At 44.6% G+C, this 288,358-nt stretch overlaps 4 protein-coding genes and 1 long non-coding RNA gene across 13 annotated transcripts; 2 read left to right on the top strand and 3 right to left on the bottom strand.

Moving 5' to 3' along the window:
- Nucleotides 1–18,801: 18,801 nt before the first annotated feature.
- Nucleotides 18,802–97,819, bottom strand: B4GALT5 (beta-1,4-galactosyltransferase 5). Of its 5 annotated transcripts, XM_059705339.1 has the most exons (11): nucleotides 97,490–97,819; nucleotides 70,759–70,950; nucleotides 46,241–46,271; nucleotides 41,751–41,885; nucleotides 30,703–30,816; nucleotides 28,849–28,973; nucleotides 27,859–27,975; nucleotides 27,096–27,283; nucleotides 26,286–26,408; nucleotides 22,815–22,916; nucleotides 18,802–21,931 (listed from the first exon to the last, which is right to left on the bottom strand). In XM_059705339.1, exons 2-11 carry the CDS (start codon nucleotides 70,924–70,926, stop codon nucleotides 21,784–21,786), a joined length of 1,251 nt encoding a protein of 416 aa, XP_059561322.1. In that variant the 5' UTR covers nucleotides 70,927–70,950; nucleotides 97,490–97,819; the 3' UTR covers nucleotides 18,802–21,783. The 5 variants fall into 5 exon arrangements, with proteins under 5 accessions (XP_059561322.1, XP_059561324.1, XP_059561323.1 ...); XM_059705341.1 differs by lacking the exon at nucleotides 46,241–46,271 and having other exon boundaries at nucleotides 97,490–97,817; XM_059705340.1 differs by lacking the exons at nucleotides 46,241–46,271; nucleotides 70,759–70,950 and having other exon boundaries at nucleotides 97,490–97,817.
- A 55,930-nt stretch (nucleotides 97,820–153,749) lies between these two features.
- Nucleotides 153,750–156,741, bottom strand: LOC132239258 (uncharacterized). The gene is made up of 2 exons (XR_009454009.1): nucleotides 156,633–156,741; nucleotides 153,750–154,073 (listed from the first exon to the last, which is right to left on the bottom strand). It is a non-coding gene; the product is annotated as an uncharacterized LOC132239258 (long non-coding RNA).
- An 85-nt stretch (nucleotides 156,742–156,826) lies between these two features.
- SLC9A8 (solute carrier family 9 member A8) lies at nucleotides 156,827–225,669 on the top strand. 4 transcript variants are annotated; one of them, XM_059705334.1, is made up of 16 exons: nucleotides 156,827–156,948; nucleotides 158,791–158,969; nucleotides 167,962–168,042; nucleotides 179,740–179,798; nucleotides 185,343–185,426; nucleotides 189,953–190,054; nucleotides 191,168–191,202; nucleotides 195,974–196,117; nucleotides 202,077–202,207; nucleotides 203,834–203,947; nucleotides 210,602–210,718; nucleotides 213,166–213,248; nucleotides 216,266–216,377; nucleotides 217,093–217,313; nucleotides 219,550–219,696; nucleotides 220,682–225,669. In XM_059705334.1, exons 1-16 carry the CDS (start codon nucleotides 156,923–156,925, stop codon nucleotides 220,787–220,789), a joined length of 1,743 nt encoding a protein of 580 aa, XP_059561317.1. In that variant the 5' UTR covers nucleotides 156,827–156,922; the 3' UTR covers nucleotides 220,790–225,669. The 4 variants fall into 4 exon arrangements, with proteins under 4 accessions (XP_059561317.1, XP_059561318.1, XP_059561319.1 ...); XM_059705335.1 differs by lacking the exon at nucleotides 167,962–168,042; XM_059705336.1 differs by lacking the exon at nucleotides 195,974–196,117.
- A 7,528-nt stretch (nucleotides 225,670–233,197) lies between these two features.
- On the bottom strand, nucleotides 233,198–243,884 carry SPATA2 (spermatogenesis associated 2). The gene is made up of 3 exons (XM_059705333.1): nucleotides 243,593–243,884; nucleotides 237,523–237,966; nucleotides 233,198–236,471 (listed from the first exon to the last, which is right to left on the bottom strand). The coding sequence occupies exons 2-3, from the start codon at nucleotides 237,856–237,858 to the stop codon at nucleotides 235,251–235,253; spliced, it is 1,557 nt and encodes a 518-aa protein (XP_059561316.1). The 5' UTR covers nucleotides 237,859–237,966; nucleotides 243,593–243,884; the 3' UTR covers nucleotides 233,198–235,250.
- Nucleotides 243,885–258,756: 14,872 nt separating this feature from the next.
- On the top strand, nucleotides 258,757–275,071 carry RNF114 (ring finger protein 114). 2 transcript variants are annotated; one of them, XM_059705331.1, is made up of 6 exons: nucleotides 258,757–258,935; nucleotides 262,515–262,665; nucleotides 265,758–265,864; nucleotides 266,239–266,353; nucleotides 270,568–270,675; nucleotides 273,284–275,071. In XM_059705331.1, exons 1-6 carry the CDS (start codon nucleotides 258,796–258,798, stop codon nucleotides 273,347–273,349), a joined length of 687 nt encoding a protein of 228 aa, XP_059561314.1. In that variant the 5' UTR covers nucleotides 258,757–258,795; the 3' UTR covers nucleotides 273,350–275,071. The 2 variants fall into 2 exon arrangements, with proteins under 2 accessions (XP_059561314.1, XP_059561315.1); XM_059705332.1 differs by lacking the exon at nucleotides 258,757–258,935 and adding an exon at nucleotides 259,525–259,698.
- The last annotated feature ends 13,287 nt before the right edge of the window (nucleotides 275,072–288,358 follow it).

Raw genomic sequence — 288,358 nt, 5'->3', positions numbered from 1 at the left:
GCAGCTGGATGCAAAGCCTCGATCGGGGATCGTGATGAGGAATGGGGGTGTGAGAGGAGAGCCTGGCACGGGAGGGCAGCCCCCAAATAGTAGCCCGCACCGTTGGCAGGTGCCCACATGGCCTGGCCACGGCTCAGCCAGGCGAGACATCCAGTCTCAACAGCCCATCCTGGCTTCTCTCCCGGACGCAGGCCGGCCCGCCCCACCTCGGGGCAGTTCCAGGGCTGCGGCCTGGGAGCTGGCGGCAGAATGGGCCATAATTTTAGCTGTTCCTCTCCCCTAAAATTATTTCCCATCTGGAAATGGTTTCCAAACCCTGCCCAGGAAAGAGTTGGTGGTGCAGGGAACATTTTTCTATTAAAAACAAACGAAATAAAAAATAAGACTGAACACTGAGTCTCTGCAGCCCAGGGTCTGGAGGCCAGGCTGAGCGCCAGCTGTATACCCTGCCTTGAGGGCCCTGCCAGGGGGGAGCAGAGGGCGAGAAGGGAGTCGGGCTCTGCTCCCAGCACTGCCGGTCCCACCTGGGCAAGGATGGGGTCTGGATGCAGGGCCAGGGAGGGTCTGGATGAGCCCGGGAGGATTTGGCCTGGGGTCGAGGGGCTTGCCCGGCCACGGAGGGCTGTTCTAAGTCACATAGGACATCGGGTCGCAGAGGCATTTTCCCTACAGGGATTTTCTTGTAGGGGCTCTGAGCAGCTCAAGGAAACAAGCGCCCTGCTGCCAGCATCCCCCTCATCACCTGGCTAACTCGCTCTCATGCTCCTTTTAACAAGGTTCCAACAGCCTCCGTTTCCACTGGGCGAGCAACCGCATCCGGCAAAAATGCAGTGATGTTGCTCAGCTCTTACTGTATTTCTTTTCATCCTGTTCTTCTATTCATGATAAATGATAGAGGTTTTCCATTCCTGCTAATGATGCAGGATAGTTGCCTTTGTACAGAACAGGTTTAGTTAAAATAAAAAGGTGGGTGCGAGTCCATTTAAAATATAGACCAAGGAAGGCAGAACACGGGTAGCACGGGACTCAGAGCCGACTGCGGTTTGGGAGACGCGGGTGCCACAGGTAAGAGGGCAGACACCAGAGCCCGAGGGCCTGGGCTTGAATCCTGGTTTTGATCTTGGGCAAGTCAGTTGTCCTCTCTGAGTGTTGGTTCTTTATCTGTAAAAGAAAGGCAACTAGTAGCACTTCCCTCATCATACAGATACTACTGAGGATTTGGTAAGACACACAGTGCCCAGCACATGAAGACTCGGGAAACTCATTCATTCAGCCAGAACGCCTGGAGCATATCTCCTGAGTTCATGGCGTTGCCTCAAAAAGCAGCAAAGCATGGAGGTTCCAGGTTCAAATCCCAGCCTGCCACTTGCTGGCTGTCTGGGCAAGTTGTCCCACCTCCAAGGAGGACACTGACCGCGTGGAGCTTCCCCTGGAAGGTGGAGGGCCATCTTCGGGGACCCCATGCACCCTGTGTGTCCTGTTGTCTGACCCCAGAAGTCAGCCCCTGCCTCTAAGTCTCAAATTGAGCCCACATCTCTCTGCCTCTCCTGCTTTCCCCCCCTTATTGACGCCATTTCAGCCAGCTCAGCCTTGGGCCACCCCAGGGCCTTTGCACACACTGTCCCTTCAGTCTGAAACGCCTCCCTGCTTCCACCAGGGTAACTGTTGTTCCTCCCTGAGGAAGCAGGTGGGCTTCCTCACATCCCCCTGAGGCTGGGTCTAGCTTCACCTCTCGGGGCTCCCCCAGCCTCCCAGTTCTCGGCTCTTGTCTGGTTCTCTGATATGAAACATCCGTGAATATTTTAAACAGACTATTATGCTCTACTGCAGTCCACCCTCCTGGGCACAAATGTTTGCCTCCCTTTCTTTGGACTCCCCCCACCCCACTCCCTAAGGAGACCATGCAAATGTGTAATACAGTCATGGCAGAGAATCCAAAGGCATGAGGTCTGCCTCCATACACCCGACATGCAATGTACACTCAGTTACCATCTCTGACTAATGAGGCAATAGCAGCACCTGCCTTGTTCTGGTTGTGAAGGTTAAATGAGCTAACACGTGGCAAGTCCTTAGCACAGAGCCCAGGACAGCATCGTGTTTGAGGCGGGGCGGGAGAAAGGCATCTCCTGGTAGGGTGGGACCTCCCAGACCAGGGTCTGGACTAGGGTGAAGCATGTGAGGTGCCCAGCCTGCAAAATTTAAGGTGGTGGTCACCCTCAGGACTGTGCAGACCCAGGTTTCCTGAGACAGAGTCGTCCTAGTTCTCTGCTGCCGCCTGCTGGTCATTCTGCAGAATGACAGCCCACCCCTCCTCTCTCACCTGCTCCTGACCCTCTGCCGCCAGAGCTGGCTGGAAGGAAGTCACCTGACCAGCTTGGAGGGGCAGGTCCTGCCTCTGACAGTGGAAACCTGGGTTTCATCACCAGTAAACTGGGGTAGGAGAGCCTGACTCACAACATGTAGAGAACAGGAAGCACTCCTCAACCATCAATGTCCTTCCTGCAATGCCAGCATTTAATAAGCACCTACTAAGTGCAAAAGACTAAAGGAGATGACTGAGACACGAGCCCCCCCTTCCAGCGGCTTAAGAAGTGGAGGAGGGTGGGTAGGAGGAAAAAGGCTGAGAAAGATGACTGAAGTGAGGCACGGACCCTATTGAGCCCCTATTAGGCATGACATACTATTCTAAACACGTGTATTAACACATTTAATGCTCTCAGAGCACAAGGAGGCGGTACTATTTTAATTCCTGTTAGGAAGCTGAGGCCAAGAGAGGTTAACTAACGAGTCCAATCTTGGTGGTGGAGGTGAGACTAGAATCCACAAAATTCTAGTGGGAGCCGGGGGTGTTGTATGGATCATCTATTCAACAAATTGAACACCTACTGTGTGCCAGGCACAGTGTTGGATGCTGGGAAGAGAGCAGTGACCAAACAGACATAGCCCCTGCCCTCAGGGAGCTGTTCACATGGAGGAGATGGAAAATAAGCAAGATAAATGAGTAAAGTATGTCACGTGGTGTCTTGCTGGATATAAAAAATAGAGTGCAGAGAGAGGAGAAGGAGGGCCGGAGTGTGTTTCAATCCTTGCGGGCCATTTAGGTACTTTTGCTTTCGCTGAGCCATGGGGTGGGGTGGGGGGAGGAGTGCTGAGCAGGGGGTGAACATTGGGCATCTGGGAGGGTGGAACAGGCTGGGAGTTGCGGGTGCGAGAGCATCAGTTCAATTTCAGGTGCGTCCGTTCTGAGTTGCCTGTTAGTATGGATGTGGCATTTGGATTTATCCCAAGTAAGACAGCTCGCTTTGACCTGGCACACAGTGAGCCCTGCGCCAGGCGGCGGGCGATCGCTGTGGTTGTTATTATTGCGAGAATACTGGAGGGATCATTTCTGAAGTCGTGGCTCCTTCGAGGGCTGCTGCAGTGTCTCGTGCAGCCACCAGGTGGCGCCAGCGCACAGCGGGAGGACCCGAGGCGATTCGCAGGGGACGTGGGCCTCCAGGCCAGGATCTCAGCCAGCAGTTGGACAGGACCCTTCTCCGCGGTCCCGGCTGCCCTGGGCATTGCAGGTCGTTTGGCAGCATCTCCGGCCTCCCTTCACTCCGTGCCAGCATCACCCCCCATCCCTCTGCATGACAACAAAACTGTCTTCAGACATCACCAAGTAACCCACTGCAGAGAAAAATCTCCCAGGAGCAGTCACAGCCCCTGCCCTGGTGCCTGCTTAACCGCGGTCATTTACTGAGCACCCACTGTGCGCCCCAGTTTGCTCCCCTCCAGGCTCACAGCCCAGAGGACCGAGTACCAGCAGGGATCACACCCAGGCAGAGCAGGCCCCCAGAGAGCCCTTCAAGACAGTTCAATGTCAAAAGTCAAGTTCATCCACTGCACCGGGGAGAGAAGCCCTAGGTGCAATCCAGGTTTCCCCACTTATTAGCTGTGTGACCTTGGGCAAGTCTCCATGGCTCTCTTGAGCCTCCATGTCCCCATATGTAGAATGAGATGAGTCTGTTTTGGTGCCAAACCCTAGTGGGGCCTGGGATCCAGCTATGGCAAGGCCGCTGTCCCCTCCAGGAGCTCCCAGGCCTGGACAAAGGACACCCACAATGTGAATGATGCACACACGGGTGCATACTCGAACCCTGACACCTACCCCCAAGCTAGAAAGCAGGAGGTCCGAGTCAAACACAGGCTGTCTGAACCAGCTTCCCTGCCTGTATTGTCTCCATGCTGTCACCATCTTCCGGCTCCCAACTCAAGCTCCCTGTGAGCAGAGATTCTTGTCGAGGTTGCTCACTGCTCTATTCCCAGCACCAGGATCATGCCTGGGACTCAGGAGGGACTCCGTTTCGTTGGGTGAATAAATTCCCTTCTTCCATTTTTGCCCCCATATAGACTACAGTCCATTCTCCACCAAGGCAGCCTGAAGGATCCCGTGGAAACCTACCTCAGATCATGTCCCTGGGAACCCTCGTCATTCAGAGAAGCCAAAGGTTTCCCCATGCCCTAGAAAGCCCTTCCTGAGCTACCCCTCCACTCCACCCACCCTCCAACCCTGCCAATCTCACCTCCTTGACCTCATCGGCCCCAATCTTCACTCCCTTACTCTGTGCCGGACACACTGGTCTCCTCGCATATTCCTGCCTCGGGACCTTTGCACTTGCTCTTCCCTCTGCCTAGAACTCTCTTCCCCATAGATACTGGCATAGCTCCTCTGTTCATCCAAGTCTCTGCTCAAATACCACAGCCTCACAGAGGCCTCCGTCCCAAACACCCTCTACCCCATTATTTTCACAGCGCATGCCACTGGCACAGCGGTTCTCAACCTGTGGGTCGCGAGCCCTTTGGGGGGTTGAACGACCCTTTCACAGGGGTCGCCTAAGACCATCGGAAAACACATATATAATTACATATTGTTTTTGTGATTAATCACTATGCTTTCATTATGTTCCGTTTGTAACAATGAAATTGGGGGCCACCACCACATGAGGAACTGTATTTAAGGGTGGCGGCATTGGGAAGGCTGAGACCCACTGGTCTAGCAGAAAGGATCTTGTTGAAATGTTAGCCTCTTTACTGTTGGTCGCCCACACACAACAGAAAAGCTCTGCCCTCCTGGAGCTCACGTTCCAGTGAGCCAGACCAGGAAGGGCCTCTTTGAAGTGGGGACATGGAGTGGGGACTGGAAGGATGAGAAGGGACTGGTTGTGGGAGAAACTGAGGCAAGGTGTCTCCTGGCCGAGGGAGTAGCAAGTGCCAAGGCCCGGGGGCTGCTCCCCTCCAGAGCCCGCCTTAGAGCAGACCTGTCGGGCAGGCCCTGTTCACTGGGGTGGCGGGTTCCCAGGCCACGCACAGCGGCTGGCTGAGAGCCCACGCGTCACCGCGAGCCCACAGAGGTGGACAGGGGCTGGGCTAGGCCCGGCCCATAAAGGCCCATTGACAGCCGGATGGGAAGGGCGGCTCCCTCTTGTCAGCCCCCGGGAAGCGCTGGCTGGGAGTGACTGGCCACCTGGAGCTTCCCAGGAGAGGCGTTTCCCCGGGTGCGGGAGAGAAACGCAGGCAGCCTGGCCGCTTGGATGCGCAGAGCAGCTGGGCCGGGGCTTTGAGGTCCCACGGCCCCGTTTTAAACCCTCCCCACTCCTCCACAGCTGGGTGGCCTTGGCCACGTCATCCCACTCTTCGAGCTTCAGTTCTCTCATCTCCGAAGTGCAACGGAAAACAGGACTGAGCTGACAGGCTAGCATGAGGCCACGTGGGAGAGCAGTGGGAACCAGGGGCCATCCAGCAGGTGCTTGGCAACCGGTGCTCAGCTGTGGTGGTCGGCCATGGAGCCGGCTGTGGTCGGCTGCGGTGACCCCCCTATGGGGCGGGGGGCTGCGGTCGGCTGCGGCGGCCCCCCTATGGGGCGGGGGCTGCGGCCGGCTGCGGCGGCACTAAGCATGAAGGCCAGCAGGGGAGATGGCGTGGGCTTCTGGTTCAGACAGCCTGTGTTTGACTCAGAGCCCCTGCTTTCCAGCTTGGGGGCAGGTCTGCTCTCCCTGCTCTGTGCCTCAGTTTCCCCCTCAGGGATCATGAGGGGCCTTCCACAGGGAGGAGAGTAAAGCACCCAGCATGGGGCTCGGGCCTATGGCTATAGAGCGGGCAGGCTTTGGGGGGCAGCCGCAGGAGGGCAGGCAGGAAGTGTGAGGGCGTGCTCCCCACAGGCTGATAACACGAGGGTTGGTGGGAAGGCCCAGCTAACAGCTAAGACGCAGGTCAGGGACATGAAGGCTGCACCTGGGCTCAGTCTGCTGGGTTTGAGTCCCCTGTGCCAGCTGTGTATCCTTGGGCAAGTTACTAACCCTCTCTGTGCCTTGGTGCCTTTTGGTGAAACAGGGATAAGATCATCCCGACTAGCCATGGGGTAGGTGTATGGTCCTGACAGAGAAAATTCACACGAAGATTGGTTGACAGGCTTAGGGCCCATCTGACGACACAACTGGGAAAGCTCTCGGGAGCTGGGAGGACAATTGGAATATGAAAGGGCCTGGAAGGGCCAGGAGGCAGGTGGGCGACCTTGTGTGTTCCTGCAAACACGTGTACATGCTCGGTCACAGGTTAGGGTGGGAAAGAGCAGGCCCCTGGAGTAGAAAACAGTACAGAGGTGGCAGCAGGGGCCATCGGTGCCCTGAGAGGTCCTTCTAGAAAGGCCGGCTGGACCCAGATTAGAGTGAGCGGGCATGCTTAGATAAGGAGTGTGGAGTTTGGCTGGGGCGAGAGGGAGCCATGGAAGGTTTAGGGTTGAGGGCCAACTCGTCCTTTCCATGAGAGCTGGCACAGCTCAAACATTCCACCTCACAGCTTCATTCCCAGCACCCAGCCCAGAGCCTGCCACATAGTAGGTACTCAGGGAAATGTTTCTGAGTGAATAAATGAAATAATGGATGGTTGAGAAACGAGCCACTGAAAGGTGGCCCCTCTCTCACCATTCACCCACAGAGCTCTAAGTACCTTGAGAGTCCCAGAAATCATTGTAGAAAAACTTACTAGTACAGTAGCTAATATTTGTAGTGCACCTACTATGTGCTAGGTACTGGGAAGAGCCAAGAACTAAAAGATCTAGCCCGTGTTTGTGGAGCTCGAATTTCAGGGGCAGATGAGGGACAGGTAAACGAATAGTATGGTTCTTTCAGAGAGTGTTCAGTGCTATGGAGTAAACAGAGCAGGAGTGTGAGACGGTGAGGAGGGGAGCTGAGGGAACAGTGGTGGGAATGTCAGCCAGGGGGCCCAGTATGGGCACACGTCCTGAGCTCAGTGAGATGGAGGAGCAGGGGGACCCCCGAGTGGCCAGAGAAGAGAAAATCAGGAGAGAGAGAGAGAGAGAGCCCTGTGGGCTTTGTGGGTACGAAGAGAGGACTTTCTTACAAGTGCAGAAGGCACCTCTACAGGGCTCTGAGCAGGGGAGTGACTTGATGTTGTTTGCATTTTAAGTCTTCATCAAAGGGCTTAACCATTACTATCATCCCCATTTCACAGCTGGGGAAACTGAGGCTCCAGAGTGCTAATGACTTACCTTAGTTCACACAGCTACTAAGAAACACAGCCAGGATTCAACCCCAGTCTGTGTGCCTCTGGGAAGCGAATTGGAAGATGCCTGCGGGACCCACGCAGGTCCCCTGAGTCACAGACTGGGCCCAGCGCTAACCTCGGGCACCCAGGAGCCGCCCTGGGCGGTGTCCTTGCATCCTCGCCTTTCTACTCCCCAGGCAGCTCTGGCCACTGCCACGCGGGCTGAAGGCCCCACAGGGGACTCATGACAAGCTGTCTCCAATCTGCCCTCGTGCTGCTGGCAGGCTCGGACAAGCCCCCAGCCATCTCTGGACCCACAATGCACCTGTTATCTGGCCCAGCCCCCCAAGTCTTCAGTGCCCCCCTCCTTTGTACTGTGTGGAGTCCCAGGCTAATGCTGATACTGGGCCCAGGCGGGAGGGCAGAAGGCGAGAAAGATAAGCAGGCAGTGGGGGTCCTGCGGCCCCACAAGCCCCGCCTCCGGTGGGTGGGGCCCAGGCTGTGGCTGCCTCATCAGAACCCCGGGGGCCCAGGCCCCACCCAGATAATGTGACCCAGGAAGAGGGAGACTCCAGCAGCAGAACGGGCTTCTGCAAGAGGAAGAAAGCAAAGGGGGAAGAGGGAGGGAGGGGAGGAGGGAGGAGGAAGGATTCCTTAGCTAGCACCTCGTTTAACCCTCATAGCAACCAACGGTGACGATTTTGCAGATGAGAAAACTAAGGCCTAGAAAGGAAACGCAGTGCTTGCTCACAGTCCCCACGCCAGGACGCGGCAGAGGCAGGATCAAATCCAGGCCCATCTCATTCCAAGAGCCCCTTTGACCCCGCCTGGCAGCCCCTCAGATTCTAAACTTTGGTTTTCCCCTCAAAACAGTCCAGCCCAGCGATCTGGACGGAGCGTCCAGGGCCCAGCCAGCCTGGTTGTGAACCCTGGAGCAAGGCGGGCGGGGGAGCCTGGTGGCCTTCCTGGGGACAGCCCAGAGCCATCACAAGCAGGTGTCGGACATGAAAACTGCCTCCCCCTGCTGGAGCCTGCTCAGCCCAGGGACCTACCCAGCCCAGGAGGAACCCTGCAACACACATGTCACCTGGGGCCTGGGGACCCGTCTGGAGATGTAAGAACGGAGCCCAGAACTTGCCCAGCATCCCACAGGGAGAGCAGACACAGTTGGTGATGTCCAGGGACAGGGCGCCTGGCTCATTTCCTCCTTCCCGCCGTCTCAGGGATGTTTTTCCAGCAATCGCCTCTTTGTACAGCCTCAGTTTCTCCTCTCAGGCCCTCCTGTGTTAAAAAACATAAACTGTCCTCCCTTGACCCCATCATCGGCCTGCAGGCGCCCCATCCCTGCATTCTGTCCCCCATCGAGCTTCTGATGGGCATGCCCACCCTCCCTGACTCGCTCACTTCTCCCCCCACCCCCGCGGCCGTGTCCTCCAACCAGGTTTCCACCCTGTGTGCTGCCTCGGGGCTCTGATGTCACCATCCCTGTTGCCAAGTCCATCACGTGGTGTCCCATGCGCAGGGTCACCTCTTAGCAACGTTCCCGCTGAGCTGGTCTTTGGACCCTCCCAGCCACGCCCTTGGCAACCACTCCTTCTGCAGCTGTAAATAAATGCGATGAACCTCACATTCCCATCAGCATCCCCACCTCTCTCCCGGGCTCTGGGCCGAGTATCTAATTGCCTACTTGAAACATCCTAAAGAGACATCTTGACTTCCCCCAATTCCCCCCCAATCCTCACCCCAACCTCCAGTCTTTGCTCTTCCTAACACTACCCAGTAGCTCAAGCTCCAAAATGAAGCATTACTCTCGAAGCATCTGGTTACATATTCATGCATACAGGCGTGCATTCACCCACCAACAAATACTGAACACCTACTATGCGCCAGGCACTGTTCTGCACACCTGGCTTCCGTCTACAGCAGTGAACAAGGCAGCCATAGGTCTCTACCTTCAGGAGATAAACAAATCGTTCATACTGGAACATTAGGAATGTTGGCTGTCTGCCTCCCCCACCAGCCATTTGAGAGCAGGGTCTCGGGCCTCTTCATCTCAGTATCTCGGCGTTTAGCTCCTGGCCAGCAACATCAGAGAGCTCTGGTGAGCAAGAGTGAGTGGGGGAGTGAAAGTGGCCAGCAAGTGAGAAGACTCAGGAGCATGAAGCTTCTGAGACCTAGAGAGCCGCACTGTGCACATTCAGCGCATGCACAGGAGTAGTAGCTGCACAGTCTCGGGTTGCTTCTGGTTTCAAAAGGGTGAAAGGCGGGACTTTGCGGTGCCTGGAAACTGATAGGGACCAGAAGTGGGGCTGGCAGTGTCTCTCCAGAGGGGGTCTGACTACTGACCTGATTCTCCAGTTAGCAGAGCTGTGGGAGTCGCATTAGTAAAAAGACACTCTGACGCCATTTCGACCACAGCCACAAAGCCCCCGGGCGCTGAGAGTGGAGGTTCTGGGGACTTTCGGTCTCGCCGATGTGCACACGCCTCCAGGCCCGTCCAGACGCCAGTCTGGGTTTGCCAGTGGGATGTAAACAGAACAGTCATGCAGAAGGGGCTGCGTGACCTGGGCGGGGGGCCCCCTGAGTCATCACCTCTCAAGAATGGACTTGTCACCGCAGAGTGGCAGGTGCTATTTTTATGGCTCTAATTGGTCAACATCTTTGCGGGGTTCACTGGAAACAGACTCAGAGACAGGGCCCCACCCACAGGTGGCTCCCGGAGACCCGAGAGGGGCCGAGGGCCGCGAGGGGCACAGGGGGCTATTTTTGAACGGATTCATAAACATTTCCTGATTCTGTGGTTATGTCTCCTCACTTATTCCCAATCGTGCTCTTTTTACTCTTTTCCTGAGTGAGACTTGCCAGGATTTATCTACTTTATGCTGCTTCCCTCTGAAAGAATCCTTTAAAATTTTTTATCATTTCTACTAAGTTGTTTTTTTTACTTCATTAGTTGCAGAATTAACCTTTAATTTCTTACTCTTACTTTAATATATATATATATATATATATATATATATATATATTCTATTTTTTAAATTAAATACTTAATTCATTTGTTTTTCTTTTTTTTTAAATATTAGAAGTTTGTAGGCTCTGGATTTCCCCTGTGGGCATATTTGCTGCATCTGCTATGCTTTGGATGAACAGTGTCTACTTTTTAGTCTAGGTAATTCGCCATCTCAGTGTTGATTTTTTCCTCTGATACTAGGGTTATTTAGAAGAGTGGCTCTGATTTTTTAAAAAGTTAAGGATTTGGTGGGGCTCAGGGTTGAGCATCAACCTATAAACCAAAAGGTCACAGTTCAATTCCTGGTCAGGGCACATGCCCAGGTTGTAGGCTCGCTCTCCAATGTGGGGTGTGCAGGAGGCAGCCAATCAATGATTTTCTCTCATTATTGATGTTTCTCTCTCTCTCTCTCTCTCTCTGAAATCAATAAAAATATTTTTTAAAACTTAAGAATTTGAGCTCTTCTGAGAATTTATTCTATATTGGATTATGAAATGAGAGCGGGGCTTGGAAAAATCTCCACTGTGAATCTTGATCTTGTCACTTAGCCACTCTGACTAGACTGGGTGACTCTCCTCTCTGAGCCTGTTCCCTCATCTGGAAAGTGGGCACCACAGCCAGTGTCTATGTAAGAGGGACCGGTGGCCATCGGGTCAAAAGTGAGGCCAGGCACTTGTCCTGAAGCCACCACTGCTTAGCACCTCGCCGTCTTTACTTCACTGTATGTTTATCAGGGTAATTTCGGGGGCATTGAAACTCTGGGGCAGGGATCAAAGGCACCTTCTACAGCCCCGCAGCCACCCTTGATGCTGCCACTGACCATCATGGGAACACCCAGGCCCGACATGCAATCCCTGGTGTGTGACAGACACGAATGCTCCACAGCAGATGTGAGTAAGCTGCTCCCTTGCGGTCATGATCACTGAGTAATGTTCACATTTATCATCACATGGGAATTAGCAGCGAGGACAAACTGTTAAGAGTAACTCATGCCACTTGTGAAATGAATGCTGCTTGTGGCTGGCAGACAGCTTCCCTGGGAGGAAGCACAGCCCTGCCTCCTCGCACCACCTGCCAACCTCTCCTCACTGCCCCCCCTCACCCCCGCCTGTGCCTCTCAGCCCCCACCACTGCTGGACCTGCCACCCACAGGCCCTGCTCGATTCATGCCCAGGACAGCGGTGGGCAGCTTGGCAAAGCAGCCAAACAGGAACGAGGTCCCCGCGGTGTGGGGAGGCTGGGGTGAGGAATAGGGGAAGTGGGGAGTAAGTCCGCTCTTAGTTCTAGAAAGAATAGGGACCAGAAAGAACAGTTCTGACCGCAGCCTGGGGAGCAGTCGGACAGGGAATGAGAATAAGCCAGGGTGGTCCATGTTTCTGTAAGGACAAACGGAGAAGCAAAGAAGCCTGAAAAAGCTTCTCTCTCTCTCTCTCTCTCTCTCTCTCTCTCTCTCTCTCTCTCTCTCTCTCTCTCTCCCTCCCTCCCTCCCTCCCTCCCTCCCTCCTTCCCTCCTTCCCTCCTTCCCTCCCTTGTCTTCTTTCCTTCATTCAGCTAATATTTTAATCCCGCCTGTTGCCGGCCACTGCTCGGGGAGTTGAGGCAAACTGAGCTTCTTGCCTCCAAGTTTACAATGCAGAGGGGGAAATGTAGATCATAAACCAGCGCACAAATAAATTAACAAGTGGAAGGATCTGATGATGTGATGTGGAGAACAATTACACAGGACTGGGTGCTGAGGGCTCCCAGCAGAGGGAGGAGCCAGGGAAAGTCCCCCAAAGTCCATGTGCCCAGGTCAGCTTTAACCGCACTCGAATTATTGACTAGTACTTACAGCCTTACCTGAAAAGGGCCAGGTTCAAACACAAAATTTCACCTTTTGTACTTTAACCTGGATTAGTTAGGCAACAGGCTGGAAACTTTTTTTCTGTAAAGGTAGTAAATATTTTAGAGTTTGGGGCCACACATCCCTGTCACAACTACTCCGTTCTGCCACTGTAACTCGAAGCAGCCGTAGACCCTATGTAAGCGGAAGGGCATGGCCGTGTTCCAGTAACATTTTATTTACAAATCCAGGCAGCTGACTGGCCAAAGTTTGCCAACCCCTGTACTCCCCCCGAGTTAGGCTAAAAATTAATAGAAATATGAATGGGGAAGCAGGATCACAGAACAAGGAAGGAGTCCAAGGAACATAAAACCAACAATATGTACTGGCCAGGTGATCACCAGGTAGCAATAGCAATAGCAATAGCAATAGCAATAGCAATAGCAATAGCAATAGCAATAGCAATAGCAATAGCATGGGAGGAAGCAAACCACCCAACAAGAATGGACAAACCAGCCGGGCTCTGTCAACACAGAGGAGAAGGCAGTGGCAGTGACGAGATTATACAGAAACACGGAAAACAAGTCTGCTGAGCAGAGAGAGGACACGCCACAGGAAGGACGCGCTGGTTACAATATTAAACTGATGCTCCTTGATCCTGGGACACAGTGCAAGAGAGAGCTGGCTGGAGATTTAGGGTGATGGGGCGGGGACACAATGTTTCTGTGTTTGTCATTCTGCCTGAGCAGATGACCAAAAACACAATAGAGGTTTTGGTTATTTATTTATTTACTTACTTATTTTTCAAGACTTTTAATCAATTTTTAGAGAGAGAGGAAGGGAGAGAAATATCAATGTGAGAGCAAAACATCAATTGACTGGCTGCCTCCTGCACGGCTCCCACCAGGGATCAAGCTCGAAACCCAGGTATGTTTCCTGACCCAGAATCGAACTGGCAATCTTCTGGTGCACTGGACGATGCCCAACCAACTAAGCCACGCAGGCCAGGGCTGGGTGTTTTGTTGTTGTTTTTCATAATTTACAAATTAAGTCAACAAATATTTAATCAGGGCCCATTACATTAGGGGCTACCAAGATTAAAAGTGGTAACAATGGCAGTTCCTATTAGGAGATGTTGAGAAATAGCATTTCATTATATTACTTTTAAAATTTTTAATAACAGTAAAATACACATAACATAAAATTTACCATCTTAACCATTTTTATGTGTACAGTTCAGTATTAAGGATATTCATATTATTGTGCAACCAACCTCCAGAACGTTCTTACCTTGCAAAAATGAAACTGTACATGCATTAATCAGCTCTCCACTTCCCCCTCCTCTCAGCCTCTGGCACCCACCAGTCTACTTTAGGTTTCTATGTTTGACTTCTCTAAAAACCTCACATTAATAAAATCATATGGTATTGGTCCTTTTGTGACTGGCTTATTTCACTTAGCACAATATCCTTAAGGTTCATCCGTATGTCAGAATGTCCTTCCTTTTTAAAGCTAAATCGTGTCCCACTTTTTTTGTCCACTAATCCATCAGTGGAGACTGGGACTGCTTCCACTTTTCGGCTGCTGTGAATAATGCAGGTGTACAAATATCTTTTTGAGACTCTGCCTCCAATTCTTTTAGATATATATTCAGAAGTGAATCGATGGATCACGTGGTATTTCTATTTTTACTTTTTTAAAGATGTACTGTTCTCCATAGCATTTACACCATTGGACATTCCCTCCACCAGCACACAAGGGTCCCCATTTCTCCACATCCTCATCAACAATTCTGGAGGCAGAACTGTTTAGAACTGAAATCTTGACTGTACCTTGTCGCTCCCCAAAATCGTCAAGACCATGAAGTGGGTTTTGGCTGGTTGTTGGTCTTTCTTCCCCACTAGAATGGCGCACACAGGCCCTGTTTTGCTGTTCAATCCCCAGCACCTAGTCCAGGACGAGTGTTCGGTATGACCTGAAGTACAGTGTCGGTGCTCAAATATTTGCTGAATGAATGAATGAACCCCTCTGTTTGGCAGGTAAAGAACCAAATGAGATAAGATAATGGATGTAGAAAGAGCCAAACACACCCAACCCTCAATCCTGCCGCGGGTGCCGCGGTGAGGTCACCGCTCTCAGGTCCTGTCTGCTCCTTTGGGAAAGGGAGGTGACAATGCTTTCCACACGGAGAGGAAGAGGTGCCTCAGCACACAGGAGCCCCCTAGCACCGTGCTGGACATACCATAGGCGGTCAGTCCATGCAGGCTTCCCTATAAAGCACCACATATAAATACAAAGTATTCTCACTATTAAAGTCTAATGCGTCAGACCAACCCACCCACAGGAGAAGTAAATGGAGCCAAGATTTGTAGTCAGCGCAAGAGCACTGACATTTTTGTTAAAAGAACTATCTTAATGGAAGTAAATACAAAGTAAGATCACAATACAGAAAGAGGCCATAAGGTTGTAGCTGCCTATTATATAGGGATTCTTCTTTTTCACACCATTTTTTAAATTGGAAACCCATTGAATAATAACAATGTAGTTGTGGGGACATGAGTTGGTCATGGCTGGAGTAGATGGCCCAAGGTTTCTTTCAGCAAAAAATAAAAAAATTAATAGTTCTAGATATGACTTAATATTGTAAAGATACTGAGCCTTCCCAAGTTAACAATTCAATGTCATGCCAATCTTCACCCTAGATTTTTTTTTACTAGAAATCGACAAAATGAATCTAAATTTCATTGGATTAATACATAAAAATAGCCAAGAAAATTTTGATAATAAATGATGTTAGATGGGTATGTTCAATCTGACAATTCAAAAAGCTGGCTATTCACGTATGATGTATGGACTCTTCTGTATGCACACTCCACTTCTAGAAAAACTTGTTTAAACATTGGAGGAGAGACACTTGTCTTATAAAAACATACTATGGAAATATAGTAATGTAAATATAAACCATGTAAGGCAGAATGAGACAAAGAGCTCAGCAGAGTGGAAGAATCTTGTTATAAAATTTAATATATGAGATAGTGTTTCATATAAGTGAGGCAATTATAATAATAAAAACTGTTGGGACAATTAGCAATTGATTCAGTAAAAAATACATTTGGACCCTCGCCTACCTCACATAAATCAATTCCAAGGGATTAATGATATAAAGGGCATGGTCAATCATAGGTGGGACAAGGGTTAATTCATACTGCCTATCTACAAAACTTCCCAGGGCTGAGAGACCAAAGAGGCTGACAATTCCATCACTACATCAAGAGCTTATTAAGGGAACTTATGTTTATTATTTTAAAAAGTGTATATTACCTGTCTTTGTTTTCCTATACATACATGTAGGTATTTGTGTATAGGTGCAGACACTAGCCAGATTGCTGGCATTAAAGGGAATGAGATTTAGAACTTTTCCCAGTAAACAGGTACTCATGGCCCTAGCCAGTTTGGCTCGGTGGATAGAGTGTCGGCCTGCGGACTGAAGGGTCCCAGGTTCGATTCCGGTCAAGGGCATGTACCTTGGTTGGGGGCACATCCCCAGTGGGGGGTGTGCAGGAGGTGGCTGATCGATGTTTCTAATTCTCTATCTCTCTCCCTTCCTCCCTGTAAGAAGTCAATAAAATATATTTTAAAAAAAACAACAAAAAACCAGGTACTCATGTATTACATCTATCTATATATATAAAAGCCTAAGCCGCCGGTCGCTATGACGTGCACTGACCACCAGGGGGCGGACGCTCAACACAGGAGCTGCCCCCTGGTGGTCAGTGTGCTCCCACAGCCAACCTCCCGCGGTCCTTCCCCCCGGCTGGCCAACCTACCACGGTCCCTCCCCACCGCTGGCCGGCCCCGATTGGCCCCAACTGGGACTGGGCGAGATGGCCCCGATCAGCCCCAATCACTGGCCAGGCCGAGGGACCCCACCCGTGCACAAATTCATGCACCAGGCCTCTAGTTTATAATAAATGTACTTGTGAACTGTGTCTGAACAAAAGCTCTTAAGGGAACATATGCAAAGAAGAAGTTGGGTCAGAGGCAGCTTGGGGGTTCAGAGCATTAACCTTGGGGTAAAAAGACTTGGTGTCCACATGCCAGGTGGCTCCATGGGTGTTTTGTGACCTCAGGCAAGCAGTGGCTTTGGTGGAACCAGGGGATTTTGCTCTCCCGGGGTCGTCTGGCAATGTCTGGTGGCATTATTGGTTGTCACACCTGGGGGGGAGGGGTGCTACTGAACATGCGCCAGTGCAGAGGACAACAGCCTTCCCCTCCGGAAAGAGAATCCACCCGCCCCAGGTATCCAGAGTTGAGGTTGAGAAACGGGGTTCTAGAAAAAGGGGCAAGTCTACCTTGCAGGGTTGAGGCCTAGTTGTGTACAAGGTGCTTAATTAGCACAGAACAAGCCCACAATAAATGGGAGCTACTATTTTTATGACTGGACTTCCACAAAATTAAGAAAAACAATATAGTGGGAGGAAGTGGCAGTGCCTGGAGCCCACTCAGCTGCACTCTACCTTGGGAGATAAGAGGTCCGTGCCCTTTCTCACGGCAACCCTGGTCTCTGGCGTGTCTGTGTCGCCAGCTGGAAGTGGTGCGCGAAGGGCTCCTCGCTCCTCGCTCCTCCGGGGTTTCGTTTCCAGCCTCCTGCCCTGTCCCAGCTCAGGAGCATGCTGCTGGAGGTCTCTGGGCTCTGGTATATTCACTGTCTTCCTCTGGTGGGCATATCCCTCTGCTTCAAGAACACACTCAGGTTCTCTTGTTGGAAAATTAAAACCACCCGCCTTCTCTTTTTCTCTCTTCTCGTGAAATTCAAGAGGTGCCAACACAGAGGACTGATGCTTCATTTCCTGCTATCTCCGCCAAACTCCAGCGTGCCCCTCCCCCGTGCCCGAGTTCAGCCAAACCACTGTGCCACATGACCAACCATTAGCTTTCACTCAACTTACTTCACTGCTTTGCTGCATCCTTGCTGTGGGCCACGCCCTTGAACATTTCTTCCCACGACTCTCCTGTCCTAGCCACTCGTTTTCCTCCTGCCTCTCTTCCTGTCTATTTCGTTCACTCGCCTCTTCTCAAATGTTATTACACGGAGATGTTAGAGATTGGGCCATGGCCATCTTCTCTTCGCCCTACAACGCTTCCAGCTCTACTCAGTTCCTCCTCTACTCCTACCTCCCAAATCCATCCCTGGTCCCGACCACTCCTTTGAGTTCCCAAACCAGAACATGTATGACTGCCTATTCGTCAGTTCTGTTTGCTTGTCTCAAAACCCCCTGAACTCAATACACTCGCAATTGATCGAAGGACCCTCCCTGGGAACCTGGTCCGATTCCAGTGCCCCCGTCTCAGGGAATGGCCTTGCCATCCACCAAGTGGGGAAGCCAGCAGCTCAAGGGAGTCCTCCATCCCAACAGCAACCTGTGCCCAGGTTGTCTGACCCCAGCACCCCTCCTCTCCACGGCTGTCTTACCCCAGCACCCCTCCTCTCCACAGCTGTTCTACTCCAGCACCCCTCCTCTCCTTCGTATGGGCCCATGGACTGGACTCACCTGATTGGCCCCCCTGCTTCCCCTTTGCTTCTCTACAATCCCCCACTCTCCCTGCAGCCAGCGATCTATTAAAAATTACTGTCTAATCACATGACACTGAGCCCTACCTGCTGGAAACTCTTGCACCCACTGATCTAAGGTTAAAATCTAAACTCCTCACCTTGGCCCACAAGGCCCTGCAGTACAGTCTGGCCCAACCCAACCCCTCAGCCTAACAGTGCCGTGTGGTCCTTTGATCTCTCCAACCTTCCTGGCTTCCTGTTCCTGCAGCTCACCCACTGTATCTCGGGGACAGCTGCCCCACCGTGCACCCGGGGCCCACAGTATCTCCTTCATAGCACTCATCAAGGTTGGAACTTTAACCTCGGTGGGTGGGCGGGGGGAACAGTAAGCAATGACACTGACCCTGTCTTGTTGCTCGTCATTATGTCCCCAACTCCTGGGCACAGAACTTCACACTCATAAATATTAGTGCGTGGTCAGCATTCATATGATTAGCATCTCTGAGCAGAATCAGGCAGACGGCAAACTCTGGAGTGACTCCAGCGGACCTTCTGGATCTAAACTGTCAACCCTCACCCTCCCCTTGCTCAGGGGTCTTAATCGACTTGGGCGTCACCTGGGCCAATTCTTCAAAGAAAACCCTGGTGTGGCAGGAGGCCTGGATAGGACAGTGGGGTTCGGTGCTTCTGCTACACTGGCTGCGTTTTTCACTCACTGGTCTGCTTGCGAGGGTCGGGTGGGCAGTGCTTCTCTTAGGAACCCCCAGTGCTGAGCTGAGCAAAGGAGAGCCCAGTGCTTGAAGGAACACATAAGAAAGGAAAGGCCCAAGAAGCCACGGGGTCCTAGGCAAAGAGAGACGACCACCAAGGTTTGGTTCTTGAATACGTATTTTTTACTGAAAAAATCATTCATAAATTAACATACAAAAATGTACAAACACATGAGTAAATAATGTAATGACAAAGGACTATCTTTGTGAAAAGTGTTTTTTAAAACATCTTTAGATTTCAGTGCAAAAATGTACCCCTGGCACCTCTTAAAACATAAGAGCAAGCTCAAAAAAACGTAGTGATGGAAATCAGCTAGCTACGTTCAATGTCATCGTCAATGGTGAGTGGATACAATCGATACATGTGGCTGTTGCTCAGCTATTAATGTCTGAGATAGAGGAGCTCTTACTAGAGTCCCCGTAATGTCAAAAAGAATATTTTTGCAAGTAACACCGCCCCCCCGCCCCCCAAAAAAACCAGAGTGTGAAAGGGAAACCTTTCCCTGTACTCAGTAATCAAAGACAAGAATGATGTAAGGGGTCACCCATCAGTAGCCTTAACTAATTCAGCTGCCAAAATATGCACAAGGTCACATTTGGTTCTTATTGTTCCTTTTCTTTTTTGACATGAGAATTTCACACCATTAACAGCACTCAGGCCCAGCTGTGTGTTTTTAACATTTTAGTTTCCCACACAAGACTCAACGCGGTGGATAAATGACTAACAGCACACAGTAAGAGTTCACACTAATAATACAAACTTACACGTGATTGCAAGATAATTTAAGCGACCCCACTTCATGAGACCTTTCCTTTTTGTCCTCAATCCAGCCTTTTCTTTTTTAAGTCAGGTGTCAGCCCTTTACCAACATTTGGTTCCTGGCTGTACCGACATTAATAAAAAAAGCTTCAAAGAAGATCACTTTAGAACACCGCCAGCGACCCGGCAGTCCGTCCTGGCCAGTTCTGCCAAACGGCATCCTAGTTTTGTCACACTGAGAGCAGCTCGGCCTTCAGTGACGGATGAGGGAAGGGGAATGGGAAGGGTGAGAAGCCAAGGCCGGCACAGAGGTCTCGGGGTGGGGGTGGGGGTGGGTGAGGGGTGAGAGGGAAAGTAGTCTTTATTGCTATATGCACCATACATCAAAGGAAAACCAAATGAACTATGTGTAATGTTCCCTCGTGAAGGTCTTTTAAAGCATGAAATTCTCAAATTCTTTTAAAACATATGATACAGCTTACCAGCATTTTCAAGGGCAGCAGCCTGCTCTCTCATACGAGCCGGTAAGAGCAACTGATTTTCTAAATACCACTCTATTCTTCAAAAGAACAAAAACATTAACAAAAACAAGGCCTGGCCAATCACTCCCACAGCTTGTGGGGATCATACGTCCATGGAACCAACACATGCAATGGAGAAAACCCCAACCCACACGTGTATACAAATATACCCCTACACGCACATCCATGTAAACCATGAAATTAAGGAAGTTGAAGGCAAACAAGGCAATTAAAAAAAATATGAAGTACTCTCTTCAGAAAGTACTCCCAATCACGATTTATAAATATGTTTTATGGAAAGGGAGGGGGGGAAACTGGCATTTTTCAAAATTCTGCAGAAGTCAACGGGGACTGTGAATTGAGGGATTTGGCTCAGGGCAAAAACAGGGAGGCACAAATTCAAATGCAATTTAGAATCTGACTTCCAAGAGCACATGGGGTGTGAACAGCCCACGTGGCTCCTGAACCCTGGCTTTGCTAGTCCAATTTAAAGCTCTGATTTGGTCTAACCTGGATCCCAGCTGACCCACGACACATAAGTGTCACTTGCTCCCAGATGAGTTCTTCATCATTCGATTGCTCGCTAGCTTTATGTACTAGTTAATAGTGTTGACAAAGAATCTTTCCAGAAATCAGTAAAGGAAATATTCAGAGGGATCACTAGTTGGTCGCTAGTTGGTAATTTAGGCACAGATTTTAGAAATTGTGGTCGTGTTCCTCAAGAGGGGAAAAAAAATTTAAGGGCGGGGGGGGGGGAGTGGAGACACCACTCATCCTCTCTCTTGATGATGATGAAAGAATGAAACAAAGTGCAGGGACCCGTGGGTGGCCGTGTGCCTGGTGAGCGCCCCCCCCCCCCCCAAGGGCTTGCTTTGAGCAGAGGGAGCGCCTGCTGTAAAACAGCAACCTCCTGTTCAGCAAAAGATTGGGAAGAGCATGTCCGTGCCCAACAGGGGAGGGAATCAAGAGCAAGACCTTGGGAGAAGGGGCTGGGCGGGGGCAGAAGTAGGTGCCAGTGACAAAGACTGGACTGTTTTGTTCTTTTGTGACGCGCCCTAAATCCACTCCCTTCCAAAGTGACAGCAATTTGGGAGATATATTCTTCCACAGCATTTTAACGGAGTTCCTGCAGTTGCCAACCAAATAATGATCTAATAAGATAAATCCTCAGTTTGAATTGAAGCCAGCTATAAAATTAAATTTAAAAAAGGCATTTTACATGGCTTATTTACAATTATACTTCTTCAAGAAGTGATTGTTACATGTCTATTTATCTTCCCCAATCCCTCCCCTCTACCCTCGATCCCCACCCAAAGCAGGTAATTTAAAAAAAATGAAACCAAAGAGGACACCAGAGATGGTGTGTGGAGTCTCATTTGCTCTTCCTAAGACACAGCTGCCCTGCGGTGCGTCTGTCCGCCTCTTTGCTCCGAAGGCCATTCGTAGGACAGGCTCTGGGGCAGGTCCACGGCGGATCACAGTTCCGGTTCTGGAGATTGTGGCTAAGATGGGACGTCGGGGAGGAGACGGGGAGAAGAGCAGCAGGGCAGACGTCTGTCTTGTGAAAATAGAAAGCAGTCCTGATGAAAGGAGTTCCCGAGCGGACTCCCTCGATCCCAGCGGGTCCAAACAGCGAAGGTTTTGTGCGTGTACTCTGTTCACAGTTTTCCTTGAACCCTGTGATCCTTCATTAGACACCGTTCTTCTAATTCCCGTCCCGTGTGGAGCCCCAAGACATCTCCACACATCAGGCTGCTTTCTTGGTGGTGGTGGGTAAAGCAACACACACTCCCTCCTCATCTTAGTACTCGGACACCTGAGCCAGCTCAGGTGTCAAGTTGACAGTAATGTTTTTATACAAGGCGTCATATGTGATGTTTGCAAAGTAGTTCAAGTTGTTGAGGCCGTCCAGCCCTTGCCGCTCTTTGGACCTCCTCAGCAGAGCGTACCTGTTGGTGCAGAGAAGAGAGGTGGCTCTGAGAGGGGCCCGACCCCCGCAGGACAGACGATGGGGCAGGCAGCCCACAGGGGAGGACACATGGCAGTGACCGGCCTTTCGGCTGCTCCCTGCCCGGTGCTGTTATTAGAAACACCTCCTGTTTCATGCCAGCTGCTTTATTACAGATTTCAGTTAAGGCACCCACCTCTCAAACAAATGAGGAAACCAAGGCTCATGATGTTAAAGGACTTGCCCAAGGTCACAGAATGGGGAAGCGGGAGGTAAGATACGAACACATCAGATGGGAAAGTTCAGAGTCTGTACTCAGTGCCCTGTAATTCCCGTGAAGAGAGTTCATGCAATCAGAACTGGCTCTCCAGAGACCATCCTCCCCCATTAACAGAAGACAGGGAGTGGCCCTTGAAAATGCAGAGGTGCAACTCCGTCCACGCGCCCCAAGAGTCCAACCTAGGATTTACGTATTGAAAGCAGAGAGGTGTTAAAGCAACTGCAACCACACAAACAGAGGCTCAGGGCCACCCCTCAGAACCGGAGTTTGCAGGCAGGTGCCAACTCTGCTCTGTCACGCCAGTGCCAGTCCAAGACCTTTGCCCGCGTGGACTTTCCCCCAGCTCTCGGCAGCTACAGAGGAGACTACAAAGCGTAAGATGAAGAGTGAGTGATTCCCTTAAAGGATCTTACAATCAACAGTCTGATTTCACCCTCAAACGCTGGCCTCACAGTTCAAGTCTATTTGGGACCTAGAAACAGCTGTGAGAACAGGACCTGGGAGAGAGGCTGGGGAGTCAGACGAGGGGCTGCAATGTGCCCCGGCACACCTGGAAATGCAAAGCCGAGGACAGTCCTCAGAGGGATAAGGAAAAGGCACCAACCTTCCCAGAAACTGGACTTCTCCTCGATGGTGATGAGGAATGGACTTGTACTTCCCTGTGTCACCTTCCGGCCGGCTCACAGAATAGCCTGCATTCTGTACTCTGCCCAAGACAAAGAGAATGGGCACTTAGACAAAGTGATCAAGTCCTAGACGTGACCTAGTCCTAGACGTGACCTAGTCCTGGACGTGACCTGAGAAACCCAAGTTGAACAACAGAACTTTCTCTGCATCTAAATATTCAAATTACCTATACTCTCTGGGTAAGTTCATGGTTTTATAAAAGAAATCTACAAAAAAGTTTTGAAAAAAGAAAATAAATTTGAAATGAAGTTCAAAATTCTTGAGGTAAGGTTGACGCGGGTCCTCGGTGGCAGGCCCAACAGCGGTGCCCCTGGCCGGCGAGTGCACACCCTCTCCCTCTTGCCGGCTCGCTGGGGTCCTATCAGACACACCTTTCTCACGGGTGGAAAGAACCTTCCCTTCCACAAGCTCCCACAAAGCAAGTCAGAAAAGTCAGAGTTGCTATGGGTTTTCTCTGCTTAGGTCTAAATTATGTCTCTGCTCACCTCCCCCATCACTACAGAAATGAACGAATTTACATGACAATCTCTCAATGTAAAACTTTACAATTTATGAAAAGTCACTACAAGGGAGGCAGAATTTAGAGAAGGTGTTCAGGATATCATCCTGCCACGATAAAGGTAAGATTTCCCAAGCTGGGTTTACTGGAAACTTAACAGGGCTCTAAGAAATCATTAATAGACTTTGTCTTCTATGGAAAATTTACAGTCATTTTCATATTATTTCAATATCCTCCTTACTCCAAATTATACTCTCATTTGATAAGTATACATGGAATGCCTACTGTGTGCCTGGAATTGTGCAGGGTGCTGGGGAACAAACCAACCACAGTTCCTGCACAGAAATGCCCCCCTCCCTGAGCTGGGGAAGGGAAAGGGGGAGAGAGAGAGAGAGGACAATTGTGACAGATGTTCTGGGAGAGATCAACTGGATTCAAGGACCAGCCAAACCAGTTAAGTGTATGGAAAAGCTCTTCATCCTCTCTAGGTTCCTAAGAAACTCAAATTAAAAGGATGAGATGCCATTTTTACCTAGTAGATTGAGCAAGAATTGTCCGGAGCTGCTTTGTCCAGTGTCGTAGCCATGAGCCACTTGTGGCTACTTAAAGGCTAAAATGTGGCCAAAATTTAAAAGGTCGTTTATCTCCATTGTTGGCAGTGGTGTAAGAAAATGGGCACCACTGACTAGAATCTTTTTGAAAGAAAATCGGCAATAATTATCAAAATTTAAAGTGCACTTACTTCTTAACTCTATAATTCTGCAGCTAAGAATTTAATGGAAAGAAACAGTTGCACATGTGAACAAAGGATGCTCAAAATCGTAAACAACAACAGGAAACATTAAAATAAATTACTGTGGCCCGACCAGTGTGGCTCAGTGATTAAGCATTGACCTATGAACCAGGAGGTCCTGGTTCCATTCCGTGTCAGGGCACATGCCTAGGCTGCAGGTTCAATCCCCAGTGTGGGGTGTGCAGGAGGCAGCGGATCAATGATTTTCTCTCATCAGTGATGTTTCTATCTCTCCCCGCCTTTCTGAAATCAATAAAAATATCTTAAAAAAATAAATTAATGTGTATGTGCATAAAGGAATACTACGCAATTATTAAAATAACTAGGGGCCCGGTGCACGAAATTCGTGCACTGGGTGTGTGTGTGGGGGCGGGGAGTGTCCCTCAGCCCAGCCTGCCCCCTCTCACATACTGGGAGCCCTCAGGCGTAGACCCCCATCACCCTCCGATCGCCTGATCGGCCCCTTGCCCAGGCCTGACGCCTCCGCCAGAGGTGTCAGGCTTGGACAGGGGGCCCCCATCTCCCCCTGATCACTGGCTCTGGCCCCTGCCCAGGCCTGAGGCCTCTGGCCCAGGAATCATGCCTGGGCAGGGGACCCCCATCTCCCTCTGATTGCTTGCTCCACCCCCCGCCCAAGCCTGACGCCTCTGACCCAGGCTTCAGGCCTGGGCAAGGGAACCATCATATCCCCCCAATCCCCGGCTCAGCCCCCCGCCCAGGCCTGATGCCTCGGCCAGAGGAGTTGACCCTCATCACCCTCCAATCACCAATCACCGGATCGGCCCCTTGAACAGGCCTGAGGCCTCCGGCAGAGGTGTCAGGCCTGGGCAGGGGACCCCCAGCTCCCCGCGGTTGCAGGCTCCGCCCCTGCCCAGGCCTAACACCTCTGGCCTAGGCGTCCGGCCCGGGCAGTGGGGACCCGCAGCTGCAGCGGCCCCGCGATCGTGGGCTTCGCTTTAGGCCCAGGCAAGGGACCCCTAGCTCCCGGGACTGCCAGCTTCGACCGTGCCCAGCTCCCATCGCTGGCTCCACCCCTACTTCCTGCTATCACTGGCCAGGGCGGCAAAGGCACCTGATTCTCCGATCATGGCTGGGGGGCAGGGCAAAGGCGGCCCCAGGGCCGCCTTTGCCCTGCCCCCCAGCTCTTAGCTCCCCCCTGGGTTTCCGATCACTGTCAGTGGCAGGGGCCTTCTTCCTGCTTTCCCTTTCGCCTCCCTGCATTGTGCCTACATATGCAAATTAACCGCCATCTTGTTGGCAGTTAACTGCCAATCTTAGTTGGCAGTTAATCTGCATATAGCCCTGATTAGCCAATGAAAAGGGTATCGCCGTACGCCAATTACCATTTTTCTCTTTTATTAGATAGGATGGAGTGGTCCTCACTATATGATCATGGTGGGAGGGGAGAAGGATGTGTCAGAGTTGCTTATACATGAATAGAAAGAAGCAGAAAGAAACAAGTGTTAAAATGGCTACTTCCTGGGAATGAAATAGGATGGCAAAGGGAAGTAAGACTTACACTCTTTGGTGTATGTACTTTTGTATCACATGAATTCTTACCAACAAATATTACTTTGTAATTAACAGCCAACACATACTTTGTTTTTTCAAACCAACCTAAAAGTAAACAGAGGTGGCAATGCTTTTGCTTATTCATGCCTTATGGAATTACTACACCAGTCACAGAACTGTTCACACAAACTTGTATAATACAAGCCTTGACTGATAGCATGGATAAATCTGTGCACATCACTAATATTCAACCTCTGGCTTGGGGAGGTCTCAGTGAAATGTGCTATGAGTAGAAAACACACACCAGATTTTGAAGATTTAGTAAGAAACAAGGAATGTAAAGTATTTCATTAACATGTTATATTGATTACATGTTGAAATATTATTTGGATACATTGTGATAAATACATTGCTAGCAAATGTTATTACCACGTTAAAATTAATGTGACCCCTTTTCCTTTCTTAACGGTTTGAAATGTGGCTACTAGAACATGTTTCAATTATGCATTCTATTCATATTGGACAGTACTGGCCTGGAGAGTCTGAAGGAGCTTTTCTAGAAGACACGGGAAGAAGGGCAGTACCTGTTCCACAGGTCGTCGTCCTCTCCGCCCCAACCCCAGAAAGCATTAGGAAAGCCATTGATTTTCCGAAATTGTTCCACTGTTAAGCCACTCACTCCGCCGAAGAACTCAGTATAAGGAAGCCTGAAAGGAGATGCAGAGCATCAATCATCTGTGCACAAAAGGGTGATTTTTCCCCCTAGAACAGGCCATCTCGCTGGAAAACTACGTCTACAGTAAAACAAGGCTCTCTGTGCTACTGCCCCGAACCATCTGAAATTGTTTCCTCTCACTGAGATGCATCAACCTGAGTAGCTCATTGAACATTTTTTATACCAGCTTTTCTGAGACATACTTGCCAAGCCATATAACTCACCCGTTTCAAGAACATAATTCAAAAATTTTTAGTATATTCACAGAGTTGTGCAACCATGTCCACAATCAATTTTAATACATTTCATTACCCACAAAAGAAGCCTTGTAGCCATTAGCAGATACTCTTCATTTCCCCCATTCCCTCATGAAACCACTATTCTCCTTTCTGTTTCTATAGATTTGCCCATTCTGGAAATTTCATATAAGTGAAATCATGTAATATGTTGTCTTCTGTAACTGGTTTCTTTCACTTAGCATGTTTTCATCCATGTTGTTGCATCTATCAGTAATTCATTCCTTTATACTGACAAACAGTATTCCACTGTGTGGATCTACTACATTTCGTTTATCCATTCATCAGTTGATGGGCATTTGAGTTGGAGCTAATTGGATCTGCCATCTTTGCATCTCATCATCCTTTTAGATTTAACTTCTTTAAGAGGAAATGATACTCACAGATACATATATTTATCCAATTTAGTTGCAAAATGCCTTGGCATCTGTCCACATCCATAGTAGTTACGATCACTTTCAGGTATGTGATCCACATCATGAAAAATAAGACAGTCCCAGTCCAAGTCCTTCATTGCTTCTTGAAAACCGACATTGAAAAGCATGGCTCGATTAAAGGGTTGGGTGCCAACCTAAAAGGAGAACTTTATTTTTAAAAGGATTCTTGAAGCAAAGTCGCTGCTGCCTCCACCCTGCCTAGAGGAACGCTTACTGAAACCCATTGGGAAAGATGGCTGGGCCGGAAGTGAGACAAGACCAGCACCGGCACCACTGACTCACAAGCCACCTCATCTCCAGCCTCGGTTCCCTTAGAAATAAAGGGGGTGGGGATGATAAACCCGAGCTGCTCTCTCCCAGGCTGTGGGGGACAGCACTTGGACTGCCCTTTCTACTCACAGCGCCTTATCATAAGGGGAACTTCCTGGAGCCCGAAGACATCACCCAAAGCAACTCCAGCAACGGCCACACAAGAGGCCTTTGTGCACGGGTAAACAAAGCTCCACCCTGGACTCAAATCTGTGGTACTGACTGGGCAACATTTCAAAGAGGAGCAAAGAATTGCTCTCTGTTCCCCTGCCCAGCTCAGGGTGACTCAGTCACGAGACTTCCGTTTTACCAGCTCTTCACAGCGAAGATGGATTAGCTTGAAGCACTCTAACTGCTGCCTCAGAAGAGAAAGGAGAGGAGAGAAAGGACGACCACTCACTTGCTCAATGACATAAAATGCAAACCGCAGGCGCTGGCGCTGCAGCATGGGAACCAGGTGTCTGAGCAGGACGGGGAGGTGCTCGTGGCGGTTCCGGAAGGGGATGAGGATTGCCACCTGGAGTGGGTCACAGCGAGAGAAAGAGGCCGCCCTGTTAGTCCCCTCAACTTCTGCAGAATCAGCGGCCAGCCCTTGGGGAGTCAGGCTGGAGGCTGCCTTGACCTCAACTTCCTTTAAAGGAAGAACTACTTTGGCAAGTCACACCTTTGGAGTAAGTGGAGCTTGTTCTTACTTATATGTGCCCTACTGTACACATAGTGGGCCTGCTGGATGGAGTCATTCTCGACCACAGCCCAGAGGAAGACACACATTCTACATGGTGACCCAGTACACGGATATATCCATAGATATATACACGTTACAACTAAAATACAGCGCTTCCCCTTACAATGTGCAAGGTGCTTTAACACAGATAGATTTATTTAATGATGATCATTACACTGATTTTACATTCTAGCAACAGGCTGGAAACAGTGATCTGTTCCAGACCCTCCTGGGTCACTGCTGCACCCAGCCATCTCCCAGGGCTGGCACAGAACAAGTACTTCAAAATGCTCAATGTCAGGTGAGCTACCTCCAGTTTTTACTCCACTAAACTTATAGTAACAATGGCTAATAGGGCATGAAGCACTGAATTTGTGAAGATGGCTCTGTAAATGTGTCCTAAGAGACCTACCAACCCTCCCCACTGCTTAACCAATAGTCCTTTAAGGAGACAAAAGAGTCCTGCTCAGGCACCAGGACAATGTAAATTTCTGGCTACACAAGAGTCCTTAGGGGAAACCCATTCCTCCAGAGTATTTCCATCAGATGCAAATACTTTTCATTGGGTAGCAGGAAGCAAATTATAGAATGTCCTAGTCAGTGAATCCCATGCTGATCTGAAACAATGGCAAGTCTGAGCACTTCAGGTCTGACTCCACACCCTACCTTCCATCGGGGCACACAATCGGAAGGTGCCCAGTGACCTCCGAGCTTGATGGCTGGGTCTTTGGAGAAGAGTTCATGAATGATATCCATTCCAATTTCACTCATGTTTATGTCTATTGGGCCCTCTGAACAGAGAGAGAGAGAAAAAAAAATTAAGGCCAGAAAATGGTAGATTCTTTCCCCTATGTCCAGGGTTTTACTCTCTGGAGCAGGTCGATGATTTTTCAGCTTATTGTGTTCCTAATAGGAGTGGGAGTCCCTTCCTCTGCCTTCCAACTCATTGCATTTCAGGTTGTCACTATCACTGCAGCCAAACCAAGACGCAGAGTTCTGCCTCTGTCCAGGGATAGAGAGAAGTTAGAACCAAGTAAGAAAGACAGCAATTGAAATCAAAACAGCAATGAGGTACCATCTCACACCGGTCAGACTGGCTATCATCAACAAATCCACAAATGACAAGTGCTGGAGAGGATGTGGAGAAAAAGGAACACTTGTGCACTGCTGGTGGGAATGCAGACTGGTGCAGCCACTATGGAAGACAGTATGGAGTTTCCTTAAAAAACTGAAAATGGAACTCCCATTTGACCCTGTGATCCCACTTCTAGGAATATATCCCAAGAAACCAGAAACACCAATCAGAAAGGATATATGCACCCCTATGTTCATAGCAGCACAATTCACCATAGCTAAGATCTGGAAACAGCCTAAGTGCCCATCAGTAGATGAATGGATTAGAAAACTGTGGTACATCTACACGATGGAATACTATGCTGCTGTAAAAAGGAAGGAACTCTTACCATTTGCAACGGCATGGATGGAACTGGAGAGCATTATGCTAAGTGAAATAAGCCAGTCAATGAAGGAAAAATACCACATGATCTCACTCATTCATGGACAATAGAGACCATTATAAACTTTTGAACAATAATAGATACAGAGGCAGAGCTGCCTCAAACAGATTGTCAAACTGCAGCGGGAAGGCCAGGGAGGGTTGGGGGGCAGGAGGTAGGGGGGTAAGAGATCAACTAAAGGACTTGTATGCATGCATATAAGCATAACCAATGGACATAAGACACTGGGGGATAGGGGAGGCTAGGGGACTGTCTAGGGCGGGGGGATAAAATGGATACATATGTAATACCCTTTGTAATACTTTAAGCAATAAAAAAAAAAAAAAAAAAAAAGAAAGACAGCAATTGAACTTCTCAAAGAGGAAGGGGAAAAAAGCCGAGCTTAGAGCCGTCCCTGCGTGCTCCTGAGGCAAGTGCAGATGCACTGTCCCAGCTCATTTACCGGTGACCCTGACTGGCCATGCCCAAACTCAGAACACACATCTCTAACTTCAGTTAAGAAGTGGAAATGTCTAAGATACAGAAAAGGTGTAATGCTTTGTTGTCATTGCTTTAGAGTAAACATGGGATTTCAAGAAAATAGGAAAGAAAAAAGAGCCAATAATTTCTTAAACTAGCACTTTGTGAAGGAAGTAACTTCTCTCATATCAAACAAGCTACAATCAGTGTAAGATTCATAATAAAAGATGAAGTTGGTTACCTATACTTTCTCTAGGACGTCCTAACAGGCCCCAAGTTACAAACGAGGGTGCATGTGCAAAGGGCAGAGGGAACAATGTAGAAAATGGCACTCAGAATATGGGTGCCTTTGCAGGGGGGGGGGGCTGAGGAAGAGTCAGGGCACAAGTAAGTTTCACAGCCCGTTTCCAATGCCAGGGAGATGTTTATGTCTTCTATGCAGGTAGACGCATACAGAGAACAAGAGCAGCCTCCCTCTTATTTTGATCAAATAAAAAGACAGCAGTTTCAAAAGCGGAGGAAGATAAGGGAGAGCTCTACTCACTCATGGAAGGGAGCCTTTCGGGACAGGTATGGTTTGCAAAGTAGGTGAAGTCTTCAGGAAGAAAAGTGGTGGTTTGTAGGAAGGTCTCACTGTGGTTCAAGTCAAGAGGATAATCTAGAAAAGTAAGAAAAAAAGGCAACTCAGACTGGTACGTACATGTGATCAGATCTGCAATTCTCAGATGTCTACCAAAGAAGTTTTTTTTCTTAGACATCATTTTTTGTGAAGCAGGATTCTGGACTAGCTCTTCACCGCAGCTATAAATTTGATCCCATCAATAAAAATGTTAACCAGATGACACTATTTTAACCAGTGTTTCTATTGTGATTGATATTACAGCTTTATATGCACTCAGGTTACTGTCAAATTACTCCACAATGTAATTATAAAAACAGTACACACACCCTGTACCCTATTCTCTAAAGCAGGAGTGAGGAACCTTTCTTCTGCCAAAGGCCATTTGGGTATTTATAACATCAACCACGGGCCAGACAAAATTATCAACTTAAAAATTAGCCTGTTATATTTGGTTAAACATTTAATAAGCTCACCCCTAATGCCTTGGCAGGGCCAGACCATATGATTTGGGCCGGACATACCCCACCCTGCTCTAAAGGAACTGCTCTCACCTCTGCTAGCCAACCACTTTACTATTTACTTCCTTCGCTTACACAGTTCGTTGTGATGCTTCTGCTTTAGGTCTGACGTGCTGACTTCCCACTATGGGGACAGGATTTCCCTCCCTTTCTTCCCCTGCCTCACCACACACATGCCATTTCCATCCTCCAGTCTCCTAATAATCATATATGATCATTGTGATTATGGATACTATTCATAGCTGAGAAATGTGGAGAGTTATGACTACTTTTCTTTCCTTTCCTGAATATTGTTTTTTTCCGAGTGACTGTCTTGTTTTTGTGCTTGCCAAGATTTTCTGTTTGTTTGTTTTTGTGAGGGCTTTTTGTTAAGGATATTTTTTCCTTTGATTTTTAGACAGAGTAAAAGGGAGAGGGAAAGAGCAAGAAACATTGATGTGAGAGAGACACTTCGATTGGTTGCTGACCACACGGCCTGACCAGGACCAGGGATTGAGCCTGCAACCATGTGTGTGACCATGACTGGAATCAAACCCGGGACTCTTCAGTCTGAGGGGCGATGTTCTAACCACTGAGCCAAATCAGCCAGGGCTGTTTGCCAAGTTTTAACACCATGCCCTTTATCACTGCATTCACAGGTATCGGGTATTCCCTCCATTTCATGGCCCCAAGAATGTCCAGTGCCTCTGACCCACTCCAATTTGGACTGGCTTTCCTCTGTGCCTGACGTGCAGATGCTATCCTGGGATCTCCCTCCCTCAGTGTCCTGGAGAATCCTTTCATCTCTTTACAGAATTGCTCCTCATTTTCTCCAAGTTCAGTTTCTCCCTTTTTCTTGCCTAATGGAGCACATCCTCAAAGCAGCTCTTACGAAGGGGAAATGGGAAGTGATTTTGAAACCTGTACATCTGATTGTTTTTATTCTTCCTCCCTTGACTCATCAGTTGGTTGGGCTTATAGAATTCTGGGCTGGAAATAATTTTCCTTTAGAATTGTGAAGGTGCTGTCCAACTGCCTTCTAGATTCCACTGTGTCTGCTAAGTCCAAAGCCATTCCAATTCTAGATCTCTGTCAAGGTGCCCAGTAGTGTCTTTCTGGAAGGGTAAAGAACTTGCTCGTTGTTCAGGAAATGTCACAGTGGTGTGCCTTGCTAGGGGGCCTATTCTTAGCAACTGTGTTGACCATACCTAGCCATTTTGCTACTCTACCAATTTTCTCAACTTTACCCAGCCCTACTTTTAATGATCATTTCTGCTATTACATTTTTTATTTCAAAGAGTCCTTTTTATTTTCTGAATGTTCATTTCACATAATATATTCTTGTTTCATGTTTGGTATCCTTTTTTCTCTTACCCTTGAGAATATTATTGTTGTTTTAATATTCTTCTCCCAGCATAGTTTGTTTCTCCTAATTTGCTGCTGCTTGTCTGTTTCAATCCCTAGCACAACAATCCTTGGTCATCTGCTGATATTTGAGTGGGACACTAATCAGCTAACTGAAAGGGTGTGAACTGAGGTTCTTCATGATAGGGTATTCTAGTCAGAAGTTTGGTTTAGAAACTTCCAGCACCAATATCGTTGGGTCTTTCCTCTTGGTCCCGTCACATTCCCCATAGAAGTCTATTCTAATCTCCTGCCAGAATTGCAGTTTTGGCTATAAGCATCCTGGAACTGAGGACACCGAGATGAGATGACCCAAGTTGGGAGACCCTCTGTTTTACCATCTTTGAATGCTATTAAGTCTCCAATTCTTTGCCAAGATGGGGAAAGAGTTCTGGGCATCTGATTGCTTTTCAAACAGCTTTCAACCAACCTTTATCTAAGTTGCCACCTTTATTTTTTTTTTAATATATTTTTGTTGATTTCATAGAGGAAGGGAGAGGGAGAGATAGAAACATCAATGATAAGAGAGAATCATTGATTAGCTGCCTCACGCACACCCCCACTGGGGGGCTTGAGCCCACAACCTGGGCAGATGCCCTGACCAGGAATCAAACCATGACCTTCTGGTTCACAGGTCGACACTCAACCACTGAGCCACACTGGCCAGGTGCCACCTTTATTTTTATCTCCAAAAGTACTTGATATTGCTCATTCCTGAGCTTCTAGAAGATTCTGGGGTATAAACTGGAGTGCTTGATGGCTTTCCTTGCTGCCACATTAGCAGTCAGTTTTTGGGGGGTCTATTATATCCTTTTATCTGTTTTCCAACTTCCAAAAATTTTTGCTGTGGTCTGCTTTCTTGTTCTCTTAATTCTTAAGGTCTTACAACATTATGTATGCATACACACATGCAGCATGCACACACACACTTTTTTTTTTACTGTCATTCAGTGGGGTTTTAAGTGTTTGAAGCAGACGCCTTTTCCCTAGGGGATTCTAAGAAGGAAGCCCCTCCAACCTCTTATTTTTTTACAAATAAGGAAACTGAGGCCCCATATAGACAACTTGTACAAGGAGACTTGGCTAGTACATGACAAAAGTCTGACTAAACTCTGGGTCAGAGATCTTTCCATTGGACTGTACTATTTTTTCAGAGTACTAAAGTCTCTCTTCCCAATCTTTTTGGATTCATACTGATTCTGTGAACATTAAAACTTCCTATTCAAATTCACTTTGCAACCTGAAATTCCAGAATCTTCAACTCAAATATTTTTTAAAATATATTTTATTGATTTCAGAGAGAAAGAGAGAGGGAGAGATAGAAACATCAATGATGAGAGAGAATCATCGATTGGCTGCCTCCTGCACATTCCCTACCGGGGATTGAGCCCACAACCCAGGCATATGCCCTGACAAGGAATCGAACTATGACCTCCTGGTTCATAGGTTGATGCTCAACTACTGAGCCACACCAGTTGGGCTCAGATATTTTTTAAAAAGCACTATGAGATAGTTTCCAAGAATTAAATTTCTAATATAGTGAATCCTTTAATACCAGTATAGGCACATGACTGCCTACTCTACAAGTACTCAAAGGACAAAACTCAATGAGAGGCAACTGGGAGAGAATTTTAACAGTCACTTAACAGGGGAAGAAAGAAACAGACACTTTCTGTCCTTTTAAGTTGTAGCTTTCCTGAAAAACACTAAGCCTGGCCCTAGCCGGTTTGGCTCAGTGGATAGATAGTGCGTTGGCCCACGGGTTCGATTCTGGTCAAGGGCATGTACTTTGGTTGCAGGCTCGATCCCCAGTGGGGGTTGTGCAGGAGGCAGCTGATCAATGTTTCTCTCTCATCGATGTTTCTAACTCTTTATCCTTCTCCCTTCCTCTCTGTAAAAATCAATAAAATATATTAAAACAAAAAACACTAAGCTTGCATTTATATAAAGACGTAAACCAAGCCAGCATTAACCCCAAAGGTAAAATTACATTTACACAGAAATTAGCCCAAAGTCCTTAGTTTACACATGCAAACCTGTCCTAAGTTGTTGAGCCTTTTCTGAAGGTATTAACATTTCAAAAGCTTTGTCAAGAACCTCCTAGTATACTAATCATTACTCAGGATGGTTCAGATTTTGCTTAATTACACACACACTTCTCTTTAAAACAGCATCACAGTAATTATATTTTCCTAGAAGGCAAAGAAATTCTCAGAGGTATTATAATAAGCATTTTCATAAGCAAATCAACAAAAAACAGAAGTGAATAATAATTCTGGGCAATGATAGAACTAAACCTTGGAGCTACAACCTAAACAAGAATTAAGTAAAAACAACAAAAAAACATGTAGGAGAGGAGACAAGACACTTTCTAACCTTGATCCTACTTTTGGGGGTTTAAAGACACAGATCAGTTCCTTTCTACTACCTTCAAACACTGATATAATAAGCCTGCTAGCAATTAGCATGGAACAAAACACCACATATTGTTTTTTCTGGTTACTAAATTAATAGTGTCATTAAAAAAAAACCACAACAAACCCTCAAATACACAACTCCTACATGGAACTCCTCCATAACTTGGCCCTACATCTTGGGGGAATCCCACCCCAAACCCCTAATTTCCTCTTTTCTAATTTTAAGTTCTATAGATAAAAATCTTAGCGAAGTGGAAGAGGAAGAGGACATGAATTGCTCCTGGCCTGGTAAAGCCGCATGGTTATTGCGGGGCCCTGGTTCTCCTGACGGCCTGGAAATGGGTGGGTTATACTGCAGGTGCTTCTCGGGGGAACCAAGCATCAATGGCTACTCTTCTAAAGCAGGTATTTACTGAATGAGGGAGCTACTGAAAGAAAAAAAACAAGCTTGCCGAATGTCCATGCCACGGTTTTACCTTTTTATTTAAATCTATTTCATTTCATTCTTCCAGCAAGGGAGGTGGAAGGACAAAGAAGGCAGCTGTTTTTACATTTATAAAATGGGAAAACAACACACATCCTTCCTACCTACAGATCCAAATGGCCTGCTTTTTCAACTTTATTCTATACCAATGGTTCGGCAGCTTTGGTTGCACATTAGAATCATATAGAAGCTTTAAAAACCCTAATGCCCAGGCTATGCCCAAGCTAATTAAATAAGAACCTCTGGGGGCATGGTGCAGGCATCAGTATTTTTTAAAGCCCCCACCCCACCCCGGGGGATTCCAAAGTACAGTCATAACTGACATGGCTACCCTACTATGAGGTGTGGCAAAAACCTGCTTTCTTGCCCTGACCGGTTTGGCTCAGTGGATAGAGCGTCAGCCTGCGGACTCAAGGGTCCCAGGTTCGATTCCGGTCAAGGGCATGTACCTTGGTTGCAGGCACATACCCAGTGGGGGGTGTGCAGGAGGCAGCTGATCAATGTTTCTCTCTCATCGATGTTTCTAACTCTCTATCCCTCTCCCTTCCTCTCTGTAAAAAATCAATAAAATATATATTTAAAAAACAAAACAAAAAAACCCCTGCTTTCTTCCTTATATTACCAAATTTAGTTGAGCAGGGTCTGGAAAGTGCTCACCAAAAGATTCCAGAAAGAACCACCACTTTCCCCTCCCTTTGAGAAAAAAACAAACACTTGCCTCTCTGCTTAAAAAATGTAGACATGTATATATGCTAGAAAGATGTCATGGGGACAATACCTGTGGAACATAAAGAATTAGCACTCTTCAAGGGTTAGCATGCTTAAGGCTGACTACGTGTAGAGAACAGACATAAATAAGACTATGGACTGAGCATCTAAAAACCAGAGAGAAAGAGGTATGAATATCTACCTCACTGAATATATCAGAGTACATGGCGATGACTTCACTCATTTTATTTGCCTATGGTAACAGATCTGGTTTTTTTGTTGGTGTTTTTGTTTTTAATATATTTTTTTATTGATTTCAGAGAAGAAGGGAGAGGGAGAGAGAGATATAAACATCAATGATGAGAGAGAATCATTGATCGGCTGCCTCCTGCACGCCCCCTACTGGGGATTGAGTCCACAACCTGGGCATGTGCCCTTGACTGGGAATCAAACCCGGGACCCTTCAGTCCACAGGCTGATGCTCTATCCACTGAGCCAAACAAGCCTCTCTGAAATCAATAAAAATATATATTTTTTAAAAAATGTTACTAGATAGGATAGTTACTGGAAATTCATACTTAAGTCAGTATGAGAAATGCCAGGCCATCCAACTCCCCACCTTATCTATAAAACTAAATAGCTAGACTGGATGAACCCAGAGAATTCTCTTCTGATGTCGATATTATCTTGCTTGTCTCTCCTACTACTCCTAGTAAGTTCTACAGGATCCACAGTCTCCCCTACCTATGGCTTTCAGTGATAACAAGAAGCTTCTTCAGGTCACTAAGTCAGGCTCATTCCAGGCTCATAGTCCTACCCCGCAAAGAACATTCCTATTAGACAACCACCACGTTAGCTTTGAAGGGTGCAGAAAGCTAGCACTACTTAAATGTCACATGATGCTTTTTAGCTACACTTGGCCAATGAAGGCCTTTTAATGTGCATGTGTGCCACGGCACTACTTACAGGGTAGGGCAGGAGTTGGCAGATGACCATAGTCCAGGCTACTGTCCTCAAGCCCATAGCACTCCTAGTGGGAGTGGCTGGGTCAGAGGTGACAGTCATCTGACTATCTCAGCAGCTTTAGATCCAGAATGCCCTCTCTGACTGTGCTAGGCAGAGAACTGCTTAGGAATGAATAAAATTGATAGGTTTTTTACTGGGTGCACATTAAATGAAATTATATTTTTTCTTTAATACTTACTCACTAAGGATGTGCCAATAACATAGAAGCCAATCAATATGGTAATCTCAGAATTAGGCGACAACACTTACCTGTGTTTTCTTATTAAATCTATTCCCTTGCACATTCAAAAAAAATCATTTACTGAGAGTCTCTTATGGTCTAGGCCAGTGGTTGGCAAACTGCGGCTCAGCAAACCGCAGCTTGCGAGCCACATGCGGCTCTTTGGCCCCTTGAGTGTGGCTCTTCCACAAAACACCGGCTCTTCCACAAAATACCAACTTCTGCGCATGGGCCACGAAGTTTCAATCGCACTGTAGGTGCGCGCCCGCACGTGGTATTTTGTGGAAGAGCCACACTGAAGGGGCCAAAGAGCCGCATGTGGCTCGTGAGCCACGGTTTGCTGACCACGGGTCTAGGCCAGTGGTTCTCAACCTTCCTAACGCTATGACTCTTTAATACAGTTCCTCATGTTGTGGTGACCTCCAACCATAAAATTATTTTCATTGCTACTTCATAACTGTAATTTTGCTACTGTTATAAATCATAATGTAAATATCTAATATGCAGGATGTATTTTCATTGTTACAAATTGAGCATAATTAAAGCATAGTGATTAATCACAAAAACAATATGTAATTATATATGTGTTTTCTGATGGTCTTAGGCGACACCTGTGAAAGGGTCGTTCGACCCCCAAAGGGGTCGCGACCCACAGGTTGAGAACCGCTGGTCTAGGCAGTGTACAAGGAACTGGGGATACAAAGATGACAAAGGCTGTGAGGGCATTGCTGGGACTCAGAGACCAGCAAATCTCAATTCCACTGCTGCCTCGAGGCTTCTCACTCCTGTATGCTTTGACCCCTTCAACCCTAAATGGGGATAGGTAGTTACCTTACTGAGTTCTTGTGAGGATTCCATGGGGGTAATGAAAGTAAAGTGCATAGCGTAATAACATAGCCCCCAACAGCAAAGACTTCCAATTTATAAGGGAAATAGCACAAATTAAACACAAAATGGATGGTTAACTATTTCAACCATAAGGATGATGGAAAGAATTACTTTGGTGTATGATAATTTGAGAAATACATGCAAAACCAAATGAGTTCCTGCATATGCCTTCCAAGGACGCAGGTCACTCCTGCACTCAGTTTTGAAGGACAATAACCCCCGGGGAATGAGTGAGAGCCTGTGTTCGAGACCAGCAGCAGTGCAGGGAGAGTCCTGCTTGCGCCCCTGTAACTTCTCAAAGAGAACAGACCACCCCACTAAATGCCCAGAAAGCTAGCATCAAGGGCGGGGGGGAAAAAAGGACACATATGTAATACCCTTTGTAATACTTTAAGCAATAATAAAAAAAAAAAAGAATGAATGACCAAACAAAAAAAACAAACAAAAAAATTTCACATTAATAATATACAGCATGTATCATCCTGAAATCTACTTTTCCCCCCCATATATTATGGTTGAGATCCATGCTGTTGATACAGATCCAGTTCATTAATTTTAGTGTTGGATGGTATTCTATTATATGATTAAACCACAATTTTGTGTACTCAAAAAAAAAAAACAAAAAAAAACCCCCGAAAGCTAGCATCACCTAACCGTGGAGTGGCATGATCACTTGGACTGGAAAAATGTCACAACGGCACAAATGTTCCTTTATCCAGAGTGAAACAGGGCAAAGAACTCCCTAATTTTACCACACAACCTAAAGCAGGTTTGGGGCAGGGTTCAGGGAATGTCACATGACCAAGGCACTCCAACTCCCCCAAGATGATTTGTATTACCTGTGAAAAATGGCAGTAACATAAAATCCTGTCCATCTGACTGAGCCTTATGTTCTAATCAAATCACACAAAGTGTATGGCATCATTAGCAAAACCTAATGCCACACAGGATGAATTAGGGCACAAAAATGTGCTCTTTCTTCCGTGACTTTGGGAACTGCAGGGATTCCTCTCCCAGGTATGGTTCAGAGCTCAGGCAATTTGTCCTGAGACCACAGTTTGGCTAAAAAAACTCTGAAAAGTCATCACTTGCTCTCTGTAAACAAAAAGGAACTACCAACGCTTATCTGGTTTGCAAACTCTAGTCCTTTGTTGCTGCCAAGTTGGCCAGCAGGACAGACTGATAAATTAGAATGTGGTCAATTTTAAAGATTTAACTTCCCTTCGAGAGGCAACGTTTTCTCTTGAGATCCCAAGCACACAGAATAATTCTCATTAGCAATGTCTGCAAAGACAATTTCATTTCTACATTGAGCTGCCGAAGAAGGGAGGACTGATTTGAAGGAAAGAAAAAAAACGTAAATGTACATATTTTATAATACTAGGCTTGAGTGAAATCAGTAAGAAGCCATAGGAGAGCACATTAGTCCTTAGTTAGAGAAATAAGAGGCAAATCATGAATGCTTAGCAGAATAAAATCTCAGAATCTATTTTTAAAATGAAAATCATTCCTGGCTCAACTGGACAAGCTTCACAACAGTCCCATTTAACCATCTGGAAATACTTCCTTTGTTCAATTTTTGGAAGCATTAAAAAAGAGAGACATAAAAAAGACAGCTTTCTCTCAAAGGTAAAGAACCGCCTATGTATACTGTCTTACAAAAATAGTCAGGAACAGGTTCTTACAATATTATTTTAGGCAAGCCATTTAACCTGTGTTCTTTTCTCCTCTTTATATAATTAGTGCTTATCTATACTAGTATATATATAAAAGCCCAGCAACCTAATGGCGGAACGACCAGAACGGCTGGTTGACCAGTCGCTATGATGTGCACTGACCACCAGGGGGCAGATGCTCAACGCAGGAGCTGTCCCCTGGTGGTCAATACTCTCCCACAGTGGGAGCGCCGCTCGGCGCCAGGATGAGGCCAAGTCTTTGCACCTATCATAGACCTGAGACAATCCAGACTCTGGTCTGGCCCCACCAGCTGATGCAGGCCCTCTAAGGTGTGATCTAGAAAGAGTGCGGGGAGCTGGCATAGGCAGATTGCAAGAGGGGACATGACTGTGGACCCCTCAGGGAGGCTCTCCTGATGGCTGAGGATCCTGGAGCACGGCTGCCCTGAACATCCCCAATGGTGTCACTGACCTGTCATCACACATCAAGGACATTCACCGAGTGGCTTTGGGGTGCAAAGCTCTCCACCAGGTTCCTCCAGGACACAGAACACACTTTTACCCAAGACATTAGCCCGAAATATCAGCTCAGACTAATTTCCTCATTCAGCAGTCACTCAGAGGGCAGGTCCACAGCTGCTCGGCTGACCGGGATAAGCAGAGCTCCCACAGTGGGCCGATCCCCGCAGGCCACACCCCACCCCACCAGTGCACGAATTCATGCACTGGGCCTCTAATAAGGTAACAAAAGCCACAGGTATAAGTTCCAAAGACTGGTGCAGAAATGTTCACTCTTGTGTTCACCATAGCAATGTTTAAGTGAATAGTATGAAAAGCTGAATGAATTCTTTAAGGCTGAATGAATCTGACCATCAGGCTAAGCCACGGAGTTGGAATTAAACCACAGGATGAAAACCACACCTGACTGGGAAAGGTAAACCAGGTGACCTAGTAAACTTCTTTCAGAAGCTGCTTTTTTAATTTGTGGAAACTGTCCCGGATGACATGATTATTATGAAGTGAAGTTATTAATAAGTATTCATGGACAATGCGTTTTCTGGGTGGAACAAATTCCAGTACAGTCCAATAGGAAGAACAGAGCTGGAGTGACTCTTCCTGTGTGGGAACCAGGCTAGATTAGCTTTGAAAACAATATGGAACGTTGTCATCACCCTGTGTAACTCAAAAAACAAAACTAACAAATCCCACATGTGAAGCCATAAAGTAAGTATCAGGAAGTCCAACCCAGTTCTGTTTTTGCTCATTGCCAGTACAGATACATTTTTTGAAATTACTTCCAGAAACAGTTTTTGGTGCTCCTGTTTTGCTGGTGTCCTAATCTATGCTTCATCTGCCCACTTGGGGCAACTACACTGAAAAAAGGTGTCTTGAAAGATACTCTTTACCTCCCTGTCCCTGGTAGGTATTAGGAACAGAAAATGGAGTCATTTAGTTGAGCTTAACATACTATTAGCAAAAGAAACAAGGATTCATTTTGTAAGAGCTTCTTTTTAGTAATAAGGTAAGACTCAGCCAAACCTTCCCTCTTTTACAATGTACTTTGTCTCATCAAAGACAATTATTCCCACCAATGTTCCCTCTCCTGGGAGGGGACATTCTAAGCAGACCACGTCTTTACTAAAAATATACCTGAGTCATTTACGCTGCTATTCCTCTTGGCATAAGCGCTCCGAACCACCTGCTCATAAACCTGAGCACCTATTGTCCTCATGTTGTCCCGGATCAGAATGCCTTGAGCTTGCATCATGAAGAGGTAGGTGTTCACTGCAGGAAAGAGAAAGGCGATGAAAAAAGGGGTGAATTCAAAATCAACCATTAAAACAAAAAAACATATAACTTTGGTTTCTTTACTTTTTTAAAAACTCTTTCAGCTCTAAAACCCTACAAATGCCATAACTCTGTTTTCCACACTGGGTTCAATGTTTTCAGGACACTAACATTCCTTGGGTAGCTAGTAGGACGTAGGGGTAATTTCTGTCAATATTCAGCAGTTGCAGAAAAACCATACATTTAAAAAATTATACTCCACCAGGTCTTCAAATATTCAATCTGTATTCTAGTAAGGGGACGATCAGAAAGACCTTTATGAATCATTAAAACCTTTAAAAAAGATCTCTGATCTCACATATATGCATAACCACAGAAACAGACAACAGTGCGGTGATGGCCAGAGGGACAGTACAATGTTTCTCAACCTTGTGTAAAGTGTAAATAAAAGCATCTTTAAAAAAACAAGTCCTCTGATCTCTTTAATTCACCTTCTCAATACTTGATGGAAACCACTGACTGCTGTGCTTAGTGAAACACACAGATCTAGGTCTGGTCTTGGCAACCTTATGAAAATGGTGAACTAAGACTCCAGCTACTTTTCTTTGGGGTTTGGAGAGAAAAAGAAAATAATGGAAGAAGGTAAGCAGTATTCACTCCCCACCCACCTCAGCCCTGGAGTCCTAAGTAATGGGGAAAAAGAAGGAGCTAAGTACAAGTGTCAATTGAAACGTATTTGCTTTGCAATATGTACAAATACAAAATCATGATACTGTACAACCAATGCTAATATAATGTTATATAGCAATTACATATTAATAAAAATCAGAACAGAACAAAAATATATTAACAAATGATTATTCTGATTAACTTCCCAATCACTGTCATTTTGCAAAAGTGAGTTCCACTGCGTTTTCTTTAAGTCTCTCTATGATATGAAACTCAGGGATCACAAATACAAGTGAATGTAATTCTGGTGTTCCACTTGCCATCTCAAATACCATGCCATCTGTTTTCAAGAATCGAGAGGTCTAAAGACATAGCTTCTTAACTAGTCAATCTAATTTACTCACTTTGCCTGCACCACTGTGAAGGGGGGTGTCTCACAGGGTAGCACATTTACAAACCTAAACTCTGGTGTATTAGGATCCTCTGAACCCTTGGTCGAACTCCAACCAAGCCCCAGGCAGGTACTCAGTGGAGAGCTAGAGCCACTCCTCCAGACTCAATATACATGGCCTGTGGCTGCCCTGGCTCTTCAACTAGACATCATTATCATCACAGTGTCCTGTACCTAATGGGCAGTAAATAACTACATGGATGAAGTTTAGAGGTCGATTTACTTTATTCCAAGCTATTGTGTTTGGTGCCTGTGCTGGCGATGGGGGTGGACATGGGGACCCGCCAACTGCCTAACTCTCAATATTGAAACCTCAGGTGGCCCACATTAAATAGGATCATAAAATATTTCAAAAGATTTCAAATCATCTCTGAGGTATATGTTGAGCCATAAAATAATAAACAAAAGAAGTCAATGTTCCGAATGCTTTCAGAAATGAGGTAGCACCTTCAAAGTAGGCCTTGCATTGACTGCAAGGCAAGCACCTGCTTAATGTCTGGCGTTGGCCAAGAATAGATCAGAGAGTGTTTATTCTCTATAGCTGGAAAGTTACAAAAAAAAAAGATAGCTTCAAATCCTTTAAAAAATGTAATTCTGTGAAACCTCTGAAAACAAAGAGTTACATTTCATTTCGTATTTACAGCAGATAGCACGGTGCCTGGTCACAGTGGTGGGCAGTCCATAACTATACGTTAAACATAAGATTTAAACTTCAATATCAAATTTCTAAACTGGTTCTGTGGTATTTTTTATCCTTTGTGCTACAGAATATGAACATCGCATGTATTATATATAACTGCCCTGAAATCCTCCTTCCATTCCCAACCTACTATGAAACCAGTTGTTTTCAATAGCATAAAAACATGTATTCGTTGAACATTACGTGTAAAACTGTGAGGCACTGCCAAAAATACACTACCTCCTTCCCCACAAATTTCACTCTCTTCTCTGCAAAGGACACTTCAGTCAAGACCCTCTTAAATCCTCTCCCTTTCTTAGTTCTAGGACGCCAAAAGCTAAGGCACTTTTCAAACTTTGCCCTGCCCCTCTCCTGAGCAGCTTTTTAAAGCCTGCTTCCTAGGCCCCACCCCCAGAGACTCTGATTCAGTGTGTCAGAGAGGGGTGGCGAAGACTTGCAATCATAACAAGTTTACAAGTGATAGATGTGGTTGATCAGAGAACCCTATTTCTGGAACCACAGTTCTAGGGAACTTCAACTGCATGATAAATAATAGCAAGTAACATTTATTGAGCAATTAGTTACATAATTATCTCATTTAATCCACATAATTATCTTAATAGGAAAGTAAACAATCCAATTTACAGTCAACTTCTAGGCTTTAGTTTCTCCACGTAGGTCAACGGCGAAATGGACTTGAACCAGGACTAGAACTTATGCTCTAACCACTAAGTTTTAAGACCTTGCTCATCCATGTTCTAGCCACAATCTCCTCAAAGATTTCAAGAACCCTGAAGCTTTAAATAATTACTCTTAAGGAGATAGCTCTCAAATCTTTATCTCTTACACAAAGCTGCCAGATGGATCTTTCTTAATCACAGATTTAGCCACACTGCTACAGCTCAAAGCCTTCTATGTCTCTTGCCTTCATCCCTGGGCTTCTGCTGACCTGCAGTGCTTCTGTTCTTCCTGCCATGCAAACCTTATTAATCCTTCAAACCCGTTTACATACTTCTCCTGTCTCCCCCTTCGAAGATCTCTATGGTTCTGTTACAGATTATCAAAACGAGCCTTTTGTTTATATTTTCTTAGTTTGCTAACAACCGTCTCATGTGTCAGTATTGTCATCCAACCAATAAACTTAAACCACATCTTATTAATGCTTTTCCTAAGTATCCACGGGAATGAGCACAATGCTGAAAAAATAAAAGGCTGAGGAAATAAATTTACAAAACAAACAAAAATATCACAAATTTATAGATTTGAGACTGGATGGGATTTTAAAGAGCACTTTTCAAAAACACCTAATGCTTCCACACCACCCCAAAACTATGCCTTCCAAGAACAGAGTCAGGATGTAAAATACAGCCATCTTCAAGGAAAATTTTACTTTGGGGTGGGTCCAAAATATCTCCCAGTCACTTTTACCTAATGGTTCTCATTCTGCCCCTTGACAAAACAGTCAAATCCCTTTCCTGCATTTCAGGTATTTTCAATCTCCCTCACACCCAACCAATCACCCTTACCTCTACCCTAACTGTCCCATCTCCCCTCCCCCGCCCCCGCCATGTGCCCCTCCCATGGTATCATCACACTTCCCTCCCCATCCTGGCTGCTCTCCTATGGATTCTGGCCCTGTAGTCTACACTTGACAAAGGGCAGTGCCCACGCAGGCAGAGTGGTCCAGGTGCAGTCTGACGGGTCCAGAAACAAGCAAAATTACCAGCAGCCCTGTTCCATCTGTTACCAAAGCTCTGTCAACTCGAGCCCCCTCATGGAGATCCACATTCACAATAACTCAAGACCAAAGAAATTCTCCAAAATAGATGTTCAATGATCTAACCAACCCACCATTTCCCAAACCAGAGCCACCCCCCACCCCCATGTAATAATTAGTAACATCAAGTGATTCTCTACAGAATTCACAATGGGAAATTCTGTTTTGGATATTTCTGTTCATAGCATTTAAAACTTCCATTACATGGCAGTTAATCAGGTAACTAATACTGTTGTTGGAAAATAGTCACACCATATTATTGATTCATATTAAGCTTGCTGGAAGCAAATCCTCAATCTTATTAGATATGTTGCTGCTAAGTTACTTTTCCTGTCTGTGCCCATGCAGTTGGTTATATAGAGCTTACAAGTGTCCCTATTAAAAGTCTTATTGCTAAATTTAGCCCATGGCTCTGGCCTAAGCTAGGAAACGTATATGTACACACACTGCTTTCAATCTAAATTATCTCATTTAAAATTCACATATTTGTGAAGCAGATAGCATCTTGATTTTTTAGTTTAGATAAGAAAGTCAAGTCCTCCAGAAGTCATTTACCCAAGGTCACAGGGTTAGTGAAGTCACAAGGTTAGTGAAGTCAAAAACTGAGAGAAGTGAGGTTGACACATTTTGATGAGCTTTACTCTGAAAAAACAGTACTTTACAATAATATGGTCCTGATCAACAGTGGCTGAATCACAGCTTAAACATATTTCTCTGAATTGACACACAGCTGTTAAATCCCTCACTGTTTCCGTATCTACTGAGTAGCTACTTGCCTGAGAGCTTTCCACACACAGTCCTAGGCCACTGGGGGACAAGGATGAGTAAGGCAGCACAGGATAAGGTAGACACAATTAAATAATTATAATACAGTATGACACGTGCTAAAATAACATTTACTACAAATTCAGGTGTGCTAATAACTTTTATACACTTGCATGAGAAATTGTAATAATTATCCAGCCCCATATCTAGATGGAGGGAGCTCTGATAACCACAATTTGGTTGAGAAAACTAAGCCCCATTCAGGTTTACATAATGGGAAATGCCAGCCAGATGCCAATGTAAGAGCCTTGGGCCATGGCTTTAACTGAAGTTTCAGGGAGCAAAGCACGGCTCTCCTAGCAGCAAGACAAACCCTTCCCCTCTCCATTCGAATTCCAGTCAACTTCCATAGCCTATGAATCAGGTAACATGACTGTCACTTGAACACACACATTAATAAATGCCACTGACTCATAAAAATTCCTCACAAGATAATGAAATCTGTCATTCCAGATTAGAAGCAAAATGAACCCAAGAGGAAAAGAAAGAATTACAAGACTTTATGTACTTAAGAGTTTATAATTTTTTATCCTAAACGCGTGTATCCTTAATGTTTGTTACATCTGGCTTGGTAAGCTGAAAGAGAAGTAGAAAAAGAAGGCATTTCCTGATCACTCTTTAAAATCGGTTTTACTCTCAGTGCTCAAACACTCCAACACTCTCTGACTCACTCTCTCTCTCTCTCTCTCGCTCTCTCTCTCTCTCTCTCCTTTCCCTGTTCTATGTTTCTATTTAACATATTACATATTTTTTCATTTGTCTTGTCTATTGTTATCTCCCTCAATAGATTGTGAGATCCATGAGAGCAAGATGCTATGCCCTCCCTGGTGGCTAGAACAGTGTGTCTGGAACACAGAAGATGCATAATAAACATTTAAATAAATGAGGATCTAAGTTGGGACAATAAACAAATGAATCTTCTGAACTCAGCTGTGCCTAAGGAGGCCTGGATAATGGTATTTAAGCCTTTCTATTATATTAGCTCCCTACTCCTTTATAAGAGGAACCCAAAATGTTGTGAGTTAACCAGCTTCACTGCACTAACCAGTTCATAAGAAAAGTTCAGCAATTCCTTTTTACCAATTGAGCAGAGCTCATCACCCCCTCTCCCCACCCCTCCCCCAAAAAAGTTCTCTGGTACTCTCACTCCTCACAAAATTGTTTGGTTTTATAATGTTCCTTAATATAAGGCACACATTTATTCAAAATCTTGTGCAACATTATTTGTAATATGAGGAACCATTCAAAATAGCCCAATCTGAAAAGAGCCCAGAAGTCCATCAATAGAACAGATTAAAATTTTGTAGCCTATTTGAATTGCAACAGTGATTAGAATAAGCAAACTTCGACTATATGCAACCTCACAGATGAATCTCTCATACATTATGTAAAATGACACCAAACAGGTAGAATTCCATGTACAGAAAGTCCAAACACAAGCACAACAAATCTACAGTGTTAGAAGTCAGGAGTATAGGTATGGGGGTAGGGGGGCTGAAGGGGGGTCCTGGTAATCTTTTATTTCTTGACCTGGGTACTGGTACATAGGTATACTCATTCTGTAAAAATTCATCAAGGTATTCACTTATTTGAGCACATCTTAATACATGTCATACATTAATAAGGGAGCACAGGAGAAGTGCTATTAAGTCATAACGTGAGGGCAGGGTCAGGAAAATATTCAAGAGGTGATTTTAGGATAAGGTCTTGAAAGAAAAGCTCTGAAACAGGAAAGTGAAGGGCACAAATGAAGACAAAGGGGCATAAAGGGAGAAAACACATTTGAACTAAAAGCAGTTCGGTGTGGCTGGATGAAGGATATGTACGGCAAAAGCTTGAGAGGAGGCTAGAGAAACAGAGGGGAGCAAGATTACAAAAGGCTTTATGTGCTACACTTAGGGGCTTGACATCGAAGAAATGGTCCCGGATCAGATTTCAGGTGTGCCAATGAGGCGGTATCCATCAAAACGAGTAAATTCACCCCAACTCAAACTCATGGCTCCAGATAAAAGACTGAGCTTTAGTATCCATACAAATTGCTTAAAGGGAGGGACTCTGGATGAATTGAATGGGTTCTGAAAGTAGAATCCCATTTGGTCACTGAAAGTTGGGTGTCCAAATCTTATCAAGGTTGTATTTTTATTCTGTATATGAATCAGCAGGAGGAATACAGTATCTGCCAAATCGTGGAGCAAGAAGATGGAGTGATGATGTCAAGATATAAAGCCGGTGCCACTAATAATAACCAAGGACAGGGGCAGCTGGGGCAGCAAGCAGGCATTTGGCAGTCAGCAAAGGTGCCGCTTAGTGTTAGGGTGGGCCTGTCAGACTCGGTGTTCTTTCCCTGGATTTACTCACATCATGCATCTTTGTTCTGCAAACCCTTACAGATCACACGGTGTGTGATTTATAACAGAGTCAAGTACATTCCATGAAAACACTAGGACAAATCTATAGATCAGGGGTTATACCCCAATTCGTAGGTCTCTGCTTTCAAAATAAAGGACAGGGGAAAGAGAGAGAAGGGAACAGAAGCAGAAAAGCAATAAATAGAAAAGAAAAGAAAAACCAGGAAGGTTCTCACTGTTTCCCTCCTCCCATATATGATATACATTAAAGATACAATAAAAATTAATAGGAAACAACAGAAATGTGTCCGAGGGCTGTTGAAGCTTGATTTTGCCACGCTGAAAAATCTGCAAAACCTGCACTACCTTTTTTGATCAATATTTTCTGAGAAAAAACAGAACCTGAAAAATAATTGATCTCTAGCCCCCAAATCAAAGATTATCAGTGTTCATTGCTCTGCACAACAGATGTTGTGTAAATAAATCCACTTATTCTACTTACAGAGAGATGGATTCCTGTAAAAAGTATACACTTTCGGAGTCCCCATGAACCAGTGCTTCTCTAAATACTGTAAGCATTATCTCATTTCATCCTCACACGAAACTGAGAGGTAGGTTATTACCCTCATTTTGTAAACGAGGGGACTGAGGTTGAAATAAGTAAGGACTATGTGGAGCTAAGATTTCACAAGAAGCCTTTGTCTTCAGAGTCAAGTGTTGAACAATCATGTTCTATCGTCTCTCAGTTTCCTAATGCCCAGAAAGCCCTCGAATCCACAGCTATCACTCCCACACTCTGCTTACTGGTTCCTTTCACCTGGCCCTTTACCTTTGATATCTTATATATATATGATTGGCCCATTATTTCACTTCAGTAGTGGATTCCAATGCTCACAATAAAATAGGCAGCATCCTTAAAATTTTTAATAAGTTCCATAAGAATTTTTTGTAAGTTTGAAGCTCTAATGTGAACCCTAGAATGTTTACATTTGAGATTTACTTAAAATAATACCGAACGATACTCATACTATACACTGAGATATAATAAGGTCCAAATTGTGGGTGATACATTTGAGAAAGAAAAACACTTTTTTTTTTAAAGATGCAAGACATTTTTTAACAATAAAATTTCACCCTTTGACACATCTATTTTAATGTTCTGGAGCAATTGTGTGACAATTTTCACACAAAAATTATTTAAAGAAAACTGTGTTGGGGTAAGAGGAGGAATTAAGAGTAAGGAATGCCAACAATTACTTTTTGGGGAAAATTTCATTTGATGAATCTTTTGCTTTCCTCCTCCTTCCCATCTGAGGCAGAAAAACCACCAAGTCGGTCATAGGTTATGTTTTCCACCCTCTCTCTAGATTTTATCCCCAGCTATTAAAAAACAAACAAACCCAAGTGGTAAAATTTAACAGCTATGAAATACCCTGTAAACATTTCCGCTGACCTGTGAGTCTATGTTCTGTTAAATTATTAAACTGTACATGAGATTAGAAATGAAAACGCTGCCTAAACAGATACTAACTAGCTGTGTAGTTTATAGCAGTGATTTTCAGCAGGTGGCCCACAATAATTCTTAAAGCATGCAACACCTGACCATTTAGTCAGGGGCACTGACCTCTTTCCCCTTAGATTGTCAAATAAAAAAATAACAAGAACCAACACAACAATAGCCGTCTAGTGTGAATGAATAAAAATTATACCTATATTTAGGTCAGCAAAATATATAACATAGTTTTTGGTGTGCTGCAGAATTTTAGTAATTAGTCTATGTGTGCCATAAGATAAAAAAGGTTGAAAATCGCTGGTCTATGGTAATCACTTAACTGATTCAGCTTTGTTTCTCCCCAAATTCTTAATAGCATGATCAATTACCAACATCCAGACGTAGAGAGGGGCTCAGCAAACAAGGATGCCCAAGTCTTGCACTGCATAACCTAAATGTAACCCTGGGTCAGAGGAAACTATAAATTACCTTTGGGGTGCTGTCTGCATTGAATGCCTGTATCTACTTTGGCCTGGGGGTAAAGATTCAGAGTGAGTACAGATGTCCCCGATGGGAATGTGCTAGAAGAGACACAGACCAGCAGAGCAACACTGCTCTCTGGAACTGACTCTGAACAAAGGCTCTGCCCACCTCTTGGGCCTAACCCCTCCCCCTTTCTATCCCACTGACCAGGCAGAACCATGCCTGCTGCCCCTGCTGACACCTCGCCTCTGCGTGACTGTGCTCTGGTGACGGTTGCTCATACTGAGCTTTAATGGCTCTTTTCATAGCTTTTCCTGACAGCATTCCACCTCCACGATTAGAAGTGTCTTGGCTCCTTCCCAACTGACTCATAAACTTCCATCCATAACTCCTAGAAATCTGAGCATGTCCCTTCCAGCAGCCTCTAACTCCTTAAGAGTACCGATGGCCCTAACTGGTTTGGCTCAGTGGATAGAGCATTGGCCTGCAGACTCAAGGGTCCCAGGTTCGATTCCGGTCAAGGGCATGTACCTTGGTTGTGGGCACATCCCCAGTAGAGGGTGTGCAGGAGGCAGCTGATCGATGTTTCTCTCTCATCGATGTTTCTAACTCTCTATACCTCTACCTTCCTCTCTAAAAAATCAATAAAATGTATTAACAACAACAACAAAAAAGAGTACCGATGGTCTTATCCTTTTCTTCGTCTACAATGTCTGATAAATAGTAGACACTCAGCTAATTGATTAAATTAACAAATTACTGCTTAGTGCGCAGCATGCTGTGGCCACTCGGTGAAGGCACCGTGTTTTCTCAAGTTAGAAGTACAATGATTTTTCTGCAACCACAGAAGAAAGATTCTATAAGCCAGAAAATGGCAGAGTGAAACTGATACTCAACTAGTTTTGCTGGTATAAGTGTAAATCAGTATAACTCTTTGAGAAAACTATTTGCACATTCGACAAAGAGACATACCCTCTAATCTAACAATTTCACATAAATTAGCCCAAATATGAGGACATTCTGTGCACAGCTTATTATGAAATTATTTCTAAAAGAGCTTGGAAAACAACTCAAAAGCAACAACAAAATAACAGGTAAGTTAACTGATACATACACTTGACAGAATCTTATATAGCATTATTTTTATTTTTTTTAAATATATTTTTATTGATTTCAGAGAGGGAGGAGAGATAGAAACATCAAAGATGAGAATCACTGATTGGCTGCCTCCTGCACGCCCCCCCTACTGGGGATAGAGCCTGCAACCCGGGCAAGTGCCCTTGACTGGAATTGAACCCGGGACCCTTCAGTCCACCAGCCAACACTCTACCCACTGAGCCAAACCAGCTAGGGCAGAATCTTATATAGCTTTAAAAGGAAAAGCTATGAAACCTTATAAATAGAACAAATGTAGAACACCTAGCATAGACTATCACACTCTTACTCTCTTATAAAAATCTTCCTTCTAAGAAAGAAAGGTGGAGGGGAAACTCCTGGACTAAGGAGGCCAATAACATTGGTGTGAGTTGTCTGGCTCGGCCACCACATCTAGAAGATGGTTTTGTTGAACTAGATATGGCTTTCTCAGTCTTTTCAACCAAGCCCCGACCCCCATCACTGATACACTGAAAAGCTATGAAAAGAACCACTAAAGATTAGTTAGAGCTTTAATGTCACCAGAGCACATTCATACAGAGGCCCTTTGCAAATAAAAACCTTAGTTTGTATTTACACTGAATGTTTTCAAAATATAAATTATATAATATTGACTATGCTTTTACAAATTACACAAACCCCTGTAAATTCTGACTCTTCTCCCTTCCCTTTGGACCTTGAGAATCACTAGACTGCAAAGTCTCTCTCAACTGAAAATCCCACAATTCGAAAGTACAGCACAGGGAACAGAGTCAATAATATAGTGTAATTATGTACAGTGACAGATATTACTAAACTTATTGTGGTCAACCATTTTGTAAGTTTTATTAAGTGTGGAATCACTATGTTGTACATCTGAAACTAATATAATATTGTATGTCAACTATAATTAAAAAATAAAATACTAAAATAAAACCCCACAATTATAATTTCATTTTTTCCCCTCCTCCCTTCATTTTGGAAAATCTGGTTGACATACACCTCAGGTTTACATCCGTCTGTCTTCCCTCTTCTTCCTTTCCATAGGGGATCAGAGTGTGACTGTCCTACACAGCTGGCTTTCCTCTCCAGAACAATAATGCGCTAGCCCTCGCTGTGATAAAGCGGGGGAATAGTGCCTGAATTAGATGGAAACGCACATTTCCGTAGCCACCTCCTCCTTCATACATACTGGTCAGGAGATTGTACTGGAGTTACCTAGAGTGGACACGGGTCTAATTCTTTATATTTCCTTTCTTCCTCTCTTAACATGCTGATAAATTGCATTTTAGCGATGATTTAAAAGAATACAATTCTACAGCAAAGAACTGAATTCTGAAATGCTCTCCACCTGCAACTTAGTTTCTTCTACCCCTTTGCAAATACATAACGCAAGATTTTAAGATGAAGCTAGAAATTACTTATCTAAATGATTCAAAAGAATGGTCATAATGAATGCTGGTGAGAATTGGGGAAATAGGTACCTTGTACCTTGCAGGAAGGAACATAAATTGGCATATCCCATAGAGAGCAACCTGGCAATAGATATAAAAGTGAAACGCTCATACTCTAACCCAATAGTCCCCCCTTTCAGGTATTCACTCTAAAGAAACAACTGGACAAACAAGATGTTCAGGATGTCTATCTCAGTATTAATAAAAAGCTGTGGGGGTTCAGAGGGACCCACCTCAAGATGTGCCTCAGTGGTATGCAGATTACTTTGAGCTAAAGGCAATTTTAGCTTCAGGCCCAAGAGAAACTTCTGCCCCTCCCTTTAACTACCTAGAAGAACTTGAATTAGGGGTTTTGCCCCTAAGAAGAGACTATCAGACATAACTTCTTTGACCTATCTATAGGGCAGAGCGAGCGTCGGTTTACTAAACGTCCTAAACGTCCGTTCTTTATGCAAAGACCCTTTGAAGCCCCCAATTACCACATCCCCACCTCAGGATGTCAAATACCTCAACCTCCCTTTCTGTCTCTGAACCTCTCCTGAATGTGGGCTCTCTGACTCTCTCAGGGATGCAGGGTTCCCTTACATATGTATATAGTAAATTTGGTTATTTTCTCTTGCTAATCTGCCTCATGTCTATTTGATTATTAGATCAGCCAGAAGAGCCTTGAAGGTAGAGGAAAGTTTGGTTCCTTCCCCAACGAAGCAAAACCCCAAACCTACCTAAATGTGCAACAAAAGGGACTCGGGGGAAAATTATGTCGAAGTCATACTATAGAAAACTAAGCTATCATTATTTTCATTTTTTAAAAAATCATATTGTATGCCCTGGCCAGTGTGGCTCCCTGGTGAAGAAGTTAGCCGGCACACTGAAGAGTCTCGGGTTCAATTCCCTGTCAAGGGCATGTACCTAGGTTGCAGGTTCAATCCCCAGCCGGGTTGGAGTGAGTATAGGAGGCAATCAATCAATGTCTCTCTCTCTCTCCTTCTCCCTCTCTTTCACTCTCTGAAAATCAATGGAATCAATGGAGAAAATCACCTCAGTGGGTTTAGCAACAACAAAATCATATGTATCAGGCAGCCCTGGCTGGTGTTGGCTCAGTTGGTTGGGCATCGTCCTGGGCACCAAAGGGTTGCCAGTTCCATTCCAGGTCAGGGCACCTACCCAGGTGTTGGCCTTAATCCCCAGTAGGGGGCGTTACAGAGGCAACCAATCAATGTTTCTCTAAGGTGTTTCTCCCTTCTACTCTCTCTAAAAATCAATTAAAATATTTTTTAAAAATCATATTATATAACAATGTATATAGTATATCATATTTGTGTTAAAGAAAAAGACACAAGAAAACATATGCACAAAACAATTTTAGAAATTGTACATTTAAATGTTCAGTGTCGTTGCTGCTTAGAATTATGGGTCATCTGCACTTTCTTTTCTTTGTTACTACGTAGCATTTCCATGACTGTCAGAAAAAAACTCTTGTATGATAAAGAGATTCTCTGTTCCAACACTGAACATTCTTGCAGTAACCAAATCTGTTTGAAATGACATCAAATTTCAAGTTTCCAGAGTTACTGGGAATGCCTTTTTACACAACCCATGTTTAATTTCTATGAATGCTGCCTTAGGACATAATCTTTTTCTTTCTTTTCAGTTTTTAAAACAATAATCATACATTTTTTAATTGGAGGGGACAAAAACAAAAAACAAAACACACCCACAACCAGACTTTTGTCGTATGAGAGCGCCCCTTTTTACTGCTCTGGACTGTTAAAGAGAAAACCACAGGTGGCACCAGTGCTAAAAGCCCATGACACCAAACCTAGACTTAATGGCTGATCTAACTGCAGTTTCAACCTCTCCCAGAAATATCATCTTAATCAAGCAGTCTGAATTTTCTGATCAACACCAATGAGGAACCTGTCCACCCCCATAGAAAGAGGCACTCTGCATGACAAAAACCCTTCCGGTTCTCCACGACCGCCCCCCCCCCCCAAAGGTGTCTTTTATTTTCTTCGGTTTATAGCTCCCTTGTCCCACCCTTCTTCCCATAGAAACCTTCCACTTTGTACAACCCCACAGAGCAGCCTTTTAGTTGCTGGATGAAATGCTGCCTGGTTCATGAATTGCTTAATAAAGCTAATTAGATCAAGTTTACTCCACCGAGTTTTGCTTTTTAACAACACACAAATGATTTCCCCAATCCCAAACTATTATTCCACCTTCACCTACCCCCAATGATTTATAATTATCCTAAAACCTCTGGTGCTTCTCGTTATAACTTCACCAAGCTAGTTTCCTCTGTCTAGCTGACAATCCTAAAGTATTCTCCTATTGGCAGTTCTTTGGTCTCCCTCCTGATCCTCTTCTGGAAAGGAGATTATTCTCCGTGTCATGGGGATAATATATTATAATCATATTACTGTTAGCCTGAAAGATCATAACAGACTAACAGGGTTATCTACTCTTTGGGAATTTAAGTGTTTCCAGAAGGCATCATTCTAGCCAATATTAACACCCAAATTGTCAAACACATGAAATCAGAGCCATGATTTCCATAGAAAGGCAAAAATTATCAGAGAAAGCACGAGAAAATGTCTTGACTCTAAGGCAAAAACACGTAGGAAAACATACCTTGCAGGTATGAAATCCTCCTCCAGACCAGAGGGCTTGCCTTTTTCAAACATAAAATGATAGTCCTAGAAAGGAGTCCTCTGAGCCATGCAGCACGCTCATTTTCTGTCACCTATTATATCGCTTTGTCTTTCACTGGATCCAGAATGATCAGACATTAACTTTCTTTCTTTAGTTCACCTGATAAAGCAATGCAAGACCCACCAAGTCCACAGAAACAGAAGGCCCAACCTACTCTACAAGGGAATGTTGAAAAGCACAATGTGCCGGGAGCCGGTCCATCCTTGCTGTTTCAAGGGACCTGGCATATATGGCATACTGTTCTTAATATGTTTGCTCACCTTCTTGGCACTATGTGTTTTAACCAAGGTCACCTCTCTGAGAAAGGTTATTTCCCCAGGTAGGGATTTTCCCCTGAAGTTAGGGAGGGAATAAAACCCCTTAACTAAGTGCCAGGCGGGTAATTAATCACTTTACAAACAATCATGCTTAAGCTACATAATCTTTACTCCCTGGAATGGAGATAAGAAACACCCTAACCTTTGGAATAGAGATTGATAGGATTGGAATCAACTGGTATAAATACAGATGTAACAAGACAACAGGACACAGAACCTAGACACAGAACCTACAGACAGAACCTAGACACAGAACCTAAACAGAACCTAGAGACAGAAGAACTTCGCTGGAGAGAACATGGCAAAAGATCCTGGACAGAAACTGGCCACAGAACCTAGAGACAGAACCTAGCGAGAGAACCTGGCTGAAGAGCCTAGAGACAGAACCTGGCTACAGAACCTGGATAGAACCTGGCAAGAGAACCTGACTAGAACCTGGTGACTGAACCTGGCAAAAGATCCTGGACTGAACCTGACTACAGAAATTGGCAAGAGAACCTGACTAGAACCTGGTGACCGAACCTGGCTGGAGAACCTGGACAGAACCTAGCGAGGGAACATGGCTACAGAACCTGGCTGGAGAACCTAGCAAGAGAACATGGACACAGAACCTGGCTGGAGATCCTAACCAGAACTTCGCTGGAGATCCTGAACAGAACTTGGCTGGAGACCCTAGCAAGAGAACCCGGCTATGATGATCACCTGAACGCTGCCTCTGTGTCATTCCTTCTTCGCGGACTCCGTCCACACCTTTGGGGACCCCTGGACCTGCTGGGGTTGGACCCCAACAACAATGCATGGTCAAAACTTGTAAGATGACTCTAGAACATTAAAAACGAATTCTTCTCAAAGATGACTTGATTGCAAAGGGGAAAATGCACATTTACTATGGAGAGATCAGACAAGCACCTTTTGCCCAAGGGATCAAACTGGGCCTCACTAACATTGGAACAAGCCAAAGTATTCTCGCCAAAAACTTTTAACCTAAATCTAACCAAGATTGTAAGCTATCTTCCTGTTTACAAAAATACAGGGGATTAAGGAACACATCAGAGTGACATCTGGTAATTATAGAATGTAAACAGTCTATAAAACACTGGCCTAGACTCAAAAAAAGTTACTATAATGGGGCAATGGGGCTGAGGAGGTGGCTAAGACCGAGACCAAAGAGATATAATCAAATATGTGATTTGGGGGAGGGCAGCTATAAATAACATTTTGAACACCACTGGGGAAATTTGGATATGGACTGGATATTAGAAGATATTAGGAAAGTACACTTAATTTTCTTAGTGGTTATAATAATATTGTGATTATATAAGAGAATACTATCATTTTAAAAAAAGATGCACGCTGATGTATTCAGAGGTTAAGTATATTGATATCATTTTACAATTTAATTTCACATGGTTTAGGGGGGTAAAAAGAAAGCCAGAGTTAAAATAAATAAAGCAAAATGGAAATAATTGACTCTAGGTGGAGGATTATGTATTCGCTGTGTTCTTTTAACTGCTCTGTATGTTTAACTTTTTTTTGATGTATGTAAATTGCCAACTAAAATAAAGTACACTAATACCATAATCATACTAAGAATCCTGTAAATGTGTCCAAAATTATAATACAGGGAGAAAATACCTTAATAATGTTCACATCAGAAGTTAACACTGCAGCAGCTATTCTATGCCCCTCCCCCTTCTTTAATTTGCTATTGGAACCAAGAATTGCATTTACTCTATAGCTATAATTTCATAGGAGAGCTGAAGAGAAATGATAAATCTTTCTGTTACTCTCTCACTTAGTCTTTGAATGGCTTTCCAATGCCTTCACAGTCGAGCTCAAATTCCTCATGGTTAGCATGTCTTAAAAGATTCCATAAAACCTTGGGCCCCTCTCTCAGATCTTGCCACTCCTCAATTCCAACCACAATGGGCATCAGCAATTCCCTGAAACCAGCCAAGATATCAGACAATGTGCTCATATTGTCCAACAATTAAAGACACAAAACTCAAGATGAAGATAAGAAAAAAATCTCAGGAAAAATCAACTATCATAACAAAAGCATGAGCTCAGGATGAAAAGGGAGAGGAGGGGGGAAATTCTAGTGAAGTCCAAACCCATCTTTGCATCCCTTGCCTTTACCATGTAGAATTCCTAAAGTTGGCTTGTTCGTGGACCTGTTCAATTACATTCCTAGAGTGCATTAAAAAGGGACCACAAACTCAGGGGAGGGCAAGCTCAGGGAAGGCCTGCATGGCGGGCTTTAGCAACTCAGAGACCTAAAGTAACCACATACATAGGATGGGCTGAACTTAACACCTTAACTAAAAGTGAGTCACTGAGGTAGTCATATCCTAGGTCTATAGCTTCCTTGACAAAGGTCAGTCTTTACCTTACCTGAGCCTGTCTATTGCATCTATAACATACCTTTGGAATGTTATCAGGGCACAATCTCCCACCAGGAGGCCACAGAACCACTCATTGTTATCTGTTCTCCCACTTACAGCTCTATGTGCTGTAAATATTATTAACTAACCTATACCTCTACCGATGTAAAAGTATGTTTCTGTTTTACTTTTTATCCAATCTCAGATCTCCCCACTTTGTTTTCTTATTTCCCTAATCTATCACCAATGGATTTCATGTAACCCCCTTACGTCTCCTCCTTTGATTCTGATGTGTAAAATAAGTGGTAAAACCACCATTTTCTGGGGGCATTTTCTCAATCCGTTGAGATTTTGCTTTCAGGCAATTGTCATCAGTTTGATTGAAATAAACTCATAAAAATTCTCTACAGGCTTGGGCATCTCATGTTGACGGTAGGTTTACCAAAAGAAAAATGATTAATTCCTGACATTGGCCTTACTCTCAGACTAAAATCAATTCCTAGGCTTGTACACCCCACAATAAAAAAAACTGCAAAGGTTAAGTGCTGAATACAACTCAGTGCACCCAACGACCTTAAGATACTGACCCTCTGCAGGCAACCATGTAGCACTGAAATGCTGCAAAAATTAAATTATGTTGCTTTGTAATAGATTTAGCACTTTGTTTTTAAATATTAACAAGACTGCCAGAGGGAGTAAGTTTATCAAGGGATAAGAATGCTTGCAGTACTCACTCAGAGGCCAATTAACATTTCCCACCACACCTAACAACTAGTCTCTAGGGTTCAAGGTTAAGACCCTGTGGGTTTGTCAGCAGAGGCCTCAGCCCAATAACCTATTACAATCAATGCATTAGGGGTTCAGTGTATAAGCACCTGAGCAAATTTAGTATGCCTGTATTTTGTTTTGCTTCTTCTGCAGTATGAATCCCAAACCTAATGTGGCTATTTGCTTTTTAGTCTGTCTTCTCACCTTGGTTTTCCCTTCTCACAGTTATTTTTAAAATCAGCAAATGCCTACCATTTGTAAACTGTCGGTGGCCATCTGTGCTTTTCACAATTAGAACACTGTTAAAAAGGAGCAAAATTTTCAGCTCTAGACTTTACTTCAACAATCTTGCAAATCTTTAAAGAGGTGAGAGTATGACTTCATCTATCAAGCAGGATCACTGTACTATGAGACCACCCTAAACCAAACCTAATTCTTTTTGTCTTTTTTTAAAAATATATTTTATTGATTTTTTACAGAGAGAAAGGGAGAGAGATAGAGAGTCAGAAACATCGATGAGAGAGAAACATCGATCAGCTGCCTCCTGCACATCTCCCACTGGGGATGTGCCCGCAACCCAGATACATGCCCTGACCGGAATCCAACCCGGGACCTTTCAGTCTGCAGGCCGACCCTCCATCCACTGAGCCAAACCGGTTTCGGCCCAAACCTAATTCTTTTTTTTTTTTTTTTAAGATATTTTATTTATTTTTTACAGAGAGGAAGGGAGAGGGATAGAGAGTTAGAAACATCTATGAGAGAGAAACATCGATCAGCTGCCTCCTGCACACCCCCTACTGGGGATGTGCCCGCAACCAAGGTACATGCCCTTGACTGGAATCGAACCAGGGACCCTTCAGTCCAAAGGCCAACGCTCTATCCCCTGAGCCAAGCAGGTTAGGGCCCAAACCTAATTCTTTTTTTTTTTTAATTAAATCTTTATTGTTCAGATTATTACATTTGTTCCTCTTTTTTTTTCCCCCCATATCTCCCCTCCTCCCAGTTCCCGCCCCACCCTCCGCCCTCACTCCCCACCCACTGTCCTCATCCATAGGTGCACGATTTTTGTCCAGTCTCTTCCCACATCTCCCACACCCCTTTCCCCCCCAAGAATAGTCAGTCCATTCCCTTTCTATGTCCCTGATTCTATTATAATCAACAGTTCATTCTGTTCATCAGATTATTTATTCACTTGATTCTTAGATTCACTTGTTGATAGATGCATATTTGTTGTTCATAATGTGTATCTTTACCTTTTTCTTCCTCTTCCTCTTCTTAAAGGATACCTTTCAGCATTTCATATAATCCTGGTTTGGTGGTGATGAACTCCTTTAGCTTTTCCTTATCTGTGAAGCTCTTTATCTGACCTTCAATTCTGAATGATAGCTTTGCTGGATAAAGTAATCTTGGTTGTAGGTTCTTGGTATTCATCACTTTGAATATTTCTTGCCACTCCCTTCTGGCCTGCAAAGTTTCTGTTGAGAAATCAGCTGACAGTCGTATGGGTATTCCCTTGTAGGTAACTGAGTTTCTTTCTCTTGCTGTTTTTAAGATTCTCTCTTTATCTTTTGCTCTTGGCATTTTAATTATGATGTGTCTTGGTGTGGTCCTCTTTGGATTCCTTTTGTTTGGGGTTCTCCGCGCTTCTTGGACCTGTAAGTCCATTTCTTTCACCAGGTGGGGGAAGTTTTCTGTCATTATTTCTTCAAATAGGTTTTCAATATCTTGCTCTCTCTCATCTTCTGGCACCCCTATAATTCTGATGTTGGTACGCTTGAAGCTGTCCCAGAGGCTCCTTACACTGTCCTCGCATTTTTGGATTCTTTTTTCATTTTGCTTTTCCGGTTGGATGTTTTTTGCTTCCTCGCAGTTCAAATCATTGACTTGATTCTTGCGCTCCTCTGGTCTGCTGTCGGGCGTCTGTATAATATTCGTTATTTCAGTCCGTGTATGCTTAATTTCTCGTTGGTTCCCCAATATAAGATCGAGGGTCTTATTAGTTTTCGTGTAGATCTCATTAAGTTTATCGACAGCTTCTAAACAGTTCTTGAGAGACCTTAAAAGTGTGGTTCTGAACTCTATATCTTCCATTGACAATTTTGTCCTGTTTCTTTGTCTCCGCATTTTGTTATGCTTCCTTGGTGTACCCCCTAGTGGTCTTTGTTCGAAGTCTTATAGTTAAATCTTGATTGTTGTAGCTAATTCCAGGGAGGGTTTGACCTCCAGGCCAAGTGGCTATGAGAATCAGCTGTGTCAGCAGTGAGAGAACTTCTGTCCTCTAGGGAGGTGCTAATCTAGCCTTTGCCTGAGGCTATCCGGCAAATGCCTCTGTGCAGGGCTTGGGCGGGGCGGGTCGCACAGGATCAACAGGGTGGGCCGGAGAGAGCAGTTATGGCGGCTCTCAGTCCTGTCCCCAGGGGCTCTGCCTCTCTGAGTCCCAGTACCCGCTGCAAAGCTCGGAGAGAAAGCTGCACTCGCTCTGACCGAAGCCAGACAGTCCCGCTTCTCCCGTTTGAGTCTGGGTCCCTAAAGACTCGCCCGGATCTGGTGCTCAGAGTCTGCGACTCCCTCCCGATTGAAAACAACAACCGCGCCCTCCGCCGCCAGCCTGCTCCGCGCACTCCACACCTCAGAATTTGACTTCAGCACTGCGCCTCCTCTGAGTGTCCGTGTGCGTTTCTCTTTCCTCCTAGTTGTAGGACTTCTACTCAGCCAGCGTTCCTGTGGTTCTGGGTGATGTCCGTTCCGTGTTTTAGTTTCACTTTTGAAGTAGTTGTTCAAAGCAGCAAACTCCGGCGTTAACCTATGCCGCCATCTTGGTTCTCTCCCCAAACCTAATTCTTAAACTCACACAACTATAGGCCCTGAGTCTTCAGGTTAGAGTTTCATTACTGCCTCTTCCCCAACTCCCCCAACATAGCTTGGCAGTTTCTGAGTCTTTGCTCACAAAATGACTCAGCCCACTAATAAGTAAACTGACAATTTTTTAAGGAATTAAAATATCATCAGGTAAAAAGTGAATTAAAAAAAAATATTGTTCTAGCTCTGGCCGGTGTGGTTCAGTTGGTTGCGCATCGTCCCGTGTACCAAAAGGTTGCCAGTTTGCTTCCCAGTCAGGGCACAAGCCCAGGTTGCCGGTTTGGGTTTGGTCCCGGGGCGGGGGGGGGGGGGGTTGGGGGTGCATTTGGGAGGCAACCTAACAATGTTTCTCACATTGATGTTTCTCTCTCTCTCCCTCTCTCTAAAATCAATAAAAACATTTTTTAAAAATATTGTTCTAAAAAAGCTGTGAACTATATAATAGAAAGAAAAGTCACCTAAAGAAAAATAAAGATCAGGTAGCAACAATTATAACTTTTCACCTAAACAACTCTTCTAAATGAAGCTACAGAAAGATTTTTCTTGAAGTGTCTTTGCTAACTTGTGGTTATAGCACAACATACTCAAGAAAATGTTCGCAGCAGGACAATAATATTAAGTAATTTTATGAGATTATATCTGCATTTGCGCTAAGTAATTTATGCTGGGAATATTAACCAAAGCCTAAATGAAACTAAGCTACTGACTGAAGACTGTACTAACCTTGTCCCCAAAAAGTGAGGATGAATGAGTAAGTACCTTATAGGCCCAGCACAAAAGTTGACCTCTTCCTTCTAAAAAGTTCATTGTTACTATGAACTTTTCTGCACTTGGTAGTTGTGCGGTGTCTGTGAAATCAATGAAGGCTTCTTGGTCGCAGGGCTAGTGCAAGCACACACAAAACTGAATGGAGGAGAGGCACAACCAGATAGAAAACAGTGACATGGCCTGTCCTGGCCCATGATGGTAAAAGGAGAGGGAAGAGCTACACAGCAGTCGTTTTCACTCTTGAAAAGAACAGGTGAGACAGCATCTATACACTATGTCTGACTAGTGCCTGCTGCTTTCTCCCGAGTAATGAAGAGGAGTCATTCTGAGAAGCAGAGAATTACTTCTACCTACGACGTACAATCTTTCAAAAATTACGGGTTTGGGGCATTCCAATACCACCCTATGAGGTATGCGTGCCTATCTTTTAAAAGGTATTATAGTTTTGCTGACTTCTTTGTTCCCTGCAGTATTTTTACAGCCTTTTCAGAAAAAAACTTAAGAGTATTAGAGAGCACTGCAACTTTCTGATGTCATCTGGAGAGCAAGGACTAGAAAGAGAACCACAAGGTTTCAAAGATAGGACAGCCACAACTATACTACCTACTGCGAAAAACTGAGCCCCATGCAACTATAGTACAAGTTCATCTTGAGTATGCGATATCTTCAAGTAATCTCCCTCCCAAAAGTCTGGCCCTAAGAACACACTCCAGATATTAAGTCTGGTAAAATGTTCCTAAATCATTTTCCACCCCTTGATCCCTCTCAGCACCATACCCTTACTCCAGTTTCTCCAAAACAGTATCTCCAGAACAGCACTATCTTGAATCCACTGACAACTTCAACATTGGCTAAAGTGTACTATTATTTCCATTTTTTAATCTCCTTTCATACCATTTGGGCTAAACACACTGATCTCTGCTCCCAAATGCTGAGTGCAAATACTGATGGTAATCTTGTTAAAGTAAGGCTTCTTTGATTCTGTAGAATCTATTTCTGATTTCTGAAGTCGAACTGTCTACATGGAGAAAGAGTAGAAATTGCTTTTTATTATGTATCTGAATGGGTGAAACAAAAATTAAATATAACCAGAATGTAATGCAAAATAAGTCACACCCTCCAAAATTACGTATGAATTTGTGTAATATGATAGGTAAAATATCTTTTAAGTCGTATGTCGGCATGTGCTCTAAAAGACATTTTCTACCTTAGGACACAGAGTAAACAAATTTTATTTCTTCAGAGCACAAGAGAATGGCAAGGTAGAGAATAAGATGACATTGGAAGTGAGCCTATATCTCAGCCCTCCTGATATGCCAATCAGATACAGCCTAGGGCATCTGGGCTAAATTAAAAGTTGAAGGTCAGCTCGGTTATTAATTTCCCAGAGACAGCACAAGGGAATCAAGACAGAAAAGCAGAACCAATCCTAGAAATCAAACAGGACTGAATGCATGTCATAGCGTTATTTATAGTCCAGGACAGGTGGATAATAATTTGGCTAGACAAGAGTTTAGGCCCTTTCCCAAGTTTATTCACCTGCTGCTCAAAGAATGCAGATGCCTTCCTATCGCAACCACAAGCTAAGCACCAGCCTTGAGTCCCTAGGTCAGTGATGGAGAACCTATGACACGCGAACTCATTCTTTGGTTGATTTTTCTTTGTTAAGTGGCATTTAAATATATAAAATAAATATCAAAAATATAAATCTTTGTTTTACTATGGTTGCAAATATCAAAAAACTTCTATATGTGATACGGCACCAGAGTTAAGTTAGGGTTTTTCAAAATGCTGACATGCCGAGTTCAAAAGGTTCGCCATCACTGCCTTAGGTGGATACACCACTGGTTGGGGGTGCATTTGGGAGGTGTGGGCACTGCCTCTGAAGGGCAAGACTTATAATCAGCTGGCCATGAGGTCTTGAAAAGAAGACCAAGGCATGCTTGATAAGATACACTATCACTGAGCCCTGGAAGCCATCCAGTTACTCAGTCTTTGTGAGGATGAAGTGAGATAGGATATGTAACAAGGACACACTCTTCTGAAACCTCCTCCTTGCTCAAGCCTTATTAAAAATAAAAAAATTTAGATGAAATAAGTATTATTTCAATTATATAGCAAACAAGCCTAGAGTCAATCACTGCCTTGATCTGGCTTAAAAGCTCCCACTAAGTTTGCTCCCAAGACCTTGGAGTTGCTTGGCCTCCATATGTACTTCAATGCAGACACTGTTGTTGCTGTTACTGTTAACGAGCAAAGTGAAAAGTTCTCAGGTTCCTAGAGCCCAAAGCAAAGTCCACTCCAACTTCTTTGATATATTAATTTAATTCTTTGCCCACTAGATAATTACATAAAAAAAGAAAATCTAGGGCCAAGACCCAAAGCTAACCACAATTCAAAAGGAGAGAACAATGGATACTTTGATCTTCTTTTCAACTTTCATTACAGCTGATGGTTTCTGCACTGATTGGATGACTCAATGAATTATGGGAAATGACCTGAAAGGTCTACTGGGAAGGACTAAACTGGGGCCATCTTAGAAATAACCCCTTGCCTCTAATTTTCTCCTCAAAAATTTTTTTAACAAGGATTTTTTTTGCAATTGCCAGTCTTGAAGTTAAGCTAAAATTTAATTTTCATTCCAGCCTTCATCTTCTCTGCCACCACTGTCAAGAGCATTACTGAGACTTGACTATGAGACCAAATGTTGGTTAAACAAACGACGCCTTGTTCACATGTCAGCGGAGATTTCAGTGGCCTTAATTTCTGAACTCCACAGAAGAGCCAGGTTCTCCCTCAATGCATTCACTGCCATAAATACTGCTGTTATCAAGCAAAGAGTGAAGAGATTATTTAGGAGATGTTGCAAATAACTCGACAACTGCCTAAAGCAAGAGGCAAACATTATAGGATTTAACCCCAAGCTCAGCAGTTTGTCAAATGAGCAAGCTAAAAATTATGGCCTCCAAAATATCTCTCAGCCCATTTCCAGAAGGAATGTATTCTGATTTGATTGCTACTTGTAAGCTGTCACTTTTTCAGTTTTTCTATTTCAAATGAGACAAGCTTATCTTTAATTAAAAATGCCACATAATATCAGAAAATCCATCATATCACGTTAGCCAGAGAGTAAATCATCTAGTTACATAACATCATTGTCATTATTTTACCAGAGCACGAATAAGAAAGAGAGCTTCATAGGCTAGAGCAGCCGTGGGCAAACTACGGCCTGCAGGCCGGATCCGGCCCGCTTGAAGTGAATAAAACTATTGAAATAAAAGACCGTACCCTTTTATGTAATGATGTTGCCTTTGAATTTATATTAGTTCACACAAACACTCCATCCATGCTTTTGTTCCGGCCCTCCAGTCCAGTTTAAGAACCCATTGTGGCCCTCGAGTCAAAAAGTTTGCCCACCCCTGGGCTAGAGACACTTCTTTGGAACACGGAACACGAAGCTACAGTTATAGAGACCTCTCTGTAGCAAAGAATTCCTCTTACAAGTAAGACTCAATACAAGAGGCTCATATTAATCATTCAAAGAAGTTTTAAAAGAAAATAAAAGCACTGACACATGCTACAACATGAACACTGAAAACATTGTACTAAGTGAAATAAGGCAAACACAAAAGCACAAATATTGCACGATTCCAGGTACATGAGGTACCTAGAAGAGTCAAATTCATAGAGACAGAAAGTAGAAATGTGATTACCCAGGGGAAGGGGAACTGAGAAATTGTTTAATGGGTGTGAAGTTTCCATCTGGGATGACAAGTTAGGGACATGGACAGTGGTAATGGTTGCACAATATTGTGAATGTACTTAATGCCACTAGATTGGACACTTAAAATGGTTCCAATGATACATTTTACATGCATTTTACCACAATAAAAAAGCTGTATATAAAAACCAGAGTTGTAACTTAATAAGATTAAAGGTGGTAAATAATAAACCTAACCCAAGGGGTATGAAGGTTCTGAACTTAAAATACATTTAAGAGTCAAAAGAATCAACACTCCCAAAGTGCCAAAACAGTCCAGACAAAGCTAGTGATTCTCATTCTTCTCTTATCCAGTCTCGTGACTTTAAATGCCATGTGTATGCTGAAGACTCCCAGATTTATAAGTCCAGCCTTAATTTCTACCCTGAACACCTGGTCTGTATACCAACTGCATCCTCAACATCCAACAGACCTCCCTCACTTAACTTGTCCAAACACTGTCCTTCCAGCCCACAAACCTGCTCCACCTGTTGTTGCCTTTCTGTCCTGGTTAATGGTAACTCTACCCTTTCACCCTCAGCCCTTGACAGTCTTCTCAACCAGGCAGCCAGGGCATCTTTTTAAAATAGAAATCAAAGATCTCACTCCTCTCTATTCAAAAACCTCATCTCACTCAGAGTAAAAGTCAAACTCTGGAAAATGGCCTACAAGTCTCTGAATCAGGAGTCAGCAAACTTTAGAGGCCAAATCCTGCCTACTACCTATTTTTATAAACGAAGTATTACTGGAACACTGCCACACCTATTCATTTATGTACAGTATTGTCTATGACTGCTTCAGCGCTACAAGCTACAAGGCGGAGTTGAGTACTGCAAAGCCAAAAACATTTACTCCTGGCCATTTAAGCCTACCCACCTCTGCTCTAAATGACTTGTACCTCATCCTCACCTCTCTGTTTACTCTGCCTCACTGGCTCTGCTCCAGCACAAGAGCCTCCTGGCAGTTCCAAGATACCCTAGGCAAGCTCCCACTCAAGGTCACTGCCCATGCTCAGGCAAGCTCCCACTCAAGGTCACTGCCAATGCTTTCTCTGCTGGGCTGCAACCTCCACCCCCAACACCAACTGCAAGGCTTGCTTGTGCAACTACTGAAAGTCTTTATTTAGCTGTCACTTCAGGGAGACCTTCCCCAACCACACTCTAGTTAAAACTGCAACCCCTGCACACCAAAAATCCACTTATCCACACTTTTCCCCTTCTCTGCTTATCTTTCTCTATAGCACTACCTGTCAAATATGATACATAATTTTCTTTGTCTGATTTGACCTCTACACACTAGAATAATTATTAGTTCCATGAAGGCAGATCTTTTTGCGTTTTAGTTGTGTATCCAGAACCTAGAACAGTGCCTAGAATATAGTTCCAACCCAATAAATATTTGTTAAATATAGTTGAAAGAGTATGCATGGCATAGTTAGTGAGCCTAAGGCAAAATTTCAATATTTCTATTCTAATTGTAGGAGGTTAAAAAAAAGTCAAATGATTAACAAAAAAGATTGGGGAAATTAGGATCTGTACCTTAAAAGAATCTGAAAACACAATCTTGGCTTACAACACATTCCAAATACAAAGTTAAAGATAAATTTCTCGATTTAAAAAATCGAACACCACTTTAGAATTTCAATTAAGTAATAAATGCCACATGTGTTCACAATTTGAAACCTATTTCAAGCTATAGCTCTCCAATTTATATCCTACTGAACTTTATTTTTAATCTTCAGAAGTCTATATCTTAATTTATACATATTCTATTATTCTATTCCAATATTTACCTTCTTAGCTGAAATGACCAACACTAGAAAAAAACCTCCTGTTCAATAAAGTAGTTTAAATAAAAGGTATGGCCCTGGACAGTGTTTCTCAGTTGTTAGAGCACCACCCTGCACACGGACGGGTTGCAGGTTCGATTCCCAGTCAAGGGCATGTACCTGGGTTGCAGGTTCGATCCCCGGGTCAGGGCTGTGCTGGAGGCAACCAATCTCTCTCTCTTTCTCTCCCCCAACCCCTCTCACCTCCCCTCTCTCCCTCCCTTCCACCTTCTACTTTCTCTAAATAACAAAACAAAACAAAAAATCAATGGAAAAAAATTCTTGGATGATTAACAACAAATAAAATAAAATAAAGAAATAAAGCCCCCCCCCCTCCCCGCGCCCCCCAAAAAGAGAAAGAAAGCAAGAAAGCAGGCCTAGCCAGTTTGGCTCAGTGGATAGAGAGTCAGTCCGAAGGCTGAAGGGTCCTGGATTTGATTCCTGTCAAAGGCAGGCTCAATCCCAGCCCTGGTCAGGGCACGTGCAGGAGGCAACCAATTGATGTGTCTCTCTCACATCGATGTTTCTCTCTCTCTCTGTCTCTCCCTCTCCCTTCTACTCTATCCAAAAATCAATGGGAAAGTATCCTCAAGTGAGGATTAACAACAAAACAAAAAAATTTAAAGAATAAAAATAGAGAATACGCAAAAACTAAACCAACCCTGTGCTAACAAAATTGGCAACTCGAATTTTTATAAACAATATTTAAAAGAAAAAATAATGTATCATGCAAATAAAGTCAAAGATGGAAGGATAGTAAATTCTTTGCTCCACAATCAAGAACATTAAGGAAATTTGAAAGGCCAATGTGTAAAAACTCCAGATTTTGAATTTACCAAATAAAGTAATAAGCCAGCCTTCTGATATTTAACAACACTAATATACCTGAAATGAACTCAGAAACTAAAAACAGTTTTAGAAAAAAACCTAGGCTGCTTCATTTGGAGGAACAGGTAAGATTATTCAGGACTTCTGACTTTTTAAGATTACACCTATAACAGTAAAAGCGTAATATGCCAATTAGATCATACAGCCGAATGACCTTCCGGAGGAAGTCGCGGCTGCAGGGGCCAAGGCAAGCCACCACGGCTGTGAGGACCGAGTCCCTTGCACAAATTTTGTGCATTGGGCCTCTAGTATTACTATAATGTTTGAATTTCATAATTTCATATTCCTTTGTAAGAGAAAAATAAAGATAAATTATATACTAGAAATAAGCTGTATACCACAAATAAAAGTTCTCAACTGAAAATCATTAATGAAGCACTTAGGTTAGAAATAAATTGTTTCAACCTAACAGTTAATGATCAGATGAGAAGTTAACAAACTATCTGCAAACAAATGTGTTTTATTTGACCAATCAGGTGTCTTCTAGTTTTCCTTTCATCTTTAAACCGTGAATTGCCAGATAAATAGCTTGGTAATTGTAAGTATCAACTTTGGAGAACCACCTAGTAATAAATCCTAGAGGCTGAATAACCTTGGGCAAATTACCTAACTATTCTGTGCCTCAGTTTCTTCATCCATAAAATGGGGATAACAATATCCCTACCTCGTTTAGAAATAAATGAGTTAATATTTGTAAACACTAAGAAGAAAGCCTGGAACATAATATGCACTACATTTACTTAAATGTTTGCTATTATTATTCACATAAAAATCCAAATTTCTAGATTCTTTTGAAATATTGAAAGATCTGGTAAAAACGGGCATACAAGTCCCACCTTGATGCAATGAGGAGGTGCTGAGTAGCCTGGTGGTTGTCTCCTTTTAACAGAATACCATTTTTTTTTTGTAATATATTTTTATTGATTTCAAAGAGGAAGGGAAAGAGTGATAGAAACATCAATGATGAGAGAGAATCACTGATTGGCTGCCTCCTGCACGCCCCCCACTGGGATTGAGCCGGAAACTTGGGCATGTGCCCTTGACCAGAATCGAACCTGGGACCCTTCAGCCTGGAGGCTGACACACTATCCACTGAGCCAAACCAGCAACACCTTCTCCATGTTACCATCTCCAACAGAAGCTTCAGCAGGTGCAGTGGGTATCCACCCAACTCATCCTCAATAGCTTCAAATTTTTCTTTTCTGCCCCAGGACCTATCACAACACAACATGCCCTAATCAACCAGGAAATGAAAAACTGTGGCTCAGACAGACCTGCATTTGAAAGCTGCATGGATAGCAGCTGCTGCACTTGAAGGTCAGACTCTGAGTGGCCATCCAGAATGCTGTGGGCTGGCAAAGGAAGGAAGGAAAATGCTGGCTCCAAGCCTGGATCCCAGTGCTCACCCAACAATCAATCAATCTCTTGTTCCACTCCTTCATATCTGTCTGACTCCTAGCAGCTGCCTATCATAAAGGTTATGTGAAAATATCAGTTTAAATTGTACAAAATAGAAAAGCAGGGACTCACGACAGACAACAGCTAGAATGGGGGGGAGAGGAGGGACAGCTACTATCCCAGAGATGGAATGCAATTCACACTAACATTCAGAACTTTTTTCTTTTTTCAGACCCCACCTTTAAGAGCTCTCAAACAACTCATGTCATAGACATATCTGGATAGTTTTTAAAGCTTTATTCCTCAGAAGTAAGAAAAAAGCATCCTCTGAATTGAAGCTTTACAGTAATCAAGGTGAAATGTTTGCTACGAGATATATATGCAAGAAAAATGGCAGCATGAGCATTGCAGAGGGATCTCTCCTCTTAGTGCTGAGCTGCTGCTATAACAATATTCTCTGACTCAGCACCCAAAAGGCATGATGGGAAGTGAGTACCATAAAAAGGCCGTGCATTATTAATAAAAGACTTGGCATCAAAGCAGAATGATTTGGAAAACAGGAAAATGTCCACAGAATAAAATAAAGAGTAGCAAACAGCTTAAATGATTTTTGACAGTGTCATGCCATTCAGAAATGTCCCTTCTGAGTCACTGTTATCCTAAGTGGTATTTTTCTCTTTTAACCCTTAGTTTTAGGCCTAATTCTGACCTCTTTCTGTCCTTTCTACCTTAAATTTCAAATGGTTATTTACATTCTGAGTAGACTTCTCTTGTGTTAATTTGCTCCTGTCAGCTTAAAGACTGTACATGTGTTAGATCACAATGAATACAGACTGCAACAACACTGCTCTGCAGAAGCCCAAGGAGATACCGCACATGACCTGGAACAGTTCATATCACCTAGAATTAAGAGTCCGTTTTCTCAATCCTAGAACATGTAAACATGTGGCACAAGCTCCCAAATCACTGCAGGCAAGCTAATGGTGCAACACTCCATTTATTCTTAGAACCATTTTAGGACCCCCAAATCTGGCATCAAGTGATCAATCAGGAAAGAAAGACGATGACTTCAGGAACTCAGAACTCAATCCTGCGTCTCCGGTAAGATATAGCAAATGAGACCAGCAGTTCTCAACCAGGGGTCATTTTGCTCCCTAGCAGACAGTTAGCAATATCTGGAGACATTTTTGGTTATCACAAGCTGGGGGAGAGGGAGTGACTGGATCTAGTAGGTAAAAGGCTAGGGATGCTACCAAACACTCTACACTACACAGGACAGCCCCCAACAACAAAGAGTTAACCAGCCCAAAATGTCATTAGTGCTGGGACTGAGAAACCCATGTTTAAATCATTTAACTTCTTTATGCTAATACTTACCACTGATATTGTTAGACAGAAAACATGTTGTATTGTATTAATAAAGCTTGTAATGGCTGGTTCTTTTTTTATATATTTTTAAATTGATTTCAGAGAAGAAGGGAGAGAGAGAGAGAGAGAGAGAGAGAGAGAGAGAGAGAGAGAGAGAGAGACTGACTGAGACTTCGGGGAGTTTTTGAGCATACAAGGAGTTAAGGGAACAAAATCCTGGAGAAGGATGAACCCCCTTGGAAGTGAGCCAACTTACTGCAGTTGGTTTGTCCCTCAAAACACTTGCTAATTCTGGGTACCAAGAACAAGTCTGAGGAAGCAGCCAAACACTTTGGGCACAGGGCTGGAGCCACTACTAAAAGGCAGAGAAACCAACAGAACTTTTGGCAGTATCTCAGGTCTGATGAAACAAAAATAGAGACTGAAGGGACCAGGATCCCTGTGAAAAGATTTGAAGGCGGTTTCCCCCTGAGAGGTTTGTAAATCCTAAAGCTGCACACACAGGTCAGGAGACTAAGGACCAGACAGAAAGCCTCCGAAGAGCAGCAGAGTTTTCCTCCACCCCACGTGCTGAGGAAACGAAGATTAAAGCTCAAGACACACCATGGGAGAAGGGTCTCCATGAACAACTAAGGTTCTCAGCGGGAGCTCCTGGAGGGCTGCTCCCTAAGAAGACAGGGAAACCAGAAGTAAATGGGTCCTTACCAAAACCACACGCTAGCTTTGGTCAACTCAATCCAGGGGTGGGCAAACTTTTTGACTCAAGGGCCACAATGGGTTCTTAAACTGGACTGGAGGGCCGGAACAAAAGCATGGATGGAGTGTTTGTGTGAACTGATATAAATTCAAAGTAAACATCATTACATAAAAGGGTACGGTCTTTTTTTTTTTTTTTTTTTAGTTTTATTCATTTCAAACGGCCGGATCCGGCCCGCGGGGCCGTAGTTTGCCCACGGCTGACTCAATCCCTGATAGGATAAATGGAACCAGTCCTCATTCTATTTGCCTAGTAAATGAAGTGAGCCTTCTTTAGAAGAGGCTAAAATGATCTACAGCTGCTACAATTTTTTGTACACAACTTCCAGTTTTCAATCAATATTATCAGGCATGCCAAGAGATGGGACCAAATGACTGAATATCAAAAGAATCAGACAACAGGGAAAGATCCACAGGTGATATGGATATTGGAGCCATTATTCATGAGCTTTAAAATAACTACATTCAGGAAAATAAAAGAAAAAAAATAAAGAAAAAGATGGGGGCGGGGGTATGGAGAACTTCACCATAAAACTGGAATCTAGAAAACGTATCAAATAAAAATTCTAGAACTGAGAAATACAATAATTGCAATTAATTTAATAAATGAATTTACTACTGGATTAGACACAGCAAAAAAGGAGAATTAGTGAACTAGAAGACAGGACAATAGAAAATATCGAGACTAAAATATGGAGAGTAAGGGAGGTGAACAGAAAGGTATAGATTTGTACTGAATGCCAACCTTGGAAAGTGTCTTGGCAAAATAGTGTTTATGTATCCATGGATCTTCTATGTAGAAATGAACACAAGTGCTACCGATTTGATAATAATATCAGCTTTATGCCACCTGGTCATTTCCAGGATAGCACAATAATCACAAAAGTAATCTTCGGACTCAGTGAGAAAGAAACGGAGAGATCCTCAACATAGTAAAGATAAAGAATCCAACAACTCTCCGCTCTCCTGAGCAATCTCCAAGGTAAAATGACCAAGGCAGCGTCAGACTCAAGTGGCTCCATTTCTGCCCAATAATTGTAACTAGAACCTTAAAGGTACTAATGTATAACATCCTTTTACCCAACATTTTATTATAAAAATTTTCAAACGTAGAAAGAATTTTAGTGAACACCCATATACTCTTAACTTTCTTATCACAAATATATCCACTTATCTATTCATCAATTCATCTTATTTTTTCATGCATTTCCAAGTAAATTACAGAGATCTAAGTACACAGCATTAATAAGAGATCAATATTTGGATATATTTTTAACTTTTTGGTGTAAAATTTCATAAAATGAGTAAGTGTACATTTGCTGAGTTTTGAAGAATGCACACGCCTGTGTAGCCCAAATCCCTATCAAGATGGGAAACACTCCCATCACCCCTGCACGTTTCCTCAAGCCCATTCCCAGTCAATCCCCATACTCATTTCCCCCTCCAAGAACAAGTGCTATTTTTAACCCACTATTTTTCAAAGCTGTATTTTGAACAATCTTTAAGTCTCTGGTGTGAAGGAGTCAATGTTAGAAAAATAACAAAGAATCCTCATGTTTGGATTTCAATTTTATCGATACTATATATTCCTTAAATATTTGGCTTTCCTTTCTGCATATGACCAAACCAAATCTTTCTTGGCAAAAATGGATTGCTCTGTCAGCTGTGAAGTGTAGTTACCTGGCTTTATCTGGCAACCAGTTAATTTAACATAAATGAGCAGATTGTGCCTGTACACTGGTCCAAGAATATTATTCAGCAGAGAAGAGTTTTATGTGATCAAATGGTGCTTGTTGAACCAGGCAAAACTTCCTTGAGGATCAAGTAACTTATTATTTTCATTTCTGAGACTACCTATTGATGGGAAAATGAGTCATTCTTATAAAAACTAAGGTGCAGCACAATCAGCCTGCTTTAGACGTTACTGCTACATAAAATACACACAAAAGAATGCTCTTCTATGGCATATGGCCAAGTCCACATTCTCTTATAGGACTGAAAACCTGATAGTCATTCTGCCTCTAGAGCAGCAGCCGCCAACCTTTCAGACCTCGCGGACCACCGGTTGGCGACCGCTGCTCTAGAATATACTTTTAACATTGTAAGGTGGCATATAAGACTGTACATATAATTTGAGCTCAATTATGTTTCTGAAAAATTTCATATACCAAGAAAGAAATAGCACCCAAATGTTAATAATGAATTAATTGTTTGGGGGTTATGAGATTTTAGGCTGTCTTTATTTTCTTTATGCTTTGCTGTATTTTCCAAATTTCATACATTAAATATATTATATTTATAATTCAAAATAAATAAAAACTACCATGGGGGGGAAAAAAACCAAAATGCTAGCCATTCCATCCTGTAATGATCCCCATCATACTCTGATTAAGGAGCTACAAAGTCCTTTGTACCTATTTTAATCTTGCTGCTCAAAGATACATATAACCTGGTTTTTCCAGCAACAAAATATCTGAAATTCCACTTACCACACGTTTGTAAGGATAACAGACAGTAAATAATTCAACTGTTTTAACCCAAGCTCCTTATAATCATGCTTTCTCATTATCTTCAGTGTATTCCCATCTGCCAAGTTTTTTTTTTTTAACTTATTCACTGTAGTTTGCATTACAAAACCAATAAGTATGTTGAGTGTGCTTTTCTATTTATACACAAACCTCTCTCTGCCTCACCGCCAATCAAAAAAAAATCCTGATGTCGTCGTCATCATCATCAACATCATCACTATCATTACCCAATGCCATCTTTATGAAAATCCTTGGTTTAATAGCTCACTGGGAATCATTTCTAGTCTTGATATTGCCTGGCAGACTGAGTAAATCCTTTACCACCTCTAAGTTTCCATTTCCCCATCTGTAAAACACAGAAGTTGTTCCAGTAATCTTGATTATCCTCTCCCACTCTTTTATGTTGTAATTCTTCAGATCCTGTTATATTCTATACTAGGGGCCCGGTGCACGAAATTCGTGCACTGGGTGTGTGTGTGTGGGGGGGGGGGCAGTGTCCCTCAGCCCAGCCTGCCCCCTCTCACATACTGGGAGCCCTCAGGCGTTGACCCCCATCACCCTCCAATTGCAGGATCGGCTCCTTGCCCAGGCCTGACGCCTCTGGCTGAGGGGTCCGGCCCGGGCAGCGGGGACCCGCAGCTGCAGCGGCCCCAAGATCGTGGGCTTTGCTTTAGGCCCAGGCAAGGGACCCCTAGCTCCCGGGACTGCCAGCTTCGACTGTGCCCAGCTCCCATCGCTGGCTCCACCCCTACTTCCTGCTATCACTGGCCAGGGCGGAAAAGGCACCTGATTCTCCGATCATGGCTGGGGGGCAGGGCAAAGGCGGTCCCAGGGCCGCCTTTGCCCTGCCCCCCAGCTCTTAGCTCCCCCCTGGGTTTCCGATCACTGTCAGTGGCAGGGGGCTTCTTCCTGCTTTCCCTTTCGCCTCCCTGCATTGTGCCTACATATGCAAATTAACCGCCATCTTGTTGGCAGTTAACTGCCAATCTTAGTTGGCAGTTAATTTGCATATAGCCCTGATTAGCCAATGAAAAGGGTAGCTCGTACGCCAATTACCATTTTTCTCTTTTATTAGTGTTGATATGGACTTAGTCCCGAAAACACACCAACGATTACAGTCTCCCAATAGGCAGAATATCAATCACAGGTGCAACTATCATTTATTTGATATGCTCACCATTGCCAGGGACCTTGCTAACCACTTCACTATGAAGTAGAAATTATTACCACCCCACGAAAAACCTGATATAGGAACAGATTGGCTCAGAAACTTGCCCAGAGTCACAAATTAGAGAGCTGGGACTGAGCTCAGAAGATGTGGCCCCAGAGCTCATTGAGGTTTATTTCTTTTTCTTTTCTTGTTTTGTTTTGTTTTGTTAATCCTCACCTGAGGATATTTTTTTCCATTGATTTTGAGAGAGAGTAGGAGGAAGAGAGCAGGGAGGGAGGGAAACATCGATGTGAGAGACACATCAACTGGTTGCCTCCTCTGCATGCACCCCGACCACAGCCAGAATTAACTTGCAACCTAGATATGTGCTCTTGACCGGGAATGGAACCCGAGACCCTTTCGTGCACAGGCTGACACACTAACCACTGAGCAACTTCAGCCATGGCCAGAGCTCATTGAAGTTTATATCTCCCAGGTACAGGCAAATTCCCTTTGTCCTAAACAGAACACAACACAGATGAATGGCAGAGAGATATAAAAGGCTAAGTGACTGGCTGTATGCCCATCCAACCATCCGACCGACCAACTGGCTGTACATATGACGTGCACTGGCAATTTAAAAATAAACGTTGACTCCCGCATACACGATACATGTAAAGCTCTCGCTGGTGCCAATCACATGTGTGTTTTAATTTTATAATACTATATTATCTATACTATTTTGACATGCAATCTTTTACAGTAATGTAACTACTACACAAATCTTTTTTTCTAATTAATTTCCTTTCAATTTGCACGAATCCATGCACTGGGCCACTAGTTGATAGAACTATACCTCTTATATCTAGGAGACTGAGAATTGAATATAGATATACTTACTATCTCACAGTTATACATCATTAAGAAACAAGCTTACTTTCAAAAGCCTGGCTGACAGTGTGTTTATGCTCCGATATGATTACCTCAGTTCCATGGTCATAGCAGTGACTCCAAGACAGGCCTGCAGCTTTGCCTACAGAACAACTCTTTGCATAAGGAGTAGCCTGGAGGAAGTTCCCCAGTCCTATACAGCTCCCTCCCAAATAGCTAACACCAGACACAAGGGAGCGCTGATGTGAAGGGGGACAAAATCTTTGCACCTAGAAAATACGTCAAAAACACATGACAGACATCCGCTTTCAACCTAACAAGGAGTCATATCACTCCATTCACGCACAAAAATAACAGGCCTGAGATAGGCTGATAGAGTAAGCTCAGCAGAAGTCTAAGCTGCTCTTTCTTAAAAAGCATCAGAGAGCTTAAGTCCACTTTAAGACCTTACTTTTCACATTTCCAAAGAAAAGTTAGAAAAGTTCTGATCCTCATAATTCAAAGTGCCCTTTCTGTAAAAAGGCAGAAATTGTCCCCAGATCAGGAAAAAACAAACAAACAAACAAAAACACTACTTATCCAGGCTTCACACCTACTACCACTCTTTACAGCCTAATCCAGTAATATAGTCATTTAAGGGTCATTGTTTCCAGGCAGCTAATAGCATCTATTTTTCTTCCTCTGACTATAACTTTCAAGAGTTTCTATTTCCTCTTCTTAAATGAAAAGGAATAAAAAACAGTGAGTGAAAAACTTGATCTAATCACATGTATCCTGAACCTATAGAGGCAGCACAGGCTTATTCAAGAGTTCAGGCTCTAGAGGAGGATGGGAATCGGGCTAGAAGAGGTTAATGGGGGAAAAAGAAAAGCCTATGTAATACTTTCAACAATAGAGATTAAAAGAAAAAAAAAAGTTTAGGCTCTAGAAAAAAGAAAAAAAAGCAAGCGCTTGATTCAAATTACACCCCTCACAAGTTATGTGACCTTGAATAAATTATTTAGCTCTACAAGCCTAGTCTCCTCATCTGTAAACACTACATTTCAGGGCTAGGGGTTAATGAATAATAGGATAATATAGATGCAAAACACCTATAGAACCGGCTCAACAAATGGAAGCAGCACCTGCTGCCACTGCCATGTTGGGAGACAGGAAGATGGACTGAGGATGTGGAAAGGGAGAAACAGAAACGGAAACTACTGACCAGTGTTAGTCACTTCTGGGAAACAGGCTTTCTCACAACCACAGTCCCTATCGAAGTCATAGGAAAGATTGAAGAGGAGGAGAAAGACTCACCGTAATCACGTGAGCTAAATGTTTCACTCTGTCACCCTCTGGTTAGCTAAAAATGTGCAGTTTATAGGAAGAAATCAAGATTATCCTGTGCATCGAGAGACAGAGAAGCAGTCTAAAAAAATTTTCAGAAAGGTATGGTGACTATATTTTCAGAATGCAAAACTAGGTGACATGGTTAGGAAAAATAATCCCCCCAACGCCCCCAAAAAAGGGAATTTACTAATCAAAAAGATTTCTAAAACCCCTGCACCTTCACCTTTTCTTCCCAAAACCATGTGTCTGTGCCAAGGACAGCCAGGGAAGACCCAATGGGCCACGGTGGGATGTCTGCGCGCAGCAGGATGAGGAAGGCTGCAGTGCATGAGGTGTCACAGCCAAGCAGAGTGAGGAGAGCGTCCGGCAGGGAAGAGGAGGGTGTCAGGGTGGGGTACCAGCGTACAAGCAGGGCTCAGAGGACTGTCCCATAGGGAAGAAGGAGCAGCCTTGTCCAGGGTGTCAGAGCCCATGTGGAGTAAGGAGGGCACTCATGCTGGTAGATGGCCTGGTGCAGGGTGTGGGAGCTCAAGAGGGGTGAGGAGAAAGGACAGCCCAGCAAAGAGAACTGAAGTATGTTTGGGGTGAGAAGAGTGTCCAAAAAGGGACTGGGAATAGAGTAGCATGGTTACAAACAAGGGACTGATCAAATATAGTAAGGAAAATAGGAGTTAGGATTCTCACTATCAAAGAGAGGAGTTACAAATATGGAAAGGAAGAAAGCTAGAATGAACCCAGAGGTGTAGGATTTAAATAGTAGGCATTGGTGTAAACTCACAATTTCCATATATAGATGTGTGTAGAACTAAATATAGATGCCAATATGTGCATGTGTATGCACACATATATTCCATAGCTCTATACACTGAAATAGCCTAGAAGCCACAACACTCCAATAGCAATGAGTGCACCTGGCACCCAGATCTTGACTTCTAAATACCCGTTCTCCACTAGAAGGAATCAGTTCTGTGGAGAAATAGGTGATTCTAGGTCTGGGATAAGGAAAGCACAAAATGTGCCTAGAACATCTTACTATGTCAGGAAGTAAGGAAATGTTAAAGAATGATGGATATGTGTCAAAAGGACAGATGTCAGGGCAAAGGGGTTCCTACTGGCCTAATCAGGACAATTGAGCATGAACATAAATAATGATAATAACATTAAAGTCACAAGCCCATGGTGATAAAAATAAGTAAACTTTAAAAATTAAAGAGCATGGGTACATACTGATAGATATACTTTACAATGGGAAAACCAGGCAAAAAAATACCAGACTGGGGAAAAATAAGCACTAAGTACAAATAGGTTTCTGAAAAAGCCTTTAATTCTACTTTGTAGAATCCAATCAAAAGAGGAGATAGAGCAAATATTATACGTTCATATTAAAGTAGCCACATTGTTAGAACATTTAAAGAAATTTGGAAATTCTATTTAATTTTGTTAATATTTAGGAATGAGATTTAATCAACTTGTCACCAAAGGGGCTAGAATTTCCCATCAAGTTTTCCATATGTTGGTAAAAACAGCAAGTACATTTTCTTTATAGCTTTCCTTTCAAGAATTTCTTGCCAAAAATAACCTCATATCAAGGCATTATGTGGAGTTCTAGTGGGCAAGCAGAATTAACCAGGAAAAGATGTAATAGCAAAGAAACTGTAAAAGGTTATACTAGCACAAACACTAGGTTACTACTACCCTTCTAAAATCAGCTCTCTCAGCTTAGCAATTCCTAACGTGCAAATTTTTCAAATATCTGTCTGTATAAAGATGAGACAGAAAACACTTGTGATTAAGAGATTATGAATAAATTATTTAATTTCCTTTTATCATTCTTAAAGTTGATTTATAGTTTTAAAATGTTGTTCAACAGAACAGGGTGGCAACATTTGTTAGATCCCAATTAAAGATGATTCTAAGATATTTCTGAGGACACAAGCTTACATAAATAATCTGTGTTTGTTCAAGTATCACAATGAGCCCTAGCCAGTTTGGCTCAGTGGATAGAGCGTCTGCCTACGGACTGAAGGGTCTGGGGTTTGATTCCAGTCTAGGGCACGTACCTCGGTTGCAGGCTCCTGGCCCTGGCCCAGGGCCTGGTCGGGGCGCATGCAGGAGGCAACCAATTCATCTTTCTCTCTCACATCGATGTTTCTCTCTCTATCTCTCCCCCTTCCACTCTCTCTAAAAATCAACGGAAAAATATCCTTGGGTGAGAATTAAAAAAAAAAAAAAAGTATCAAATGAAGAGTCAGTTTTTCACACATACAATACACAACCTAAAACAATAATTTCAATCCATGCAGACTGTTTTGCTATTTTAATAACAGAACTATTAAATTAATAGAACTAACAATACTCAAATTAAACTGGTATTAGTGTTTAATTTGTGGCTACTGGGGAATGTTACTAAACATACACCATAAAAGCTATGCCAAAACAAGTCCTAAAAGAGGTATTTTTGCCATTCTTTCTGTTACAAGCTTTGCACTTGGCTTTGGTCAAAGCTGGCATAAATAGCTACAGAAATTAGCAATCTAGCCTCTGAAAAAAAGCCCAAGGGAACCAAAAGAACACAGGTGGTACACACGCCAGCAGTAATCCTTTGCTCCCAGGACACCTCGGAGCCTTCAGCATCCTTGCTATAGCACCTGCTCCTCCAGCTCAGCACAGCCTTAGAGGTACCACCACAGCATGGGAGGGCTTATCCTTCGCAAACATGCTGATCCTTGTTCTTCCAGATCTACATTTCCAGGGTTCACAAGAAGGACAGGGTAATGGAAAAAAACGTGTTGTAATTAACTGTTTCAACCCTGCTCTGCCATGTACCAATTCATTAGAATTGCTAACACTGGCAGGAAGTATCTTTCCTTCCCCTTTTCTCTCTGTTCCAACTAAGCACTGTGATAAGGAAATGTAAAAGGGGATGGAGACATTTATCTGTTGAATTACCTATCTAGTACAAAGACTTGCAAATATCTGACAAAGATTCTCTTCTTTAAACCTCACAGTAGCCCTGGCCAGGTAACTCAGTTGGTTAGAGCATCATCCAGATATGCCAAGGTTGTGGGTTCAATCCCTAGTCAGGGCACATACAAGAATCAACCAATGAGTGTGTGTAAGGGTAGAACAGGTCAATCTCTATCTCTCCTTCCTCTCTCTCTCTCAAATCAATAAATAAAAATTTTAAGAAATAAAATAGACATCACAGTAATCATGTGTTCATAGACTGTTTGTCTTCCCTTTTTACATATTAAGAAGTACTCAATTCCAGTAACTGGATCAATAAGACATCTGAACAAAAATAAAGTACAATCATCCAAAAGCTTTAAAATCCAGATAAGTCAGCCAAAGCCTGTACTTATGTTTTGTTTTGCTTTGTTTTTGTTGTTTTGGGGGGATCCTTTGGGCCCTATCACCTTTATGTTTTTCATAAATATAAAGGTCCCATCAAAAAGTTACCTCTGTTCATGGGGGTCCATTATACTATTCACTCTACTTTTGTATGTTTAAATTTTCTATAACAAAAAAAATAATAATTAAGGAAAAACATTATCTTAGACATAAAGCCAACCAAAAAAAGTACCTCTTACCCTTAGTGACAAATGAAATTCAAATTAAATCCAAATCTTTTAATTCATACAAATCTCAAGATTTCTGGATACTGAAAGCCAAAATGACAAAGCCAGGCATGCCAAGCCAACAATAAAACAGAAAATCAAACCAACACCAAAGTCAAAACATTTCACATTCCTCCCACTCTCACATTCAGACACATTCAGACTCTAAGACATAGACACACAACACACACACACACACACACACACACAGCACAATGAAAGATTCCACCTGTCCCTTTCAGATGAAGCAACTTATGGGTGCTGGCCTGACACTAGTCAAGCTCACGCTTTTATTGAAAAATAATCTTAGCAATAGAGGCAAGGTTATTTCCACCTTACATCCTATAATATGGAGCACTAAATATAGCTATTTATGAATAACAGACTTACTTTCTATACTATCCATACGCACTTCCAATTTCAGAAAGTGTTTCTTCCTCATCTATCCTTGGAAGAAGTATAATATAAAACAATTTCTCATTTCCTAGTCAAAAACTACCTCTCAAATTAAAAATAAGACAAGCATATTCAAGACATAAAGGAATAGCTATTATCATAAATTTGAAAATTCCAAAGCCATTAACCTAAATACTTTTGTAAATAAAAATCAGGAACCAGGTTCCTAGCAATGTATAAGATTTCTTGTATCTGCCCCTTCCCAAATGAGGACTGATTGTTTTCCTACATTTACCCATTTTTTTACCTAAATTTCAAACTTAGATACAAGATAAATCATTAATATGTTTATTTGTGATTTTTCAATTTCAAAGGATTATCATACCCATACTATCCTATCTAATAAAAGAGAAAAATGGTAATTGGCGTACGACGATACCCTTTTCATTGGCTAATCAGGGCTATATGCAAATTAACTGCCAACTATGATTGGCAGTTAACTGCCAACAAGATGGCGGTTAATTTGCATATGTAGGCACAATGCAGGGAGGTGAAAGGGAAAGCAGGAAGAAGCCCCCTGCCACTGACAGTGATCGGAAACCCAGGGGGGAGCTAAGAGCTGGGGGGCAGGGCAAAGGCGGCCCTGGGACCGCCTTTGCCCTGCCCCCCAGCCATGATCGGAGAATCAGGTGCCTTTTCCGCCCTGGCCAGTGATAGCAGGAAGTAGGGGTGGAGCCAGCGATGGGAGCTGGGCACGGTCGAAGCTGGCAGTCCCGGGAGCTAGGGGTCCCTTGCCTGGGCCTAAAGCGGAGCCCACGATCGCGGGGCCGTTGCAGCTGCAGGTCCCCGCTGCCCGGGCCGGACGCCTCAGCCAGAGGCCTCAGGCCTGGTCAAGGGGCCGATCCGGTGATTGGTGATCGGAAGGGTGATGAGGGTCAACTCCTCTGGCCGAGGCATCAGGCCTGGGTGGGGGGCGGAGCCGGGGATTGGGGGGATATGATGGTCCCCTTGCCCAGGCCTGAAGCCTAGGTCAGAGGCGTCAGGCTTGGGCGGGGGGTGGAGCAAGCGATCAGAGGGAGATGGGGGTCCCCTGCCCAGGCATGATTCCTGGGCCAGAGGCCTCAGGCCTGGGTGGGGGCCAGAGCCAGTGATCAGGGGGAGATGGGGGTCTCCTGTCCAAGCCTGACACTTCTGGCGGAGGCGTCAGGCCTGGGCAAGGGGCCGATCCGGCGATCGGAGGGTGATGGGGGTCAACGCCTGAGGGCTCCCAGTATGTGAGAGGGGGCAGGCTGGGCTGAGGGACACTCCCCCACACACACCCAGTGCACGAATTTCGTGCACCGGGCCCCTAGTATAAGATAAAAGCACTTAAAAGGGTTAAAGTCCATGTTGAATCCTAAATGGATAAAACTTAAAACTCCTTGTCATCTGCCCACAAACTGGGCCCCCATATAACCAAACATCTGATTGCACTGGGACTAATTGATCTGCAATATTCTATGCATCATACTTTCAATTATAATTAACATTTTTACAAATCCATCAGGTTTTTATTTAATCCTTTTAGTTTCTCATCTAGAAGTCTTCATAGTATATCAATCTTAAACTTAGCCAAATGAGTAGGGGACTGTATCTTTAGGACCTCAGCTTTTCTGCTTCAACTTTACTTCACTGACTTAACAAAATATTTATTGAGCATCTACTGTGTGCCAAAACTGTGTTCTAGGCACTAGAGCTACAACAATGAACAAGAGAGAAAAGACTTGGCATTCCCTAACCGGTTTGGCTCAGTGGTTAGAGAGATCTCGGGTTCAATTCCTGGTGTATCTCGGTTGCAGGTTTGATCACCATTCCCTTCCTCCTCCCACCCCACCCGACTCCCCATTGGGGTGCATGTGAATGAAACCAATCAATGTGTCTCTCTCATATCAATGTTTCTCTCTCTCTCCTTTCCCACACCTCTCTCCCTTCCACTCTCTAAAAATCAATGGAAAAAATATCCTCAGATAAGGATTAAAAGAAGAGAGCGACATGGCCCACGGATTTTACAATGAATTAGAGGTCTGAGGATGGGCAGCAGTATAGGAGTTAGACAGTGAAAAAGACAAGGACAGAGTCTAGTCTGTGCTGGAAACCAGATAAAGGCCCATAAGGCTGGAGGGAAGGGAGAGGAATAGCACAATGGAGCTGGAAAGGGAGGCAGAGATCAGATGACTAAAGAAAGGCCTTATAAGGTAAAATAAGGAGTTTGAATTTTATCTTTTTTAAAAAATATATTTTTATTGATTTCAGAGAGGAAGGGAGCGGGAGAAAGAGATGGAAAGATCAATGATGAGAAAGAATCATTGATCACCACCAATAGCACTAATCCCTGCCAAGAATATGCACAACCAATGGGCCCAATGGTGTAAGACATTAAGCTAAATGTCCTTTCAAAAATTTCTTTAAAAATTTTTTTGCTGTCTTAAATGTCTACAATTAAAATATATTTGCTATTATTCCTGGCAATTAAGGGATGTTAACACCAACTGAACACCAGTTGAACTGACTCCCAATTGAACATATCTGTCCAGGAGCATAAAATCACTCAAAACTCTGAGTATTTTTTACTAACCTAAAGCTGTGCTCCCTAGCCAAAGACTTAAAAAGTAACAGAAACATCAACAAAAAAACAAGAAAGCCCACTGCATGGGAGAGCATATTTGCCAATGTTATCTCCAATAACAGTGTGATCTCCAACATTTACAGGGAACTCATACAACTTAACAAAAGGAAGATAAAAAACCCAAATCAAAAAATGGGCAACGGACCTAAATAGATACTTTTCGAAAGAGGACATAAGGAAGGCCAAGAGACATGAAAACATGCTCAAAGTCACTAATTACCCAAGAGATGCAAATCAAAACGACAATGAGGTACCATCTCACACCTGTCAGAATGGCTATCATCAACAAATCAACAAATGACAAGTGCTGACAAGGATGCGGAGAAAAAGGAACCATAGTGCACTGCTGGTGGGAATGCAGACTGGTGCAGCCACTGTGGAGAACAGTATGGAGTTTCCTCAAAAAACTAAAAATGGAACTCCCATTTGACCCAGTGATCCCACTTCTAGGAATATATTCCAAGAAACTAGAAACACCAATCAGAAAGGATATATGAAAAAAATAAAATAAAATAAAATAAAGAGGATATATGCACAGCTGTGTTCATAGCAGCACAATTTACAATAGCTAAGATTTGGAAACAGCCTAAGTGCCCATCAGCAGATGTGTGGATTAAAAATAGTGGTACATCTACACAATGGAATACTACGCTGCTGTAAAAAGGAAGGAACTCCGACCATTTGCAACAGCATGGATGGACCTGGAGAGCATTATGCTAAGCAAAATAAGTCAGTTAGAGAAAGATAAATATCACATGATCTCACTCATTTGTGGAATATAATGAACAACATAAACTGATGAACAAAAACAGAACCAGAGACAGAGAAGCATCAATCAAACCGTCAAACCTCAGAGGGAAGGTAGGGGAGGGTGGGGGTAAGAGGGAGAGATCAGCCAAAGGACTTCCATGCATGCATATAAGCCTAACCAATGGACACAGACACCAGGGGGGTGAGGGCATGAACTGGGGGATGGGGAGACAATGGGGGGATAAGGACACATATGTAATACCTTAATCAATAAAGAAAATTAAAAAAAAATAAGTAACAGAGAGCCCTGGCTGGTGTGGCCTAGTTGGTTGGGCGTTGTCCCATGCACCGAAAGGTATTGGGTTCGATCCCTGGTCAGGGCGCCTACAGGAGGCAACGGATCAATGTTTTTCTCTCGCATTGATGCTTCTCTATTTCTCTGCCTCTCCCTTCCTTTCTCTCTAAAAATCAATTTTAAAATATATCCTCGCCCTAACCTGTTTGACTCAGTGGATAGAGCGTCGGCCTGTGGACTCAAGGGTCCCAGGTTCGATTCCGGTCAAGGGCATGTACCTTGGTTGCAGGCACATCCCAAGTAGGGGGTGTGCAGGAGGCAGCTGATTGATGTTTCTCTCTCATCGATGTTTCTGGCTCTCTATCCCTCTCCCTTCCTCTCTGTAAAAAATCAATAAAATATTTTAAAAAAATAAATAAATAAATAAAAATAAAATATATCCTCGAGTGAGGATAAAAAATAAAGTAACAGCCCTAACTGGTTTGGCTCAGTGGATAGAGCGTCAGCCTACGGACTGAAGGGTCCCAGGTTCGATTCCGGTCAAGGGCATGTACCTTGGTTGCGGGCACATCCTCAGTAGGGAGTGTGCAGGAGGCAGCTGAATTGATGTTTCTCTCTCATCAATGTTTCTAACTCTCTACCCTTCTCCCTTTCTCTCTGTAAAAAATCAATAAAATATATTTTTAAAAAAATAAAAAATAAAGTAACAGAGATATAATGCCGGCTTCATTCATCACTGTACCCCCAAGTAGGAGTATAACATGCACGGATTAAATTCATGCAGTTAGCTCTAAGAAAATAGCCAAATCAGGCAAATGCAAAGCCAAGTTGTAACTGTTTTTCTTTTATCACAGGCCCCCAAATATAAAAATTTTCTAAGTACCTACCTGTCTTTAATCACTACCATTATCACTCACATTTAGATAAATACTTTTGAAGTGCCATTGATACCAGGAAAAAAAGTCAAATTGCCAAATTTTATCACACGAGTTACAGGAGTCCAGCAGGTTTTACATGTTACATTTTTCTATTTCCTCATTCTTTAGCATTCTCTTCATTTTCTGATAATGTTTTGAAGGAAACGAGGGGAGGAGGTGAGTCCTGTGCTCACATCACACACCTCCTAGTCATCCAGGGACCATCCTGGCAGCCCATTTCTCATCACTATCTATCATCTTGTGCCTGTGCTATGGACTGAGGAGGCATGGGGAAACAGAAGACTCTGGTGAGTAAAGAATTATCAGTTGGTGTTCAAAGAACCAGAAGGGGAAAAAATACTTAATACCAAAGAACCACAATAGACATTTCTTCAAACAAGATATACAAATGGCCAATAAACACATGGAAAGATGCTCAAGAGTGTTGGTCATTAAGGAAATGCAAAGCAAAATCACAATGAGCTATCACTTTACACCTACTAGGATGCCTATACCTCTACTCAAAAGAAAGGAAAAAATAAAAAATAACAGTGTCGGCCAGAATGTAGACAAACTGGAACTCTCATACATTGCTGTTGGGAATGTAAATTGGTGCCACCACTGTGAAGAAGCCTAGCAGGTCTGCAAAAAATTAAATAGAAGTACTATGTGACCCAGTAATTTCACTCCAAGGTATATACCCAAAAGAAGTGAAAACAGGGACTCAAACACATAAATGTACACCAAAATTCATAGCAGCATTATTCACAATAGCTAAAAGGTAAAAACGATTCAAGTGTTCATCAACAGATGAATACATACAATGGAATATTATTCAGCCATAAAGAATGCAGTTCTGACATATGCTAATGCTACCATATAAATGAACCTTGAAATCATCATGCTAAGTGGAATACACCAGACACAAAAGGACAAATAGTATATGATTCACTTATATGAAGTATCCAGAAAAGGCAAATTCATAGAGACAGAAACTAGATTGGCCAGGGGTGGATGGGAGAAGGGTTATTGCATAATGGTACCAGAGTTTCTGTTTAAGGTGATGAAAATAGTGGTGATGGTTGTATTACATTATGAATGTAATTAATGCCACTGAATTGCACACTTAAATTATCCAAGTACATGGCAAACTTTATGTTATATAGATTGTCTCATACACACACACACACACACACACACCAGCAAGGAAAATAAAAGTGCAAAGTAGTATGGGGCAAAATGAATACCAAGTCACTTCAAAATCAGAATTAATACAGGAAGCATTCCTTCCCCCAGTGTAAATGCAGTCTAACAATGAAGAGGCTAACTTGCCCAGGCAAACAGTCTATTCACTCACATCACTGAATAATTTAAGTGCATATAATATAGTAGGCACTATCCTAGGCACAAGGAAATTACAATCCAGAAAACTTCCCTATCATTACTCTATTAATTATGAGGATATGGATAAAATGAGCTTTTATTAAATAATTAAGAATAAAAAAAATTTTAAAGAGTAAATGCTTTTATATTTAAAATACAGATTCAAAATAAGTACATCAAGAATTATGCCCTAGCCCTAACCGGTTTGGCTCAGTGGATAAAGCATCGGCCTGCAGACTGAAAGGTCCCAGGTTCGATTCCGGCCAAGGGCATGTACCTTGGTTGCAGGCACATCCCCAGTAGGGAGTGTGCAGGACGCAGCTGATCGATGTTTCTCTCTCATCGATGTTTCTAACTCTCTATCCCTCTCTCTTCCCCTCTGTAAAAAATCAATAAAATATATTAAAAAAAAAAAAAAAGAATTATGCCCTAACCGGTTTGGCTCAGTGGATAGAGCATCAGCCTGCGGACTGAATGGTCCCAGGTTCGATTCCAGTCAAGGGCATGTACCTTGGTTGCGGGCACATCCCCAGTAGGGGGTGTGCAGGAGGCAGCTGAATCAATCTTTCTCTCTCATTGATGTTTCTAACTCTCTATACCTCTCCCTTTCTCTCTGTAAAACATCAATAAAATATTTTTTTTAAAAAAAGAATTCTAAAGCCAGTCTACTATCATCTTTGCTCCGTCTGGTTTAACTTCCTTAAGTTGGTAATTTTGTCATTTTTCTGTACTGGAGTAAAAGATTTTTTTAAACTACACAAACATGACCACAACACATTTAGAAAAACACTATTTTCTGACCTTCATCAGCCAACAGTCTACTAATCAGAAAATATAAACATCACAATCATGAATACAATTTAGTCTTGGCACCTAAAAGCAGAACTTCTCAAAATGGGTCAATTAGCAGTTCTATGAGAAAAAAATAGTCCCACTTTTCCATCTTTCAAAGTTGAGGGGTGTTCAACATAAGAATTAAGCAAAAGATTACATGTCTATTAATCATACTTTGAGGACCACCTGGAGGGTGAAGAAAAGTTTCCTTTTTACTGGTATTTAAATGTTTTACAGCTCTTTAATAATAATAAGCAGTTGTGCTCACTAGTATACCCTAGATTAAGTTTTGAAACACAACACTGAGCTTTCCGACAAGGTACACTTTCCCGTACTTGATGCTACACAACATTTTTCATCTTCGTAATTAGGCCACTAATTGCCTCAGAGCACTGTTTATAATTGATGACAGTAACTAAGGTACCTCAGAATCAATGACCAGGTTTCCTTCTGATCGCTGCAAAGTACCTGCATATTTCTGTAACCTGGGAAGGAGGAGGAACAATACCTCGAGTCTAATAATTGCTTACTCAAACTAACAAAAGAAGGGAGGCAAAGGGGGAATGTGAGAAGAGAGAGCACTTTAAATTATTCAGTGTGATTCCCATGCTTGGGAAAACACTGAATTCATGGGATCAGTAGGAGGTATGAATGTTCTCCAGTATAAAGCCACAATATAAAAAGAATTACTGCGTCAAAATGTAAAATTCATTTTCATGTAACATCCAGTTACCTACTAGTACAGGACTGAGGATGGGGCAGGAGCTAATGAGTCCAGGGCTCTATTTCATTCTTAAAAGAAAAAGTGTGATGCTAGAAGAAAGGACTGATTTAGCAGATTGAAACTTAAAAGGATTACCCAGAAGATAAAAGGGGAGGGGGACCTTAACATCCAAAACATATTTCCATAAAATTCTTTTAATTTTTTCCTTTGACCAAGACAGCACAATTTTCTTTTTCCCTGCCTTTCTTTGTCACAATTTCAAAGACAGACTTCAATATAGAAATTCATATGTCCTAAAACAATAGCATTGCAGTATGAACTTTGCCATTCACCCCAAAAAGCGAAACTGTGAAGTCTGATAATTACACACAAACACTGCACCATTCCAGCAGTACCACAGAATCCACAGCTCAGTATTTCATTAGAGGTGGAGACTAAGTGAATGAGAAATCTGAATTTTTTTTTTTAATGGGGTGTCTTTTAATAGTGACAGAAGTCACTATCCCTTTTATACTTCAAGGTTCAACTCACACTTGCTCAGAATCATGTTAATATCAGATCTAGAAGGGGCCCTAGAATCTGTGCAATTACCTAAGTTCACAGATGAGAAAACAAGTAAAAGTTTATATCTAGTTACTGGTAAAGTTAGACTGGAGCCCAATCCTCCTAACTCCCAGTGTAGTACTAGTATTATATCTAGAGGGACATCTCCTATAGTTATAAATAATAATTAAAAATATGGAGCTTTGTGTCAAGTTCTATATTAAGCCATTTTACATGCATATTACATTTAATTCTTTTACAACACTCAGAAAAAGAGTAATACTCTATTTGGCAGATAAAATTGAAAATGATTTGCCCACTCAGGGCTGATTCAAACCTAGGTCTGACTGATTTCTAAATTAAAGTTCAGTCTTATTCTACCATGGCCTACAGGGTCCTGACCCCTCCTACCATTCTGACCTATCTCCTACCACTCACAAAACCCAGTCAACCATCACTCAAGCTCATCCCTACCTCAGGGCCTTTACATGTGCTGAGTGGCCCCTAAACCCACCCCCCACCACCACCCCCAGACCTGTGAGTACTGGTTCTACCCTTTCAAGTCAAATATCACCTCTTCAATCAGGTTTTCCCTAACCACTCAATCTAAAACAGTCCTCAGTCACTCCCACCACTACCTGAAATTATCTTGTATACTAGCTGTCTCCAATTAGAATAAAAGTACCACAAGGACAAAAACTTCCAGAAACGTTCCACCATATTCATTTCTAGACTGCCCAATACACAAAAGAGTACCTGATAAAAGGAGACACTCAAAAAAATTATTTGTTGAATAAAGGAATGAATACCTGTGTCATTAAGAGTTAGTATCATACAATAAGCACTTGATACATACTATTTTTTTGCAGTTGTTTATTGTGAGTAATCTTATCTAGTAAACTTATAATTTTCTGCTTTGGGCAAGTTAATGACTCGACATGGGTTTATATGATCATCTATTTTAAAAAAGCAGTCAAAAGTCTAGAATTCAAATAACTCCCATACTTGGAACGTGATAGGCAGACACTCAAATACTGTATTAAATACTGTATTATTGACCCACAGACCTTAAATTCCTTTAATATTCTCACAACTTTCTACAAAAAAACAAAAAGCAAAACACTACCACCACCAGTGTGTAAAGAAACACATTCTTTCATTTGGCTAGTAATAGAAACTAAAGAGTAACGGCTCTTTCACTAACAGTACACACAGCCTCCCTCTTCTCATGATAGCGCCATTAATTTCTTTTAAGCCAACACCCCATCTGTTTGCTTCAGATTATCTTTTATCATGACCAACGTCAACCTCCAGTTTTCTCTATTTCTTTGACAGGCCTCAGCAGCATCACAGTCCTCACTTGTGGCTTGCTCAAGTTTGTGTTCAACATATCTTCCATGATCTAAAAAACTGTACAATTAGGGCAAGTAGGTCAGTAGCATTCTGGCTGCTATGGCTTTGGAATTCCTACTCCCTTGAGAGCTCTAAAGAGTCATGGCAACACAAAGAGACCTTCCTTCCTGGTGATTTATTTTACACTGCTCCCACTGGCCTGTCAAGCACAGGGTAGGAAACTGGATTGGAGCAGAATTGCCTACTGGCTTGAGTACTGAAGGCCTGGAAAAGTAACTGATACTGTCTGAACGGCTGCCTCCAAAGACTGTCCAAGTCTAGCAGATTTTCACTGTTAAAGACATTTCAACTCCAAACCCATGACCTTGTTGCCAACATAGCAAAAGAGAACATAAAACATGACCAAAGTCCTGGTCAAAAGGGTACTATTCAGATTTATAACTTCAGCCTTCTAAGAAGAATGACGTGATGCAATACTCAAAGAAAATATGTGAGTGTGCATATGCAGGCACATATGGAGGGAGGGGGTGTCTTCAACAGGGTAAGGCTTCTTAATTTTCTAAAATAAAATAACCCACATTTCACCACATTTATTTCATTCCAGAAAAGCGCAGGAACTAAGTGCATTGAAGCATTTAGAGCACATTTTCATGTGAGAAACAATGACAAAAGGCTTTTTTCATACAATACTAAAGTGAGGGGAATCTGAAATTGTTCTGTGGTTATTAGAAAAAGTTGCATTTGATTAGGAAAAAACAACGGTTCTCAACCTGTGGGTCGCAACCCCTTCACAGGGGTCGCCTAAGATCATTGGAAAACACATATATAATTACATATTGTTTTTGTGATTAATCACTATGCTTTAATTATGTTCAATTTGTAACAATGAATTTGGGGGTCACCACAACATGAGGAACTGTATTAAAGGGTCACGGCATTAGGAAGGTTGAGAACCACTGGAAAACATGTATCTTATCTAAATCTTAGTCAAATATTTGTACAAAGTGTGAACGAACTTTCAACTTTCTATATGTAAACAACTTTCTATACAATTTCTTCACACTGGACAAACTGTAAGAACAATTCATTAAGACTTTAAGATGTAGTTCTAGTTTTTCAAGCAGCTTTGTTTTTTTGTGCCAAGATCAGAGAACCAAGCGACTTGCTCAAGGTCATCTGGTCAAGTCAGGTGGGATTAGAATTACTGGTTCCTGCTTTCCAAAAGCCAGCCATAAATCAAACTTTTCTTGGAACTAAGCAGGCCAAAAGGGAAAAACCATTCTCCATTTCCTTTCTTCAATAATCAAAGGACAAAAGAAAAATTAGTTTAAATGGTAGAACTGCAATTAATAAAATTTCATCACTGCATCAAGTATTACCTCTTACCATGCACAGGCAACTCTCTCAAAATTGGCAACATTGAACAATTTGCAAAGGTCAGTAACCTCTATATAACCTTCCCATATGATGGCATCATAAACTTATTAAAATGTTTTTAAATCAGCACTTCATATATGCATCTATAAATAGTTCACGTATCTTCTAAAAAGCTTGGTCAGACTGGAATATGGAAGTACTCTGAGCCCTTAGGTCTTTTCTAAGGTAAAGGATCATAAATAAGTTCAAAGTTTTCTTCAGAACCCTGAAAGGAACAGGGAGATTTCAACAGTGCAGGTAAAATTAGTGATTAAATAAACAAGAATCACTCAGGCTGTGGGGCTGAGAGGACTAGAAAAAGGAGGCATTTTTTTCACCCTATCACCTTCCTCTTCCTTTTTCAAATCTACCATTTCCATCACACTTTCTGCCCCATCCTTTTCATTTCTACTTTTAAACTGCTAATTTAAAAAAAAAATTACTTTTGAATTAACAACAAAAACAGTATGTCCAATGAAACCATATTTTTTAAAATACTATTTGGATTGGGATGGGAATATTAAAGTAGCTAAGAGTACTTTGTATTTGTTACAAATACATTACAGTCATATTTAGTAATTTTCCTCACATCCAATCTCCTCAGTCAAACAGTACCATCACCCCATTTCAGATGACCTCAGGTCCAGGAAAATTTCCCTTTAATCTGTAACTATGAGTCACTGATGTTAAAAGCTGACATTAGATCTCAAAAGTACTAAGTTAATGGCTAGGCTGGGTTACATTATCTGAACAACTTTAAAACTTTTATAACCAACAATGATTTTTCTCATCTCAAATTCAAGTCTACCTATTTCTGAATACAGTTATAAAACATTCTTGGAGTGATGGTTTCTCTTCAGCCCTTGAGCAAAATGTGGCCACAGGGTATATAAAGCAAATCAAAAGCGAGGACTGGAAAAAATTGAACCTGGAAGGAAATACAAGTTTGACACTTTCCATTCTGCCAGAAAACAATTGTCATTACTTGGAAATATATTAGGTTGAGCCATACCAAACTGCCATTATATACAACTGTATTTTCCCTGCAAAAAACAGAAATTTCATATGGTTTGGCCTAATGTTATTTTCTAAACTCATTTTAATAATTATCTCAAATAAGGTCTTCATATCCCAAAGCACATAAAACCGTCTACTGTTCTAGACTGCCTTAACCTTTTGAAAAGTTTTGCCACTTTCCAAACCTGGTCATTTGAAAAATTTAGCTCATTAACAGAAAAGTCAAGTAAAAACCACCAAACAGGCTGAACGTAACCATGTTTTCATGAAACCTAAAACCACCCCACATCCTCTTTCACTAACAGAATTTAAACCCTAAGCAGACCTGCCTTTTAGAAGACTTACATTTAAGGAGACACAATGAAAAAGTTAAGTGCTTGGCAGCCTTTTCAGTTATTAGTAATAAAGGAATCTAAGCATGGTAAGCATTAGTAATAAAAGAATCTAAGCAGTGAACTGGGGTTCCACTGACCTAAAAATCTACCACTAAGGAATTTTAATTAAGTTGGTAAGTTCCATTTCTGTTGGAGAATTTGGCTTCTAATTCTTCTAATCAAAAGGGGGGTTGCAATCCCTGTGGGATACATTTTTCCATTTAGATATGGCTGATTTACACACCCACAGCAGAAATAACCTGTCACCTTCACAAAAGGGGTTATGGTTCCCAGACTGCCTCTAGGTCCAAATCCATCATTTCACACCCATTTTTATCAGAGTCTAATATCCAACATGCTAATGAACTACTCTCAATGAATTCTATTAATTACTCAACATGTTCCTGTTCTACCAAAATTCCTATCTACTGGATGCTTTTCCTAGGACACCTTATCAACTGTTAGGGCAATCTGATGTTGCCTGTTCTATCTTCCTAGACCTAGTGATAGTATAAACCATCAAGTGAAATATGCTTTTAAAAAAAATCAGGAGAGAATCTCCTGCTCGTCTCTATTTAGCTAGGTCAGTGTTGATAGGTCAACAGGCACTAGTCACTACTACAATCCTACCAGGCATTTCTCTGTAATTTATTAAACCATCAACCTTTTCCTAACATCCAAATAATCCAGACTTTTTCTAGCAGAATTTACTCTTCCTGCCCCACCCTCAACATCTCCTGATCATTTTTCACCCTAAACTGAAGTTTTCCTCTAGCACCCCAAGGTGATGCCAAGTCAGGGCCAAACACATTCCTGAAACCTTCCATCTACTCCCTTCTTTCTAAAGTTTTGGGGTTTTTTTTGTTTTTTTTTGTTGTTGTTGTTGTTAATGAAAACTATGCATCAGGTACAGTGACAAGTGTTTTAAAAGGAAATGTATCTACTCCCATCCTTCAAACCCTATGCGTTTAGGACCCAGTATCCCATTTTACAGAGGAGAAAAACTGAGGTTGAAGAACTAACTCAAGGTCATACAGGCCAGGGACTCAGATCCAAGTCTGACCTCAAGGTCCTCTGACCTTAACCCTCTTGCTATAGTTGCTACTAATCTCTGGTCACGTCCTGGAGGTCTGCTCTGTGGTCCTATAAAGTCTTGGGCAGGGTTCCGTTTCTCCAGTGGCTGTCTTGCCTTTAAAGGACATGCCTTTGTGAAGAATGAGTAACCGTCCCATCTCTTCTCCATTCTCCTCCTTCCCACCTGACACCACTTCCCCAAGGCCCTTATCACGTCTCCTCCTCTAGGGCCAGAGTAAATGTCCCCTCTGACCCCAGGGCAGGCACCAGAGAATCCTGAAGGGCCGCCTTCTACCGTCAAGCCTAGGAGAGGGCAGAAGTGAAAGAAAAAAGAGAGGCGCCCACAGCATCTGAAGTCCACGCTCGGGAGGAAACTGTGGCAGGGGCCCGGAGAAGGGTGTGAGGTTTTGAGCCGTGGTGGTGGGTAGTGAGGGGTGTTAGGGCAGAAGGGGTGGGGGGGGGGGGGGAGTGACAAGTGTGCCCTTGGGGGTGGGCGGGGCGGGGGTGGGGCGAAGGCAGGGAGCCGGCCAGGACGCTCACTCGGTCAGCGGATTGAATGGGGAGTGGACGTCCCTACGGGAAGGGGGTGCCGCCGGGCAAGGAAAGGGATCGGGTCACCGGGGAGAGAACGCGTGCGTGGGGAGCAGGACTGGAGGTGGACGCAGAGGGGAAAGTGGAGGGAAGAAGGGGCCGGGTGATGAGCAGGAAACGGTTTAGTCACGGGGAGGCGGGAGGGGGAGGATGGATGGCCACCAGGAAGGTGGGGCGCCTCCAGAACCGCGCACTAGACGAGGGGTCTCGCGGTTCCACGAGGACCCGCGGGCGGGCCGGGGAGGTCGGGGTGCCCGGAATGCCCGGACCGGGGGCTGGAGGGGACCCCGGGGCAGGAGGCGCGGGAGTTCTGGAGCCGAGAAGCGGGAAGGGAGGGTCCCGGGGCGGTGAGGGCGGGAAAGGGGGCGTCCCGGCCCGCAGGAGGGCGGCGTGAAGGCGCGTCGCGCTCGCACCGGGATGGGGTTCGGAGGGCAGCCGGCGGCGGGGGTGGGGAGGGAGTTTCGGGGCGCAGAGGGCGGGAACGTCCTGGCGTCCCCCGAGGGTCAGGCCGGGGTCCCCGTAGCTTTCTGTTTTCCAGCGCCGGGGATCCAGCGAGGACCGGGGTTCCCCTAGGACGAGGCGGGGGTTCCCGGGGTCCCCTCGAGGCCACAGCGGCACCCCCCGTTCCCGTCTCACCTATGCCGGGCGCCACATAGACGAAGTAGAGCAGCGAGGACGAGAGCGAGAAGAAGAAGAGCGCGGCGATCAGCGAGCGGCGCGGCAGCCGCAGCAGCCCCCGGCGGACGCGCATGCTGCAGCCGGCGGCCGCCCGAGGGCCGGGCCGGGCCTGCTCCCGCCGCTTCCCGTCCGCCGCCTCCTCGGCCTCCGCCGCCGCCGCCGCCTGGGCCTCGGCCACCACCTCCCGGGTCTCGCCGGCCGCCGCTCTCAGCCGCCTCGCCGCTCCCAGCCGCCGGCCGCCGCGGGCCGGGACACATGAAGGGAGCAGGGGCCGGAGCGGCCCGGAGGGAGCGCAGCGGCGGGGGCGGAGCGGGGGCGGGGCGGGCGGCGGGGACGGGGCGGGGCCAGCGCCGCTGGCCCCGGAGCCCAAGACCCGCGAGCGCGCGCGCGCTGACGCCCGGCCCCGCCGCTGACCGGCGGCCCGGGGAACGGCGCCAGATGGCGACAGCCCCTCTCCGGGCGCGGCCACCGCCCAGGCTTTCGGGGAGCGTTGCTCCAGTGCCCGTTGGCCCCGCGCTTGGGCACCCCCAGCTCGGGAGCCCGAGGGGCCATCTGCAAGGTCTGAAGCGCCTGGTCGCCTAGGGCCGCACAGGATCTGGGATTGTAGACCCGGGAGCTCGCTAGACGCTTTCATTCATTCACCCATTCACTCATTCATTCAGTTCTCCATGTATGGATGCCAGACATATGCCAGGCGCCGTTCTTGATGCTGGGGAGGCTACAAAGAACAACACAGACAACGTCAGTGTCTTCTTGGAACTTGCATTGAAAAAGAAACAGGTCGATTCATAATACCTGGTACTGATAAGTGATATGAACACAAGAAAACAGGAGGCAGGCCAGTGGGGTCAAGGAAGGCCGAACTGAGCAGGTGACATGAACTGAAACATAAAAGAGTGAATAGCAGGTGCAGAGGCCTGAGGCTAAAAAGCCTGATCCGTCCCCAGGTTGACTCCAGTACGATAGGGAGAGCGCAGGGATGAGGCTGGAACTCTAAGCAGGGTCCACACCCCGCAAAATCATAAGGAGTGTCATGATAACAGTGATCAATCATAAGGCGTGTCATGATAACATTGATCGATATAAAGACATGCTTAGAGATGCCTGGTTTTACTTATCTCATTACATCCCCCCAGCATCCCTAAGATATGCACTCATTATTCCCATTAGAGGCCTGGTGCATGAAATTCGTGCACAGTGCGGGGGGGGGGGGGCGGGGGGGGCCCCTCAGCCCGGCCTGCACCTCTCCAATCTGGGACCCCTTGAGGGATGTCTGACTGCCAGTTTAGGCCCAATGTGGGATCTGGCCTAAACCGGCAGTTGGACATCCCTCTCACAATCCGGGACTGCTGGCTCCTAACTGCTCGCCTGCCTGTCTGCCTGATCATCCCCTAACTGCTCCCCTGCTGGCCCGATCACCCCCAACTGCCCTCCCCTGCCGGCCATCTTGTGATGACGTCGTGTGACACCACCTAGGCTTTTATTATATAGGATGGTTAAAGAAGAAGGAGAAAGAGAAGGAGATGATGAAGGAGGAGGAGAAGGAAAAGGAAACTCCTAGAAGGAGGAGCAATTCACCCAACCCTAAGGGCTCAAATCAAAATTGACGTGTCTCTTGGGGGGGATGAGGACACATTTGTAATACCTTAACTAATAAAGAATTTAAAAAATAAAAATAAAAAAATACAAAATTGACGTGTCTCCCCAGGCAGATACTTGATCACTAGGTTGTAACTGCCTCAGCATTCCATTTGGCCCCTAATTCTCATTTTGCAGGCAAGTTGATATCCTACTTGATAGGATAGTGTGAGACCATAGTCAAAACATCACTTTTCAATCCGCCCAGGCCAGAAGATCTCAAAGGTAGAGAAACTCACGGCCAGGGCCAGTAGAACCAGCCCCAGCTTCAAGAAACTGACAGCTGAATTGAGGAGGCAAGTGTTCCCTGTGTAGACACATCTGAACCTGGGGGGGACTGTCTTGGAACGCCAGAAGCAGTCAGGAGTAGAGAGGATTTTCCAGGTATTCTGTGAGAACTAACGATAGTCTGCATTAAATTCCTAAATTTGATTTATACTTTTCACAGTGTTTCTTTGATCCTTTAAGTGAGGGCTGTAGAACCAGGCTGCCCAGGTTCTCTGACTCCCAGCTCTTCCATTCTTACCTGAATCACCTTAGGCAGGTAACTTAACTTCTCTGTGCCTCTCAGTAAAATGGGGGATGTTATTAGTAACAACTGCATCAGGTTGTTGTGAGGATTTGAGTAATATGTGCAAAGCCTGGCACACATACTAAATGCACATAGCTCTCACCAGCTCCAACAACCCTGGGGGATGAGATGGGAGAGAAGAGGCTTAAATAACGAAAAAGAAAAGCAGATGTGGGTTGACTCAGACTGATGTGGGCTCAAATCTTGGCTTGACCTCAACTGGCTGTATGACCTTGAGTAAATCACTAACCCCTCTGAGCTATTTGTTATCTGTGAAATGGTGTGGAATAAGCGAGAGAGCAGAGGCAAGGCCCTAGACCCGAAATAAGCTGACCTGAACCACTTTTTGTTTGGCCCACACATCGGCCTCTCCCCTACCATCTCTTCAGTAAACATTTTCAAACATACAGAAAGCTTTGAATAATAGTACAAGGAACACTCTCCATCTTGATTCAACAATCATTATCATTTTTCTAGTTTTATCTATCTGTATTTATATGTACAATTTCTTGCTGAGTTATTTAAAAGTAAGTTGCTGCCTTAATGGTATTTCATGTCTCAATACTCCAAAAATCCTAAGAAAAAATGCATTCTTCTAAGTAAACACAATAATATCTTCACGCCAAAGAAAATGATCAATCATGTCATAATATCCTACAAAATATGGTTCATTCCCAAATTTCCCCATTTTAAAAAGAATGTCTTTTATGGCTGTTTATTTTTCAACAGTACCAAATCAAAATTTACACACTGCACTTGGAATTATTTCTAATATTTGTTTATCTACAACAGTCCCTCTGTCTTTATTTTGTCATAATTTCCTCCCAACACTTTATTTAAAACATTTTAAACCTATAGGGAAGTTGCAAGTATGCTACAATGAACACCCATCTAACCACCATGCAATGTTGCTTTGTTGAATTGAGCTAGTAATAGGTCAATTGGACTTCCATTTGTAAAAGAAAAGACTCTTCGCTGCTACCTCCCACTTTCCACAAAAGCAATCCAAGGTGCGTTGTAACTCTAAATATGAATTATCAAATACAAAAGCTCTTAGACAAAAACATAGAATATCTTCATGCCCTGGGAGTAGGTGAAGACTTGTCAGAGGACACAAACACAAACCAAAAGGGAAAGATTTGACAGAACGGGCTATATTCAATTAAGAATTTCTCTTCATCAAAAGACACCCTTATGGGGGGAAAAATGGGCAGCAAAGTAGGAGAAGAAATAGAAACATAGAGAGAGGTGAAAAAGAGCTCATAGCCAAAATATTATAAAGAGCAACAATCCAATAAGGAAAAGAGAGGGGAGAGCAAGCAAAAGACACATGCGCATCTCATAAAAGAAGATATCCAAATGGCCAATAGCATATGGAAAGGTGCTTACATCTTTTGAAAAATGCAAATAAAAACCACTCCTCAATACCATCTGTTGTCAGCTGGTTTTGAGAAAAAGGTGGGGCACTTGGGACCAGCCTTGAGGAAGTCCAACTTTGAATGGCAGGGGAGAGAGTGTGACTGCCAGGAAGGCTCAGGGGAAGGAGGCAAAGCCAGGAAGCTGTTGCTCTGGGAGTGGAGGGAAGAGATGCTTTTGTAAATAAGCCAAAGGTGGCTCGCCACTGGTCCCAGGAGCCCTCTATCACTTGCACATCTGGGAAGTGACATCACTGGACTGACTTCTACAGTATGCTGGGAGGTGGAAAGGTCTCGGGGACTTGTGTACCTCTGACCATGCTGGGACAGGGAAAAAGATCTGGTCCCTTTGGTTGATATAAAATGGGCTCCACTTAGGAAGGGATGGTGAGGATCTAGCCAACTCAAAACAACCAATGTCCTCTACAGTTGGATTTCCTCACCATCGACCTCTCCCTTAGCCTAGGTGAGCAAGGAATTCCTCTGTTCCCCTAAGAAAAGAGATGGGCAGGCCTTCCCACATCTGGACTATCTACTGCTGACCAATCTCTACTCATGTCCTGTCTGAAATAACAAGGCATTGAAAAAGATAGTTGTTGTTGTTTTTAATGGAAGGAGGGCAAAAAGATGTTGGGGGTTAGTGTCCCTACCTCAAATTCTTCCTTCCACATTCCATTTCCAACTCACTCAAGCCTGTATTTATGCATTTGTTCATTTATTCATTTACTATTCAGTTCATTAGTCAAACAAGCTCGCTGCACTTTTACCTCTGCTCAAAAGTTATTTCTTCCATGAGACCTTTCCTCTAAAATATCTTCCTTCTTCCCATCCCAGAACACTCTATTCCCTTACCCAGTTTTTTTTTTCAGAGCACTTTTTATCCTCACATTTATATTATATACTAGAGGCCCAGTGCACAAAATTCATGCATGGGGCGCGGAGAGGGGGGGAGGGCCCTCAGCCTGCCCTGCACCCTCTTCAATCCAGGATCCCTCTTGCAATCCAGGACTGCTGGCTCCTAACCACTTGCCTGTCTACTGTCTTGATCACCACCTAACTGCTCCCCTGCCGGCCTGATGGCCCCCAACTGCCCTCCTCTGAATGCCCCTAACTGCCTCTACCTCGGCCCCCACCACCGTGGCTATGTCCAGAAGGAAGTCAGATGCTCAGAAGATGTCTGGTCTCCCTATCTAATTAGCACATTGACCTTTTATTAGTATAGATAAGATGTATGTTTCTTTGTTTGTTTTCTGTCTCCCATATCAGAACATAAGCTCATGAGGTCAGGGATTTTGTTTCATTCTCTGCTGCATCTTTGCATCTAGCACAGTGCCTGGCACTCAACAGGTGCTCAATAATTGTTGAAGGAATGCCAAAACAATATTAGGTGTGCACCAAGCATAGGCAGAGCATAGCAAATGCAGGGGTGGTTCTCGCAGCCAGTGACAGGATGAACAGGAAAGTGAGTAACTGGTACAGTGCCATGAGGGCAGGACTCCTGTGGCAGGCAGTCAGGGAAGGTGTCCAGTGAGATTCTAGATGGTCTTTGAAGGGGAAGTGAAACAGGCTTGCTCAAGAACACTGAGAGGAGGCCGGCCTGGCTGGAGCAGCAGGTCCCTCCAAGGAAAAGGAAAAGGGGAGGGTTGAGGCAGGGGTGGGAGGCCTGACCCTGTGGCTCAGCCAAGGCCCCGGAGTCAGAAAGATCTGGTGACTAACCAGTCCTGCCTCTGTGATCTCGGCTGGTTATTTCACCCCTCAGAGCCTCCATTTCTACATCTGTAAAATGGGGATCATACCATTCCTTTCTCCTGGGGTTGCCGTGAGGATTTAAGATAACATCTATAAAGTGTCTGCCATGTAACAGGCGCTCAATCAATGGGAGCTTTCGCTATTCTTACACGTGTTCCTGTGGACCACAGGGAGCCCTTAAAGGTTTTAGAGGAGGGGAGTAGTCTAAAGCAAGTGAGGTCCCTTGGAGAAATGCCAGGAGAGCACAAGTTGGGCCTTGTGTGTCCTGCCCACACTTTCAAACTCTACTGGAGAAGTTTCCAGGCACCGGTCTTGAGGAAGCCATTGCACAATCCATAAATACTAATCACCAGTAGTGTGATAACATCACAGAGCAATGACTGCCTCAGTTCAAACTCCCAGAGGCAGTCAGCAGATAAAGATCACTGACATGAGCATAACTGCTCTCCAGGTCCCAGGAGCCTTACTTAGCATTAAGTGCTTCCATGCCAGAAATGCCAATTAACTGTGCATTGACTATGAGGTTCATCCTTCTAACCTCCAGGCAGGCAGTGGTTAAGCACCGCCTTTTCGAGGAAACTGATGCTCAGAGCAGAAGTGACAGGCATCACTATCCGCCAGCAGCTTTAAGAACCAGTGTGCCCAAAAAAATTCAAAAAAAGAACCAGTGTGTCCTTTGCCACTGTTTTCTCTCGACCATGATAAGCATCAATTTCCTGAAGAAACTTGCTCAATTCCATCTGGCCAGTGATGAACATGTAGTATGTTCTGTTTTGAGCCTCTAAAATATAGGGGCTGTTTGTCAATACTGCCAACCTGGCTTATCCTGACTGATCACAAATATACTCTTCTGTAACTTGCTTTCTCTTGACATTATTTTTCTAAGATGTATCCACAATCAAACATGTAGCTTAAGTTTATTCATTTTCCCTCCTGGATAGTATTTCAGCATATAATTAGGCCACACTTTTTAAATTCCTTTTCTCCTGATGATGTCTAATTAGGTTATATCCAATATTTCACTATTATTGATTAGGTTATATCCAATATTTCACTATTACTGATCCTTAGCTACAATTCAAAATCGAAAATATCTGAAACCTAAAAGTTTTTTCATAATTTATTTGGCAGCAAGACCTGACCTGACCTGACCTGAACTTTTTGTTGTTGTTGTTAATCCTCACATGAGGATATTTTTTCCAGGGCTTTTCAGAGAGAGTAGAAGGGAGGGAGGGAGGGGAGAGAAAGAGAGAGAAAAACACCTATGTGTCTCTCACAACAACTGGTTGCCTCCTGCACACACCCTGACTGGGGGCAGGGATCAAACCTGAAACCCAGATACGTGCTCTTGACCAAGAATCAAAGCTAAGACCCTTCTGTGCTCAGGCTGACACTCTGACCATTGAGAAACACCAGCCGGGGCCTGACCTGAACCTCTTTAGTGTCAAAACTGGGCCTTGGTAGACAGAAAGCTACCTGTAATCTTTGCCACACTTATTGTGAATATACATAAGCTGAAGGAAATATTCAGATTTCTTGCTTACAGAGTGTTCCATCCTTCTCAAGGAGTGTTTTTTAAATATTCCATGTGTGTACCATATTACCTTCAAAATTCTGAGATTTTCTAAATTGCAAAACACATCTGGCCGCAAGGGGTTTGGATAAGGGATGGAGTACAAACTGTCTGCAATAGTTCACTGCAATGAACACCTGTGGCAGAATCTTTCCCCAAGTTGGCCTCAACAATGTTTCCCAACTCCATGCTCTTCTAGAACTTTCTTTAATTCCCCTACCTTTGAATCTGGGTGGGATTGCGAATCACTTACAGTCAATGAAGAGAAGTGGAAATGACACTACCCAGGTTCTGAAGTAATGCAGCTTCTGACTTGTTGATTGGTCGTTAGCTACCATGCTGTGAGGAAGCCCAGGCGCTCTGGTCAGTGGCCTCAGCAGAGATCCCAACTGCCAAGTCATCCTCAACCTTCAAGTCTCCGCAGCAAAGGTCCAGAGCAGCTGTCTCCACGGCGCCCTCTCCAAATCCATGAGCATAACAAAATGGTTATGGTTTATGCCACTTAGTTCGGAGCGGATGTTACTCAGCAATAATAACTGAAATGGGGGCCTTCTGTGTGTATCCTGTGCATCAGGGCAAGAATTTCTCCAGAACACATGCACACAAGAATGGATTTGATGAGTGATAGGGTGTGCACGTCTTCCGCTTAACAGACTGTTTCCAAATTGTTCTCCAAAGTGGATGTACCAATTTACATTCCCTGCAGCAGTGAGTGAGGGGTCCCATGGCTTCCTGCCTCTCCCACAGTTGCTATGGTCAGACTTTTCCAGGGTTCTGACCCTCAGCCACAAAACCCCTCTGAAGCGAGAGTAAGATATGAGGAACTGGTTTAAAAGAGTTGGCCAGATTTGGCACATGGGCTATAGTTTGCTAAACCTGCATTAAAGAATGTCTTTATTTTATCAACATATTTATTAAAGGTTATTGAGTTTAGTACAATCAGTTAGTACCTTGATTTTTACTTTGTATTGAAAAATTATTTTTATAAGCTACCACCTTTCCGTATATCCTGTTTGCTTCCTTCACTATATTAAGCTTCCTGGAACATAATTTTTACCATGTCATTCTTCCACCTCTAAAACTTTGGTGGCTCCATACAACTTAAAGAACAAAGTCCATGTTTCATTTCATCTTTAAGACCTTCCGTGACTTGGCCATGACTCTTTGCATCTCTGACTTCTCGTCAACATGAAAGTTGGGATGTAGAGTAAACATTTCAAATAAAAAGTGAGGGATGTAGTTAGTAACATTCCATGATTCTGTATCTCAGCTGCTTTAGTCAACATTCCATGATTTTATACCATAGGGGGCTCAGTCAACATTCCATGAGTCCATACAGCCAACATCCCATGATTCTATACATAGGGGGCTCAGTCAGTTACACAGAAGAAGGGGGTTCAGCTAACATTCCTTGAATTGAAAATTCTTCCAGAGGAGGAAGCTTTGTCAATATTCCATATTGATACGCAAAGAGGCTCTGCAAACATTTAATTGTTTTATATACAGGTGTTCTGCAAATAGTGCAAGATTCTGGCCACAAGAAGGAACTCTGAAAGCAGTCCATGATTCTGTATACATAATAGTGTTCCTCACAAACAGTTCATAATTCTTTTTTTAAATATATTTTATTGATTTTTTTTTACAGAGAGGAAGGGAGAAGGATAGAGAGTTAGAAACATTGATGAGAGAGAAATATCCATCAGCTGCCTCCTGCACACCCCCTACTGGGGATGTGCCTGCAACCAAGGTACATGCCCTTGACCAGAATTGAACCTGGGACCCTTTAGTCCGCAGGCCAATGCTCTATCCACTGAGCCAAACAGGTCAGGGCAGTTCATAATTCTTTATACAGAAAAGTTGTTCGTACACCCTAAAATTCTATACACAGGGAATATCCTGTAAACATTTTATGATTTTATATATAGGAGAAGACTTTACAAATATTATATAATTCTATAGATAGAAAAGGACTATGTAGATCTTCCTTGGTTTTCCAATGTGCTGTGCAAACAGTTGGTGATCCTAGGAAGGGCTCTGCAAACAATTAATGAGCCTACTCAGAAGGTGTTCATTACCTTGATTCTATCTAGAACAGGGGTGCTTTGTAAATATTCCATGGTACCAAACATAGGAAACTGCCAGTTTATGAGTCTACAGATAGAAGGGTGTTCTATAAATATTCCTTGATTTTACACAGAGGAAGGGATAGTGCAAACAGGCCGTGACTGTGCACACAATATGGTATTCTGCAAATATCTTGTGATTTTATATGTAGAGGATTCAGAATACATTCCAGATTTCACACAGATGAAGGGGTCCAGCAAATACTCCTTGATTCTGCCGAGAGAACAAAAATTCTCTGTAAAAATCCCTCGATGTCACATACAAGGTGAAGATTTGAAAGCAGGTCTTGATTTAATGCACAGGAAGGTGCTTGGCAAGTGCGTGAAGAGTCTGTGAGTTGTAGGGGGCTGGGCAAATCTGGTCTTATGAAGGAAAGTTAGGGACTGGGCGACAGTTTTAGCAATGGACACCATACCAGAGCCCGAGTTTCCAAATATTTCAAATGCACATAAGGATATTTGAGACCTTAAAAATAATTACCCCAAAATATAAAATGGAAGCTGCAAAAATTGAAATTAATCAATGTTTAATAAAAATATCTACAAATATATGCCCAGCTGGCATGGCTCAGTGGTTGAGCATCGACCTATGAACCAGGAGGTAACGTTTCAATTCCTGGTCAGGGCACATGCCTGGGTTGTGGGCTCAATTTCCAGTAAGGGGCATACAGGAGACGGCCTATCAATAATTCTCTCTCATCATTGATGTTTCTATCCCTCTCCCTTCCTCTCTGAAATTAATTATATATATATATATATATATATATATATATATATATATATATATATATATAACTTTATGTATATATAATAACTATATATATAAAGTTATAATGCTAGAGGCCCAGGAAGATTTTTTAAATGGCCCTGGAAACTAGAAAGTTCCCATCGGTAGGTCAGAGAATTCTCATATCCAAGCCCATGTTGCTCCCATCCAGTCCAGCTCCTGAACAGAAAGCTGACTTTTCAAAGCTGGACTCCGTTCATTCACTGTTGGGGTGAGAAAATATTCCAACTCCCAAGAGACGGACAGGGCTCCAAATATCACCCACTGATTGGAAGGAAGGCTGCCCGTGTCGGCAACTGGGAAAGCCAATTAGCCAAGGACATTATGTTGTGGCAGGTGTCTGGAGGAATCAGATATTGTCATGATCTCAAAAAAGAAAAACAGCTGTTTCTGCTTCTTCCCCCTCGCTCCCTGTATGCATCCCCTGAGTCCCAGGGGAGGGCTTTAGCCAGCAGCATTGCTATAAGCAGAGCAATGGGGGCCAGAGAGGAGCTGTAGCCACCGCTAAGCCCCAGGGCCACAGGCAGGAATGAGGAGTGTTGATCAAAGGAGGTGGGAGAAAATCTGAGTCTAGGTCTTAACATCTCGAAACCCAGACATAATGAATCAACCCACGTGACAGCAAATGTAATATTGCCTTGAGCTAGAGGCCACAGGATGGCAGAGGTTATAGCTATGTTTCTCAATTTTCTTAACCCATACCCCATTTCAATGAACAGAAAAGCTTTTCTGTCTCCTTTGGCACTACTTTAGATTTCAAAAATTTTTTTCTTCAAAAACTCTTAAATGATTAAAGGAACATATAAAAGAATATCTTTATAACCTTGGATAAAAAAGGATTTCCTAAACCAGGTACAAAAAGCTAAACTATAAAGGAAAATATTAATAAATTGAACTATATCAAAATTGAATATTCCTATATGACAAAAGACCCCACAAAAGGAAAAGACAAGTGACAAGCCGAGAATATATTCACAACCAATATACAAAGGAATTAAACCCAGGATTTATAAAGAACTCTCACAGACCAATAAGGAAAAAAAAATGACAATCACCCCAATGAAAAGGGACTAAAGGGTTTAAAAAAGCATTTCTGTGAGAAGAGAAAACCCAGAGGGTCCATAAACACGTGGAAAAAAACCCAGTCTCATGATTAATCAGGAAAACGCAAATTAAGACCAGAGTCAGGTGCTGTTTTACATTCAGAGATGGACAGAAATCCTACTTCTGGATGTGTGCTCCAAAGAAATTCTGGCAAGTGAGCAGAAGGAGGTATTCATAAGGGTGATCACTGCAGCACTGAGTGTAACAGGGAAAAGTTACAAGCAACCTAAATTCCATTGTGAGAGGAACAGGCTAATAAAATGGGGTTTTATCAGTCACATGATGTCATAGGATGCAGTAGCTAACAGCAAGCAACAAAATGAGACACAAAGTAGGATAACACTTGACTGTAGTGTGAAACATACAACCAATGACATTATAAGAAAATATGAAAGACTTTCTATGATTCAAAGTCCAGAAGCCATAAAACATTGATATGTTTGACTACCTTAAAAAAAAATGATGGTGAAAGAGAGTGTGTGAGAGGAGATGGGGGAGAAAAACTACCATGTGCAAAGTCAAAACACAAAATGACAAATCAGGAAAAAATTCTTGTAATTCATACCACAAAGAGCTAGCTACTCTTCCTCATGCAAGAAGAGCTCTTAGAGACAGATGAGAAAAATAAATAGCAACCCAATAGAAAAATGAACATAGAATGTAAACAGTTCATAGAAAAGGGAAATCAAGTGGCTGTTAAGCATACGTAAAGTTGAGTTGTGCAGCCTCTCTCATTCTAAGAAACGAAAATTACAGGAACCAACATGTCCCGTCTATCCATCACATTGTCAAAGTCCCAGAAGCTTGATAACATGCTGGGTGATAAGAGTTTTGAGGCAATGGGCACCTTCACAATTCCTGGAGGGGTGTAAATTGCCCCAACCTCTCTAGTGGCAGTTTGGCAAAATCTATCAAAATGATAAATACATATACCTTTTCTGAAAACTTGTCCTCAGAATAACCCTGAATATGTGTGAGATGACATTTGTATGGAATTATTTATTGCATGGGGCATAATAGCAAAAGAAAAAAAAACTATAGAATGTACAACCAAGAATGAATGTACAACCCTACGGCAAACTATAGACTTTGGGTGATAATGATGTGTCAACATAGGTTCATCCTCGGTAAAAAATGCACCATTCTGGTGAGAAATGGTGCATGTTGATAATGAGGGAGACTGTGGATGTGTAGGGGCAAGGAATATGGGGGAAATCTCTATACCTCCCTCTGAATTTTGTTGTAAACCTAAAATTGCACTAAACACACACACACACACACACACACACACACACACACACACCCCTCAAGAGGGACAACTAAGTAATTTTTTTTTTTAATTATTGGGTCTGGCTGGTGTGTCTCAGTGACTGAGTGTTGACCCATGCACCAGGAGGTCGCCAGTTCCATTTCTGGTCAGAGCACAAACCTGGGTTGCTGACTTGATCCCTGGTGGGGGGGTGTGGTTGGCAGCCTATCGATTTTGATGTTTCTCTCTCATTGATGTCTCTATCTTTCTCTCCTGCTCACTTCCTCTCTCTCTAAAAGAAATAAAAACTTTAAAAAAAATTATTGGATGAATTAGTGATAGAGTTGAGACTGAGGGTCACCTATAACTAAAACAAATCGCAATCCATGACCAGCAAAGTGCACCCAGGAAAGACAGAGTGGGCTGGGAAAAAACATATCCAAACACGTCCTTCCTTTGATCAACACTCTTCCATAGGTTCCTATTGCCCTCAAGAAAAAATCCAAATATCCTTACATGTGTGCCAGGCCCTGCATGAAGTGGTCTCTGTCCACCTCTCTCACTCCTCACCATTTTCCACTCAGTTCCTTTTCTTGGGAGTATGGACCTCACTGCTATCCCTTATGTCCCTCGGATGAGACATTTCCCACTCACTCAGACCTCAACTCCACCAGGAAGCTTCAGTTGTCCGGGTTACAGCTCACAGACGCACCCCGGGGAGGTGCTGAGCTGTCAGGGCGGAGCAGCCGGGTGAACACCTGGAGTGAGAGGGAGTAGGAGGAAGGAGAGCAGAGGTAAAGTGGGTGGTGGCCATCACAGAAGGCTTTGTTGATTCTAGTGAGGCTATTACAAAGAATGAGCTTGGAGCCAGGAGCAGGTTTTTGGTCTGATTGAGGATTCTCTCGGTTTCTGGGGAGTAGCTGATTAGGACAGAAGCAAGAAAACCCAACATCCTCAATCACAATTAATCCTCACTTGGCCCATGCACCCAGAACTCATGCATGGACTGTTTTAAACAAGCACAAGCCTCTCTGTCTTCTGTTTATATTCTAATTGACTGCAAACAGCAGGCACTGAGGCATGGTGGAAAGACCGAGAGCTCTGGAGGCTGGTCTCTGGGTAGTAGCCCAGCCTCTTTACCTAATAATCTGGTTATTTAGTTTGTTGGAATCTCGGGGTTTTATTCATCTGTAAAATGGGCTTGATAAATTGTACCCACCTCCACAGAGTTGTCATGAGCATTAAATGAATTATTCCACAGAAAGAAGGCCCGGAGCATGGTCAGTGCTCAATCAATACTGGCTATGTTACAAAGTGTCAATCTGCACTACTGTTAACAGGAATTTCTCAGGAATTCTGTGTTGGTTTGGCCTGGGTGCACAGAGAGCCCTCAGGCAAAGTTTTGCTGGAAATTCCAGTCATTGCTGACTAGGGGAGAGGGGTTCTTCCCACCCCCTCGCCTCCCCCCATTCCTCTCTGCAGAACCTTTACATGTTAAACACCCCCAAAGGGCTCCAGTGATCCCTGGGCTTCCTGGACAGGTGCAGAGACTTATGGAAGCATCCAACCACAGGACAGAGGGGCCTCAGAGCCCACGTCTAATGCACGTTGGGATAAATAAATGGGGGACCAGAATGGTTAAGGCACAGGGCACACGAGGTAGGGACAGGACCGGGTCAGGAATCCAGGTTTTCTCTCTCCAGGGTTAAGGTACTTCTATTTCCTTCTATAAATGTTTAATTACACAAGAAAAGCAGTCTCCTCATTTAAAAAAAATAATGCAGGTAAGTAAAAAAAATGTCTTTAATGATCACCCTTGTGCCATCTGCCAATATTCTTTTTTTTTTTAAATATATTTCTTTATTGATTTCAGAGAGGAAGGGAGAAGGAGAGAGAGAGAGAGAAACATCAATGATGAGAGAGAACCATTGATTGGCTGCCTCTTGCACACCCTCTACTGGGGAATGAGCCCACAACCCAGACATGCGCCCTCGGTCAGAATCAAACCTGGGACCCTTCAGTCCGCAGGCCGATGCTCTATCCACTGAGCCAAGCCGGCTAGGGCTGCCAACATTCTTTATCCATATCCCCGGCTCTATTTTTCACCAAAGCACTCATTTCTACTTGACACAGCACCCACTGGACGCAGAACGCCAACAGGGCAGGGATTTGTGCCATTTTTTATTCATAATTGTGGTCCCAGTGTGAAGATAGTGCCTGAAACAGAATAAGTGCTTTTTACCATTTGGCATTTTTATCCATCTGTACCAGCACCACCCAGTAAAAAGTTCCACAGTGATGAAGAGACTCTATATCTGCACTGTCTAATCCACTAGCCCAGTGGTTCTCAACCTGTGGGTCACGACCCCTTTGGTGGTTGAACAACCCTTTCACAAGGGTCGCCTAAGACCATCCTGCATATCAGATATTTACATTACGATTCATAACAGTAGCAACATGACAGTTATGAAGTAGCAAGAAAAATGAATTTATGGTTGGGTCACAACATGAGGAACTGCATTTAAAGGGCCAGAAGGTTGAGAACCACTGCACTAGCCACTAGCCACGTGTGGCTATTGGACACCTGAAGTATGGCTGATGCCCCCAAGGAGCTGGATTTTAAATTTTATTTCATTTTAATTAATTTACATTTAAATGTGACAGCTGTACCCGACGGTGCTGTATACATTACTCGGAGACTGTTTTGCATTTTTACGTTTTACATAAATTTTCATGCTTTGTGTATGCTTCTGCTTCTAGCTTATTTTTCACTGAACACTGTACTTTGGAAGTCTTTTTATATCAGGCCAGATAGATCTGCTTCATCCTTTATAACTGCTGCCTGGAATTCCATAGTGTAGGTATGCCATAATTTGCTTAGCTATTCTCTATTGAGAGACATTTAGATGGTTTTCAACCTGTCACTATTGAAAATAGTGCTGTAATTAATATTACTATTCACATCTTCTTGGACACATATATGACCTTTTCTCTCTGGTGAATATCAATAATAAAGTTATTGTTATTATCATAATCACTTATATTTATTGAGCCTTTATTATGTGCCAGACATTGTACTATGCCATTTACAATGATTCCATTCTTATTACAGTCTAATAAGGGAAGTTTTATTATTACCTCCATAGTACGAATGCAGAAACTGAGGCACACAGAGACTCAGTAATTTGCCCCAAATCACACAGCCAGGAAGGGCAGAGTCAGGATTTGAACTCAGGCAGTTGCCTCCAGAGTTGCTTGTTTAATTTCGGTTTTCCTAGCTCCTGCCGAACTACGCTGCAGAGAGTCAAGAGGTTGTGCCCGTGTATATACACAGACATGGGTCTTTCATCCACAGGGCTGAACTGCCACCCCAGGCATTTCTTTTCAGGGCTGAGACCCTGGGAGCCTAAGTCTAGTGTAAGACAAAATCCCTGGAAATTTTGAAGCTGGGCCAAGCTGCCATTTGGGTCTATGTGGGCAGCAATAAACGCCTGCTGACATGCCCTCTGTCTTGCCCCTTTCCCTTGAAGGTCACATGCCTTCCTCCCTGGCCGGTGATGAGTTCAGAGTGGTATTGAGATGACAGCAAGATAGATAGTGAGAGAGAGCAGCAGGCGGACTTACGCAACCCAGTGGAAAGTGATACAGAGGGACTGGCTGATTGGAAACAAACAGAAAAGGAGTGAGGCAGAGCTTCCTGGAATCCAGGTCTACGAGCTGCCAAAAATGGGCCTCCTCTCTTAGGAACAATTGAATGTCACTGGGGTAACTGAACACTGCTGGCGAGAGAGGCCTCCTGCCCACAGCCTCACAGAGTGGCCTGTGTGAGCTAGGCTGGGCTCCAGAGGAAAGAAAGAGCCTGGCAAGGTTCCCTGCGAGGCCATCTGAGGAGACATTACCGCTCTCACGCTGGACCGGCCTCTGCTGTAACAGGGCTGATGGGCCATAAGCTAGGGGATTCCCAGGAACAGAGATAGCTAGCAAGGGGGGTCACGCCTTGAACTCAGAAGCCAGGATACATGGATTCGAAGATAAGCTTTTCCTGCTATGTGACCCTGGGTGTGGCATAACCTCCCAGTCTTCCCATTAGTACAAAGGGATAAAAATGTTATAACAATTAAATAAGACAGGGGTCCACAAACCTTGCAAATATCCTAGCCTTTGTGGGCCATAGGGTCTCTGTCGCAACTCAACTCTGCTGTTATAGAGAATCTGAATCAACCAAATTCAATAAGAAAACAAGTTGAACCCTGGTTGGTGTTGCTCAGCAGTAGAGCACCGAAGGGTTGCAGGTTCGATCCCCTGCCCCAGTCGGGCGCCTGCAGAAGGCAATCAATCGACGTGTCTCTTTCACATTGATGTTCTCTCTCTCTCTCTCTCTCTCTCTCTCTCTCTCTCTCTCTCTCTCTCTCTCTCCTCTTCTCCCTCCCTCCCTTCCACTCTCTCTAAAAAATCAATGGAAAAAATATCCTCGGGTGAGGATTAACAAACAAAAAACAAACATAAATCGATGTGGCCATGTGCCAATAAAACTATTTTTTTGTACACTGAAATGTAAATTGCATATAATTTTTGCATGTCACAAAGTATCATTCTTCGATTTTTAAAAAACCATTTATTTACAAATGTAAAAAACAGTTTTAGCCTGAGAGCCATTCAAACAAGGTGGTGTCCACGCAGGGGACCTGGCTTTGGTATGCAAAGAAGCCTTTAATTTATATTCAACTGTAGAAATGTCACTGGAAAAATAAAATATGAATCTCCCAAGGTAAAAACAAAAATAGAGCCAGTGGGCTTAGTACAATACCTTGCTCATATATGAGCTCTAAACCATTAGCAATTATATTGAAGAGAACTCACAGAATTTGGAAAAGGTTAGGATAATTGAGTGACCCGTAAGATTTCAGCAACTAAAATAATAAAAACTAACATTTATTAAGTCCTTGCTATGTGCTAGACCCTGTCCTAAGGGTCTCTTTCCCTTTCCCTTCCTCTCTATATGTTTTTTAATATATATATTTTATTAATTTCAGAGAGGAAGGGAGAGGGAAAGAGAGATAGAAACATCAATGATGAGAGAGCATCATTCATCGGCTGCCTCCTGCCGCCCCCTACTGGGAATTGAGCCCACAACCCAGGCTTGTGCCCTTGACCGGAATCAAACCGGGGACCCTTCAGTCCATAGGCCGATGCTCTATCCACTGAGCCAAACCGGCTAGGGCTCATGATATTTTTAAGCACTTTATGTTTTAACTCATTTAATATTCCTAAGAATGTTCTGTGGTGGGAACTAATATTATGCCCATTTTACAGAAGAAGAAAGTAGAGTTCATAGTGGTCAAGGAAATTAACTAAGAGCATACACCTAATAAACAGCAGAGTCAGAATTTGAACTCAAGACAGTCTGATTTTAGAGCCTATGACTTTCACCATTAACCTGTAACGTATGTAGCTTTTCCTAGCACAATTTACCACATCATACTTTACCGAATCCCCATTCAAAGACATTTAGGTTGTCTCCCGTTTTTCACTTTCCATGTTGTGAAGCACAACTTCAGCTTCTTAAGGTAAACACCTAGACCTGGAATTTGCAGGTCGAAGAACGTAAACTTGGGGACTTTAGATGCATATCATTGAGACAGTGGTTGTGCCTGGGCACGCTCTAGCTGCTGAGCAGTCGAGGTGGTGGTTAAAGGCCAGCTTTGAAGTCATACAGATCAGCGTTCAAATCCCAGCTCACTGATTTACTAGGTCAGCGGTTCTCAACCTGTGGGTCGCGACCCCTTTGGGGGTCGAATGACCCTTTCACAGGGGTCGCCTAAGACCATCGGAAAACACATATATAATTACATATTGTTTTTGTGATTAATCACTATGCTTTAATTATGTTCAATTTGTAACAATGAAATTGGGGGTCACCACCACATGAGGAACTGTATTAAAGGGTCACGGTATTGGGAAGGTTGAGAACCACTGTACTAGGTGGATAATATTGGGCAAGTCACTTTACCAGTGACTTGAGCCTCAGTTTCCTCATCTGTACAGCTCTACCTTCATTGATCCTCTTCTCACTTCTTGCTGTTTATATTAACTTCCTCACAGGACAGGTGTGATTATTCGTATTGTAATCACTTGATGACCGGGAGGTCCCACTTCTCTTTTTCTCAGGCAAGTTCTCAAAAGAGCAAGTCAGGAAAAGGAAGTAAGGCCAAAAACTTGGAACCTACAGAGTCATTGGAAATTGAGCGGAAGCGCGGTCATCAGAACAGAGACTCAATTCTAGTCCAAGATCTTTAGATCATAAGTGACAGAACCCAATCAAACTTGCTCAAGTGAAAAGGAGGATCTCACTGTGAGGAGTATTAATAAGAGCGTAAGTGACAGAAACCCAACTAAAATTGGTTTAAGCAAAAAAAAAAAGTTGATTGGCTAATTTGATTGAAAAGACTAGCTTCAAGTCTCAGCTTCAAGCATAGCTGCATCCAAGGGCTAAAATAGCACCCCAGGTACATTCCCTCTCTCTCAGCAGTGAGCCTCTCCTCCTGGGACAAGATGGCACCAGTGGCTCCAGTCCTCTGAGCAGCTAGCTACAGGGCAAAGAGAATCTCTTCTCACTGCTGTCAACAAAACATCCCAGAAGGAAGTCCCATTGGTTCTGACAGGGTCATGTGTCCATTTCTGAACCAATCACTTATCACCCTCAGAAGATACCGTAAAATACTGTGGCTGGGCTGGCACAGAGCCAGGTGGAGATGGAATCAGCTTTGCTGAGCACCATGGACAGAAAGTAGGAGAGAGGGGAAATCAAGGGACTGTTTCTGGAAGACCTGAAAAACATCCCAGGTAGAGGGACCAGCATGTGCTAAGACCCGAGGGAGGGAATGTGTGAAGTAGGAGCCATGCAGGTAGACGAATGATGAGCCAGGTAGATAGAGAACCCCATACTTTCCATCTGCTGACTCACTGAACCTTCATGACAATCCTGTGAGAGAGCTACTGCTTCTAATATTATTTTGCAGATGAAGAAACCGAGGCACAGAGAAGGCGAGTAACTCGTCCAAGAACACATAGTTCCATCCGTGGTGATAGAACTGGGCTTCTCCAACAGGAATCCCAAGCAGCTCTAATCCTTAAGTAACGGAAGGAGGAGAAATCCATCCATTTGGGGCAGGTGGGTAGTCTGGGGACCTTCGGGGACCAATTTCACTGCAGCTGTGGCCATAGTCTTTGCGGGTTTTATATCAGAGGGAAGGGGAGTGCACACAGCCTTTTCTAGCCACAGGCAGGAATCCCTTCAGGCAGTTATTGATGTTCAGCCACAGGAGATGCCACAGTGAGGCACTCCGAGGAGCCAGCCCAGGGAGAGGCCAGCGAGAAGACCAGCGCTTTTCCTGGAAGAACTCATTTCCCTTTCTAGCTCCATTAGGAGAGAGTGTGTTAGAGTAGAAGGAGTTGGACTCTGAGGCCAGGCCAACCTCCTTTCAAATGGCAGCCCTGTCACCCACTCACTGTATGATCTCAGGCAACTTCCATCTGAGCCTCCGTTTCCTTGTTTAAGTAAAATAAAATTATCCAGAAAAAGTAAGTCTTTTAGTGTCCCCCAGCCCCCATTCCACAGCTGCTAGACTCCCCACCCCCTGAATGCATGCATCACAAACAGATAATAGGTAGGTAGATAATAGATACCTATATATAAATATACATATATACAACTGTATATATACTAATATACATATATATGCCTATATTGTATCTGTTGGGGTACTTTTGGCTATAGGTACAACAACTTACAAATGTATGAATTATCATCAAGAAGTCTGAAGGTAATAAATGCCTGTTACTTATTGATGTCTAATAGAAATCTCAAATTTAACATGGTTAGAATTGAACTTGGGATTCCTGCCCCCGGAATCTTTTCTTCCTTACTGAACCCTTGGTTGCTCCAGCCCAAATGCTCATTAGAATCACTCTCGATTTCTCTCTTAAACTCACGTTTTACATCCATTCCATGGCCCAGTCTGGTCCTGCTTTCCTTAAACCTGGAGGTAGCTCTACTGTGACAAGAATGAAACAAGAGTTCAGGGCTCCTCAATTGCCCAGACTTTTTGAATATGTCCACAGAGTCATGTGATTACTTGACTAGAACAGCAAAATTAAGGTATTTTAATTGCAACCACCAAAAACATCAACTCCCCGCATTCCCTGCCCTGGCAGCAGGAGGCATTGGGAAGCCAGGGCAAGAGCTAAAGAGAAGCTAAATTGGGGAATCCATTCATGTTGGGCTTAGTGGCTGTCACCATGGCACTCACAATCTCTTAAGTGCCCAGTGAAGGTACTGCCTGCTGTCCTGGCGTGGGAGTGGCTTCCAGGATACTTCTCCTGCCTACACTACTGACTGACCCAATACTGAGACACAAAGGTGAAGGCTCAGAGGTTATGGAGACCAGAACAGAGAGAGGGGAAGAATCTGGACCCTTGATGATACTGCTCCCTTAAATGAACCAACTTTGAAACGCTGCATGCCAATATCTTGTATGTCAGTCATATATGTATAGATTGGATATTGTTTACTTGCAGCCAGAAGCATCTCAACATATATGCTGATGCATGTCTAATTAGAGTTCACCTGGAAGGAGAGATGTAAAGCTAGTAATGATAAGGGGAAGACTTACGTTTTCTGGGTATTTCGATTTTGTCTGAATTCTGCTTATCTTGGATCAGCTTTCACCATTTCAAAAATTAAAAGGCAAAATTTCCAAAGTCAGCAGAACAATTGAGTTTTACATTTCTTTTAAGTGCATGAAATAAATTGAATCTGGCAGGCCTGGCCCTTGCTGAAATCGTCTCAGAGAGGCTGTTGGGACAGCAAAAAAAGAAAGGTTGTTGATGAGTTTGGTTACTAAAGAGTTGGAAGGTGATCTGGGACAGCATTGTAGAGCTCCAGGGACAGTCAGAATTTTTCCTGCCTGTGTTCCCGTCACTGAACAGCTCAGCCAGCCCCGCCTGACGTTTCAAAGGATTTCCAGCAACCTGGCACCAGCTGCACCCTCTTGAAGTTCCTCTGAATGTCTGCTTCAGATGTGTCAGCCTGCCTGCTTTTCTTCAAAGACGGTAGAGAAAATGCTATTGGCGAGCTAAGGGACCTCAAAGATGGTTTTGCCATTTGCTTTACAAGTCTGGAGGTAGGGTTTTTTCCAAAGTCACATGAAGTCAATTGGTGACAGGGTGGGAGTCGCCAGGGATTTCCCTGCCTGCCTGTGTGGCTCAGTTTGGCCCCGTTACGCTCCTGGTCTGCCCAGGGGTCCTTATCTCCTCCAAGGGGCCTCCCTGGTCCTCGGTGTTAGCACTGGAAGATCCCCTCTGGAAAACGACCTTGACATCCACAGTCTGCGAGTCTGGAGAAGGCTGCATTTTCTAACCCCCTCCCGGAGATTTACAGAGCATGTTAGCAAGTTAAAGACTCTGGAAAGTCTTGCAATAAAGGAATCTATTTTAAGAACAAATTTCCCCCACAACAGCAGCTCTGGAATCTGTCTGCCTTGGGTTCACAACCTCTCTCTCCCACCCCTTAGCTAGGTGGCCCTGGACTAAGGGTAAAAGGACTCTGAGCTTCAGTTTTCTCTTCCATAAAATAAGGATTTTAATAGCACCCACCTGAGAGTTGCCACGAGTCCACAGTCTCTTATCAGGGATCAGTGTTTCCAAATTTAGAAATGTTTAGATTTTAGAAAAGTAATGTGGGATATATGCCATATATGTTATAGCATCTCATCATCAAACACATTGATATGAAACACAGGAATATTCACACTAAGTGGGTTCAACAAGACCATAAAGAGCCTCAGAAGAGGTGAAGGTTTGCTCCCAAATAAGTTTTGGTGCTAGACTTCTGGGAAATTGTTGGTTTTCATAGCTTTTAAAAATAAATTTCAGAATTGCAGATAAAGAAATGAAAATAATAGTTACTCTTGCCCTAGCAGGTGTTGCTAAGTGGTTAGAGCATCGGTCTGCATGGAAGGGTCACTGGTTCGATTCCTGGTCAAGGGCAACGTACCTGGATTGCAGGTTTGATCCCCAGCCTTGTCGGGTGACTTCATGAGGCAACCAATCAATGTGTTTTTCACATCAATGTTTTTTTTCTTTCTTTCTCTATCTCTCCCTCTTTCCCCTCTCCGTTCTTCCACTCTCTCTAAAAATCAATGGGAAAAAAAATATCCTCTGGTAAGGATTAACAACAACAACAAAAGTTACTCTCTATTAAGCATTTATTTGAACCAGGCAATGTTCCAAGCACCTCACATGGATTAGCTCTTTGAATCCACAGAACTACCCCATGTGGTTAATTTATTGTGTCTCCCCACTAGGCATATGAGCAAACTGGGACATAGAGGAGCTAAGTAACTTCCTCAAGCAGCAGTGTTGGGATTAAATGAGCTAATGGATATGAGTTGTCTATAACAGTGCCTGGCACACAATCACCACTCCATAAATGTTAGCTATTATGATCTGATTAATATCATCTTTTCTTTCTTTATCCTCACTCCAGGATAATTTTCCATCGATTTTTAGAGAGAGTGGAAGAGAGAGGGAAAGACAGAGAGGAATATTGATGTGAAAGAAACATATCGATTGGTTGCCTCCTGCATGAGCCCCAACCAGGGCTCGGGCTGGGGAGGAGCCTGCAATTGAGGTACATGCCCTTGACCGGAATCAAATCTAGGGCCTTTTGGTCCAAGGCTGACGCTCTATCTGCTGAGCCAAACCAGCTAGAGCTTATATCATCTTTTCAATGGTGGAAAATTATTCTAATTTTACTATAATGAAAATATTCGGGGGGGGGGGAGCGGGGGGTGTTTTTTAAATGAAACTGAATTTCTGAATTGAGCCTAGTCTCTCAATTGGTTTTCTGACTCCTTCTGTGAAACCGGATGCTGATCAGGGCAAAAATGGATATGTCACCCCAAGGTTGACCTCCTTGGGCAAGATGGACAGATACTGGGCAGCCCTGGGGCGGGGGGCGGGGGGGGGGGCACAGCTTTCCAGGAAGAACTTGCTATTCTCCTGTGAAGAGTGCTGTTAGCTGACAGCCTCCAGATACAGCATCTTTGAGATCTATTTCAACTTTCAAGCCAAGACCAAGGTCATCCTGAGCAGCCTGCAGCCAATGACTGAGGGCAGTGGGGGTTAAGGGCAGTCTATGTTGTGGGAGCTCCGCATTGACTTGACCAAGACTTTGTCAGAGCTGCACTCCCGCCCGAGGCTCCCTTGAGCAATTTGGCTTCCTCCCATATTTTTCACAAAACATAACACTCCAAAGAGCCTTGATTTAGGGCTCAGCTTATGGGGTAGAAATCCCTTGATCTTTGAGGATGGGTTTTCCTCCAGTCCCAGCAGATAAATAATGATCCATCTTACATGGGAGCAGTAACCCATTCCCCTTCAGCAATGATTGGTCCAGAATGGGCACATGATCCAATGAAAGGTCAGGAGAAGTCAGGGGGTTCACTTTACTAAGAAGATACATAGAGCTTCACATGGTGAGAGCCCTTTGCTCATCCCCCTCCCTTCTTTCTTTGATCAATATCCCGTATTCACATGACATGTGGCACTGCAGCAGCTGTCACAAGTGTTGAGTCTGAGGCCAAAAGCCAGCTGCTGGAGATGACAGAGCGGAACAATGAGAAGAGCCCGCCAGGGTCCTTGAGAACACCAGGAACCACTGCAACGACTTTGAAGCTGCCAACCTCCAGTCTTTTTGTTGTTCCAGTGGAAGTATTTGGACTTTTCCTAGAAGGGAGATGCTTAGAAAATCCTCCCACCTCCAAATTGCCAACACCTAAATATGACACTTACCTCTCCCTTGGTTCATATCCTTCTAAGATTCCCCATTGCTCTTAGGGCAGGGTCCAAACTCCGTGTTATAAAGACCTGCCATCCAGCCCTTGCTGGCCCCTTGCATCAACCCTGACCATCCTTACTTAGACCCCAACCAGACTGAACTTCTAGTTCTCACATATACTATTTCACCTCTAGATTTTTGCAGTGCTATTTCCTCTCCTCTCTTCTTCCCTCATTTCATCTGGCTCTCTCTCTTCATTTTTCAGATCTCAGTTCAAATGCCTCCTCCAGGAAGCCTTCCTTGATTTCTAGACTGGATTCCGTTAACCCTTGGGACTCCCATTGCACCTTTTGCTTGTTTCTATTAAAACACTTATCAAACTAGATTGTAATTGTCTGTTTTTTCATGACTGGTGAATTTGTCTTTGCTCTCAACTATTCTACTTCCAGCTCTTTTTTTTTTCCTTCTTTTTTTTTTTTTCCACCAGTGGCCCTGCTGACCAAAAGCTGCCTTGGGCTCCTGACCAGATGCTTGTCTGTACATTTACAAAAGCAACTGCTCCTATAGACCTCTCCATGAGCCAATTCTCCTTTGCAGTTTCATTTCTGTAGCTGGGCACAGTTTGTTCCTCATTCTGACCAGTGATTCTTCTCTGATCTTCCAAGTCCACTTACGAGCCTTCACTTCCCCACTCCTCTCATAATTGTGGGAAGTCTACTTCCTGTAATAAATCCCTTACCCTGTGGGATAGTCATTCACAGTGACACTGCTGCCCTAACCAATACACAGTCCAGGAGCGGACACCACCTCCTGGCTTTGGGGGTGGAGACTGATCCAGGATTTTTGCTGTAACAATGGAAAGCAGAAGCAATCTTTCCCCTCCCACCCACAGTGATTGGTACGGCCATGGGTATATAATCCAGTTCTGGCCAATGAGAGCCTGACCCAGGATTTTTGCTGAAACAATGGAAAACAGAAGCAATCTTTCCACTGGTATTGCTGATACTGCTGAAGATGATCTTGCCACAATATGTAATGGGCCTGCCTGAGAAGAAAGCCAACAGGGAGGAAAGCAGAAGAAAGGGGGAGGCACAGATTCTATGTGACATCACTTGAGCATCTGCATCCAGCTTGTCCTGAAGCTAAACCTATTTCTGGGCTTTTCCTTGTTGTAGCTCAAGTGAGTATGAGTTGGATTTTTGAACCTTCCTATTGAAAGTGTCCTGGTTGCTATGGGTGAACAGTAAACATCTACTGAACAAATGGATCCCAAATTGGCAGTGGCACTTTACTTTATTATTACTTTCTTTTATTTATTCTTTCCTTTTAGAAAAAAGAAAGAAAGAAAAGAATTTAGAGGGTTAGTGTCATATGAAAAGTTTAATCATTTAATCCAAGCTTTTTTTTAAAATATATATTTTATTGATTTTTTACAGAGAGGAAGGAAGAGGGATAGAGAGTTAGAAACATCGATGAGAGAGAAACATCGATCAGCTGCTTCCTGCACACTCCCTACTGGGTATGTGCCCGCAACCAAGGTACATGCCCTTGACCGGAATCGAACCTGGGACCTTTGAGTCCACAAGCCGACACTCTATCCACTGGGCCAAACCGGTCTGGGCCAAGCTTTTTTTTTTTGTTACAGATAGGGAAAATGAGGCTCCAAGCGGAGGTGTAATTTACTCAGGGTTGTATGACTAGGTTCTATTAGAATCACAATCAGTGGCCAGGTTGAGAATGTCTATACTGAATCTGCTCGTGAGAAAATAGCAGACAAATCCAAACTGAGAAACAGTGTTGTTTAAAAAAAAAAAAAAAAAGACAAAGGGTGGTGGGGGAGGGGGACGTACAATTCAAACATGTCAATGTCATAAAAGACAAAGAAAGGCTGTAAAATATTCCAGATTATAGGAGACTAAAGAGACATGACAACTAAATGCAGTGTCTGACCCTAAACTGGATCTTGTACCTGAGGGGAAAAAACTTAAGGACATTATTGGATCAATTAACAAAATTGGAATACCATGGTAGAAACGATAGATTAGATAATTTTATCAGTGTTAAAGGTACTGAGGTTGGCAACTCTACTGGGGGCATGTAAGGTAATATTCCTATTCTTAGTGAATACATACTGAACTATGTAATAGTAAGGAGACATGATATATGTAACTTATGCACAAATTGTTCTAAATTAAACACACAGAATGATAACATAAAATAAAATATTAACTATAGATACATCTGGTGAAGGGTATATAGGTGGGGATTTTTTGTCCTCTTTTATTTGTCCAACTTTTCTGTAAGTTTGATATCAACAAATAAAACATTTAAAAAACAAAGGTAAAGATGTTAGAGACCAGACTATTAGGCCAGCCCTCTTACCCTGTGGGTTGTAAATGATTGCACAGGGCTTCGGGCAACTTTCTGACTTACAAGGGAGTTTACAAAACTCAATCCATGGTCGTAGGGTCCTGGTGAATTATTAATGTTTATCATGTGCAAGAGCTTCATAATAGAACATTCAGAGAGCAGAGTAGAAGAGGCCTGAGAAGCTTCAGAACGAGAAAAATTCCTGAGAAGTGGTAGCCTTTTTTGTTCTGCCCTCTCTGCCTTCAACTGTTAGAGTCTGGAGTGGGTCCATTAGGGTGCTTTGGGCTGCAGGTAGCTGGGTACTCATTTAAGAGGGCCTTAAGTGACTAGGACACTTACTATCTCAGGTAAAAAAAAAAAAAAAAAAAACAATAGGTAGGCTTTCTCAGATATTTTAACATCTTAATATTCATTTCTCAAGGATTCCTTGGCCTTTCCCTCATGGTCTCAAAATGACTGCTGTAGCTCCAAATGTCACATTCTAAAACAACAGTGTCCAAAGGGTGGGAGAATGCGTGTGTAACAGAAAAGGGCTTGGGAGAGAAATCTTCTCTTTCTTTGAACAGGGAGGAAAATGCTTCCCAGAAGTCCTTAGCCGACTACCCCAGCTACCTAATTGGCCAGGACTGGATCCCATGTTACCCCAACAAGAAGACAAAGGGAGACAAGTTTGCCATGTCTGACTTATACCAATCAGATTTCACTCCTTGGGCCTGGCATAATTGTTCCTTACCACCCAAAATTAGGTTCCGTGGGCAAGGAAAAGGGGAATTAAGCAATCAACAGAGTCTGCTTTATGGCTCTGGTGGTCTCTTGAGTGGGGACCTTGGTTCTCCTTTTGTGATCTGGACCGAAGACCCAAAAAGGGTGCCAAGAGCCCAGAGCCCCTGAGGTTTATGGCCTAGACCAGGTACTCTATGCTGGACATCAGTTGTCCTTGCCTGTCCAGCATTCATTCCCCCTGTTTCTCACAGCACCCAGTATATAATAGGGGAACTTCACCTCACCGACTTTCAGTCCCTGAAGTTCAGGTGAGGCTGTTCCTGCTCCAACAGGTATGTGACCAGGCCAATCAGAGCATTGCCTTCCTTGAGTGACAGTTGATTGGTTCTGAGATGGCCGATGACTTAAGTTAGTTCAATCAAAGTAAATGCTAGAACTTCAGCAGAGTTTCCAGGAAACAATTCTCTTTCCCACCAAACTTGTACAGTAGTCCCCTCTTATCTGCCGTTTGCTTTCCACAGTTTCAGTTACCTGTGGTCAACTGTGGCCCAAAAATATTAAATGGAAATTTCCAGAAAAACACTTTCTCAGTTTTAAATTGTGTACCATTCTGAGAGTCATATAAAATCTGGTGCCATCCATAAACCACTTCCTTTAAGTGCAAAGGTATGCACGTGGAGGGAAAAGCAGTGTGTATAGGGCTCGGGATAATCCAAGCTTTCAGGCATCCATTGAGAGTCTTGGAAAATATTCCCCGTGGATAAGAGGGAACTACTGTTCCTGGTAGGATGCAGGTCTGGAGCTACTGGTTGCCATCTTGTCAAGTGGAGACTGAGAATGGAGCCAACTCACTGAAGAGCAAAGCCAGGAAATGGCAAGACAGTGTCTGGCAACCTCATTTGGGTTCATGGATCCAGCCAGGCCTATAGCCCGACAGAACTCTTCAGTCATTTAAGTCACGGCCGGGGTGTTCAGTTACTAGAGCTAATAAATTACCCTTTTTGCATAAACCAGTTTCAAATGAGTTTTCTGTCATTTACAAATAAAAGAATCCCAAGTTTCTCAACTTTTGGAGAAGCATGTTTGAAAGGACAATTCCCATGTCTGGTCCCAAAAGATTGTGATTGAGTCACCTGGGCTCCTCCAGGAACCTGTCCCTCCAGGTCCCCCAGTTTAGATGTCTTGCTTACCCCAACCTGAGACTCTGTGACTTTGGGGGGGAAAAAGTGCCAGTTAATTGCGCCTGGAGGTAAAAGAAACTCAGACCTTTCTAACACAAAGTCCCAGCTAGCTGCTTGGCAAGGACCAAGGGAAATACCTTTCATTCTTCCTTAATGACTGAGATGAGGAAATGAAAGCAGTTCATTTCTCAATCGAGCACCGGCAAGGTAACGTTAAACTTTGGTAACTCTCCTTGTTCCACGATGTTTCTAAAGCAACTTGTAATACTTAGGCAAGAACTGTTTTCTAGCCAAACCCAGAGACTGTAAATCCTGTGGCCTTGAAGGGCCAGGTAGGGAGGCAATAAATAGGAAGTAGTCCTGCCTGTGGGGAACAGCAGAGCCCAGGACGTCTCAGCCTAAAAATGACATTTAAAACTATGTATACACTGCCATGGAACCAGGGATACACTTAAAGTCATCAGGCTCTTGTTACTCTTTTTCATCTCCACACTGCTATCCTCTGAGGTGGCTTCACTCTCGGAGAATGTGGGCCCCCAAGCCAACATTCTAAAGTTTAGGGACCATAGCAGAAAAATGTCTCTTTCTCAATTGTTCCAACAGAAATCCAGGGAGAAGTTGTCCTTGGCCTGCTTGGAGTCACATGGCAATCTCTGAAGCAATCACAGTAGTTCAAGAGTCATGGTGGTGTGGTTGGTCAGATCTGAGTCACATGTCCATCCCTGGAGTTGGGATGGGGTCAGTACCACTTTAACTACATAGAAAGAGACCAGAGAATGGAGAGGATAGTTTCCTCTCTTAGCTTGGGCTGGCCCAGAAGAAGACCCCAAAACAAGGACTTGAGATACAAGTAGATTATTTGGGTGCTGATCCCAGGCAGCACCATTAGGGACTTGAGGGAATGAGACAGGAAAGGGAAGGCAGTGAACAGAGGATGTGTGATTGAGTAAGTGACCACTGCAGACCATTGGAGCTAACTCCCATCAGGGAACTCCAGGAGCCAGTGTAGAACAGGCACCTCAGAGTGATCCCATCTTAGGGTTGGAGTACTGAGGGATTTATCTACCAATTCCTGTCAGTCGTCTTACTCTCAGAAGTGTTTTTGCCCATAAATTCCAGCATGCAACAACAAACTGCTCTCTGGTGACTTAAGAAAGTCCTCAAAGAGATAAAGGTTGGACCAGTGTGCACTGAAGGTTATGACCATGGCCAGGGCACTGATAGCATCTTCTATATTCCCCACAAGAAAACTGGGGCTCTGTAATCAGAAAAAGGCACTGATGTTAGGCAGGCCAAACAAACAGTTGTTCATCTAGGGAGTCAACTGGGAGGCCCACTTAATCCGAGTCCATCAACCAAGCATTGGCAGAGTAACATTCAGAAACTTGAGTTGCAATCTTGTGCGGGCATTTCTAGCTTTGGAACTTTGGGGTAGTCCTTTGTCCTCTGCAAACTTTGGCTTCCTCATCTGTAAGATGGGGGTCATAACTCTTATCTGCCCCTAAGTGTTGTGAGAATTAAATGAACAAAGAGTGTCAAGCATCGGGTACACAGCAGTAACTCAATAAATGGTAGCTGTGGCAGACACTGCCAGTTACCCATCCCTCCAATCCATTTTCTTCTTTATGAGTAATAGAAACCCCAAGTTTACCTGGGCACATGGGCACCCAGAATAAAGACTGCATTTCCCAGCCTCCCTTGACACTAGGTGTGACCATGTGACTATCGTCTGACCAATGGAGTTGTCAGGGTTAGCCAGCTGGCTTCTCCCAGTGGGTCAGACACAGAGATTCTGGCCACTCTCCCCATCACCCTTACACAGAACAGTATACCTCTTTCTGACTCTCCAACCTTCTCCATACCACCTCACTTAACTCCTTTATGTCTTGGGCAACTTTGTAGAAAAGTATCCTTGCCTTCCACCCTACTTAGAACACATAACACATTAATAGCTTTAACCTGAGTTTTTTAATCTTGGCACCAGGGACATCTGGGGCCAGATAAATTCTCTACAGTGGGGTCCATCCTGTGCACTGTAGGATATTTAGCAGCAGCTCTGGCCTCTACTCACTAAAAGACAGTAGCACCCTCCTTTCACTCCCAGCCCCCAGTTCTAACAGCCAAAAATGTCTAGACCAGTGGTTCCCAACTTTTTCTTGGCCATGCCCCACCTAAACATCTCTAAAATCCTGATGCCCCCCCTGTGACATGTAATTCTTATTATTCAGAAAGTGAGCTCCTATTCGCGTGGAGGAAGCCTAAACAGCCATTAAGTTGGTCTGCAGAAGCTTCCAAAGAACATGGCATCCATGAAAGAAAAAAATAAAAGAACGAAAGGACAGCTGAAGTACTGAGGAAGAAATCACTAAGAAAATTGTTTAAAACATAATAATAATATGAAGTGATATGAAAAATAGCAAATAAAGTTTCAAAACATATAATAGAGAACTGAAATGCATAAATGTCACAATATATATTTATACACTGTATATGAGGACCCTATAACCATAAGAAATGCAAAAAATTCACTGTTGCCGAACCAGTTTGGCTCAGTTCATTCCGGTCAAGGGCATGTACCTTGGTTGCGGGCACATCCCCACTGGGGGGCGTGCAGGAGGCAGCTGATCGATCTCTCTCATCGATGTTTCTGGCTCTCTATCCCTCTCCCTTCTCTGTAAAAAATCAATAAAATATATTTTTTTAAAAAAATTCACTGTTAATAACTCATTCTCGAATTGCCCCCCTTAAAAATCAAATTTCCTCCCATGGGAGGTGTGCTCCACGCTGGGAACACTGGTCCAGACATTGCCACATGTCCTCTGAGGGACAAAATCACCCCCAGTTGGGAACCATTGTTAATTCATGCTACGATCTACTGAGGTTGGTAATATCATCATTTCACAGATGAGGAAATCAGAGCTGTGGAAGTAGGAGAACTTGCCCAGATGGTAAAGGGCAAAATCAGGGATTAGAATTAATCTCCCAAACTGGTCATTCCCAATTTGTTTAGCTGATAAAATCCACTGGGGCCCTGTGAACAAAGGCCCCAGCCTCACCCCTGACGCGAACATTGGGATGTAAGAATCATTCCCATTTTAAAGAAGAAACTGAGGCACAAAGAGATTAAATGACTTGCCCAATAGGAGGGGAGAAGAGTGTTATCACATGCCTAAACCCATTACAGGCAAGTGAATGTTTTGGAGTTATGGCAACTGTGTGTGTGTGCGCGCACGCGCGCGTGCGTGTGTGTGTGCCTGTGTGTGTACCTGTGTGTGTGTGTGCGCGTGCAGGCAGATACACACGTGTGTATACTCACTTTGACACAGAAACATTGGGGTTGGGGAGAGGCCCAACCTTTCCCTTAAACGCATGGCCTTTCAATGCACTCCTTCCCCCCAACTAAGGTTCTGTGAACAAGAAAGAAGGGGCAGGACAGTTATTAGATAAACAAACACCAGGGTCTGCTTCAGACTTCTTTCATTTTACAGATGAGAGAGGTCCCACCAGAAGTTAATTGGCAGGCCCAGACCTTGAGCCCACTGTCTGAGCCAACAGACTCTCCACACTGTTACAACTAGGAACTGCATGTCTGCCGAAGGCTGTGTCTTGGGAATCAGCTATCAGCCACTGGCCACACAGCCACACAGGAGCCCCCCGTCCCCCACCCTCAACCTGGGGAATCTACACAGAATCCACCTGTTTGAAGAACAGGAGGTGGCACTCTGGTCACTAAGGGATTCGTTGTCAAAGCAAAACCCTGTGAGTCACTCTCTGTGGTTCCAGGGAAAAAGGACTCCCAGACCGGGGCCCATCCCAGAATGAATAAAACCTTGACCTAAGACCTAGGCTTCCTGGGAAACCAGCTGGCCCCTGGGGAGGGACAGGGGGAAGAGGGTCACCTTAAATTGAGATCTCTTTGGATAAAACTGTTTTCTTATTCAATCATTCATCAACTATACTTAAGGTTTTTATTTCTTCAATCAACAAATATGTATTGGGAGGGGCAAGGAAGCTCACTTCTGACTATACTTTTTAAATTGTATATATTCACTATTACAAAGAGCACCTGCTGCTTTTGTTAAGCTTCATTTTAAATTAATTTTTAATAATGACTGATACATAGGCACATTCTTCTTCTAACCACCATGATGCAAGGTAACTTACACCATGATGCATAGGTGGTATCTTTCCAGACTGTATTTGTGTGTTTCCATATGGACACATTGAAAAGCTATACAATTGTTTTGTGTGTGTTTATATATATGCTTTCATAAATCTGTTTGTAATTTTTTAAAATACATTTTTATTTCAGACTGGAAGGGAGAGGGAGAGATAGAAACATCAATGACAAGAGAGAACCACTGATCAACCGCCTCCCGCACGCCCCCCTCCCCCACCAGGGACTGAGCCGCAACCCCAGGCACACACCCCCAACCAGAATGGAACCCGGGACCCCTCAGTCCACAGGCCGATGCTCCATCCACTGAGCCAAATCAGCTAGGGCTCATTTGTAATTTTTTAAAAAGAAATTAAAATTGGATTCATTGAGGTGCTATTATGTGCCAGGCATGTCTAGGTACTAGAGATACAGCAGTTAATAAGGTACAACTACTCCTTGACTTTAACGGGAGATACGACCAAACAAAAGATCATTATGATACAATCCAATAAGTGTAACAAAAATAGAGGAAAAGGGACTGTGTGAGATTCCAAAAAGGATACCCACCCCAGCCCGTGGTCAAGGAGTATTCGTTAGGTTTCTTTAGGATGTAAGTGACAGAATGCCCACCAAATAAATAAAGAAGGATAGGGGGATGCATGATTTATGAGAAATCATGTAAAACTGCCTTCGGGCATGACTGAATCCAGAGGCTCAAATGATGTCAAAGAGTATTTGTCTCTTCTCTTTTCTTCTCTTCTCTTCTTGTTTCTTTTCGTCTCTTCTCATCTACCTATCGATCTATCTATTGATCTATCTTTCAACTCTGCTTTCCTCTGTTTTGGATTTCCTTTCAGAAGGCTTTTTGTACAAAGATGGCCAGCAGCCACTCGAAGTTTGCTTTGTTTTTGTAACTGGCAACCCCAGTGGTAAGGGAGATCCTCTTTCCCAACAATTCCAACCAAAGCCCCAGGAGTGAGTCTCATTGGCCTCTCTGGAATCCACAAAACAATCGCTGTGGCCAGAAGAATGGAATATGCTGATTGGCCAAGCTCACCTATGAAGCCAGGAGCCCATCCCTGAACCCCATGGATGAGAGTGGGGGAGGGAGTGGTTCCCCAAAGGAAAACCGAGATGCTCTTTTCTGATCCAGAGGAAATAAGAGTTGCACCCGCCAGGTAAAGGATCCCCACTGGAGAAAGCTTCCTGGAGAAGCTGACCTCCAAGTGGAAACTCAAGGATGAACTGGGCTATGCCAGGTGACAGGGAGAGCGTGAGTAGAAAGGGTGCTCCCAGCAGAGAGAACAGCATGTACAAAGGTCTGGAGAGCACTGCTTGTTCCAGAAAATGCAAGTGATTTACTCTAATGACTGGGTCCTGTAGAAGGAGGGAGAGGAAGTATTGAGGTCAGAGAGCAAGTCAGAATGCCTTTAGGGAACTGTGATTTTATCCAACTCTTCTTCCTACCTCCCCACCCCCATCCACTCCCTTGGGGCCATGACTCAGTCATGGGGTTTTCACATCCTCATACTGAAAGCTTGGCACAGTTTCCCATTTCAGCGAATGTGTCATTCATCAGCAGATTAGGTCACACCACTGATCCACACTGTGGGTCAGCTGATCATCATATAATTTGACCACTATTCTCCCTTAATTTCACATGCAAAGGAATTCCAACTTGAAAACCAAGGGAACATTAATACGTGTGACACAGCCGGTGCATAGCCCACAAGTGTTCACGCAAGTTTTGTTCATTTGAAAAGAGGAGAATCACATTATATCTAGGTCTACAGCCATCTTTGATTGAGTTTGGCCTCTCTCCGGGGGAGCAGAGTTCCCTTTCATCCTCAGAACTCTGTGAGGGAAATGCGTTTGCTGTCCCCATTTCACAGATGAGAACTGAGGCCAAGAACTCAGCTGTGGCCCGCATCTCACATGCATGATTTCTTTTAAAGCCTCACAACAGTGCCTTCCCACTTCAGATAAGGGAAACTAAGGCCCAGAGAGTTGAAACAACTTACCAGAGTCACACAGCAAAAGTAAGGCTTGGGGAAGGCTCAGACATGGCTGATGGGATTGGAAAAAAAATGGTACAGCCACTTCGGAATACAGTCTGGCAGTTCCTCAAAAGGTTAAACAGCATTACCATGTGACCCAGCAATTCCACTCCCAGGCATATGGAAAACGTATATCCACACAAAAACATGTACACTAGGTTTATAGCAACATCATCTATTATAGCCAAACATAGAAACAACCCAAATGTTCAACAAGTGACGGATGGATAAATAAAATGTGGTCTATCCATACAATGGAATATTATTCAGCAATAAAAAAGAGTGAAGTAGTGACACATGCTACAACATGGATGAACCCTGAAAACATGCTAAGTGAAAGACAGACCTAAAGAAGCACATATGATATAAACATATTTATAGGAAATGTCCAGACTAGGCAAATCTATAGAGACAGCAGATTAGTGATTAGCAAGGGCTGCAAGGAAAGAGATTGGGGGGTTTTTAAGTGGCTAATAATAGGTACAAGGCTTCTCTTAAGGGTGATGAAATGTCCTACAATTAATGGTGGAGATGGCTGCACGACTGTGAATATATATGAAAAGCCACTGAATTGAATATTTTAAATGGGTGAATTAAATGGTATATGAATTTTATATCTCAATAAAGCTGTTAAAGTAAAAAGAAAAGAAAGAGAAAAACAAAGGAGAAAAAAGAAAAGTAAGGAGATGGGCTGTGGCTGTGACCTAAAGTTTAACCAATGTTTGAATATCTATTGCTAGTATGTGCCTAACTAGTCTGAGCCAAAAAAAAGGGCAGGTGGTTGCGGGGAGAGAGAGAATATATTAGTTCATATAGTGGAAAAGTCTGGGTGTTTCAGGCCTGGCTGGATCAGGGGCTCAGTTGTACTCGGTCTCTTAGCTCAAATTTGCCTCTATTGCCTTCCTTCTCAAGTAAATGACAGAGGGACTTGGCAGTCCTTACCATCCCAGCCATCCTAAGGAGTACTTTCTTCTGCATGATTTTTAAAAAATATATATTTGTATTGATTTCAGAGAGGAAGGGAGAGGGAGAGAGAGAGAGAGAAACATCAGTGATGAAATGTCCCCTATTGGGGATCAAGCCCACAACTTAGGCATATGCCCTTGACCGGAATCAAACCTGGGACCCTTCAGTCCACAGGCCAATGTTCTATCCACTGAGCCAAACCGGCTAGGGCTCTTCTGCATGAGGGAGGTTTCTCACTGATCTGGCTGAGGTCACTATTGAATTAATCACTATGGCCGGCACAATCTGTGGCTCTGGTGGGCCAGGACTGGGTGACATAATTCACCCTAGAGCCAGGGAGTGTGGTCAGCTCTACTCAAATCATATGGGGGGCAAGTGCATCCCCAAAGGAAAACTGGGATTCTGGGTAGATGTGAGCCACAGAGGCCCCTAGTATTGGGGGATTGTGGACCCACTGCTCAGTTTGACTCCTGCTTCCTCCACTGCCAGTTCTGTGACCTTGACAAAGTACTTAATCCTTCCAGGCCTCAGTGCCTTTGTCTGTAAAATGGAGCGAGTAATAGTATGTCCCTTATAGGGTTGCTCTAGGACTTAAATGAGATGTCTCCAGTAAAGGACTTAGAAGGGAGTCTGGCACATATTTGTTACCTAGCATCATCACACACGTGCTATAGGGCCATTCGCAGTTACCCAGGCCACTTGCAGGACAGCGGGAAAGCAGGTGATGAAAACATCCATTGTTGGTCAAAAAGGAGTTTGGAGGCAACTGTTAGGAAAGGGTCAGAGAAGCCCTGGGACTTCCTGAGTGACTGGATCAGGCTGTCCACGGTGCCTCAACTTCCCCAGCACAGCATCCGCACTGTGTTGTGACTGCTCCGCCCCATCAGACTTGGAGCTCCCTCTTGACTCTTAGTGGTTATGGACTCTGAAGTTCCTGCAATTTTAGAAGAAGAATACAAAATTCCAAATATGAAATAGGAAGAAAGTGGGTATTTACTGACAATGCAAATAGTAACTCATCTCAAATCGTTGGACACTTGGAGCATAGGGACCATTTCTTTTGAGCTCTCGTTGGGCAATTTACACAGCGATGCTTCCTGTTTGTATCTTGGCTGCCCCTCAGTCACCCCGGAACATTCTAGAACTCCTAATACCTCCCAGTACTGGTAACTTTGCCTTTGGGTCCAATAAAGATTTTCAATAAATGTCTGTTGGATGACTAACTGGTCAAATAGCTACGCCCAGATTAATGTTCACAATGGACAACCCACACCTACATAGTTAAGAGCCTACTGCTTTTTTTCCCTTTAAATAATGAAGACGGTTCTGAGAAATCTCCTCTCCTTAAAGGCAAAGATCCTGCCCCACTGATTCTGGGGCCTCTGAAATGAGACTGACCTGGGTTAGTTTTTGGTTCTGGGCTCTGCCCTTCTCTGAGCCTCCGTTTCCTCCTCCATGCAATGGGAATACTTGAGAGAAATAAATGGGAATCATCTCAAACATGTAAGTGACTGACTGCACACAATGCCTAGAATGTGTGTCTAAAACACGAACTTCTGTTATTTTTCACTTTTGCTTACCCCAGAATCAACCACAATTAAAGGTTGTGAAATAGTTTTAAATCTATAGAAATGTGGCAAGAATAAGTCAGAGAATTCCAGTATGCCCTTTACCCAGATTCACCAATTTTTTATTTTTTTTATTAAATCTTTATTGTTCAGATTATTACATTTGTTCCTCTTTTTTCCCCCCCATGGCTCCCCTCCACCCAGTTCCCACCCCACCCTCTGCCCTTACCCCCCCACTGTCCTCATCCCTACGTGCACAATTTTTGTCCAGACTCTTCCCCCATCTCCCACACCCCTTCCCCACCAAGAATAGTGAGTCCATTCCCTTTCTATGTCCCTGATTCTATTATAATCACCAGTTCATTCTGTTCATCAGATTATTTATTCACTTGATTCTTAGATTCACTTATTGATAGATGCATATCTGTTGTTCATAATTAGTATCTTTACCTTTTTCTTCTTCTTCCTCTTCTTAAAGGATACCTTTCAGCATTTCATATAATACTGGTTTGGTGGTGATGAACTCCTTTAGCTTTTCCTTATCTGTGAAGCTCTTTATCTGACCTTCAATTCTGAATGATAGCTTTGCTGGATAAAGTAATCTTGGTTGTAGGTTTGAATATTTCTTGCCACTCCCTTCTGGCCTGCAAAGTTTCTATTGAGAAATCAGCTGACAGTCCTATGGGTATTCCCTTGTAGGTAACTGAGTTTCTTTCTCTTGCTGCTTTTAAGATTCTCTCTTTGTCTTTTGCTCTTGGCATTTTAATTATGATGTGTCTTGGTGTGGTCCTCTTTGGATTCCTTTTGTTTGGGGTTCTCTGAGCTTCCTGGACTTGTAAGTCTATTTCTTTCACCAGGTAGGGAAAGTTTTCTGTCATGATTTCTTCAAATAGGTTTTCAATATCTTGCTCTCTCTCTTCTTCTGGCACCCCTATAATTCTGATGTTGGTAAGCTTGAAGCTGTCCCAGAGGCTCCTTACACTATCTTCGTATTTTCGGATTCTTTTTTCATTTTGCTTTTCTGGTTGGGTGTTTTTTGCTTCTTTGCATTTCAAATCTTTGCCTTGATTCTTGCACTCCTCTGGTCTGCTGTTGGGAGTCTGTAAAATATTCGTTATTTCAGTCCGTGTATGCTTAATTTCTAGTTGGTTCTTTATCACAACATCGAGGGTCTCATTAGATTTCTTGAGGATCTCAATAACTTTATCGGCGGCTTCTAGACAGTTCTTGAGAGACCTTAAAAGTGTGGTTCTGAACTCAATATCCTCCATTGACAGTTTTGTCCTGTTTCTTTGTCTCCGCATTTTTTATGCTTTCTTGGTGCACCCCCTAGTGGTCTTTGTGCACAGTCTTGTTGTAGTTAAGCCTTGATTGTTGTAGTTAATACTAGGGGGATTTGACCTCCAGGCCAACTGGCTGTGAGAATCAGCTGTGTCTGCAGTGGGAAAACTTCTGTCCTCTAGGGAGGTGCTAATCTAGCCTTTGCCTGAGGCTATCTGGCAAATGGCTCTGCGCAGGGCTTGGGCGGGTGGTCGCACGGGATAAACAGAGCGGGCTGAGGGAGCAGTTATGGCTGCTCTCAGTCCCGTCCCCAGAGGCTCTGCCTCTCAGAGTCCCAGCAACCGCTGCAAACCTCGGAGAGAAAGCTGCCCTCGTGTTCCGACCGATGCCAGACAGTCCCGCTTCTCCCGTTTGAGTCTGGGTCCCTAGAGACTCGCCCAGAACTGGAGCTCAGAATCTGAGCCTCCCTCCCTATTGAAAACGACAACTGTGCCCTCAGCTACCAGCCCACTCCTCACGTACCTCCGCACCTTTGTATTTTCCACACTGCGCCTCCTCTGAGTCTCGTATGCTGTTCTCTTTCCTTCTAGTTGAAGAATTTCCCCTCAGCCAGTCTTCCTGTGGTTCTGGGTGATGTCCGTTCCATCTTTTAGTTGTATTTGTGAAGTGGTTTTTTGAGGTAGCTAACTCCGCTGTTTACCTATGCCCCCATCTTGGGTTTTTTTCCCCAATTTTTAATATTTTACCGTGTTTTATGATCCTCTCTTTATGTGAATATATATTCATTATTATTAATATTTATTTTTCTGAATCATTTGAGAAGAGATTGCACACACCATGCCCCATTTGTCCCTTAATATTTCAGCATATATTTCCTAAGAACAGGATATTATTTTATGTAACTACACCACAGTTGCCAAATACAGGAAATTTACCTTGACACAATGCTTTAATCTACTTTCCACATTCTAATTTTGTCAATTGTTGCAACAATGTCCTTTACAGCACTTTTCCCTTCTAATACAGGGTCCAGTTCAAGGTCATGTTTTGCATCTAGTTACTATGTCTCTTCAGTTTTCTTTAATCTGGAATGATTCCTCGCTTTTCTTTGTTTTTATGACATTAACATTGCAGGGGTCTGTTCCCTGCAACTTCTCTGACCTCTCTGGCTCTCCTCTCTCCTCTGGCTGCAATGTTCTTTCCTCACATCCTCACTTGGCCCACTCCCCCTTCTTCTTCAAGTCTTTACTTAAATGTCGCCTTCTCAGGGAGGCGTTTCCTGAATATGCTGCTAAAATGTGCAAACTCCTGACATGTCTTACACTCCATATCCCCATCTCTGCTTAATTAGATGGCATTCATCACCATCTAATATGCTATACATTTACTTGTTTATTTATTGTCCATCTCTCTTCACTAAGAAGTCAGCTCCAGGAGACCTGTCTGTTTTCTGCACAGAGGCATCTCCAGTACCATGCCTGGTAGGTGCTCAGTTATTTATTTATTTATTGAATGAATGAATGAATGAATGAAGTATCTTTGAATCAACCATGACCCTCACCTAGAGCTACATACAGTGAGTGCCAAAGAGTGTTTGAATTAATGAAATAAAGATGAACAACACCACCCCCACTTGTGTTGATCAAGAATATGAGTCTGCTGTTCACGGTGAGTTATTGACATTTCCTGTCCAGGAACTGGTTACGTGGTCAGTCAGGTTGACTGCGCCAGACTGGGCCCAGATGTGGTCATCAGGCCACATCACGGGGGGAGGGAGCTCTGTGGACACAAGACTGAACCCGGATGTGGTGATCAGGCTGCATCACAGGGGGAAGGGTAGGGGAATTTTGTGGGTGCCACTTGGAGCATTTGGAGCGGAAGCTGGTGCCTGTACCTCGAGAGGAAACAGAAACTGTGGTGGCTGGCAAGGCAAGAGGCCCGTTTGCGTCCTTCAGCCCTTCAGCCACTGCTGGCTTTCAATAGACCACAGATACTTTTTGGAGGAAACTTTCTATTTCTATATTCGTACATACAGAAAAGTACACAGCTCAATAAATGACAGCTCAATAAATTTTCACAAAGGCAGCACGCCAGGGTAACCAGCCCCCAGATCAAAGAACAGAATGATACCAGCCACCTAGCAGCCCCCTCCCAGTCTCTACCACCACCCTCAATGGTAACCACTACCCTGATTCCCAGCACTAAAGATTATTTCCTGTTTGTGAACTTCGTGTACTCACACGGCAGTAATTCTTTCGTGTATGACTTCTTTGCACAACATTGTTTGCAGCAACAGCCTTTTGACCCTGCCTCTTCCTCCACAAGCTCAAAGTGGGAACAGGAACTTAACAATAACTCATTTTGCTTGGCTGGTTTCAATGTGCCAGCCGTTCCTTAGAGCCTCCAAACCGCTTTGTGGGCTGGGCCTGTTATTGCTCCCATTTCACACATGAGGGGACTGAGGTGCAGAGAGGTTATAAACAGTTGGCCCTGCTAGGAAGCAGAAGATTGTATATTTGACCCCAGATCTGTTTGGTCTCTGAATTCATTTTCTTATCCACCATACACATTTCTTAACAATAAAATAACCATTAATTGAGCATCCATTTGGGCTGGACATTACGCTTGAGCTTTATGTTCATCGTCTTATTTGATTTTCCCAGCCCTTATATGAGCAATATACCTTTATCCATGCCTGACAGATGACTCAGAGAGGTTAAATAATTTATCCAAGGTCACACAACCTAGGAGGCATGAAAATAAAGATTTAAACCCTACTACATTGACTCCAAAGTCCAATGTAGGGTGGAATCAGCATTTAAGTGCATCTTTCAAGTATACCTACAGGGCTTTCCAAAGAAGAGGTGACAACAATAGCAGGGATCTATTGTAGAGCTACTTTGAGTCAGAAGCTTTGGCCAAAGATTACAAATGATCTCCCCCCCCCCCCCCCCCCCCATATCTGTTCCTGCCTCCTCTCTCCTAGTAAGAGAACGCTTGAGTTTTAGCTGGACAGACGGCTTCCCACAGCTTTACCACATTTCCCAGGTGTCTTTGCAACCAGCTGGAGTCACGTGACTAAGTTATAGCCAATGAAAAGCTCTTCCCCCACATATCCACAGGCCTGCCCTTCACAAGGAATGGGCAATGCTCTTCCTTTCACTGTTCCCTTCCTGTTGGCTGAAATCACAGACAGGGTATTGGGGAGCCATCCTGGACCGTGTGGACAGGGATGTCTCTGTAGCGATGGAGAAGCCAGGATGGCATGGCTCCACAGGGTGGGGTCCCGGGCTCCTCCCATATAGTTACTCCTCCATCCCTAGAGAAGGCTGAGGAGGGAGGGTTCGCCTTCCCCTGTGAAGAGCCCTTCACCAATGACTGACAGGAGTTGGTGGATAAATACCTCTACCTCTTTGGACAATTCTGAGATATGTTTTACTTTGTGTCCTGGAGTTCCAGGGCGGGGTTGGGCTTCAGTTGCCCAGAGTGATAACCTACTCGGTAACTCACCTTATACTGGCTTCTTTCCCTTCCCTGTCTCACTTCCAGATCCTCCCACCAGTACTTTCCGGCAAGCATTCTTTGAAAATATTTGCTTCATAATTATATTTTCCTCAACCTACTTTTCAGCTGGTAAACAGTGCAAGTGGTGACCTACTGGTGTGCACAACAGAAAGGGTCCCAAGGCAAGAAACCCCCTTGGCTGGCCCTGGGACCGCTCAGGGGTCCACCCTACACGCCCAATTTTCATCCATTTTCCCCTGAACCCACTCATTCCAAGGCTCCAGCCAGCTCCCCTGCTTATGGCAGGAGTTAGTCCCGTTCCTTCCTCAAGATGTGTTTCATCTGTGAGGCCTCCAGCTCTGTCCTGCCTGTGATAAGACATCCCACGTCATCTTTCCGTCCCTGACCTTTATAAGAACAGTACTTATCCAGGGCCTCTGACGTTACTCCTTGGGGATAAAAGCAGTGGGGACAGGAAGACAGAGAAATGAAAAAGCAAAACGAGAAGAATGGAGGCACAGAGAGGTAAAGTAACTAGCCTCAAGCCGCCCAGGAGTGGCAGAGCGCGGCAGAACCTCAGAAAGCCTGCTTCCGGAGCCTGAGCTACGAACCACTCCTCTAGGCTTTAATATTCTCTAATTTTCAAACTGTTGTCAGTCCATGGCTGTGAAACGTCTCTAAGTGTTCGAACTTGAATTGCCTGCTTTGGAGGGACCTTGAGGATCTTTGCGTCCATTTGTTGGCCAGTCATGTGTCCTCTTTGGAAAAATGCCTCTTTACAGACTTTTCTGATCTTCAAGCAAACAATCTGGAGGCCAGAACTCCGGTCAGCGCCTGGCACAGAGTGAGTGCTTGGTGAAAATACACCAGGCTAAACGGGCAGTATCTCTCACCTTGTCTTCCTTCCAGAAGCCTGATGCTGATTAATAAACCTGCTTATATTACTGGCCCATCACCTCTGGGCTGGGCACATGAGCAGCTCCCTGGCCTTGAGCCCATTTCCCCCTCTGTGATTGTACTCAAGTCTGTCTCCTGGACCTCCTCTCCTTCAACTCCCCACTCTCTTGTTTCTCATGAACCCCACTGACCATTCTGTCCCTTTACTCTGCCAACTTCGCTCCCACTTCAGGGTCTCTGCATGTGCTGTTCCCTCTGCCTGGAACTCTCTTCCCATGACAGCTCCATCTCAGCTCAAACGCCACTTCCTCAGAGAGGCTTCCCTGACTGCCTTATTTAGAGGAAACGGCAGCACAGAAATATTGAGCATAATTGCTAACAATTATACAGCTGAAGTATTGGTAAGATTTCTGAATTATGTTACCTTATTACATGCCTATATTTCCAACCTTTTTCTACAATGGTGATGTATTCCCTCCATGAATTTTTTCCTTACTCAAATTTAAAATTAATTAAAAGCAAATCCTTAGAGAGGACAAGTAAGTTTCTGGGGCTCTATTTGCCAATATTCCTGGCTCAACACTTCAGCAGGATTGAAACAGGATCCTGGCCTTTTGTAACCTCCAAGAATTCCTTTCTCTCCACCCCCTTGTCTGCCCTTGGCGATGTATGAATCATAAATCTGTAAGCAATCCTCAGATCCCAAAACCTCTCTGCTAAACAGCTTCCTCTCCCCTATGGATGTCTATGATCTACAAATCAGGGATAATAAAAGCATTTGCTTCTCGGGGTAGTTATAAGGATTTCACTTCATGGTGCTTAAAAAGCATCATTACAGAAGGAAGGTTACTACTGTGTGGGAACTGTACTGCGTGATGAGTTTGGAATCAGACAAATCCTGGAGCAAAGCTTTGCTCACTGTGTGACCTTAGGCAACTCGCTTGATCCCTCTGAGCCTCAGTTTCCCCATCTGTGAATGAAGATTGAAAAAATCCATACCAAGTTCATTTAATGTCTTTCACTAGAAAGAAGAAGCTAATAAAACCCGAACTGGCTTAACTGGAATAGGCAATCCTGCCTCCCCTCTGGACAGTGGTAGATCCACCAGCCTATGACATCAAGGCCCCAGGTTCTTTCCATCTCTGTTCTGCTGTCCACAGTGTTGGTTTCATCCTGAGGCTGGTTCTCCTCGTGATCATAGGATGACTGCCAAGAGCTATCAGGGCTACAGGCATCCTCTTTCATTCCAGCAGGCAAATAAAAATCACTTCCAGACTCCCTCCTGGAAGAATGAGGAAGAACTTTCCTGGCAACTGTTTATGGTACTCATTTCTCATTGGCTAGATTTGGGTCACCTGCCCATTCCTAAACCAATCTCTGGCAAGGGGATACAATTCCTGTGATTGGCTTAGACTAATTGGGTCCCAGGCCTATGGCTGGGCTGGAATGGATGCCAAGGAGTCAACTACACTGCCCACTGCACCTGCCTCAAGGGTTGCAAGGGGAATGAAATGAGATCATGCTTACAAAGCTTAGCACACAGTAGGTGCTCAACAAATAGTAGTTCTTATTATAATTGTCAACATTATCATCATCATCATCATTTGGGAGTTTTGGCATCAGACAGACTTCCATTAACAGTTTCTCCACTTCTTTGCTGTCAGGCCTTACAAAAGCTGCTGACCTTCAATTCTATTCTGTAAAATGGAAATTAGTGTTCCTATCCCCGTGATGGCGAACCTATGACACGTGTGTCAGAGGTGACACACGAACTCATTTTTTTGGTTGATTTTTCTTTGTTAAATGGCATTTAAATATATAAAATAAATATCAAAATATAAATCTTTGCCCTAACCGGTTTGGCTCAGTGGATAGAGCATCAGCCTAAGGACTCAAGGGTCCCAGGTTCGATTCTGGTCAAGGGCATGTACCTTGGTTGCGGGCACATCCCCAGTAGGGAGTGTGCAGGAGGCAGCTGATTGATGTTTCTCTCTCATGGATGTTTCTAACTCTCTATCCCTCTCCCTTCCTCTCTGTAAAAAAATCAATAAAATATATTTAAAAATATATATATATATAAATCTTTTTACTATGGTTGCAAATATCAAAAAATTTCAATGCATGGAATAGAACTCCAGAAGTATTGAGTTAAAAGCGAAGTCTGGTGAGTATACATTTTCTCTAGTTTATAATAAACAGACATACACACACAGAGAAAACTGGAATCACACTCTACACCTTCAAAAGCCACCTCCTCGAGAGGCCTTCTATAACCCCACCCTACTACGTAGCTCTGCCGCCATCCCATCTCTTGCACCATAGCATTTTTTATAATCTAAATTAACCTACTTTGTTTTCTTGTGCACTGTCTCTTCTTCCAGAATGTAAGCTCTACGAGGACAAGGGTTTTCTCTGCTTATCATTGCTGTGTCCCAAAGGCCTTGAACAGAATGGTTAAGTACTCAATACCTATTTTTTTTAAAATAAATGTTGTTATGTATGTAATTTGTTTTAACTGAGTGTTGTGATCGCAAACATCTTTCCAGGGTAATAGATATGAATCTGCCTCTCTCTTTGAGGTGAATGCATGGATTTCTACTGGCTGGATGGGTTGTTTGTTTCCCAAACCTTGCTGAATGACTGTGTGTGAAATAAATAGCCAAATGAACCAGGGGATGGGCGGGTCAGTACCTCCTTTCATGCAACGGAGTAGAGCAGGGCGAAGGAGAACCCACCCGGCCTTTGAGAGGCTCGCCATGATTCACAGGGAGAGGACTTGAGCAAACACAGCCGACTTCATGCTCTAGCAAGAATTTCCCAGGCAAAAACAGTCCTCAAACACACAAAGGTGAGGACAGGAAACAATTCATTGAGGATGGAGTTGCTTATTAAGCTCCTACCCACAAAGGGAATTAACTTATTTTTTTTTCTAATTGCAAAAGTAGTATCGGCTTACATTATAAAAAAAACTTTCAGACAATACAGAAAAACATGGAGAGTGAAAAGCAGTCATAGTTTTAGAGCATTTTATAAACTATCTCATAGTTTTTTTCATTGCATAGACATATATTTAAGCCCTAAAGCATATTTGTGCTATTTTTTAATTCAACAGTAATAGCTAAGGTTTATTAAGTACTTGAATGATATGCTAGGTGCTCTCCATTTATTAATTTTATCCTAACAATAGTTCTGTGTGATAAGTTATATTATTAGCCCCATTTTGCAGATGGGGAAACTGAGACACAGGGAGGTTAAGTGATTTAGCCCAGGTCACACCACTATAGTAGCTAAGCTGGGATTCAGACGAAGGTAGTCTGGCTTCAAAGCCCATGACCTTACCCATATCACATTGCCAAGGCAGAGCACAGGCCCTTTCCTAAGATAATATTCATAGATAAGAGTTATCATTTGTAGTGTCTGTGTTTATTCTTCTACTGATGAATAATTCGCAATGTTGTAATTTTCCCCTATTTGGAAACAGAAGGGAATTTCCCTTTTGGTCTTTAAATGAGGTAAGAAAACTGGTTAGAGGCCACCACAGCCAGTATTTCTAACCCAGGAGAATCATTAAAGGGGCTCCGCAACACTTGGAACCAGTCACTCCATTATGCACACATATATTGTCCAGGGGGCGGGGGGCAGGGTTACTTTTAATTTGAGAAACATCCATAAAGTATTTATGTGCCTGTCATGCTTCTCATACTTTGTGAATATTAGTTCACTCAATACAAAAATAATATTATGACATACTTACTGGGGAAGGAGGCACGGGGAGGATAACTTGCTCAAGGTGACAGAGGTAGTAAGTGGCAGTGCTGGGATTCAAACCCTGGCTGTTTGGCTGCAATGTCTGATTTCTTAACTCCTATTCCATCTGCCCCTTGGCCCAATTAAGCCAGACAGCGCTCCAGGCCTCAAAGCAAGCCTGCTTTCAGCTGGGAACTGAAAGCAGCAAACTGAATATCTTTTTCTTCTTCTTCTTTTAAACTACTTCCAGCTCAGAGTTCGTAGGTCCTGAGTCCATGCAGGCTCTGCTGTGGTCCTATGCCCAGAGTCTCCCAGGCTAAAGACGCAGCCTGTCTGCGTCCTCATCTGGAGGCAGTGGGAAGAGTCCAGCTCCAGAATCATTCAGGCTGTTGGCAAAATTCAGTTCCTTGCAGTCGTAGAACTGAGACCCCAACCTCCATGCTTGGTGGCGGTAAAGGCTGTTCTCTGTCACTCGAGGCCTCCCGTATTCCTTGTCCCAAGGCCCCTTCCACTTCTTATCTAAGGCAATTATTTGAACCGTCCCACAAATCACAAATTTGTCTTGAGTAAGAACCAAAAAAACTGGGAAGCCCCTTAGAAATAGGTGCTCATCAGGACTTGTCTTTTGTTTGGGGTCGTTTGGGGCCCCTGTGCTGGTGTGAGGTGTCCCTTTGTAGAAAGAGCTGGATCACATCTGCTGGGCCAGGAGAGGGGAGACTCCCCCAACCAGACCGCTCACCCTTAGCCCATCACCACCTTGGGGGTGTACAAGGGGAGCCTTGGAGATCACTGAGGAGAAAATGGAGGTAGAGGGGAGGGTTTTTGTGCTACTGCATACATAGTACATGATAAGTGCTTAATCCATATTTCATGATGTATGGTGGACACTATTATAGGCATTAGAGCCTCTGAGAGTATAAAAGGGATGGCAGATAATAAGGAAGTAAATTTTAAAAAGAAACAGAATATTCTGCGACAGAAAAGAAGCCAGACACAAAATGCCACATACATGATTCCATTTATATGAAATGTTCAGGATAGGCAAATCCATAGAGACAGAACGTGGATTAGTGATTGACGGGAGATGGGTGAGGAGAGATTGACTGACTGCTAACGGGTACAGAGTCTTGTTGGGGTGATGGAAATGTTTGGAACTCAGAGAGTGGTGATGGTTATACAACATAACAAAAGCCATTGAATTGGACACGTTTAAATGGTAAAGTTTGTGTTATCTGAATTACATCTCCACAATAATTTTTAAAACATTTTAAAAAGAGAAAGAAAGGGGATAATTTCACATGATGGTATGTGTAGCGAGGACAAGAAAGGAAAATGTTGGAAGAGGTAGTGGCTGTTGGGGCGAGTGAACCGGGTGGTGCCTTCAGGCCCCACTGAGGAAGTGACTTCTGTAATGAGGCAGCTATGTAAATATCTAGAAGGCAGAGGAGAGATCAGTATGTGCAAAGGTCCCGAGGTGGGGCCTTTTTTGGAGAGCTTCCACAACGGGGAACCAGAATGCTTCTCTGTGCCCTCCATGCTGCACTCCAAGCTCCATGTGGACAGAGCTCCTTTGTTTGGGACCTCACCCTTATGTATTTCTTCACTGGGCTGTTGATTCGAAAGAGTGATAATGCTAGTAATTCAGATATACCAGGCGGAAGCCATGAAGTACTTCCTTCAAATGAAAAGAGCCTTTAAAATGACAGCTGTGGCTGACTTTGTATTTTTATAGGACAGCCCTGCTAGGGCCTCTGCAGGCTTGAGTCCAGGAAGAACTTATTTATGGAAAACAAAAGGCACGCCCAAATACCGATGTCAGTGTGCTTTAGCCGGCTCCTCGTGCAGCCTGGTGCACGGTGCTTTCCTGGACACTGACATGCGATGTGCTGTCTATTTACTGTCCAAGGGACAGTGCTGGAAGGCCAAGGGCGCAAAGCACATACATACCGATGACTTTGAAGCATCCACAGGTCCAGGTAAGGATCTGTTCAGTGAAATTATTGACTAAAATGTGAAAACAACAACAAGAACACAAAGGTCCGGAGGTGAAGACAAGCTTGGCATGTTCGAGGAGCAGATACAGGAGCAGAGCCTGGAGCCCAGGGAGTTGGGGTGCAGTGGAAGAGGTCATGAGAAGGTCAGGGACCCCTGCAGGGCAGAAAGCAGACCAAAGAGGGCCTTCAGGGTGCTCAGAGGAGTTTGGGTTTTGTTCCCAATAAGATGGGGGTGCCCTAGCCGGCTTCGCTCAGTGGATAGAGCGTCAACCTGCGGACTGAACGGTCGCAGGTTCGATTCCAGCCAAGGGCATATGCCTGGATTTCAGGCTCGATACCCAATAGGGGGCGTGCAGGAGGCAGCCGATCAATGATTCTCTGTCATCACTGATGTTTCTGTCTCTCTCTCCCTCTCCCTTCCTCTCTGAAATAAATAAAAATATATTTAAAGAAAAAGAAAAGAAAAGAAAAGATGAGGAGCCATGGGATGCTTCTGAGCAAGAGAATAACGTGATGAATGCTTAAAAAGCAAGGAAGTTTGACAGTCTGTTTGATGCTGCTCAACTTACAGCGGGAAGGCCGGGAGGGCTGGGGGTGGAGGGGTGGGGGGGTAAGAGATCAACCGAAGGACTTGTATGCATGCATATAAGCATAACCAATGGACACAAGACACTGGAGAGTAGGGGAGGCCGGGGGAAGGTCAAGGAGGAAAAAAAGGAGACATATGTACTATTCTTTGTAATACTTAAAGCAATAAAACAAAGTTAAAAAAAAATAAAAGAACACAGGGAAAAAAATTTGCAATGAAAAAAAAAAAAGCAAGGAACGATAGAAGAAGCAGACAATGTAAATAAAGACCTTTGATACTCTGCCTGTCATGAGGAACAGTCCTAATTGCCAGTCATCTGTCATGAACTAGAAATATACAGGGCGTCAAGGCCATGGCTATTTGTTACTTTCATCTTTGACACGGCCTCACCTTCCTATTCCGTGAGTCACCAAACTCTGTCAATTCTTCCTCCCCTGGCCCACACCGCTTCACCTTTGTATCATTCCCTCTGTCTCAATCTAGAGGCCTGTTGACAGACGGAAACACTAGTTTCCAGGCTGCCCCTAGACTTATCTCTCTCTCCTTTCTCCCCTTAAAAATATCATATTTGTTCTCATTTCTTGCTGTATATTACTTACAGGGAAAAAATTTAAATAACACTAAAAAGAAAAAGAATACCCATGACCCACAATTCAGAGACAACCATTATCAAAACAACATTTTCATATGTTATTCATGTCCTTTTTTTAATTTTAATTTTATATTTTGTTATTCATACACATAAATTGAAGAGTCCAATTTTCTAAAAACAGAAATCTCTACTTTACTCCCTCCTCCCATTCCTCCTTCCCAAAGAAAACCACTTTTGCCCTCTTTTAACTGATTTTTGTTATTTAACTCCATGTCGCTAAATAACACGCTTCTATTTCTGTCGATAAATTTTTCAGTTTTCGGTATAATCTTCTTTCCCACTATAGGATATGAGGGTTCTGCTCTCTTTCCTTCCCTATATTTGACCCCAGCACATATACACACACCCCCCATTCTTCTCAAGATAGTTATAATTTTAGTGAATCAATATTTAATATTTACATAATTGTGACTATGTAAATGCCATTCACAGCTAAGCTCCATGGTACACTACGGTGTCCTTTGCTTTCCTGCACAGCTCTATAGTTTTCCTTAAGTTAACAATTGTCTTGCTCCCTTCCCCCATCCCAAGGAGTCCTAATTTTCTCGGTACATGTTTTCAGTTCAACTTCAAACTTTTGCCAGTGGTCTAAGTGACCTCTCAACATCTTCCAATGCATCAGAAATGGTATTCATTCACCTTTTTGAAGGGATCTCCCTGGAGCCTTCAGACCTGCTAGAATCTTGACTGGTTACCCCCTCTGGTCCACAGCTGTCACAGATCCCCGGGGATCTTCCTTCACCGTCATCTGGGAGCTCCATTTGCTTCTATCTGGTGCTGGGTTTCTGTTTCCTATATGTGCTGTCAAGTGGGTCACCACTGGAACTCTGGGAAACCGTTTGGAACATGCACCTCAGACAGAGGTGGCCCACCCAAGTGGAGGTACTTACCCTTCAACTCCTGTCAGTCATTGGTCGAGGGCTGTTCAGGAAGCATCAACTCCCTGGCACAGCTGGCTTGTCCTGTGCTGAGAGGAAGCACTGAGGCCGCAGTCGGACCCTCCAAGGGGTTATGAGCAGTCACCAACAGAGTTTGCTATGGGAGTGGGGAGTCCAAAAGAAATTCAGATTCCCAGGCCCCATGCTGGAGATCCATTAGATCTGTGATAGTGTGGGAGGCAGTTAGACAGACATGAGCAGAGCGAGGAGGATGGGCCAGGTACAGAAGGTCACCAGGGCCCAAAACCCCAGGAGTCTAACAATGGACAATCAAATGTAGGGTGGGAACTCGCCCCCGGGTGATCTTTCCTCCCCTAGCATATCCCTGGTCATGGGGTTTGGACCCCCAGACCTTTCCTCCCTAGAGATAACATCTAAGCCTGTTGTATTTCAGCTCCAGGCCCAGAAAAAACAGCAAAACCAGAAGAGCGACCCCACGGCTGCATTGAATAATGACCCCCTGCCCTGGTGCCGGCCAATCATTCAGTGGAGATTACAATCCTGAAAGGACACACCTGGAGAAGTGCTGAATATGCTACTGAGATTTTCCCCTGGGACCTCCCCTAAAATCTCCACCCATAAAACCCTTAGGATGGAAGACCCAGTGGCTCTCCGTGCCTGGAGTCCCCCCTGGCCTTCCCCTTTCCCTTCCCACTCCCCGTCCCTGCCCCAGACACTTTACCATTAACTTCCTCCTCCAAGGGCCCTTCCTTTACCTTATAACTTGTTTCCTAAACCCATTTCTTCTAGGAAGTACTTCTTCTACCTCTGTGATTTACCAAATAAATGTTCTCGTTCAGTTTGGGTCTTGGCTCTGAATTCTTTCCTAGCCAGAACCCAAGTACCGAGGTGGCTGGAGCCAGGTTTGTAAAGACCCCACCGGTCAGACAGCTGGTACCATTCCAGCCGCCTACAATAATAGAACTGGAGTCTGTATTTTTTCACAAACTCTCTCAGATGTATCTTTGCACCTGTCTCCACTGAATTTTACAAGTCCAGGTTTTTTTCATTTCTGGCCAGTAATTTTAATGCCTGTTATCTGCCAAATGGCCAGTACCATCTTAAAACATTAAAGTCCACAGGCATTTAAAAAATTATGCCAAACTCTCCCCAATATGTAAATCCATATGAAACAGTGCTGAATGGTAAAAATAAATGAAGGGAAGGCCAACACAGAACTTATTTTTCCCATGGTATGGTAGGCAGAGAAATGGCTCCTCAAAGATGTCCACATGGCCCTGGCCAGTGTTGCTAAATAGTTAGAGCACCGGCCCATGCACCAAAGGGTCTCAGGTTCGATTCCTGATTCCCAGTCAAGGGCATGTACCTAGGTGGCAGGTTCACTCCCTGTCCCTGGTCAGGACTCATGCTGGAGGCAACCAGTTGATGTGTCTCACATCAATGTTTCTCTCTCTTTCTCCCTCTAACTTCCCCCCATCACTCCCTCCCTTCCACTCTCTCTGAAGAGCAATAAAGAATATATACTCTGGTGAGGATGATTAAAAATAAAGTGATCACATGCTAATCCCTAAACCTTGTGAATATGTCCTTTTACTGGTACATGACAAGGGGAAATTAAGGTTGCTAATCAGTTGGCCTTGAGATGGGGAGATCATTCTAAAACATGAGATGGGCTCAATGTAATCGCAAGGCTCCGTACAAAGGAAAAAGAAGACAGGAAAGTCAGAGTCAGAGAAGATGTGATGACCAAAGCAGAGGTTGAAGTAATGCCATTTTGGCTTTGAAGAGAGGAGACAGGACAACAAGCCATGAAATGTGGGCGCCTCTAGAAGTTGGAAAAGGCAAGAAAACAGATTCTTCCCTAGAGCTTCCAGGATAAACACATGCAGCCCTACTGACACCTTGATTTTAACTCCATGACACTTCTAACCTCTAAAACTGTAAGGAAATGATTTGCACTGTTTTAGGCCAGTTCCTTGCAAATCAAGCTCTTAATGTATTTCTCCTACTGGCTCTGCTTCTCTGATTGAGCCTGACTGGTACACATGATAACTACTTCGATTCCCTTTAAAAACATATTTGGCCCTAACCGGTTTGGCTCAGTGGATAGAGCGTCGGCCTGGGGACTGAAAGGTCCCAGGTTCGATTCCGGTCAAGGGCATGTACCTTGGTTGCGGGCACATCCCCAATAGGGGGCGTGCAGGAGGCAGCTGGTCGATGTTTCTCTCTCATCGATGTTTCTAACTCTCTATCCCTCTCCCTTCCTCTCTGTAAAAATCAATAAAATATATATTTAAAAAAAAAATAAAAATAAATAAATAAATAAATAAAAACATATTTGAAATATCAAATTCATTAAGAAGTTTTTATTGGTGCCCCTATTTTGCTGACAGCTTCAGCATTTTCTTTTATAAAAATTAAATAGGGATAAGGGGGAAAGATCAACCAAAGGACTTATATGCAAGCATATAGGCCTAACCAATGGACACGGACAACAGGGGGGGGGAGGGGGGGGAGGGCATGAGCGGGGGGGGGGGGTGTAGGGGGCAACGTGGGGATAAGGACACATATGTAATATCTTAATCAATAAAAAATATATTAAAATAAAATAACAAAAAAATTTAAATAAATTACTGAGCATCATGTGCTTGGAGTAATGTCTGGTACAGAGTAAGTGTTCAAGAAATGTTAAAAAAAAAAAAAAAAAAAAAGAACAGAATAAAGACAGGAGTGTGATAAGCTCTCCGCTTTCAGGAACTTATATCCTAGAGGGGAAAATGGATGATAAACTTAGGGAATAAGGAAAGGAGAGAACAAGGGGGGGGGGGGTGTTTGATAATGATAAGTACCTCAGAAACACTTATTTTAATACTAGAGGCCCGGTGCACAAAAATTTGTGCACTCGGCGGGGAAGGGGGTCCCTCAGCCTGGCCTGTGCCCTCTCACAGTCTGGGACCCCTCGGGAGATAATGACCTGCTGGCTTAGGCCTGCTCCTGGGTGGCAGAGGGCAGGCCCAATCCCTAGGTGCAGCCCCTGGTCGGGCTCAGAGCAGGGTCAATTGGGGAGTTGGGGCACCGCCCCGTCATGCACAGAGCAGGGCAGATTGGGAGGTTGTGATGCCACCCTCAGTCACGCTCAGGGTAGGGCCAATTGGGGGGTTGGGGCACCGTCCCCTGTCACACTCAAGGCAGGGTCGATGGGGAGGTTGCAGCGCCACCCCCTGTCATGCACAGAGCAGGGCCAATCCGGGGGTTGGGGTGCTGCCCCCATCACACACAGAGCAGAGCCCATCAGGGGGTTGGGGCACCACCCTCTATCACCCACAGAGTAGGGCCAATCAGGGGGTTGGGGCGCTGCCCCCGTCACACACAGAGCAGGGCCCATTAGGGGGTTGGGGCACCACCCTCTATCACCCACAGAGCAGGGCCGATCAGGGGGTTGGGGCGCTGCCACTCTCACACTCAGGGCAGGGCCGATGGGGAGGTTATGGCTCTACCCCGTCACACACAGAGCAGGGCCCCTGGGGGGGGGGGGCGGGTTGGGGAGCTCCCCCCTATCAGGCACAGAGCAGGGCTGCTCAGGGGGTTGGGGCCCCGCCCCCTGTCACACACAGAGCCGCAGGGCGATCAGGGGGTTTGGGTGCTGCCCCCTGTCATGCTGATCCCGGTGCCAGGAGTCATATTACCCTTTTACTGTATAGGGTAGAGGCCTGGTGCATGGGTGGGGCCGGCTGGTTTGCCCTGAAGGGTGTCCTGGATTAGGGTGGGGGTCCCCACTGGGGTGCCTGGACAGTCTGGGTGAGGGGCTGAGGGCTGTTTTCAGGCTGGGAGTGACTGAAGTTCCCAACCACTCCTTTTTTTCTTTTTTCTTTTTTTATTCTGGGCCAGCTTTACCTTGAGGCTTGGCTCCAGCTCTTAGGCCTCCGTGGCTGAAAGTAGGTTTCTGGCCTTTGCTTACAATGTTGCGAATCTGCTGGCTGAAGTCCGGCAGTATTTTTTACAATGTTTCTTAAACTGCCCGCTCAGAGGCCTGCAGCCGCAGGCGGGGAACGTTGGTTTCCTCCAACGATCCTCTGTCACTGAGGCAAGCAAGCCTCATGTTAGTTTCAAGCTGCCTGGCTGCTGGCCGCCATCTTGGCTGACAGTTAATTTGCATATCTCGCTGATTAGCCAATGAAAAGGGTAGCGGTCGTACGCCAATTACCATGTTTCTCTTTTATTAGTGTAGATGTTTTTACTGATTTTTAGGGAGAGGGATAGAGAGATAGAAACATCAATGAAAAACAGCACCACTGATCAGCTGCCTCTGCACGCCCCCCTCCTGGGAATCAGGCCTGAAACCTGGGCATGGGCCCTGAACAGGAAGTGAACCAGCAAGCTCTTGGTTCAGTGCTCAACCACTGAACCACACTGGCCAGGCAGAAACACTTATTTTAAGACTAGCCTAAGGGTCAGCTGCCCATGGTGGGCCAATCCAGCCTGCCACCTGCTTTCATATGGCCCCTAGCTAAGAATGGTTTCCATATTTTTAAATAGTTGGGGGGGAAAATCAAAAGAGTATTTCATGCCTGGCTGGTGTGGCTTTGTGGTTGAGTGTCAACCTATGAATCAGGAGGTCACGGTTGATTCCCGGTCTGGGCACATGTCCGAGTTATGGGCTTGATCCTCAGCGGGGGGCATGCAGGAGGCAGCTGATCAATGATTCTCTCTCATCATTGATGTTTCTATCTCTCTCTCCCTCTCCCTTCCTCTCTGAAATAAATTAAAAAAAATTTTTAAAAGAACATTTCATAGCATGTCATAATGATAAGAAATTCAAATTTTAATACCCATAAAGTTTTATTGGAACACAGTCATGCCTATTTAAATCATCTATGATGTCATTCCCACTGTAACAGCAGAGTGGATTTGTTGTAATGGAGATCACACTAAAATATTTACTGTCTGGCTTTTTATAGGAAAGGTCTGCCAATCCCTGCTTTAGACTGAGTGGTCAGGGAGGGCCTCCTGAGGAGGTGACATTTAAGCTGAGATCTGAATGACAAGATTGGAGGTAGAGGGCAGAGAGAACAGAGAACAAAGGTAGAGCTTTCTCTCTGATCATGTAACAGCCTTCCAAAGGCTTCTGTCACAATAATGGGGCCTTGAGGTTCTGCCGGTGCTTAGGGGGTCCCAGGGTCACAGAGCCCACAGGTACCGAGTTGGGGTAGAGAGGCAGAACTGCCTGGCACCAAAGCCTGCCATGTCCTGTGCCACCCCCTTTCAGCCTGACAGGGCACAGGAGCACAGGAACTGCATGTCAAATGGCTTTATTTGCCTTCCTGGGGATTTTAGATTCCTTCCCTGGAGTAGGTGACAAGAGTCTGTGATTTGCCCATAGGCCTGAGAGCAGGTGTTCTTCCGCCTCCTGGTTGGCAGCAGGTCCATGACTGTCACAAAGCCCGGAACTGGACCTAATAACAGGATCTGTGGCAAGGGCAGTGGGTAGCATAGCAGATAAAACGGGGCATCCATCAATGAATTCAGGGCCCTGCTTTCATCCTGACTGACCCACAGCCTTCAGTCTGATACAAGGGGCCTAACCCCGCCCATGGGGAGCTCAACTTCAGCTGGGTTTTTCTGAGGCTGGAAGGAAAGTGACAACCCCAAGCTCTCAGTCAATAAGTGTGGCTCAGAGAGAACCTAGCTCTCAATCCCTAAGGGCCAGTTCATTTTCGCCAGCTCTGTCTGTGATAAGGGAGGAGAGGAGCCCCATTTTAGAACCAGAGAAATTAAGGTAGTGAGAGCAACAAGGAGTACCAGTTATAAGCACAGACTTTGCCGGAATCACAGCCTCAGCATTTGCCAGCTAGCTGCGTGACTTCAGGCAAATGGTTGACTTCTTTAGTCTGCGGATTATGACAGTATCTGCCTCAAAGAAGTAAAAGGAATTAAGGAAACAATAGCTCAGCACCACACCCACAGGAAGGACTCAATAAACCTTGGCTGATCCTAAGCACATTCTCTGTGAGCTTTGACAACAGTCCTAAAAGGTCTTGGAGTGGCAGCAGGCTGTGGGGTTGGGCCTCTGCACAGGGCCAAAAACTTTGTCATCCTTGACGTCTTTCTTTTACACGCCACAGTTCATCAGCAAATCTTGCCTTCAGTATGCACCCGGAGTCCAACCATTCCTACTCTCTCCATGGTATCACCTCAATCCAAACTACGATCAGCTCTTGCCCAGATTATTGCAAAGGCCTCCCAGCAGGTCTGAGGGCTTCCATCCTTACCCCCACACAACCCCCGCTCCCCACTTACCTAACTCTCTATAGTCAAAGGGGTCCTAATAAAAGTCAGGTTGTAGCACTCCTCTTTTCGAAACCCTTCTGTTTCCTAACACATCTAGAGTTAACTAATGTCTTTATTTATTCAGTGATCATTTATTATTGAGTACCTACTATGTGCCAGGTACTGTTCTAGGCATTGGAGATAAAGCAGAGAACAAAACAGATAAAAACCTGCATTCTGGAAACCTACATGCTCATGGGGGAAGGACAATAAACAAATAAAACAATGTTTGGTGTTCTGGAGAAAAACAACTCAGGGAAGGGCAGGGGCCTTGGATTTTAAACAGGATGGTCAGGGAAGATAGAATGGACAAAGTACAGATTAAACAAAAAGCCCAAAAGTGGAAATAGTGGGAACCAAGGGGCAAAGGAATCCAGCCATACGCCCCTTACAAACAGGGATCGTTCTAAGAAATGCATCTTTAGGCGATTTCATCATTGTACAAACATCATAGAGTACACTCACTCAAACCTAGATGCTATAGCCTACTGCACACCTAGCCTACCACCCTCTTATGTGAGGTCCGTTGTTGACCGAAATGTCATTATGCAGCTGTGGATGGAAGGGGCCATATGCTGACCTGACAAGCTCAGGGGAGGCCTGCGTGGCAGTCTTGCAAACTCAGAGACCTAAAGTAACCACAAAGATGGTCTGGAATTAAACTTTAACTAAAAGCAGTGATGGTGGGCAGTTACGTCCTAGGCCGGTATCTTCACTGACAAGGTCAACCTTTACCTTAACTGAGCCTATCTGTCTTTTTGCATCTATGATAACATACCCTTGAAATGTCTGGGTAACTTGTAACTTCCTTTTTTCTGGAGCCGCTGGGGCACAACCAAATATGCTGGGCGCCAGGACAGATACCACAAATTCCTTCATTATCATGTTAATTGATCCTGCCCCCACCTAAGTATGTGTCCATCATTTTACTTTTTATCCAATCCCAGGGGTTTCACCTGCTTTGCTTTATCCCTCCTCCTTAATCTATCACCAATGAATTTCATGTAACCCACCTACGTCCCTCCTTTGAAAGCAAATGTATAAATACAAATGTAACCCGCCATTCTCCGGATCATGATCTCAATTCCTTGAGGTTCTGCTTCCCGGCATATGTCGACAGTTTAGCTCAAATAAACTCACAAAAATTCTTTACAGGTTTCAATGGTTTTTACGTTAACACAGCCCATGATTGCATTCTAGACCAAAGAATCAGCCAGTGCAGAGGTGGCAGTGTTCCCTATATATTTCAGGTGCACTGAGAAAGCCACTGTGACCATAGTGGAAAGTGTGCATAAGGGGGAGAGGGGATCCACCTCAGAGGGGGGGGGGGGGGAAAGGGGCAAGGTTGAGTCCTGTAAGTACTCCAAGTTTTCTTTCTGTGATCAAAATTGGAAGCCAGTGGAGGTTTTGAGCAGAGGAGTGACCAGACCTGATGGGAGGCCTTTGCAATAATCAGGGTCTAATGTGTGGAAGACCCTGGGAACAAGGGCGGGGTCAGAGAGAAGGTTTAGGCAGCTTTGCAGATGTTGGGATAAGATGCCTTGGACCGGGAAGGCGGTAGCAGCACAGGTAGTGTCAAATCCAAAAGCCTTACAAGCCCCAGCTGGCTTGTCTCTGTGGCTAGAGCGTCAGTCTGTGGACTGAAGGGTTCCGGGTTTGATTCCAGTCAGGGGCACATGGCTGGGTTGCAGGCTAGATCCCCTGGGGCGTGTAGGAGGAAGCCAGTCGATGATTCTCTCTCATCATTGTTTTTCTCTCTCCCTTCCTCTCTGAAATCAATAAAAATATACTTTAAAAAAAAAGCCTTACAATATAGTCCAGCCCTCCTGATGGGGTCCCTCTTACTCCTCCAAGCTCACCTTGTTCCTTCCTATATCCCCAACCCCACAGACCACTGCTAGACACATATAGGCGTCAATGATCAAATTAACCAATGATTCATCCTTCGATCATCATCACCTGTTTTTAAAGATGGGCATATAGTCAGAACTCAAATGTTTACAGGTAGAATGCTGCACCGTCCCGCCAAGCCCAGGCGGCGTGTCCTCTTGGCAGCTGAGGAAAACGGAGGCTCAGACTGGGGGAGTGTGCCCCTGGGGTCGCTCCTTCCCCACCTTCCGCGAGGCCCGGGCAACTCACGTGGACCTCACAGGAGCTTCCCGCCAAATGCCCCGCCCCGCGGTGGGGAACAGCCGAAACCACGTGCGGCCAGAAGGTCACGAAGTCCTGGAAGCCCCGGGGACTGTCCTCCCATAGACCACCTCCCACCCCCGGGCTATAGAGACAGAGGGACAGAAGGGCCGCCCTGGCGCTGCCGAGGCCCCGCCCCCGGCCCTTCGCCCGCCCGCGCCTTCAGCGGAAGCCGGAAGCGAAGGCGGGCCCTGCTAGCCCCGCGGCTCCGAACTCGGTGGTCTTGGAGGCTCCGCAGGATGGGGCAGAAGATGGCGGAAGAGGAGTGAGTGGGCTTTTCCGGGGCGGCGGAGGCGACAGGGCTGGGCCCCGGCGGGTGACAGCTAGCGCCTCAGGCCGTCCCCCGTCCCTAGGAGGAGGAGCTCCTTGTGCTGGTTGGCCAGGACCGATCTTGCCGGCCCCTGCGAGGAGGGCGGGAGGGACGGGCCGGGGCCCAACACGGCCTCCTGGAGGTCGGAACCTCAGGCTGGGGATCGGCCGCCCAGTGCAGGCCTGGATAGCCGTCTGGCGGCACCCGCCACCCAAACGTCCCTTTCCCAACTTTCCGGTCTTGTGATGATTACGGAGCGCTCCGCCTCCTCCAGGAAGTCCCCCACCCCCACCCTCCAGTTAGCCAGGCGCCTCCTCCACCGTCGAGATCTTTTTCTGTATCTGTCTCCATTGAGTCTCATTCATTCATTAACTGCCGGCCATCTATATATTCCAGGCCCTGGGCACATAGTAGTGAACGAGGCAAGCCAGGAGCCTCCCTCTGGGAACTTCCTTGTAGCAAAAGACCATAAATAGACAAGACGATTTCAGTGCTCTGAAGGGAGTGGAGTAGTGTTAGGGTGGGGCATCTGTCTACTCAGGAAGGAGTGCCCGTGCCAGGAGGAGGGATAGGAGAGGGTACAGCGAGTGCAAGACAGGCTGCAGTGCCTTTGAGGGGCAGAAAGGCAGGCAGGGTGCCTGGGGTGCAGAGAGCAAGGGGGCTGGCCCTGCAAGAAGAAATGGGGGCGGCCGGGGTTCCTGTCCTCTGGGCAGGGACCACTCTCAGCCCATCTCCGTGCCTGCTGGGCACAGTGTATTGCATGTTGTGGATGCCCTATCTCTGTGTGTGGAATGCGTGTGTAAAAATTCACAGGGAACCCCGTGGATTTGAAATTTGGCTCCCTCACCCGTGAACTTTCCCGATCTGGCTGATGGTCATTTCATTTAGTCGCCTTATTTGTTAAAGCATCCGCTCTGTCCCAGACACTAAACTGCCTCAGCAGCGCAAAGCGAAAGAGGTGGCACGGACCAGTGACTTCATGTTTGGTCTCAAAGCTCGGTTCTGCCGCTGACTAACTGAGGCATTGGCCAAATGAGGCAGCCTCTCCGACTCTCTGTTGTTCTTGGGTATAAAAGGGAAAGTAAGAGTATCCACCGCAGGCAGACATGTCATGCCTATTAAACGAGAGGTTGTAGGTTACCTAGCCCCTGGAATGAAGCAAGCCTCAATACACATTAGCTGTTATAATCACAATCGCAATGACTGTTGTATCCACAGTGCACTAGTGAACAATCCCAACACGTGCCGAGAGAGCTATGGGGTACAGAAGTGGTGGTGTGGAGCGGGGTGTTACAGAGGAGGTTACACTGAGCCTTTTGAAATCTGAGCAGGATCTTACAAAGTAGGGTAGGGCATTCCAACCAGATCACCAGTTGCGCAAATTCAGGTGGCTTCTTCAACTTGCGGATATAATCCAGGGAAAAGAAAGTAAACGAGGAATAAAGGCCCCAAGCAAATGATGTTGGACCTTGGAAGTGATGAGATTCCAGTTTGCCTCTGATTACATCCCCCGTTGTGGCCAAAGAGCAGGTGGCATGTGGTTTCTACGCAGGCCCCGAACGCCCCTTGTTCCTGTCCTCTAAATGGCTGCGTTCAGCAGCACCCGAGGGCACTGCTACCGCCCTGTGGCAGCAGGCAGGAAGTTTTGTAATCAGTTTCTCTCTTAAGGCCTGCCTGTTGGTTGCAAGACTTATGGCTCCTATAAAGCTCTGTGCCAAGTTTTCTCTGGCTTTGTGTGTGTGATACTTTGGAGCCCCTTTTCCTTGACCTAATTCTGCTTTTTGTGCCCTTCCACAGGTTCCCCAACACAACTCACGAAGGTTTCAATGTCACCCTCCACACCAGCCTGGTTGTCACTACGAAGCTGGTGCTCCCGACCCCCGCCAAGCCCATCCTCCCTGTGCAGACAGGGGAGCAGGCTCAGCAGGAGGAGCAGTCCAGCGGCATGACTATCTTCTTCAGCCTCCTGGTCCTAGGTGAATGCAGTCGCCAGCATCTACCCTCTTGCGTGTCTGTGCGTGTTGCGTGGTTAACCCCCTTTAAACCACTGCTCACTTTGTCAAATCCTCCGTTTGGATTTCACTTCAGACTGAGGGACTGTGATAGTGCATAACATTATAGCAGGGTACTTCTTTTTCTTCATAAAAACTTAGAGCTTAACAATTCTGAAGAGCCCTTTTTGAAATATCTTAGATGTCCTTTGGAAGAGAGAATTAAAGATGTTTGACCTAGAAACAACCTTGAACGTCTAGTTGAGTGGATTTCAAACTCTGCTCATGAAAGTGTGTGTGTGTATGGTAGCAGGAAGTAGAGGTAGTCAAATGGAAGGGCATCTGACTTTGACCAGAGCAGCATTTTGTCTCATCTCTATTAAGCTTCTGTGTAAAATTTTATGTAAAGGTTTTGCTGCTGAGGAAAAGATCAGGTGCCCTTGTCGTAGCACACTGTTATCCTTAACCTCTGTCATTTCATTAACCATGGTCATGACTTTCACCATATCTGTATAACACCGGTGCTGTTATTTACTTATGTAATATTTTTCTTTCAACAGAGTCACTGTGTCCAACTTAAAATCTCATTTTGTTCAACCTCCTTCTTTAACGGGTGAGGAAATTTAGGCCCAGAGAGGTTAAGCGATTGACACACCTAAGATCTGGGAACTAGAGACTAACAGCCAGATTACAAGACATCATTCAAGAAGTTTAGATAAAAGGCATTAACTTCAGTGCCTTACAGACTATAGAGAATAGGCAACTGTGTTAAACAGACATAAAAATAGCCAGTTGAAACTGCACAACCACTTCGGATTAGCTGACTACAGAAGAAATAGCTTAGAACTTGACCCAAGTCCAAACTCTCATTTGAAAAGTGAAGCTGGCATGTTTACATTTTCCACTCTTCTTTAATGATGGTTAGTCATATTTCCAATTAGATCTTTTTAGAAAAGTGAAAGGTGCAACTAGATTTAAAGGTACAGAGTATTTCTCTGCTGTCCATTAAGTGTTTTTTGAGGGAAAGTATCACTTCTTTCACACTTTAGTCAGACTTTTAAAGTCAATTTTAATAATACAGTAATTTTTTCTTGTTGTTAATTCTAACCCGAGGATATTTTTTCCATTGATTTTTTTAGAGAGAATGGAAGGAAGGGGGAGAGATAGAAACATCGATGTGAGAGAGAGACATCAATTGGCTGCCTCTGTGGGGCCGGGGATCAAGCCTACAACCAAGGTATGTGCTCTTGACTGGAATTGAACAATCAAGGACTCTTCAGTCCGTTGTTTTTTTTTTGTTTTTTTTAAGAATATATTTTATTTTTAAAGGGAGAGAGATAGAGAGTTAGAAACATCGATGAGAGAGAAACATCGATCAGCCGCCTCCTGCACACTCCCCACTGGGGATGTGCCCACAACCCAGGTACATGCCCTTGACCGGAATTGAACCTGGGACCCTTCAGTCCGCAGGCCGACGCTCTATCCACTGAGCCAAACCGGTTTCGGCTCAGTCCGTTTTTTTTAAAAAACTATGTTTCTATTGCCCTGGCCAGTGTTCTCAGTGGTTAGAATGTCAGCTGCCCACAGGAGGGTCTCAGGTTTGATTCCCAGGCAAGGGCGTGTACCTCAGTTGCAGGTTTGCTCCTCTCCCCAGTCGAGGCGCATATGGAAGGCAACCAGTCAGTGCATCTCTCTCACATCGGTTTCTCTCTCTCCCTCTCCCCACCACCTTCCTCCATCCCTCCCTGCTACTCTCCCTGAAAAGCAATGGAAAAAAATATCCTCAGGTGAGGATTTAAAATTATATATATATACACACACACACACACACACACACACACACACACACACTAGAGGCCTGGTGTACAAAATTCATGCATGAGTAGGGTCCCTAGGCCTGGCTGGTGATCAGGGCTGATCTGTGGGGCAACCAGCAGGGAGATCAGGGGGCCCTGTTGGCACCTGCCTTGGCCAGCCTGGTGCCACCTACTCGCTGGCTGCCTCCCTCTGCAGGGCAATGTGTGTGTGTGTGGGGGGGGGGGGGGTGAGGGCTGGGGGGGTCTCCACTGGCACCCGCCTTGGTTGGCCTGGGACCTGTTGGCTGGGAGCAGCTCCTGCATTGAGCATCTGCCCCCTGGTGGTCAGTGCGCATCATAGCAACTGGTCGTTCCACAGGTAGTTCCACCATTCAGTCCATTTACATATTAGGTTTTTATTATATAGGAAATGTGTGTGTGTGTGTGTATGTTTTATTGATTTTAAAGAGAGAGGGAGTGAAAGAGAAGCATTGATGATAGAGAAGCAAGAATTGAACCATCAGCCTTTTGGTGCAATAATACAGTAATTTTATTTAAAGTCCTAGGGCTTATCCTTGTCTCTCATTAATTAAAAACAAAACAAAACACAGAAAGAACTATTATATCTGGCTTCTTTCACTTAGCGTCATGTCTTCAAGGTTCACCCAAGTTGTAGCTTGTGTTAGATTTGTATTCCTTTGTATGGCTGAATAATATTTCATTGTAAGGACATCACATTATGTTTATCCATTCATCAGTTGATGGGCATTTGTGTTGTTTCCACCTGTTGACTATTGTAAATAGTTATGCTATGAACATTTGAGTACACATGTTTTTTTGTTTTGTTTTGTTAAATATATTTTTATTGACTTCAGGGAGGAAGGGAAAGGAAAAGAGAAAGAGAAACATCAATGATGAGAGAGACTCATTGATTGGCTGCCTCCTGCACACCCCCCACTAGGGATCGAGCCTGCAACCTGGGCGTGTGCCCTTGACCGAAATCAAACCCGGGACCCTTCGGCCCACAGTCTGTTGCTGTATCCACTGAACCAAACCGGCTAGGGCTGTGTACCCATTTTTGTGTACATATGTTTTTCTTTCTCTTAGATAAACAGTATAAACCTAGGAGTGGAATTGCTGGGTGAATGGTTACTCTGTGTAACTTTCTCAGGAACTGCCAAACTTTTCCACAGAGGCTGCACCATTTTACATTCCCACCAACAATACTCAAGTGTACAATGTCTCATATAGATTTACTATCCTAGGTAATTTTTTACCCTGCAAATGTAATTAAATTTTGTTTCTAGGGGATTACTTCAACAATCAAGGACTCTTGTTTTCTTTTTCTTTTAATATAGTAGCTGAATACAAAGAAGAAAGGCAATTCTTTTCTTGATCAAGAAATCTTTAGTTCTTTAAATCCTGAAGTATTATTAATCTATTTACATTGTTGTCAGCTTGATATATTAGAGAATATAAAAGGATTGCTCGGGGAAAAAAAAAAGCTTTTGTTTTGTAATCAATTTTTTCACAGGAGGGTGAAAAGCATAAGTAAGATTTTCAAAGTAATTTTTAGGATGTGTAGCATTTAAGATTATTTTGTGCCAAAGACTACAAAACAGGTTTTTTAATGTGCTTTTTCATCCAGGCAAAATTCCGCCCAGTGTTAATGCATGTTTGGGGCCAGAAAGGACTGAACTGTATTTAGAGTGCTGTATATTTATCTTGGATTGTCTTCTCCTCAAACAGTTCATAAACCTAGACTCTAGAGTCCCACTAATGTCACGAAGGTTCCATTTTCACCTAATCAGATTCTTGGCAGTTTATGAGTTGGAATCTCCACTTTTTATGCACAGGTCAACATTTCTTTAGCAGAAAGGAATGCTTTTTAAGTAATTTTGAAGACATTTTTCCTCTGCTCTTGTATATTATCAAGATAACATAATTATTGTATATTCCTGATTAGATATGTCTGATAAAGTACACACAAAAAAAATACTGTTAATAGGTAATTTGCTAACTCACTACATGAACTCTGGTGAGTTGAGGGAAATCATCAGTCCATAGTTCATTCTTCAGGAACTACTAATCTGGAACACATTTGCCACTTTGTTTACTATGTTAGTCATTCAAATGAAATTATAACATTTGTGTCCCAAAAGGGTGGGAAAGGATTACATTGTTTTCCTCTTTGTTGAGAAGGGATGCTAAAACTCTTCGACTTTTAGAAGCTTGGAATCAGTTAACTTATATATATATACTTAACCATTGCTGAACTTTGACTCTGCAGAAACAAGGGTGAGTCACTGTTCTTGACTTGCACTAGAGTTAGCAATTAGCATCATTTGACACATCCATTTTATGAGCCATTAAATTTATTAGCGTTATTAAAATTGGCACGTCTGTGTTTTAATATAGCTTACATAATTATTGCTTCAAGCATGAAAAGTTGGAAGCATTTTAACTTGTGGTATGCGTATTCTCCGTGCCACATAGAAGTTTTTGTTCCTTTTTGCTGTTTTAGCCCCCCAAGTGAATTTGGAAACATGTACTTATATTGTGTATATACTTTTGTACATTCATAAGCACATATTCACATACAGGCACATATAGCTTGGAGTTTATTTTAATATAAATGGGGTCCTATAGCTTGCTTTTTCATCTCACAGAATGTCTTGGAAGTCTTTCCAAGTTAGTGTTTTTTATATACCTCATCCTCTTTTTTCTTTTTAGAGGATATATATGTGCTAAAAATAAACATAACATAAAATTTACCACTTTAAAATGTACAATTCAGTGGCATTTACTACATTACCACCATTTAGTTCTTTTTTATCATCCCAAAAGGAAACCCGATACCCATTAAAAGCATTCACTCCCCATTTACCTCTCTCCCCAGTCTCTGGTAAACATAAAATTCTGCTTTCAGTCTCTAAGAATTTGCATACTCAAAATATTTTATACAAATAGAACCATATAATATATGATCTTTTATGTTTGTCTTCTTTCATTTAGCATCATATCTTCAAGGTCCACCCATGTTATAGCAAGTGTTAGAATTGTATTCCTTTGTATGGCTGAGTAGTAGTCCATTGAAAGGATATACCACATTATGTTTATCCATTCCTCAGTTGATGGACATTTGTGTTGTTTCCTCCTGTTGACTGTTGTAAATAGTTCTGCTATGAACATTTGTGTACATGTTTTTGTATGGACATAAGTTTTTGTTTCTCTTGGATACATACTTAGGAGTGGAATTGCTAGGTTAAATGGTTATTCTCTATGTAACTTTCTCAGGAACTGCCAGACTTTTCCACAGAGGCTAGCTGGCTGCACCGTTTTACATTCCTACTAGCCAGACCCAAGGGTTCCATTTTCCTTACATCCTAACTAACACTTGTTATTTTCCAGTTTGTTTGTTTTTTTAATTATAGCCATCCGAGTGGGTGTGAAGTATCTCACTGTGGCTTTGATTCACATTTTGCTAATGACTAATGATGTTAAGCATCTTTTCATGTGTTTATTAGTCGTTCATATATCTTGGGAGAAATGTCTGTTCGGGTCCTCTGTTCATTTTTTTTTTTTAATTAAATCTTTATTGTTCAGATTATTACATTTGTTCCTCTTTTTTTCCCCCCCATAACTCCCCTCCTCCCAGTTCCCGCCCCACCCTCCGCCCTCACTCCCCACCCACTGTCCTCATCCATAGGTGCACGATTTTTGTCCAGTCTCTTCCCACATCTCCCACACCCCTTTCCCCCCCAAGAATAGTCAGTCCATTCCCTTTCTATGTCCCTGATTCTATTATAATCAACAGTTCATTCTGTTCATCAGATTATTTATTCACTTGATTCTTAGATTCACTTGTTGATAGATGCATATTTGTTGTTCATAATTTGTATCTTTACCTTTTTCTTCCTCTTCCTCTTCTTAAAGGATACCTTTCAGCATTTCATATAATCCTGGTTTGGTGGTGATGAACTCCTTTAGCTTTTCCTTATCTGTGAAGCTCTTTATCTGACCTTCAATTCTGAATGATAGCTTTGCTGGATAAAGTAATCTTGGTTGTAGGTTCTTGGTATTCATCACTTTGAATATTTCTTGCCACTCCCTTCTGGCCTGCAAAGTTTCTGTTGAGAAATCAGCTGACAGTCGTATGGGTATTCCCTTGTAGGTAACTGAGTTTCTTTCTCTTGCTGTTTTTAAGATTCTCTCTTTATCTTTTGCTCTTGGCATTTTAATTATGATGTGTCTTGGTGTGGTCCTCTTTGGATTTCTTTTGTTTGGGGTTCTCCGCGCTTCTTGGACCTGTAAGTCCATTTCTTTCACCAGGTGGGGGAAGTTTTCTGTCATTATTTCTTCAAATAGGTTTTCAATATCTTGCTCTCTCTCATCTTCTGGCACCCCTATAATTCTGATGTTGGTACGCTTGAAGCTGTCCCAGAGGCTCCTTACACTATCCTCGCATTTTTGGATTCTTCTTTCATTTTGCTTTTCCGGTTGGATGTTTTTTGCTTCCTCGCATTTCAAATCATTGACTTGATTCTTGCGCTCCTCTGGTCTGCTGTCGGGCGTCTGTATAATATTCGTTATTTCAGTCCGTGTATGCTTAATTTCTAGTTGGGTCCCCAATATAAGATCGAGGGTCTTATTAGTTTTCGTGTAGAGCTCATTAAGTTTATCGGCAGCTTCTAAACAGTTCTTGAGAGACCTTAAAAGTGTGGTTCTGAACTCTATATCTTCCTTTGACAATTTTGTCCTGTTTCTTTGTCTCCGCATTTTGTTATGCTTCCTTGGTGCACCCCCTAGTGGTCTTTGTTCGCAGTCTTATAGTTAAATCTTGATTGTTGTGGCTAATTCCAGGGAGGGTTTGACCTCCAGGCCAAGTGGCTATGAGAATCAGCTGTGTCAGCAGTGAGAGAACTTCTGTCCTCTAGGGAGGTGCTAATCTAGCCTTTGCCTGAGGCTATCCGGCAAATGCCTCTGTGCAGGGCTTGGGCAGGGCGGGTCGCACAGGATCAACAGGGTGGGCCTGAGAGAGCAGTTATGGCGGCTCTCAGTCCTGTCCCCAGGGGCTCTGCCTCTCTGAGTCCCAGCACCCGCTGCAAAGCTCGGAGAGAAAGCTGCCCTCGCTCTGACCGAAGCCAGACAGTCCCGCTTCTCCCGTTTGAGTATGGGTCCCCAAAGACTCGCCTGTATCTGGAGCTCAGAGTCTGCGACTCCCTCCCGATTGAAAACAACAACCGCGCCCTCCGCCGCCAGCCCGCTCCTCGCACTCCGCACCTCAGAATTTGACTTCAGCACTGCGCCTCCTCTGAGTGTCCGTGTGCGTTTCTCTTTCCTCCTAGTTGTAGGACTTCCACTCAGCCAGCGTTCCTGTGGTTCTGGGTGATGTCCCTTCCGTTTTTTGGTTTCACTTTTGAAGTAGTTGTTCAAAGCAGCAAACTCCGGCGTTAACCTATGCCGCCATCTTGGTTCTCCCTCTGTTCATTTTTAAATTGTGTTGTTTTCATTTTGTTGTAAGAGCTCTTTATATATTCTGGATACTAGATCCTTATCAGATATCTAATTTATAAATATTTTCTCCCATCCTGTGGGTAGTTTTTTCAGACCTCATTCTCTTTAATGGCTGATGACCTTCCTTGAGCCCTGTATTTAGCCCTTTCTGTTAATAGTTTCCATCTTTGTTCTGAAAGATGCAGATGGTTTGATTTAGGAGAATACATGTTTTAAATTAATTTTTTCATCCAGCTTGGTGCAAAAAAGGATCAGAAACTGATTTAGCTCCCTAATTTATTATCTATCTACTTATGTGCTCACGCGCCTGTCTTTTTACACAATAGGCATGCTTTGGTCACATGTTATGATTATGCACTGGAACTTTTTTCTTGCTCTTAGTATTTAATGTAGAATTTTTCTAAATAGGTTAAATATTTATAATAACACCACAGATTAATAGTGTAGAGCAGCGGTCGCCAACCTTTCAGACCACCAGTTGGCGACTGCTGGTTTAGAGCACAGAATGAAAGGACAAAATTTGTATATTTACAACTATTTCCTTTCTCTGGCCACCTGGTGCTTTTTGGTAGAACTAAAGATATCTAATCTGCCAGTGTGGCTCTGAGGCTGGCCAGTTAACAGCCATGCAGATTGTTTAAAGACTCCTTTTTACAAAAAATAATAATAAATTATTTTTAGTATTATTAAGATGATACTTTGATTGAGGAGGTAGTGTACCACCTAGATGCCTAACAAAAAGAGACATGCACATTAACACGTGGACCATGAAATTACATTTAGGAATTTTTATGTAAAAGTATACTTTAATGGGGGGGGGGATAATCCAGAAATCCTTATTCCTTTTAAATAGTTTTATATTCTTTTCTTTTATGACAACACGTCTGTGAGGAAAGTCAGACATTAATTGTATTTTCGTGACTGAGGCATGAAGGCAGCCAGGAGGGAGGTGGGGGTGCCCGAGGTTAAGGGCACAAGTTTGGAATCTGGCTCCACCCTGCAGCACCTCCCGGTGAAGTGACCTCTGAGCCCCAGTTTTCTCATCTAGAATCAAAGGAGAGAATGGTAATAATAGTTAAGGGGGGTGTTGGGGGTCAGAACAGTGCCTGGCAAATGGGGAGCCCTCAACCAGTGGGAGCCCCAGTACCCAGCTGGAGAGCAAGTACCCCATCTTTAGGTTTCTGACAATCTTATCACCAAACCAAAGCATTTACTTTGTTCTGTTTTTTAAAACACCCTCACTTTCCTCTGTGTTAAGAGAGAACCATTCACCAGGTGGTAAAATACTTCATGTCAGCATATTATAGTTACATGAAAGTGATTGATTTCATTGACTTGGTCTTCACTATTTGGAGTTTTCCAGTTGATGACTACTTCAATAAAGTTGAAGACCATTTCTTAGAATCTGGGAAGTTTGAATAATTTTTATTGCTTAGAAAAATATTAGATGTCTGATGCTCTTAGATGTAAAGAAGTATAGAGAAAATGTTTTAAACACTGTGAGTTTCCAGTTAAAGAAATAGATTGCAAATGCCACTGAAGTTTACAGTGTCACTGACAGTTGTCCATTTCCCTGGCAGCCCTCCAGAAGTAATTATTGCCTTGAACTTGGTATTTATCATTTTAAAATGTGCTGTTTTAATAATGTCTTATTTTTCCTACAGCTATCTGCATCATATTGGTGCATTTACTGATTCGATACAGATTACATTTCTTGCCAGAGAGTGTTGCTGTTGTTTCTTTAGGTAAGTGCTTATTGGTGAGTCTAATAAAAGCAGTAGCAATAACTATGATTTTTTTAGTGCCTCGTACTGCCAGGAACCACAAAAGATGTACATTCCTGATCTCATTTAATCCTCACTACCACCTGCCATGAGGGTGTTATGATCCCGTTATACAGGTGAGGACATTGTGGCTCAGAGAGGGGTGATGACCTCATGAAGGTCACATAGAAACCCCTCAGTACAGCTCCAAGGCCTTTTCTACTTCTAGAATACATCTGCTACTAGGCTATGCTGACATTCTGCTGAACTAAGACAAGTAATTGGCACTAATTGATAGTGTCACTGAATTTTACAGCCAATGGGGCTCTCACTTTACAGTTTAGGAAAAAGAAATGGCTCACTTTAATGTCAGAGTCAGATCTAAAGTCTTCAGAGAGCATTCCATTCTACCTCGAATTTCTCTCTTTTGTTTCCTGTGGCATTTAATTTGTAAGATAATTAGCCTCTATTTAAAGGGAATAACAGGTATGACCTCATTTGTACGTTCATTGAAGTGGTTAGTGGAGGAAGAAGCAGAGACCTTATTTTCAGTGAATACTAAGATGAAGAGGAAAATGTTGGTGGGGATGCTTAAGACATAGTAAATAAGCCGTAACCGGTTTGGCTTAGTGGATAGAGCATCGGCCTGCGACTGAAAGGTCCCAGGTTCGATTCCGGTCAAGGGCGTGTACCTTGGTTGGGGGCACATCCCCAGTAGGGGGTGTGCAGGAGGCAACTGGTCGATGTTTCTCTCTCATCGATGTTTCTAACTCTCTATCCCTCTCCCTTCCTCTCTGTAAAAAATCATCCAAACCTTAAAAAAAAAAAAAAAAGACATAGTAAATAAGATTTTACTAAGTTCAGCTAAAGCTCTTACCAGATTATAATATTGTAGTTACTTACAGGCCTACTGATGATATTTAGTTTTTTCTTTTCACTGCTGGTGCTTTAAGTTAATTTTCTTTGCCTTGTACATTTTGTTTAGTGTATTGAGTAATTATTTCACAATATAGTTGTGGTTTAGGTTAGCTTTGGAAATGAACTCTCAGACTCTGTTCATTCTCCCTCCCCGTCACCACCTGTGCTCCTGCTGCCCGTGTTCAGCCCTCCTCTGTTTTCCCTGGACTTCACAGCACTACTGTGTGCCAGTTCTGGCCTAGGAGTGTTCGCATTGCCGTCTCATCTAGGCTTCATGACCCCCACTGACGCCATATTTTAAGGAAGAGGCACCACTGTATAGCATTGATCTTTAGTAGAGTTGAAAACCAGTTTTGCTCAAAAGAGTTCCTGTTCTCTATTTAGTGGGCTCTTCAGCTGTACCCCATGGCAGATTCTAATAGCCTTAGCTAACAGGATAGCCTTAGAGCTCTAAGAATGGGAGGATCATTCATTAACATTCCTTTTCCTATTTTAGGCATGTTGAAAATAACCTACATAGCTAATACCTATTATTCTGGGGCATTTCAGTAAAGACTTTAAAAAGCCATTACAAGGAATTTACAGTTTTGTAGTCCGTTTTCATAGTTTCTTAAAAATAATAAATATAGTTGGTGCATATTTAGGTGTGGACACATGGAAATTAAAATGATAGTATTATCATTTGGTTTGGAATGTCAAATTTTTCACTATCCCTTGCATGTGCTTGTATTAGGACTTACAGCATACATTATTGGTTGCCTACCCAAGAGTCATTTCCTCCCTTCTTCCTTGAAAATAGAGCCCTTATTTTGATCAAGTGTCTTGCCACAATGTGCTCACAGAAGATGGGCCCCTCCAAATCAAGATTGGTCTTTGCTGTCATAATAATTTTACTCTCCTTTGCCAAAGAAGGATAGAGGTAGCAAGGCAGTGTAAAATCCAGTTCTGGCCAGTGAGACCAAGGGAATGGGTGCTCTGTGCTGGCTCTAGGAAAAATTGTCTTCTCTCTGATAAAAAGAGTAATTTTCCCTTTCTTTGATGCTATTGTATGAGGATGTGATGCCTGGAGCTCTGGCAGCCATCTTTCTGCCACTGTGGCTCAAAGACAAAAGGTAGAATGCTAAGGATTGCCAGGGGGACAGATGAGAAACCTAGATTCTTTTTATTTTTTAATATATTTTTATTGGTTTCAGAGAGGAAGGGAGAGGGAGAAAGAGATAGAAACATCAATAATGAGAGAGAATCATTGATTGGCTGACTCCTGCACGCCCCACACTGGGGATTAAGCCCACAACCCAGGTTTGTGCCCTTGGCCGGGATCAAACCCGGGACACCTTCAGTCTACAGGCTGACGCTGTATCCACCGAGCCAAACTAGCTAGGGCATTGACTGCATTTTTGTTTGTTGAAGTGATAGCTACCTATCTCAGAGCTGCCTTTTATATGAGAGTAGGGGCCCGGTACACAAAATTTGTGCACTAGGGAGTGAGGGTCCCTTAGCCTGGCCTGCACCCTCTCGCAGTCCGGGGCTCCTCAGGGGATGTCATCCTGGGATCAGGCCTAAGCTGGCAGTCAGACATCCCTCTCGCAGTCTGGGGCTCTTGCAGTCTGGGACCCCCTCGTTCCTTACTGCCCGCCTGCAGCGGAGGTGGGAGAGGCTCCCGCCACCGCCGCTGCGCTCACCAGCCGTGAACCCGGCTTCTGGCTGAGCAGCACTCCCCCTGTGGGTGCACACTGACCACCAGGGGGCAGCTCCTACGTTGAGCATCTGCCCCCTGGTGGTCAGTGCACATCATAGTGACCAGTAGTTCCCCGAGTCATTCCGCTGTTCAGTCAATTTGCATATTAGGGTTTTATTATATAGGATGACAAACATCTATTTAAATCATTTTTACTTGCAGCTAAAAACATCTTAATTGATATGGGATAGGACTCTTTCTATTCAAAGGACAAAATCAATTCAGACTGACTCAAAGGAAATAAATTGGTGGGGTTGAGTTATACACCCATTGGTTCATAGAACAACAACAACAAAAAAACACACACACAGGCGGTGCTAGCTTCTTATTTAGCTGGGTCAAGTCTCTTGGACTCAGTTTTTCTCCATTTTTCAACAGTGCTTCCCTTTGTTTTGGCTTCCCTCTTGGGCAGGCTCTCTCCATGTGGTACGTCTTCATAGCTTCAGGCTTACTGTCTTTACAGTACCAAACAGAGCCTATCCAGTGTGGCTCAGTGGTTGAGCATTGACCCTGAACTAGGAGGTCACGGTTCGATTCCTGATCAGGGCACATGCCCAGGTTGTGGACTCGATATCCAGTGTGGGGAATGCAGGAGGCAGCCAATCAATGATTATCATCATTGACGTTTCTCTCCCTCTCCCTTCCTCTCTCTAAAATCATTAAACAAACAAATAAACAGTCGTATTTATAGTAGCAAGCAGAGTGGGCAAGGTGGCCTCCTCTTCTCCCTGGTTCCACCAGAAGTTGTAGTTGACTTCTGACCACATGGCCACCCCAGAACTGGGCATGGCAGGGGGTTGGGGGGAAATGGTGTTGGGGATCAACCAAGGCTCTCCATCCACAAGATTCATATGTTTACTGATACTGCAGAAATAACTAGACTGTACAGGCAGGTCTTGGGAGGGATAATGGAAAATAATCATTTTCAATAATTATTTGCTAGCTTAGGTGATTGGAACACTAAGAGAACTACCAGGGAGAGTGCTGGGTTCAGAAAGTAGTTTTTATTCTATTAAGGGACATTTGGTTAGAATTTAGAAAAGCTGACAAAACTATCAAAATAGTTCTGCATTTCATAAAGCTGTGTAAATTGAAGGAGAACTTTTGTAGTACTGGAGCAAAATGTAACAAAATATTGAGATATTCTCCGTGTCAAGAATTTCCAACTTTTGTGCCAAAAAAAAAACCCCGAGATGAAGCTGTCGGAGAAAATGGGGTCTTCATTCTTTCAGGATAAATTTCCCGGCCTGCCTCTTCCAGCCAGAAGTACAGAAGCCCACAGCCACTTAGAGACAGTATTGGCCTTTTGTGTGGTGGCTAAGCCTTCAGTGTTCCTAAGAAAGTGTTGTTATAGAAAAGGACTTAGCTATACTGTAAAGACGCATTTCTCCCTTATATTTTATTGTATTTTTAAATGAATCTTGATACTTTTTTAATTCTTTATAAAAAATATCAACATGGTGTTCTAAAGATACTTCCTTACTGGCCCTTGTCCAAAGCTTTCAGATACTTTATATACTTCATGAAATTCTGTAATTTGGGCCTCTTTTTAAAAAAATAAATTTTTGGCATGGTTAAACAGTTATACAAAAATCCTTTTCATTGACAATTTTACCATGCTTCATTCTCTTCCAAACCATTTATAGACATATATATCAATTAGATGGCTTTATTTGGTTTAAGTTTACATCATTTTTGGTGTTCTTTTTACTATTCTTTCCATGTATTACTTAAGCTCATATATTTATTTTCATTGGCCATATAGTGCTGATTCACTGTTTATAGATTTAGGGCTAAAATTTTAAGGAAAGAAAAATAAATAATTGTATTGTCCACTATCCTCTGTCATATGTAGCAAAAAACAGGGGTAGATTTTTCCCCCACAATCATATTTTATTTTAGAGCACGAAAAGGCCAGAATGGGGTTATGTAAGTCCTGGAAAGGTTTAGCCTGAATACAGCTGATAGATAGAAAACCTGGTTTTAACTTACAACTGGATTTGATTAGATCATTTAGTGAATAGAATACACAAAAGTGCCTCCTGTCATAACCTTCTTAACTATATCTGTGTTTTTAATTATAGGAATTCCTTCTTATTTTTTAAAATATATTTTTATTGATTTCAGAGAGAGGATGGGAGGGGGAGATAGAAACATCAATGAGAGAATCATTGATTGGCTGCCTCTTGCACGCCCCACACTGGGGATCAACCCGGGCATGTGCCCCAACTGGGAATTGAGCCTTTACCTCCTGGTTCATAGGTTGACACTCAAACACTGAGCAACACTGACTAGACAATTCCTTCTTGTTTTGACTAAAAGATTTTTTTTTTAAGAGAAGTGCTCTTTTTGTTGATGAGGGTTTTGAGTAGAAGATGAGGAAAAAATCATTCAGTCCCTGAATTATTGACTAAAAGTAATTCTGGAAAAAAGCAAATACAGTAATTATATTCCAATTGTACTTAAGTTATTAAAAATGTTTTTAAATGAAACTTAAAGGGAGGCTCCTAACTGTAATAGCTTTCATTACTTTTTAGACTCAGGATCTAATGTTGATGCAACTTAAGATGTCCCACAGGTAACTCTCCCTGAGTCTTAAGTGTTTGATTTATTAGAGAAGAAACAGACATTCATGTGTTGGTGTTAGAGTAGCTATCTTAAAGGCCAAAACTGGTTGTCAGATTGACAAAATGATTGCATTCGACAGAGGATTCTCCAGGCTGTCACATTCTACGGAAGAGTGCTAGCACAGACTTTTCGCCTCCATGTTTCTGGAAACACAGATCGGAGGTGATAATTTATTCTTGGAAGTTCATGTTGCTGTTTTGCTGCCATTAGCTAAATGTGTGCTCATGTGTAATAGCTTCCTGCTTTTGCCTAGAGCCTTGCTTTGACTTCCCTAGTTTTATGGTCATCTTCTCTTGTCACAGCATTTTATCATCTTTAAGTTGTATTTTATATTTAAATCTTCCAGATATGCCAGAATAGTGAGGTAGTCTACTTTTTTTTAATTGTTATTTCCGAGAGGGAAGGAGAAGGGGAGATAGAAACATCAGCGGTGAGAGAGAATCATTGATTGGCTACCTCCTTCACGCCCCACACAGGGGATCGAGCCCGCAAGCTGGGCATGTGCCCTGACCAGGAATCGAACCATGAGCTCCTGGTTCATAGGTCGACGCACAACTACTGAGCCACGCCAGCTAGGTGAGGTAGTCTACATTTTAAAAGTAAAAAGCTGTTAAAGAATTGCATTCTGAAACTGGCTATGTTGGTGCTGATTTCTATAAATTTCCTCTTTCACCATATCAATGTTCTCTTCACATTAGTAAGGGATACCATTCCTTTGAAGAAGTAAGCTACTTTAAAAACAAAACGTTTAAACAGCCTTTCCCCCAGAAAACAGATAGACAACCCTGAGATACTGATTCCCATCCTACTGGCAGGTCTTCTGTCTTTTAGAGTATCTTTGGAGTAGCATCTACTTTAGTATAAGTAGTAGAATCAAGGACTGGGTTTTCAAAATTATCTGCACTGTGTGTCTGTGTGTTTATTTTTAACACAGTGCAAATAAATATGTGTGTGCATATATATTCTTTAAGGGAATTAGGATCATGTTCAACGTACTGTTTTGTAACCTTATTATTACAATTAATGCATTTTAAGCATTTTTCCTGTAATGTTAATTATCAAGAACACTGGTATTTTACAGTGGTCATGGTAGACCAGTATCATGAGGTGGTAGAATGTACCCAGGAGCCAGTAGTTAGTCTGGCCCTGAGCTGTCAGACAAACTTCTTAAACTCTTTGAGCCTTCCTACCTGCAACATTCTCTTGAGGATTAGAAATAAGTTGAAATGACAAACCCTGGGAGAATAGGCTCAACAAGTCATTATTAATTGTTCCCAGTGTTTTTACTTAATCCATTAGTGTCCATAATGAAGTGTGTGCATGAAGATCCATTGGGGGGCAAAAGAAAATAGTAAGATTTATGTTTCTATTTAATTTTAATCTCACTTTTTTACAATTTCTATTTTTGTGTATATTTTAAAATATATTAATATAGTAGCACTGTTTTATAATAATACTAGGGGCCCGGTGCACGAAATTCGTGCACTGGGTGTGTGGGGGCGGGGAGTGTCCCTCAGTCCAGCCTGCCCCCTCTCACATACTGGGATCCCTCAGGCGTTGACCCCCATCACCCTCCAATCGCAGGATCGGCCCCTTGACCAGGCCTGAGGCCTCCGGCAGAGGTGTCAGGCCTGGACAGGGGACCCCCAGCTCCCCGCGGTTGCAGGCTCCGCCCCTGCCCAGGCCTAACGCCTCTGGCCGAGGCGTCCGGCCCGGGCAGCGGGGACCCGCAGCTGCAGCGGCCCTGCGATCGTGGGCTTCGCTTTAGGCCCAGGCAAGGGACCCCTAGCTCCTGGGACTGCCAGCTTCGACCGTGCCCAGCTCCCATCGCTGGCTCCACCCCTACTTCCTGCTATCACTGGCCAGGGCGGAAAAGGCACCTGATTCTCTGATCATGGCTGGGGGGCAGGGCAAAGGCGGCCCCAGGGCCGCCTTTGCCCTGCCCCCCAGCTCTTAGCTCCCCCCTGGGTTTCCGATCACTGTCAGTGGCAGGGGGCTTCTTCCTGCTTTCCCTTTCGCCTCCCTGCATTGTGCCTACATATGCAAATTAGCCACCATCTTGTTGGCAGTTAATTTGCATATAGCCCTGATTAGCCAATGAAAAGGGTATCGTCGTACGCCAATTACCGTTTTTCTCTTTTATTAGATAAGATGCATTTGTAACTTGAAAGTGCATGCTCAAATTCTTTTTACTGATAGGAATATACAAAATTGTTTCTAGGGTATTATTTCCACCTGGTGGACAGTTGTGTGGTAAAAAATAATTTCTCCTAACAGTATACCTCAATCTCAAAAGGTAAAGGAATAGTTTTCCAATTTAATGCTGTGCCATAGTTCAGTCTTAGGACTTCTCAAAAGGATTACTCAAGCCATAATAATAATAGTATTATTAGTAATAATAATATCATATTTTACAAAGATTTCCAGTGCCTAATAAATCCTATACAACAAAAGCCCAGTGACCAAAACAGCTAAACAACCAGAACAACCAGAGAACAGAACGACTGCCACCCCTTGCTCTGGCTGGCCCCGCCCCCAGCAGGGACCCCAACAACAATCGGGTGTGGCTGGCCTACAAACCCCCACAGCCCCTCACCTCAACTGGCCCCGCCTCCCAGCAGTGACCCATACCCCGATTGGGGCAGGATTGGCCAGCAAAGTGCTCCAGTCCCGCCCCCCAGCAGGGGACTCCCACCCCAATCAGGGGTGTGGCTGGCCTGCAAACCACCCATGGCCCCTCGCCCCGGCTGGCCCCGCCCCCCAGTGAAGACCCCCCACCCCAATCCGGGGCCCCCATCAGGGCAGGTGGGCCGGCCCCCACCTGTGCACCAGGCCTCTATCCTATATAATAAAAGGGTAATATGCAAATTGACCCTAATGGCAGAACGACCACTCGACCAGTCACTATGAGGCGCACTGACTACCTCTCGGTCCTTTTCCATGGCCAACAGGCTCTGATCACCCAATGGCAAATGGGGAACTGGGGGGGGGGGTGGGGAACACGGGTGGCACCAGGCCAATGCCCCCACCCCACCAGTCACCCACACACAGAGGCAACCCATGGCAGGGGTGGGGGCGGGGCCAGCGAGCGGATGGAACCGCTGACCTCTCGGTTCCTCCTCCTGGCCAGAAGGCTCCAATCACCCGATGGTGATGGCAAACAGGGAACTGGGGGGTGGGTGGCAGCGGGGGGCAGGGCGGGGCCGGCTGCGGGCAGGCAGGGATGATGGCCCTGATCGCAGGCCAAGCCTAGGGACTGTAGCACCGGGCCTCTAGTAAGAATATAAAAACAAGCTTAGGCAATAGAATAATTTTTGATTTTTAAATGTTACTGTTTCATATGTAATTTCAAGTGTTAATCATGGTATTAAAGTTTGGTGTACATTTACAAAGGAAAATGAAAGTTGAGGTTTTAGTAGAGCAGAAAAACACTAGCTTTAAAAGTGAAATCTGAAACCATGAAAAGAGGTTCAGCTTTCCTGGTATTCAGGAATGATTACTGAAGGCAGGTTGACTGAAAATGCAAACTGAAACCTTAAAGTACAGTGTCTTGCCCAGCATATTGGCAGAAATGTTTAAAGTCTGATGATTTTCCAGGGTCGGTGAGGATGTGGGGATTGCTCTGGTGGAAAGCCATACTGCCACTTTGGAGGATAATTTGGCAACATTTTCAGATATAAAAAAGCTCATGCCATTCATTGTCTCTGGATCCGCCTTAGGGCAACACTCTTACACAAGAGGCATGCACAAATACGTTCATTGCAGCATCACTGTTAATAGCAAACCGTTGGAGACAGCCATCATTGGGGGACTAGTTTTTAAAATGTGACTTTAAAAAAATTAAAATGTAATTTGCATACCATAAACTTCACAGTTTCCAAGTGTACAATTCACAGGATTGTGCAACTACCACTACTATCTAAGTCCAGAACAGTTTCATCGTTTCAAAAAGAAACTCTTTATCCATTTGCAGTCAGTCCCCATTTCCCTCTTTCCTCTATAACAATTTTATTGAGATATAATTCACATACCATACAAGTTACCCATTTTAACTGTGTAATTCAGTGTTTTTTAGTATAGGCATAGGATTGTGCAACCATTCTAAAAATTGACTTTAGAACATTTTCATCATCCCAAAAAGAAACCTCATGCCCTTTAGTTATTGCCCCCAAAGCCCTACTCCTCAATCCTAGGCAATCATTTCTGACTCTACAGATTTGCCTATTCTGGATATTTCATTTAAATGCATCATAAAATACACCTTTTATGTCCGGCTTCTTGCACTTAGCATGTTTTCAAGATTCATTCACATTGCAACATGAATTAGTGCTTCATTCCTTTTTATTGCTAGATAATATTACATTGTATGGATATACCACATTTTTTAATCCATTAATCACTTGATAGACATTTGGGTTGTATCCACCTTTGGGCTATTTTGAATAATGCTGTCAATGAACATCCATATACAAGTTTCTGTAGGAAAGTACACTTTCAGTTGTCTTGGTGGAATTCCTGAATCCTGTGGTAACTCAGTTTAACTTTTTGAGGAACTGCCAAACTGGTTTCCCACAGCAATTGCACCATTTTACATTCCCACCATCAATGTATGAGGTTTCCGGTTTCTCTGTAGCCTTGCCAACACTTGTTTTCTGTGTTTTTGAAAATTATAACCATCCTAGTGGGTATGAAGAGGTATCTCATTATGGTTTTGATTTGCATTTCCCTGATGACTAATGTTGTTAAGCATCTTTTCATGTACTTGTTGGCCATTTGTATATCTCCTTTGCAGAAATATCTATTCAACCTGTGGCATTTTTATGCTATGCTGTAGAACTGTTAAAAGGAATGAGGCAGATTTGCATGTAATAATCCTTGGTCTATTTTTACATATAGATCAAGACTTACACTGAGCAAAATAGCAAATAGTAGAAAGATACATTGCAGCACCATAAATTTTATATAAATAAACATAGCTGTGTCTTGTGTATACACACACACACCAGGACTATATGTTTAAATATAAATATGTAAGGGGATAGAGAAGGGTCTGATAGAATATTCCTCAAACCTGTCAAGATGGTTGGTTACCTTGGGGCAGGAAAAGAGAGAGTTAAGATGAGAGTGGGATTTCATCAAAAGGGGCTTTGGGTCTTGTTATAACATTTTAAGAGTATTAATGAGCTAGTTACTTGATAAAAATTTGTATAAAACTCCTTAAAATGTATACACAACTTGAAGAGATAAGGAAAAGGAAGCAACTGGGGAACTCTAGCTAGAGAGGGCTTAGAATCAGTGCTTCCTGCCACCTGACAAATGAATGCAGCTCCTGTTCTGCAGATATGGTCATCGCCTCCCTTTATAGCTCAGATTTCTTTTGTCTTGGTCTCTCTTTCAAAGTAACTTTATTACTCTTTTAATAATACATAACAATTCAAATAGTATAGAGGTTTATAAAGTTTAAATTGCTCATCTCTCTTCACCTCAAGTCCCTTCTTCTCCATGACAATTTGTGTTAGTACAGCTCCTTTTCTCAATAAACTTCTATGCCCTAGTTTTGTCTCCTCACCCCTCCAGAAGGTCTGTTTCTTCAGCTTTCTGTATTTGATGGGGAAAGCTCCTTCCTCTGTAGGGAAAGGGGAGTCTGTAGTTCAGTGTCTATGACAGTGGTCTTCAGACTTGCCTTGTGTCACCCCCTGCCAGAGATGGTGATTCAGTGGGTCCGGAGTTCTGCTCTGGTTTCTCGATTTTATAAAAAGCTCCCATGGTGATTCTGATGAGCCAACAGGGTTAAGAAGCATTTACCTAGTGAATAACACAGCAGTCATAAATTGTACCCGTGATGTTTGTTTGAGAATTACTTTATGAGAGAGTAATGAAACTGTCAGCTTTATGGAAACATGCCTGAACTTAAATGGTCTGTTTTGTTCCAGTTTCAGATAATTTTCAACATTTGGTTTTATCTCTGACTAAATACTCTACATTGAGCTGCCATCTGAGTCTGAGAAAGTGATCTTGGGTTCATTTTTGAAAATGTTAGGAATAAGAGGCAAACTTAGCTTGTAAGATTTCTCCCACTTCACATTGAAAATGGTGGATGTAGGAAGATGAAAGGTGTTAAATCTTCTGTGTCAGGCAGACTGTTCCTGGGTCCTATTTTGTAAGCTGTTTCTCCCCCGAGATTTCTGTGGACTTCATGATAGTATGTTTGCTTGAGAGGCTCATGCAACTCCTAAAACTTCACACTAATTTCCATTCTTGTGTTTTCAGACATGAAACTTGCAGCAATTCATAACAGCCATTTAGAGACATAATAATACTTTCTCTAGAATAATAAACCTGAGTAATCTTTCTCATACCTTAAATTTATATTAAACTTACATTTTCTCTTCTAGGTATTCTCATGGGAGCAGTTATAAAAATTATAGAGTTTAAAAAACTCGCAAATTGGAAGGTAGGTTCATTTTTAACATAATTATGGTTTTTTTGGTTGTTCTTAATTTTAGCAACACTGATAGTATGGTGGCTCTCTTATCAATGAAGTTTATATTATCACATTAATTTTTTTAACATTCTGTTAGATATGGGTTGATACCTTTACAACTTAGCTTTTTTAAATATATATCTGTTTCAAGTTAACATGGAGTACTAAATGTTATGTTATTTATGCACATTTTTATAATCTTAAGGGAAGGCTCTAATTAGCTTTATTTATTTATTTAACCTTAGAGAAACACCAATTGCTTGCCTCCCTCACATGCCCCGACCAGGGATCGAACCCAAAACCTGGGTATGTGCTCTGATTGGTAATCAAACCTGCCACCTTTTGGTGTACAGGATAACACTCCAACCAACTGAACCACACTAGCCAGGGCTCTAATTAGTGTTAAATGTTAAACAATGTTGATAGCTTCCAATTCTATACTCACAGCTGAGAATAATAAAACATACTTGTCCAACACTGTAGAGCTTACAGTGTGCTTTACAAACTATAGCTCATGCTGTCCCCCTGATATCCATGGGAGGTAGATTGAGTATTATCATCACCCCATTTTTACAGATGAGGAAAGTAATGCTCAGAGAAGTCGGGACATGCCCAGCGTCACAGAACTATGAAGTGGCTGAGTTGAGCCATGTGTCCACACCCTCTGGCCCTGTATATTCTGTATTTTCTCCATGGCACCATGCTGGCCTGAGTTTGTGGAGGGCCACACCTTCGTGTTTACACAGTGGTCATTAGAGAGTGAGCATCATCTTGTGGCGTAAGGACTAATTGAAACTTGAATTTAAACTTAAACTTGAGCATTCATATTGAGTAGAGAGATTAACAAGTGTGTTACAGAATGGAATTATGAATGGAAATAAGGTCCATTTCAAAATATTAAAGAATTGGATGGTTAAAATTTAATTTATCACATTTGAGCTCCCCCTGGGGTTAGTCTGCCTGCTAAGCTGTAGAGCAGTGGTCGCCAACCTTTCGGACCTCACTGACCACCAGTGATCGGCGGACCACCAGTTGGCGACCGCTGCTGTAGAGTATACACTTTGTAAAACAAGCCATATGACCATTGTTTGAAGCACAATTTGAAATAGTTTTACATAATATTCAGGAAATATTATATGTTTAAATGAATTCTCAAGTGTATATTCAGCTTCTAATAGTACAGAGCCCCCCTCAGCTGAGCTGAGGCTGGGCAGGCCCCACTGGAGCACATTATGAATGGTATCTCTGCCTCCTGCAACTTGTTAAATTTAACCATCCTTGCTGGGGCTCGTCCTAGGCTGTGGGGTACAGACTGGAACCCTTTCTCTCCTCCTAGGCTTGTCAGAGCCTGATCTGTACCTAACACATTTTGTTTCATTTGATTTAAAAGCAGTTGATCAAAATTTAAATTGATTTAAAAACAATTTAAAGTTGTTTTATTTTTAAATATTATTAATCCATATAAAATTCTGGAATTTTCACATAAAAATCTGAACTCCTGGCTTCTCTTGAAAAAGCAGCTCTCTTGCCCTAACCGGTTTGGCTCAGTGGATAGAGAGTCGGCCTGCGGACTGAAGGGTCGCAGGTTCAATTCTGGTCGAGGGCATGTACCTTGGTTGCGGGCACATCCCCAATGGGGGGTGTGCAGGAGGCAGCTGATAGATGTTTCTCTCTCATAATGTTTCTCTCTCATCGATGCTTCTAACTCTATCCCTCTCCCTTCCCCTCTGTAAAAAATCAATAAAATATATTAAAAGAAAAAAAGAAAAAGCAGCTCTCTTAACAGCAGCCTGCATTCTTCCCAGCAGAAATACAAGGCACCGAGGGGCAGCTGCTCCCCTGGTAGCACCATGTGGCCCCTGGAAACCTTTGAGTTGTGACCCTGCTCTGAGTTGTGAGAGGAGAGGAGGGCAGGTTATCTCACACTTTTAGTTTCACATGCTTCAGTGTTAGTGAATTTATTTTTACAGATGTTTTAAGTTAAAATAATAGTAATAGCCGAAACTGGTTTGGCTCAGTGGATAGAGCGTCGGCCTGCGGACTGAAGGGTCCCAGGTTCGATTCCGGTCAAGGGCATGTACCTGGGTTGCGGGCAATTCCCCGGGGGAGGTATGCAGGAGGCAGCTGATTGATGTTTCTCTTTCATTGATGTTTCTGACTTTCTATCTCTCTCCCTTCCTCTCTGTAAAAAATCAATAAAATATATATTTAAAAAAATAATAATAATAGTAATACATTTAATAGTACAGACAAGTGAGCCAAAGTTGGGTGATTAATTAAGTGCCTGCAGAGCCATCCAGGCAACCAATGCTTGACCTCAGAAAAGGGCAAGGTTTCTAGCGGGGGTGATAGGGGCAGGCTTCCTGGAAGACCAGTGTTTGTATAATGCTGAAGCGGGAAGCAGGACACCTGTTTGGAACCTGGGTGCCACAGGGAGCAATTGGAGAGAAGAAAAGCAAGGAGCTTGTTATTTTTTTCTCCAAGAAGTTCTATTTTCAGGCTGTCTCACTGGGCCTGCTTTCTACCTGTATTGTCATATGTTCAATATATTTCTCTAAATCAATTGCTTTTTTATTTATATACATTTTTGTAGCAGTTTTTTTAAAGCTTTATTGTAAAATATACATAACATAAAATTTTCCATTTTAGCTATTTTCAATTGTACAATTCAGTAGCATTAAATACATCCACAATGTTATATAATCATCACCACTATTTTCAGAAGTTTTTCATCATTCTTGTGGAAACTCAATCCATTAAACAATTCCCCATTCCCTCCTCCCTATTTTCATATATATATATATGTATATATATATATATATATGTGTGTGTGTGTGTGTGTGTGTGTAATTTTTTAAAATTGATTTCACAGGGGAAGAGAGAGGGAGAGAGAGAGATAGAAACATCAATGATGAGAGAGAATCATTGATCAGCTGCCTCTTGCATGCCCCCTACTGGAGGTCGAGCCCACATCCTGGCATGTGCCCTGACCCAAAATTGAACTGTGACCTCCTGGTTCATAGATTGATGCTCAACCACTGAACCACACTGGCTGGGCCCTCCCACTTTCTATTCTTTTTTTTTTAGTAGCCCTATTCTACTTTCTGTCTTTATGAATTTACCTATTCTAGTTGCCAAATGTACGTGAAATCATATAATATTTAGCCCTTTGTGTCTGACTAATTTTACTTAGCATGTTGTTTTTAAAGTTCATCCATGTTGTAGCATATATCAGAATTGCCTTTCTTTTTATGGCTGAATGATGTTCCATGTAGATTTGTACCACACTTTATTCATCCATTGATGAACCCTTGGTTTGTTTCCACCTTTTAGCTGTTGTACATAATGCTGCAATGAACTTTATTTTAAAGGAAACATCATAGTACTGTTTTAAGTGGAAAACCAATATCATTTTTATAAATAAACACTATAAAAACAAAGGAATACTGAAGTCTCTAAGGTCAAGCCTGTCAAAGAGAGAGGTCAGCACACTGGAGACAGGCTGTACTCACTGTTGCACCAGGCTGAGGTGGCTTTGACTTAACTGGGATTGAAAAAGAATCCAAAAGGACTGACTTTCTCAGTCTGCGGGGTCAGCGGTATTTGACACACACTTCTCAAGTGCCACTGAAAATCACCTCAGACTATTTTGGGGGAGATGTTGCCAAAAGGAACCAGGGACCTTTCTGAAACACTATTCACCGTAAAGTGGTGGATGCATATCCTGTGGCTGCTGTAACAAATTGCCACAAACTGGGTGACTTAAAACAACTGAGATTATTCTCTCATCGCTCTGGAGGCTAGAAATCTGAAATGAAGGTGTTGGCCAGAGCCTTTAGGGAACAAATCCAGGTTCCCAGGGAGAATCCTTCATTGTCTCTTCTGGTGGCCCAGGTATTCCACGGCTGTGTCTCTGCCTTAGTCCATCTTAACACGGCCTTCTCTGTGTCTGAGTGTCCTTTTCTATCCCTTTTCTATCCTAATGAGAACATTGTCATTGGGTTTGGGACTCATCCTAATCCAGGATGATCTCATCAGGATCCTTCCCTTAATTCTATCTGCAAAGACCCGATTTCCAAATGAGGTCAGACTCTGAGGTTCCAGGTGAACATGAATTGGGGCTGGAGGACACTAGGAAATCCATTGTAGGTGGGTTTTCCTTCTTCCCAGGGAAGGGTTAGTTTCTGAAACTCCAAAAGAATCTATATGGTGGCTCCACTGCACAGATCCTGAGAATTGGTTGCCCCACAAACCCAGAGATCAGCCCGTTTCTTTTCACGTGGTTCCAGCCTGAGTCATGAGCTTGTTGTACAGGCAGTTATTTTAAGACTTAATCAGAAGTCATCATTTGCTTCTATTTTGAGCCTTTCTTAAATGCTATTTTAGTCTTTATGGTAACAGCTGTACATTTATAAGAATACATTTAGTTACTCTTTTGAATAGAGAATTTTGACAAGAAACCAGACTATCAAGATTGTGGCATAGAAATTTTCATATGAAAAATGGCCTAATTTTACAGTATTTTATGACTACATGTGTATTACGTATAGTCATTTTGGGCTTGAAGACCAATATGTGTTTTCCCCCAGCCCACCAACAATTAGAGAAATATGTTAATATAGAAAATCCAACTATTATTTCATTCCACCGAAGATGGCAATACCTAGAAATACCTTTCATAATTGCACTTAATACTTGAATCTGGAAGCATGGTGAGGGACTGGCTTGATTGCCATGTCCCAAGTTGTGAGGGCATCAGGAGGGGACTCTTATCTCAGTCAGATGGGGAAATGGCAGAGTTGTCTGTGACAGAGAAAAGGCAGAGTCGTCATAGGCACGTGGAGGGTTTACTCTTCCTCTCAGTGAATTGTTTTAGGGCTTACCATTTTGGAAGGTTCCATTTGTGGGCTTGTTTCTTAAAGTGTTCTGCTTGAATTGAAAAGTTTTCTACATTAAAATTAATGTTCTTCCCTTAGTCAAGGATAAAAAGCATATGACTGTGTGGAAGCGATTCATTCTGCTTTTTCTTTTGCTGTCACCTTTTAAGCTCACTTACCCTACTTTTTAAAAATATATATATATATATATATTTATTGATTTCAGAGAGGAAGGGGGAGGGAGAGAGAGATAGAAACATCAATGATGAGAGGGAATCATTGATCAGCTGCCTCCTGCACAACCCCTACTGGGGATCGAGCCCACACCCCAGGCATGTGCCTTGACTGGAATCGAACCCTGGACCCTTCAGTCGCAGGCCGATGTTCTATCCACTGAGCAAACAGGCTAGGGTTGTCTTACATTGTTAAATACACTTTTTTTTGGTGGTGGGGGCGTTATTTTTTATTTTCTTGTCTGACCTCCTGCTTGGTTGTTTTTATCAGGTAGTTATTTAAGCATGGTATGTTTCCACTGGGCCAGGCCTGAGAGAAGAATTACTTTGGCTCTTCATTGATGGATTTAGTTCTTAATTACACAAATTCCACCCCTCTAAAAATTCCCATTTTATGTTTACAGGAAGAAGAAATGTTTCGTCCAAATATGTTTTTCCTTCTATTGCTTCCACCTATTATATTTGAGTCAGGATATTCACTACACAAGGTAAGACTCAGGCATATATTAGTGTTTTTGGTCTGGGTGGCTTCCTGTGTTGGTAAGGCAAGTTCCTTAGAAGCTTGGGTGTTGATTTAGCAGTGGTGTCTCCGTGTACACATCCTGGGTATGCTGGACTGGACTGCCTGACTTGTGGACAGGAGCAGACATGGTCAATGGGCTGCTTTCATGGTTTCAGGCAGTGTGGCTTATTAAACTAGTGTATTCCATAGAAGGGAGCTTTGCCTAGGAAGATGGCCAAAGTGATACTAAGTGGTACACGGATGACACAGTGACTCTTCTTGTTGGACACAGACTAGCACATGTTAAAAGGATGGAGTTTGTCCTGGGTGAACAGGGACATGTAGTCTGGGCCTTTTGATTCTCTTAGCTCATCATGTGGGGCCGTTCTCCCTCCTTAGCCCCTTCATCCTTCAGTATCTCCCCTCTCAGTACCATAACCGGGGCCTCAACTCCCAGCTTGTATTCCCCATCTTCCCCCGCTCCCCAGTCCAGCTGCTCTTCATAGGCTGGAGCCCCATCTTTCTGCCTCATCTTCTAGCCCCTTCTGGCACATTCCCCCATTCCCACAGTTGTTCTGCTCATCCGGGCTCCACCCTTAAGAGTGGCACTGCTGGCACCTGCATAGTTCCCTGTTTTGCCTTGTAATTTCTGGTCTCTGTTCTCCAACTTCCAGTGGGACTCTTTCTGCCTGGGCGGGAGTTTCTCCCTTTTCAGCTAGTTTTGTGTGTGTACATGGGTTTTTTTTCTTTGCCTATGAGTTTTCTTTAAATGTAAATGTATTTAAGTTTTAAAATACACAGTTCAACTTAAAATGTTAGTAATAAAGTTATTTTGTGAGTATGATAAAAAATTGTGACGGTTGAAAGGACTGATTTGGCCTACCATTGGAAAGAGGAAAGAGCCTGGGCTTTGGAGCCAGAGGCCAAGTTCTAATCATGTGCTGCCCCCTATGGATTGCTTTTGGGTACAGCAGAAATTCAAAACAAAAAACAGAAACAAAACACTACCTCTCAGGTTGCTTTGAAATTTACACTAGCCCTAGCTGGTTTGGCTCAGTGGATAGAGCATCAGTCTGTGGACTGAGGGGTCCTGGGGTCAATTCCAGTCAATGGCACATGCCCAGGTTGCAGTCTGAATCCCCAGTAGGGGGTGCGCAGGAGGCAGCTGGTTAATGATTCTCTCATCATTGATGTTTCTATTTCTCTCTCCCTCTCCCGTCCTCTCTGAAATCAGTAAAATTATTTTTTTTTAAAGAAATTTACACTAGATGAAAGAATATGTGCAAAGCACCACCCATTACGTTAAATAAATGGTAGTGCTTCTTGTTATTAATAATACTTATTATTACTAATATTAATATTACTAGTAGTAGGATGAACAATAACATAATAAAGACTTAATTTGTCAAGAAAGTTTTGGTTAAAACATACAAATTAATCTCTAATTTTTCCCCTGGGTACCAAAGCAAAAATATTCTAAGATGTTCAGTTCAGAATTTTTAAATTCTTATTTTATTATTATTATTTAGTCCTTACCAGAGGACTTTTTTTATTGATTTTCAGAGAGAGTGGAAGGGAGGGTGGTGGGGAGGAGAGAGAGAGAGAAACATCAACGTCAGAGACACATTGATTGGTTTCTTCCTGCCCACACCCCAACCAGGATTGGGGATCTAACTGCAACCGAGATATGTGCCCTTGATCGAGAATTGAACCCATGACCCTTTGGTTCATGGGCTGATGTTCTAACCACTGAGAAAAACTAGCCAGTGCTATTTTATTGTACATCTGTCCACCTAAAATGTGAAAAGGAAGTTTAATTAAAAAAAAAATTCCCAACTCTTATAAATTACTGACATCAGGTAATTGTTAAAAAGAAAACAAGCAAGGAGAAATTGAAGGTCAACATCTTTAATTCTTTCATTTCATAAATAATTCTTTAAAAAAACTATCAGCAGATTATGAAAATATTTCAAAACAAATTTGAGGAAATTATTTTGAATTTGACTTAAAAACATAACACTGATTACTATGTTAGAGCTTGGAAAGTTTTATTTTCTAATTTTTTGAGGGAAGGAAAATAAACTTGTTAAAAATTTGAGGAAAATAATAGTTTTTAAAAAATCATTTCTTGACTTGGGATAGTGAACACATAATACAATACAGATGAGGTATTACAGAATTGTACACCTGAAACCTATATAATTTTATTAACCAATGTCACCCCAATAAGTTCAATTGAGAAAAACAAACAAAAAAATAATCTCTTTGAAGATGGCTTTCCAGCAGAGAATGTGATAATTTATGTGAAAGGTACTAATGTGATTTGGAAATGTGAATTCAGAACTGTCTACTTCTTACCTTCCACCAAAGAAGATAGGAAGTCAACTCTGAATGTTTTATTTTAATATTGCTGTATTTGCAAATGTAAATTTGGACTTGGAATAAAAAATTCAGTAAGACTATTCTAAGTTGATATGCATTAGGTAGACAGGTATTAGCTCTTTAAATTATTAATATCATACAAAGGATAGAATGATAAGTATGTCAGAAACAGATATATTTACTTTGTATAGCAAAGGCAAATTCTTATAGTGTGGTAACTTGTATTTGGGTAAATTTTCAATATCCAGATTAATATTAACCAACTACATATATTTATCAGAATTAGGTGCTTATAAACAGACCAAGACTTAATTTAATCTATCCTATATAATAAAAGCCTAATATGCAAATCAATCAAATGGTGGAACGACCAGTTGCTATGACGAGCACTGACCACCAGGGGGCAGATGCTCAACACAAGGGCTGCCCCCAGCCCGCAGGCCCCAGGCCAGTCAAGGCTGGTGCCAACAGGGACCCCCCGATCGCCCCACCGGTCGCCCCACAGATGGGCCCTGATTGCCAGCCAGGCCTACGGACCCTACCCATGCACAAATTTCGTGCACTGGGCCTCTAGTTTTAAAATAACAAAATAAAGCAACTTTTTGCAAAGACAAACTCATAGACAAAAGCCTTTTGTTTAGAAAAAAACAATCATTGTGTTTGACTTGAGTTATTTGAAGGTTCCTTGTGCGCTAAGATTGACATGCCAAGCACAGTAATTGAATGCCAGATTATGGGCAGCAGAATCAAAATTGCAATGAATAAAGCAAAGAAACTTCCTGAAGGAGACAGGATTAGTGAGTTGTCAGGGTTAAGCTGATCACACCCTTTTGAAGTGAGCTTTAAAATGTCAGTCCCTGTAGTCTATGGCTTGACAGCTCCTGAGTGAAAAGATGGGATCCTTTGTCCACGCTCACAGTCAAGGGGTTGTCAATGTTCCCTGGTGTTGCTCCTAAGTGTGTCCACAGGATTCTAATAAACAGCTAATTTTCTTGATTTTATGGAAATGTAAAAGATGCTACCATGCTACTTGGACTCAACTGTTTTAAATGCCATAGAGTATAGATGGAAATATATTTTATCTGTCATATTTATATTTGATGATGATAGAGTGAAATAAAATTGTTTAAAAGACCTAGAAAGCAGAAAGGAGTTTCTGATAGTATAATCTACTGTCTTAACACTCTTTATAGTAATGCACCTTTTCTTAATTAAACAAAAAATTATAATTGTATAAACTTTGGACTTTGATCAGACATGAAACACGATTAATTACTTTGGTACCTACTCAACTGGGCATCTTTCATCTGATAAGCATTATTTCAGTGACGTTGTACAAAAGCAGATGTGGTCATTGCCCCGTTGAGCCTGCAGCCTAGTGGGAAAGACATCTAGATATCAGTCAAATCGTTACATAAATAAATGTAAATTTTCAGCCATATCAAGTGCTGCCAGGAGAGGGTCATTATGCATTGAGAGCATAGAACGGGATCTGACCTTACTAAGGGATCAGAGAAGGCTTCCCTCAGGAAGAGTGTCCTGAGAACTTAGGGTGATTAGAGTTCACCAAGCAAAGAGGGAGGAAGAATGGGCCAAACCCAGGGAGCACAGTACGTTTGAAGAACAAAAAACCACCAGTGTGACTGGTATCCAGAAAACAAAGGGGAGTACGTTAGAGGCCTTCACAGGGGGTCGAACCATCCAGGCTTTGGTTGGGTTTTAGCTGCATTTCGAGTGGAAGTGGGGGTCAGAGTGAAGGTAGCACAATCAGATTTGTCTTTTGCAATGATCATTCTGGAAGCCCTTGGAGGGCAAGGAGCCAGGAATGGTTGAGAGTTGCTAGAAGCTATTAAAGTGGTCCTGGGGAGAGATGATGGCGGCTTGGGCAAGGGCGGTGGAGATGACGATAGCGAGAAGCAGGGAGATGTGAGTGTCATGGGGAAGGTAAAAGCCACAGGCTCTGTATTAGATGTAGGCATGAGAGAAGACTCCCAGATTCCTAGCTTGCCAAATAGGTGGTGCCCTTCACAGAGAATCAAGCATGTCAGGAGGGCCAGGTGTGGGGGCCATGCCTTCATTGACTGGACCAGCTTTTCTAACCATTTCTCTCATTTCTGCTCTTTCAAACAGGGTAACTTCTTTCAAAATATTGGTTCCATCACCTTGTTTTCTGTTTTTGGTACAGCAATTTCTGCTTTTGTAGTAGGTGGAGGAATTTATTTTCTGGGTCAGGTAAGAAAAAACATCTGAAAATTTTTGAAAATCTTACATTCTTAGAGCTAGTGCAGGGAGGTGGAGTAGGAACACCTCATGGGGCCTAGGGTTCACATTCAAGGTAAATGCTCCCCTTGAGGGAAATCCAGACTTATCTGAGGCACAGTAAAGTCATGCTAAACTTGTGTTTCAACTCAGTGTACTCGAAGAGCTTTGATCTCTGGAGTTGAGTGAATTTTTCCCATAATCCTCAAAAGTATTTGTTTGCTCTTACTAGCAAATCAATATTGTCTTATGTTGGAATGCCGAAAAATAAAGCAGACTAGATATCACCAAGATCTTCAGATTATAACAATATCAGTTGTGTTGTTAGGTATACCGAATCAGGGTTAAATGCTCATTTTAAATTGAAATTTGTGTTTCAAAAATTACCGATGATTCTGAATATGTTCGCTCAATTCTAACTCATCCATCTGTAGAGTTATACACTCTGGATTCTCCACCATTGCTAAACCAGTTCCCAATATCATCAATTGGGTGTTTGAGGTTCAAATTATTTGAATTCATTCAAATCAGACCCACCTAGGAAGGTAGTATCTGTGGTTTTGCATTATGCACATTTGTGCAGGTCAGTTCTTTTCCTTTATGGTCAGAAGCAGGAAGTTTACCTGCCCCAGTTCTGTAAAGTTCGAGGTTCATACAGCTGGGCGACAGGCAGATTTCTCCTATTTGTATCAGATGTGCTTGCTTCCTTTGATGGCTGTAGGCTAAAGCCCATTCCATCTGATTTCACCTTCACTGCTGCCTCAGTGGCACCAGAATAAATGTCTGTCCTGCAACCTTCTTCATTGCCCAGCTTCTAGTATCAAATGGTAATAAACTTTAGAGAAGAAAACTCTTTTAAATTTGGCTTGAAAAATGTAGCATTCTTTGCCATACTTCTGTGGTATGATAATTGGATGCATGTCTAAACTAAAACTTGGGACTTTTTAAAAATGCTCAAGTGGTTTGAGGACTGAAGATGAATGTCCTTATCCATTTGTGATAAAGCACTAATGGACATTTTAATCTTCTTGGCTGTTCTCCAGGGGATTTTTTTGTGTCTGTGTGTTTGTGTGTTTTATTTTACAGGCTGATGTAATCTCTAAACTCAACATGACAGACAGGTAAATCTTTCATACTCTAACACTACGTGACTACTTTTGAGACACAGGAAAGAGTTCTCCGTATTAGTTCCTGGGTGTGGTACCTCTCTGTTCTTTTTCTCTCTTTGTTTCGCTGATGATTTCTCTGTAGAATCTATTCTGAATTAATTCGGGTCCCTGGAATTAATCAAAACTAATCAAGGAAATTTTGAAGATCCCTAGTCAGACATTGCTGATTGGAACAATTAATTTAGTTTAAGCTCTGGAAGGAATAACCCTTGAGTTAACTGCCCCCCAAACACATACACACCACATGCTGCACCATTGTTTTATTGTTAAGAATTCTCTTTAACTGGATTTATATCTTTTCAATGGCCACAATGAAAGTTGTCCTTTCTTTGATTTATTAGGGATGGAGGGGGGAGTGAGGTGTGAATCTTTTTGCTCTGAATTTCCACCAAATTGGGTGGAGGTCCACTAGGGGAGCAGACAGGGCCAAGGGTTCTACTGCGCATGTCCTCCTCATTCTGAAATTACTCCAGTGAGCTCTCAGAGCTGCTGCCTCGGAGCCCAGTCCAGGAACTTCCATAATTAGCTTAGCAAGAGGCCACCTAGGCAGCTGTCTCTCAGATGGTGCCAGATCTAGTACTGAGGAAGTGCACAAGCAGAGTTCAGCCTGGTTTCCCCGCTCTGGAAGTCCAGTGAGGATGCAGCCCTGCTCTGTGTTTCTGCATCCACAGCACTTGGTTCTGTCCTGTGGCACAGCTCGGGGAGCACTCAGGAAGCGGGAGCACTCAGCCCGAGTCCCTCCCATCCGGTCAGCCAGAGCTTTCAGCCTCTAGCAGCACCTTGGGGACTCGAATCTTGGAGCCCTTTCATGGGCAATGTGCCTCTGATAACATTAGGTCCAATCTCTTCTCCCAGGGACATAAATTTCAGTGCTTTGGTTGTAAGATAGTTTTGATATATAAACAAGTAGCAAAAGTCACATTCCTATTCCATAAAGAACTGGAAATAAAACAGAACTGGTGCCCAGCATTTTGTAGGTATGTTGCCAGTGAAAAGAAATGCCCCAAGCCCAATCCAAGTAAAAGAAGAGGTCCCAGTGTTCAGTCCTTCAACCTGTTTGGGGGCAACTGGTTAGAGACACAGAAAATGCTTGATAAATTCTTATAAAATTGAATTGGGCGGATGCTTGGGATGTTCAGGCGAGAGGAGTAAGATAATTGTTCCTTAGACAAGCAGAATAACAGCCAGGTAGTTTCTTTCTCTGGGTGCAGACACTTCGGTTCCTGTGGAAAGTGACTGTCCCACAGCTGGGGAGTGTTCTGCAGGGCCTCGCAGAGCACGCCACAGGGGAAGCTGGCCCAGTGGCGACGGGACCAGAGAGCATGCCTGTCTGAAAGGAACAGCCACTTCTCAGCTCCACCTAGTAATCACCATTATGGGCCCAGAATTACTAGATATTAAAAAATTGTTTTCAGCCCGCTGGCGTGGCTCTAGTTGGGTGTCGACCTATGAACCGGAGGTCACAGATCAATTCCCAGTTAGGGTGTATGCTGGGGTTACAGGCTCAATCCCCAGTGTTGGGCGTGCAGGAGGCAGGCAATCAATGTTTCTCTCTCATCATTGATTTTTTTATCTCTCTCTCTCTCCTTCTCCCTTCCTCTCTGAAATCAATAAAAATGTATTTTTTAAAGTTTTTTTCAAAAGAGGCCAGGTTTTTAGATATTAATAGGGAATTTTCTGCTTTTCAAATGTTGACAGTTTATTCATTTCTTTAAAACACCATGCAAGTCAAACATGGAACCCACAGACCTCTGCACTAGAGAAAACATTAAACCTAAAACTTTGTTGCACTCTATTTTAGTGATATTTCTGCTGGAGAGATATTTTACTCTTTAATGCACCCTGAATTATTTCACCATCCTAGACTGTTTCCTTCTTGGTTTTTTGATGTCGCTATCCTTTGAGATGATGGAATCAAGAAAACACACTTTTAAGTTGAACGTCTAGCTTCTGATCTTTTAAAAAAACTGGGTCATGAAGGTGTGAAATGGAGCAACTGATGGCAAGGTCACATGACCCCTTAGATTCAGGCCTCTTGATGACTCAGGCAGGTCATAGTTCAGACTTTTCATAGTCTCTGTCAGAAATGCCCTGCCCCAATTTAGATTCCCAACCAAAGCTAAATGTGTTATATAATTTATTCAAAGCATTTCCCCCAACCCTTTATTATGACCATACAGCAAAGGTGGACATTATACAGTGGACACCCACATGACCATCACAATGTCAGGAATCTCTTCTCCGCTGTCCCAGCTCAGCTGTTCCCTGATTCACTTTATCCTTAGACACATTCACTCCATGTGGCCACACTGATGGCTCTGGGCTCACGTCACCACTCAACCATCCCTGCCAAAAGGGCCAACCTAATTCCCCATGACCTGGTGATGACCCTTGTTCACCAAGCCTGGGTCCCCTACCCACTCCTAGATGCCCAACGCAACTACATGGATGGAGGGAGAGCAGGGGAGGTGGCTCCCCAAAGGAAAATAGGGGTGCTATTACCAAAACCAGGGTGCATGGGTGTTCAGGAGGGAGAACCATGCCTGTCTGCTCTGCTGCACAGCACTAAAGGGTGGAGGGAGGGGCCAGCTGAGCCAAGCAAAGTCAGCACACGGCACACAACCCACCAGAGGCTCCCAAAGCTCTCCCCACCCCTTCTCCGCCCCCTCCACTTCAGAGTACACTTTTTAGACATTCTTCTTCCTTCGAGGCCCCTGCGATGTCAGCAGGGTGATGAGAGTGGGGAAAGAAGAGAGATGAGAAGGTCTGAGCCTGGGTTGCAGCACAAGGGCTTCCAGGCCAGCTGCCAACCACACAGGACCGTCGTTTGGTGGCATTGCCTGTCCTTGCCTCCCGCCCACTCTCCACAATCCTCTCTGGGCCATGCGCAGTACCACTCCTGGGACTGTACCCATGACCAAAACACAGCACCCTCACCCTGGCACTCACTGAAGGCGAGAGGCAGGCAAGGTCACAGCTCATAAGACATGTGACAGCTTCTGTGAGGACAGAAAGTCTGGGAACTGGCTCTGAGCTGAGCCTGTCTTTTGGGTCTGGTCCTCAGCTTGGGGTCCAGAGGCTCTCCTTGAGGTGAGCAGGCTCTCCTGGTAGAATTCACCCGAGACACGCTCACAGGGAGCACCCAGGAAACCAGAACTGGAACTGGGAAGGCAGCCGAGCATCTCCCCCGCCAGCACCCCTCTCCCGGAGCCCGAGTCCAGTGACCAATCAGGGTTGCTGCTGATGGCGGAGTGGACAGAGCCGAGTGACTACCTCTTCCCTCGCAGACTGCAGGTGGTGAGGGCGGGAAGCAGAGGTGGAGAGTCTCTGGCTTACATCCCTCATGCAGGGCTGTCGCGTTGGGGCTGCGTGTTTTGCCTGTGATGTAGGAGGAGCAGACTGACCATTCTGGTGGCGTAGAAAGAAGGCAGCTCCAGGCATAGCAGTGTGAGGGAATAGGAGGCTTCAGGAACACTGAGGTAGAAAACAGGCAAACTGCTGAGAGAACGAATCAGCCAGACTCCTCAGTGGCCCACAAGGCCCCAGGGGTGATCTCCCTGGCCACCCTCTACCATCTCCTGCCACTCGCCCTCACCCTCACCCTCACTGTACAGCTGCCACACTCGCCCTTTTGTTTCTCAGGCAACCAAGCTGAATCCCACTTCAGAGGTAGCTTGCTATTGCCACGGCCCCCAGATCTTGGCCTGGCCATCTGCTTCTTGTTCAGATAAGTCATTTCTTCAGAGGCCTTTCCTGACCACCCAATCTAACTGTCCCCCCACCCCTGGCCCCTGCCAGGTTACTCTTCTCTCATCACCCTGATTTCCTGTGTAAAACATGCCGTTTCTGAATTGGTCTGACTCTGGATATTGCTATATCTAGTGGTGTGGTTAGGGGCAGCGACTCTGAGCCAGATGCCCTGTGTTTGAATTCTTGTTCGCTGTCCCACCGTGGACAAGTTCCTTAACATCATTGTCCCTCAGTTTTCTCCAATGTAATCAGGGCAGTAATAGTGCCATCTCCTATGGTGAATCACTGAGTTACTATATGTAAAGTGCTTAAGTGCCTGGGACATGGTGCCACAGAAATGTTTGCTACTATTGTTACCTTTGGTGCCTGAAACACATTTTGGCCATTCGTACATATTTGTTGGAGGAAATGAGACCTTCATGGGTACTGTGGACGAGAGCCGCTGGCCTGGTGAGAGGCAGCACTGAGGCTGGTGCCTGCCAGCCAAGCTGGCCATCCTCTGAAGCACCCAGAGCTGCTGCTGGCTCTTGGCATTTTTTTAGATGTTACAAATATGAGTGGAGGCTGGGGTCAGTCGCAGATGGTGGCAAAGGGCAAAGCAGAGGTCAGACCCAGGAGCCCATGGGTCATTTGGGGGAGGCCCCTGAGCTATCATGGTTCCAACTGCTCTGACCAAAAAGTCTGGGAACTTTAATGCATTTAAGCAAAAGTCTTCCATCCATCGCTGGTCAAAGTGTTAATACTTATAGTGGGAAACCAGGCCATTCCTAACAACTCTTAGAGTGAGCATTTCACCGCTCCACCCACAATGTCAATTCACAGGTCGCACAGGGAAAAATAGGGCATCTCTGTCATTACTTCAGCTATAGCGTGGGCATTTGTTATATCAAATACATTCCCGGCTTTAATGCTTAACATGTGGACCAAGTGATGAGCGTTTCAGAGTTTGCCCTTCCTGTTCCCTTCTTTACAGTTTTGCATTTGGCTCCCTCATTTCTGCTGTCGATCCAGTGGCTACTATTGCCATTTTCAATGCACTCCACGTAGACCCAGTGCTCAACATGCTGGTTTTTGGGGAGAGTATTCTCAACGATGCAGTCTCCATCGTCCTGACCAAGTAAGTGTGCTCTCTCCAAGGGACAGAACTGAAGGTCCCAGTAACAAAGGGACAGATGTTTCCATGCAGCTGTGTGTGCAGTTGCTTGTCCTCTGGGTGATCAGTTCACCCGCTTCTCCATCTTTCTGTCCTGACAAGCCCTGATGTGCCCTAGGGATGCTGTCAAGGTCCAGAGTGATCCCCCTTTTATGACCTACCTCTTAGCAGTAGTTTTGAGCGCAGCTTCCCATCTGCACCACTGGGGATGCTTATTAAATGAAGCGTTCCCAGGCCCCACCCTCAGAGCTTCTAAGTCGGTGACTGGTCTGGGGTGAGTCCTAAGAACTTAGGTTTATCGGTGACGGAGCAGCTGGTGAGGGATGAGCGTTTGGACTGCATTGTTACAGACAACGATAGACAGAGTCCTTGCTCTCCCGCGTGGGAGTTGTTGCAGGTCACCTTCCTTTTCCCAGCCATAAAAGAAGGTAGTGAGACCAATGGGCATCCCTTCTTAAGATGCTGTTGGGTGAAAGCCACTCTGGAAACTGCAGATCTTTTTCAAATGTTCATTGGTATTATTGCCCTTGTTGATAGTATCTGAGACATTAAAGAGGAGTCATGAAATGTCATTGGGGAAAGGAAATGAATTCAAGATCATTTCAAATGTGCTTATTGGATGCAGGGCTATTTCCTTGACCTCTGCATTTTGTGGTGTTCATTAGCATGAATGAGCTGGAGACCCAAACAGTTTTGCCAAAAAACAGAAAAGGCACCCACAGTCAAAGCAGCTGGAGAAGAGAGCCCCGTGTAGTGTGTCGGAGACGAGCCATGAGAATTTTAGGAGCCAGCCAGTGTTCTGTTAGAGAATAAAATTTCCACGACCTGAATTTTGTCTTATTTCCTTTGTCGCAAGGTTCCTTACTAAGCCTAACACTCTGTGGTAGTTAGCATTTTCTTAAAAGCTTTATTACAGACTACATTAGAAATTATGACATTGGACCAAAGGATGTTTTATAGTGGAAAGAATCCCAATTTTGGAGTCAGGCTGACCTGGGCTCCAGTCCTAGAGGTGCCACTGATGCTGTGTGGTCCTGGGTCGGCCCTTCACCTCTCTGAGCCACAGGTTTCTCCGTACCCAAGTGAGGGTGATAAAGCCTCCGCCTAGGATTGGATTTGAGGATTGAATAGTGAAGTGTGGGGCTATGTGAAAAGCGTCTGACGTCAATTAACGTGAGACCCTTTCCTCTTCTCCTCCTGCCCCTATTATTGTTTCATTGTTTGCCCTGTTTTTAGCCTACTTAGTAGGAAGAACTTATCAAAAGTTGCCTATATTTTATTTTTTAAATATATTTTTATTTATTTCAGAGAGGAAGAGAGAGGGAGAGAGAGATAGAAACATCAATGATGAGAGAAAATCATTGATCGATTGGCTCCTGCACACCCCACACTGGGGATCGAGCCCGCAACCTGGGCATGTGCCCTGACCAGGAATCAAACCGTGACCTCCTGGTTCATAGGTCGATGCTCAATCACTTAGCCATGCCAGCCGGGCTACATATATTTTATTTTGATGAACTTATATCTTATATATTGTACTGCAGCTTTCCCATTGAACAGAGTTGATAAAATAATCCACAACATCGTTTTACTGGTTACAGAATATTCCTTTCTATGGATTTACTTTGATCTATTTAACCAATTCCCTGTTACTGCCTTTTTCACATTTCTCTTGGTAAAAATTTTTATAGCTTCATTAGGAAATTCTCATACAGCATGCTATAAGACCTTTAAGAAATCTGATGGTAATATATTTTTCTTATTTAAGATCTACCCTGTAAGCTTCTTAGCTTTTGGGTTTTGACTTTTATCTCATATTCTGGCTGCACATGTTGAATATTTGTGATAAAGAATTTTGCCCAAATTGGAGATGACATCATGAGTTATTTTTACACATTAGGAGCTAAACTCAGTGACTTTGTCTCTAATTTATTTATTCTTTTAAGAATCTGTCAAAAGTAGGGCCTTTTCTGAGCTTTTCCATGTCTCTTTGCCACAAAAGGCCAAAGATTAGGCAATAACTTTCTTTTTAAAATGAGAAATGATGGAGTCATTCATTATAAGTAGCCAAAGGTTCTTCCTGGAAAAAGTGCTTTTGAAGGCCAAGATCACCTGTGATGACAGGCCCCAACTGCATTTGTGGGCCACATGCATAGATAGCTTCCAGCCTCCACCTCCACCACTGCTGGGACACAGGCTCGGGTAGGAGTCACTAACTAAGCCGTGTCCAGCCTCGCTGACTCTCCAGACATGCTACAGGCTGGTCATCGCCCTCAGCATGTGTGATGGCCTCTGTGTTCCAGACACTGTCCAGAGACCAGTTGGACTTGACAAATTCAATCCAAGGTGAGAGAAAGGTGTTCACAAGGAAGTGAACACAATGGTGCAAGAGGGAAATAGTCACTCTGAAGGATTTGAGAGGTTTCTCAGGGGAGGTGTCTTGTGAGCCATTTTCAGTTAGAAGAGGGAGAAAGGAGCATGGTGGGTGTGCCCTTTTTTGCATTACAGGAGGGAGCTGTTGTCAGCATTCCTTGGTTTATAAGGTAGAATCACGTCTTGTTTTTAAGGGTATACTTAATAAATGATCATTTTCAAAGTGATCTGACACATTTATCTTTGCAACTGAATATAGGAATGAATTAACCCTTTTTTAAAATATGTTTTCATTGATTTCAGAGAGAGGAAGGAAGAGGGAGAGAGACGGAAACATCAATGATGAGAGAGAATCATGATAGGCTGCCTCCTCCATGCCCCCTACTGGGGATCAAGCCCACAACCCGGACATGTGTCCTGACCAGGAACCGAACCAGTAACTCCTGGTTCATGGGTGGACGCTCAACCACTGAGACACACTGGCCCAGCATACCCCCTTCTTTAATGTTTTCACTTTTGTGGTGCCAGAAAGTTAAGAAGTATCTTCGGTTTCTTCATTAACTTTAATTAAATTAGTTTTAGCTTTGATTTGTTACTATGACAATTTATTCTTAAAATAATTGCTATAGAGGAAACCTTTTGTTCTCTCCAGCTACAGCTTAAGCTCATGATATGGAACCTGAAGCAGCATTGTCTTATATTCTTAAGGTGTGAGAAACATGACCTGAAAAAAATAAAATGTAGAAAATTAGCAGGCCAGAAAGAGTCCAATTCTGCTTTCATTTACCTTGAGTTTAGGAATCATTGGCCTAAGCCTTCTCTCCATAAAAAGAAAGCAGGACACTAGCTGATGTACCATCTGAGGGAGTCATCTGTGGTGGGGGCTCGATACTTACTGTATGCCTGTGGCCCACAGATCATTTGGGAACTGTGGGTGATCTTAGCCTTCAAGAGCACTTTCCCAGTAAGAACCCTTGTTGGATCCCAGTATTTCCCAAGGTGGGATGTTAACCTGTGATCTACTAGGAAAGAAAGGGATGGGGGGGGGGGGGGGGTATTATACATTTAGTGAGTTTGAAAAACATTTGTGTGAAAAAAAGTTAGATTAATTTTTTTTTTGCAAGAGTTCCCAGAACCTTTATTATGTTACATTGTACAGTGAATTGCCATGAAAGGCTTCCTGAAATTATTTGATCAAGTTATCGGATTATCAGAGATTATCTTGCTTTAAAATTATACCAATTCATGAAATGTTGAGTAATGAAGGTGAATATTACTATTGACAATTCTTCTCTCTGTGTACTGATTCAGCAAAAATTTATTGAGTGTCTTTTGTGGGCTAGGCTCTGCCTCAGGCCTTGGACATACTGCAGTTAAACAGGATTGGTCCTCATGGAACGATTAGTTTCACATGCTGTGGAGAAGGAGAGCCACAGGAGAGCCGGTAAATGCTGGCCTGTGCAAAGGGGTCCCTGAGGAAGTAACACTGACCTTGGGTTCTGAGAAACAAACCAGGAAGTTAGGGAGGCCAAGGAGATGAATGATGACTGTAAAGAGGTGCCAGTCACAGTGGGGCCTACCCTGAAGGAGGAGAAAATGGGATCAAGAAGTGAGGAGTCAGGTGGAAACAACATAGGGATTGGGCTGGAGAATAGAAGATAACGGTGGCCAGGAAACCAAGTTAAGAAGGAACGCAAAAATGTCACCACCCCTCCACTCTCTACTCTAAAACACAGAGGTAGCTGATTGTATCTCCCTTCTAACTGCCTGCTTAAACTACTGACCCGCATGCACAGTTGATCAAGGTTTGACTGCTATATGACCTTCCCAGGGTGGTGGTAACAGGCAGTCCACCATCTTGCCCCAGTAGCGCAGGTATGGATGTAGTTACCAAGCAGCAGGAAAAGGAAGTCACCCCACCCTGAAATGGAAAATTCTGCAAGCCTGACTTTTTTAAAAGCCTGCCTTATGGCGCAAGCCTGCTTTGTCCCCAGCTTATAAAAGCAGCCAAGCAGAGCCAGCCCCAGAGCCAGTTTAGAGGACCAGCCTTTCCTCTGTGCTGCCTCCCTGGTGCTCGAGCATAACCTTAATAAAATCTGTCTGGAAATTTCTCGGGGGGGTTCCTGTTGATTTCTATTGTGGGTAACTCAAGAACCCCAACTCTGTTAATAAGGTTATGCTAAGAAAACTAGGCTTCCTCCTACAAAGCAACAGGAAACTGTTGATGGGTTTTTTTTGTTTGTTTGTTTGTTTTTGTTTTTTTTTTTTAAATATATTTTATTGATTTTTCACAGAGAGGAAGGGAGAGAGATAGAGTTAGAAACATCGATGAGAAAGAAACATCGATCAGCTGCCTCTTGCACATCCCCCACCAGGGATGTGCCCGCAACCCAGGTACATGCCCTTGACCGGAATCGAACCCGGGACCTCTCAGTCCGCAGGCTGACGCTCTATCCACTGAGCCAAACCGGTTTCGGCTGTTGATGGGTTTTGAGCAGGCCAGTAACCTGATCAGATGTGAATTTTATGGGGATCATTCAGGCCATTGAATGGAGAATGGGTTGGGCCCTAGGAAGACAAGGAGGTATAGAGAGAGCAATGGGACAGCAGATAGTAGGGCAGAAAGGGAGAGAAGTGGATGGATTTAAGAGACAACCTGAAGGTAGGATCAGACTGCAAGAGAAGGATATTTAATGAGAATAACTCCATTTTAATGGCATAACAGTTTTCCCTTTGGGGATAAAACCAACAATTGAATTCAATGGCTTCTGACAGTTTTACTTTGTTCTTTTACAATGAAAGAAAAGTTCTTCAATCCTTCCTCCTAATGCCTCCTACATCCACCCTCTCTGACCCATCACCTGTACCCAGTAACAGTTATTCTTTAGGGGCTCCATTCTAATCTGACTTCATGCCAGAGCCTTAATTTCCAGTTGTACCACAGGATCCCCCCATACTAGAAATACTCCCCAGGGCCTTCAGGATGAAATACCAACTCCTTCGCCTGGTTCATCAAAAGCCTTTCACAGGTCCTGTGCTGCCTGCTGCTCTGGTCTTGCCTCTTGCCGCTGTCCACCCCACCGCACAAACACCCCCATTCTTTTTCTGTATTTTATCCATACTAACCCCTGTAATCAAATGCTCCCAGAATGTGCTTGTATTCTCAGGCTCTCTGCCTCTGCACATGTTGTTCCCTCTGCTTTCCCTCATTGTCCTTTATCCCAAATCTAAACCCATCCCATATGTTATGAAGAACCTCTGTGAGGTTAGATGCCCACTTTGTGTTTCTACAGCCCTTTGCCCTTACCCCACATGGTCATTAGTTCCCATCTCATTAAACTGGGCACTCCTTAAGGGCAGGGCCTTTGCGCTCACCTCTGAACCCCCAGGAACTGGCATAGTACCTGGAACAAAGCAATGTGTGACTCACTAAATGATGGACCGAACGAATGACAGAGTAATCAAGGAATTAATTTTGAGTTCTAAGTTAATTTCTAATAACTTTGTCTATAACATTTTAACTTCTTTCTGTTTTTCTTTTATTTCCTAGCACAGCTGAAGGTTTAACAAGAAAAAATATGTCAGATGTCAGTGGGTGGCAAACATTTTTACAAGCCCTTGGCTACTTCCTCAAAATGTTCTTTGGCTCAGCAGCGCTCGGCACTCTCACTGGCTTAATCTCTGCATTAATATCCTTTTACTATGATGAACATGTGTGGCTGAGAAGATTATTCCTAATTATCTCCATCTTTAGCCATTTTCTCCTATTCCTTAAGGGGACCAATTTTAGTCTAAGGTTGGGTTTGATGGAGGATTTTTACGCTTAGTTGTGGTTTGAGGAGCACTTTCATTTAAACTCAAGGACTTTTAAATTTAACATGTGAAATTTAGGGTGTCACTTTTTAAAGCTTAAAAAACATGTACACTGTTGAATATTAGATCTGATTTGGGAGAGTTCTTAGTTCCTAGAGAATGATAACCACATTCAGATAATTTTCACTTTCTGCAGTCTCTCTTTTCACATTCCAAAAATTGGAAATTAATTTCCTTTGAAAATGTCAAATTGAGAAAATCTGGAAGTGTTTATCTGAAAGGACCAGAAAAGAGACTTTCAGAGTGAGCTCATCTGAGTTATTTGCAGATTTCTTGCTTAACTACCCATAAGCTTTTCCAGCCAGAGAAGGAAAGAGGCTTGTGAAGCCCGGTGACACCTTTATTGCTGTAGAAAATTCGTCATGTTCTAACAGGAATAGGCACCGACCACTCTGTGCGAGCCTAAGCCTGCGTCTCAGGGAGGTGCCACCTGGCCCTCCTCCAGGAGCAGTGTGTCTCACAGATGGCCGGAAAAGCCTCTTTTGCCTGTGACAGGCATGTTTGTCTGCCATCCTGTTGAATTTTTCCTTCGACTCCTGTGTCCAGAAGTCTAAAGGCTCTAGTGAGTTGGTTGACAGCTTCTCATATTGTACCAACAAACAGAATGGGAAATAAACTTTATCCAGCTCAGTACTCTCCTCCTTATTTATCCTTTTCTTAAAAAGAGTCGGAGGAGCATCTGCTGTAATGAAGCTAGGTGAATGGGTGCTGTGAGTTCCAGCAAGGGCATGCGAACAATATTTGGAATATGTAAAAGACTTTCCTTTGACAGATGAGTTTGAAAATCTCCAGGAATAGGAAAAGGGTTCATTTCATCTGATGCAGGAAGAGGAGGTAAAAGAGTAACAAGGCCCAGAAGGGACCTGGCACTGTGGGCTATCCGTCTGCAACCCCAGCTTTGCCCCCCACAGGCCTGGCACATTCCCAGCCTTGCAGGTCAGCATTTTTTAAAGATATTTTAAATTGATTTTTAGAAAGAAAGGAAAGGAGAGGGAGCTAGAAAGAAACATCAATGTGAGAGTGAGACATTGGTCAGCTGCTTCCTGCACACCTACTGGGATCAAGCCCACAACCCAGGTATGTGCTCTGCCTGCGAATCAAACTGGTGGCCTTTCAGTGCGTAGGAGGATGCCCAACCAACAGCCATGGCCAGGGCCCAAGTCAGTATTTTTAACTGAGTTAACTTAGGTTGATTTTAATTCCCCCCCTTACCGTTTGTCTCAAGAATTTACATTTCTTACTTTATCAGAGTCCCTTTCTTAAAACAACTGTCTCCCTGCAAAGAACAAAAAATCCATGATGACAGGTTTTCAATTGTTACCTTAGAATGTTGCAAAATCTTCTATCTATTGTTCAACTTATTTGGAAGGCAGCAGTTTTGTGACTTCACTAGATCTCCCACCAACTGTCCCTCAGTTCTCTTTCCTTGACAACTCATTTACGTGCTAAAGCATATTGACTTGAGGAAAACGCCTTCCTTGGAGTTCGGGATGATGATCATTTTTGCGTATCTTCCTTATGGGCTTGCGGAAGGAATCTCACTCTCGGGTAAGTGAACGAGAGCATTGAAATGCTAGGTGATGGCGTGTTGTCCTGCCTGGTGAGAGAGGTTATGTCAGTTGGGTCACTTTCAGTCACAAGAGAAAGTCACAATTCAGAAGAACTTGCAACGAAGGGATTCTACTCGTCCCGTGGGGACACATCTGGATTTAGACCTGGTTGGATCCAGGGCCTCAGTGTTGTCACAGTCGCATTTCTCCTTACCGACCATCCCATAGCAAAGATCAAAATGTCACCTCCAGTCCTGCCTCTTTCCCAGAGCAAGGGCTCTGAAGGGCTTCCCTCCAAGGATGGGGTCCGACTGCCAAGGACAGTCATTCCCTGGCCCATCCCTAGGTCCTGGCACCCAGTGAGCTGCGTTCTGTCACTATAGTTTTCTTTCTCCAGAATGTCATAAAAGTGAAGTCATATAGTATGCAGTCTTTTGTGTCTTATTTCTTTCAGTTACTATAATGTTCTTAAGCAACATGTTTTTGCATGTATGCCATTATTTCTCTACATTCTTGAACTCATGGGACATATTTATTACAGCTATTTTAATGTGCTTGTGTGTTAATTCCATCATTTCTGTTAATTCTAGGTTGGTTTCTGTTGATTAATTTTCCTTTGTTTATAAGTTATATATTGCTGCTCTTTGTTTGCCTATTAATTTTTTGGACACCAGTCATTGTGAAGTTGATTATGTTGTTACTTATTAGATTTTAGTGTATTCTTCAGAGTTTTGGATTTTCATCTGCCATATATCTAAGTTTCCTGCAGTCAGCGGAATCCTTTTGAGGTTTACTTTTAAATTGTCAGGGCAGGTCCAGAGTAGCACTAGGAACTGATGCACTTCTGAGGACTCTAGCTCATGTCCCATGTATTATGAGGTCACTTCACCCCCGCCTGTGGGAACACACACTGTTCCCAGCCTTGTGTGTGCCTGGGGAACTGCTCAGCCTATTCCTTTTTGGTGATGCTCTCCCAGCCTCTTGGAATCTCACCGCTTGCATGTACAGATCAGTTCAGTCCAAGATTCAAGGGGACTCCATTGTAGCTCTCAGGAGCTCTCTCCTACAGTGTGGCTTCTCCTCTCTGGTATTCCAGCTGCTTTGGCCTCCCCCAACTCTCATCTGTCTTCTCTTCTCAGCAAGACTGAGACTGCTGAGCTCAGTTTGGGGTTCCCCTTCCTGAGCCTCAGCCTGGAAACTAAGGCCGGCAGTAGGCTGGGCCGGGCCTGGAGTAGGAAGGGCCACTGTGTTTGTTTCCCTTCTATAAGGAATCACAGCCCTACCCTGCCCGGTATTCGATGTCAGAAGACAGTTTTATTTCATATCTTTCATCGAGTTTTCTAGTTGTTTATGGCAGGACAGCAATTTGCGTAGTAGTTATTTCTTCCTGGGCAACGTGGAAATCCCCGGTGGTTTTTAATGACTCCGCCAAACAGAATTCTTCCCACAATCACTTTCTGTAATCACAGTGGGTACTCTGTGAGCAGATCTTGCCAAGGAGGAAGCAGAGAGGACTCTGTTCATTTTTACTAGAGAACTCGTAAACATCAGGGGTTTGGTTTGTTTGTTTTTATCCCAAGCCAGTTCTCCTGGACAATTTCATCCTGGCATCTGCCATCAAGTGTCCTCTCTTACCTTCCCTGAATTTGGCACTTAATAAACATTACTTATGAAACATTTGGCTTTAGCCTAGCTATTTTACCTCTGTTTTTCTAAATGTTTCCCACCCGTTGAGATGAACACTGAGTACCTGATGGCAGATATATTTCATACATCCATTTGGAACTTGTGATTAAGACGAGAGTATTTTTCTTTTCTTCAGAGAGGCAGTGTTTTCTGTTTGTAGGGCTCTCGTTTCCTTAGGGATTTTTGTTGCTCACACGAGTGGGCCAAAGACAGCACATGCCAGCCAAGAACACATGGCCTACCTCTGGGCCTTTGGGATCTCTGTCACACAGGGTTTCAGAGAAAGGGAGGACGGCCTGGCGTGTTGTGAGGACCCTCCACGTCCCACTGTAAGAGCATATGTGGGAAAGGTGATATTTTTTGCTCTCTCCTCCTTCCCTTTTGTACTCTGCTTTCCCTGACCATCACAAAGGACTGATAGTGAGTGGTTCCCATGACCACCAAGCAGGACATTCTCTTCCTACAAATCATTTACTCAAATCATGTGTTTAGAACACAGTGGTTAAGGATCCCGGACTAACCTGGGTTTGAATCCCAGCTCCACCTCTCATCATTAGCTATGTAACCTCCAGTCAGCAGACTTAACTTCTCTGAGCATTCACTTCCTCATGTAATAAAAGTGCCACCCTCAGGCTTCTGGTGAGAATTAAAGGGAACGATGCGAGTGAGAGTCCTGGCAGAGGCATCAGTGTGTGTTATTACTAGGAAGTGTCCTGGTTTCAACAGTAAATTAAATAGTCTCCCTAATTATTACTCGGAAGCATTAGCTTTTCTCAGAATCTTTGTTCTAATTCTATCTATACCTATTCCTACGTTTCATTCACGCCAGTTTTGAGGGCTGCTTTGCCCTCTGGCTCTAAAGAGCCAAAGATGAATAGCCCCCACCCCTGGCCCTGAGCCAGCTCTGGGCTTGGGGAGGGGAATTGGGGCAGAGCCACATTCTGTCAAGGTGAGTCACAAGGATGGAACTTTCAGGACCCACACTTTGTGTTAAATGCTGGGAACATGTTGGCCAAAGATGGAATGTGCTGTACGGCACTCACGTGCACAGGCGTATATCCAAGGAATTCCTCTGCAGCGCTGCCTGTGAGAGGAAAGCTGGAAGTAGCTAAATGTTCATCAGTGACGGGAACAATTAGGTGAGTCTGTGTCCGCTGTCACTATGGCATACTATGCAGGCACTTAAAAATGCATTGATCTGTTTGTACTGCCACTCCAAGATATATTGTTAAATTTTAAGGAAGTTAAAAAACGACTCATTCATCCATTCAGTGAATATTAAATGTGCACCCTGTGCCGAGAACTGCCCTTGTATGGCGTCTGTAGCAGTAAACAAGACAAGATCAAAGTCCTACCTGCAGAAGAAAGACAATAGACAAATGAGCAAACACATAGCATAATCGCAGGCAGTGAGAAATGATATGAAAAAATCAGAGTCATGTGATAGACAGTGGCAGGAGGGCAGAAGCATCATGGCATAGGGTCAGAAGTTCGCAAAGAGAGGGCCCTAGAGCTAAGACCTGTATGTAAGAGGGAGCCAGCCTGGGAGGGTCTGGGGAAGGGTGTTTGGCACTGGGAACAGTAGGTGCTAAGGGTCCCAGGTAGGTGTTTAGGAGTGAGGCATGCTCCAGAAGAGCAGGAAGACTGTGCGGCTGGGATGGAGGGGCCGGGAGCCCACCCCGTGGGGTTCTATAGGCCTGGGACTCTGCTAATCATGCGAAGGAAAATGTTGGAGGCCTTTGAAGAAAATCCACTGTGCTAGCAATGCATGCCATATATCTAACAGGATCCTGTTTATTACTTTTTAAAGATAAACTTCCTAATGGCTTAGGGAGAGAACTGGCAATCTGCATATCGAACAGTTAATGGTAGTTAACCTCTGGATAGGCGCTGTGAATGGAGACTGTTGTTTTACTCTATACCTCTGAATCTGGATGTCTTATAGTGAAATATGTTTATTATTGGGTAATTAATAAAGAAAACTGATTATGGTTTGACTCAGCCTTCAAGAAGTTCATTGTAGCCCGGCCTGCGTGGCTCAGTTGTTGAGCGTTGACCTATGAACCAGGAGGTCATGGTTTAATTTCTTGTCAGAACACATGCCCGGTTTGTGGGCTTGATCCATAGTGCGGGGCCTACAGGAGGCAGCCGACCAATGATTCTCTCTCATTATTGATGTTTCTATCTCTCTCTCCCTCTCCCTTCTCTATGAAATCAATAAAATTCTATTTAAATGAGCTGGTGAAACAAAGTCCTTTGAAAGCCCAGAAGCCAGCAACTCTCTGCATTGGCCTGCAGTGCTAAAGCCCGTTCCATAAAAACAGAACTGTGTCTTACCCTGTTTTCCTCCTTTGATCTCCACTGAGTTCCAAACCCAGGTTCTGGGCTCTCCTCTGCCATCTCCCTTTGCTTTGCCTTCTGATAGCTCTATTGCAGGGTCAGGCAGGGTCAGCTCTCCAGCTGATCACCTGCAGGAACATACTGAGAGAACCACCAGGTTTGCTGTCCTCTGTTTTTTGTTTGTTTGTTTGTTTGTTTGTTTGTTTTAAATATTTTGATTGATTTCAGAGAGAAAGGGAGAGGGAGAGAGAAATATCAGTGATGAGAGAGAATCATTGATCGGCTGCCTCCTGCACACCCCACACTGGGGATCAAGCCCACAACCCAGGCATGTGCCCTGTCTGGGAATCAAACCATGACCTCCTGGTTCATAGGTCGATGCTCAGCCACTGAGCCACTCCAATCAGGCTGTTGTCCTCTGTTTTTTATCTCTCAGAGCAATCATTCAGAATGACTCCCGAGCTGCAGTCTTCTCAGTGGTCTGCAGTAGCAAGTACAGAAGTCTCTGGCCCATCCTTCCCTTCTCCCAAATCTTGTCCGGTGCAACTTGAAGGCAGCATTGCTGGAATGTCCCCATCTGGCCTCGTTTATACAGGAACATAAAAGAGCAAAGAATTTGCTATTTGCTAAGAGGAAAGGAACAGGCCAGGTGGAGGGACCCCACTGGTGCACCATCCGGGCCGGAGAGAGACTGGGCTGGGAAGGGACCGCGGGAGGGCTCCAGCGCCTGTCCGGCCCATCTTGCTCAGTCCCAATGGGCCGGACCCTAGCAGCAAGCTAACCTACGGGTTGGAGAATCTGCCCCCTGGTGATCAGTGCATGTCATAGTGAGCAGTTGAGAGGCCTTAGCATATCATTAGCATATTATGCTTTGATTGGTTGAACAGACAACCAGACACTTAGCATATTAGGCTTTTATTATATAGGATGTTCACCAGTAATCCCTGTTTCTACAAAGTGGCAGAAGGAGTTAATATTTTGCTTATAAAGTCTGACTTGCAGTTCATATATTTTGGCTTATTTAATGACTGTATTTACATGAACTAGAGATCCTAGACCAGGACACTCTGAGAGGAAACCCTCGTAAAGTGCTGCAGGAGTGATTATGGGCAGTGGCCAAATGGTGAGACTCAAATCCTCAGTAAACAACAAAAGCTGTAGGCTCTCATGGAGTGCTGTAAAGAAAAGACATTATATGTTAAACGAATCTCTTTTTCTAGATAAGAAGAGTATTTTATGTGATTACAGGGAAATTCAAAATTAAGGCAAAGTAAATCAAAATCTACCCCGATTCTTTTTTATTGTTTGTTATCCTCATCCAAGGATATTTTCCCATTGATTTTTAGAGAGAGTAGAAGGGAGGGGGAAAGACAGAGAGAGAGAAACATCAGTGTGAGAGAGACACATCAATTGGCTGCCTTCCACACATGCCTCAACCAGGGCCAGGATTGAGCCTTCAACCAAGGTACATGCCGGAATGGAACCCAGGACCTTTTAGTCCTCGGGCTGATGCTCTATCCACTGAGCCAAACTGACTAGGGCCGTGGTCTGTGCAAACCGTGGCTCACGAGCCACATGCGGCTCTTTGGCCCCTTGAGTGTGGCTCTTCCACAAAATACCACGTGCGGGCGCGCGTACAAGTGCGATTGAAACTTCGTGGCCCATGCGCAGAAGTCAGTTTTCAGCCTGGGTGAGTCTGTTTTGAAGAAGTACTGTTGATATTTGGCTCTGTTGACTAATGAGTTTGCCAACCACTGGACTAGGGCTACCCAGATTCTTATGCTCTCTGAGTGGCTCATTTGTCCTCCTATCTGTGGGTGACAGTGACAGCACACACCTGTCCCGTAATGGGCACTTTGCGTGGCTATTCTTCATTACCCTCCTAAGAGGGTAATAAAGATTAGAAACAGAAACAGTCAATAAGCATCGACAAAGGATTCATTAAATTAGCCATGACATACCGATACAGGGTTGGGCAAAAGTAGATTTACAGTTGTTCATATGGAAAATAATACAATTCATGAGTGGGTACTCTTAGTTCCACTATACAGATGAGAAAACAGGCTTGGATGGGGGTGTGGGAATTTGGCCCAAGGTCAGCCAGCCGATAGTGAAGCTGCCAGAAAGAAGGGACCCTTAGCATTTCTCTGCAATCTCTGGTAGGCCTCAGGTATTACTTCCTTCTCCTTTTTCTTTCTTTTTTATTTTTAGAATATATTTTTACTAGAGGCCCAATGCATGAAATTCATGCAAGGGGCTCGGCCCTCGCAGCCCTAGCTGCCTCGGCCCTCAAGGCACCAGCTGCCTTGCCCACTGGTCGTTCCAGAAGGTTGTTCTGCCATCTGGTCTAATTAACATATTAGCTCTTTATTATATAGGATTGGTTTTAGAGAGGAAGGGAAAGGGAGAGAGAGATGGAAACATCAGTGATGAGAGAGAATCACGGATCAGCTGCCTCTTGCATGCCCCACACTGGAACACCACTGGCCAGTCTCCTTTTTCTTAAAACACCTAACACTATAGGCTCCAAGGACTTGTGGGAAGTGTGACATATTTGTGGATCACATGGTAGGTGCTTTTCTGCTCTGCTCATGTCTGGGCGCTGTGCCCCATTGTCCCTCTCCAGGCATCATGGCCATCCTGTTCTCAGGCATCGTGATGTCCCACTATACGCACCATAACCTGTCCCCGGTCACCCAGATCCTCATGCAGCAGACCCTCCGGACCGTGGCCTTCTTGTGCGGTGAGTTCCTCTCGGTGGCCTGGCATGGGCCTCCCCTGAGCTGATGGCGGTTCTTACCCTGTTGGAGACCAGTTGTTTCCTGGCAAAAGAGGCAGCAGGATCTTCAGAGCCAGACTTGCACTCCCTTATCTTTTGTTTGTTACTCTGGCTTTCAAATTCCATAAAGTAAACCTAATACTTAACAAATGGAATATTTGCTGCCTACAATTTTAAAACCAAAAATAATGAAAGCTACTAATTATGAACATTTGAGCCTCATGCATTTTAATGTATTAAAGTCACATTTCCAAAAATGTTTTCCTTGGAACTGATATTGATGAGGGTTAAGTGAATAAAGAATGTGGGAAATCCTGGGATAAAGTTTAACAAGTTTCTGAACTGCAGGACTTTTCAGCAGCGTGCACTGTGAACTTCTGAGAGAGGAATATAGTACCAGCATTCCCCAAACTTGTCCATAGGACCCTTTGTTCACAGGAGCATCTTGAAAGACCTAACTTGGGGCGGTATCATTGTTGGGCTGGGGTGCCCCAGGATGACTGGTTCCCCCATACACCTCCTCCCTAGTTTATGCCTGGCCATGAAGGAACCACTCTCACACTGTCTCTTTGCACTGGTGCCCAAGTGGCTGTGCCCTAGCTGTCACCATCAGCATCCCCCCTGACATTTCAGTGGGGCTTGTCTCATTTTGCAGTGTGAGTTCCACACTGTCACATGCTAGGTAGGAGGCAGGGACAGGCTGTGCAGACTTCAGTCCATGGATAAGGAGGCTCAGGTGTCAAATGACTTGTCCACAGTCACATGGTTCAGAAGTGACTCTGAAGCCAGGTCTGTCTCTTCTGGCCCTGCAGGTATTTTTTCCATAGCACCCCTCTCAGAAAGTCATGACTAAAGACTTTGATTCACCATAAAGGAGTGTAAAGCAAAACACCCATCAAATTCTGTTTTGCACCCATCAGATTAGAAAATATTAAATTTGATAATACCCACTTGTGGCACCGGTGTATGTAGGACAGGCCATTGATGTGCATGTGTGTTGATGCCATCTCTTTGGAGAGTCATTTGCAGCATGTCTGAATTTAAAAGGCACGAGCTCTTGGACCCCCAATTCTACTAGGAATTTTGCCTGTGCACAGGGATGCTTGTTGTAGTTTGTAATATCAGAAATAGAAACAGTCAATAAGCATTGACAAAGGATTCATTAAATTAGGCATGACATACCAACACAGAGTTGGGCAAAAGTAGGTTTACAGTTGTTCATATGGAAAGTAATACAACAATTAATAAATATAATACAAGATTAAATTCTGTGTTTCATATACTCACAACTGTAAACGTACTTTTGCCCGATCCTGTATAGTAGAATTTATGCTGCCAGAGAAAAGTATAATGTAGACCTCAAGGCAACCTAAATGAGTATTTGGAAAGATCACAAAAAAATATTCAAGGAGGAGAGGGGTGAATCTACTGTCCAGCTTGTGACTTACTTTAAAAGGATACACATTTGAAGGGAAAAAATGTAGGCAAAATGTTTTAAAACAGCCTTGCTGTATTATGATACTCAATTATTTACAATACAGTCTTTCTCCCTGATTATGAGGCTGTTCTGGGGCATCACAATAAAAGCAGGGAGCCTAGCCCTAGCCGGTTTGGCTCAGTGGATAGAGCATTGGCCTGCGGACTGAAGGGTTCCAGGCTCGATTCCGGTCAAGGGCACATGCCCGGGTTGCAGGCTCGATCCCCAGTGGGAGGCATGCAGGAGGCAGCTGATCAATGATTCTCTCTCATCATTAATGTTTCTATCTCTCTCCCTCTCCCTCTCTGAAATCAATAAAAATATATATATTAAAAAAAAAAAAAAAGCAGGGAGCCTAGTGGTGGGAATGTACAAGGTCCTTTTCTTTGGGATACACAGCAACTGCTTGTACAATGAGCATAAATGTCGGACTCTTGTGGGGTGGAGCCCAGAGCTGGAAATGTACCCCTTCCTGCAAATGCTGCAGAGTGTGAGCTGTCTTCTAAACCTGGGGTGGGATTAAACATATGAGGTCAGTCATTTGGCTTTGTCCGCTATGGCCAGGAAGGTAACAAAGGTTCCTTTCACACTAGTCAGGTTGTGTCTGCAGCGCTGGCTCTGAATTTTTGTCACTTTACCGGCAGTCAGGATCCTTGCTAATCACAGTGTTCAGCAATGGACTGAGTACTTATTTACATGAGAATGTGACAGTTGCCTCATTAAATTGGGAGATTCGGAAGAGCAAGCACATGTTGCTTGTGTGATAGAGAAAAATGAGATAATCACAGTACTAGTTTCACCAGGTATTGGTTGCAGATGTTTCAGAAAATATGCAAAGTGTTACTTACTTGTGAATGTTTGCTTGCTTAACAATTTAGTACTGTATTGGAAGAAATAGTCTGGGCTAAATAATCCATTCTTTGGTTTGTTTCAGAAACATGTGTGTTTGCATTTCTTGGCCTGTCCATTTTTAGTTTCCCTCACAAGTTTGAAATTTCCTTTGTCGTCTGGTGCATAGTAAGTATTTTCCTTGTTTTTTATTTAATTACTTATTCATAGCTCAGTGACCACATGTTCTGGATTCATTTATGTAACTGTTAACTGTTCAAAGTCAACAGCTACATAGACACTCTTACATTTAAGTTTTTTTGTTGTTGTTGTTACAAAATCACAAACATACAATAAAGGGGTGGAATTAAGTGAATGAATATCCCCAGAAAAGGACTTTTGCTTCTTTTTAAATTTTAAATGGCCTTAAATGACATGGTCTTCTTTTAAAAGCACATTGTATGTGTTTCTATGTTTGGTGGTAAAAGCAGATTTCAAAATTGAATATGTAGTTGAGCATAACCATGTAAAAACATTATGCATAGAAAAAGAAAATTTCACCAAATGTTCCCAGTGCTTGTAGAACTGAGGATGATTTTTTTTTTCTTTTCTATGCTTTCTGGATAATTTATAATGCATGTATTTCTTACTGTAGTTCTCTTCAGATGTCCATTCATAAGCTTGACCTTGGACACTGTGTAAAGATTACTAGGCCCTTAGTTCCCCTGAAGATTCATCCAGGGTACTCATCCCAGGTGATTCTTACTATCCAGAAGGTTTGGGAAACTGTTATAGTTGGACTGGGAGTGGCAGTAGGAGACACATTAAAATACATCTCTAAAAAAGGAAAGTAGAAGATTAATCATTTATAGGAGAATCAAATCCTTGTGGGAAAAATAAAAGTTTAGCGTTTAAAAGAAAGGTCCAGCTCTGGCCAGTGTGGCTCAGTTGGTTGAACATCATCCCAGACACCAAGAAGTCATTGGTTTGATTCCTGGTCAGGGCACATGCCCCTATTGGAGGCTCGATCCCCAGTGGGGAAAATGCAGGAAACAGCCATTGATGTTTCTCTCTCATCTCCCCCTTCCTTTCTCTTTCTAAAATTAGTAGAAACATTTAAAAAATAAAAGAAAGGTCCAGCTCTCTCAGGCATCTGACCAAAGTGACATGAGGGGCTTCTAACAGTTCGGGCATTTAGCCTGGTGTCCCCAGGTTGCTTGTCTGTATTCCTCTTTGTGTCTCTTCCCTCAGGGTGAGTTCATCTCCCGGAGGCCCTCCAACTGATTCAGACTCCAATCCCATTTGATCTTTGTTGTCCCTTTAGATCAGTGATGGCAAACCTGTGACACGCGTGTCAGAGGTGACACGCAAACTCATTTTTTTGGTTGATTTTTCTTTGTTAAATGGCATTTAAATATATAAAATAAATATCAAAAATATAAGTCTTTGTTTTACTATGGTTGCAAATATCAAAAAATTTCTATATGTGACATGGCACCAGAGTTAAGTTAGGGTTTTTCAAAATGCTGACACGCCGAGCTCAAAAGGTTTGCCATCACTGCTTTAGATCCATCCTATGTTACTTTAAGGCACTTAAGAAGTATACCTTATTATTTTTGAATTATCATAATTCATCTTCAGTTAACTATTATTACCAGCTCCACTTAAGAAAGCATAGCTATTGAGAGTCAAACTTTTTATTTTGCATAGTCATCTACCATGTGCGAACCAGGAGGTCTACCTGTTTGGCCTGTGGGGAAACTGAGACACAGAGAAGATAAGGAGCCCTAAGGAAAAAGATGTTTCTCCTTGAAACCAGGGTGCTTTTGTCTCTGTCGGCAAGAGTGTGTGGCTTTTGTCTGTTATCTGTCCTCCAAACTCCAGTTTCAGGACAGGAGGACAGAAGCCAGTCTTTTCAGAAAGTATAATAGTCTTTAGTGTGGTCTCTGGGTAAACGGGGCCACCTTTGGTAAAAACCTGAAGTGCAAGTGTCAGATTGGGAGGTTGGATTCCAGTGGGTGAAAAGGGAGGTGACTGTGTCAGCCATGGGTTGGGAGGAATAGGAGAATGAGAAGATGCCTGGGGTGGTGACTTGGTTTTCTCTGAGCACATAGGCTGGCCCTGCCCCTCCTGGGCGCAGCCTATGCTTTTCGAATGGATTACTTTACACTGGCTCAGTGGTCAGGGGCATGGGTTTTGGGGACTGGACCAGATTTGAGACTTGGCTCCACCACTTCCTGCCGGGTTCAGCGTGGGCCAGTTACTTAACCTCTCTTTGTCTCTGTTCCCTTGTCTCCAAAATGGAGACAGTAGTACCTACTTTATAAGACCATTGCAGGGATCTAAATTTAACAAGATAATGCACATCAAATGCTTAGCACATTGTGTGACATATAGATGTGAGATGACTGGGAGCCATTATTAACTTGACCATCCAAGGCATGCACACTCCAAAGCACACTCAATCCGTGCTGGTTAAAAGGGTAAACTTAGAGCCTACAGAATGTGGGTGTGTATATTATCCTTTTCAAGATTAAAAAATGGAGGTAAATTAATAAGTAGCTCTAAGTATCCACTTAGATAAGGTTTAAACTTAACCTAAAGCTGTATTTTGTTAAGACCAACATGCCTTTGGAAATGGTTAGGAACCCAAAGCCATGGCAAGTTGCTGGGTTGTGTGACCTTTTAAGACCTATCTGTGTGTTCCTTTTGCTCAGGGAGTAGCGTTTAGGTATATGGGTCTGCCCTTCTCAGTCTTGCCTCCTTTCCCTGAGGAGTAGGGCCCCCATGGGAGAGGCAGGAAAACCTGTCCGTGCCTCCAGAGCTAGCCCACTGGGAGTGATTAGCACAGCCCTGTCCCATGGTGGAGCACCTTTGGAGGAGGTAGATTGCCCTTAAGTTAAATAATCTCTGGGTACTTCTGCACGGCTTCTTGGCATTCGGTTCTGTTCTGCTGTCATTACTAAAGCCATTGCTGATGTCCTCTCTTTCTGACTACTGAGATAAAAAGCATTATCCTTTCCCAGACACACAAACCAGGCAACCTCAGCCGGGTTTCTGACTAGCACTTGTTATTCACACCTTTTATAACCCAGGGGAATGCCCTATTTATAGTGGGTGTGCTACAGGCCTGTGTCAGCCTCAGCAAGCTTCAAATTAAAGAACCAGAAGTTCCCATCTAAGACTTGGTTTGTTGCCATTAACAGGTGCTTGTACTGTTTGGCAGAGCAGTGAATATTTTCCCTCTTTCCTACCTTCTGAATTTCTTCCGTGATCATAAAATCACACCGAAGATGATGTTCATCATGTGGTTCAGTGGTAAGTCTGATCCTGCATGAACAGTGGAGGGAAGATACCTCTTACAAAGGCACACACCATGCAGAGGGCACACGGGCTAGAGCCCTTTGAAAACAGGTGTGTTCACAAGCCAGAAATAATACAGGTTCTTAGGCTGCCAGTGCTGCCAGGACCTGCTTGGGAGGCACCGGACAAATTGCATTCTGTGCTGTTGCCCGTCAAGCTGTGTGGCCCTGGGAGGACACTGTTCCCTCAGTCTCGGTTCCTCGTCTGTAGAATAATAGGACCTGCTTTACGGGGTTTCCGGGGAACAGCAGGTGAGGTCATGCAGGCAGAGCGCTTAGCACAGGCCTGGCTCACACACAGGGAGGGCTCAGTCTGCACTAGCTGTTGTATTTCTAAAATGTGCGTGTTGGGCTTGATAAACACACACACACACACACACACACACACACACAGGCTTCATAGCCTGGACAGGGCACCTCATTTGATCTGCTCAAGCCCCCTGTGAAGTGGGAACGGAGGTGAGCCTCCACCTGGGCCCCCCTTCTCTGTGGCCTGCCTTTCTCACACCCCAGAGCCTCACAGGATGAGTTTGTGCTCTCCAGGGCATCTGTTAGATGTTTGACTGCCCATGACGCTGGGCTGTCCCAGGTCCCCTGAGAACTGGGTCAGGATGCCGCTGCCTCTCCTCCTCCTTACAATGGTCCTCTAACTCCCTTCACTGTCCCCCTAGGCTTGCGGGGTGCCATCCCCTATGCCCTGAGCCTGCACCTGGACCTGGAGCCCATGGAGAAGCGGCAGCTCATCGGCACCACCACCATCATCATCGTGCTCTTCACCATCCTGCTGCTGGGCGGCAGCACCATGCCCCTCATCCGCCTCATGGACATCGAGGACGCCAAGGCGCGTCGCCGGAACAAGAAGGATGTCAACCTCAGCAAGACGGAGAAGATGGTTAGTGCTTGGTGGGCCGAAGCAGGGCAGAGGGTTAGTCCCCACTGACGGCAGGAAATGGGGAGATGAGAACAATTTGAGGATGCTCAGCACCTACACACACACACCCATGTACATGCAGTTGCCCAACCTGACTAGGGGGTGAACTAAGGTTCTGAAGCTTGGCTCTTTGTGGTGGCTCATCTGCCAGCCTCGTGGCCTGGTGCAGCCATGGAGGTCAGGGGTGGGGAGCGTGGACCTGTATCAGACTCTCCCAGCAACACTCCTCCCCTGCCAGGAACCGCCCACCCCATCAGGGCCTAGGACTGGAAGGTTTCAAAATCCTATCATTCCCCAATGTCTGCTGAATGCCTCCTATTGGGGCTGGAGTGGAGGAAGGTGCTTACAGCGGCTTTGAGGGCCATGAGAGAGGTGTCCTCCACCAAGGCCAGACAAGGGCCTGATTGGGGCTGAGGCACCCAGGGCCCAGCTGCAGGGAACCTGAGGCCCCCATACCACTGCCCACCTCTGTTCCTCCAAGCCACCCTCCTGCCCGGCAGTGCTCCTGCCTGTGGGCCGCCACTCCCAGGTCAGCTGTGGTCATGCCTTTCCTGCCCTGTGTCCCCCTCAGGCCCATGTCCTGAGCCAGACTCTGACAGGAGCAGAGGGCGCCCTAGTTTCTCCTCCCACCTCTGTGCACCCACCATTCCCCCACACAAATTTCCAGAAATGCATCTTTTTCTAGTTGCCTTATTCGAGGCCATCGGTCACTTGAATTAGTCTTGGATGGCACAGAGATCCTCAACCAGGAGATAGGGAAGGGGCTGTGCCCACTTCTCCTTCTGAAAGTCTAGGTCTGGGCTGCTCAACCTTCCTCCTCTCAGCGGTCTTTCTCCCCCACCCCCACTCACCAACTTTGTTGTTGTTTTTTAATCCTCACCCCAGGATATGTTTATTGATTTTAGAGAGGGAGGAAGGCGGGGGGGGGGGGGGGGGGCGGGGGAGGCATTGATGTGAGAAACATCAATCAGTTGCCTCCCATACTTGACCTAACCTGGGATCAAACCCGCAACCTTTTATTGGTATGTGGGATGACACTCCAACCGAGCATCCAGCCAGGGCCAAGCTTTGTTTTTAATAAAAGTTTTAGTGTAGGTTCTGAGACTTTTCAGTGGGGTCAGAATTGGTGAAGGGCTCCAGGGTCCTACAGGTCTGGGTGGGGCTAGAAAGAATTTGCATTTCGAACAGGTTGCCAGGTGCTGATCCTGCAGCCACACTTGGTGAATTTACCACCCTGGGCTCTAGAAGAAGATGGATGTTTGCTCAGAGGAAGCACATGCTGTTCAAGGATTGTCCTGTGGCACTGGCGCTGTGCTTGAGGCTCCTTAACTGTCTCAGGTCACCCATAACCAGCAGGAAGCAGAGGCTTTCATCATGCCCATTTTGCAGATGAGAGCACTGAGGCACAGAGGCCAAATCACACAGCCAAGGTCACAGAGACTGCAGAGCCTGCACTCTTAACCGCCAGTCTCCACCAGTGGTTCCCAAGGTGGGGCTGGACCGGCAGCATCACTGGGGACTTGTTAGGAATACAGATTCTTGGGTCCCATCCCAGACCTCCTAAATCAGCTCTGCAAGTGGGCCCAGCATTTTATGGATTCACAAGCCCTTCAAACCTGCACCAGCTGCCCCAGTGGAGGCCCAGTTAGCTGACTGTGGCTGGAGAGCAGCTCCTCTAGCAAAACAGCAAACACTGTTCACAACCTGTATGGTCGGCTCTGCAGAGGCCTGGAGCAGGGCTGAGTAGATCAGTGAACCTGAGACCTACTTGCCTTCCAGACCTGCTCTGCGCCCTGTGCAGTCATTCTCTTAATTCCTCTCTGGTTCCCGCTGGGATTGTGTCTGTGTCTCCTGTCCTCCCACTACCCTCACCCTCCACTCCCTGGCACTGATCTGCACATTAAAATCCAGAAGCTTACAAACCAGGACCAGCCCCAGCCCAGAACTTCTGATTTATTCACAATTCTGATTTATTCCTGGGTATCCATCATGTTTTTACAAACCTCCCTACCTCCCTACAGGCTCCCAGGAAGCCCTTTGCTACCCACAGACACACTGCATTGCTTAGAAAGTGCAGTTAGGGTTGGGGACACTGGTGGCCAGGGGGAAGGGGTGCTCGGTAGGCTGGGTGGTGTGGGGGCTTCCAGGAAGATGTCAGCCCATCTGCCGACCCTCAGCTGCCTGCCTTCCTCCTCAGGGCAACACAGTGGAGTCGGAGCACTTGTCGGAGCTCACCGAGGAGGAGTATGAAGCCCACTACGTCAGGCGGCAGGACCTCAAAGGCTTCCTGTGGTTGGATGTCAAGTACCTGAACCCCTTCTTCACACGGCGGCTGACCCAGGAGGTGGGACACAGGCCAGGGCCACATGGCCAGGGGTCTCTTGCCAAGAGGGGGGGACAGAGAAGGCCCACGTGCTGTGTTGGGAGAGGCAGCCAGGCCGCCTCCTCCCACTTGGCTCTCCTTCCCAGGATCCCATCTGCTGTTTTTCCTTTGCTACCGGATTTAGTGCTAGTTTAATAATAGACTCGCTAACACAGTTTGCTTTTCCTGGATGATAAGACTCGGGACATTGATCAGCTACTGAATCTGAGCTGAGGAATTTCAGACATGCCAGGACCGCAGGCAGTGTCCCAAGGCTCAGGCTCTTATTCCGTCCTTCCAGCACTGCCAACCTCTGGGTGACAGGCAGTTGAATGGGGACCAGCTTGGATCTACTTTGCTGAACAGGTCATCCAGCCCCATGCAGGCCTTTGGGATGGGGTTCTCCTGGCTGTAGTCCCCCTTTGTCTCTGAGCCCTATTCCCTCCTCTGACAGTCACGATGCTGTATTTAAGCTCTTACTACCAGCCAGGCACCACAGCAGATGGTGTTCATGATTGCTTCGGTTCATTCTCCCAACAACCCATGCAGCAGATGCAGCTGTTATCCCACTTGACAGCTGAGGCCCAGAGAGGTGAGGTAGCCCCCTGAGGTCACACAGCCAGTGCAAGGCCAAGCTGGGAGTAGAGCCCGAGTGTGTCTGATTCCAGAGCCACTGTTTTTTAACATCATGCCATCCTGCCTCCTCCTCCTGTTTTTGAGTGACACCTCCTGTTATCTCCACGGCCACAAAGAAGAACCTTAGCTCAGTTACTTAACACTTTAAGATTATTTGTGGCTCTGTACCCTGCCTCCTATCCCCTCCTCCCCACCACACACACACACACACACACACACACACACACACACACACAAACACACACGCGCGCGCGTGCGCACGTGCGAGACACAAAGCAGCTCCTCTCCTTTCCTTGACCCTGACCCTCTGGGTTGTTGTATTCTGCCTCAGGACCTCCACCACGGGCGCATCCAGATGAAAACCCTCACCAACAAGTGGTACGAGGAGGTGCGCCAGGGCCCCTCTGGCTCTGAGGACGAGGAGCAGGAGCTGCTGTGACCGAGCAGGGCCTCCCCACGCCTGGGATGGACACCCAGCAGGGGCCCTGAGGTGCGTGCGTTTGGCAGCCTCTTCAGGAAGATGAAAGCCGGGTGGAGCCAAGATGCCGCCTTCTTTACCCGGACCATCCAGGCCAGCTGGCTTCTTCTGAAACATGTCATCTCCCACTCCTCACCCAGCCAGACCTCTGCTCACAGCGTCACTTCCAGCCTGCAGATTAGATGGAAACCTGTGCAGGTAAATGTTTCCTTTTGCTTCTGCAGCCAAGGCAAACAGTCATCTGTCCATCCCAGGTGCCTGCGAGGAGAAATCCTATTGTGAAAGCTGCTGTGACTGGGTGTCCTCGGGGGAACGCTGGTCTGCGGTTTCTGTCATTCCCAGCTAACGCCATCATCATGACCCTAGGGGCGGGCAGAGCGAGGAGCCAGCTGCCAGTTTCCTTATCATCATCAAGGTGCCTTGGGCCTCAGCATCAGCAGTTCTGGCCTACGTGGCAGGCCCAGAAACCTTGAAAACCTCACACTCCCCTTTGTGATGTTGCTTGCACACCCTGAGAAAGAAAAACAGTGACCTTTTTCTTCTTTACCTCTGACTGGCACCTCGAAGGCTGTCTCCCTGGGTGACAGGCAGCCACTGCCTTCTCTGGGAATACTGTGAATGTTTACACTGGTAACCAGCACGTAGGCACAGGCCTTTCTTTGGAGCCCCTTTGGAAGCTGCATCGTTGGTTTTGGGGTGAGTGGGCCTATTTTGTGGTGTCAGGGCGCCCTCTAGAGGACAAATCTAGCAGTACAGTGCTTAGGAAGGCCAGCAACTTCTGAATTTAGTTTAAATTCATGCACTTGAAAAAGGGGTGTGACCAGAGGCCCCTTTTCTTGGGCTCCATGGGGTCTGCCCACCATTTACTTACTGCCACCTTCACAGCTAATCAGCATTTCCTCTTCCCAAGTCTCTACTGTTTGGGGTCCCACTTGTCCTCCATGCCAGGGTCCCTGTTCGCCCAATCATGGAGACGGGCCAGAGCCTGCCACCCCCTCCCCAGTGGCCTGCATTCACATGCATCCGATCCCCACCTAAAATCCCCAAGCAGCCACTGGGACCCCAGGACCTGTTCCTCCCGCCTGTCACAGAGTGTTACACTCTCTCCCGTACACATACCCCGCCCTGACTTCATGGGCCTGGCCCCGGGCCTCTGAGGGCAAGGAGCTGCCAATCGTGTCCAGATGATATGGAGTTAGTGACTCTCACATCCACTCCTCACCTGCCCTAATTTAACAAGCCTCATACCTGCTTGCCGTTGCCCATCTATGGGCTGTTTTGGCATTTCCACGTGTGGCTCAGGGTCCCAGCTGGAGCTGGGACTTAGCACTCTCTGGGTGATTTAACTCATCATGTGCATGTGCTTGGTTCTCTGTGGGGACCCAGTAGGCCAGCATGGGCCCTGGCTGGCAGCACACATGTGTCCATCTCTTCTGCCTCAGGCAGCATGGCCCTGGGCGTCAGGAAGGCCTGACCTTGGGGCCCTTCAGGACTCATGTCCAGCCCACAGGCCAGGCCCCTTCCCTGACGCCTTCCCTTTCCCCAGAAGTGTAAGTTGTAAGGCCAGTCAGGCAGGAAGCACGAGGTGTCCTTTTTATGCATGAAAAGTAAATTTGTACTTTACAGAGCTAAAATATGAGCATTTTTGTTTTTGTAATTTCCCCCCTTAACCCAATAATTTGAGCCAAACAGGATTCTTTAACTCCACCTGATACTCCCACTGGAGGAGTAATATGTGCATAATTTTCTTATTTCCTTTTAGTGGAAAAGTAAGAGAAGAGGTCAAAGAGGGAGAGAGACCTTAGCCCACATGAGGTGGGGGGAAAGGCAGGGATCATATTGTTCTCTCATCCCCCAACTCCCAAGTAATTTACTTTCTGCCCTAAAACTCAGGGTCCGATCTCAGAGGTGGAAGTCGCATTGCAAACTCAGTATCTTGCCAGGAAAAAAATTTTTTTAGTTCATAGAGTAAGCAATGAAAACAGGTTCTTTTCCATTCAGACTGCTTCTTGCCACCGGGTCCTGCCTGGCCTCCCACTTTTAGCTGAGACCTGAAAATGACACTACGATAGAGAAGTACGTGGGGGAGTTGGTGGAAGGTCCCCAAGGCTTGGCTATGGGGTATGGGGCACCTTTCCTGCCAGGTCCCAGCACTGGTCTGGATCTCCTGTGGGCCGCCTCTGTTCCTCAGCAGTCTGGCTGGCTGGCTAGTCACCTTTGGAACAGGCAAACGCCCACAAAGAGGCATTTTTCTGGTGGTTTTTCCACATGTCCTTGCCTGAGAATAAAAAATTGCTTCTGTCTACCTTTAGCATATTTAATAATTATATTATTTGGTGTAATAAATGCCTAGATTTAAAAAATCCAGCGTAACTTTGACTTCGTGCATATTTATTTTCTCTTAGGTCTAGGCCATGGAAAGGAGAGCTATATATAGCACGGAGAGAAGGTAAACTTTAGAGTGAGGTGAAGGCTGCGAAATCAGTGCCTTCGGAGAAGCTGGCCGTTTAGCCAGAAAATTCAGAAAACATGCCTGCCCTGTGGAGCTGGGGAAAGGAGCTGGCTTTTCCTAGGTCTCCAGAGATCAAGCTTGGGCTGGCCTGGGCCAGGCAGAAAGTGGCTCAGTTCCATAGTCTGATGCTCGGACCCTCGGCCTAGAGGCAAAACTGAGACCGCCCACCCTCAGGCCAGCCACCTCTTTTCACAGTGGGAGTGTTGACCAAGCCCTGGTTGTTGTGAGGACAAGGGGCAAGGCCTGGCCCAGAATGTTGGCAGCCCGACTCCCCCACGTCAGCCCAGTCAGGCTGGGATTTGCCTGCAGATTCCTTTGTGTGAGTGGAATACAGAAAGATTGGTGAATGGGAATCCTTCTCTCCTTAAAACCCACATCACAGATGCCATCAGCAAGACTTGGCCTCTAAGGTCTCAGTTCCACATTCCCACAGGTGCCCACACATTTGGCAAAGTCCTCAGTGGGGTAGCACGGACAGGATCCCACTTCTGCTCGGGCAGGAGAGTCGGGTGGGCAGGGTGGTGGCCAGCTTTTCCTCAGCCAAGTCATGGCCATCAAGTTGCAGGCCTGGCTTGGGGTGGATCTGTTCTTAGAACTGGTCCCTGATTTAAGTGTGAGAAGGAATCTCTCAGCAGCAATGCTCTGCCTTTGACTAGAGCTTTAAATGAAAAAAAGAGATCCTCCCCCTATTCCCTCTAGAATGCAGGCATCTGTTTCTCCTGCTGGTTGGTAAGTAGGAAATCAAATCTGAAATGTTCCTGATACAGCAGCCAGGATCATTAAGATGTTCAACCAGGAACCCAGTTCCCAAGGCCCGAGGCCATATGTTTTCAATGAAAACACCACAATCAGAGTAAAGGCCTAAAGGGGAAAAGTAGTCACTCCCCCTTCCATTTAAGCTTCTGCCATTTCTCACACAAATGGAGTTGTGTGTTTTTTAATCCTCACCCAAATATGTTTTTCCTTAATCCCAGAGAAAGGGGAAGCGAGAGGGAGAGAGTAAGAGAATTAAACCCGAGACCTTTGGTGCACGGGACAACACTCCAACCAACAGAGCCACACTGGCTAGGGCTGGAGTTAGATATTCAGGGACTTCACTGGCCATGTGTCAAAAGAAGGAAGACTCTAATTTCCTCTGATCCAGTCATCCCATTGGCCCATCCTGTTTTCCATCCTTTCCCACCCCAGCCAGCATTATCCCAGACGGGAGGAAAAAGAACTTAGCCTTTCTTAACGGGAGTTGGTGTCTTCCCAGGCTGCTCTGCAGGACCTGCCTGAAGTGGGTGAGAGAGAGAGCTGAGTGCTTGAGTGCGGTGTGGGGATGAATGGGGATATGCAGGTCACCTGTGGGCCTTCAGCCACATGGAAGAGCCTGTTAGCATATTCCTGGTGCTCACTTCTACAGTCCCAGCCCTGCTCTAAGGAACAGGGGGCACACTAGCCAGGGAAGTCTCCTTACTTGCTGGAGAGCTGTGAGGTTTCTGGCTTACCAAAGGCTTTAACGTTTTCTCCAAATACAGCTCCTGCAAAGCTTGATTTGTCCTCAAGGTGAATCCGAATCATGTAGGGTTTTTATTTTTATTTTGAGAGAAAGATTGATCTGTTGTTCCACCCATTCATGTATTCATCAGTTGACTCCTTGTATGTGCCCTGACCAGGGATCAAATCCGCAGCCCTCGGGTATCAGGATGATACTCCAACCAACTGAGCCACCCACCCAGGGCAGAATCTTTTATTTTTTTTAAAAGCAATTTTCTTTGTCAAAATGAAGGATTTGTTATTTATTTTAAGGATCACTTGCAAGGTCAGGCTTATTCTTTTGTCGTACCCCATGTAAGCTGTGAGAAGCATTTGTTAGGTCCTGGTTCCTGAGAAATGATTTGCTGCTCTTCTTGATGGGGCTTCAGATTGTGTAGAGGAAGATGGGTCAGTGATGGGGGGACCTGGGGACTTTAGCATCAGCCTGGTCCTGGGGACCTGGTCCTCTGCACACAGGCAGTTTTCAGATGATGCCCTGATGGAAATGGGGAAGAAAATAGGGCTTTGCTTACCAAAAAGAAAAGGGGGGCGGGGGGCGGGGAGCCACAAAAATGTAGTTGGTTTACACTGTGGCAAAGTGAAGTCCTACTTGCTGGTGGGAGGGCCAGCTGGTTCAATCTTTTTGGAGGACGATGTGGGGACACCTATCAAAAGCCTGTAAGTGTCCCATGCTTTGACACGGCAGTTTCAAATGGTTTGAAAATTTTTTAAAAGGATAACATTTCATGACATGAAATTTATATGAAATTCAAATGTCAATGGCCATAAATAAAGTTTTGAATTTTTTAAAGCTTGTTTTCTCTAATTAAATAAGTACCAATTTTTTTTTTTTTTTTTTTTTTTTTTTTTTTTTTTTGCCTCTTAGCTCCCAAAGCTGAAAATATTCACTCTCTGGTCATTTACAAAACAAGTTTATCTACCCCTGGCCTGGCCTGCCCTAGAGAAATTCTTTTTCTCTTTATTTTTCGTTGTTGTTAATTCTCACCCAAGGATATTTTTCCTTTGATTCTTAGAGAGAGTGGAAGGAAGGGGGAGACAAAGAGAGAGAAGCATCGATGTGAGAGAGACACATTGATTGGTTGCCTCCCATTTGCACCCTGACCAGGGCAGGGATCAAGCCTGCAACCAAGGTATATGCCCTTGACTGGAATCAAACCCGGGACACTTCAGTCTGTAGGAAAACACTCTATCCACTGAGCCAAACCAGCCAGCACTTCTTTTTTATTTTTGACTACAGGCCCAGTGCACAGATACATGTACCGGTGGGGTCCCTCGGCCTGGCCTGCGCCCTCTCGCAATCTGGGACCCCTTGGGGAATGTCAGATAGCCAGTTTTGGCCCCATCCCCGCAGGCCCAATCCAGACAGGACAGAGCCCAATCCAGTGCGTTGAGTGTCTGTCCCCTGGTGGTCAATGCACGTCATAGCAACCAGTTGACCAATTGTTCGGTCACTTGGGCTTTTATATATAGAGATTTTAGAGGAAGAGGAAGGGAGAGGGAGACAGAGAGAAACATTGATTTGAGAGAGAAGCATCAATTGGTTGACTCCCATATGCACCCCGATCAGGGATTGAACCCACAACCTGGGTATGTGCCCTGACTGGGAATTGAACCTGCAGCTTTTTGATATACAGGATGATGCTCCAACCAGCTGAGCCCCACTGGCCAGGCCTAGAGAAATTCTTACCCACTCATGCATTAGGAGACACCTACAAGAATATCTGTAATAGCAAGATGTTGTACACAAGCTAGATGATTGTCACTACAAGAATGGATAAACAGTGACACAGTAATATAGTGGAATACTGTACAGCAGTTAAGAATGGATAGACAAATGTACAAAACCAGAATGAACATATTAACAGATAAATCTCAGACTCAATCTGCAGCTCAAAGCAAGCTGCAGAAGAATGCAGGATATGAAGTACATATAAAACCATGCAGAACAACGCTGTGGAACAGTGGTGCTCAAAGATGTGGACAACTTAGAAGAAGTGTGGAGAAAGGCTTCACACTCAACACCAGGACCCTGGGCCCTCTGGGGTGGGGGGTGGGGGGGGAAAGTGAGGAACTGCATTTAAACCACATTCCACCCACCCTGGCTTCACCTGTATCCCTGATTTTTCATTTCCTAATAGAGCAGCGAGCAACCAGTTCAGCGTATGTGCAAAATGTGCAAACCTGCAAATGCTCCTCATGCTCTCTGACTTCAGTCCTTTGCCCCAGCTCTGGTGAATAACAGACACTCTCCAAGGGCCATCCCAGGCCCATGACGCCCTCACATCAATCAGGATTAGCTTTAGTCCTGGGTGACAAAATCAAAATTAGTAGTCACTTCCCTGGAGTCTGAGAACCAGGATTCTCAGCACGGGGAGAAAAAGACAAATGAGGTTAAGTGAAAACTCTGTGGTCCTGAATTCTAATTTAAAGCATAAATATGGTCTTGTATGTTGTTGTTTTTAAATTGTCAACCTATTCCTACCTCTACCCATGGAAAACACCTAGAAACAGTGACCATCCCAGTGGCATTCAGCCCCCTGAGTGCTCAGAATATGGTCTCCAAATGTCATTTCACAGTGAAGGGACTCAGGGCTCTTTGGAGAAACATCTGATTCCAGGACTTGGGCAGGACATGTACAGGATGAAGCTGAAGCACCCTCTCATACCAGACAGGAAGCAGAGATTTCAGGGTCATGTCAAGATTCAGGAGCCAACCTGAGGAGGTTCCTACTGGCTAAAGATGGGAATTTGAGCCATAGCCAGTTTGGCTCAGTGGACTAAAGAGTCACGGTTTGATTCTGGTCAAGGGCTCATGACCAGAATGTGTCTCTCACATTGATGTTCCTCTCGCTGTGCCTCTCCCCTGCCTTCCATTCTTTCTAAAAATCAATGGAAAAATGTCCTCGGGTAAGAATTAACAAAAAAAGGGGGGGATGGGAATTTGAGTATCAGTAACAATAATAATGCACTGAAACAAAAAATATACTGAAATCAACGAGTTCATAATAATTAAAAATTAGTCACTCTTAGGGGATTCAAAGGCATCAACTCCTTATTGTAAGTAAAACTAAAAGGAAAGAATTAAGCATTTGTCCTACCTTTCTTATACCACTGGTAGTCAAATAGTAAATGAGGGAAGTTTCTTTAACTTAAAAAAAAAACAAAAACAGCTTTTTAGGAATTTGCAAAAAAAAAAAAATAGTACAGGAAGCCTTTGGCCTGTGTGGCTCAGGTGGTTGGAGTGTCATCCTATGCACCAAAGGGTCCTGGGTTTCATTCCCAGTCAGGGCACATACTCAGGTTGCGGGTTTGGTTCCCAGGCGGGAGGCAACTGATCCATGTTTCTCTCTCACATCGATGTTTCTCTCTCTCTCTCTTTCTCTCAAATAAACTTTAAAAAATAGTACAGAAAGGTCCCATGAACCCTGCACTCAGTTTCCCCCAGTACAATATCACAATCAGGAACTTGCCATTGGTACAATCCATACGCCTTATTCAAACTACACCAGTTTTACATGTACTCCTGTGTGTATGTGTGTTTATTTCTATGCAATTTTATCACATGTGTAGATTCACATCAACACAGGGAAGTTTCTTTTTATAGTACCCTAGTTGCCAAAGAAGGACCACCAGAATTGGAATATCTCCATTTTGCAACTTCCAATAAAATCATGGATCTAAAAAAAAAAAAAAAACATGGATCTAAGCTGTTAATATCCCAAAGGGAGAGAATGGGGCAACATGTGCCTCCTGATGAAATGAACAGCATTTTATTAAGTATTCTTACCAAAAAGTTCAAACCCAAATCTGAGCATGCCTCAAAGTCAACTACCATGTGATATACCACATTAATAGAATAAAGGACAAAAAAACCCATGATCATCTCAAGTGATGCAGAAAAACATCTGACAAGATTTAATACACTTTCATGATAAAAATACTCAACTAGAATAGAAGGAAATTACCTCAACATAATAAAGGCTATATGTGAAAATGTATGTGTCACAGCTAACATCATACTCAATGATGAAAGACTGAAGGCTTTTCTTTTAAGATCAGGAACAAGGTGAGATGCCCACTCTCGCCACTCCTAGCCAGAGCAATTAGGCAAGAAAGAGAAATAAAAACCATCCAAATTGGAAAGAAGTAAAATTATATCTATTCTCAGATGAAATGATTGTATATGTAGAAAACCGTAATGATTCTAAAAAAAAAGAGAGACCTGTTAGAATAAATGAATTCAGCCAAGTTGCAGGGTTAAAAATCAACACACAAGTATCAGTTGCTTTCTACACATGAACAATTGGGTGATCTGAAAAGAAAATTACAAAAACAGTTCTCTGCTGCGCAGGCAGCCTCACCCAGGTACCCCAGTTTCTGCTCCACTGAGAGTCCTCCTTTTTCTTGTCCCTCCACTGCCTCAGCCTCAATCAGGGGCTTTCTAAAGTCAGCTAGCTGAAGGCCACAGAAAGTCCTAAACTGGAGATTCTCCAGAAACAGGGTCTTCTCAGAAACCAGGCTATCCCCTGTGATTAAATTTTAGTTTCTCTTCCATTCTTGGCACAGGTCCGGGCTCACCTGGCCCCACCCATTCATGACTTCTCAGTTAAACTAGAGATGCCAATTTCCACTTGCTTTTTCTTAAAAAAAAAAAAAGTTTTATTTCTTTTAGAGAGAGAGGGAGGGAGAAGGATAGAAAGATAAAAACATTGATGAGAGAGAATCATGGATTGGGTGCCTTCTGCACACCCCCTACTGGGGATGGAGTCCACAACCCAGGCATGTGCCCTGACAGGAATCAAACCAGCAACCTCTTGGTTCATGGGTTGATGCTCAACCACTGACCTACACTGGCCAGGCCATTTACTTTTTCACTTACACCAGTTGGGACTGTCCAATGAGCCTTGCTAAAAGCAGAGCCATGTGGCTGGGGAAGCACTTGAGATTTAGCTATGGCTACCAGGTTGGGTCCTGGTGCTGGGCTTGGCCAGAGCAGGCCCTGTCCCTACTTCCCAGCTCACCATAACCAGGAGGGGTTCCAATCTCCTGGAGCTGGAAGCCTTCAGTGAAACCTGGGAAGATGTGCTCTTGCTGAATGACTGGAGCTGCAGCTCTCGCCTCTTTCCCAGAACCAAGGACCTGAGGCAGCTGCAGATGTGGGAGCACCCGTGGCCTGGGGGCTAGACTTGCTGTGGAAGGTCCTTGGGAACTAAGGCTGACTTGTCCCTGGGGGTGTCCTGGACCAACCTCTTCGCAGGCTATGCCACAGCCACTCTGAGCTCCAGGTTTCTCGGCTCAGCCTATAGCAGGCCCCAACCCCTGGGACGATCTCTGCCACTGACTTTGTCTCTAGAAGGCCCCAAAGAAGGAGTCCCAAGACTGCCTTGAGGCCTCTGTCACCTTCAACCTCCTCTGTCTCCTCACATGGCACCTAAATGTGTTGCCAGTGAAGACCTGCCCATCTGAGAACCTGGACCCACCCCCCAGCCTGTCCGGGGCCCAGACCTTATTTATGCAATAAGTCCCACCCAGGCCTTAAATTGTTTCCTCTCACCCCTTATTTATGAAGCATCAGCCCTGACTCATAAGAAATGTTTATTTTTCTACTGTTGTAATCAGTAAGGAATTGGAAAAAAACAAGAGCCAACTACCAATTTTCAGGAAATTGAGAGAACACAGGAACAGCAGGGGCTGCAATAAGCAAAATGTAGACTCTGGCAAACTCTAAAGGACTCTGGTTTCTTCAACAAATACATTTTGAGAAAAATGGGGCCCCTATACTCTATAGCAGTGGTTCTCAACCTTCCTAATGCCGCGATCCTTTAATACAGTTCCTCATGTTGTGGTGACCCCCAACCATAAAATTATTTTCATTGCTACTTCATAACTGTAATTTTGCTACTGTTATGAATCGTAATGTAAATATCTGATATGCAGGATGTATTTTCATTGTTACAAATTGAACATAAAGCATAGTGATTAATCACAAAAACAATATGTAATTATATATGTTTTCCGATGGTCTTAGGCAACTCCTGTGAAAGGGTCGTTCGACCCCCAAAGGGGTCGCAACCCAGTTTGAGAACCCCTGCTCTATAGGGACATTTTAGAGTAGTGTAATTTAAAGAGCTATCCACCAGCCCTAACTGGTTTGGCTCAGTGGAGAGAGCTGCGGACTAAAGGGTCCCAGGTTCGATTCTGGTCAAGGGCACATGCCCAGCTTGTGGGCTCGACCCCCGGTGCGGGGCGTGCAGGAGGCAGCCAATCAATGATTCTCATCATTGATGTTTCTATCTCTCCCTCTCACTTCCAATCTGAAATCAAGAGCTATCCACCAATTGCAATGTAGAGACCTTATTTGGACCCTGATACAAATTTTTTTATTTTTATTTTTTAATATATTTTTATTAATTTTAGAGAGGAAGGGAGAGGGAGACAGATAGGAAACATCGATGAGAGAGAATCATTGATCAGCTGCCTCCTGCATGCCCCACACTGGGGACCGAGCCCGCAACCTGGTCAAATGCCCTGACGACTAGGAATGGAATGGTAACCTCCTGGTTCACAGTAGATGCTCAACCACTAAGCCACGCCGGCCAGGCCAAACTGTTTTTAAAGTATGGATTTATAAGATACTAGACATGGGGACAGTGACTGGATATTCATCACTATAAAGGAATTGCTATAAAATTTTAGATATAATGGTACTGCATTTTAAAAGTCCTTATCTTTTAGATACACATACTGGAATAGTCACAAGTGAAATAGATGTCTGGAATTTGCTTCAAAGGAATTCAGGGTTGGGGATGTGGATGGTCAGATAGGGAGGAAACCAGGTTGGCCACAACTTGGAAACTGTTGAACCGTTAAAGCTGAGTTCAATGCACATGGAAGTTCATTATACTTCTTTGGTAAATTAAAAGCTTTTTTTAAAAGAGCAAGTGGGAAAAATGTGATTTAAGAAAGATAATAGCATCCGGGACCCAACCCTTCTAGCTACTGTCCCACCCTCTGTTCATTTGGCTTCCACCTGAGTTTCATGTGGCTGCCCCATTCCAACCAGCACCACGGCCCCTCCAGCCAGGGAGGAGGAGCAGGGTGGGAAGGACATCTTAGAAGCCACACAAAGCACTTTTGTATCCCAGGGACCAGACAGTTATATGGCCATGCCTGGCTGCAGGAGAGGCTGGAAAAGGCCATTTTTATTCTGGATGGCTATGTCTGAAAATCAAGGCTTCCATTATCAAGGGAGAAAGGGTGAATGGAGATCAGGGTTCAATTTGCTGCAGCTCTCATCCCTCTGACACTGGTACAGGCATGTGGGTGCCACAGATGGGTGCTCGGAGCTGGCAGCCGAGCTAATGGACATCTGGTGGGCCTGATGATGTTTAAATATGCTTGTCATTTACATATACAAATTAAGCAATCTGCTTGAAGTCTCCTCTCCACTTTGGATGCAGCAGCGAGTGTGTGGCTTCCTTTGCTCTCCCAGGCTGGGTGTTCACCTCTAGGAGCTGCTGCTCCTGGCAGCCAGGATGGTGGGAGCCATTTCCTGTGCTACAGCTAAAACCGAACCCAGCACCTGGGCCTCTGATATGGCCCCAGGCCTGAGATGGAGAAACTTGTTCAGTCTCTTCCCCTGCAGCTGAGCCACTGTGTGGGGCCAACCCAGCAGTGGATTCAACATCGTGGGCACAGGACATCCCAAATAACCACTGCTCTTATACCATCCTTAAGATTTTTGCCATATATTTTGCTTTTGAGTCAACCATTTTTTTAAAAAAAACACCTTAAATTTATTTTTAAAGGAATCTCCTATCATTGCTGTAGATGGAAAACCTATACTAAAAAGAAGGTAACTGAAAGCCTAGCTAAGATTCTGCCAAAGGCTCTGAGCCTGACACCTGCTTTCTCTTTGTTAAAGACAAGCTAGCATTAAACTGACTTCCTCCTTGAGGCATTTAAATGGATCGAAAGAATTAAAAATGCAATTAATTTTTTTCATTACATCCTTCAAATGTTATTTAATGCCTGTCAGTCACCACCAACAGTAATTTCTCCTGGGCAACATGACTGAACTCTGTATACCTGTTTCCCCATTTGTAATCTTATAGGAGTGTTGAGACTTATATAAGATCTAGCATGTAAAGTCTCAGCATATAAAGTGCCAGTATAAGCACTCAAATGCTGGCTCTTATTATTTGTCAGTTTCATGAAGAAGAAAATGTTATTAAAGAACTAAATATAGCTTGAGGGGGGAAAACCGAGCAATTCAAACTTCAAAGCAGCAGGGAAGGGCGACATAAAACCACAAACACTTTATTTAATAATGGAAGACACTTTATTATTTTTTTTAAATCATCTCTCAACATTTCAACTCTTGGTAGAAATCAAATGCAAAACATCTGCATTTTTAAATTAGCATATATTTAACTTTCTCACTCACAGCAACTTCATACAGTAAGACACACACCAAGGAGGAGCATGGTCAGAGCAGTTCCTGTTCCAGTCCACGAACACAGTATTTCCGTGATGATACAAATACTGGACTTTCTCTCTGAGAACAAGTTAGCCATTCCTGCTTTTGTCCACTGCATAAGTTACGTGGCATCATGGCTGGTTAAGTTACTGTAGTGCTGGAGTGATCTGGAAATGGAAAACTAGAGCTCTCAGGAGTGGGACAGGCATTAACCCTTCTGAAATGTGGAAAGGAAGAACATCAAAGATGAATGCCCCAGAAAGGGGTGGTCTTAGTAATAAAGTTGGTTGAAATTCAGCTTTACATACACATTGAATATCTACATCTGATCTACTAGATATATAAAAAAGCCATAGAAGATTTGAAAAACCTTAAAATCACTCAACTGAGTTGGAAGAACACCAGCAAATTCACAGTGGCCTCAGGATTCAGCCAGATTTAAATTTGTTCAAGAGCTGAATACCTCCTTCCACCAGAAAACCCGCTGAATGTAAATTCCTATAACATTCTGTACATCACAAACATTTATGGCTAGAATATATTATTATTTCACAAGGAACCAGTTTTATTTTCAAACTCTTGCCCCACTCCTGCTCTGCACCCCAAAAGGAACATCCAGGGGTCAGTGATTCACATGAGGAGTTTAAGGGGCCTTCGGGTTTGGAAGTGCTTAGGCTCAGCTGAGAATCTCCGGAGACACCTGTCTGATGGGTGCGCGCCAACGCCTGCCCACTTTTAGTGCAAAAAGATCGCAAATGTTGCAGAGTCCTGGAAACAGATGAAGAGAAGAGGACTGAGATGGAGGAGTGATGGGAATCCCAAATGAGTTTCCTTCTGAAGCAAGACTGAAGAAGTTTGGAGTGCAAGGTTCACACTCGGCAAGTGGCAAAGACCAGGCTGTAGATCCGCAGGTGAGGTTCCAGACTCGTCACTAGGTTATCACAGTCTGCAGGTACACCGACCTCCTGGCCCGCCGTAACCCCCGAAGTGCACACTGGAGGTAGGTGTATAGAGATTTATTGTAGGGAAGACAGTGGTTCTCCACTGACGACTCAGGGATACTGTCTCTGTGCCTCATCTGCCCCCACACTCTCTGCTCTACCTTCACTGCAGTGAGTGGAGGACACATCACAGAAGGGCATGAGACACTCCCTTGGAAGACTAAAGAACCCGGGCATTTTTATAAATAGCTACATAATATTTTAACCACTTTGAAATGCACAGCAAGTTGATTATTTATTTAAAAATAAACTTCCAAAATTACCTATTTACAGTACAGTAAGAGGGGCATGTGCAAACAACAGAAAGGGGGAGTCAGTCCTGCTGTTGAAGGTCCACACTTCAATGTGTTGGAGCAAAGTTCACAAACGCCATGGGCTGAACTGAGTTGTGGTGGCCACAGGATGACATTCAGCTAATACTGTATTTGGGGAGGGAGTGGCAAAGGGGATGAGCCATTGGAAGAGGCCCAGTGTGGCAGGAGGGCTCATTTCACAAGCCAACAGGCCTCTAGCTCACCATTCCAGGAAGTGACCTGGAGGGCCCTTCCCAGTCCAAGTTGGATTTGTGGTGGGAAGGGTAGATGTGGCAAGAGTCCCTGGGATAGAAATCCTTTTTTTTAAAAAAAAAGGGGGGGGGGGTGTAAAGAGATTAGAAAAATGAATCTAAATGGAAGTGCCACCCTCTCCCTTGTCAGGCGACAAAGCCGCCATCAGCTGAAATGTGTTAGTCACTAAGTGAACTCCTACATGGTGCAGCTGACCCATATCCCCGGCACCTACATGGTCAAGTGCGGTTCTCTGCTTCCCAGATCAATGCATGAACACATCTTCCCCATGAAACCAGAAAGATCAGTGGTGTAGCCCTTGTAGCAGGGAGGTGCAAGGCCCAGTTTATCTATACACGAGATGGGAGAACTGGGTGGACTTGTAGTTCAGCTGGTTGTTGGGCATGAACTTGTGCAGCTCACTCTTTTTGCAGCAGGGGTCATAATGGTAGGCGCTGAGGCAGGCATCACAGGAAACTTTTGAACATTGAGTGCAGGTGTTGGTGGCACCTGGGCGATTACAGAAGCCACAGCGGGAGGTGGCTGTAGTGGAGGACTTGGATTTTGAGTGGAGGTGCACCAGCTGAGTCTGGCCCGCATACTTCTCCCTCAGAGATGACCCATGGGCCAGGCTGTCATGGGTGGAGGACTTGCTGGGGAAGGTGCTGGGCTTGGAGGCTGGGGGACAGGGGAGCAGGCTGCCACAGCGCTGGCAGAGGGAGGAGCTACAGGACAGGCCGCAGTTTTGGCACTTGGATAGGGCGGACTCTTTGGTGGGGGGCGAGTGCTTATGGTAGAGAGGGTGGGCATCATTTCTGACCAGCCACACATCTGGTCGCAGGGCATCCTGCCTCCGGTATGCAGCCCTAGGCTCTGAGTCTGTGTAGAGATCCACGTCATCCTGAGCAGAGAAGTACGTGCCACGCAGCAGGCCAAGGCCGTTGCTGGGGGAGGAGGATGGAAGGTCATCAGGACTGCCATGGGGGGAGCTAGACATGGTCAGGAGCGAGGGGGATGGGCGGATGATCTCATCCTTGAGGTCATCCCCTACCTCTGCCGCTACAGGCTCCTTCCGCAGGCTCAACGAGGTCTTCAGGGGCGGCTTCCGGCTCTGACTCTCCCAGTAGCTGTCGTAGGCATCCACTGACCTCGAGAGTTTGGTCACACGCGGCTTGTAGTAGTCCTTGGCCCCCCGCTCGCTGGCCGACTTTTGGAGTGCCACTCGAGCCACTGAAGCAGGCAGGTGCTCCCGGGCCTCAGCCTGCCGCCGCAGGGCGTTGGAGCAGCCCCGCACATCCTCTGCACTGCTCTTGCGCTCATTTACCACATCCAGCTCGGAGTAGCCTTTGTCCTTGACTTGGGAGTGGATTTCTAGCATCTGCTCACACTCCACTTTGGCCAGAAAGAGCTCAAAGGAGACCATCTTCACCTGCAGGGTCTCCACCAATTCTGTGAGCTTGTACACGGTCCCCAACTCAGGCACGTAGCCCATGTAGTTCAGGATGGTTCGGATGTCCTCTTCCAGTAACGTGGACTTGACATAATAAACAAAGGGGCCCGTGTAGGTCTGGAAGGAAGGGGGACAAAGAGGAGGGACTTTCTCTCTGACACACAAGGGAGACTGCCTCAAAACGCAGCACATCCTAGTCTGAACTGGAAGCAGGAAACCACAGAAGGGAAGGGAGTGATCCCAATAGCTTCTCACTACAGGAGGCAGAGGCTAATGCTTACCAACAGCTCAGCTCCCTGGTGTGAGGGAAATGGTGCACCACTCCTATCTTAAGCACAGGGGACAAAGCCTTCAATTAGCTTTCTCCTGGGCACCACAGCCCTACTCCCTGTAAGGAGCAGGGCAAACTCGGTGAGAAGCGAGGATCAGAAGCAGGGCCAGATGAGCAATGAGAATATTCCTTTCTGGCTTTTCTAAAAGGTCTGAAGAATACAGGTGGAGCAAAAGTAGGTTTTAAATTGTTCATGTGGAAAATAATAAATAATAATACCAGAAAAAACTTGTGTTTCACGTCCTCACAAACTAAACCTACTCTTGCCCCACCCTCTAGGTCAGACTTAAGACCCTGACTTAGTGAAAACCCTCCTGAGCCATCACTGCCTTCAGAATGATTCAGAATTCTCTCCCAGATTCCTCCTCCTCACTCCTGTTACTACTGGTCCTCTACAGCAGCCTCCTAACTGGTCTCCCTGCCCCACTCTTGCCCATACAGTCTACTGCCCATACACCAGCCAGAGGATTCTCTTCAAATGTAAACTAATCATGGCACCGCCTTACTTTTCAATCCCCTTAGGACAAATCCAGGCCCTCTGCCCTGGGCCTCCAGGTTCCACACAACCTGGGTGCTGCCTGCCTTTCTAACCTCCCAGCAGCAGATGTGAGCTGCCAGAGGTGGGGACCCAGTTAAGAGATGACATTTAACAGACAGACAAGGTGAGAAGCCATGGGGGTAATTCTGGTTGTTATCTCAAAGGCGGTGGGAAACACGGGAGAGTCTGCAAGCAGAGGAGGAATGTGATCAAACTGGCACAAGCCCTCGCAAGACGGACTGGAAGGGACAAGAAAGCAGAAGGGAGACCAGTGTGGAGGGCCCTACCTTAGACCTTACCTTAATGCTTCTGAATTCCTTCTTCCATGGGTAGAGAAAGAGGTTGACACCCACCGTTTCCAGCACACTGAAGGCGCAGTGCAAAGCCCGCAGGCTGGAGGAGCTCAGCGCACGCAAGGAGCTCTCCACCACCTCATAGAACTGGATCAGCCGGAATCGATAAAAGGGATCCACCTTGTGCAGACTGAGCAAGGTCGAGGCTGCCACCCGCAGGTGCTCATCATTGCCAGGCCGCTGCTTGCTGGGGGTGGCGTCCACTCTGCCCTCATGGAACTGCACATACTTCCGAAATAAGTCATCCTTATATTTTGTATCCATTGAACTGGGCTTCCCCATCAGATCCAGGGATGAGGGGCTACCTTATCTCCTCCATGGCCTCTGGGTTAGAGGCAGGGACATGGCTAGAAGCACTAACATGTTGCCCACCTGGACCAGCGGAGTGTTCTGGAAGGGGAAGAACGAGAAGCAGGTCATCCCTTGCAATGGTCCACGTATCAGCTGTGGCAAAACAAAACACAGAACTGGCCCAAGGTACAGTGGGCACCACCAGTCCTGGGCCCCATTTTGCTCATTCATTCAGCACATTTACTCAACACGTACTGCATGCTCCCAGGTGAGCTCATAAATGAAAAGTATTAGGGGCACATAACCTGGTTTTGTGGGAGGAGTAGTGTTAAAAAATCCTCCTGAGGCCGTGACAGACACAAAAGATGAGGAGTGTGCCAGGCAAAGAGGTGGACGAAGGGTGTCACAGAAGAGGTGTCGGAAGGGAGAAAGGCCCTGAGCTAACACTATCAGTGTTTACTGCGTCCCAGGGACCTACCTGTATTAACACATTCTGTCTTCTCAAACAACCCTCAGAGATAGATACTACTGTTATCCCCATCTTACAGATGTAAAAACCAACACTTAGAGACACTAAGAAACTTGTTGAAAGTTAAAAACTATTCAGAAACAGATCTGAGATGAGAGACCTGGCAGTCTGGTTCCAAAGTCCATGCCTGTAACACCACACCCTGCTTTCCTGAGGCAGGAAGGAAAGAGCTTGGCTATGAACAGAAGGACGCCTACAGTGCGGCTGCAGCAGTGAGAGAAGGGGAGATGAAGCTGCAGGCAAATGCAGCGTCCCATTCCCCAAGGCCTCAAAAGGCACGTTAAGAATTTTATATTTATTCCAAGAGCCATGGGAAGCACCTGCCTGAAGAGTTCAAAGCAATGGGAAGTGGGACATGATCCTATTTGCAATTTTAAAAAGAGACCACGCTGGCTGCTGGCCCCTGGAGAGTGCTTATATCTGCCTGTGATGGCCGGCATTCCCCTTTACCTTAAGAGCAGTTTACAGTTCTGCTGGGAGAGGATAGAATGTTCTGAGCTGAGATACACACAATTTATATGCTCTTGCTGTCTGCTTGGCCACCCGTTAGTAGCACATTTACAGATCCAGCAATATTCTTCATGCCACAATGCTGGGAGCAAATTGGATTTATTGAAGGATATTTGCCAGGGCCAGGGGCGGGCAACATGGCACAGGGGTGACAAACAGATTCCGAAGCAAGGCTTCCTGGGTGTGAATCCTGGGTCTGCTTTTCAGGGTTACTTTGGCAAATTACTCAACCTCTCTGGGCTTCAGTTATCTCATCTGAAAAAAGGGGTTGATAATAGTACCCAAAGTCCAGAGTTGGTGGGAGGATTGTATGCAATCAGTATGCTGGCTTAAAAGAAGTCCTTGACAGACAAGCAGCCATTCCTGTGTCTGAAGATGCTATACCCCCCAAGATGCCAAGCTTTCTCAGGAAGGTAAGATCAGAGTGGGACAAATCTCACAGGATATGCATTTTCACACTCACCTGTCCTGCCTTTCCTGATCACAACACCATGGGTGCAGGGAGCAGGGCATGTGCTTTAGAAATACCTGCTGTCTGAGTGAAGGAGGCTCCTAGCAGTGGGAAATGGCATTTGACCCCCTGACCAAGGTCAAAGGCTCTACATGGCAGTCTTTCCCTTCCCTCAAGTTCCACCCACATGACCTGTCTGCTCCTCAAATACAACAAGCTCCTTTCTATCTCAGGACCGTGGCACATGTTCCTTTTGCATCTTCTTCCTCTGGCTCTTCCCATAGCTGGCGCTCTCATTCAGGCTTCAGCTCAAATAGCAGCCATCCCTGACAACCCCAGCTCAGTAACTCCCACCTTCCCAGTTCTTTATCCACTCATCCTGGGATAATCACCATCTGAAATCATCACCGTATTTATTCACTTACTAACTTCCTCTCTGTGTCTCCCCCCATTACCCAGTAAACTCCACAAAGGCAAAGGACCACATCTGTTTTGTTCACCATGTTGCCTAACACAGGGCCTGACACTGAGTGTTTGATAAAACAGGTTAAATGAATGATGCAAAGGATGTAAGCAATCATGATGCCACCCCTTTAGTTTCTTTAGCTCGCCCAAGAATCCTGGCGATCAGCTGGAGAGAGGAGCAGAGGCTCCCAGACAGGACATGCTCTACGTCCTAAGTAGCTCCGGGTTAGAAAACGGTGGACCCAAGATTCCAAGCCTGACCTTCTGACTTGGAGCCTGTGATGCTCCCATCACCCCACGATTCCTGAGTTCATCAAGGATTTACGAAGCACCTACCTCGTGCCAGGCACTGGGCTGGAGGCAGTGTGGGCGGATACCAGGTGGTAGGAACAATAAGGGACAGAGTTGAGAAGACATAGTCCTGCCCTCAATTCTAGTTGAAAGACTTTACTGTCTAGTATCAAACTATGTATGTTCTCTTGGAAAACAAAATTGTATTGCAACCTGAGAGAAGACATCACTGTCCTTGCTAATAGAAACCCACATGCATTTATCACTTTTTATTTATCTAAGGAAAGCTTCCATCCTGCCTCCGGCCCCAAGGACTGCTTGTTGGTACCTGAGAACAATTTAAACAGAGGGACATCTAGCCTCCTAAACACTGCTGTGAGTTTTCATTCAAGAAAAGTCAGCCTTGAGCCCTTAGAACAGTGGTTCTCAACCTTCCTAATGCCGTGACCCTTTAATACAGTTCCGCATGTTGTGGTGACCCCCAACCATAAAATTATTTTCGTTGCTACTTCATAACTGTAATGTTGCTACTGTTATGAATCGTAATGTAAATATATGATATGCAGGATGTATTTTCATTGTGACAAATTGAACATAATTAAAGCATAGTGATTAATCACAAAAACAATATGTAATTATATATGTGTTTTCCGATGGTCTTAGGCGATCCCTGTGAAAGGGTCGTTTGACCCCCAAAGGGATCGCGCCCCACAGGTTGAGAACCACTGCTTTAGAAGATGATTTCTTATTTTTATTTATTTTTTTAAATATTTTTATTGATTTCAGAGAGGAAGGGAGAGGGGAGATAGAAACATCAATGATGAGAGAATCATTGATCAGCTGCCTCCTGCACGCCCCCCACTGGAGATCGAGCCCACAACCTAGGCATATGTCCTTGACCAGAACTGAGCCCGGGACCCTTCAGTCCGCAGGCCGACGCTCTATCCACTGAGCCAAACCAGCTGGGGCTCTTATTTTTATTCTTTTTACAAAGTCAGCCACCCTCAAGCTCTGCGTCTGCTGCTCTGTAATCACACCACATCCACACCCTTGTTTGTTGCTAGCAAACAATAAGCAAGGAGAAGAGATCCAAACAGCCTAGTTGGTGTTCAAAATCCTAAAGTCAAGGATGAGAACCCATCTAAGAAGAATCTTGTACCAACCTAGGTAGTGAGAAAAACGGTGAAAGAAAATGAATGCTAAAAGATAATTAAGGAAAGGAGAGAAGTAAACAAACAATTATTGAGGTCCTATGTGCTAAGCATTGGGCTTTCTGCTTCAACTCCATCATCCTGTCTAAACCATGTAATAATGCTATGAGGAAACCAAGTCACTAAATAATCTGCCCAACAGAGCTTCAAATCAAAGCTGCAATTTGAAATTGAGTTGGCCAATCCTGGCGCCTGTGCTTTTTTCCCATTTGTCTTATTTATTGTTAAAATTAATACCATTCACCAAGTGATTAGTATATAAGGGCCTTCTGCTGAAGCTCAATGGAATTCAATGAAATCCACAGGACGGCCCCAAGGTTAAAGAGGAAACTGAGGCTCAGAGAAGCCAAGTCACTTGTCCTAAGTCACAAGGCTACCTAAGAAGTGGATCTGAGATCTGAACCTTCCTCGGATGCCAAAATCCTGGCTCAAGCTCTCAGCTGCACTGCTTTTAAGCAAAGCTGTCAGCTGGGTCTGCTGGACAGCTCTACTTGAAAGGGCTCAGCTAAGCTAGAAGGCCCTATGGCACGGAAAGCAGAGTTGAGTTCCAAAATTCCTGTAGTGGCAAAATTCATCTTCTCACACGGAATGGGGCTGGAGGCTCTATGATGTAAGCTTAAGGGCCAAGGGAAGAGGCTGGCAGGAGACTGGCCAGTGGTGAAGCAGCTGACATCATCCGTCCTGATTACATTTTCTGAGAATACAGGCTGCATTATAGCTGGTCATAGCAGGTGTCTTTTCTGAGCATAGAACCAGCAATTTATTTCCAACACTCTGCAAGAACTGAAAACACGCTCACTGCAAAAACAGTGTGGTTACAGACCAGACAGCACAGTGACAGAAGCTGTTAATTTCTCCAGGCAACCCAAGCACTGGAAAGCCAAGATGTGCCAGTCTGGCGGAAAAAAAAAAAAAAAAAAAAAATAGGCACTGAACATCCCTAACAAAGTCGGGCAGGTGCTCAGAGCCAAAAGGCTTGGTCAGCACTTCACTGATTTGCTTTTCAAAAGGGGCACAACCTGGACCTCTTATGAAAAGCAAATCAGTGAAGAGCTAGATAGAAGGAGTCGGCTTTTTAATTATTATTTTTTTAAACATCACAAAGGAAAACTTAATCTGTTTAAAACCGCACTGAATGGAACTGAAATGATTCTGGGAAGCAAAGCATTGGCTTGGCTTTTCCTCTGCTGGCCCATTCAAGCAGAAACATTCCCCAAGCTGCATAGGAAGGCGCCCCCTCCCTGCACAGCGGGAGCTATTTTGGTCCCAGCACTGGCCCAGTCCTCAGGTTCACAGATCCCCGGTCTAGCTTCCGCGGGCTTGGACGCCCCTCGGCCTCCCAGCAGCGGCGAGGCCAGAGCAGTTCAACCCTGTCACCCCCTCACCCCACTCCTTTGCACTCGTTTCCAAGCCCGAGGCTCTGGGGGCATATCCTAGACAGCTTCCGCTGGCTGTTAAAGACCAGAGGGTCCGCACACCCCAAGCAGATTCCAGAGAAGATCAGAGACAGACAGAGGCCTCCCCAACCTCTGAAAATAACCGCGGCGGTGCTGACATCGGGCTTCCCTGGCGGCAGCTGCCTCTGCGAGGGGCTCTGGAGGAAGCAGTGTCCCCTCCCTGCAGGGGACAGAAGCGGGCGGCGGCTATTCCCAGCCTGGCAACCTTGGAAGGCCACGTCAATGATAACAAAACAAATAACAAAAAAAATCCTAGACCCAAACTCGGGGCCTCCCCACGGGCCCGTGAATGAACTGACAGCAGCTATCATTTATGGGACGCCTGCTGTATGCCAGAGACAGTGCTCCACAAGCATTAGCTCATTTCATCCCCAGTACAGTCCCACCAGGCAAGCTCACTCCCATTTAACTAATTAACTAGGCGACTGAGGCTCAGAAGATTCAGTGACTTGTCCAAGGTCACACAGTGAGTACAAGCCCAGGTCGACCGCCAAAAACCGGGCTGAGGACCACTGCGCCGTCACGGCCTCACGGTGGAACCAGGATGTCCTCCTCCTCGGTTAGACGCCAACGAGGGGGTGTTCCTCCTGACTGCCCCGAGCCACCCATGTCTGGCCCTAGGGGTCTGCCGAGCAGTCCCTGGGGGAGCAGGGATCCTGAAGACAAGCTGGGCCCCGGGGTGCGGAGAAGGCGGGCCCGCCCGTCATTCCCGCCGTGCGGGAGGGGACTCCGCTCCCTGGACGCCGAGACGAACGCTCCCTCCGCCTGGGAAAACCCCAGAGGCTGTTTCCGTCGCGGTCACCGCACTTACCCCGCCACTGCCCCCGAAGACGCCCGGCCGAGGGAAGCGAGAAAGAGCCGCGGCCGCCGCCAGACCAGCCGGGTGGGCTCTCGCCGCTCAGGGCGGCTGCAGGGGCTTGAGACCTGTACCCCGGTGCCAGCGGCGACCCGGAAACAATCGGCCAGGAAATGACGTTCCTCGGAGGCGGGTCCGGAGGGAGGCCGGGCCGCGGCTGCGCGCTGGGCCGGGAAAAGCCGATGCCCACGGGCGAAGGAGGAAGGAGCGGAAGGCAGAAGAGCGGGCACAGAAGCGGCGGAATTTCACTGTAGAGACTGAAAGGCACAATTGGGGCTGGGGCCTGGACCCGGAAGTAAACGGATCCGGAAGTGACGCGCGCCGTCCGCCCCTGGATGGCAGCTAGCCGAGTTGTCATGGGAACCGGTGAGGAGCCGGGCGGTGGAGTCCGAGCCGCTAGCCCAGACTGAGCGAACCTGGCCTCCGCCTCCTGGACTTGCCCTCCGTGGAGATGACCCCGGAGTTGTGCTCTCGCCTGCCCCTGGCAGAGGCTGACAGCTGGATCCCTCGCCTCCTTTTTACGGGCGGAGAAGCGCAGGCTTAAAGAAGCAAGAGAAGCCGGGATCGCGGAGCCTGAATCCAGCCTAGAGAGCACGGTTGATGCTACAGGCTGTCCTCCCAGCTTGGCCTTTGCCACTTACTAGCTGCCTGACCTTGGGAAAGTTGCTTAACCTCCCCGCGCCTCAGTTTTTTCACCTGTAAAATGGAGTTGTAATAGTACCGTCTCCTGGGAATTCATGTGAGCATTGAGTTCATATATGGAAACCGCTTATTACAATAGTTGGCAGAAAGAGCTAAATATATTTTCATTTTAAACCTGGTTAAGTTAAAAGAAATTACCTCACTCTGCCCTCAATTTCCTTAAATGGAAGTCAGCAGTGGGGAAAACCAAGATAGTGCCTCATTGCTTTTTGACTTTTCAACAGGCACCTGTGGTAGCGGCGTGGGCTACGTTGGCATCGATATTAGTGGCTTGTTACTTCATTTCATGGGTTTGTCTTTGCTCCCACCCACCACCTTGCCCATAAGCTCCCCGAGGACTCGGTTTCTGTGGTTCACCACTCACTGACTCTGTAGTACATACTCAAGACTGTTGGGCATATTTGCAGCTGAACCATTCTATCTCCCTAACTTATCCCAGACATTAATTAAAGATTAGAGCCCATTCCATGCCAAGTTCTCTTCCTCCAACATGCTCTTGGCTCCCTGCACTTCTCATGCTCTTCTACCCTCCTGGCCTCTGTGCCTCTATATGCTGTTCCCACCGGGTAAATGTCCTTCCCCTCACCTCATCCCTTCCTAGTTTTTCTGGCTTCCAGCCCCAGCTCAGTCCTCACAGCCTTTCTGGAAGCTTTCCATGATTTTTTCCCGGCAAAGACCAGCCTTCCTCTGGTTCCCCACAACACTGTCATCATTTTTCTAAAATATTTTTTATTGATTTCAGAGAGGAAGAAGAGGGAGAGAGATAGAAACATCGATGATGAGAGAGAATCATTGATCAGCTGCCTCCTGCACACCCCCAACTGGGAATGGAGCCCAAAACCCTGGCATGTGCCCTTACTGGGAATCAAACTGTGGCTTCCTGGTTCATAGGTCCACTCTCAACCCCTGAGCCACTCGGGCTGGGCTGTCTTTCATCATTTTATCTCAGCTCTTAACCACAGTGGATTACATTTTTAAACCGGACTCCCCCACAAGACCTGGAGCTCCTTATACATCTGTTTTCCCTGAGCTCTGAACAAGCCTGATCATGAGGTGCCCAATAGTTGTTCCTTAATGGTAGGATTCTCTCTCAGCCTTGGTGTCCCCAGCTAAAGCCAGTGGGCTCGTCTCAGGAGTCAATGACATAGTACATGGAGAAGCATTTGGAGAACCAACAACCTGCTATTCAAACAGCAGCGATTACTATATCTGTTGCTGTCTGAGCATCACTCGAGGACTTTATGTACTTCAGCTTTTATCAGCTAATGTTTAAGCTCCTCTCTAATCACCTGGAAGGTGATAGTGTTTACAGGAATTCCAGCTTCATCCAAACTCTCTGACTTTGCAACAACTCAAAACTGTCCTTTGGAAACTGTTGTAAGACTGCATGAGCCTGCTAATAAGTCCCTTCCAGCTCTGTGGTTCTGTGACAGTCAAATGGGAAACAGATTTTTAAGGTTTTACCAATAGGAAACCTTGGTCATTGAGACTTGGTGATATTTCACATCAGAAAAGACCCAAAGTCACTGAAGAGAGCCATGTTTCTCATATTTTAGACAGGGTTGAAGGCCCGAGATTTCTTTGCTTGGTGATGTGGAATCACAGGAGTACCTTTTACAGATTTTATTACATAATGATTAGCAGATTATATAACAGTCATATGACAATGATTAAGCACCTCTGCTTCCTAAGAGCCAACAACAGGAACAATCTACCTACTTCTGTTTTATAGGGGGGTGGTGTTTTTTAATCACAAAAGTGACACATGAATTCCAGCAATACAGGCACGTACAGGGCAAAAAAGGAAATCAATCCAATGACCAAGCAATCGATTTCCTGGCACCTACCAGAAAAACAAGTGTAAATACACAAGAGACCTGTCACTTCATTGTCTGTAAGGCAAAAACAGTGTGGCTCAGTGGTGGAGTATCAACCTATGAACCAGGAGGTCAGAGTTAGATCCCCAGTCAGAGCATGTGCCCAGGTTGCGGGCTCAATCCCCAGTAGGGGGTGTGCAGGAGGCAGCCGATCAATGATTCTCTGTCATCATTGATATTTCTATCTCTCTCTCCCCGTTTCTCTCTGAAATGAATAAAAATATATTTTTAAACATTCCAAAAATAAAAATAAAAAAACATTCTAAATGTCCATCAGTAGGGGAATGGTGTATCTGTACCAATGATTACTATGGATCACTTTTAAAGGATTACATAACTCTGTGAGGCATGCAGTGGAAGGAAAAAGACATACCCTGGAATGGAAACCAAAACATCAACCAAGACTAGATATTTTCTAAGGATGCGTATATATTGGGACAACAATACAAATGTAGATCATTTGTTTTTCCAGTGATTCCACAAATTCATATTATGTGATTTTTTTAAATGTATTTTATTGATTTTTTTTACAGAGAGGAAGGGAGAGGAAGGGTGCACACTCACCACCGGGGATGTGCCCGCAACCAAGGTACATGCCCTTGACCAGAATCGAACCTGGGGCCCCTGAGTCCAAAGGCCAATGCTCTATCCACTGAGCCAAACCGGTTTGGGCAATATTGTGTGATTTAATTTCTCTCCCTACAGAAGTCAGTTATCTCCATGAGGAGATAGCCTCACCTGTTTTGCTCACAATTTTATTACTACTATCTGCCCCACATGCAATAAGAGGTTCAACAGTATTTATTCCTGATGGAATTTTTTATTGATGTTCAGTTTAAAGGGCATAACTGAGCAAAACAGATACAGCTCCTGCCCTCAAGGGGAGCCAGCAACAGGAACAGTCTTCTTATCAGAAAGACAATAAACTAGGAGTAGGATGAACTAAAAATCTATAATTCAAAATCAAAGGTGGTAAATGTTATGAGAAGGGTATAGAGCTTATAGAATGGAGAGGGGGCCTTTGACAGGGCAAATTGGAGGAGGTAGCATTTGAGCTGGGCTTTGAGTGAGTTGGACTTGTGAGGATCTCCAGCCTTCCTTCCAGCTGGAGGGAAGATAGCAATCGAAAGAAAGTCCTGGAAATTGAAACTCGACAGTCTCCAAGCATATAAAGTGGGCATTACTAGAGAAGGATAATCTCATACTATATGTAGTACCAGCCATTAGTATTAATATAGTCATCATATCTGGCTTACAGGGAGTCTTCAATAAATATTCTAGTGAGAAAATCTATATTACCGAACCCCTACCATGCTCCAGCTGATTGTTGCCAATTTCCCCACTAATTGTGATGAGATTGTTTAGGTTTCTGAAGAGGAACAGTACAGATTTTTAAGTGAAACTTCTCAATCACAAACCCCAGGTGTAAATACACTTCCTAGTTCCACCTGCTGAGAGAGCCCACAAGAAATGACACCCCTCAAGCAACAATCACCCAGATCTTGCTTTCTAAATACCATCCTCCACTAAAAGGAACCAAGGCTCCTTGGAGAAATAACATTCTCGGGGCTCGGGCAGGGAAATTGCAATGTGTACCTGCAATTGGAACATCTTATTGAGACAGGAAGTAAGGATATGCTAAAAGAGTAATGAGACATGTTAAAAGGACACAAAAGCCAGGTTGGAGGAGTTCCTTTTGGTCAAATCTGGGACAATTGAAACATCAAAATTAATAATGATAGTAACAGACTGAAAGGCTTTAGTGGGAGGGGAAAAGAAACCATGATCCCATCCTGATACCGAACATAAAATACTGTTTGCCAGAGGCACATGCACAAGACTGTGGCCCTGGGTGCCAGGTCTGACCCCTGACCTGAAGATGGATAAGGAACAAGCAGTTGGGGTGATGGATGTCAGCCTAGTCTCTGAGGATCTCAAGTGTCAGGTAGAGTTGCTTTGTCCCTGTGGGCACCTGGGAGCCACTGAAGGTCTAGGAGCAAGAAAGATGGTGATCACAGCCCTTGCTCTCTAGACCAGGTGTTTGGTGCTGGGAGGCAACAGAGTATGGTGAATAAGAAATCAGCATTTAAGGTCCCCAACAACATGGTACAGTGGGACAGAAATGACCCTACAGCCAGTAGACCTGGGTTCAAGTATAGTATTTAGTAGCCCTGTTGAGGTAGCTAGTAAGCCAGGACAAGTGGAATAGGGAAACTGAGACAGATAGTTAAACAAGCAGTTTGCAGCCATCTAGTAAATGCTATCTTCCCTAAACCAAGGACACTGGTTTAGTCCAGCCAGTGTAGCTCAATGTTTGAGCGTCAACCTATGAACCAGGAGGTCATGGTTTGATTCCCGGTCAGGGCACATGCCCAGGGTGTAGGCTCCATCCCCAGTAGAACACATGCAGGAGGCAGCCAATCAATGATTCTCCTTCATCATTGATGTTTCTGTCTTTCTCTTCCTTCCCCTTCCTCTCTCTGAAGTCAATTAAAATAAACATATTTAAGAATTACCATATGACCTAGCAATTCTACTCCTAGCTATCTACCCAAAATAATTAAAATTGCGGGCTTGAACAGAACATTATGCACCAATATTCATAGCAGCATTATTCACAATAGCCAAAAGGTGGAAACAATCTAAGTATCCATCAACAGATGAATGGATACACAAAATGTGGTATACCCATACACTGGAATACTATTCATCCATGAAAAGGAATGACGTTCTGATATGTTACCACATGGATGAACATTGAAAAACATTATGCTATGTGAAAGAAACCGTCGTAAAAGTACAAATATTATATCATTCTACTTACATGAAATGTCTATAATTGGAAAATTTGAAGAGACACAAAGTAAATTGGAAGTTACCATGGACTAGGGAGAGGGGAGAATGAAGACATTACTTAATGGGTATAGAGTTTCTGTTTGGGGTGATGAAAAAATTGTGGAAACAATAGTGGTGATGATTGCCTGATATTGTCAATGTAATCAATGCTACTGATTTATACAGTTTTAAATAGTCAAAATGGCAAATTATATATATCCATATAGATATACCTATATGAATATGTACATATCCACAATAAAAACCTTTTTGATCATTGTAATATAGTTTTGTATGAGAATGTCTTTTTTTTCCTTTTTTAAAATATATTTTATTGATTTTTTACAGAGAGGAAGGAAGAGGGATAGAGAGTTAGAAACATCGATGAGAGAGAAACATTGATCAGCTGCCTCCTGCACACTCCCTACTGGGGATGTATCCACAACCAAGGTACATGCCCTTGACTGGAATGGAACCTGGGACCCTTCAGTCCACAGGCTGTTGCTCTATCCACTGAGCCAAATCGGTCAGGGCGAGAATGTCTTTTTTTTTAGGAAATGCCACTGAAATATTTATAAGTAAAGGTGCATCATGTCTACAAATGTTTTATATAGAAAAGGCTAAGCAACCATCCAACCAGTAGCTATGACATGCAATGGCCACCAGAGGGCAGACACTCAACACAGGAACTGCTGAGCTGCGGTGACTTGGCAGTGGCAGTTCTTGGATGATGCACCCCAGAACCAGAGAGGAGGGAGCCTGATTCCAGGGTGTGTCACCTGAGAACCACCCTCTCGAAATCTGGGACCCCTCGGGGGATGTTGAAGAGCCAGTTTCGGCCCAATCCCTGCAGGCCAGGCTGAGGGACCCCACCTGCCAGAGGGATCCTGGTCACTCTGCAAATGCCCTTCAAGCCGTGGCGCCAGCCTGTCTCACCGAATCCCGCCCTGCCGGCCACCTTCTAATTAACTTCCTTTCAATGTGCACGAATCCATGCACCAGGACGTGTGTGTGTGTGTGTGTGTGTGTGTGTGTGTGTGTACACATATACATACTAGAGGCCTGGTGCACAAAAATTTGTGCACTCGGGGGGGGAGGGGGGTCCCTCATCCCGGCCTGTGCCCTCTCGCAGTCTGGGACCCCTCAGGGGATGACCACCTGCTGGATTAGGCCCGCTACCGGGGGGATTGGGCCTAAGATGGCAATCAGACATCCCTCTGGCAGCCCGGCAGCCCTCGGGGGATGTCCACTTGCCAGCGGGGAGCAGGCCTAAACTGCAGTTGGACATCCTTAGCACTGCTGAGGAGGCAGGAGAGGCTCCCACCACCACCACTGTACTGGCAGCCATCAGCCTGGCTTGTGGCTAAGCAGAGCTCCTCCCATGTGAGAGCGACCTGACCACCAGAGGGCAGCTCCTGCATTGAGAGCCTGCCCCCTGGTGGTCAGTGTGTGTCATAGTGACCAGTCATTCCCAGTCCTTCTGCTGTTAGGGTCAGTTTGCATATTACCCTTTTACTATATAGGATAGAGGCCTGGTGCACGGGTGGGGGCCGACTGGTTTACCCTGAGGGGTGTCCCGGATCAGGGTGGGGGTCCCGCTTGGGTGCCTGGCCAGCCTGGATGAGGGAATGATGGCTGTTTGCAGCTGGTCACACCCCCCTCAGGGTGGGTGTCTCCCCTGGGGTGCCTGGCCAGTCTGGGTGTGGGGCTGAGGGCCGTTTTCAGGCTGGCGGGTGACTGAAGCTCCCAACCTCTCCTTTTTTTCTTTTTTTATTCTGGGATTTATTTACCTTCTGTGGCTGTCACTGGAGCTGAGAGCCGGCTTTAGCTCTGAAGCTCGGCTCCAGCTCTGAGACCTCAGCTGCTGAAAGCAGGTATCTGGGTTTGTTTGGGTTCTATAATTGTAACATAGTTGCTTAGAGTGCAAACTCAGAGGCTGGCAGTGGCAGGCGGAGAACCTTGGCTTCCTCCGTCACTGGAGCAAGCAAGCCTCCTGTTTGCTTCAGCTGCCTGGCTGCCGGCCACCATCTTGGTTGGCAGTTAATTTGCATATCTCGCTGATTAGCCAAAGGGAAGGGTAGTGAAGTTACGGTTGATTACCATGTTTCTCTATTATTAGATAGGATTCTAGTGTCCCAGTGCATGAAATTCCTGCACTAGGGGTGGTCCCTCAGCCTGGCCTGCGCCCTCTTGCAGTCCGGGAGCCCTCAGGGAATGTCCGGGGAGTGGGCCTAAGCCATCAGTTGGACATCCTTAGCACTGCTGCGGAGGCAGGAGAGGCTCCCGCCACCGCCACTGCGCTTGACAGCCATGAGCCCAGTTCAGGGCTTCTGGCTGAGCAGCACTCCCGCTGTGGGAGTGCACTGACCACTAGGGGGCAGCTCCTGTGTTGAGCGTCTGCCCCCCAGTGGTCAGTGCTCATCATAACGATTGGTTAAGCAGCCTTAACATATCATTAGCATATTACGCTTTGACTGGTTGAACGGACAACCGGACAACCGGACAACCGGACAACTGGACACTTAGCTTATTAGGCTTTTATTATATAGGAGATATATATATATATATATATATATATATATATATATATATAGAGAGAGAGAGAGAGAGAGAGAGAGAGAGAGAGAGAGAGAGAGAGAGAGAATTGGGGAATCTGGTTGAAGGGGTTTCTAAGAGTTCATTAAAACATTTTTTAACTTTTTTGTAAGTCTAAAATTATTTCAAAATTAAAACTTACAAAAATAATGGCCTAAATACAAAATAATATTTTATCTCCTACAGCCAACGAATAAAAAAAGACAAGCCAATAAAAAATGAACAAGAGACTTGAGCAGACATTTTCCAAAGGAAGCCATACAAATGGCCAATAAACAAATGAACAAATGCTCAACATCATCCATCATTATAAAAACCACGTGGGGTGTGCAGGAGGCAGCTGATCAATTATTCTCCCTCATTGTTGATGTTTCTATCTCTCTCTCCCTCTGACTTCCTCTCTGAAATCAATAAAAATATTTTTTTAAAAAATCAAAACCGCAAGATCCTACTACACACCTACTAGAATGGCTAAAAGCAAAATGTAGACAACCAAATGTTGGTGAGGTTGTGAAGCAACTCATACATCATTAGAGGTTTTGGGAAATGTTTTTGTTTGGCAGTTTCTAATAAATTTAAATGACCCAGCAATTCCACTTCTATATGAATACTTCATTTTTCAATGTCTTACTAATTGTGATGACTTCATTCTATCGTTAGCCCAATGTCTCAAGTCACAATATATGCAGTTGCTGCTGATGGTAGTGGATTTAAATCTCTATTTCAATCAGTCTTGATAATATTCATTGTTTAGTTCTAGTTCTTGTCACATCATACTGGATCATAATTTTTGCATATATTATTGATATGATATAGTGTAAAATGCTATTGAGCCCGCAACCATAGCGTAAAATGCTGTGTGATCTGCTGGAGTAATAGATAAACTGCTATTTTTATGTGGTCATCCCCCTACATCTTTCCTGTTTGTCCAAATCATTCACAGCCATATTCCAAACATCCATTAGGATGCCTGGCACATAGAAGGTGTTGGTTGAATGAATATTTGCATCAGCGTTACTCACATTAAAACTCTTTGCAATCCGAGGAAAAACCAAGATGGCGGCATAGGTAAACAACTGAAATTGCTGCCTTGTACAACCACTTCAAAAATACAACTAAAAGACAAAACGGACATCACCCAGAACCACAGGAAGGCTGGCTGAGTGGAAATTCTACAACTAGAAGGAAAGAGAAAAGCACACTGAGACTCAGAGGAGGTGCGGAAGTAAAGTGCAGAGGTACGGAGGCGAACGTGGAAAGGGCTGGCAACTGAGGTCGTGGCTGTCTTTTTCAATCCAAAGGGAGTCACAAGCTCCTGACTACTCTGAACTCCAGTTCTGGGTGAGTCTCTGGGGACCCAGACTCATATGGGGAGAAACTGGACTGTCTGGCATCGGTCAGAACTCGAGGGCAGCTTTCTCTCAGGGGTGCTTGCAGCGATTACTGTGGGACACTGAGACCCAGGGCTTCTTAGGGCAGGGCTGAGGACCAGCCATAGCTGTTTGCTCTGCCCTGTTGATTCCCTGAGACCCCGCCCCACCCAAACTCTGCACAGAGGCTTTTGCATATGAATGGCCTGGCCCTTTGCAATCTGAAAATTACCTAACAAACTGCAGCTGGGTCAGAGAGACCCAGAACTTCCAAAAGAAGGCCCAAGGCCCCACAGCAGCTTGCATTGCTTCACAGCTGGGCCTCATATGGGCACCTCCAAACCCCAAACAAAAAGGAGGAATCTGCAGATCTCTCATAGCTCCTGCTGGGTAGCCTCAGGAAGAGGCTAAATTAGCACCTCCTTAGAGATCCAAGAGCCAGTGTACCCAGTGGTCAGAGTGAGACCATCCAGATTACAACTCCTCAGATCCATAAGGGACACACTCAGGAGGCAGACTCAATGAGCACCAAAGCCCCACTGAAGCAAGTCTTGCCACATAAGGGTGTCTCTGGCACAGAAGTTCTCCCACTGTAGACACAGCTGATTCTCACAGTCAATTGGCCTGGAGGTCAATTCCTCCCAGTGATACCTACAACAATCAAGGCTTAACTACAAGACTGTGCACAAAGCCCACAAAGGGGTGCACCAAGAGTGTCCATCTCAGGTAATTGGGGAGGCTGAGCCACTGGGCCCTATAGGACACCTAGTACAGAAAGCCACTCTATCAACACAGGGAAGCATAAAAAATGCGGAGACAAAGAAACAGGTCACAAATGACAGAAATGGAGGAAAGCAAACTACTGGATATAGAGTTCAAAACCATGGTTATAAGATTTTTCAAGAATTTTCTAGAAACTGCTGATAAATTTAGTGAGACCCTTGATAAATCTAGTGAGACCCTCGAGGATATGAAAAAGGACCAACTAGAAATTAAGCATACACTGACTGAAATAAACAATATTATACAGAGATCCAACAGCAGACTAGAGGATCACAAGAATCAAGTCAAAGATTTAAAATACGAAGAAGCAAAAAACACCCAACCGGAAAAGCAAAATGAAAAAAGAATCCAAAAATATGAAGATAGTGTAAGGAGCCTCTGGGACAGCAAGTGTACCAACATCCGAATTATAGGGGTGCCAGAAGAAGAGAGAGAGTAAGATATTGAAAACCTATTTGAAGAAATCATGACAGAAAACTTCCCCTACCTGGTGAAAGAAATAGACTTACAAGTCCAGGAAGAGCAGAGAACCCCAAACAAAAGGAATCCAAAAAGGACCACACCAAGACACATCATAATTAAAATGCCAAGAGCAAAAGACAAAGAGAGAATCTTAAAAGCAGCAAGAGAAAAAAAGTCAGTTACCCACAAGGGAGTACCCTCAGCTGATTTCTCAACAGAAACTATGCAGGCCAGAAGGGAGTGGCAAGAAATATTCAAAGTGATGAATAGCAAGAACCTACAACCAAGATTACTTTACCCAGCAAAGCTATCATTCAGAATTGAAGGTCAGATAAAGAGCTTCACAGATAAGAAAAAGCTAAAGGAGTTCATCACCGCCAAACCAGTATTATATGAAATGCTGAAAGGTATCCTTTAAGAAAAGGAAGAAGAAGAAAAAAGTAAAGATAAAAATTATGAACAACAAATACATATCTATCAACAAGTGAATCTAAAAATCAAGTGAATAAATAATCTGACGAATAAATAAACTGGTGAATAGAATAGAATCAGGGGCATAGAAAGGGAGTGGACTGACAATGCTCGGGGGAAAGGGGTGTGGGGGGTGTGGGAAGAGACTGGACAAAAATCGTACACCTATAAATAAGGACAGTGGGGGGGGGGAGTGGTAAGGGCAGAGGGTGGGGTGGGAACTGGGTGGAGGGGAGCTATGGGGGGGAAAAAAGAGGAACAACTGTAATAATCTGAACAATAAAGATTTAATTAAAAAAAAAACTCTTTGCAATCCAAGACTATGTCCCCCTTTTTTAAAAATATTTTTTTACAGATTTCAGAGAGAGGAAGGGAGAGGGAGAGAGAGATAGAAACATCAATGATGAGAGAGAATCATAAATCTGCTGCCTCCTACACGACCCCTACTGGGGATCAAGCTGAAACCCAGGCATGTGCCCTGACTGGAATGGAACCGTGACCTCCTGGTTCATGGGTCACGCTCAACCACTGAGCCACACTGGCGGGCCCCTTATTGATTTTTACTTTCAGGCTAAGTACAGTAAGGCATGATGGGCAGGGACAGTAAACCCTGAAGGAACTGGAGAGAAAAAGGAGGCAGTGTTCACCTAGTTGGGTCAGGTGAGTCTGTGAGGTACTTGTTTGCCCCCTAGTGGTGTAGGTGGAAATGCCTCTGGGCTCCTACCGGTTTGGCAATCTTAAATCTCTTATCAGTTTGAAATTAAAGATGAAATTACCTGCCCATAGATTAATAAATGTAATAACACATAATGGTATGAATTATGCCTACTTTAGATAAGTATAACAATAAGTTTTACATGTGACCTGAGGCTAAGAGATAGGAATTGAGGGCTGGGTCATGTCTAATCATCTATTCTTCCACAGGGCCTAATGCAATATTCTTTAATTTCTACTTAAAAAGGAATGCAGAAATACAAGAGGGGAAAGTTTAGACAATACAAGTGGGAAGAGAATGACAAGTAAGTCTTCCTCCAGGCCTAGAACCTAGACCCCAGGCCCCTCATTTTCCTTTCTGATGATAGGCACTGGTACCAGATTCTCAGAACTCTGTTCAGTCGGGTGATCAATTTATGTGCCGGGACTTCCAAGCTTTAGGGCTGGGAAACCCTCAACCCTAGGCAAACCAGGAGGATTGGTCACCTTACCATTCAGAGACATCTACTCACCATACACAAATATATACTAGTTACATTACTCAGCACCTTGGTGTTATTTTAATTAAATATATACTTTGAAGATCATTCCATATCAGCTGTATATTCATTTAACAAATATATATGGAGTTACTGACCATGCACTAGGCACTGTTTTTAAAAGCTAAAGATACAGCTGGGCCTGTGTTGCTCAGTGGTTAAGCATAGACCCATGAACCAGGTGATCACAGTTTGATTCTCATCAGGGCACATGCCCGGGGTTTCAAGCTCAACCCCCAGTAGGGGGCGTGCAGGTGACAGCTGATTAATGAGTCTCATCATTGATGTTGCTCTCCTCCCTTCCTCTCTGAAATCAATTAAAAAATATATTTTAAAGCTAAAGATACAGTAAACAAACTGACAAAAATTCCTGTCCTCATGGAGTTGACACACCAGTAATGATAGCTATTGTATTTATTTAATTATTTTGCTAGCGTGACCAGTGCTGTCCTGGACATCTGAGTGTCTGTATCCTTCCCCCGTGTGTGAGTAGCTCTACAGCAGCACTGTCCACAGAACTTTCTGTGATAATGGAAATGGTTGTATCTGCTGTGTCCTGATACATAGCCTCTATGGGGCTACTGAGCACTAGAAATATGGCTAGTGAGACACAGGAGTTGAAAATTTTTTAATTTATTGATTTATTTTTAGAGAGAGAAAGAGATTTGTTGTTTCACTTATTCATTCATTGGTTGCTTCTTGTAGGTGCCCTGACTGGGGATCAAACCAGAAATTTTGGCATATTGGGAATGACACAAAGGCACAAATTTGCATTCAATTAACCTGGTTTAACTAACATGGTTTATTGATCCCATGTAGCCTCCTTACTGTGAGGCTTTTGTTTGCTTTCCAGTAGAGGCTTAATTGATCATTAACTTTCCAGGTTACGAAAACCATGTAGAATTGTTAGTACAGCCTTCCTTTTAAGAAAAGCTGTCTCTTGTTAAATAGATATATGCAAGAGTCAGTTGTGTGCAGTAGAAAGTGGAGAAAGTTGGGATTCAAAACATCTGGGATGGAGGTCTGCTCCTTTCTTGTGAGGGTAAGGTTTAGTCTAGCTCTTCAAGCTTCAGCTTCCCCACCTGTACAGATCGGAAGCTGAACCTTATCACCAGGAGGCGGGTGAACATAATATGAAATAATGTTGACTCAGGGAGGGAGGTACGCTTCCCATTATTTCTGCTTTCACTAGCAAGTCTCAGTGTGGTGATGATATCCTGTCTTCAACACCTACTTAGTAATGGCTAATCTCTTTTCAGCATCAACAGTATTCAGCATAAACGAATGCTATAGCTTTGGGGTGCTCTCCCCCACCCCCCAGAGCTTGTCTGAGTCTTTCTTCCCTCTCAGGTGTGCATCTCCTAAACTCTAAGAGTCCCCAGGAGACTTGCAACCAAGGAAGCAATTGGCCGTGGCAGCTCCACCAGGCTCATCCCCTGAACCTGTCTCTAAGACCCCCTTTTCTCTGACTTTTCAGTGAGCCAATAGCAGCCTCACCTAGGTGCTCTCCTGTTGCTTCTTCTATCCGAAGCCCTTCCGTGTTTCACTGTCATATATCCTATATAATAAAGAGCTAATATGCTAATTAGACCAAACAGCAGAACAACCGTCCAGGCAACCTGCCAAACAAAGCCAGGGCTGCAAGGGCCGAGGCAGTAGGGTCTGCGAGGGCCAAGCCCCTTGCACAAATTTTGTGCATTAGGCCTCTAGAGTGTGTGTGTGTGTGTGTGTGTGTGTGTGCGTGTGTGTGTATGTGTGTGTGTATACATATATTATTGATTTCAGAGAGGAAGGGAGAGGGAGAGAGAGAAACATTGATGATGAGAGAGAATCATTGATTGGCTGCCTTCTGCATGTCCCTACTGGAGATTGAACCCGCAACCCAGGCATGTGCCCTGACCAGGAATGGGACCATGATCTGGTTCATAGGTTTACACAACCACTGAGCCACACCAGCTGGGCTGTCCCTAGTTTTAATAAACATACTCTCAAAATCACCTGGGGGGAAAATGATATTTTTTTATTTTTAATTTTTATTTTTAAAATATATTTTATTGATTTTTTTTACAGAGAGGGAGAGGGATAGAGAGTTAGAAACATCAATGAGAGAGAAACATCGATCAGCTGCCTCCTGCACACCTCCCACTGGGGATGTGTCTGCAACCAAGGTACATGCCCTTGACTGGAATCAACCCGGGACCTTTCAGTCCAATGCTCTATTCACAGAGCCAAACTGGTTAGGGAAAAATGATATTTTTTAAATTTCCATTGTAGTTTTACAGTTCCCTTGTAGAAATAAGTGATGCCTGTTTTTTATTTATAGCTCAGGAGTGATATCAGATCTCCCTTTAAATTTTGTTTGCTTTATTTATTTTTCTTTTTGTTCTAATATTTTTCCTTTTTTGGTTTGCTTGAATTTAAAGAAATCAACTCGGGTTGAAGAGAAATATTAAATAATCGTGCATAAGTAAATACTAAGTAACAGTAATGATTTATATTTAGGAAACAGGTGGAAGCCCAAAACCGGTTCGAATTTTGCCAATCTCAAAAACTCGTTTTCCACATTTTCCAGATTTCCCTTAACTTTGCCTTTCTCTCTCTCCCTCCAATCAGAGGGGCCAGGAGGCGTGGCGCACCCCTTAGCCCCTCCCTCAGGCAGGGGCAGATCCCAGAAGCCACGCTCCTAGAGGCCCTCGCCGTCCACTAGCCCCGCCCCCGCCCCGCCCCTCGAGCGCTGGCGGACGTCTAGGCCCCGCCCCCTCGGGCTCCTCCTCCTCGGCCGCCGTTAGGCTGCGCTTCGCGGCAGCAAGATGGCGGCGCAGCAGCAGGACAGTGCGGGCGGTGCGCAGCTGGCGGGGCCCGCGGCGGAGGCCGACCCACTAGCCCGCTTTACGTGTCCCGTGTGCTTAGAGGTGTACGAGAAGCCGGTGCGGGTGCTCTGCGGACACGTGTAAGCGGCGAGCCCGGGCCTGGTCGGGGGGCGCCTGACGGGGCGGAGGGGAATGGAGCCGAGGGGCGAGGCCCCAGCCGGGAGGGTCTCGGGCGGGGGTGGGGGGGGTCTCGGCCAGGCGCGGCCTCTCCGCGGGGCCCTCCGAAGACCCGTGGAAGTTGCCGGCTTCCTCCCAAGTGTCCCGCTCTTCCGACGAGCTCCTGTGTTCCAGTGTCCTGTCGGCGCCTCCCACGCGGGACGGTGGCGCTAAACCCCGCCGGGGCTCTGGCCGCGAGAGCCACCGTTTCCCTGGGGTAGTGCGCGCGTCGCCCCTCGAGGGAGCACATCTGGCGTCATCACCCAGCTCTGCCCGGTAACGCCCATGGGCCCTGAAGTTGGGGGAACTAAGCGAGGCTGCGGGAACCAAAGGGAAGCCACGCTGTCAGCCGGAGCGGTCCGCCCTCCCGGTGAAAGGGGCCGTCGGCCTTCCTCCCGGCTCGGGGGCAGGTGTGCTGCGGGCTGTGGGGCGCGTGTTGCCGGGGGCGTGGGGGCGGCTGACGGAGGTGCGGGTGGTGATGTCGGGAGCGGTCCTGGGCTGCTGCGGCAGGTGTCTTGGGTTTGGCCGGGTTTGAATCGCAGCCTTGCTCCGTCCAACACCCAGACACCTAAACTGAAACCATTGGCCACCTCCTCCTTGCCCCTGAGGGATGGCGTTTTCTCCACGGCCTCCCTCGGTGTGCATCCCGGCCGTCACCTGGGCATTGGCCTTGGGACCCCTTTGCTGGTCAGTGGGCGCTTGCTGGGCCTCGCGGGCATTATTTCTGCAGGCACCCCGCCGGGGAAGGGCTCCCCGGGCGCGCTGACGGCTTTGTGCTCCTTCCAGGCGCCAAGCTCTTTCTAGCTTTGGGCTGTTGTGTTTGCAGCTCATTTTGCCTGAAACTCCTCCTGTCCTATCTGCACCCCCGTCCCCGCCACCCCAGATCCTTTTCAGACTTCAAAGTCCCAATGTGTTACCTCCCTTGTCGCCATCCCCATTTAATTGGCTCCCAGTTTCTTGCACCGAGCAAAATTTAGGGTCACGAGGGCAGTGACCATTTTTTTTCTGCCCCGTTTATATCCCCGGTGCCCAGCACAGTGAGCATCCATCTTCCAGTCTTAGGTTCAACAGACCAAAATATTTGTACGCCAGATGCTTGGGGCAGAGTAAGAATTAAGGTGATTCTGCCCTCAGAGTTCACAATCTGGCGAATAAATAAGTACCAGCAAATGTTCAGGCTATTGTGAAAATTCACTGTGCAATGGGAGGGTATTATAGGAATCACACTGAGGGTGGGAGGTGGTGGGGGTGGGGGTAATGGATGAATAAAGAAGCTTGACTTAGCAGAATTTACCCACCGAAGAGCAACAGCCCTTGAGGTTTCCTTGAGCCAGATGAACCTTTCCTGGCTCAGAGGTCAGGGGACAGCACTGGGATTCAAACCTTGACTCTCTTCTCTGCTCGCCATACTACTTCTGCATGTTCATCCGTTCAGAGTTGATTGAAAACAGATGCACCTCTCTGAGCCTCCCTTAGGGCCAGCCCAGTGCTCTTTTACTCCACCTAATTGGTTTTTGATAACTTTTGTACTTGGATACTTAATGTAGCTCTGGCTGGGTGTAGCATTAGATTTTTATAAAACTTTTATTTCAACCTCTAAATGACTGTCCTGCTTCAATCTAGTAGAATATACAGGTGGCTGGGTGCCCAGGAGAAACGACTTTGTACATAGCACTGTAACAGAAAGGGTGGAGCATCTGAAAGGCTGAACTAGAAAAAGGCCAGATGTAGGAAATGGAAACTGAAAGCAGGCTATTTTCTTAGCAGGCATTTATCATGACCCCAAAGGTCTTCCTTTCTGCTTTTCGGACACCCCTCTGCATTTGGTGTCATCTTTGTTTGGAACTCTGCATCCAGGTCTGTGTGCCTTCTCATAAATTTAGGCCTCAGTTCAAATGTTACCTTCTTAATGAAGCTTTCTGTGATCCACCCCAGCTGATCTCATTGCTTTGTTTTATTTCCTTCGTGCATTTAATCACTATCTGAACCTAATATTTGTGTTTTTCTCCGCTCTGGAACACAGCAATTATGAGGGTCGGGACTTAGTTTCATTCAACATTGTGCCTTCAGTGGTGAATCACTAGACCCCTCACCTTCTCCCAGCCTGGTCTAGAATTTTGCCTAGCAGAATAACATCTAGCTTAGTGACAAAGGGGAAGAAAATTCTTAGAAACAGTAAAAAAAATTGTCAGATGTGCAGATTACCTTTGATTATACATTCTGCCTTAAACCTATCAGGTTGGGTATGTAGCTGGGCTATTTTCATGCCTTATTATCCATTCTTTCTGTGTACTTCATCTCAGCATCACCACCTGTCCAGGCTTCAGGATAGAAACTTGGGCTCAGTGATTGAGCGACAATCTATGACCAGGAGGTTACGATTTGATTCCTGGTCAGGGCACTTGCCCGGTTGCAGGCTCCATCCCCAGTGTGGGGTGTGCAGGAGGCAGCTGATCAATGATTCTCTCTCATCGATGTTTCTATCTCTCTCCCTCTTCCTTCCTCTCTGAAATCAATAAAGATACATGCTTAAAAATAAAATGTTTAAAAGAATATCTAAAACCAACAACTCTATTTTCTGTGATAGTCCCAGAGTTATTTTTCTAAAATGTGAATTTAGTCTTGTTGATACTTTGCTTTAAACATCTGCTTACGAGGAAAATGTTAGGCTTTTATTTCCCTAGCTGAATCATGAGTTTTTAAGTCTAAGAATCTGTGATATCCTCTTGTTCTGCCAGCTAAACTTTCTTTTAAGGCTCTTTTTGTAGATGCTGCCTCTGAAGTCTTCCCAGCCCTGTCCTTAGGTCACAACTAGTTGCTCTTGTATTTGTGTTCCCATAGTGCTTTGCATTCACCTCTGATGATAGCAGCTCCTGTTTTTGGTGCATTTCAAATGTGCTAGATACTGTACTAAGGTCTCCCAACATTCCTAGAGCTGAGTACTACGGTCTCCATTTCACAGAGGAAAAACCGAGATTCAGGAAACCCCTCAGTGTGCTGTGACACCTTTTGCCCTGTATCACAGTAGTTTGCATTTGTTTTTGTTGCTGGACCTGTGTGTTCTTTGCAGGACCCATCCCCCCACCCTCATTTTTCTGGCATAGGGAGACGCAGGGTTTTTTGTTTGATTTTTGTTAATGCTCACATGAGGGTATTTTTTCCATTGCTTTTCAGAGAGAGTGAAGGGTGGGGGAGACAGAAACATCGATGTGAGAGAGACACAACTGGTTGCCTCCTGCCTGAGCCCCAGAGAGGCCAGGGGCGAACCTGCAACCCAGGTACATGCTCTTGATCAGGATTCGAACCCGAGACCCCTTGGTGCGCAGGCCAACGCTCTAAGGACTGAGCACACTGCCCACGGCAGGGGGACTTGGTATTTGAATCAGGAATAGGGAGGAAGTTGTCTTTAACCCATTATTCATTGATGTCTTTTAAAAGTTTATCCATTTTGTTGTCTTGTCTTCACAATGCATGACTCAGGTTCTCTGTATGTCTTGTTCTAGCTTTTGCTCTGCATGCCTGCAGGAATGTCTGAAGCCGAAGAAGCCTGTCTGTGGGGTATGCCGCAGCCCTCTGGCGCCTGGCGAACGAGCCGTGGAGCTCGAGCGGCAGATTGAGAGCACAGAGACTTCTTGCCATGGCTGCCGTAAAAATGTATGTGGAAGGAAAACGGAAGAGTTGGTCTTTCTGTGATGAGATGGGGTAAAACGTAGAGCTGTTGCCATGTAGTTTCTGAAGGTGGAGCATGATGGATGACTAATAGCACATGTGCTTGCTGGTTATCTGTGGCAATGGCTGTGCTGTTTCATTTCGGTAACCTTATTGGGTTTTTGGGTTGTTTTTTGTTTTAAGAATGGGCTTAGTAATTACATATTTTAGCTCTGAAAACCATAGAAATCAATTATCCCAGTTTTTCCCTATAAATGACTCATTTTTCCAAAGCATTATGCCTAATATTAATTAAAATATGACAAAAGGATATTTCTTAATGTCTTTTAATATAAAATAAAGTCAGTGACTCAAAAAAGTTATCTGCTTTAGTTAATTTGAGAGGAAATTTAAAAATCTATATCAGCACTGGTCAGTGTGGCTCAGTTGGAGAGTCGTCCCGTATACCAAAAGGTGGTGGGTTCTGTTCCAGTAAGGGCACATACCCAGGTTGTGGGTTTGATCCTCAGTTAGGGCACATATGGGAGGCAGCCAGGGGATGTTTATCTCTCACATCGATGTTTCGCTTTCTCTCTGTCCCTTCCGCTCTCTAAAAATCAATTAAAAATGTATATAATTACAGATATAAAAATCAATTTTTAGCACCTGACAGGGAAAAAGTTACTATGAAATGTTTGATTATAATAGCAAGATCTAACATCTAAATGCACCCATGCTCTTTTGTGTAACCATATTAGAGTCAGATATATTTATTTTAACATCTGTTGTAACGAGAAATACTACTCTCTTGTTTTCTTGTTTTCCAAGAGATATACACAGGCTTATTGGTTTTTAAATCATTATAATTTTGTTAATTCCAGACAGTACAATAATCTCTATATATAAAGGGCTAATATGCTAAGTGTCCGACCATCCATCCAGTTGCTATGATGTGCACTGACCACCAGGGGGCAGATGCTCAACGCAGGAGCTGCCATGACGCACACTGGCCATTTACAGAGAAGTGGCGCTGCGGACCTGGCCCCCATAAAGCAACACTTGGCTTACCCCAAGTGGGACACAGGCCCCACCACCACCCCAGAGTGACCACCCACCAAATCGCAGCTGACACTGCTGCCAAGACCCCATGGCGCAAAATGCGGCCAGTAGCCCAGCCCAGAAACGGTCGCTGTGGGGGCGCTGGGTAATGACGTCACATAGCAATGACTAGCCTCCTTGCAGTTTCTTCAACCCAGGAACACGGCTTGCTTTATAGCCAGGTGCAAACATTTCACACTTTAACCAAATGTCTGTGAAGCATTTTCCTGTGCCTCATCTCACTTGATCCTCACAGAAGTCCTGGAGTAGGTAGATAGGAGACTTGGTGGAATCCTATTTTCTTTTCCTTAGCTGGAAAACGGAGATTTAGAAAGCTTAGAAACTTGACCCGACTGAAAAGAAGTAAGAAATAGTGTACCTTGAAAATGACTTCAGGTTTTCTCATTGCGCAGAATATAGTCAAACACTGCTGCAGTTAAATATTGTACCCTTTCTTCTCCTTGCGTGATCTACAATAATAACCTGCTTCGTGTTGATATTTACTGCTGTGTTGCTGACAGTTACCTGGAAGAGAAGTTGGGGTGTTTCACTGGGCTGGAAATAGTTTAGCTAAATCAGAAAGCAGGTCTAATTAAGCAAGTTTATTCTATATCTATAAAAGGCTAAGTTGACTCGAGCATGCGCCATACATATAAAGCTCAAACTGGTGCCAATCGCATGCATGTGTTTTCTGTCATTGTTGATCGTGAATTTGGTTGACACTTCTATTATAGAGAAAGGGCGAATAGCGATATTAAAATATTCTAGTTAATTTCCTTTCAACGTGAATGAATCCGTGCACCAGGCCACTAGTATAAAATAATGTAGGCTTGTTCCCACTCCATAGCTTACCTCTTTAAAGTGGTTCAGTTTAGAAGACTGAAAAATGTTTTCTACCCTTTGAAAAACACAGATGTAGGATTTTTACAAAATAGGATCATACTATAATATATATTTCGACAACTTTTTTTCACATTTAAAACAATTTTTCACCAAAGGACTGTTGGACGTTCATGTTAACGTCATTACTCTAACACCTTAGTTAAATAGTCATAGAATTCATATGCCTTTAGCACGAGGGGTACACAGTGGGTACAGTTCTGAATGAGGCTATTTCCCATTCCTTTTCATTGGGAGCTCTGGTTGCTAGCTTGAAGTCAAGTACTTTAGCGGGAGATAAGACAGAAGCATCATGGTAAACCAGAACTCAAATATTGAAGCTTTTTTTTCTTGTAGTTTCCTTTAATTTAAAAAAATCAAGAAATGAAAATCATGCAAGCATAATGGGGTTTGGGGGGGGATTTTTCTGTATGCTTTTTATTTTCCCCATTTTAAAGATTAGTGATAGTATTGTGGTATACCTCTAAAAATATTTTTTTTGCCCCCGTATCTCCCCTCTTTCATCATTTCTTACACAGGTTTTTTTTTCTTTTCAGAACACCTGTCATGAAGCACTCTTTAGGTTTTCTTTTCTACAAAACCACTAGGTTTTATAGAAGAAATATAATTCAGATTTAGGGTTTTTTTGTAAAGATCATTTACCGTAATCTGTTGATTTGTACTTTAGCTTGAATTACTAGCCTTTATCCCTTTTACTTACATGGTCAGTTTTCTTTGCTGCACAAAATGGAATGTAGTTCTTGGCTTGCTGTAAGCAGATGAATTTAAATTAGAGTATAGAAAACTTTAAAAACTTCACTTGGTTTGGAGTGTGTCTGTAAGCAGAGAGCATGTGGCAAATAAAGCGGACCTCTAGGAGAGTTAGTGAAGAGTGGAAGCAAATGTCCTGATTTGGTCAAATAAAACACTAATCTTGGTCTTAACAGGAACCCTGCAACAAACAGTCAGGGGTTCAGCCCCATCAGCACAGCCAGGAGACCGGTGAGATGTTTGCCAGTGTGGAATAGGTGTAGTTTTCATCTTGCCCTTGTTTGGGATAATGTTGGGCCTGGTACAGGGTTCTGACTAACTTGTGGCAACTCTGATTCTTCCTGTCTCAGTTCTTCCTATCTAAGATCCGGACCCACGTGGCTACCTGTTCCAAATACCAGAATTACATCATGGAAGGTGTGAAGGCCACCACCAAGGATGTGTCCCTTCAGCCAAGGTAAATGACTCACATCACTCCCTTACGTCAAGGTCATCTTTTTTGTGTGTTTAATTGTCACACTGGACACTTTGCATGTTCGGGGTTGCGTTGTATGAGCTCTAGAAAGTGAAAGTATAATAGTTATGCTGGCTAAAGCTGGTGCAAGTTTTTGTATGGGGGGTGGTGTGGAGAAGCACTCCCTGATGTTCACTTCAAATATTAGCTGTGCTGATGTTATTTTCAGAACATTTGACCTGACTGAAGTAATTATCACAATCCCTGTCATAAACCGTTCAGTGAACTTTGCTCCTTTTTCAAGGTAAAGTGGCTGAAGTTGCATGGAAATGTCCTCACAGAGGTGTTTTTCTTTTTCCCTGCCTTTCATCTTCCAGGAATGTCCCAAACCGTTACACCTTTCCTTGCCCTTACTGTCCCGAGAAGAACTTCGATCAAGAAGGACTTGTGGAACACTGCAAGTTATCCCATAGCACGGACACCAAATCTGTGGTAAGAGTAACTTTTTTTTTTTTTTCCTTAATGGAAAAAAGTCAGACCTACAGAAAAAATTACAGGCATAGTATAGTAAACTCTTATGTATCCTTTACCTAGATTCTCAGATTAATAACATGTTACCATATTTGCTTAACTATACTTTCTATATACAAATTTTTTGCTTACTATTCAAGAATAAGTTACAAATATCATGTCCCTAAATACTTCAGCATATATCTCCTAAGAACATTTGCTTTAAAAAAATCACTTTTTTGTGTGTTTAATTGTCACACTCAGGAAATGTAGCTTTGAGACAATCTAATATCTATTGAGGGATTCATGTTTACATTTTAGCAATTGTAATGTTCTTCATATCGGTCTTCCCTGTCCCCAAGTCCCAGATCAGTGTGTTAGGTTTAGTTGTCATGTCTCTCTAGTCCTCAGCCATTCTTTGTCTTTCATGACCTTGCCATTTTTAAAGAGAACAGGCAAGTTTTGTAGAATGTCTTTCAGTTTGGGCTTGTCTGCTTCTTCATGATGAGATGCAGGGATGCTCCATAAGTGATGTGTCCTCCAGATTCCACATCAGGGAGCAAGTGATATCTCTTGGTTCATTGTTGGTATCTTTAACTTGCATCCCTTGGTGTCTACCACATTTCTCCTCTGTCAAGCTGCCATTTTCCTTTTAAGAGTAGCTTTTTCATAGTTGTGGAGAAAAAGAATTCAAACTAAAATGATTAGGAAAATGCTTATCAGTCCTTTGACATTTAATTTAAATAACACAGGTTGATGCTTCTTGTTTTGAAAAAACTGTTTGAATTTGGTCCATCTTCAGCAGTGCTGCCCTTCCCTCTTATTGTGATTGACAGACTAGTTCGTTTATTTATTTATTTATTTATTTACAGACTAAGTCTTAATACAACTTCCTCTATAGTTTGTTTCAGTTTTCCCATTTATCTCAGACTGTTTCTCCCGAAATATATACCTAATTTTATGGGCAGTCTTCAGCTCCATTGCTGTAAAAAGTGAGGCACACACTAGAATTTTCGTGAGTTTTGCTAATAGGAGTAGGCCTTGTGGCATTCTTTATTTCTCTGTTGGAAATCTTAAGATCCAGTTGGCCTTTTCAGGAATATCTTAAATCTCCTCTTGACTTTATTGAACTCTTTGTCAAGTACAAATTCTGGTCAGTGCAGCCACTTTCCTACACTAGACTCCCAGGATTCTTAACGGTGTGCTGCAACAGATTCTACCAGTGAGCCCCCTCTCCATCTGCTTATCCCTGCTCCCCAAACTAGGGGACTGGGCTGGCTTGTCCCATCGAGCATCCCATTTTCAGGACCCTGTTACTGCTAGGCAGGCACAGTCTGTAGTGGCTATTCTCTGCATTAAGTTCCTGGCATGAGCTGCCCTGATCTTAACTAAGTTCAAAGTATCAGGTGTGTATTCTTTCTTCTATCTCAGGAGGTCTGTGATCTACCTCTGAAGTCACAGACTGGCAGCCTATGGGTTCTCTCTGGCCCATACACATTTTAATTCCCTTAACTTTTAAAAATGCTTCCTGCCCTAACCGATTTGCCTCAGTGGATAGAGCATCAGCCCTCGGATTGAAGGGTCCCGGGTTCGATTCCAGTCAAGGGCGTGTGCCTTAGTTGCAGGCTTGATCCCTGGCCCTGCAGGGGAGGCAGCCAATCAGTGTGTCTCTATCGCATCGATGCTGCTCTCTCTATGTCTCTCCCCCTCCCTTCCACTCTCTAAAAATCAGTGGAACAATATCCTCAGATGAGGATTAACAAAATAATAAAAATAAAAATGCTGCCCAAGCCTGTTTGGCTCAGTGGATAGAGTGTTGGCCTGCGGACTGAAGGGTCTTAGGTTTGATTCTGGTCAAGGGCACATGCCCAGGTTGCAGGCTCAATCCCCAGTAGGGGGCATGCAGGAGGCAGCCAATGAATGATTCATCATTGATGTTTCTATCTATCCCTCTCCCTTCCTCTCTGAAATAAATAAAAATAAATTTAAAAAAGAATAAATTGGCCGTAACCGGTTTGGCTCAGTGGATAGAGCGTCGGCCTGCGGACTGGGGAGTCCCAGGTTCGATTCCGGTCAAGGGCATGTACCTTGGTTGCAGACACATCCCCAGTGGGAGGTGTGCAGGAGGCAGCTGATTGATGTTTCTCTCTCATTGATGTTTCTAACTATCTCTCTCCCTTCCGCTCTGTAAAAAATCAATAAAATATATATAAAAAAAAGAATAAATTGATTCTTTAAAAAAAAAAAAAAACCACACAAAAAAACCTCTAATTTTTTAAAAATGAAAAGAAATAATAAATATAAAAATAAAAATGCTGCCCTAGCTGGTTTGGCTCAGTGGATAGAGCATCGGCCTGCGGACTGAAGGGTCCCAGGTTTGATTCCAGTCAAGGGCATGTGCCTTGGTTGCGGGCACATCCCCAGTGGGGGTTGTGCAGGAGGCAGCTGATCGATGTTTCTCTCTCATCGGTGTTTCTAACTCTATCCCTCTCCCTTCCTCTCTGTAAAAAAATCAATAAAATACATATATTTTAAAAATGCTTCCTTTTTTGCCTGGCTGGTGTTGCTCAGTGGTTGAGCATCAACCTATGAACCAAGAGGTCACGATTCGATTCCCAGTCAGGGCCCATGCCTGGGTTGCAGGCTTGATCCTCAGTAGGGGGTGTCCAGGAGGCAGCCAATCAATGATTCTCTCTCATCATTGATGTTTCTGTCCCTCTCTTCCTCTCCCTGAAATCAATAAAAACGTATTTTTTTAAAATGCTTCCTTTTTGCTGAAATAAGTATGCCAAACTTAAATCTAGGTGTTGGGGGTAAGGGCTGGTTCATCAACCTATCATCTGCTTTTCTGTAGGTTTGAAGTTTTTCATAGTAAATTTTAAAAGGCGGACATAAAATTTTAACATATCTTTGCCTGTTTATGTCTGTCTGTAAAATAAAGTCTTAGCTGTGGATTGATTCGGTTGCGGGTTAAGTGTATTCATAATTTTGATCAGTATTGCTGAACTACTCTGGTTTCTGGTACTACTACCTAATTTCTCCCTTTTCTCCCCTCCTTTGGCTTCTTGAAATTCATGTGATCATTTTGTCTTTGTTGAAGCCTCTCTTTCTTCAGCCCTTGGCCCCCTGTCCCATCTCTCTCCCTCTACAGAACTCCTTAACTGTCAGTATTCCAGCACTTCCTTTTGGGAGCTCCTCCTCTTCCAGCCCTCGTCCTGACTCATGCCCCAGCTGCCTGCCTCACTCTGCCACTCAAGGAGTCTTCCTCCATTTCAGATTCATCTCTTGCCTACCCCCTCTGTCACCATATCTTCCTGGTAAATGGTGGGATTCCATCCCTAAGCCGGATGCGTTTGCCTGCTTCTGCCCCTCCACAGCTTCCCTCTGCCCATTTCCATGAATTGTCCATTCTAGCTGCACTGATTGTCTGGCTGTTTGCCTATAATGCTGCCTCTTGGCCTTTTCTCCTTGCTACCACTGTCCCTCTTCTGGAACACCCTTTCATGTGCTCTTTGGCTTTCCCAATGCCTCCCAGTCTTCAAAACCCAAATCAACTGCTTGTATGAGGACTTTTCAGCCTGAGCCCCCTCATCTGACCATTTACTCTGTGAAAACAACGTAAGGCTGTGTTTTAACTTCCTTGGGACATTGCTCATCTGTCATTTCTTTGGTTTTCTTTGTGTCTTGAATCATTCTGTGTGAAGGGTGGAAGGCCATAGTCTAGACCAGCCGTGGGCAAACTACGGCCCACGGGCCGGATCCGGCCCGTTTGAAATGAATAAAACTATTGAAATAAAAGACCATACCCTTTTATGTAATGATGTTTACTTTGAATTTATATTAGTTCACACAAACACTCCATCCATGCTTTTGTTCCGGCCCTCCAGTCCAGTTTAAGAACCCATTGTGGCCCTCGAGTCAAAAAGTTTGCCCACCCCTGGTCTAGACCCCCACTGGGCTGACACATTGTTCTAACCACAGTAGGAGATAAGAAAAGGGTAGTATCATGGCTTAAGCCTTTACCCACCCCTGAGTATTATTTGACTTGATATCAATGTGCACACAAGGGAGTGGCCTGGCCCTGGACTGGTGTGTCAGGAAAGCTGTCCTGGGAGCGCGGGGTTCAGACACGAGCCACAGAGAGTGGACATCAGCTCAGACATCAGGGGCCTAAGACCATGCTTCTTTGTTGAAAGGTTTGTCCAATATGTGCTTCAATGCCCTGGGGAGACCCCAACTACCGCAGCACTAACTTCATCGAGCACATCCAGCGGCGGCACCAGTTTTCTTACGACACCTTTGTGGTAAGTGGAGCCCACGCTCTGATCCCTTCCACCCCCATTTTACCTGGAGAACCTTGGGCCCTATTGTTGAGCTGTGTCACTGATGCTATAGGTTCCCTGGAATGTAGCCGTGTGGTCTGAGCCAGATGAGTGACGACAGCCTTTCTTGAATGACACTGAAGATGAACTGGCCAGCCCAGCCGGTGTGGCTTGGTGGTTGAGCGTCAACCTATGAACCAGAAGTCATGGTTCGATTCCCAGTCAGGGCACATGCCCGGGTTGCAGGCTCGATCCCTCATGGGGCACGTGCAGGAGGCAGCCAATCAGTGATTCTCTCTCATCACTGATGTTTCTGTCTCCTTCTCCCTTCCTCTCTGAAATCAGTAAAAATAAAAATATGCATTGGCCAGCTATCTAGACTGAGACATGGTGACAAATTGCTCCTAGGTGTTTGTTTGGTTTTTTGCCACCATCCTCCCCATCCCTTTGGTGTGTGTAGTTTCTACCTGTTACAGACCTGGTTTGAGATTTTTGGGGGGTTATTTTTGTTCTTTGTTTTTTATTTCAGACGGGGGGAGAGAGAGAGAGAGAGAACATCAATGATGAGAGAGAATCGTTGATCAGCTGCCTCCTGCACGCCCCACACTGGGGATCAAGCCCACAACCTGGGCATGTGCCCCCAACCAGAATCAAACCCAGGACTGTTCAATCCACAGGCCAATACTCTATCCACTAAGCCAAACTAGCTAGAGATTTTTTAGTTTGTTTTTTAATTTTTCTTTTTTTATTGAGAGGAATGGAGAGGAAGAGAGAGATAGAACATCAATGATGAAAATCATTGATTGGCTGCCTCTTGCATGCCCCACACTGGGGATCGAACATGCAACCCGGGCATGTGCCCTGACTGGGAATTGAAAGGTGACCTCCTGGTTCATTGCTCGACACTCAACCACTGAGCCATGTCGGCTGGGCTGGTTTGGGATTCTTAGCTTAGATGCCCATGGGGCCAGGCAAGTAATGGAAATGGTCCCTATCGGATTTTCAGGCTAGACTGCCTGTGGCGCGTTATGCTGCAGTCAGCTCCAGCTGGTCCTTGTCATGTGTAAGTACAGGCACAGTATTGCCCGTTTCCTCTGCCAATACCAACTCCAGGAAGCTGGAAATGCAGAATGGCATATATCGTCTTACATATTTATTTTTAACGTACTTCAGGTCAAACAAAACATATCCACTGGCCAGATGTGGTCATTAGATTTGTGTCCTTTCGCTAGAGCTGAGTGATTTTGAAGGACACACTGTTGACTTGGCAGTATAGTGATAGATAAATTTGGCCAATGGCTTGGAATAAACCTTTTATTTATACATGTAAGTGTCAAGTTAGAATTTTGTAGTAGTCAGTCTTTTTTTTTTTTTTTTTAAATATATTTTATTGATTTCTTACAGAGGGGAAGGGAGAGGGATAGAGAGTTAGAAACATCGATGAGAGAGAAACATCGATCAGCTGCCTCCTGCACATCCCCTACTGGGGATGTGCCCACAACCCAGGTACATGCCCTTGACCGGAATCGAACCTGGGACCTTTCAGTCCACAGGCCGACGCTCTATCCACTGAGCCAAACCGGTTTTGGCGGTCTTTTTTTTAAATATATATTTTTATTGATTTCAGAGAGGAAGGGAGAGAGAGATAGAACATCAATCATAAGAGAGACTCATTTATATTGATCAGCTGCCTCCTGCACGCCTCCTACTGGGGGTTGAGCATGTGCCCTGACCAGGAATCTGTGACCTCCAGGTTCATAGGTCAATGCTCAACCACTGAACCGCACCAGCCAGGCAGTAGTCAGTCTTAATGGCTGTATTTCATGACCTGAGAAGGAAAGCATGACTTTTTACTGAGTTGTAAAGAGTATTCATGGTCTGATACGTATCTGAAACTCAGACTTGAAAATAACTGTCCTTTTTGTTAATGCCATAAAGATGAATATAATGCCCAAGTAGAAACTTTGCCTCGTTGAGTTAGAAAGGCTGGTTTTACCGTGGCCAGTTCAGTGGTTAGAGCATTGGTCCATGCACCCAAGGATCACAGGTTTGATTCCAGGTCAAAGGCATGTACCTGGGATGCAAGTTCCATCCCTGGTCCCGATCAGGGCATATGCGGGAGGCAACCAATCAATGTGAGGTGTCTCTCTCACATCGATGTTTCTCTCCCTCCCTGCCTGCCTTCTACTCTCTCTAAAAAAAAAAAATCAATGGAAAAAAAATATTGTCAGGTGAGAATTATTTTAAAAAAAAAGTAAAGAAAGGCTAGTTTCACTACAGTACACTCCACATATGAGTACTGGTCTGTGTCAGGTTCATCTGGGTGCTCGCTGGTCCTCAATCTCCCTATTTGAGAGAGCCACATTGTTTTTAATTATCAGGATGACGCAGCAGAGGCACAGAGAAATCAAGCAGTCAGTCTAGAATTCCATGGCTAGCATTGCCAACCATGGAGCTGGGAGCTGGGAGCTGGGAGCTGGTCCCTAGCAGCCTTCTCCAGGGCCCTGTGCTCAGCTCTCCTGCTTCTACTGAAAGTGAGTCCTTGCAACTGCAAACAAGTGCTGAGGTTGTGTCTGTGTTTTGCCCCTAGGATTACGATGTTGATGAAGAGGACATGATGAATCAGGTGTTGCAACGCTCCATCATCGATCAGTGAGCAAGGCTTCTACTGTCGGTCTCGAGTTCCAGAGCTTCCATTACATGTTATGTGTGAATTTTTAAATATACAATAGACCTGGAAGTGGTGTTAGGACAAGGTCACTTCTAACGGGGAAGCAGGTTCCCAGGTCAGAGCCCTCCTTTCCTTTGGGCTCTTCCCCTACAGTTAACCGGTTTGTCACATCTTGTCTTTGATTGCTCCTCGGCTACTTCCTGGGGTTTCTGCTGCTGCTTCCCGAAGAAAACCCAGCCTCTCACCTGTCGTTGTTTCACTCTTGTTCCTCTCATCCAGCATTTCTCTCTCAGGTCCTCCAAGCCAGCCAGGACCTTTTGTGGGTCACGAATAGCACAAATGAGATAAGTGTCTCCTCTCCTTGTCCCTGAGGTGTGTGAGCTCTGGCAGCAGTGCATCTGATCACTGGGGAACTCCTGTGCCGAGGAAGTTCCTGCTAGTTGGTCCTTGCAACAGCTACCAGAGCTGGAGTTACCTCCCAGGAAACCTTTTAGAAGTCCTGCTGGGGTGAATGTTCTGGGTTTAGCATGGTCTGACGCTGGAAGTTTTGATCAGTGATATTTTGCTGCCACTCCTGCACACCCTTAGAATGTACTGGTTCAGTCTTAAATGCCTGCATGGTGCCTTTTTAGGATAAGGTGTAACCACATGTTTTTAGTGGAAATAAGTGTTTCTAGGTTAGAAACTTAGGTTAAACTCCATTTCTCCATAAGTGGGGAGGAAGGTCGGCTAAGAGAGATAGGAGGACCATAGCTCTTTGCTTATGATTTTCAAACTAATAAGGTATTTTCAAATGACTGGTCATGTTTACTTTTCTCTTTGGGACCCTGCTTACATTCTTGTCCTTGAGGTACAAGAAGGAGTCCTCAAGTGAATAAAGAAAGAAGAGGTTTGGGGCCCGAGTGGATACCAGTTCCTTTATCTTTCGTTAATTTAGATTAAACTGAGCATTGCTTTCCTATCAGTGGGAGGTGATAGGAAATCTAATATCACAGCCTGCCATCTCTTCTGATAAGACACTTCAAAGGCACAACATCTCCTGTGAGCAGTTGTTCATGGAAACGGTCTCCTGGAAATTTGCTTTGGTAGCAGCTCAAGAAGCTTGAAGTTCAACATGTTTCACGATATTAATAAACACAGGGCTAAGAGCTGGCAGTCAAATCCACAGGAGCAGAACCTCTGATCGACCAAACGGCATCTAGATCTAGGTTTGTGTTTTCATGTCAGCCCTCTCTAATCTGATAGGAAAATTACTTCTGGTCATTGACCGAGGTTGCAAGTGAAAGGGCTTTGGGCCTGTGCCCTGCTGCTACGGGGGCTCTCCTTACCTGCCAGTAAGAACTTCAGATGCCTAGTAACCAGCAAAGACAGGGCCCTTCGGGCAAAGTAATATTTTCTATTGTGCTGTTGCTTGGGAGGCCCAGATGTTAAGCTCAGCTTCCTCACTGTAGTTTTTGGAAAGAGTTCACTCAGACCTCCCTCAATTGAGATCATCTCGGTCTAAATTTAAAGGGAAGTTTGAGTAAAACCTTCATTTGAGGGACTGAAGAGAACATGTCCGTCTCACTGGAGGTACCAAGAAACTGCTTTCTTTGTATTAAGTGCACTTCATGTATTTCTAATAAGATGACTTTCCAGAAAGTGAAATTTGTTACGTTCTGGCTTTTAAAAGGCGAAATATAAATAAATTTCATAATTTATCCAACCGTCAGCTTCAGAGCTTGTTTTCAATGCTGCCACCTGCTGAAGTCTGGGCCTGGGCACCTCTAGAAGGTTGTTGATCTTTCTGAGAGGAAGTTCCTGTCTGTCACAAGTGAGTCCCACTGACTCTGATCTCAGCTCTGACACTTCACCAGCTGAGCCTCACTGGGCCGGTCCTCTGCAAAGTGAGCGCACCCCCACTTCTCACAGTTGGGAGGTCCGGTGAGGTGAGGAGTGACTGCTCCATGAAACAAGGCTTTATGCACGTGCTTCAGCTCCGTTCAGGTGACTGAGCAGCAGCCCCAAGACATGGTAGTAAAGGTTTCACAAGTTAGGATCTGAGGTCCTGATGCTTAAAGTTCTGCACTCTTCTGCTGGCTGCGGGACATCTGGCAAACACTTTCCCTCTCGGTTTCCCTAGGATAAAAAGTGTTTTGGAGAAGTTGAGCTTTTACTATTACAGATGAAATACTCAAATTTTACTTAATTACATATATATTTAAAGCACTTAGAGATGGCTGGGTTAGCTATCACTAAACCAGGCAGAACATTAGTCCTCCAGCTCCATCTTGAGCATATGCAGTGCTCCTGACCTCTCCCTCTTTTTTTTTTTTTTTAATATACTTTTATTGATAGGGAGAGAGAGAGAAACATCAGTGATGAGAGAGAACCATTGATGAGCTGCCCCCTGCACGCCCCACACTGGAGATTAAGCCTGCCACATGGACATGTGCCCTGACTGGGAATTGAACCTTGAGCTCCTGGTTCATAGCTTGATGCTCAACCACTGAGCCACACTACTGGGCTCTCCCTCCTTTTAAAAGCAGTTGCTTCTGCCACACCATCCTGGTCTCTCTTCCTATTTCTCTACCATATTCCTTTTCATGTCTTGACAGCCGCCTCCTAGTTCCCTTCCCTTCCCTTCCCTTAGCTGTTGGAATTTTCCAAGGCTCTGCCCTGGACTCCTACTCAGCCTACACCATTCACCCTACACCCTCTCCCTGGGCAGACTTACTTAACCACTCACCACTTGGCTTTCATTACCATCTGTGTGCCCTTTGGCTGAGAGCCACAGTTCTAGACCAGACACCTTTCTGGAGCTCCAGGCCCATAGAGCCTGCTTCCTCATAGAGTTGTTCACCCATATGACTTGAAGGCATCAGTCAAGTACTGCCTGACTCTTACTGCACTCATCACCTGCCCTCTTACTACTCACATCTCCTGCTAGGTTAGGTTCTTTTTCCCCACAGGTGGTACCACCATCCCTCCAGTTGCCCAAGAATTAACCTGAACATAATCTTAAACTCCTTTGTCCTCCTCGACACCCCATGTCAACAAATTGTATTGATTTTAGCTCCCATATAACATATTTGTGTGGGTTTTGTTGTTGTTAATCCTCACCCAAGGATATTTTTCTATTGGTTTTTAGAGGGTGTGGAAGGGAAAGGGAGAGACAGAGAAACATCAATATGAGAGAGACACTTTGGTTGCCTCCTGTACACACCCTGACCAGGGCCAGAGATCAAGCCTGTACCTGAGATACATGCCCTTGATGGGAATCGAACCCAGGACCCTTCAGCCAGCAGGCTGACACTATCCACTGATCCAAACCAGCTAGGGCTATGTTTTTACCATCTCACTACCACCAGCATCTCCAAGTCCACCATGATCTCATCTGAATTATTGCCACAACTCTCCTTTGGTTTCTCTCCAGTGCTCTCTAGCTGACATCTAACCCATTCTCCACTAAGCAGCCAGAGTGTCATATCCTTCAAAACCCTTCAGAGGCTCCAGTTATCCTTGGGTAAAGTCCCAGCACCTCACTCACCATGGCCCTCCAGGCCTCCTGTCCTCTGTCCCCATCTCCCTGTCCAACCTCAACTCCTGACACTCGCTTCCACCTCAGCCATCCAGGCCTTTCTGCGCCTCAAGTGGGTCATGTCCCCCTCCTTCCCTCTGGAATATTTGGTGTTTCCCCAACCCCCGTCTTTGCCTCCCAAATGCAGTTTGAATGTCTAGCTCAGAATTTAATGTATGATGATCCTGTACAAGATTCTACGTCTAGTACTAATTAGGGCATTTATCAAACTCATGTATAAATATCCCTGCTTGACTATAAGCTCTCTGAGGTTAGGATTCCTGTTTACCTCTATAACCTCATTGCTCAATATTCTGGTTGCCAGAAATACAGGACTCCCGGTTGCATGTAAATTTCAAACAACTTTTAGTATGAATATGTACCAAATACTGCATGGGAGTATAATTTGCCCAAGTCAGAAAGTGAATGCCAGGAATATGCATACTAAATTGTTTGAAATTCACATGGACATGCTGTGTTTTTATTGGTTAAGTCTGGAAACCCTTCTCAGTGTACATTAGGAGTACAAGTGTTCTGAACATCTGTATGTGTCAAGCAGCTCACACCTGATACAATGCTTGTGTAGTCCAGCCTGCAGTGGCTCAGTGGTTGAACGTTGACCTATAAACCAGGAGGTCCCGGTTCAATTCCCAGTGGGCACATGCCCGGGTTTCGGGCTTGACTTGGGATGTGCAGGAGGCAGCCAATCAATGATTCTCTCTCATCATCGATGTTTCTATCTCTCTCTCCCTCTACCTTCCTCTCTGAAGTCAATAAAAAATATTTTAAAAAATACTTGTGCAATTACTTGGTTTTTTAAAAGTCTTAATGATTTTTTTTTAGAGAGAGAGAGAAAGAGATCGATTGGTTGCTTCTTGCACACATCCCAAAGGGGGAATGAACCCAAAAGCTGGGCATGTGTCTTGACCAGGAACCGAATCTGCCACCTTTGGTGTATGGGACGACCCTCCAACCAACCCACACCAACCAGGGCTGCAATTACTTGTTTTGATGGCTGCCTCCCATAGTAAGTTAACCTTGAGGGCAAGGACTATGTCTGTGCACCACTGTCCTCCATACTTGGCCCCAAATAGACTCAATAAATATTCCTACAATTGAAATGGATCTAAAACGGGACCTTTTTACAGTAGTACTTCTTTCCGTGGCCACTCTTCCAGCCCAGTTAGGGGCCAGTGCAGTGGTAAAGGGCGCCTGAAGGGAGCAGTGTCTCCCAAGGCTTGGGCTGGCCCCAGTGCCCATCCCCACAGGGAGGCATGTCCTCAAACGTGAAGCTCAGGTGTCTGGACTTGCTCAGAGAAGGCAAGATTCACGTGGGCCAACAAGGTGGCCGCCACTAGGTGGAGACCTTACCTGCCCAGGTCCTCCACATGGTCCCAGATGCTCTCTTGCCTTTGTTCCTCTCCCTATGTCCTGGCCTTCCACAGTGTCTGCTAAATGTCCCTTATGGGGCCAGTTGGGCATTATGAGTGCAGGGTTAACGACAATGATGCTAACCTCTCATCCCTAGTTCCTCATGGGTGTCATTAGACTGATGGTCTGGGGCACACAGCACAGTCCCCTATTCCCAGCAGCCACACTGCTAGCTAGCTGTGTGACCTTGGACAAGTTATTTGAGTCTCTTTGTGCCTCAGTTTCCTCATCCATAAAATGGGGTTAATAAAAGTTTGTCTTCCTCATAGAGTTGTGGGAATCTAGTGAAATAATCCGTGTAGACATCAGAACAGGGCCCAGCACAAAGTAGTGCTTAAAAAATGTGAGCTATGGACATCAGTACTGTTTTTCTCACCCGTTTCTGAGACAACCTAGTGACCTCCTCACCCAAGCAGCTAGCATCTGTTTGGTGACTAAACACCACCATTAGATGCAGTGTTTCCCAAACTCAGCCTGAAGCCATGGATTACCTGCGAGGCACTTGTTACAAAACACATTCTCAGAGCCTCCCTCGGAGAGTCTGCTTAGTAGATGTGGGTGGGGTCTGGGAATCCATATCTTTTAAAAGAGCCTCAGGTAAAATGCATCCTTAGGCTAGTTCAGGAAATAATGTAAGGTGTGTTGCAACAAAGGTATTGTAGCTGGGGTGGGGCAGCAACTTGGCTGATGTTTAGAATCAGGTGGACAAGCTCAGGCCTTACAGGTTGCAAGACTTTAGTGCTGCCTTTTCTGATCATAAAAACCACCTGGAACATTTACTTGGTCTCCCACAAATTATTTACAAAGGGAAAATTAGTAACCTCGTAGTGGGGAGACCTCCCAGGCATCTTCTTCACCAAGTGGTCAGGTGGTATCATTGACTATGGATGCACCACTTCCGAGGTTCCAACAGAAAAACGTCTAACATGAGTCCAATTGTAAGGAAACATCAGGCAAGTCAGCCAAACCAAGGGACATTCCACAAAACAGTTGGAGTCTTGAAAAAAAAGTCTAGGTCAGATTAAAGGAGACGCGGGAGGTATGAGAACTCACTGCACTACTGCAGGGTCCCCAGATTGAATCCTTGATGGGTAGGGTTGTCGTAAAGGATGTTATTGCGCCAAGTGCTGACATTTTAATGTGGACTGTGGAATAAGCAATAATATTTCATCAATGTTAGATCTGATTTTGACAACTATACCACAGTTACATAAGAGGATGTCCTTGCTCTTAAGAGAGAGAGATGGGTGAGTACCAAAGCCCCATCGAAGCAAGTCTACCCCCAGAGGGGTGTCTCCAGCACAGAAGTTCTCCCACTGGAGACACAGCTGATTCTCACAGCCAGTTGGCCTGGAGGTCAATTCCTCCCAGTGATAACTACAACAATCAAGGCTTAATTACAACAAGACTGTGCACAAAGCCCACAAGGGGGTGCACCAAGAGTGTCTACCTCAGGTAATTGGGACACTTAGCACAGAAAGGCACTCTATCGACACAGCGAAGCATAAAAAATGCCGAGACAAAGAAACAGGACACAAACGACAGAATTGGAGGAAAGCAAACTGCTGGATATAGAGTTCAAAACCACACTTTTAAGGTCTTTAAAGAACTGTCTAGAAGCTGCCGATAAACTTAATAAGGCCCTCGAAAAGACTGGTGAGACCGCCGATAAATGTAGTGAGATCTTCAAGAAGACTGGTGAGACCGCCGATAAATGTAGTGAGATCCTCAAGAACTCTAATGAGACCCTCGATGTTGTGATAAAGGACCAACTAGAAATTAAGCATACACTGACTGAAATAAAGAACATTATACAGACTCCCAACAGCAGACCAGAGGATCGCAAGAATCAAGTCAAAGATTTGAAATACAAAGAAGCAAAAAACACCCAACCGGAAAAACAAAGAGAAAAAAGAATCCAAAAATACGAAGATAGTGTAAGGAGCCTCTGGGACAGCTTCAAGTGTACCAACATCCGAATTATAGGGGTGCCAGAAGAAGAGAGAGAGCAAGATATTCAAAACCTATTTGAAGAAATAATGACAGAAAACTTCCCCTACCTGGTGAAAGAAATAGACTTACAAGTCCAGGAAGCACAGAGAACCCCAAACAAAAGGAATCCAAAGAGGACCACACCAAGACACATCATAATTAAAATGCCAAGAGCAAAAGACAAAGAGAGAATCTTAAAAGCAGCAAGAGAAAGAAAATCAGTTACCTACAAGGGAGTACCCATACGACTGTCAGCTGATTTCTCAACAGAAACTTTGCAGGCCAGAAGGGAGTGGCAAGAAATATTCAAAGTGATGAATACCAAGAACCTACAACCAAGATTACTTTATCCAGCAAAGCTATCATTCAGAAGTGAAGGCCAGATAAAGAGCTTCACAGATAAGAAAAAGCTAAAGGAGTTCATCACCACCAAACCAGTATTATATGAAATGCTGAAAGGTATCCTTTAAGAAGAGGAAGAAGAAGAAAAAGGTAAAGGTACAAATTATGAACAACAAATACACATCTATCAACTGTTGTGCCCAGATTTCAAAGTTCCCAAGACCCCCAGGGAGCCAGTCAGTCCGATGCAAAAGCAAAGAGTCATCAATTTCAAACCCGGGTTTGGCTCCCCTGCCACACTCACCGATGCAACGGTAAGCTCCAGTGGCCGAGAGAGATAGAGGCCTGATGGGACAGGGGGTTTTAAAGGGGGGTGGAGTGAGGGCAGGAGAGGGGACTGTGGGCCCCGCTGATTGGCCAGGCGCGAGTCGGGTCATCTCTATGGCGCGCACGTCCCTTGATTGTCCTGGGCATGGCCAGCAGGGGCCTGGGCTTCCGGGAAGAAGGCACTCTCCTGAGCACATGGCGGCCGCCCCAAAAATGGAGGACCCAGGGCAAGATGGAGGGTGCAGTCCTAGCCCCGCCCAGGGCGAGCTGAGCCCAGGCTCCAGGGGCCAGTCCGGTTGCTGGGGGTCCAGTAGATCGACCAGTTCCAGCCCAGGCAGGAAGTCCACGTCCTCCGTCTCGTTCCCGGGGGCGTCGGCGATCGCCTCCTCCTCCATCTCCTCGGGCGAGGGCACGCGCCCCGCCCCGCCGCCGCTGCTGCCGCGTGGGTCCGGTCGGGGGCGGCGGGCGGGTGGCAGCCTGCGCCGGGCTCCCGCCATGGGCTGGGGAGTCGGTGCCCGAGGCCGCCAGCAGCGTGGTCAGGCCCCGAGACGACTCGCCCTTTCATCAACAAGTGAATCTAAAAATCAAGGGAATAAATAGTCTGATGAACAGTATGAACTGGCGATTGTAATAGAATCAGGGACATAGAAAGGGAATGGACTGACTATTCTTGGCGAGGGGGAAAGGGGTGTGGGGTGAGGGAAGAGATTGGACAATAATCGTGCACCTATGGATGAGGACAGTGGGTGGGGAGTGAGGGCGGAGGGTGCGGTGGGAACTGGGTGGAGGGGAGTTATGGTGGGAAAAAAGAGTAACTAATATAATAATCTGAACAATAAAGATTTAATTTAAAAAAGAGAGAGAGAGAGATGCATGGCCGTGGCCAATATTTCTCAGTGATTAGAGCATCGCCCCAGCACCAAAGGGTTGTAGGTTCAATTCCTGGTCAAGGGCACATACCTGGGTTGCAGGTTCAATCTCCTGCCCTAGTCGAGGCAGGTTCAGAAGACAGCCAATTGATGTGTGTCTCTCTCTCCCTCTCCCCCTATCCCACCCTCCCTTTGAGTCTCTCAAAATCAAAGGAAAAAATATCCTCAGGTGAGGATTAACAAAAAAACTTAAAGACAGTTCTGTTAAAAAGAAGGAGAGAGAGGGAGAGAGGAATATGTGTGGAAGAGTTTAAAAGGAAAGGACATGATGCCTTCAATTTACTCTCAAATGATTGAGAAAAAAAGAGTGCATGTCTGTGTATAAGTATAAAGATAAAGGGATATGATAAAGCAGATGTGCACATTTAATGCTCTTTTGGGAGGTAAAGAATTAGGAATTAATTAGGTCATCTGGAAGACCAGATGGGCTGAGCCCCCAATGGCACCAGCCTAGAATGCTCATCCCACCCCACAGACAGCCTTTTCCGTCAATAGTGGAATACTTACATGTCCTGGGTCACCATATTTTTGGTTGAAACTTGAAACAGGTGAATGCTTTACTTTCTGCCTATAACCACATGTCAATGTGGTGCTATTTTTATGGCTGCCTGATGCTCCGGGGGAGGATGGACCATACTTTATTTATTAATGGGTATTTAGTGTGTTTCCAGTTTGACTGTTATAGACAGTGCTTGGGTGAGCATCCTTATAAATACAGCTTTGCCTACTTACCTGAGTATTTGATATGCAGAACTGATGGGTCAAATGCAGAGGCTGAGAGAGACAAATACGGAGAAAGAGACACACACTCAGGCAGAGTCAGGAGAGACAGAGACACACACACCCCAGGAGAGACAGACAGAGAAGAGAGACCAGGAGAAAGAGAGCAAGGTAAAGGGAGACACTGGGAGAGGCAAGGGTTGCTGCTCTCCAAAGTGTCTGAGGCAATTTGTCTGAGCCATGGCCACAAAAATCCAGGCAAAGTGACTAAGTGCCTCTTAGGCACACACCCTACAGATACAATTGTAGATGAGGTCAGAGTCCTTTGTGCAAGGATTTTCGTGGAACAATCGTTCCTGAAAAGCAGAAGATGAGAAGCAAGCTAATTTACCTGCTGGTTGAGATTGTGCTAGAAGTGCTGATAGGAGCAGTCTCCAAGTTGGGCTGCCAGATTTAGCAAATTAAAATATAGGAGATTTTATATATATTAAAATTTCAGAGGAAGAATCAGTTGGTCCATGCAGTTTTATTATAAAAAGTTTATCATTGTTATTTATCTGAAATTCTAATTTAACTGGGTATCTGTGTTTTATCTGGCAACCCTGTGTCTAAGATCAGTGAGCGCAGCAAGGTAAAGTCAGAATAGAGGGTGTGTGTGGAGGTTCCAGCTCCTGACCTGGGCGGTGGCTGTAGCTGAAGGGAAGGGACTTATCCAGGGCCACATAACCATAGGTGGTCGGGCTAGGCTGGACCCCAGCTTTGTACTCTGTGATAATTTGTGTACATGTCTTCAAAGTGTCCACGTATTAAATAAAAATATTAAAAAGACCACAAATTTTAACACTCCACTGGAGCATTTCTGATTTTAAAACTTACTGGCAGCCCTAACCAGTTTGGCCTAATGGATAGAGTGTCAGCCTGCGGACTCAAGGGTCCCAGGTTCGATTCCGGTCAAGGGCATGTACCTTGGTTGTAGGCACATACCCAGTAGGGGGTGTGCAGGAGGCAGCTGATCAATGTTTCTCTCTCATCGATGTTTCTAATTCTCTAGCCCTTTCCCTTCCTCTCTGTAAAAAATCAATAAAATATATTAAAAAACAACAACAACAACAAAACACACATACTGGCAGTCTCAGAAACGCCAGTGGGCTTGGGCTCTCTGTGCTGTGGCCTCTACCTTGCCGAAGGATGAAGGACGAAGGACTTCACATCCGGAGCACTCATCTACCCCTGGGCTTCTTAATCATGGAGGTTACTGGTCACTGCTGCCCGGAATGTCCTCCCACTCTCTCCTCCTCTCACCTGTCCATCCTGTGACCTCAGCCTGGGGTCAATCTGGAAGTTACTCCTCTGACTCACCCTGGGTCCCTCACCTGTGAGCTCCACGGGAGTGGGGACCTGTCTGGTTGATCACCATGGCCCTGTCCACAGGCCAGGTACACTCCATCACTTGCTCACTGTGACTTGAGTATGTTAGTACCTCACCTCTCGGGGCCTTGCTTTCCTCATCTGTACAATTGCCTGCTGGGCAGGGCTGGCTGTGGGGATCAAAGGGGCCAATGTGATCTAGAGGGGAAAGGAAGACATTGACATTAGCATCTCTGATGAAGTTGGAACTGAGATAAGCTCTAGGAAACTTCTGGGGAAGGGTGTTTTGGGCAGAGGGAACAGCAAGGACAAAGGCAATGCTATGGGAAAGAACCTTTGTGAACAGGGGGCAGATAGAAGGCCCTCGAGGCTGGAGCAGACCAGCAAGGGTGAGAGTGGGGGAGATGAGCCCCACTTATATGGTGCCTCGAGTCGGGTTGGGGTTTTATTTTATGTCCAAAATCGAAAGCTAACTTTGACCTAAGAAAATGGTTTGCTGACACTTTCCCCTCCTTGCCTTTGTCTCCCACACAAAAGTCTAGAGGTGTGACTGGTGGGTGCTGAGAGCAGAGGCCCCGGGGGCTTTTCCTGGAGACAGGTTCAGACTTCTGCCAGGAAGATGGAGATAACAGGGTGCTATCAGTCCGGGCCTAGGGCGAGGCAGCCCAGGCCCAATTAGTTTGCGACACAGTCTGAAAGATACTGTGCTGTGAGCTCCTGGTGGCAGATGCTGGGAGATTAGCTGGGGAAGATGCTCCCTGCACCTCAGGGAGATCCCAACACCCTGTCTCAGCCCTGGGGTGCCAGTGGACCTCCTGGGGTGATGCCAAGCCAGCAGGTGGGGAGAGACTGGTTTCAGAGCCCCTCGGCCCTCACACATCCACCTGCCACCCTCTAGGTGAGGACAACTTCCTTTAACCCTGTGCCCACCTTGTTCTGGTTGCCGGGACGGTCTCAGAACGCCTTCAGATCTGGGCGAACCAGGACAGTCGGTCACCCTACTTACTACCCCACTGGCCGGCCGCATGAGGAAACCGACTCTCAGAGGCAGTCAATATCTGCCTGGGTTTTGTGGTTGGGCTTTTTATTAAAAATGGCAACACATTTTAAAAAAATGGCAACACATGTATCTGAAGTAAAACATTCCCACCCTTCAAAAAGGGTTTGGAGAAAAAGAAAGCTCCGCCCACCCCTGTCTCCTCCCTTCCTCAGAAGGACCAGATTCTTCTCCTTCGACAGCCAGTCTGGGCTTACACGGTGGATATTAACTTATTTATTTGATTCTGCACAAAGGGCAGCCTATTAGATATTCTGCTCACTTGACTTTTTTTTTCACTTAAAAGTCCATTCATTCAGCCATTCATTCAGCTAATATTTATTGAGAACCTACTATAAACCAGGCCCTGTGTTGGATGCTCAAGTCACAGCAGTAAACAAGAGGGACAGTTTCTCCCAGGGCTCTAGAGCAAAGAGTGGATATTTAGGTTTTTGGGGCCTCCACAGTGAGGATGGTATGTAGGAACTTATATAACAAGAGAAAACAAATGTCCACAATTTTTTGATGGACAAAATTGAAAATACAATAGTATTTAAATATAATTTTTCTTTTTTTGTACTACAGATCTATGAATGAGTATGGAATTCTCTTTTGAAGATTAATAGTTCCCTGTCATTGGGTCTCCAAATTCGTGTCCTAATCTCAAATCAATTGCAAATGTTCATCTGTAAAAGCCATTCTTGGCTCAAGAGCCATACAAAACCCACAGGTCAGATTTGGGCCCAGGGCTGTAGTTTGCTAAACTCTGGTCTAAAGGGCAACCAGCAAAATAAGGAAAACATTCACTGTTACTGTCACACTGTGGCCCGTGCTGGGGAGAAAGATTAAACAAGGAGGAGGGCTAGGGAGTGGGATGGGACAGGTGGGACAAGGACATTCAGGAAAGGAGACACCCCCTGCAAAGTCGCTGGGGCTGGAGCGTTGGGTGGGGTCCACCGTGGCTGGAGCCTCCAGGGCTGGGTGAGCTCAGAGAGGCCACAGGGGGCCAGGTCCTGCAGGCATCCTGTGGCCACAGTGAAGGCTGGCTTTTCCAATGAGAGATGGTAACCTGGAGGGTTGATGTGGACATAGACAGGCTTTGGCTTTTTTTTTTTTTTTTTTTTGGTTGTTAATCCCCACCTGAGGACCATTGATTTTTAGAGAGAGTGGAAGGGGGGTGGGGAGAGGGGGAGAGAGAAATATTGATATGAGAGAGAGACATTGATTGGTTGCCTCCCACACACACCCTGACTGGGGCCCGGGATGGAACCTGCAACCCAGATACATACCCTTGACCAGGAATTGAACCCGAGACCCTTTGGTGCAGGGCTAATGCTCTAACCACTGAGCAACCATCCAGGGCTGAATTTCAACATTTTAACAGCTGCAAAACATTCCACTGATTGGACTGTTATGTATTTAACAAGTCCTCTATGATGGACAACTTTGCTATGCTATTAAAATTAATGAGGTAAATACCTGCAAATTTTTAAAAATGTAAGACACGGGAAAGGGCATGTAGTAACTCTCCCTCCCGCTCCCTCCCGCTCCTGCCCACTCAGATCCCCTTCCTCAGAGACAACCAGTTTGGTTTCTGTCTCTCAGAAATATCTACATACTTTGCTCTCTTTCTCTGCAAACAGTATCACATTGTACATGCTGTTCTGCACTTTGCTCTTTACCACTTAATATCTTTTTTAAAAAATATATTTTTATTGATTTCAGAGAGAAAGGGAGAGGGAGAGACAGAAACATCAATGATGAGACAGAATCATTGATTGGCCTGCACACGTTGATGTGCCTTTGACTGGAATGGAACCCGGGACCCTTCAGTCCATAGGCCGATGCTCTATCCACTGAGCCAAACCAGCTAGGGCACCACTTAATGTCTTGACATGATTCCACACCTATTAGATACAGAGCTTTCTCCTGTGTGACAGGTGGGTAATAGGACTGCACTGTCATTTATTAACTGGTTCCCATGTGGGCTCGAGGGCAAGAACCTGGCACAGAGCAGGTGCTCAGCGAACGGAGTGAAAGGGCTTCTATATACATCTTTTCTTGGGAGCCCCCAACTCTGGACCACACCCAACAGACTTGGCCCGGGAAACTTCCCCTGAAGGACACTGGGATCCTGGGAGGGCGACTTGGATTGCTTCACAGGGGCCTGTTGGGTCAGGCCCAAGGCTGAATCACTGTTTGTTTTCAGGCAAGTGTGAGACGCTCAAAAGGTTTTTGTTTTTTAAATCAAAGATAAAGGTGGAGGTTGACTCATCATTCATTGAACTCTCCATAGACAATGTATTCTTCCCAGTGAAGATTAACACCGACTCTGATTGATTGACTCACTGATTAATGATCTAATCTAATCAGCAGGGCCAGTTAGCCTAAGAGCTCTTAATTCATCAACTTGGTGACCAAAGGACACAAAGGTGTGGTTTAGAAGGTAGAGAGACAGAGACAGAAAAGGCTTTGGATATGTAAAAAACCAAAAAACAAATGCTCCATCCCACTCATGTGAAATGCAAATTGTAACGGTGAGATCTCACTTTCCCTCATCAGATAAGCAGAGAGAAAACAGATAATACCCTGCCCCTGCCCGGCTTCTCGAGGGGCCCTCACCTCCCAGCTGGTGAAAGTGTAATTTAGTGTAACCTTTCGGGAAGACATTTGGACAAATCTATCAACATTTTATGTAACACACCTTTGATCAGGAGTAAAAGATGTGTGTACAAGATATTTCATTGAAACTGCCACCTTGTTTGTAGTGGCAGACAATTTTAATCTAATCTAAGTGCCCACCACCAGTCCCCTTGTTAGATAAATTGTGTGATTAAGGTATAATCCATACAATGGAAGTCTGCAGTCCTGCAAGAGATAGCCGTGTTAATGATATGGAACACTTTTCAAGGCATTGGATGCTGGACCTGGGGAGGAAAAAGCAAGGTATAGTTAAGTGTGTGGGGTCCCACTTGTGTTACATAACGAAGGGATATGCATACTAATATATATATATACTATCGATCTCCTTGTCTCCATAAAGACCGTCTCTGAAAGACCATACAAGACACACACTGGTAAATATAGTTGCCTTTGGGGAGGAACATGGAGATCTGGGGATGGAGTGCGACTTTCTTTTCTGGTTGGTTGGTAGTAAGTCACATTTTCCAGTTATTTTTACTTTTTAAAAAAAAATCCTCACCTGATGAAATGTTTTGATTGGAGAGAGAGCGAGAGAGGAAGTTTAGAGAGAGAAACATCGATGGGTTGCTGTAAGCACCTTGACCGGA

This window comes from Myotis daubentonii, chromosome 8, assembly GCF_963259705.1.
Source record: "Myotis daubentonii chromosome 8, mMyoDau2.1, whole genome shotgun sequence".
NCBI lineage: Eukaryota > Metazoa > Chordata > Mammalia > Chiroptera > Vespertilionidae > Myotis > Myotis daubentonii.
Note: the sequence above shows the minus strand (reverse complement) of the source record. Positions and strands in the feature narration are given on the sequence as shown.

Coding starts and splice junctions, on each gene's coding strand:
- B4GALT5 (XM_059705339.1), bottom strand. CDS start 70,926: ATGAAGGAGTGGAACAAGAGATTGATTGATTGTTGGGTGAGCACTGGG. Junction 41,886..46,240: donor TGTGTGTGGAAAGCTCTCAG/GCAAGTAGCTAC, acceptor TCTTTCCTGCAG/TGAACACCTACCTCTTCATG. Junction 27,976..28,848: donor ATTGTGTGCCCCGATGGAAG/GTAGGGTGTGGA, acceptor GACCCACTCCAG/GTGGCAATCCTCATCCCCTT.
- SLC9A8 (XM_059705334.1), top strand. CDS start 156,923: ATGGGGCAGAAGATGGCGGAAGAGGA. Junction 203,948..210,601: donor GGAAGGAATCTCACTCTCGG/GTAAGTGAACGA, acceptor GTCCCTCTCCAG/GCATCATGGCCATCCTGTTC. Junction 216,378..217,092: donor GTTCATCATGTGGTTCAGTG/GTAAGTCTGATC, acceptor CTGTCCCCCTAG/GCTTGCGGGGTGCCATCCCC.
- SPATA2 (XM_059705333.1), bottom strand. CDS start 237,858: ATGGGGAAGCCCAGTTCAATGGATACAAAATATAAGGATGACTTATTT. Junction 236,472..237,522: donor AGGAATTCAGAAGCATTAAG/GTAAGGTCTAAG, acceptor CCTTCCTTCCAG/ACCTACACGGGCCCCTTTGT.
- RNF114 (XM_059705331.1), top strand. CDS start 258,796: ATGGCGGCGCAGCAGCAGGACAGTGCGGGCGGTGCGCAGCTGGCGGGG. Junction 262,666..265,757: donor GCCATGGCTGCCGTAAAAAT/GTATGTGGAAGG, acceptor TTCCTGTCTCAG/TTCTTCCTATCTAAGATCCG. Junction 270,676..273,283: donor TTTCTTACGACACCTTTGTG/GTAAGTGGAGCC, acceptor TTTTGCCCCTAG/GATTACGATGTTGATGAAGA.